Source organism: Puma concolor, chromosome B1 (genome assembly GCF_028749965.1).
Source record: "Puma concolor isolate L17-30 chromosome B1, mPumCon1.1.hap2, whole genome shotgun sequence".
NCBI lineage: Eukaryota > Metazoa > Chordata > Mammalia > Carnivora > Felidae > Puma > Puma concolor.
In genome coordinates this window covers 174024326-174312683 of record NC_141670.1, presented here as the reverse complement: position 1 = coordinate 174312683, position 288358 = coordinate 174024326, and the positions used below count along the sequence as shown (strand labels likewise).

The 288358-nt window shown below is 37.2% G+C and overlaps 2 protein-coding genes, 1 long non-coding RNA gene and 1 other non-coding gene across 4 annotated transcripts; 3 read left to right on the top strand and 1 right to left on the bottom strand.

The window, feature by feature from the left end:
- The first annotated feature begins 34408 nt into the window (after positions 1-34408).
- Positions 34409-107170, top strand: UBE2K (ubiquitin conjugating enzyme E2 K). The gene is made up of 7 exons (XM_086705212.1): positions 34409-34568; positions 75754-75847; positions 80081-80139; positions 88159-88241; positions 99668-99767; positions 102694-102822; positions 103160-107170. The coding sequence occupies exons 1-7, from the start codon at positions 34506-34508 to the stop codon at positions 103232-103234; spliced, it is 603 nt and encodes a 200-aa protein (XP_086561338.1). The 5' UTR covers positions 34409-34505; the 3' UTR covers positions 103235-107170.
- On the top strand, positions 49010-49163 carry LOC112859226 (U12 minor spliceosomal RNA). The gene has a single exon (XR_003223504.1). It is a non-coding gene; the product is annotated as a U12 minor spliceosomal RNA (small nuclear RNA).
- Positions 107171-123714: 16544 nt separating the features above from the next.
- On the top strand, positions 123715-137495 carry LOC147582036 (uncharacterized). Its single transcript, XR_015250505.1, has 4 exons — positions 123715-123935; positions 128178-128247; positions 134442-134618; positions 136289-137495. It is a non-coding gene; the product is annotated as an uncharacterized LOC147582036 (long non-coding RNA).
- Positions 137496-151251: 13756 nt separating this feature from the next.
- On the bottom strand, positions 151252-285846 carry PDS5A (PDS5 cohesin associated factor A). The gene is made up of 32 exons (XM_086705211.1): positions 285607-285846; positions 284577-284754; positions 239298-239501; positions 238119-238205; positions 237522-237619; positions 232782-232908; positions 230727-230807; positions 228662-228802; positions 225481-225596; positions 222783-222877; positions 221901-222046; positions 219608-219759; positions 218017-218130; positions 215686-215767; positions 214309-214357; positions 213985-214124; positions 207300-207415; positions 195969-196074; positions 194102-194262; positions 189964-190087; positions 188979-189137; positions 186042-186110; positions 184801-184937; positions 181564-181687; positions 181044-181248; positions 180414-180528; positions 165674-165806; positions 164930-165049; positions 160090-160152; positions 159201-159346; positions 157522-157630; positions 151252-151608 (listed from the first exon to the last, which is right to left on the bottom strand). Exons 2-32 carry the CDS (start codon positions 284712-284714, stop codon positions 151252-151254), a joined length of 4014 nt encoding a protein of 1337 aa, XP_086561337.1. The 5' UTR covers positions 284715-284754; positions 285607-285846.
- Between the last annotated feature and the right edge of the window lie 2512 nt (positions 285847-288358).

The following is a 288358-nucleotide window of genomic DNA, read 5'->3' as shown; positions in this document are numbered from 1 at the left end:
ACGCGGGGCTCCAGCTCACAAACTGCGAGATCATGACCTGAGCAGAAGTTGGACGCTTAACCAACTGAGCCACCCAGGCGCCCCATCAATGGTATTTTATTGGGGTTCTCTAGATACACAGATACAGATATAGATATACAGATATCTATACATATATAGTTACATGTGTCTATATATGTATCCATATAAATACATATCCTGAGAGTTGTTTCTATATATTTATATATATATATTTTTAATTTTTTAATGTTTATTTATTTTTGGGAGACAGAGACAGAATACCAGCAGAGGAAGGTCAGAAAGAAAGGGAGACACAGAGTCTGAAGCAGGCTCGAGGCTCTGAGCTGTCAGCACAGAGTGTGACACGCGACTTGAACCCACGAACTGGGAGATCATGACCTGAGCCGAAGTCGGACGCTAACCAATTGAGCCACTCAGGTGTCCCTACATATTTCTATTTATAAAGAGATTTATTATAAGCAATTTGCTCATGCAGTTAAGGGGGCTGACAAGACCTAACATCTGCAGGGTGAGTTAGCAATCTGGAGACTGGGGAGAGCCAATGGTAGGGTTCCAGTCCAAGTTCAAAGGCCTGAGAACCAGGAGAGCCAATTTTCATTTCCAATTCAAAGGCTGGCTGGCTTGAGACCTAGGAAGAGTTGATGTTTCAGTTTGAGTCTGCAGGCATAAAAAATTCTCCTTCACTTGAGAGAAAGTTAACCTTTTTGTTTTAGTCAAGTCCTTCAACTGATTGGATGAGAACCACCCACATTTGTGTGGGAATGTGCTTTACTTAGTCTATTGATTCAAATGCTAATCTCGTAAGAAACACCTTCACAGATACACCCAAAATAATATTTTACCAAATATCTGAGCACCCCAAAACTCAATCAAGTAGATACATAAAATCACAGGTATTATCAACATATATAAATTAAAATATGTTTATTTCTTTGTCCTCCCTACTCTTTAAAATGTTTATAGTATCATTGTTCTAGAACAAATATATCGTTTCAGTATTTGTTATTTGAGTCTTATGGATGTCTTTTTCCAGTCTCTAAATGAGTTATTGTAGACAGTGTCTTTATTTCGCAAATAACTGGAAAGAATAGGGTGATAATATTTATCGAGTACCAACCATTTATTTAGGATTAGCTATATAGTTACACATTTAATTTTCACAGCAATCAACTGAAGTACGTAAGATTACTATCATTTTAGAGATGAAGAAGCTGAGACTCAGAGAGGTTAAGTAACTTGCCCCAAAGTGGTAGAATATGCCTCTAGAAGTAGAAACAAATCTTAAAATGTCATATTCTTTTGGGGCATGTGGGTAGCTCAGTCACTTAAGGGTCAGGACTCTTGATTTTGGCTCAGGTCATGATCTCACGGTTTGTGAGTTAGAGCCTTACTTGGGGCTCCATGCTGTCAGTGTGGAGCCTGCTTGGGATTCTCTCTCTGCCCTTTCCCTACATGTGTGCTGTCTCTCTCAAAATCAATAAAATAAACTTCAAAAAAATGTCATATTCTTTCTACTCCAACTTGTTACCATTAAAAAGCTATATGACTGAGGCAAACTAATTAATTTTGTCAGGCCTCAGTTTTATTTGCAAAATGAGTACAAACTAGATGATTTCCTTATCCTTTAAGATGTTATTCTTTAAGTAATTTCTGCACTCAGTGTAGGGCTCAAACTCACAACCCCAAGAGTCATCTCTACCAACTGAGCCAGCCAGGCATCCCTGAACTAGAGGATTTCTTGGGTCTCAATTGTTAGAGTTCATGGCAGACATTTAAAATTATCTACCCAATATCCATTAACCTATTCTTCCTTGCCAAAAGAATAGGGACAAATTCATTTAGCATACTTCTTTTGGCCTTTCACGTTTACCCTTATTCTTACCTGAATGCAGACATGATACTAAAAGAGAAACATCATGTCCCAATTCCTTGGGGTAATGTTTGTTTTCTACTGTTCTTCTAGATAATGATCTTTTCAACTTCATCCCAGGATCCAGTGTTGACCTTCAAAGTACAATGTGTCTACCCAAGGATAGAAGCAAAATGATTATAGTTGTGCCAAAATAAATATACATATATTTAAAACCATAAGTTTTTCCTTAGTACAGGGAAAACTGCACTGATGTAATTTGGAAAATATAGAGAAATTGGAAATAAGAAAAAAATAGGAAGCCTATTATTCCTTAATCAAGAGAAAGAAGGGGTGCCTGGGTGTCTCAGTTGTTTAGGTGTCTGACTTGATTTTGGCTCAGGTCGTGATCTCATGGTTTGCAAGATCAAGCCCCACGCCAAGCTGTGCGCTGACAGCATGGAGGCTGCTTGGGATTCTCTCTCTCTCCCCTTCTCTCTCTGCCCCTCTCTTTCTCTCTCTCTCAAAAATAAACTTTAGAAAGAAGAAACCAGAAATTTTGCTGGTCATTGTGGAATAATCAAGTGTAAAACTGCAATAAACATATTCAGCAACTACTTTCAGACAGTGTACAATTAATTGCATAGACTGCAGTTTCTCAGAGAAAGAAAATTCATGAGGTGAGTCTCATGATTGACCAGCTCTCTGCCTAGGGAAAACTTCCTAACTATAGTGCAGATAGCTTGAGTCTGAGTAGATCATAGGAATCCTACTGAACTGAGGAGGCAGGCATGAGAGTGTGTGGCCTCTGAGTTGGCTAAAATCTCTGAGTTGGGGTGAAGCATTGAAAGGAACAAGCTGTACAGAAAGGGGGGTTCCAGATACATCTGTACCTATATCTAGTGATACCTATCTCTATCTCTATCTATATCACTATATATATTTTGTTCCATTGATCTATACAGTGCTACATGCATATACATGCATATTTATATATATATATATATATATATAGAGAGAGAGAGAGAGAGAGAGAGAGAGAGAGAGATCTAGATCTAGGTATATAAATGTATATAGCTATATGTCTCCTGTCTATCAACACAGAAAAAGCATTTGGTAAAATAAAATAACCATTCATGACATAAATTTTCATCAAATTAAGAATAGAAATGTTCATAGTCTAAGTATAAATGTACAAAAACTGCAGCTAGTAGCACACTTGTTGATGGACAAAGGACTGCTTTCCCTCTAAGACTAGGCATAAAGATAGAATATTCACATGCAACACATCTAGTATTATTGTATTAGAGGTCTTAGCTAATGTAACAAGGCAAGAAAAAAAGATACAGAGATTCAAAAGGAAAAAGTAAAACGGTTTCTATTCACAGATCACATGATTGCTTGCTTGCATAGAGAATCTTAGGGAATATACCAAAAAAGTGCTATAATTAATAAACAAATTTAGTAGGGAAGCACGGTTAAAGAATCACTTGTATGTCAATATACTAGCAACAAACCACTGGGGAAAAAATGTAATGCTATTTATAATAGCATTTTAAAATAACATAATTATTAAACTAAAAAAAAATAACATAATTAGAAACAAATTTAACAAAAGGTATCCAAGGCTTCTTCACTGAAAAAAGGTAAAGCCTGACTAAGAGAAATTAAGGATGTAAATAATAGAAAAATGCATTCAGGGACTGAAAGACCCAAAATTAAGATGTTAGTTGTGCCCAAATTGATCTATAAAATCAATGCAATCTTTTTAAAAAATGTTTTATTTGTTTTTGAGAGAGAGAGAGAGAATGCACAACTTGAGGAGGGGCAGAGAGAGAGAGAGAGGGAGACACAGAATCAAAAGCAGGCCTCAGGCTCTGATCTGTCAGCACAGAGCCTAACGTGAGGCTTGAACCCACAAACTGTGAGATCATGACCTGGGTCAAAGTCAGACGCTCAACTGACAGAGCCACCCAGGCGCCTCTAAAATCAATGCAATCTTAATCAAAGTCTCTGAAGGGTCTTGGGAGAAATAGACAAGCTGATTTTTAAATTTGTATGGAAATGCAAGAAACTAAGATAACCAAAACAATTCTGGCGAACTTGTTATTTCAGCACTATTTGTTGAAAGACTTTCCTTCCCCCCATTGAATTGCTTTGATGCCTTTGTCAAAAATAATCTTGTAAGTGTGGATCTATTTGGGGGCTATTTTGTTCCATTGATCTATTTATTGATTTTATGCCAGTACAACACTATCTTGATTGGTCTATATTAAGATGGTTGTTTCTATGACTGGTTCTAGAGGCTGTAGCCCACAGGACAAGTACTCAGGAAAGGAAGATGGGTGTGATGTGAGAGAGGCAAGAACAAACTTAAATTTGTGAGGTTGAGCTGGATATCAATAGGATGGATTGGAACTCAGGTAGGCCTTTCATCACCTCAAAGCTCGTACCTTTAATGATGGGGGTGTAATGCAAGGAATCCATCTGGTGCCTTTTATCTAAGAGCTATTTGCCCAGGAGGTGATGAAGCTGAAGGAGATCTGGCAGGAGCTAGAGTTGCTTACACCAGCAGGTGAGCCAACAGAGATACCTGTAACACTTGCTGGTGCTCTGCACCGACATTACAAGTATGTGAAGAAGATGGCTGCTACTTCATTTCTCATGCAAAAAAATAATCCCTCATGGCCCTGGAACTACGTGTTGGGCCACCATTCTCCATAGTTCCCTCACTTTTCTGTACCTTTTCAGAGCAAGAGCAGTGTCAGACCTTATCTTGGAATATCTTTTAAAAGATATTTGTATAGTGAACAGTCCCTAAAGAAAGATAAAGGGGCACCTGGGTGGCTGAGTCATTTAAGTGTCTGACTCTTGATTTCAGCTCAGGTCATAATCTCACAGTTCATGGGATGGAGCCCCTTGTCAGGCTTAGCACTGACATCTAGAAGCCTGCTTGGGATTCTCTCTCTCCCTCTCTCTCTGCCCCTCCCAACCCCTGCCAGCCTCTCTCTTTCTTTCAAAATAAATAAATAAATTAAAAAAAAAAGAAATAAAGAGATAGCGTTTTCCTCTGGGACAGAGGGCAGATTTATTTGCTGTACAATATAGTAAGAAAATAATGTAGTAATGACACCTTCCAAGGCAAAAGTAGGGTGGTTTGCTTGCAGTCCATTATAAAAGATTGGGAGTTTTCCTAAGCTCAAAGTCCCTCAGCTGTGACACAAACCCATTACATGTGTAGCACCCATCCACCTGAGTCTACCTCCATGCCACCCCTGTGGGATTTGGTGGGGGTGGGCATGAGAGCAAAGGAACTGTATGAACGTGAAGCTCATGCTGCCTGCTTATGCTGTGAGAAATAAAGTTCTCTATCTCTAACCTGGGTATCTTATGTCTTCTGCCAGATGCATGAACTGTGGCAGATTTTTAAGAGGGCAAAATCTGGAAAATGTAGTTCCGGCTTAGCTGAATTGACACAACACAAATCCACTGCAGAGAGACGAAGGGAGAGAGCAATGAGGGGGGTGGGGAGGAAGGAGTATGTGGTAAAATGTTAACAATTGGTAAATCCAGATGAAGGCTATGTGGGTATTCACAACACTTTCTTTCTTTCTTTCTTTCTTTCTTTCTTTCTTTCTTTCTTTCTTTTAAATATGTAGTGATTTCTTTTTTTTTAATTTATTTATTTAGAGAGAGAGAGGGAGAAAGCAAGTGAGCACAAATGGGAGAGGGGCAAAGAGAGAGGGAGAGAGAGAGAGAGAGAGAGAGAATCCCAAGCAGGCTCTGTGCTGTCAGTGCAGAGTCCAAAGTGGGGCTCGAACCCACAAACCATGAGATCATGACCTGAGCTGAAACCAAAAGTCAGATGCTTAACCAACTTAGCTTTCCAGGTGTCCCTATACTATTCTTTCAATTGAAATTTTACAAAGTAGAAAGTCAAAGGGGAAAATCACCCAGACCGCTATGCGAGACAGAAGAGCGGGAAAAGTTGAAGCAGGGATATTAGTTAGAAAATCTTAAACGCAAACCACAAACCAGAAATCTAGGAGCCATTTGACCAACTTCCTTTCCCACATCTAAACTATTACCAGGTCACAGAGGCAATGTAATCTCCTCATCAGCTTAAATTTTGACATAGTCTCTTTTTCAGTACCAATACTTAGATTAGGGCAAGACTAATAAAACAGCCTCCTAATCGGGGGTCCCGCCTCCAGTCTAGCCCTCTACAAGCAATCCTCCATATTGCTGTCAGGATAATCTTCAAAGATCTTTTCTGACCATGTCATTTCCCCACTCAAAACCCTCTGCAGCCAGGACAAAATTCAATCTCCTTTACACAGCCTACACGAGATCATGATCTGCACCCCACACTTAACTTACACATGCATCAGAACAATGGTCACATCTTTGTTTCCCACGCACATCATCCTCTTGTACATGGTATATCTGCTGCCTGGAATGTCCTTTCCACCTTGGCTTCTTGCTGCGTACCTAGTCATCCTCTCATATTTGGTGACTGAGATATTCACTGGTGCTCTGAGACACTTTCCTAAACCTCACAGTGAGAATTTCCTCCTCTGAACTATTTCACAGCCTTGCACATGCTTCAGTTGTTTCACACAGCACACACTGTTATATTATTATTGGCATGACTGTCTTCCCAACGAGGCCATGAGTGCCTTACAGGCAGAGACTGACTCATAGTTGTAATCCAATGCAAAAGACAGAGATGACATGTGGCAGGTGTTCTAGAACAGCTCATTGAAGCAAAGTGAAAATCCTGCTGCTATAAGAGAATTTAGGAAGGGCAGAGAAAATATGAAATACTGAAAATGCCAAGCATAAACTTTGTGTGGCTGAATTCTAAGATGCCCACCCAAAGAGTCAGCTCTGAGTCACTTCTTTTGAAGTTTGAAAACACAGAAATGAAGCAACTGAATGTAGAATTTTAACCACTTACTTTGAAAGAAAAGGTTTCTTGCTAGCTATTTGAAGAAATACAAAATGATGGCAAATATCTTTTTTTTAAATAAAATATCTATGGAAATTCAAGTCAAGTATTAAAACATAAGGCTAGTTCACCTCCCCAGAGGGAATGAATAACTTGGAAGAGGGAAAATGGTATCAACAAAATTTCTATTGTTGTCTTTTTCCTGCATTATCATTTTGTACTTTCTGAGAGATGGGACTCAATTTCTATTTCTACCATTTAAAACGTCCTCCATAGTAATCTAAAAAAGCTGAACTCAAAGAAACAGGGAATAAAGTGGTGGTTGCTAGGGGCTGGGGGTTGGGTGGAGGAGGAAGTGGGGAAATATTGGTCAAAGGTACAAACTTCCAGTTATAAGATTGTCCAGTTCTAGGGGGCTGATGTACAGAATGGTGATTATAGTCAATAATACCATATTATATGCTTGAGAGTTAAGAGAGTAGATCTTAAATGTCCTCACCACAAAAAAGAAATGGTAATTAAGTGACAGGATGGAGGTGTTAGCTAATTCTTCGGTGGCAATCATTTTGCAATATATAAGTGTTTGTACACCTTAAACTTATGTAATGTTATATGTCAGTTATATGCCAGTGAAGCTGGGGGAAAAAAGGTCTTCATTTTAACAATAAAGCTGTTGAATTACTGCCTGAAACTCTACATTTTAGAAGAAACCTTGTAAATAGGATACTTTGTAGTTATTATGTTTATGTAGCAGAACAGCTCTAAAATGCTTTGAAATAGGTAAAATAATTTTTAAAGCAAGGTTTTGTACTAAACTATCTATGATGTATTTTAATAAATTAATCTAAAAATACTACCTTGTAATAATAGTGTTCAACAGCACCAATACATAAAGGCAGTGTCAGGAAAATTGATGTCCTCAGCAAGAAGAACAAGGAACAGAAGGTGTAATGATAACAGATGACAGAGGACAAAGCAGAATTCATCAGCTCCTACTTGGCTTACATTTTCCATCACAAAGAATTATCCCCAAATTAGGAAAGGTAAGAGCTACATGTGAAAGACAGAATTCCACGGCAGGTGAAGATGTAAGAAAGCATCCAGCCATTTACTGCAACTTCACCTCTCTGGTTTAGTGCCAGAATTTGAAATGTGGTGGTAACTTTGTTGGGAATCGGAGAGGTGCCAGAAGACTTGAGATGGACAAATGTCCTCATTTTCTAAAAGAAGAAACTATAAGCCTGTGAACACATTTTTTCCTTGGCGAAATTCTGGAATGGAAAATTAGACAAATGGTTTGTGAATCTCTAAAAAAGTGGTGAAAATAAGGCACGGCATGAATTCACTAAAAAATAAGTGGATCTAAATGAAGTGTTCTACCTTTCTAATAGGGTCCCTACTCTCCCCAGTCTGACCCCTACAGGGTGATACAAGGGAAGAAGGCAGAACTCCAAGTGGGATGAGACTGAATTCCATTCCCAGCTCCCCCACTTGCCAAAAGTGACTCTTAGAGCCTGTCTTGTAACCCAAATGTGACCGAGCTTCTTCAGGCTAGCTATGCTCTTACCCAGGGACTTACTTGAGATCAATCTCACACATGGGGTCTTATTACAAAACAACAATGATTCAAACTTTGAAAGTATTGATAAATAATGGGTATTATGTTATACATGACACAGAAAAGCTTCTTAAAAATCCCTTTATCTAGGGGCACCTGGTGGTTCAGTCGGTTAAGCGTCAAACTTCAGCTCAGGTCATGATCTCACCCTCTGTGACTTCAAGCCCTACATCAGGCAGCTCAGAGCTGCAACACTGGCAGCTCAGAGCCTGGAGCCTACTTTGGATCCTGTGTCTCCTCCTCTCTCTGCCCCTCCCCTGCTTGCACTCTCTCTCTTTCTCTCAAAAATAAAATAAAAACATTAAAAAAAAATCCCTTATCTAACCTCTTTCCCTAAAATTCTTCCTCTTGAGGGGTACCTGAGTGGCTCAATCAATTATGCATCTGACTCTTTATATCGGCTCAGGTCATGATTTCACAGTTCATAGGATCAAACCCTACATCAGGTTCTGTGCTGACAGCGTGGGGCCTGCTTTGGATTCTCTCTCCCTCCCTCCCTCCCTCCCTCCCTCTCTCTCTCTCTCAAAATAAATAAATAAGCATTGTAAAAAAGACAAATTCTTAAAAAAAAATTCTTCCCCTTGAGAATCTACACTATCTCCTTCACTTCTAACTCCCTCAAAGCAAACAAACAAAAAACAAACAAAATTAAAAAAAACCCACTACTGTCTCCACAGCTTCTCCAGGTATGCTTCTGCTTTCCTACCAGTCGGTAAAATACCAGTATTTAGAAAAATGAATATGTAGTTAGCCTAAACCAGACCACACTTACATGTACCCTAGGGAGCCTGAATTCTATCACATCAAAAATAAAATAATAATATCTATATCAGAGACTTTTGAAACGACTAAATTAAAAGTTATATATGAAAAAGATTTGGGGGACACCTGGGTGGCTCAGTCAGTTAAGTGTCCGACTTCAGCTCAGGTCATGATCTTGCAGTTTGTGAGTTCAAGCCCCACATCGGGCTCTATGCTGACAGCTCGAAGCCTGGAGACTGCTCTGGATTCTGTGTCTCCCTTTCTTTCTGCCCCTCCCTTGCTCACATTCTGTCTCTCTCTCTCTCTCAAAAATAAACATTAAAAAATTTTTTGAAAATTTGGCCTCATCACTCAATAATGAGTAGGCATTATTATTCATCACTACTCTCACTTCTGTAGAGAGCAAGAAAATGGTATGGACCTTGTAGATCCTTATTTTGTCAAGGCATTTGACAAATCTTCATGGACAAGGAGGGCTGGATGATAGTACAGTTTATTAGAAGTTGGAACAATTTATACAAAGGTGAAATAGAAGTTTCTAGTCATTTGTTAAAGACCTCTATGGCTCTATCCTGTTAAATATTTTCATGAGCCACTTAACATAAAGGAGCATATTGGACACATGCTAATCAAATTTGTAGTTAATACAAAATGGGTGGTGATTCATAGATGACAAGCTTAATGACAAAATGAAGAATCCAGAAGATCTAAAAAGGCTGATATAAAAAGTAACTTAATATGTGTTAATGTAAAATTGAATTTCCCCCAATGGTTACCTCTCACATAATTATAGCACAATAACAAAACCAGGAATTTGACATCAGTACAAGGTGTGTGTATAATTCTATGTCACTTTCTTACATGGGTTGATTTGTGTAACCACTGCTACAATCAAATTCACTGGTGTTGACATTTTACCTTACTCCTTTTATGCCCCTTTATTCTCCTGAATTTGTAAAATAATTGTTTTAAATATTTCTTCTACATACCTTGAGAACCACATTAGACAGTGTTATAATTTTTGTTTCAACGGCCAAACATAGAAAACCCAAGACAAAGAAAGTCTATTGTATTTACCTATATTTTTGCTGTGTTCTTTCTCCTTGCATGATGTTACAAGATTCTTTATCATTTCCTTTCTGTTTAGAAGAGAACTTACTTTAGCCACTCTTTTGATGTAGGTCTAATTTGGTGAATCTTGTGTCATATTCTTTTAGTTTTCCTTCATCTGTGAATGTTTTGATTGATTCTTCACTTCTGAAGGATATTGTCTCTGGATAGAGTTCTGGGTTAACAGTTCTCTTTCACAACTCCAAAAATGTTGTGCCATTTCCTTCTGGCCTCTGTGGTTTCTGATGAGAAGTCTGCTAATATTTCAATTGTTTTCTCCCTATAGGTAATATTTAATTTCTCTGAGTGCTTTCAAAATTTTCCTGTGTCTTCAGTTTTTAAAAGTTTACTATGAAGTACCTTGACATGAAATTCTTTAAGTTTATCCTGTTTGGAGTTCAGTCAGTTTCTTGCATTGTTTATGAGTCTTTTGGTCTGTTTGCTTGTTTGTTTTGCCAAATTTGGGAACTTTACAGTTACTATTTCTTCAAATACTTTTTCAGCCCTGTTCTTCCTCTCTGTCCAGGACTCTGTAGATACGACTATTAGACTTTTTGTCGTAGTCCTCAAGATTCTCTTCATTTTTCTAAAAATCAATTTTCTCTCATTGTTCAGAGTGGTAATTTCTGTTCTTCTATCTTTAGGTTCACTGATTCTTTCATCTGTCCTCTCCATTATTCTTTTGAACCCATCCATTAAGATTTTTATTTTGGTTATTAAATATTCTAACTCTAAATTTCCATTTTGTTCCTTATATATCTTATTTCTTTCCTAAGACTTTGTTTCTTTGCAAAACTGTCTATTTTTTCTTTTTTTTAAGCATGCTCATAATTGCTTATTGAAAGATATTTATGACATCTACTTTGCAATTCTTATAAAATAATCTTAACATCTGTGTCATTTTGGTGTTGGCATCTGTTTGTTTTTGGTTTTGTTTTTTTTTTTTTTTGCATCTGTTATCTTTTTTTCATTCTTTCTGAGATCATCTTGGGTTTTGTTATGAATGATTTTTTATTGAAACCTATATTTTGGGTGGTATAAGACTCCAGATATCATTTATATTTTATTTATTTTTTTTTTTTCAACGTTTATTTATTTTTGGGACAGAGAGAGACAGAGCATGAACGGGCGAGGGGCAGAGAGAGAGGGAGACACAGAATCGGAAACAGGCTCCAGGCTCCGAGCCATCAGCCCAGAGCCCGACGCGGGGCTCGAACTCACGGACCGCGAGATCGTGACCTGGTTGAAGTCGGACGCTTAACCGACTGCGCCACCCAGGCGCCCCTATCATTTATTTTTTAAATGTTTGTTTTTTGTTGAGAGAGAGTGTGCACATGTATGTATGTGAGTGGGGGAGGGGTAGAGAGAGAGGGAGACAGAGAATCCCAAGTAGGCTCCATGCTGTGACTGCAGACCCAGACATGAGGCTCAAATCCACTAATCAGGAGATTGTGACTTGAGCCAAAATCAAGAGTAGGACGCTTAACTGACTGAGCCACCCAGGCGCCCCGACTCCAGATCTTATTTAGATCTTGTGTTTTAGCAGGCCTCCTCCACTCTGATGGGTAAAGAGGTGTGCTACCTCATTATTGCCAGGTAAGAGTGAAAGTGTTAGTTCTCTTCTATGATACCATGGGTGGAGGAAGGGGCATTTGATTACTGTTGAGTAGGGGCAGGAGTTCTGGCTCCCTATGTGGCCTCCGCTGACACCATGGAGGTATTTATGGCATTGGTACCACTGACAAGTGGTGAAAGTCCTGACTCTATTAGGCCTATCCTGACACCAGTGACAAGGAGAAGGAGTGTTGTGGGTGAAGATAGAAGTCCAGGTTCCCCATATGGTCTCCACTGACATCACAGGGAATCCTATGCTCTTAACCACCAAGCAGAGATGAAAGTCCTAGCTCTTCACTTGGCTTTCTCTGACATTTACCCAGGTAGGGGGATTGGGATGACTCATTGGGATGACTGGAAAAAGTGGAAAGGCTCCCCACAGGGCCTTTGCTGGTGATTGTGTGGGTGGAGCCACAGTTTGTTTTCTGTGATGTTTGTATAATGTTAGAGCAGTTACTGTTTAAAGGTTGTTTTGTCTAGCAAACTATTCCTTTCCTGGTCCTTTGGCTAGAGAGAACAGGCTTTTCTTAGGGACATTCTTTTTTAAATCAGTGTCCATTGGTAGTTCCAAGGTGCTGGTTTTTCTAATATCCAGTCTGGAATATATGCAGTGAAAAGAAAACCTGGGAACTCAGCACCATGTTATTCCTTGGGTCCTAACATTGTTAACTGGTCAACTTTCTCCTCTCCATGTATCCAGCAATTTTAGTTGCACTCAGTGGAGGGAATAGGGAAAAGTACATCTATTCCATTTCTTCCTGGATGTAGAAGTCTATGCTAACTTTTAAAATCCTCTAACTTTTAAATACCTCCATCAATCTGAGGAGGTAACTACTATTATAGCCATTTCAGATGGGGAAAGTGAGTACAGAGAGGTTAAGTCATTTGCCCAAGATCACCCAACTAGTAAATGGGGATATGAGATTCAAACTGAAGCAGTCTGGTTTGAACCCATGCTCGTGACCACCACATGGGCTTCTGACAACTATTTATTGATTGATCGCTCCATTTTGGTCAAAGTATCATCACATTTAATTTTATTCATTAATTCAAAAAATATTTATTGAGCACCAATTATGAATCACCTTGTACTAGATATAAAGATACAACATTAAAAAGACATGGTCCCTGGCCATAAGATGATTACAGTCTAGTAAAAGGCATAGAAATTTAAATAAATAATCATAATTGAACAATATGAATGCAATAGTAGATATATGTGGTAGATATGGTGGCTGCACAAAAGAAGACATAAGTTTGTTTGGAGAAAGAAGGAGAGCTTCACAGATGTTTAATTTGGATCTGGAAAGAATAGTATTTCAGTAAATGGATGAGGTAAAGAAGGAATTCCAAGCAGAGAGAACAGCATACACAAAGGCATGAAAGCATGAAAATAGATAACATTGCATGGTTGGGAAGCAGAAAATAGAATGACATAGCTGTTGTTCATGGTGCATTGTTGTGGGGTAGAAGGTAGCATTTTTCCCCCAAATTATCCTGACACTATTTATTAAATAGTTCATTATTTCTCTACCAATTTGAAATGCCACATGTACTGCATCCCAAATCTTTATGAACTGTTGAATCAGTCCATTCTATCTATACTACCTATTCAGAAAAATGTTTTGATTCTCAACAGCTTTAAAGTATATTTTAATACCTAGTAGTGTCTTTCTTTTCCAAAGATGCTTAGATTTAGGATGAAATGGTTCAGCTGAGAAAAAAAAGTCCCCTTAGAATTTTAGTTGGAATAGCATTAAATTTATAAATTATTTTGGGAATAATTACTAAGTTATTAATAATTTATGGGATAAGATGGGAAAATCATTAGAAATTTGAGTCTTCTAATAAAGAAATGTGTGTTTTTTTGTCTTCTCAATAAAATTTCATGGTTTTTCTTAATGTGTTATGTAATCATAGTGTTTATTGCTAGATAATTATTTTCGTTTTATCTTGTGAAAACACAATTCTGAAATTGATTTTTTAAATTATTATCCAAATACATAGTGAACTCATGTCAAAGTTTTGTTTAATTCATTAACGAGAAAATCAGTTAAATTCTGAGCTGTTTCAGAAAAGGAGAAGTAGGGGTTCCTGGCTGGCTCAGTTAGTAAGTGTGCGACTCTTGATCTCAGGACGTGAGTGTAGAGATTACTTAAAAAAAAAAATCTGGGGTGCCTGGGTGGCTCCGTTGGTTAAGCATCTGACTGTGGCTCAGGTCATAATCTCATGGTTCATGAGCTTGAGTCCTGTGTCAGGTTTTGTGTTGACAGCGAGGGGCCTGCTTGGGATTCTCTCTCTGCCCCTCCTCCACTTGTACCTTCTCTCTCAAAATAAATAAACATTAAAAAAATAAATAAAAACCTTTAAAAACAAAGGAAAAGGAGAACTAGAAACATATAGCTAGTGGAAAATGGAATGCTGAAATAAGATCACTAAATTAGATGCAAAAATGGTCAGTGTGCTAAAGGACAATAAAATATAATCTTGGGCTTATCCTCACTACCAACAGAAAAAAAAAAATCATTGCACCCTATTCATTCCTATGCATTCAGTTCAACTATTACAGTAAAAAATCTGGTCCCTAATCAATTAATGGTCAGAGTTACAATTTCTGAGTCAGATGATCCTTGGGCAGCTTATTTTAAAATGCTCTAAGATGGGGCGCCTGGGTGGCGCAGTCGGTTAAGCGTCCGACTTCAGCCAGGTCACGATCTCGCGGTCCGGGAGTTCGAGCCCCGCATCGGGCTCTGGGCTGATGGCTCAGAGCCTGGAGCCTGTTTCCGATTCTGTGTCTCCCTCTCTCTCTGCCCCGCCCCCATTCATGCTCTGTCTCTCTCTGTCCCAAAAATAAATAAACGTTGAAAAAAAAAAAAATTAAAAAAAAAAAAATAAATAAAAAAAATAATAAATAAAATGCTCTAAGAAATGCTGAAGCTCAGAAGAGCCAACATAGTATGAAGAAGAAAAACAGGGGCACCTGGGTGGCTCAGTTGGTTAAGAGTCTGACTCTTGATTTCAGCTTGGGTCATGATCTCATGGTTTGTGAGATCAAGCCCCACATCAGGCCCTGCACTAACAGCTCGGAGCCTTCGTGGGATCCTCTCTCTCCCTCTCTCTCTGCGTCTCATCCCCCCTCTCAAAATAAATAACTAAACTTAAAAAAACAGACAACAACATGGGGCGCCTGGGTGGCGCAGTCGGTTAAGCGTCCGACTTCAGCCAGGTCACGATCTCGCGGTCCGTGAGTTCGAGCCCCGCGTCAGGCTCTGGGCTGATGGCTCGGAGCCTGGAGCCTGTTTCCGATTCTGTGTCTCCCTCTCTCTCTGCCCCTCCCCCGTTCATGCTCTGTCTCTCTCTGTCTCAAAAATAAAAATAAAAAACGTTGAAAAAAAAATTAAAAAAAAAAAACAAACAAAAAAAAAACAACAACAAAAAAAACCAAACATAGTCTAACCATATACTTAGGATATAACCTAGCAATTAGTCTCTTAGGTATTTACCCAACACAGTTGAAAACTTATGTCCACATAAAAATCTGCAGGTGAATGTTTATAGAAGTTTTATTCATAATTGCCCCAAATGAGAAGCAACCAAGATGTTCTTTAGGAGGTGAATGGATAAACTATGGTACATCCACACAATGGAATGCTATTCAGTGATTAAAAGGAGATAGCTATCTGGGGCGCCTGGAAGGCTCAATCAGTTAAGGATCCAATTCTTGATTTCAGCTCAGGTCATGATCTCACGGTTTGTGGGATCGAGCCCCACAACAGGCTCTGTGCTGACAGCATGGAGCCTGCTTGGGATTCTCTCCCTCTCTCTCTGTTCCTCCCAGACTTGTGCTCGCTCGCTCTCTCTCTCTCTCTCTCAAAATAGGTAAACATTTAAAAAAATTTTTTTTAATTTTAAAAAGGAGATAGTTATCAAGCCAGGAAAAGCCACAGAGGAATCTTAAATACATATTGTTTAATGAAAGAAGTCAGTTTGTAAAGGATACATACTGAGTGATTCCAACTACATGACAACATGGAAACAGTGAAAAGGAGACAGTGAAAAGATCAGTGGTTACCCGGGGTAGGAGAAAGAGGTGGAAGAGGGATTAATAGGTACACTACAGAGGATTTTTTAGGCAGTAAAACTCCTCTGTATGATACTGTAATGGTGGATACATGATATTGTGCATTTGTCAAAGCCCGTACACACAAAACCCCATATATACACAGAGTAAACTCTAATGTGAACTATGGACTTCAGTTAATAATGATGTATCAGGATGTCTGGGTGGCTTAGTTGGTTAAGCATCCAACTCTTGATTTTGGCTCAGGTCATGATCTTAAAGTTCATGAGAACTGTTTAGAACAGGTTTAGAGAAAATTCAGTAAATACTACTGAGAGTTCCCATATTACATTTTCCCCATCCCTCACAGTTTCTTCTACTATTAACATTTTGCACTAGTGTGGCACATTTGTTATCCTCGATGGACAAAATATCCTTTGCATTATTTCTTAAAGTTTATAGGGGCACCTGGATGGCTCAGTTGGTTGAGTGTCTGACTTCGGCTCAGGTCATGATCTCGCAGTTTGTGGGTTTGATCCCCACATTAGGGCTCTGTGCTGGTAGCACAGAGCCTGCTCGGGATTCTCTCTCTCCCTCTCTCTCTTTCTCTCTCTCTCTGCTCCTCCCCCATATACACTGTCTCTGTCTCTCTCAAAATAAATAAATTAATTTTAAAAAATTCTCAAATACTTGTTATTTCTGGAGCAGTGGTTCTCAAATGTTTCCCTGTCCCAGAATCACCTGGAGGATTTATTAAAACATAGATTGCTAAACTCGAATTCACAGTTTCTGATTCAGTAGCTCCGGGATGAAGGCCAAGAATTTGCATTTCTAACAAGTTCCCAGGTGATGTTGATGCTACTGTGAACCACTGTTTTAGAATAGCCTAACCTAAGTAGTCTACCCCCTTCCAGTTCCTCTCCATTTCATTTCAGGTTACTGAGAGCTGCCAGTATCAATCTTTCTAAAATTCAGTTTCCATATATCACTACCTTAATAAAAAACCTTCAATAATTCCCTAATGCCTCAGATATAAAAACTCACACTCTTTTGCATGGCATCAGATAGGATTCTACAAACTTAAGAGAAACAGGTCATTTGATCCAAAAAGTAGTTCCTTTTGGATTACAAATTAGTGTCTTTTTTTTTTTAATGTTTATTTATTTTCAAGAGACAGAGAGAGACCCAGCGAGAGCTGGGGAGGAGCACAAAGACCAGGAGAAACAGAATCTGAAGCAAGATCTAGGCTCTGAGTCATCAGCACAGAGCCCAATGTGGGGCTCGAACTCATGAGCTGTGAGATCAGGACCTGAGCCGAAGTAGGATGCTCAACCAACTGAGCCACCCAGGCGCCCCACCAATGTATCTTTTATTTCTTTTTAAATAACTGCTTTACTGAGGTGCAGTTTGTATACAATAAAATTTACATTAAAATTTTTGTTTTTATTTTGGAGAGAGAGAGCATGAGCGAGGGAGAGGGACAGAGGGAGAGAGAGAATCTTAAGCAGGCTCCGTGAGTGTGGAGACTGACAGAAGGCTTGATCCCATGACCCTGGGATCATGGTGAACTGAACTGAAATCAAGAATCAGATGTTCAACTGACTAAGCCACCCAAGTACCCTCAAATTTACATTTATTTAGGAGTGATGAGGCTGGTGAGGCTATTTGTTTTTTAAAATAACACCTTTATTGATATATAATTTATATATCATACAATCCACCTGTTTAATGTGAACAACTCCATTGTTTTTAGTATAGTCATAGAGTTGTGCAATCATCATCATAATCCATTTCAGAACATTCTCATCATCCCAAAAAGAAATTCGTAATTTCATGCCCATTTGCAGTTACTTTCCATTCCTCCCTCCTTGCTTCCACCTCTCCCCTCCAGGCCTAGGCAACCAGTAATTTATTTTCTGCTTGTATAGATTTCTCTCTTCTCAATATTTCATATAAATGGAATAACACAATATATGGCCCTTTGTAACTAGTTTATTTCATTTAGCATGATGTTTTTAAAGTTCATCCATGTTGTAATATGTGTCAGTACTTCATTTCTTTTAATTGGTGAATAATATTCCATTGTATAGATACACCACATATTATTTATCCATTCATCAGTTGATGGACATTTGCACTGTTCCCATTTTGGGGCCATTATGAATAATGTTACTATGAACTTTTGTGTATATACTGATTGGTATCTTAATATTTAAAATTAATTCCTAAAACCACAGCCTCTGAACTCCCAACACATGTAATTTCCGTGCCACTTATTTTTATTTAATTGTGTTTTAAAATTTTAAGGTTTTTTTTTTTATTTTTTTTAACGTTTATTTATTTTTGTGACAGAGAGAGGCAGAGCATGAATAGAGGAGGAGCAGAGAGAGAGGGAGACACAGAATCTGAAACAGGGTCCAGACTCTGAGCTGTCAGCCCAGAGCCTGACGCGGGGCTCGAACTCACGGACCGTGAGATCATGACCTGAGCCGAAGTCGGACGCTTAACCGACCAAGCCACCCAGGCGCCCCTTTAAGGTTTTTTTTTAAGTTTATTTATTTATTTTAAGAGAGAGAGCGGCAGAGGAGCAGAGAGAATCTCAAGCAGGCTTCGTGCTGTCAGCTCAGAGCCCAACTCAGGGCTTGAACCCATGAACGCTGAGATCATGACCTGAGCCAAAATCAAGAGTTGGATGCTTAACTGACTGAGTCACCTAGGTGCCCCTATTTTATTTTATTTTTTTAAGGGAAATTTTTAATTTTCAGAGGAGGGGGGTTGGTGTTAATTTATCTTTGAGAGAGAGACAGAGCATGAGTGGGGAGGAAACAGAGAGAGAGGGAGACACAGAATCTGAAGCAGACTCCATGCTCTGAGCCGTCAGCCCAGAGCCTGACATGGGGCCCAAACTCAAGAACTGTGAGATCATGACCTGAGCCAAAGTCAGATGCTTAATAGACTGAGCCACTCAGGCATTCTCTCTCTCTCCCTCTCTCTCTCTTTAATGTTTATGTATTTATTTTGAGAGAGAGAGAAAGAAAGTGGGAGAGGGGCAGAGAGAGAGGGAGAGAGAAAATTCTAAGTGGGCTCCACAATGTCAGTGCAGAGTCCGATGAAGGGCTCAATCTCATGAACTGTGAGATCATGAGCTAAGCTGAAATCAAGAGTTGGACACTTAACTGGCTGAGCTACCCACGTGCCCCAAGATTTTATTTTTAAGTAACCTCTACACTTAACATGAGGCTCAAACTTAGAACCCTGAGATCAAGAGTCACATACTTTACTGACTGAGCAATAAGGTGGCACTTATTTTTAAACTACCATATGCTATCTTGTATTTGTATGTATTTTAATGAGATATTCTACTTCCCCCAATAAATTGGTAGTTTCATGAGCAGAGTCCATATCTTATTCCTCTATGTATCTCTAACATCTAATATAGTTACTTGTATACTCATAAATGGTGATAATAGTGGCTTTTATTCAAAGGTAAGCTTTGCTTGGGAAGAAAGAGAAGAGTAATCCTCTGCAGTTAAAAGCTTGAGATGATCCCTCACATATATGGTCAAATAATTTTCAACAAGGGCCAAGACCATTCATTGGGGAAAAGACAATCTTTTCAACAAATCATGCTGTGAAAACTGACATCCACATGCAAAATAATGTAGTGGGACCTTACCTTATACCATATTCAAAGATTAACTTAAAATGGAGCAAAGACCTAAAAGTAACAGCTAGGGGTGCATGGGTGGCTCAGTCGGTTACGCATCCGACTTCGGCTCAGGGCGTTTTTTCTCATGGTTCATGAGTTCAAGCCCTGCGTCGGGCTCTGTGCTGACAGCTTAGGGCCTGGAGCCTGCTTTCAGATTCTGTATCTCCCTCTCTCTCTGCTCCTCCCCTGCTCACGCTCTGTCTCTCTCTCAAAAATAAAGATTTAAAAAATTTTTTTAAAAAGTAACAGTTAAACCTATAAAAGTCTTAGAAGAACTTTTTAAAATAAATAAATACTCCCTACAACTCAACAAAAACAAAACAAACAACCTGATTTAAAAATAAGCAAAAGAGGGGAGCCTGGGTGGCTCATTCAGTTGAGCACTCAACTCTTGATATTGGCTCAGGTCATGATCTTGCTGATTGTAGTATCAAGCCCCTCATCAAGATCCGTGCTGAACATTGAGTCTACTTAGGATTCTCTCTCCCTCTCTCTCTGCCCCTCCCCAACCCCATCTCTCTCTCTTTCTCTGTAGATAAGTAAATAAACATTAAAAAAAATAAGCAAAAGACTGGGGTGCCTGGCTGGCTCAGTCAGAGAAGCATGAAATTCTTGATCTCTGGGTTGTGGGTTCAAGCCCCATGGTGGGTACAGAGATTACTTAAAGAAAAATAAAATATTATAAAAAAAATAAGCAAAGGACTTAAATAGATATTTCTTCAAAGAAGGTATACAAATGGCCAATAAGCACATAAAAAGATGCCTGACATAACTAATCATTAGAGAAGTGCATATAAAAAGCACAATGAGATACCACCTCACAGCTGTCATGATGGTTATGAACAAAGAAACAAAGTAAGAAATGTTGGCAAGGATGTCGAGAAATTGGAAACCTGTGCACTGCTGGTGGGAATGTAAAATGGTGCAGCTGCTGTGGATAATTTTGTGGTAGTTCCTTTAAAAATTAAGTGTGTTGGGGGGCACCTGGGTGGCTCAGTTGGTTGAGAGTCCAACTTCGGCTCAGGTCATGATCTCACAGCTCGTGAGTTCGAGCCCTGCGTGGGGCTCTGTGCTGATAGCTCAGAGCCTGGAGCCTGCTTTGGATTCTGTGTCTCCCTCTCTCTCTGCCCCTAACCCACTCACATTCTGTCTCTGTCTCTCTCAAAAATAAATAAATATTTTTAAATTTTTTTAATAAATAAATACATTAATTAATTAATTAAATATGGGGGCACCTGGGTGGCTCAGTCAGTTAAGTGTCTGATTCTTGATCTCAGCTCAGTTCATGATCTCATGGTTCATGGGATTGAGCCCCACATTGAACCCCACATTGGGTTCTGTGCTGACAGCATGGAGTGTTCTTGGGATTCTCTCTCCCCCACTGTGCTCTCTCTCTCAAAATAAATTAAAAATAAAAATTAAAAGTGCCTTTTTAAAAAAAAAAATAAATACGGGGCGCCTGGGTGGCTCAGTTGGCTGAGCATCCGACTTCAGCTCAGGTCATGATCTCACACCCTGCGTTGGGCTCTGTGCTGACGTCTCAGAGCCTGGAGCCTGCTTCGGATTCCGTGTCTTGCTCTCTCTCTGCCCCTTACCCTGCTCATGCTCTCTCTCTCTCTGTCTCTCTGTCGGCGCCTCCCCGAAAAAAATTTTTTTTTAATTAAATATGGATAGGGCACCTGACTGACTCAGTTAGTAGAGCATGTGACTCTTGATCTTGGGGTTGTGGGTTCAGGCCTCACATTGGGCCTGAATGTGTGTATATATATATATATATATATATATATATATATATACTTTAAAAAGTATATATAATATATATATAATATATGCTTTTAAAGTATATATATATAATATATACTTTATATATATATATACACACTTTAAAGTATATATTATATATATATACAAAGTATATATATATACAAAGTATATATATATATACAAAGTATATATAGTATGTATATATATTATATATATATACTTTATATATGTATAATAATATATATACACTTTAAAAGTATATATAATATATGCTTTTAAAGTATATATATATATAATATATACTTTATATATATACTTTAAGTATATATATATATATACAAAGTATATATATATATATACAAAGTATATATATATAGTATATATATATAAAGTATATAAAGTATAATATATACTTTAAAGTATAATATACACTTTATATATATATATACACTTTAAAGTATATATTATACTTTATATACTTTATATATATACTATATATATATATATACTTTGTATATATATATATATACTTTGTATATATATATATACTTTGTATATATATATATATATATACTTTAAAGTGTATATATATATATATATAAAGTATATATTATAATATATACTTTAAAGTGTATATATATATATAAAGTATATATTATATATGTATACTTTGTATATATATATAAAGAATACATTATATATATACTTTATATATATATATACTTTGTATATATATATAATATATACTTTAAGTGTATATATATATACAAAGTATATATATATATTTAAAGTATATATATATAATATATACTTTATATATATATATACTTTAAAGTATAAAGTATATATTATATATATACTTTAAAAGCATATATTATATATATGTATATATAAGTATATATACATATACTTATGTATATAAGTATACATATATGTATAAATATATGTATATGTATGTATATATGTATATATGTATAAATATATGTATATGTATACATATATACATATATGTATGTATATGTATAAATACATATGTATATATGTATGTATAAGTATATATATATATACTTTGTATATATATAATATATACTTTATATATTTTATACATTATATACTTTATATATATTATATACTTTATATACATAATATATATATTATATATATAAAATATATATTATATACTTTATATACTTTGTATATATATATAATATATACTTTAAAAGTATATATTATATATATATTATATATATTACTTTAAAAAAAAGTTAAAAAATTAAATATGGATTACCAAGTAGCCCAGTAATTTTACATCCAGGTACAGACTCACAAAATAATTGAAGCAGGGTCAAAGAGATAATTTGCACATATATGTTCCTAGCGGCAGCCAAAAGATGAAAACAACTGAAGTGTCCATAGATAGATGATGAATAAACAAAATGTGCCATATATATACAATGGAATATTATTCAGTCTTAAAAAGGAAGGAAATTTTGACACATGCTACAACATGGATGAACCTTGGAAACATTACAAATGAAATAAGCGAGATACAAAAGGACAAACATTGTAGGATTCCATTTACTTGAGTACTTAGAATAGTGAACTTCACAGAGACAGAAGGTAGAATAGTGGATACCAGAGGCTGAAAGGAAGGAAGAATGAGAAATACAGAGTTTCAGTTTGGGATGATGAAAAAATTCCAGGTGGTGATGGTTACACAACAATGTGAAGATAATGCCTTGAACTCTACACTTAAAAATGGCTAAAATGGTAAATTTTATGTTATGCATATTTTACCACAACTTTTAAAAATAAAAAATAAAAGGTTTGGGGCACCTGGGTGGCTAGTTGATTAAATATCTGACTTCGGCTCAGGTCATGATCTCGTGGTTTTTGGGTTCGAGACCAGTGTTGGACTCTATGCTGACAGCTCAGAGCTTGCAGCCTGCTTTGAATTCTGTGTCTCCCTCTCTCTCTGCCCCTCCTTAACTTGCACATACCCTCTCTCTCTCTCCCTTCCTCCCTCTCTCTCTCTCTCAAATAAATGAATATTAAAAAAATTTTTTTAAATAAGAAAAAATTGAAAGCTTGAGAAGAAGTGTTGTAAGGAAGCCTAGTGAGAGCCTGGTATAAACCCTTGGTACTTAGGTTTATATAATGACAGAAATCTAAAAACCTAATTATCTGGTGTAGAAAATAAGGTTTTATTGTTTTTTAAAAATAATATTATTTATCAATAAGTGTGCTTAGACTACTTACTACTGCAGACATATTCAAAGCTCAAATTGTGGTAGTATCTAAGTGCTTTCCTGCACTTTTCAGATGGGAAATATGGGAATGTATGTTTCTTAATCAAATACACAAAATTGTGGAATAATAAATTATCAAATTTTTAAATTATGCTATTTAAACTATTTTTATTTAATTTTTTTCAACGTTTATTTATTTTTGGGACACAGAGAGACAGAGCATGAACGGGGGAGGGGCAGAGAGAGAGGGAGACACAGAATCGGAAACAGGCTCCAGGCTCCGAGCCATCAGCCCAGAGCCGGACGCTTAACCGACTGCGCCACCCAGGCGCCCCTAAGCTATTTTTATTTAAAATTAACCTTCTGGGGTGGAGGGGAAAAAAGAAAATTAAAAACACAAAACTAACCTTCCTAATATTAACTTAAAAATATATTATACTATTAGGTTAAAAATGTGTAAGAATTCACAACATTGTTAATACATTGACATCATAAAAAGAAGGATAAGATGTAATTTGTAATTGCATCAAATCCTGAGCACAGTGCTTTTGCTGAGATGTTCACATGATAAGTCTTCCTCCTGCTACTTTGGATTATGCTTTTCATTACAGCTCTGTTACGCAGAGAAGCCTGGCCTCTGTAGGGTCTCCTGAGAGTGCCTAAGTCATGCTGCTCTCTAGCTTCAGAGGGCACAGGGGGAATCATTTGCATAATGCTCCCCTAAATCTCTCGGAAGAGACACTAAAAGCTGGATCCTTCACCTTGGAAAGGAGCCATTCCCTGGGATGGTGCAGTTGAATGCTCAGCTACAGACATCTGCAAGTGGCTATGAATTTCTACTCCAGGAAGCACCAAGAAAGGGAAAGATATTTGTCTATTATTCATAGAGCAATACCTGAAGTGGTCACTTTCAGTTGGTCCTTCTGAATTAGGTCATCACCCTGGTGGGGAAAGTTGGAACACTGGCCTCCTCTAAGTAATCCTAATGCAGAGCCTACAGAACAGTAGAGACAGAGTGGCAACTTTCCTCAATAACAGCAATATCCAGGAAAGTAAGAAATAATGGTTATACCTTGGTATATCAGACAGGGCCTTGGCAGGAAGCAGGTGGTTTATCAGAAGAGTTTGTTAAAGATACTATAAAAGTTATAGGAAGCTGACAAAGGCTAACAGTAAGGACCACATGGTACCTCCAGGTTTGAAAGGGTAAAGGGAGCAAGATTATCAGAATCCTGGAAGAGCAATAGCAGTAGCTATAGCTGAAAGGGAGCTCTTGGACAGAAACTTTAGCCTTTGGTAGCCAATACGGCATTGGTGAGCCTTGGCCTCATCTCCTGCCAGAGCCTCCCATCCATTGACCACATTCAAGTGGAATCCAGAAGATAATGAAGTCTTACTGATGTGAAGACAATATTATAGATCATACTTTCAGGTTCTGGGGGCACAGAGTAGAGAATGTTGGAGAGTAGATTTGCAGAAAGCAAACAAAGACCATCTGACCAACTTAATGAGGCTGATATGATTTATGAAATTCTGTATTCTAAATGAATAATAAATAATTGACATAATTGACATAATCAAGTAGGTAGAACTAGTTGTGGATTTTATTCAGTGGGAAGTTCATGGCCTTTGAGGTGACCAAAGGAAGGGGATTTTGAAGAGTGGCTTCTAAAGGATTAGGATCTTTTCACTGGAGCCCCAGAAATTCTAGGCTCTAAAATAAAGGACTCTGGTGTAGAGGACAGAAAGAAATTAACCAACTCAGCAAAAACAATTGAGATGGTCAGCAGAGGGTAGTCTATGGGAAAGGTGGATAGTGTCTTAAACATGAAGTATGAAGGCCCTGTAGCCTTGTCCCAGTTGTAGCTGCATATTCCTTGGAAAGAGTGAAATGATAAGTCCTTCCCTTAAAAAGTCTCACCTATAGAACCTCTGCACCTAACAGGAAACAAATCAGTAACTTAAGACAAGGAAACATATTCTCTTCTATTAAAATCAGCTTTCCACCCCATGCTGCAGATATCCTGAAAGCCATAATGGTGGGAGTTATGCTTTATTCTCTAAATTTAGAAAAATACAGTGTGCATTACAATCAATACTGTGGTGCCCACTGGCTTGGGGCTAAGTTTAGAAGTTCGACTGTGGATCTAAATGCTGCTTTCCACTCTTGCTGCTAGAGCTCCTCACCCCAGCTGGGGCGGGTAGGGGAGAGAAGCTAACAAGATGGGAAGGGCAGAATTCAGTGAAAGAAAAAAGGCAAAATGACCTCAGAGTTATGACTGGGTGTTTCAAAAAAAAGTTAAATGAGAGGCTTGGGTAGAACAGGCAGTGATGAGAGAAAAAAAGGAAAAAAGCTGGCAAACACAAGGTCAGGAAAGAGCAGTAGGGAAAAAAATTGTTCTGCCTTCTGAACAACAGGAAATTTAAATCTGAAGAGCAGTAATAGTAACTAGCAGGAATTACAAAAAAGGAAGACTGGCTATTATTATCAGGAGTTAGCAAAGCACTATAATGCCTTACTTCATTTTTTTTTTCCTTACGTGAATCAACACATCAAAACACATTGTTCTGTTAGACGTAATGGAAGAGTTACTAGATTAACTCCATTAATCTGAAACCAAGTTTACAAATTTCACTTGTACAACAAGTTTATGTAAATTATATATTCTTTTTTTTACAGGAACTTTTTTAAATTTTAATTTTAATTTTTAAATTTATATCCAAGTTAGTTAGCATATAGTGCAACAATGATTTCAGGAGTAGATTCCTTAATGCCTCTACCCATTTAGCCCATCCCCACCTCCCACAACCCCTTCAGTAACCTCTGTTTGTTCTCTATATTTAAGAGTCTCTTATGTTTTGTCCCCCTCCCTGTTTTTATATTATTTTTGCTTCCGTTCCCTTATGTTCATCTGTTTTGTATCTTAAAGTCCTCATATGAGTGAAGTCATATGATTTTTGTCTTTCTCTAATTTCGCTTAGCATAATACCCTCTAGTTCCATCCACATACTTGCAAATGGCAAGATTTCTTTTTGATTGCTAATATTCCATTACATATATATATATGTATATATATATATATATATGTATATATATATATATACCACATCTTCTTTATCCATTCAACTGTCAATGGACATTTGGGTTCTTTCCATACTTCGGCTATTGTTGATAGTGCTGCTATAAACATTGGAGTGCATATGCCCCTTTGAAACAGCACACCTGTATCCCTTGGATAAATACCTAGCAGTGCAATTGCTGGGTCATAGGGTAGTTCTATTTTTAGTTTTTTGAGGAACCTCAATGATGTTTTCCAGAGTGGCTGTACCAGTTTGCATTCCTACCAGCAGTGCGAAAGAGATCCTCTTTCTCTGCATCCTCGCCAACATTGGTTGTTGCCTGAGTTGTTAATGTTAGCCATTCTGACAGGTGTGAGATGATATCTCATTGTCATTTTGATTTGTATTTCCCTGATGATGAGTGATGTTGAGCAGTTTTTCATGTGCCAGTTGGTCATCTGGATGTCTTCTTTGGTGAAGTGTCTATTCATGTCTTTTGCCCATTTCTTCACTGGATTATTTGTTTTTTGGGTGTTGAGTTTGAGAAGTTCTTTATAGATTTTGGATACTAACCCTTTATCTGATATGTCATTTGCAAATATCTTCTCCCATTCTGTCGGTTGCCTTTTAGTTTTGCTGATTGTTTCCTCCACTATGCAGAAACTTTTTATTTTGATCAGGTCCCAATAGTTCATTTTTGCTTTTGTTTCCCTTTCCTCTGGAGACATGTTGAGTAAGAAGTTGCTGTGGCCAAGGTCAAAGAGATTTTTGCCTGCTTTCTCCCCTAGGATTTTAATGGCTTCCTGTCTTACATTTAGGTCTTTCCTCCATTTTAAGTTTATTTTTGTGTATGGTGTAAGAAAGTGGTCTGGGTTCATATTTCTGCATGTCCCTGTCCAGTTTTCCCAATGACATTTGCTGAAGAGACTATCTTTATTCCATTGGATATTCTTTCCCGCTATGCCAAAAATTAGTTGGCCATACGTTTGAGGGTCCATTTCTGGTTTCTTTATTCTGTTTCTCTGACCTGAGTGTCTGTTTTTGTGCCAGTACCATACTGTCTTGATGATAACAGCTTTGTAATACAGCTTAAAGTCCGGAATTGTAATGCCTCCTGCTTTAGTTTTCTTTTTCAGGATTGCTTTGGCTATTTGGGGTCTTTTCTGGTTTTACACACATTTTAGGATTGCTTGTTCTAGCTCTGTGAAGAATGCTGGTGTTACTTTTTTTTAATGTTTATTTATTTTTGACAGAGAGAGAGTGACAGAGACAGAGACAGAGACATAGCATGAGCGGGGGAGGGGCAGAAAGAGAGAGAAAGACACAGAATCTGAAGAGGCTCCAGGCTCTGAGCTGTCAGCACAGAGCCCGATGCGGGGCTCGAACTCACAAGCTGTGTGATCATGACCTGAGCCGAAGTCAGACGCTTAACCAACTGAGCCACCCAGGTGCCCCAAAATAGTGAGGGCTCTAGGGGCATCTATACGACTCAATTGGTTGAACATCTGACTCTTGATTTTGACTCAGGTCATGATCCCAGGGCTGTGGGATCAAGCCCCGTGTTGAACTCCCACCCCCACCGGCACTGAGCATGGAGACTGCTTAAGATTCTCCCTTCCCACTCCCACCCCCATGTCGCACACACAAGCATGCACTCTCTCTCAAAAAAATAAAAAAATTGAGGATTCCAAACAGCATTATTTACATGGGCTAAACAATATTTGTTAGAAATTAAAACAAAATAAAACAAAGAAATTAAAACAAATTATTGGAACATATATTTAAACATATATTTAAAATAACTATAATAAACCTATTACATACTTACATAAATATCTTTAGTGAGAAATAGGCTATATTTTCTAAGATAAAATCTCTTTAATGCCTGATTTAATAGAATGCAGCTGGATATTCATATATGCTTTTGCATTCAGTATGTTGCATATATTGTTTTGGTTGAAGTATATGAAGAAAATCCAACCTCACACAGATATGTAGTTGGAAAGGGAAGAAATACTTTAATAACTTTTTCAGATATTTGTGGATCTTATTCTTCAGTACTACACTAAATCCAGACAAGGGGTCCTTCCTCAAAGGTTAGTTGCAACGTGGAATCTGAAATATTACCAGTGAACTTTTTGTACTCTGTTATATTAAATCTACTGGTCTGTCTCAAACCTTGAATGGATGCTTTACCCATGCATGATTTTGTAACATCATGCCTTGGTCATTTGGAAAATATTGGTTCACTGACTTAATGCGGATCTTCCAAATATGAACACATTTCATTGTACAATTAAAAGCATTCATATTTGTTACAATCACCACCAATTTAATCAGAAATATCTTTGGGGCGCCTGGGTGGCTCAGACAATTAGGCATCCGACTTCGGCACAGGTCATGATCTCACGGTTCTTGAGTTTGGGTCCCGCATGGGACTCTGTGCTGACAGCTCAGAGCCTGGAGCCTGCTTTTGGATTCTGTGTGTCCCTCTCTCTGCCCCTCCCTCACTTGTTCTCTCTCTCTCTCTCTGTCTCTCTCTCTCAAAAATAAATAAACATAAAAAAAAAAAAGAACAGATGACTTCTAATTTAAAAAAAAAAAAAAAAAGAGGGGAGCCTGGGTGGCTCAGTCAGTTAAGCGTCTGACTTCAGCTCAGGTCATGATCTCCCGGTTCGTGAGTTCGAGCCCTGCGTCGCACTCTGTGCTGACAGCTCAGAGCCTGGAGCCTGTTTCAGAATCTGTGTCTCTCTCTCTCTCTGACCTTCCCCCCTTCATGCTCTGTCTCTGTCTCAAAAATAAATAAATGTTAAAAAAATTAATTAAAAAAAAGAAATATCTTTAAGTGTATTGGGAAGCTGTCAAGTCACAATGGCAGATATATTTTCTAAAGCTCAAATTTTCAGTTGAAAGTTTAACTTTTATCATTGGCAACAAATTCTGCCAGTTATGTTCCTTGAAGTGACAGGCTTACCTAGTTCATTTTTGATAAAATATTGCCAAATACCCAACCCTTGATAAACATAGTTTGTCTCAATCATTATTTTAAGTAAAAATGGTGTTCCATGGAAATAGTGTCTAATTTAGTTCACAACCAAACCAATTGCACAGACTTTACCATGTGCCTTATGCAGCAGAAGTGCTTTCTCTATCCTTCCCATAAATCACACAGAATATGAAGAAGGCATGTATTCAAAAGTTTAAGTTTAATAACATCAACACTTTCTGCTGCTTCATCAAAGGCATTCTAAAGTGAAACTGGTTAAAAAAAAATAAAACAGGGTGGGGGTGGTGCCTGGCTGGCTCAGTTGGAAAAGCATGAAACTCTTGTTCTTGAGGTTGTAAGTTCAAGCCCCATGTTGAGTGTAGAGATTACTTAAAAATAAAATCTTGGGGTGCCTATTTGGCTCAGTTGGTTCAGTGTCTGACTGTTGATTTTGGCTAAGGTCATGATCTTATGGTTTATGGAATCAAGCATCAGGTTGAGCTCTGTGCTGACCACACAGAGCCTGCTTGGGATTCTCTCCCCTCCCCCCAACCCCTCCCCAGCTCACTCTCTCTCTCAAACTAAATAAACATTAACAAAAAAATAAAATATTTTTTAAAAAGTGAAACTGGTATTTTTTTTTTAAAGTAAGTTCCATGCCCAATGTAGGGCTCAAACTCATGATCAAGAGTCTCATGCTCCACCGACTGAGCTAGCCAGGTGCCCCTAAAACTGGTATTTTTAACATTGAGTGTGTGATATTAATAAAATTATTACTCGTACAGTAATTGTTTTTGTCTACTATTGCTTTTATATCATCAGTGCAAATGTCAACACAGTATAAGGCAAATAATGCCTTAGTTGTACAAAGATTATAGTTTGGTCATTGCAGACTGACCCCTGAAAACATCTCAGGGGCCCAGACATTTCTGTGGATTACACTTTGAGATGAATTCTCCCTATCCCTGACAAAATGTAATTCCTGCAATTCCAGAGGTGTTCTGTTTCTTGTTCATTGATACACCTTTAGGGCCTAGATCATGCCTGGCACATAGTAGACACTCAATAAATAGTTGGTTAACTAAATAATTTTTAATGAAGTAACCAACCAGAACTACATCATGAAGAGTTTATAATCTGCATTACTGGAAACTCATTTTTAAAAAATTAGTTTTGGGGGTGCCTGGGTGGCGCAGTCGGTTAAGCGTCCGACTTCAGCCAGGTCACAATCTCGCGGTCCGTGAGTTCGAGCCCCGCGTCGGGCTCTGGGCTGATGGCTCAGAGCCTAGAGCCTGTTTCCGATTCTGTGTCTCCCTCTCTCTCTGCCCCTCCCCCATTCATGCTCTGTCTCTCTCTGTCCCAAAAATAAATAAATGTTGAAAAAAAAATTAAAAAAAAAAATAAATAAATAAAAAATTAGTTTTGAATAGGTGAAATATACAAGAGGTTACATGGTGAAAGTCTCCCATTTTGCTTTCTCCAAGGCATTTAAGCTGCTTTCTCAGAGATAACCAATACTGTCAGTTTCTTATGCATTTTTCCAGTGATATTTTGAGGATTCACAAACATTATATACACAAGCATATTCATTTCTTCCCTCGCATACATGGTAGTATACTGTACACAATATATCCTGCATAGTGCTTTTTAAAAAGTAAACTTTGGGGCGTCTGGGTGGCTCAGTCGGTTAAGCAGCCGACTTCGGCTCAGGTCATGATCTCATGGTCCGTGAGTTCGAGCCCCATGTCGGGCTCTGTGCTGACCGCTCAGAGCCTGGAGCCTGTTTCACATTCTGTGTCTCCCTCTCTCTCTGCCCCTCCCATGTTCATGCTCTGTCTCTCTCTGTCTCAAAAATAAATAAGTGTTAAAAAAAATTTTTAAAAAGTAAACTTTTTGTGGCGTGCCTGGGTGACTCAATCAGTTAAGTCTTCCACTCTTGGTTTAAGCTCAGATCATGATCTCACAGATCATGAGTTTGAGCCCCACATTGGGGTCTGCACTGATAGCGCGGAGCCTGCTTGGGCTTCTCTGTCTCCCTCTCTCTCTCTAGCCCTCCACCATTCGCTCTCTATCTCTCTCTCAAAAAATAAAGAAATAACTATAAAAGTAAATTTTTTCTTTTGGAATAATTGTAGATTTATAGAAAAGTTTCAGAGATGCTTATGTACTCTTTACTTACTTCTATTAATGTTAAGTCTTACATAACCACAGTACCATGTCAAACTGAGAAATTAATATTGGTACAATACTATTAACTAAGTTACAGAATTTATTTAGATTTCACTAGTTAAGTCCTTTCAGTTCTAGGATCTAATTCAATACACCACATTGCATTTAGCACAGTGCTGTTTTTTTTTTTTTTTTTTTTGATTTTTTTTTTTCCTTAAAATGTACTTTGGGAATTATCTCATATCAGTTAATATGCAGTTGCCTCATTCTCTGGAAGGATTGTAGAATGATTTTCTAGAAGTAGAATATCAGGATCAATGATTATGTGTATTTAAAAATGACCTAGCCTCTCTCCCCCAAAGAAATGACCATACTCTTCTAAGTAGACCACTCTGTGATTTGAGTGTTGCCAAGTTTCTTTGAAGTCCAAGATTAAGATTAGGGACTGAATGAAGCTGATAAATTTAAAGTACTCAAAACAGTTTTTGCACACTTCAAAATAATTACTTTTACTGTACCAACACAAATACACATAAAATTGCATGATTTACATTACACCAATAACTCATTGTACCACGACCCACATGTATAGCTGGTTCCTCTTAGGACCACTAGGGGGCTCTGCTAGAAGGGTTTTTGTAATTTATGTTAGTTCACTCAGGGAAATGTTTCCAAATGATGCTTTAGAATTCTGACCTCTTAAAACCTCAAAGACATCATATAGTCCAGCTTCCTTATTTTTCAGATGAGGAAACCAAGGTTGGCTAAGATAGCTAGCATGGAAGAGAGCTGGAATCAAAAATCCCCTCTAGGTTCGTGTGGCAGAAGTTCAAGAATTTCTTTTGCATGTGCCTCCACTTGAATGATTCACTGCTAATGGCTATTTCCTTACTGTTGCCATAACTTTAGTAATTTTTGCTAAGACTGTATTTGTGATATTGTTCTAGGATACTTTACTAATTGATTAGGTGAACGGAGTTCATGAAATGAAATAAAAACTTCTAAATAACCTTTTTTTTAAGTTTAGAAAAAAATTTTTTAATTTTTTTTTTTTTACTTTTGAGACAGAGAGAGACAGAGCATGAGCAGGGTAGGGTCAGAGAGAGAGGGAGACACAGAATCTGAGGCAGGCTCCAGGCTCTGATCTGTCAGCACAGAGCCCCACATGGGGTTCGAACTCACGAACCGGGAGATCATGACCTGAGGACGCCCAACTGATTGAGCCACCCAGGCACCCCTAAATAACCTTTATTACTTATTTCGGAATGTTCTACTTAAAGTACCTCTCAGCACCAAAACCATATTGCTTACTGAAACCCTAGCAACCACTTTCAAATTGCCTTTCAAACTTACTTTCCACTTAAAACATTTTACTCTTATCTTCATTTGTTCATTCAATAGTTATTGAGTGCTTACTAGTGCCAGACACCATCGTAGGCCCAAGGCTTACGGAAGTAAAGCTGCCCTTTCCACACCAGAAGCATGTATTTCTCCATTTTTCACTTTAATATACAAACTATTTTCACATGCTTTAGTGTAGTCGTTCTCCTAGTGTGGTCCCTGAATCAGTAGCAGGGGCAACAGCATTTGAGAACTTGTTAAGAGATGCATGCTGATTGTTAGGCCCACCCCCCACACTAGGGATGGGGTCCAGGAATTTTTTTCTTTTTTTAAGAAGCTCTTCAGGGATTCTGATGTACACTCATGGTTAGAAACCATTAAAAGTCGGGATTAATTATCTAAGTAGTTCAAAGATCAACATCTGACTTCTAAATCCATCTCAGGCATATCCAATGAGTACCTGTTTCAAATACACCTGCTGGGACCCAACAATGACCACTCTTAATTCAGTGATTTGTAGTACCTGGAATGATCGTAATAATACTGCCACCACAATGGCTTCAGAAGGAAAACGAGCACAGTGGATTTTCTGGGCTTATACCAACAGCAAATGGGCCAGATCGAGTTCTGGAATGGTGTTTTTATAGACTAGACACAACCAGGCACATTAAGCCCGTGGGTTCTGGGACTGGCTGAGTCAGGACGGCGCTCACAGCCGAGTGGGGCCGCGTGAACCCGTTAGGTCGGGCTCAGCCTTTAGTCAAAGGCCACGGCTGGAAGCGACGAGCACACCACAGAGGCTGAAGAGGGGCGGAGGCACAGGAGAGGACCCAAGAGGCCGAGGCAAGGCTGGCCAGCGCGGAAGCCGCACCCTCCTGGCCCCAGACGCCGGCAGGGCGGAGCCACGCGGCCGCAGCTCCGGCAGAGACGCGCTGCGCGGCGCGGCGCGGCGCGGCGCGGCGCGGGCTAGCGTTTGAGGCGTATGGGGCTACAACGGGAGCGGCTGCGCCGCTCGGCCGGGTCAGCGTCTTGCGCATGCGCGGATCCGGCGCCATTTTGGTGGCCGGGCGCGGAGGTGATTCCACACTGAGGAGAGCGCGGCGGCCGGGGTGGCGGTGGCAGCGTTCGTGTGCTCGGGTGTGAGTCGCCGAGGGAGGAGGCGGTGGTGGAAGAGGTGGCGGCGGTGGCGGTGGTCGTAGCGGTGGCGGAGGAGGCGGGTACGAATCAGCTGCGGGCGGAGACATGGCCAACATCGCGGTGCAGCGAATCAAGCGGGAGTTCAAGGAGGTGCTGAAGAGCGAGGAGGTCAGAAATGAACTCCCGGACATCCCCCACCTCAGTCCAGGGTGGGAGGGTTCTTCCAGTAGCGACTTCAATGTCCCCGGTAACCCCTGGGTGGCCCTCCTTGCGGTCGCCAATCTGCCTGTGGGGAAGCAGCAGTCTCCCCCTGCTTCCGTCGCCTTCCCCTCCCCTCCCCGGGCCCTGGGATGGACCGTCTCGCGGGCGGGTGGTCTGGAGAGGAACACGGTTTGGGGGGCAGATGGAGAAGGGGGCACTTCTTGGAGGGGTGTGAGCTCTAGAGAGAGCCCTGAGGCTGTGGCAACAGCTGGAAGTGTGGCTGTAGGGTGTGGAGGGAGCAGGCCGAGCCTGAGAAAACCCGGGAAGTGGGTTGGGGGAAGGGGAAAGGTGGTAACTGGATCCGGAGAGCCGCGCTGCTCAAAGGCCCACACTTTTAAGGGTATTCTATATTATAGCCTGTTTGGCCTCCACTGTCCTTTCCTTAGGGAAGGAAGGAAGGAACGGTAAGGATCTTAGGTGTTGACGAAAAGAGACGATCAGAGTTACTCCTCTTAGTTCGGTGTTGGGAGAGAAGAGGAGACATAAGGAATACTATTTTATTTGAATGGGGGGATAAGGGAATTTTCACCTGAGGTAGGAAATTAATTCCAAATTAGATTATCTCGTTTTCACGCTCCCCCCTCCCCCCCCCCCCCCCCCATTCCTAGGCCTCTTCTGTTGACATCTAAATCTTTTTGACTGGGTGAAGGCAAGTTGTTTGGTGTATTAAAGGCATTTAAATATTTTTCGTTAGGAAAAAATAATGGAGAGTATAAGTAGCTTATTTCAAAATACTGTTTACAAGTTACATATCAGTCTCTCTTAACACAATGCCTCTGTGACTGTTGGGTTGTGCCATGAAACTTCATTATGATGTCCCTCATAGTTAACTTCTTACTTTTGAAAAACAACCCTATTTAAAACATGAGATTTCACCAGATATTAGTACATTATTATATCTCCTTATTGAGTAGGTTTATCCCGATGTAACCTGAAATTATTAAAAAAAAATTTTTTTTTTTGGTCTCAAGCTGTTTATGAGTCCTGAGGAATTTAAATACTTTAGTGTTGGCCATATTTATGTATATAACATATTCACAACATCCTAGTGATTTGACTCAAAACTATGCAATTATCGGTACAATTTTTCATACCCAAATCAACAAGAATGTCAAATTTTTCCTCCTTGGATTTAACAGAGATGAAAAAGTAATACTGAAATAGTTATTTTCAAGATATCACATACCATTATAGAATGTATCATTGCTATTTGTATTTTTCTTATGTTGAACTTTGATAATCCCAAAGATTTGTGAAATTCAGCATTCTAAGTATGTGATGAGTAATTAACATAAATAACACTTGAGCTTTATATCACTGATTCTACAGTTATTATCTTTCCAGTTAGACTTGGAGAATATAATTCTTTAAAATTACTTAAAAATAACAAATACTAGCAGATTTACTGAAGGTTGTAGTATATAAATAATGATCTGTTTTACAGAGCATGTGTATGAACTCTGACCTCTGTATTTGTTCAAGTGCCAAAACTCTGAATGGAAGGATGACTTTGTATTTTTTGTGGTACAGTGCAGAAATAGGGTCATAAATGTCTGTACTGATAAACAGTGAAACAATGATTCTAACTTTTTATTTGCAAGAAAATATATTCCAGCACAGTTGACATATATGTTCCTAGTGAAAGATTCATCTAATACTGTTGCCAACAGCCTAAAACATTTTTTTCAATAAAGTTGTACATGCCTGAAACTTAATGTAAGACTTCTAATACTTTATTTTTTATTACTTAAAAATGGTAAGTTGCTGCTTGTAATTCATATGGTCTCTTTGCTTTATACGAGGAGGCTTTCACCATATTTTTAGTACTTCCAATTAAAGCTTAAAAAAATCTTGTATTGCTCTCGCAATGCCTATTGTTAAAATAATACTGCTCTTTATATGTAAGGGATGATGAGGGCTGGCTTCAAGTAAGCGTTATAGTTTTTCAGACGAAGAGAACAGGAAATGCAAACACAAATTATTTTAAGAAGAGTGCCTTTATAAATTTGGAAGGAAACTTCTTCCAGAAAAGAAGTTGCAAAGAACATTAAGGAAAGGGTCAAATAATTTAATCTGGATTATAACCAATAAAGAGCTTTATTTTAACCAATATTGTATTTCATCCTATTTTAGTAGGCCCAGTTCTAAAGTGTATTATGTTGGTTTTTTATTTGGAGCTCTTTGAAGGACTTGTACAATCCACATGTTTCCTTATTAAGTGTGTAAATGCAGTATTTTGAGCGTCTGGTCAATCAAGTATTTCATCATGTCAGCTATGTAAATCTCCAGTTTACAAAGTTTGTTTCATATGCTTGTATTTACTAAGAATACTGACTGATTTAAGGGCTTTTTTTTTTTTTTTTTAAGTTCTTTTATAAAGATAGCTGATACCTGCTGATTCTGACCTTAAGAAGTTATAAGTGGGCATTCTTGGAGTGTGTTAATTAAAATATAGCCTCCAAGATAAATCACATGTGAAAAGCAAGGTGCAGAATAGTGTGGAGGAGGCCACTATTTGTGTTGGAAGAAGGGGGAAATATGTGTATTTGTCTCTGCAGGTGAAAGGATTAGTGAGGAGAAATTGCTAAAATGTATTAGTTATGTATAAAGGATTTGGGTGTCTGGGGTAACTGGCATCAGAGGATCCCTTTTGAATTTTGAGACATGCAAATATGTTATTTACTTAATAAATAAAGGCATCTAGGCCTTTTTTTCCTGGAAACTGTTTGGAAATCCATCCTTTTATGTGTCAGACATTAATTTTAAATCTGTGTGAATTTTAAGTAGTATTTCAAATTGCCAGGAATGGGAAATTGATTAAAGTACCTTTTATAGTTACTTTATGAGTCGAATTACATAAGTGTTGATTGTGAGGATATAATAAAACTATAATCTATATTCACAGATTGTGTTATTATTACTACTGTTAACAATAACCACTATTTGTAGAGTGGCTCTCAGTACCATTTATTTATGCATTATTGCTAATTTTCAAGAACAATTCTTTAAATTAGAGATTCAAAGAAGTTAGATAATTTGTCTGTAAACATACAGGTTTTGGGTTTGGATCTAGATCTCCTAGTTTTTATATTGTATCACACTGTCATGACTTTCCAAGGATAGGCATACTTTAATTATTTAAAAATAGTTGAGACTGGTTTGTGTTGCTGGTTAAAGGATTTAAACCAATCTAATAGTTTAAACATTAAAATAAGTGTTACCTGTAATTAAAGATTTACTTGCATTTCAATACGCAAAATCCTTTTAAATTTGAAGCTCAGTGAAGTAAAATGCCCTTAGGTCAATGCACGTACTGTTGTTTGTTTTTGTGTTATATATTACCTGTAGTTTTTTCATATTGTAGCTGCACTTTGCTAACATTCTTTTTAGGATTCCAATAGGGAATATTTAAATCTGTGGCATTAAAAATTGGTTTCATGAAAACTGTTACTGTGTAAGTTTTCTTTTAAGTGTTTAAATGGATTTTGTATTTAGTGTCATTTTAAGTTTAATATATTTTATCTATAGAGCTAGTAGGCAAATCTTTAGAAGTTAAAGCCTTGGTTACTGTAGACCATAGTTCCTCATTTTTGGCACTGTTGACATTTTAGGCTGATAATGAATTCTTTGCTGTGGGTGGCTCTCTGAGTTGTAGGATGTTAAGCAGTATCCCTGGCTTCTATCACTGGTGGCCGGTAGCATAGCCAACCCTCCTCCCTACCCTCCCTGCCAGTTATAAACTAAAAATGTCTGCAGACTTTGCCAAATGTTGAGAACCACTGCTATAGAAAAAACTCTTTAGAAGAACGTTTCAGACTATTAACTATGTAAGATGTGTGGTATAATTTATTGAAAGGATGAATGAACAGTAAAGGTACAAAAAAATTTTATAACATGGCTATTACTAGCTTTCAATGTTGTTTTGTTTTTAAGACTTTTAAGTTTTTCCCTTTGTAAATTAATGATCATCTTTTTCTTGTAAACTTTTTCCTTTTTGATTTAAAGAGAAAGGTGAAATTCCCTGCTGAAAATGAATGTAACCAGAATTTGAACGATATTTTTAATAAGAGTACAAAAGTGGTTTGCTTTCACAGTTACATAAGTTATAGCTCTGTATAACTTAAATAGTGTGCGTTATGGGGTTCTCTGTGTGGATTGAGTGAGGAAAGCTTTTGATTGGGTAAAACAAAAAAAAAAAGGAGTCTGGCTCAATAATACTGTTTGGGTTGCATTTCTTGTTTTATTTCATTATTATAAAGGTTTTGATCAGGCATAGCTTAAATTTTTTTTTTAGTGTTTATTTATTTCTAAGAGAGAGACAGAGCATGAGTGGGGGAGGAGCAGAGAGAGGGGGAGACACAGAATCCAAAGCATGCTCCAGGCTCTATGCTGTCAGCACAGAGCCCGACGTGGGGCTCGAACCCACGAACCATGAGATCATGACCTGAGCTGAAGTCGGGCACTCAACCTACTAAGCCACCCACGCGCCTCTGATCAGGCATAGATTTAAATGCATAGGGGATTCCCTAGCATGTCACCATTTTGTAAAGAATATGTGTTCTTATTTTCCAGTAAATAATGATATTAACAGTTATTGAGCATATTGACCATAGCCCCAAGAGACTTGGTTGGAGATAGATTAAAACTTAGTTAAATACAAAGGGTAAATATTATGGGAGTTCTGAGGGTGTGTGTATGGAGGGAGGGTTTTTTTTTTCTTTTTTTTTTTTTAAGTTTTCATTTTAATTCCAGTTAACATACAGTGTTATCTTAGTTTCAGGTGTACAATATTGGAGGGAGGTTTTTGAGCTAGGGTCCAAAGGAAGGTTAAGACTGACCTCAAATTTCAGAAGACAGTGCCAGAGGAATTACAGGAATACTGGAATTTATAAGTACATTTTTTTTTTCTGTAGGCACCTGAATTGGAACTAGGGAGCAGAGATGATTGGCGAAAATTAGGCAAGAGACACATTTTCATATTTTGAAAGATTGCATACACAGCCCTGATATACTGTAAACACGGTTGTGGAATTAGCACCTAAGTATCTTCACTGTTATCTTTAGGAAAAAACACCTTTTTCATATCAAAGTAAAATTTAACAATAAGGTGTGACCAGCACCCAGATCAGATCTGAAACATTATAAGCACCATAGGAACCCCCAACTGCCCCTTTCTAGTCACTTTCTGACTTGTTTTTTGAGAGAGCGATGGAGACAGAGCATGGGAACAGGGGAGCGGCAGAGAGAGACTCCCAAGCAGACTCTACACTGTCAGTGCGGAGCCCGATGCAGGGCTCAAACCCACAAACTGGGAGGTCATGATCTGAGCTGAAACCAAAGGTCAGACACTTAACCGACTGAGCCATCCAGGCGCCCCACTTTCCTGACTTCTAATAGCACAGATTAACTTTAAATATGTTTGAGTAAAGAATAGACACAAGTGTATACTATATGTGTTTTAATTTTGAAGGTTTTCAAAAGATAACCTTTAAAATATTTGTTCAAAAAATATTAGTGGTGTGTGTGTATATATATATACATACACATACATAACGTGTACAGCAGACTTTTGGCAATGAAAAAGAATGAAGTCTTGCCATTTGCAACAATGCGGATGGAACTACAGCGTATTATGCTAAGCGAAATGTCAGAAAGACAAATACATGATTTCACTCAAGTGGAATTTAAGAAACAAAACATGAACATAGGAGAAGAGAAGGGAAAAGAAGATAAAAACAGGGAGGCAAACCATGAGACTCTTAAATACAGAGAACAAGAAATTGAGGGTTACTGGAGGGGAGGTGGGTGGGGGGATGGGCATTAAGGAGGGCACTTGCTGGGATCAGTACTGGGTGTTGTATGTAAGTGAAGAATCACTGGATTGTACTCCTGACACCAATACTACACTGTGTGTTAATTTGAATTTAAATTAATAGTGTACTATATATATCTACTCATGTACTATATACTACATATAATAGTGTCTTAGAAAACATGTTAAAATGCATGGAGTATTAGAATTGAAAGACACCATACATCTAGGCCAAATTCCTCATCTATAAGATCAGGAAACAGGCCTAGAGAGAGATTGATTGTTGTTCAGTGACACAGATCTGGTTAACTAACCCAGGCTTTTTGCATACCAGTCCATTCCACCCTTTATATATGGTCACTTTACTGGACTTTTTTTTATAATGTTATTTTTGAGAGAGAGTGAGGAAGGGACAGAGAGAGGAGAGGAACAGAGGATCCGAAACGGGCTCTGTGCTGACAGCAGCGAGCCCAGTGGGCTCCAGCTCATGAACATGAGATCATGACCTGAGCCAAAGTCAGATGCTTAACCAACTGAGCCACCCAGGTGTCCTGGTAGTGTTTTTTTTCCATGAATAATACTATAAATGCTAATAAAACTTCAAGTAAGAGTGACAATTTAATATTGGCTATTGTATTTAAGTATATCTTGCTTTTTTTCCCCCTTTCGGTGTTAGAACTTAAATTTGGGAGGAGGCAGAGATATTTCACTCCTTAAGCATGATACAGTAAATTTAGCTTAGTAATTAAGAGCGTGGGCTTCAGAATTTGATTTGATTTGAGTCCTGACTTTTCTACACTTAACCTGCAGCACTGACTCTGTATCTTAGTTTTCTTATTTGTAAGAATGTAGGAAGATTAAGAGCATCTGTACAGTGCTTAGATCAATGCCTAGGACATATAAATGAATAGCCTATAAGATACCAAAGTTAGTGATATGTTCATATTCTGCTTATTGTTGTTCTTGGATCCTTCAGTGGTGTAGTGATAGCTCTATGAGAATTTGCCTCAAGAAAAGATTTAAGATGAAGGAGCTTTAGTACTTCTGATAGTGATTCTTTGTCATCTGTTTGCAAACAACCTGTGGCCAAGGGGAATTCAGAAGGATATATCTGGGTTTTGTTCTCAAGGTGTTAATCTTTCTTTAGGAGACAGTTAAAAATTGGGGAAGAGTTTGTTAAAATGTGATCTTTTTAAGTGAAAAAGAAATACATTATTTGGAAGCCTTTCAGATAATACAGTGGATTATTTGGGATTTCTTGATATGGCTTTGGTTGCTTTGAACTGAACTAAGAAAACCAGATTCTAATTCTATGGTCTGTGTAATCTTCAATCTCTTCGTAAAATTCCTAATTTATTTTTTATTCATTTATTTTTTTAAATTCCTAATTTAGGGGTGCCTGGGTGGCTCAGTCGGTTGAGCGTCCGACTTCGGCTCGGGTCACGATCTCGCGGTCCGTGAGTTCGAGCCCCGCATCGGGCTCTGGGCTGATGGCTCAGAGCCTGGAGCCTGCTTCCGATTCTGTGTCTCCCTCTCTCTCTGTCCCTCCCCCGTTCATGCTCTTTCTCTGTCTCAAAAATAAATAAACATTAAAAGTTTTTTTTTAATTCCTAATTTAAAATTGGGTCTTGGAAGCTAGAAAGTGGCAGTCACATCCATCTAACATCCGTGGTGGTCTCTTAGTAATTCTGAGATGAGATAACTTCATTTCATCCAAAATTCTTGCCCTTTTTCTTCCTTTAGTTCTTTGTTTTTATTACAAATTTAAAATAATAAATACCTATAGTTGAATGCATGTTGTCTGCCGTTTTATGTGTATGGCAGCCTTATGAGATTGATGTTATTCTTGTTTTCCAGATTAGAAAATTGGAGCTCTGAAGAAACTAAATAATTTACTCAGTATCAAGCAATTTATTGGTGGAACAGGGGTTTGAAACCAGGTCTCTGACTCCCAGACATTTACTGATTAAGGTGTAAAAAAGAGTGTACAATCATATCTTCTGCTTGCTTCCTGCTCATTATTATTAAAGATTTTTTTTAAATTATGGAATATTTTACACTTAGAAGTTTAGAAGACAGTCGGTGTGAACATCTTTTATGTCCATGGTATAGATTTAACAGATCTTAACTCTCTCATACTAGATTAACTTTTAACTCTCCCCTCTCCCCCAAGAAATAAAACAAAACATACAGATGAAGATCACTTTGTAACCTTTTCCCTATTCCATTCTCTTAGAAGTAATCACGTGCAGAAGATGGCCTATATCCTTTCCATTCATACTTTTGTTTTTACTATTGAAACCATAGTATTTTTGAGTGTAAAAATACTTTTTAGTGTTTTTAAAAGTTTAAAAAATTTTTTTCATAGTTGACTAATATTCTAAATTGGCAACTTTTCTTCTTAGCCTTTTTTTTTTTTTTTTTTTTTTTTTTAGAATTTGTCCATGGCAATGAATATTGCTTTAGTTCTTTAAATTATGTAGAATTCCACATCAGGTTTTGTTTGTTTCTTTATTCATTCTCAATGGGCAGCATGAACTTTCAACATTTAGCCCTTTAAAAAAAAGAGAAAAAAAAAAGAAAAAAAATCAAACATTATTATGTTTTCTTGGGCACATAAGAATTTTCCTAGGAAGTAGAATTGCAGGATCTGTGTGTGTTTTGCATCTTTTACATCACTGGGTGTTGCTTCATTGTTCTATGGATGATTGTATCATTACACTTCTCTAGTGGTGTATAGGTTCTGGTGACCTGACATTTGTAAGACTTAGATTTTTGTCAGGGCCCCTGGGTGGTTCAGTTGTTTAAGCGTCTGACTCTTGATTCCAACTGTTAATTTTGTCTCAGGTCATGATCTTGGGGTTTGAGAGATTGAGCCCCATGTGGGGCTCTGCTCTCATAGTGAAGAGCCCACTTAAGATTCGTTCTCTCTCTCTCCCTCCCTCTCCCCTCCTTCTCATACACACACACACACACACACACACACACACACACACACTAAATAAGCATAAAAAAAAGGACTCAGATTTTTGTCAGTCTGATGGATGTGGAATTGTAGCTTATTCTAATTTTAATTTCCTTCACCAGTAGAGATATTAAGCATATTTTTGTGTTTATTGGCCATTAGGCGTTCTTTTGTGAATTTAGTGTTTTCATTCCTTACCCATTTAAAAAAATTTGGATAGTTTGTATTTTTCTTATTGATTTGCAGAAATTCTTTATGTATTTATATGTATTTATATGTATTTACATTATGTGACTTTTTTTAACTTTTGTGCTCTTTTAAAATTGTGGTATGCTATACATGTAAAACTTAAACATCTTGTATATTTTTAAGTGTACAGTTTTAACGGCATTCATTAACATTGTACAACCATTACTACCATCCATTTCCAGAACTCATTTCATCTTGTAAAACTGTGAAACTCCCACCAAAAACTCTTTACTTCTTTGTTGCTCAGTCGTGGAATTCATCACTGTACTTTTTGTCTATGAATTTGACTATTACATGTTATTTGTCCTTTTATGACTGTCTTATTTTGCTTAACTTTGTCATATTTATTATCTAACTGAAGTTTAATTTTTAAGTAGTCACATTTTTTGGGCAGTACCTCTGCCTCAGTTGAGTGTGCAACTCGATCTTGGGTGAGTTCAAGCCCCACATTGGGGGTAGAATTTACTTGAAAGAAAGCAAGAAGTCACATTTTTCTATCTTTTCCTATATGGTATGCTTTTTGTATTTTGTTTAAGAAATCTTTTCCTACTTTGATTATTTTAAAGATATTCTATGCTTGGTTATAGGAACAAATATAGGTTATATTCCCTAACTTTTTTTTTTTTTTTTTTTTTTAGCGTTTATTTATTTTTGAGAGACAGAGAGAAACAGAGCACAAGCAGGGGAGGAGCAGAGAGACAGAGAGAGGGAGACACAGAATCTGAAGTAAGCTCCAGACTCCCCAGCTGTCAGCACAGAGTCTGACGTGGGGATTGAACCCACGAACCGTGAGATAATGACCTGATCTGAAGTCAGATGCTTAACTGACTGAGGCACACAGGTGTCTCCCCACCCCACCACCCCCGGTTTTTTTGTTTTTTTTTTTTGTTTGTTTTGTTTTGGTATTCCTTAACTTCTGCGTTCAGGCTTTTATCCTGACCATATCATATGGAAGTTACTTCAGGCATTACCAGTATCTTCCGATACATCAGACTAACTTCTCAGCGGTCCATTTTGTATACCTTTCACTTCCATTTCTGTATCAGAACTTGCCTCTTTTGGTTACTCTGATCCTGCTTTTCTGGTTTTCCTTGAATACTATCATTTATTTTTTGTTTTTGTTTTTGTTTTGAGAGATCACACATGCACTCGAACAAGGGAAGGGGACAGAGGAGCAGAGGGGGAAAAAGAATCTTAGCAGGCTTCCTGCCTAGTACAGAGCCCGACTCAGGGCTTGATCTCATGACCATTAGGTCATGACCTGAGCTGAAATCATGAGTTGGACACTTATCCAACTGAGTCACTCAGGGGCCCCTGTGTCACTACTCTTGGTAAGTTGATTTCTTCTCCCATTCTCCATTTATCTTCTAAATCTTTGTTTCCTCTTTTACATTCCTTTTAAACACTCTAGGTCAAGTTTGCAAAGCTCAGATGGGCTATTTATAGTAAAACTGTTTGCTTATTTACACTTAAGTTCTCTGCAACCTCTGTTCAACCCTCCTAGTGCCACGCCACAGAATTTAATTTTTAAAATATGATCTTGTCATTTTCCTTTAGGTTTTCTACTGCCCATTGTACAAAGTCAAAACTTGTATACTTTTGTTCTAGTCTATCTTTCCTGACCGATATCCTGTCAAGTCTCAACACAGTTGCATGCCTACATGTACTTCACTCTCTCAGACCTTCAGCTACACTAAATTGCATACTGTTTAGTGCTGTGTCTGCCTGGGATAAGCCCTTACCTCCTCCTTTGCCTTTTGAAATTTACTTACCCTAAGATGCCTCTCCTGATAAATCTCTCATGAAAACACAGTTTACTTTTGTTCTCCAGTGTCACTTAGTCAGGATTTTGTTAGAGCAGTTACTGTATTGGTAACTGTACATATGTTTTTCTGCTCCTACTCGATATCATTGAGCTCCTTGAGATACTTACTCATCTTTATTTCTTCACCTTGTATAATGCCTGGAATGTAGTGTGGGCTTAGTAACATTTAAAATAAGCCACGGTGCTTGGATGGCTCAGTCAGTTGAGTGTTCAACTCAACTCAGGCCATGATCTTACGGGTCTTGAGTTCTAGCCCCACCTTAGGCTTTGTGCTGGCAGCATGGAGCCTGCTTGGATTCTCTGTCTCCCTCTCTCTCTGCCCCTCCCCTGCTCATGCTTGCTCTTTCAAAAATAAACATTAAAAAAACATTTTAAGCCAAAAAAAACTTTGATAGGCACCTAATATTTTTTTGGAGCTGCTGTCCAAAGTGCAAAACCTTTGCATAGGTTTAGGGCAGGCCTGTTAACTCGGTTAATTATTTTCAGCCTTTTTGCAATTACATATTTTTCTAGTGATTACAAATGCAGGACTAGTATATGTAACCTTCTCTCAAGTGACTGGGTATTTTTAGGTTTCTTTGTTTTGTGTGGACTCTCCTATTTGGAATTGGCATACTCAAGTGTAGATTTCTGATACTATTGCTTTTAAGCAGTGATAATACATTTTGTGCTTCATTTTTCTTAAATCATTTTGTAGTAGTTCCTTTTTTCTTTAAATATATAGAATATACTGAAGTTTATGCATCTGTTGAACATTTGGTTATTTTCCAGCTTTTGCTGGTGTACATGGGTAAGAATTTTGGGTGTGTATCTTAGAGTCATTGGGTGTTTGAATGAGGTATTAGGTGGTTAGATGTGTCAGACATTGTATCTATAGGCTTGCTCATACTTTGGCTATATCCTTAGGTGTTTACTTAGGTGCTTTATCTTCTGGCTCTTAGGAACTGTGAGTGTGAGTCATTGAAGGAAGAGACTTATCTTACATTTTCAGTTCTCCATTGTTTAGCACACTGCCAGGTAAGCAGGAAGCACTTGTTTTCCCGCATGAGTTTAAGGACTTTTTTAAGTGCCAGGGAGCTCATCCCCAATCACTGTAAAAGTAATACTGCTTATTCTGCTTCTGAGACTAGGGACTTTATAGTATATTGATAAAGGTGGCCTCTAGACGAAGTTGGGTTTCTGTTTAAGTGTTGATAATGTAGTCAGGTTGTGATTTGGGGTAATAGTCAAAGCCAAAAACTGGGAAATAAGATGGTGGAAAGGCAATCTATTTTTGTTTTATTCTGTAGTTTTCCCTGTTAAAGATTTCAAGGAGCATCTATTCAATATTATATATGACATCGTCTGTATCAGTGTGGGTTAACTCTTAAGTTTACGTTTTCTCCACTTATTCAACAAATATTTATTGAATGCCACCTATGTTTATTAGTAAGATATGGTCTATGCTATTATGGACTAAATTATGGTCTAGTAAGGCAGTGACACATTGACAATTCTATGTATGTTTGTTGAGTTTAAATAAGGAGAACTGTGGGGGTGAGGTAACCTAACCTCAGGGAAAGAGTTCCTAGGGAATAACCCTTAAACTGAAACTTGGGAGGGTAAATTGGAATTAACTTAGTCATACATTAGGATGATCAATTCTTATATGCCTATAGAAAGCACTAATAATCATTATACAGTCAAGAATGTAGAACCATTTAATTACTTTTCCCTTTTAAATAAATAGCCAATTTTTGTGAATACAAAAGTAACACATACTTGCTTATTGAATTTTGGAAAATACATAGAACTATATAATAAAGTAAAAATTATGTGTAATCCTACCCCTGGGGATAATCCTTTTCTTATGTTTTTGTTTTGTTTGTGATATATTTTAGATATACAGAGAAACATCTTAATTTTGGTTATTTCCTTCCATTGGTTTTTAATGTATGTTCATATATACACGTATTTAGAAGTGGTTTTTTGTTTTTTAAGCGAGGCTTTTCTTAAAATGTTTATTTTTTTTTAATTCTTTTATTATTTATTTTTGAGAGAGACAGGGTGTGAGCAGGGGAGGGGCAGAGAGAGAGGGGGAGACACAAAACCGGAAGTAGCTCCAGACTCCGAGCTGTCAGCACAGAGCCCAACACGGGGCTTGAACTCCCAAACCATGAGATCATGACCCGAGCTGACTGAGCCACCCAGGTGCCCCTAATGTTTATTTTTGGGAGAGAGACTGAGCGTGAGCGGGGGAGGGGCAGAGAGAGAGGGAGACACAAAATCCAAAGCAGGCTTCAGGCTCTTCTGCTGTCAGCATGACGTGGGGCTCGAACCTGTGGACCGTGAGATCATGTCCTGAGCTAAAGTTGGATGCTTAACCGACTGAGCCACCCAGGCACCCCCATATTTAGAAGCTTTTAAAAGACCTTTGAATATAATTCGAATTTGACTTGCATCCCAGATTTGTAATTTTTAATGTCTTTTAGTCATTTGAAGCTGTCTTTCCCTACTAGAGTCCCTACTCTTGAGAAGCTCTAAAGTAAGCATCATGGCTCCTCTTCGTATCATCAGTATCAACATGTCTTTAATTTATTTAACAAATATTTGAAGGCTTCCTTTATGCTAGATATTGATATGTGCTGAGAATATAGTGATGAGTGGGGCAAGGTAAGACAGACAAACGATAAAAGTGCGGAGAAATATGTTGTATAGATGAAATTAATTAGTTGGGTTTTTTTTAATGTGTATTTTGAGAGAGAGCGTGCGTGCGCGCAGGTGTGCGCACAGGTGTGAGGGGGCAGAGTGAGGGAGACGTTGAATCCCAAGCAGGCTCCATTCTGTCAGCACAGTGAGATCATGACCTTAGCCTAAATCAAGAGTCAGATGCTTAATCGACTGAGCCATCCAGGAGCCCCTAACTGGTTGTTTTTGATTGGATGTTTAGAAAAGGCCTTTCCTAAGACTTTAGACTTAAATGGAGATCTTAATGATAAAGCTTGTTTCTAGGGGAAGAAAATTCCAGATCAGAGGAAATAGTTAATACAAAACCCATAAAGTAGGAATGAATTTGATATGTTTAAGCAAGCAAAAGGAGGTTATTGTAGCTGGAGTACTGTAGGTAAGAGGCAGAGAATGACGTAGGCAGGAGCCAGATGACATAAAACTTCTAGGCCCAAAGTAATGAGTTTGTATTTTAAGTGACTCTAAGAGTCATTTGAGGATTTAAAGAAAGAAAAGAACAAAATTTTTGTTTTTATTTAAAAAAAAATTTTTTTTTTCAACGTTTATTTATTTTTGGGACAGAGAGAGACAGAGCATGAACGGGGGAGGGGCAGAGAGAGAGGGAGACACAGAATCGGAAACAGGCTCCAGGCTCTGAGCCATCAGCCTCAGAGCCTGACGCGGGGCTCGAACTCACAGACCGCGAGATCGTGACCTGGCTGAAGTCGGACGCTTAACCGACTGCGCCACCCAGGCGCCCCCAAAATTTTTGTTTTTAAAAGACCACTTTGATGCCTTAAACTTCTGAGTAAGAAAAATAACGATTTGGGTGATGCCTGAATCCTCACTGCTAACGTGAGATGAGATGAATTTCTGAGTGGGTAAAGGTTGCCCCTAAGGTGACCTGCCTGTTTTGTGGGATACTTGGGAGTCAGGATCTGCCTGTCCCCCCTTAAAGACCACTTTCGCTGCTGTGTGGAGAATGTATTAACCAAAGATGTAAGGAAGAAGGATTTAGGAGTTAGGGGTTGAGTTTGGCTGGATGTAACCAAAGAAATGGTAGTAGTGGGTTAAATAATATGTAAAGTCAAGAGAGAAGTATCCTAGAGTTGCATGGTTAGAGGTTTTACAGTGTTAATAGACTACTAACTTTCAATTTACCAGTAGGAGTTTGACCCTTGTCCTTAAACTCTCAAAATGCCTGGCAGAGGTTCAGACAACATTTCTGAATTTTCAGAAAGGGAAACGCATTACCTACATGTCCAGCTGAGTTCATCCTTTTTAAAGAGCTTTCTGAGAAATCCCATTCAGTGACTTCTGTTTTTATTTATTTTTTATCCAGGATTGTGTCATAATTTCTTGGTTTAAGGAAGACTAGGAAATGTTTTTAGCGGAGCACATTGCTCCCCAGTTAAAATCAGCATTTCATTAGTAAGGAAAAAGAAAAGAAAATTAGTTAGGCATTTTGTCATGTGGGGGTGGGGAATGGCAGGAATGAATTTAGGAAGATTATTTGGGAAGCCTTTCTAGATAGCGTAGGCAAGAGATGATTGTAGCTTGGGGTTATGATAGAATAGGAGGCTGAAGAGAAGTATTTGGAATATGTTTTAAAGGTAGGGTCACAAGAGCTTGCTGATGTTACAGATGAAAAGTGAAGAAACGAGAAAAACACCTAGACTTTTGTCTTTAGCAACCAGACAGATGATGGTGCTAATTTCTGAGATGGGAAAGAGTGGGAGGAGCACATTGAAATTGTCTGGGAAGATTAAGATTTTTGCTTTGTTCTTGTTAAAGCTTAGACTGGATGACTTAACTCTAGGAGAATTTAGTTAGAAAAGGAGGGAGTCTAGGACAAAGTCCTGGTTTTTGTCATGGACCCCTAGCATGTTTTGAAGTTGAGCCTAGAAGAAACAACAAAAGATAAGAACAGTGAACTATTAGTGATATATTAGGAAAACCAGGGAGTGTGGTATCATTGAAACCAAGAGAAGACAGAATTCCAAGTGTGGTCAACTTTATTATGGTGCTGAGTGGGAGAAATGACATTGAATTTGAGATGCAGTGATTATTGATGACCTTGACTGGAATATTTTCATTGGAATGCTGAAGATGGAGTTATGATTGGAGAGAGTTAGTAAAAGAAAATGAGATAAGGAACTGACACCTTAAAAAGCTAAAGCAACTTTTTTAAGGCTTTGCTTTGACAGAGGAGCAGAGAAGAGAGGGGGAGCTGCATAAGAATATGACTTCAGAGATCTTTATTTTTTTTAAATGCTTCTTTATTTTTGAGAGAGAGAGACAGAGAGAGAGAGAGAGACAGAGTGAGAGTGGGGGAGGGGCAGAGAGAGGGAGACACATAATCCAAATCAGGCTCTAGGCTCTGAGCTGTCAGCACAGAGCCCAATGTGGGGCTCGAACCCACGAACTGTGAGATCATGACCTGAGCTGAAGTCAGACGCTTAACCAACTGAGCCATCCAGAGGCCCCAGCTTCAGAGATCTTTAAAAAAAATTCTGAGGGGCACCTGGGTGGCTCAGTCGGTTAGTCCTGCAACTAACTCTTCATTTCTGCTCGGGTCATGATCTCACGGTTCATGGGTTCGAGCCCTGCATTGGGCTCTGCACTGACAGTTCAGAGCCTGCTTGGGATCCTCTCTGCCCCTCCCTGCTTGTGCTCTCTCTCTCTCAAAATAAATAAACTTAGGGATGCCTGGGTGGCTCAGGCGGTTAAGCATTTGACTTCAGCTCACATCATGATCTTACGGTCCATGAGTTCGAGCCCTGCGTCGGGCTCTGTGCTGTCAGTTCAGAGCCTGGAGCCTGCTTCGGATTCTGTGTCTCCCTCTCTCTCTACCCCTCCCCCCACTCACGTTCTATTTATATCAAAAAATGAATAAACGTTAAAAAAATTTAAAAATAATAAACTTAAAAATTGATATTGATTATATTTATGTGTTGATGGATGGGAGAAATTGATTATACTAGAGAAAGGAGGAGTAATTGAATGTGTAAAGTTCTTGAGAAGAACGGAGGGGTGGTATCACTAGCATAAATGGAGGGATTAATCTGTAATAGGAGCAAAGACACTTAGGGCAAATGTTAAGTTTTCATTTGGGATTTGTGGTCTTCACTTGAACATGAGACCAATTAATGATGGTTGTGTGTTATTGTCCCCAACCCCAGCAGTGCTGCTTCAGGCAGACACAGAAAGGATTTTTGTTTTTTGTTTTCAAGTTAATTGGGGAATAAGTTTAACTAGCAGTGGGTCTTTGCCTTATGAGTACCTCGAAGGAACAAAAGCACCAAGGTTTGCAAGGGAGTGATTGATAATGAGGGAGAATGGTGATGTTCGATTAAGCCAGCTAGTAGCTAGGTTTGGAGTACTAAAGGGAACTTGATTTCAAGAATTTCGGAATCTGAGAAACTTGAAATGGATTTCAGAGAAGGTGCAATTTTGGTGATGACAAAATCAAGTGTATGGCCATGGGTTTAAGATCTTATGGTCTGTAAATATCAGAAGCACAGTCTTTGTTTCCTTGTTCTTTTTTGAGAATTTAGAAATGTACAAAGATGACACATGTAAGCAACAATCTCATCAGTCACAGATATCTGTTGCTATTACCATCCTTTTTTTCTTTATACCAAATCAATGTCTTGGTTACATACTAAGTATTGTTTTGTACTTTTTTCTCTTAATATATCTTGTATTTTCTGTGTGACATTAAATATTCTTTTAAAACATTTACTGTTTAGGGGTGCCTGGCTGGCTCAGTTGGTGGAGTATGCGACTCTTGATCTCGGGTTGTGAGTTTGAGCCCAAATTTGGGTGCAGAGATTACTTAAAAATAAGATCTTTACCTGGATGGCTCAGTGGGTTCAGTGTCCAATTCTTGATTTCAGCTTAGGTCATGATCTCATGGTTTGTGAGTTTGAGCTCCATGTTGGGCTCTGTGCTGACGGTGCAGAGCTTGGTTGGGATCCTCTGTCCTTTCTCTGCCTCTCCCCTGCTCATTCTCTTTCTCTCAAAAATAAACTTTTTAAAAAGTTTAAAAAAAAAATAGGGGTGCCTGGGTGGCTCAGTTGGTTAAGCATCCGACTTTGGCTCAGGTCACGATGTCACAGTTGGTGAGTTCCAGTCTTGCGTCAGGTTCTGTGCTGACTTGTGTCAGGTTCAGAGCCTGGAGCTTGCTTTGAATTCTGTGTCTCCCTCTCTCTCTGCCCTCCCCTGCTCACACTGTCTGTCTCTCTCAAAAAAAAGCCATTAAAAATTTAAGTAAAAATAAGTAAAATCTTTAAAACAAAATGTTTACTTTTTAAATATTAAATAGTATTAAATATTAATAGTAAGTTACATATTTAATATTTGGTATTGCCTGACTAAACCATCCTTTTTTTTTTATTATTTATTTTTTTTAAGTTTTATTTAAGTAATGTTTACACCCAACATGGGGCTCGAACTCCCAACCCCAAGATCAGGAGTTCTATGTTCTTCCCACAGAGCCAGCCAGGTGCCCCTAAACCATTCTTTTGTTGAACATTTAAAAGTTATTTTTTCCACTGTGTGTGTGTAGAGAGAGAAAATGGAGTATCTTTACATAATTTTTATATGAGTTTATTTTCCTAAGATAGATTTCCTGGAAAAAAGTTACTGGGTCATAGTGTCTGAACTTTTCATATGCTTATGACCAAAGTGCTTCCCAGAAAGTTTGTTGTCAATTTCTGTAGTACTGGCACTGCATGAGGCAGCCCATTTCATCATATTCTCACCATTAATACAATCTTTTTTTAAGGTCAAATAGAAAAATCAATTGTCCAATTTTATTTTTTTATTTAAGTTTTTATTAAGAAAACTTTTGGGGCACTTGGGTGGCTCAGTTAGTTGAGTCTGGCTTTAGCTTAGGTCCTGATCTCACAGTTGTAGGTTCAAGCCCCACATCGGGCTCTGCTGACAGCTCGGAGCCTGGAGCCTGCTTCAGATTCTGTGTTTGTCTCTCTCTCTGCCCCACCCCCGTTGTGCTGTCTCAAAAATAAGTATTTTAAAAAATTAAAAAATTTTTTCAAGTGGAAATTTGAAATATACTTACATTCTCACTACCTAGGTTGAACGATTGTTAATGTTGCTGTTATGAAGATAATTCACTACCAAAATCTTGAGCATATATCTCCTAAAAATAACATTCTTTTACGTAACCATGGTATCATTATCCTATCTAAGAAAATGTTAATTCCTTGATATCTAATATTCATATTACCTCAGGTAACTAAAAACTGTTTTCATAGTTTTTTGGGGGGCGGAACAGGATCCACTTACAGTTTACAAATTGCATATGGATGTAATTTTTAGTCTTTTAAAATTTACACTGGTTCTCCCCCACACACCCTTCTTTTTTTTTCCTTTTTTTGACACTGCAAAATCCTGGAGATTTCCTTATGGTGGTGCTTTTTATATTTATTATAAACTGGGAGTTTATGTGTAAAGCTTTGACTAGGTTCAGTTAGACATTTTTGACAAGTATAGTATATAGTTCATACTGAGTCAATTTAATAGATCTGTAATAATATCAGGTTGTTTAGTGATGCTAGGTCAGTTGGATCTTGCCTGAGTCAGTTATTTCATTGGGGGTTGCAGAAATTTGGTTTTCCTAATTACCAATTTTACATTTGTATAGCTAATTATATATATATGTATATATATGTATATATATATATATAATATGTCTACATGTTATATATACGTATATGCACACACAGTATTCTTTTAGAAATGAGTTTTCTGTCACCAACTGGAATGAAAATTATTATTAAAGATTTGGTATAATAGTCATCTCCACTGGCAATAAATGGTTCTTTCTTTCTTTCTTTCTTTCTTTCTTTCTTTCTTTCTTTCTTTCTTTCTTTCTTTCTAAGTTCATTTATTTTGAGAACTAGAGAGAGTGTGTGAGCAGGGGAGGGGCAGAGAGGGAGAGAGAGAATCTCAAGCGGGCTTGGCACTGTCAGGGCAGAGTCTGACTCAGGGCTCTAACAAACTGTGAGATCATCACCTGACCCCAAGTCAAGAGGCGCTTAACCAACTGAGCCACCTAGGTGTCCCATCCTCTTTCTCTTTCTTTCTTATCAGTGTGTGGATGTCTTAGTCCACCTGTGTTACCATAACAAAATGTCATAGACTGGATGGCATAAACAAAAATTAATTTTCTGACAATTTTATTAGAGTTGGAGACTTCCAAGTCACAGCTTCAAAAGCAATTTGAGATTTGTTTCAGTTGTTTGAAATTTTTGTGGTTAAAATAACATTTATGCAAAATAAATTCATGTTGAATTTTATGAAAGTGTTTGTGTTTAGGGGTGCCTGGGTGGCTCAGGGTGTCCAACTCTTGATTTCAGCTCAGGTCATGATCTAACAGTTCCTGTGATTGAGCCCCACCTTGGCTCTGTGCTGACAGTGTGGCACCTGCTTGGGATTCTTTCTTTCCCTCTTCGCCCCACCCCTGCTTGGTGCACATGCACTCTCTCTCAAAGTAAATAAACTTAAAAAAAAAGTGTTTAGATGGAAGGATTACTCTAAGTGATAGAAGTAATAGTGTAGTTTGTCTTTCCCTTTTTTAAGAAAACTAATTTTGTCTCAGTTTTAGATACATATTCTTTGTCAAAGTAAAGGCTGTATTTGTCAGATTAAGGCATTTCCAGATACCTTTTTGATAAAAGTTTTCATGGAGTGAAGTCATTCTTGAATTCTTAGAATAAATCCCTCTTGGTCATAGTAAATAGTACTTTACATTTGTAATGGTATATCAACCAAGATTTTACTCAGAGTTGTATGTCTTTTCAGTGAGACTTGCCTGTATTTGTTCAGAATTGTCCTGGTTAAGTTTGGGGGCATCAAAGCCATATTTATTTTACAAAATGTGTTTATGATTGTTCTATCCATTTCATTGTTTTGAAACCATATGGGATTATTCTTTGTAAATTGGGGTGGATGTGTGTTTGAGAACCAGGTGGCTTTTTAGAGTGGTTGCTGAAAGGCATATTTTTTGTGAATCTTTCTTTTTCTGTGTTAATATTTTGTTCACATTCAAAATGTTTGTCAGTTTAGGTGTCTTTTAAAAAAACCTTTTACGTAATACATCTCATTATTTATGACGTTATTAATGTGTAAGTAAACTGAGGGCATGGTTTGCCTCAGTTTTTAGTTTCTTTTCTTTTTCCTGCCTTTAGTTTACTTATTCTTTGTCTTAACAGTTGAGCCTGTGACTTTTCAATTTTATTTTAGTTCCATGTTTCTCTTCCTTTTTGTTTCAGGTTTTTTTGTTTGTTTGTTTTTTACTTGTTTATTTTTAGAGAGAGAGAATCTTAAGCCTCCCTGCTCAGTGTGGAGTCCAAAGCAGGGTTTGATCCTACCATCCTGGGATCATGACCTGAGTCGAAATCAAGAGTGGATGCTCAACTGATTGAGCCACCCAGTCACCACATGTTTGAGTTCTTTAGTTTTGTTAGTGTTTCTTTTTTGTTGTCAGTACGTTTTATCATTTAAAGTTCCTTTGGCTTTAGGGCACCTGGGTGGCTCAGTCAGTTAAGTGTCCAACTTCGGTTCAGGTCATGATCTCACGGTTTGTGGGTTCGAGCCCTGCATTGGGCTCTGTGCTGACAGCTCGGATCCTGGAGCCTGCTTCTGATTCTGTGTCTCCCTCTCTCTACCCCTCCCCTACTCACGCTGTCTGTCTCTGTCTCTCAAAAATAAATAAATGTAAAAAAAAAAAAAATTAAACTTCTTTTGGCTTTTTTTTTTTTTTTAAAGCTTCTGTATTTTGAGAGAGAAAATCCCAAGCAGGCTCCACACTGTCAAGAGTTGGGTGCTCAACAGACTGAGCCACCCAAGTGTCCGTTAAAGTTCCTTTTTGACTTTTCTTAATGATACAGGAATTTGGGTGATTAAAAAAAAAAAGTTTTAAATTAAGGATATAGTGTCTTTGTGAAAAATTTTTTAGTACAGAAATAATAGAGTAAAATTTTTTGATACTTACCCTTTCCTTCCTCCCCTGAGTCCTCATCTTCTCTCTCAGAGGGAACTTTCAACAATTTTTTCTATGCATTTATATATTTAGTAAATACAGAAACTTTCAGTTTATGAATTTCCATAAATAACAAGGGTATAGCCACACTGAAAGCATTTCAGCTCTGTGTGTGATGATAGTTGTTGTAAAGGAAAGCTTGTGCAGTATCCCAAGATTTAAGGAGAGCAACTTTTTTCAAAGTTTTATTTAAGTAATCTATATACTCTATGTGGGGCTTGAAGTCAGTGACCCCAAGATCAGGAGTTGCATGCTTTCCAACTGAGCCAGCCAGGCGCCCCCAGAGTATTTTCGTTGCTCTGGAAATCCGATGTCATCCTGTCCATCTCCCCACCACCACCACTGCTGACCTTTCTGCTGTCTCCATAGTTTTTTTTTTTTCCCCAGAATGGCCTATAATTGGAATTGCACAATATGTAGCCTTTTCAGATTGGCTGCTTTCACTTAATAATAGGCAGTTAAGCTTCCTCTGTATCTCTTCATGGCTTGATAGCTGTTTCTTTTTATTGCTGAATAATATTTCATTGTCTGGATTTACCACAGTTTATCTATTCATCTACAAGTATGTCTTGGTTGCCTCCAAGTTTTGGCAATCATGAATAAAGCTGCAATAAACATCCACATACAGGTTTTTTGTGGACGTAAGTTTTCAACTCCTTTTGGGTAAATAACCAGGGAGTATGATTGTTGTATTATATGGTAAGAGTATGTTTAGTTTCTTGAGGAACTAACATGGTGTCTTCCAGAGTCACCGTATAATTTTGTATTCCCACCAGCAATGATTAAGAGTTTCTGCTGCTCCACAGTTTGCCAGCATTTGGTCCAGATTTTGGCTATTCTATTAGGTGTGTAGCAGTATCTCATTTTTTCTTTATATTTGTTTTGAGAGAGAGCTCGGGCAAGCGGAGTGGCAGGGGAGAATCTGTAGCAGGCTCAGTTCTGTGAGCATAGAGGCCAATGTGGGGCTAGATCCCATGAACCATGAGATCATGACTGGAGACAAAAATCAAGAAATCGAGTCAGATGCTTAACCCACTGGGCCACCCAGGTGCCTCATTATCTCATTGTTTTAATTTGCATTTCCCCCATGACATATGAAGTGGACCATCTTTTCATATGCTTATTTGCCATCTGTGTATCTTGTTTGGTGTGGTGTGTGTTAATGTCTTAGCTCATTTTTTAATTGTGTTGTTTGTATTGTTGAGTTTTTACGAGTTTGTTGTGTATTTTGGGTAACAGTCCTTTATCAGATGCATCTTTTGCAGATACTTTCTCCCAGTTCCTTTTTCCTTCATTCTCTTGAGATTATCTTTTGCAGATCAGTTTATTTTTAAGAAGTCCTACTTATCAATTATTTCTCTTATGGATTGTAGCTTTGATGTTAACATGTAAAAAGTCATAGCCATACCAAGTTTAATCTACGTTTTCCCGTGTTATTTTCTAGTAGTTTTACACTTCTGTATTTTACATTTAGGTCTGTGATCCATTTTGAGTTAATTTTCTTTTTTTTTTTTTTTAAGTTTATTTATTTATTTTGAGAGAGAGAGAAGCCAAGCAGGGGAGGGGCGGAGAGAGAGGATCCCAAGCAGGCTCTGCACTGTCACCACAGAGCCCAATGTGGGGCTCGAACTCATGAACCATGAGATCATGACCTGAGCCGAAATCAAGTGAGACGCTTAACTGAGCCACCCAGGCACCCGGACCAATACCATGTCTTGATTACTGTAGCTTTATGCTAAGTCTTGAAGTTGGGTATTATCAGTCCTCTGTTTTTTTAGTTCTTTGATACCATTCATCAGAACTTGATGGTTTTCCTCATAGTTTTTGTTTTGTTTTGTTTTAATGTTTATTTTTAGAGACAGAGAGACAGCACAAGCAGGGAAGGGCAGAGACAGAGGGAGACACAGAATTCATGAAGCAGGCTCCATCCAGTCTCTGAGGTGTCAGCACAGAGCCCGACAGGCTTGAACTCACAGCAAGATCATGACCTGAGCCAAAGTGGGATGCTCAACCAACGGAGCCACCCAGGCGCTCCACCTCATATAGTTCTTTTACATATTTTGTTAGATTTATACTTCAGTATTTTAGGTTTTTTGGTGCTTATGTTAAGTGGTATTGTGTTTTTAATTTCAGATTCCACTTGCTCATTGCTGATATATAAGAAAGTGATGGACTTTTGTATATTAATCTTATATCCTTTAACCTTGCTATAATTGCTTACTAGTTCTAGGAATTACTTTTGTCATTTCTTTCAGATTTTCTACATAGATGGTCATGTCATTTGTGAACAAAGACAGTTTTATTTTCTCCTTCCTAATTTGTATGGCTTGTCTTTTTTTCTTATGGCATTAGCTAGAACTAGTATAATGTTGAAAAGGAATGGTTAGAGGGGATATCCTTGCCTTGTACCTGATCTTACTGAGAAAACTTTGAGTTTCTGACTATTCAATGTGATGTTAGCTGTAAGTTTTTTTGAAATATTATTTATCAAATTGAGAAAGTTCCACTCTACTCCTAGTTTACTGAGTGTTTTTATTGTGAGTTGGTTTTGGATTTTGTGAAGTGTTTTTTTTGCATCTGTTGATATGAGTGTGGTTTTACTACTTTAGCATATTGATGTGGTTTATTACATTAATTGACTTTTGAATGTTGAACCAGCATATATACCCAGGATAAATCCCACTTGGTCATGGTGTACAATTGACCCTTGAACAACACAGGTTTGAACCACACAGGTCCACTTTTACATGGATTTTTTTTTTAAGTTTGTTTGTTTAGAGAAAGAGAGCATGAGCAGGGGAGGAGCAGAGAGAGAGAGAGTGTGTGAATCCCAAGCAGGCTCTGCACTGTCCACTTGGAGCCCAATGTGGGGCTCAAACTTCCGAACAAATCTCAAGATCATCACCTGAGCTGAGATCAAGAGTCAGACCCCTTAACTGACACTTAACACTTAACTGACTGCACCACCCAGGTGCCCCTTGACTTTTTTCTCATACGTATATGCATTCAATGTGACTCTTCCTCAAAGCACTATTTTTATCACATCCTGCAAATTTTGATAAGTTGTCTTTTTTTGTTTTCATTTAGTTTAAAATATTTTAAAACTTAAGGTGTCTTCTTATGTGTTATTTAGAAGTATGTTGCTTGTTTATATTCAATTTTTTATTTAAATTCTAGTTAACATATAGTGTAATATTGTTGTCAGGAGTAGAATTTAGTGATTCATCATTTACATACAACACCCAGTGCTCAACACAAGTGCCCTCCTTAATACCCATCACCCATTTAGCCCATCTCCAACCCAGCCTCCCTCCATCAACCCTCAGTTCTCTATTGTAGAGAGTCTCTTATGGTTTGTTTCCCTCTCTTTTTTCCCCCCTTCCCATGTGTTCCTGTTTTATTTCTTATATTCCACATATAAGTGAAATCATATATTTGTCTTTCTCTGCCTGACTTATTTCACTTAATATAATACACTCTAGTTCCATCAGTGTTGTCGCAGATGGCAAGATTTCATTCTTTTTGATGGTTGAGTAATATTTCATCGTGCATATATATCACATCTTAATCCATCAGTCGACAGATATTTGGGCTCTTTCCATAGTTTGGCTATTGTTGATAATGCTGCTAAAAACATTTGGCTACAGGTAGCCCTTCAAATCTGTATTTTTATATCCTTTGGGTGAATACCTAGTACTGCAGTTGCTGGATCACAAAGTTCTATTTTTAACTTTTTGAGGAACCTCCATACTGTTTTCCAGAGTGGATATACCAGTTTGCCTTCCCACCAACAGTGCGAGAGAGTTCCCTTTTCTCCACATCCTCACCAGTACTTGTTGTTTCTTTTATTGTTATTTTTAGTCATTCTGACAGGTGTGAGGTGGTATCTCATCATGGTTTTGATTTGTATTTCCCTGGTGTGTGATGTTGAGCATCTTTTCATGTGTTGTTAGTCATCTGGATGTCTTTGGAAAAATGTCTGTTCATGTCTTCTGCCCATTTCTTCACTGGATTATTTGTTTTTTGGGTGTTGAGTTTGATAAGTTCTTTATAGATTTTTGAATTCTGGCCCTTTATCAGGTATGTTATTTGCAGATATCTTCTCCCATTCCATAGGCTGCCTTTTAGTTTGTTGATTGTTTCTTTTGCTGTACAGAAGCTTTTTATCTTGATGAAGTCCCAGTAGTTTGTTTTTGCTTTTGTTTCCCTTGCCTCCAGCAATGTGTCTAATAGGAAGTTGCTGTGGCCAAGGTCAAAGAGGCTGCTGCCTGTGTTCTCCTCTAGGATTTTGATGGTTTTCTATCTCACATGCAGGTCTTTCATCCATTTTGAATTTATTTCTGGGTATGGTATAAGGTAATGATCTCACAGTTCTTAGGGTCAAGCCCCCATGTTGGGCTCTGCACCTCTGTCTTATCTTTTATTGAGCATTTTATATGACTCCATAGTGGATTCATCTGTTTCTCATTATAGTTTTATTGTTATTGCCTGATGTATTTTGAAATTCGGTTCTTAATGCTCATTGACATCTTTATCATTATGCTTTTTATCCCTGGTAATCCTTCCCTCCCCTCCCCTCCCCTCCCCTCCCCTCTCTCTTTCCCTCTCTCTTTCCCTCTCTCTTTCCCTCTCTCTTTCCCTCTCTCTTTCCCTCTCTCTCTCCCTCTCTCTCTCCCTCTCTCTCTCCCTCTCTCTTTCCCTCTCTCTCTCCCTCTCTCTCTCCCTCTCTCTCTCCCTCTCTCTCTCCCTCTCTCTCTCCCTCTCTCTCTCCCTCTCTCTCTCCCTCTCTCTCTCCCTCTCTCTCTCCCTCTCTCTCTCCCTCTCTCTCTCCCTCTCTCTCTCCCTCTCTCTCTCCCTCTCTTTCCCTCTCTCTCCCTCTCTCTTTCCCTCTCTCTTTCCCTCTCTCTTTCCCTCTCTCTTTCCCTCTCTCTTTCCCTCTCTCTTTCCCTCTCTCTTTCCCTCTCTCTTTCCCTCTCCCTCTCCCTCTCCCTCTCCCTCTCCCTCTCCCTCTCCCTCTCCCTCTCCCTCTCCTTCCTTCCTTCCTCCCTCCCTCCCTCCCTCCCTCCCTCCCTCCCTCCCTCCCTCCCTCTACACCCAACATGGGGGTCAGATTTATGACCTTGAGATCAAAAGTTGCATGCTCCTCCAGCTGAGGCCATCCAGGTGCCCCTATCCCTGGTAATTTTTCTTGCTCTGAAATCTACTTTGTCTGAAATTGAAATGACTACTCCAGCTTTCTTTTGATTACTGTTAACATAGTGTATTTTTCTCCATCCCTTTATTTTTTCCAAAATTGTGATAAAATACACTTACCATTTTATTATTCACATTGTTGTGTAGCTAATCTCCAGAATCTTTTCATCTTTCAAGATTGAAACTCTCTGTCTATTAAACAATAACTCTTTATCCTCCTCTTCCCCCAGTTTCTAGCAACTGCCTTTTTACTTTCTGTATCTGTAAGGGGACTCATACAATATTGTAGTTTAGTGAGTGGCTTATTTCACTTAGCATAACATCCTTAAGGTTCATCCATGTTGTAACATGTCAGACTTCTTTACTTTTTAAGGCTGAATAATATTCTATTATGGGTACGTACCACATTTTGTTTATTCATCTGTCAACAGACACTTGAGTTGCTTCTGCCTTTTGGGTTTATTGAATAACGCTGCCATGAAAGTGGGTGTGCAAATTATCTTGAGACCCTACTTTTTAAGCATGTACCTGGAAGTGGAATTGCTTGATCATATGCAATTCCATTTTCAGTTTTTTGATGAACAACCATACTGTTTTCCATTGTGGCTGTGCTGTTTTACATTCCCACCAGCAGTGTACTAGGTTCTGATTTCTCCACGCCCTTGCCAACACTTGTTATTTCCACCTTTTTTTTTTTTTAATAGTAGCCATCCTTGATAGATCTGTGTGTCTCATGACTTTGATTTGCATTTCTGTAATGATGTTGAGCATCTTTTTATGTGCTTGTTGGCCATTTGTATATCTTGTGGAAAATGTCTATTTAAGAACTTTACCCATTTTTTAAAGGGTTTTTTTTTTTTGTGTTTTTAAAGTTTATTTTTTGAGAGAGGGGAAGGGACAGAGAAGAAGAGAGAATCTTAAGCAAAGCTCCATGCTCAGCATGGAGCCCAATGTGGGGCTCAAATTCACGAACCGTGAGATCAGGACCTGAGCCCAAATCAAGAGTCAGACACTTAACTGACTGAACCACCCAGGTACCCTTACCCATTTTTTAGTTGGGTTCATTTTTTGTTGATTTTAGGAGCTCTTTTATATATTCTGGATATTAATCACTATTCATTTATATGATTCGTAAATATTTTCTTCCATTGTACAGGTTGCCTTTTGACTCTGTTGATTGTGCTCTTTGATGCACAGGAATTTTTCACTTTGATGTAGTTCCAGTTAATTTTTACTTTTGTTGCCGGTTTTGTTTGTGTCATATCCAAGAAATCATTGCCAAATCAAGTTGTCATGAAACTTTTCTTTTATGTTTTCTTCTTCGTTTTATAGTTTTACCATGCCTTTTACTGTTAACATGTTTTTGCCTTTATGTGTAAAAATGAGTTTTGGGACATCTAGGTGGCTCAGTTCGTTAGGCCTCTGACTCTTGATTTCAACTCAGGTAATGATCTCACAGTTCTTAGGATCAAGCCCCCATGTTGGGCTCTGCACTTCTGACTTATCTTTTATTGAGCATTTTATATGACTCCATTGTTTCTTCTCTTAGCATATTATTTGTGCCTTTTTTAAAGTTTATTTATTTAGAGAGCACACATGAGCACACAAGCGGGGGAGAGGCAGAGAGAAAATCCCAAGCAGACTCCGCACTGACAGCATGGAGCCCCATGTGGGGTTGGAACCCACAAACCGTGAGATCATGACCTGAGCCAAAGTCAGGAGTTGGAGGTTTAACCGACTGAGTCACCCAGGTGCCCCCATTTGTGCTTGCTTTCTTTTTTCTTTTCTTTTCTTTTCTTTTCTTTCTTTCTTTCTTTCTTTCTTTCTTTCTTTCTTTCTTTCTTTCTTTCTTTCTTTCTTTCTTTCTTTCCTTCCTTCCTTCCTTCCTTCCTTCCTTCCTTCCTTCCTTCCTTCCTTCCTTCCTTCCTTCCTTCCTTCCCTCCCTCCCTCCCTCCCTCCCTCCCTTTCGTAGTTGCCTTTGAATTTGCCATATACACTTATAAGTGCCCTTTCACATAACACTGTACTAGTTCACAGGTAGTACAAGTACTTCATAACAAAATCCACATTTCCTCTCTTCTGTCCATTATAACATTTGGCATTCATTTCACTTACACATAAGGTTTAATCACCAGGTACTTCGTTGTTATTGTTTTGAACATAATTGATCTAACAGATCAATTATGATAAGAAAAATCAAAGATTTTACCTTTTTCCTCTAATGCTCTTCCTTTCTTTATGTAAATTCTAAGTTTCTGATGTGTTTGTTTTTCCTACTTCCTGAAGAATCTCTTTTAATATCAGGTTTTTTTTTATGTTTATTTATTTTTGAGACAGAGAGAGACAGAGCATGAACGGGGGAGGGGCAGAGAGAGAGGGAGACACAGAATCAGAAGCAGGCTCCAGGCTCTGAGCCATCAGCACAGAGCCCGACGCGGGGCTTGAACTCCCGGACCGCGAGATCGTGACCTGAGCTGAAGTCGGACGCTTAACTGACTGAGCCACCCAGGTGCCCCATGAAGAATCTCTTTTAATATTTCTTGCAAGATAGGTCTGCTGGCAACAAATTTCCTATTTTTTTAAAAACTTTTTTTAACGTTTATTTATTTTTGAGAGAGAGAGAGAGAGAGAGAGAGGGAGACAGAGCACGAGTGGGGGAGGGGTACAGAGAGGGGAAGACAATACGAAGCAGGCTCCAGGCTCTGAGTTGTCAGCACAGAGCCTGACGCAGGGCTCAATCCCACGACAATGAGATCATGACCTGAGCCGAAGTTGAAGTCGGATGCTTAACCGACTGAGCCCCCCAGGTGCCCCTCCAATTTTTATTTGAGAAGTCTATTTATCTTTATGTCTGAAGACTAATTTTGCAGGATATAGAATTTTACATTGGTGGGGCTTTTTGCTTTCAGCACTTTACGTTTATTTGTTTGTTTGTATGTATATATATTTGTACCCAGTATCTTTGCTCCTTTATAGGCAAGGGGTTTGGTTGGTTGGTTGCTTGGTTGGTTGGTTTTCTGGCTCCTTTCAAGTTTTTCTCTGTTTTTGATTTTCTTCAGTTTGAACATGGTATGCCTAGCTATGAATTTTGGTGGATTGATCCTGTTTTATGTGTTGTTGTTTTTTTTTAAGTTACTTATTTTGAGAGAATGTCTGTGAGCATGAGTGGGGGAGGGGCAGAGAATTGCAAGCAGGTTTTGTGCTGGATTTCAAGAACCTTGAGATCATGACTGAGCTGAAATCAAGAGTTGAACGCTTAACTGACTGAGCCACCAGATGCACCGGGATTAATCCTGTTTTATATTCTCTGAGTTTCTTGGATCTGTGATTTGGTGTTAAGTCATTAATTTAGGGAAATTCTTAGTCACTATTGCTTCAAATATTTCTTCTTTCCCTTTCTTCTCCTTCTGGTATTCCATTACTTGTATGTTACACCTTTGAGTATTCTGTTTTGTCTTTTTCATTTGCTTTTCCTTTGCATTTCAGTTTTGAGAGTTTCTGTTGACATTTCTTTTAGCTCACGGATTCATTTTTAATTTTGTTACAATTTTTTTTTTTAATTTCTAGCGTGTTCTTTTGATTCTTTCTTAGAGTTTCCATCTCTCTGCTAACGTTACCCATCTGATTTGGATGTCAAATTTTTCCATAATAGCACTTAGTATATTAATCACAATTTAAAATTTTTAGTCTGATTCTAGCATTTCTGCCATCAGAGTCTTTTTTTTTTTTTTTAGTGTGCCTTATAATTCTTTTCTTGAAAGCCATGCATGATGTACTGGGTAAAAGAAACTGAGGTAAAGAGGCCTTTGGTGTGAGACCTTCTGTCTGTCTGACCAGGGATTAGTCTCTGTTTACTGATTGCTGTAGAGTAGATGTCAGAATCTAAAATCTCCTCTGATACCCTTCTTTTTGTCTCCCCTGTTGCCTTTGGGGTTCTTTAGAGACTTTTTTTTGTTTGTTTATTTAGTTTGAGAGACAGAGAAGAGGAACAGAGAGAGGAGAGAGAATTTAAAGCAGGCTCTGCACTGTCAGCACAGAGGCCTATGTGGGTCTCAAACTCACAAACTGAGATCATGACCTGAGCTGGAACCAGAGCTGGATGCTCAACCAATTGAGCCACCCAGGCACCATCTTTAAGTAAGGTCTGAGACCTGCAGTTCGAGTTATAACCCCTGTTATTGCACAGGAACCCTGTTGATGTGGTGGCTGGGGGAGGGAAAGCACTTTATAGTCTCAGTCTATATAGTGTCTATATTATTGGGTCTCAGTCTTTTTAGCTGTGATTTTAAATGCTTCTCAGTCCCCTTCCACCCTTAGATGTTACTGGAAGTCTGGAGGGATTTGGAATCGGATATTTTCCCGTAGCTTAGGTTGGTTAGGTCTGTTAAAAAAAAACTCTAGTTGGTTAGGGTCTGGTGAAAGTTTCTCTTGAGGAAAGGCCTTATTAGGCAGAATACCCTGGGTGTAGAGGCACCTGGGTGGCTCAGTTCGTTGGTCTGACTTTGCTCAGATCACGATCTCATGGTTTGTGAGCTCAAGCCCCACGTTGGGTTTTGTGCTGACAGCTCAGAGCCTGAAGCCTGCTTTAGATTCTGTGTCTCCCTCTCTCTCTGCCCCTCACCCATTCACACTTTGTCTCTCCCAAAGAATACCCTGGGCTTATTTCAAAATGGCTTCTTTCCCCTTCCTCCTGCCAGAAGCATGAGGGCATTTTCTCTTATCTTCACTGTGTAAACGTGGTAGGGATCCTGGAGGTAAAAACTCAACAAAAGTGGGAAGGCTCCTTGGGAGTTTTTCACTTTAAAATTCATCCTGATTGTGTCTCTAGCAGTTTGTCAGTTACAGTTTAGGTTTTCCTGCCTGAGTAATGGTTCATGCAGAGATGCTTGTGAGCTTTTGCCCTGGTAAGTTTTGAATCTTATTTTCTGTCTTCTCAGTTTTGGGGGCAGCAGTTTGCCCTGAGACTTCAATTCTCTGGTGGATTTAAGAAGAGTTGTTGGGGGTGCCTGGGTGGCTCAATCGGTTGGGCGTCTGACTTTGGCTCAGGTCATGATCTCACAGTCCATGAGTTCGAGCCCCGCATCGGGCTCTGGGCTGACAGCTCAGAGCCTGGAGCCTGTTTCGGATTCTGTGTCTCCCTCTCTCTCTGACCCTCCCCTGCTCATGCTCTGTCTCTGTCTCAAAAATAAATAAATGTTAAAAAAAAAAAATTAAAAAAAAAAAGTTGTTGATTTTCAGTTCCCTTTTTTCCTTCTGTAGGTGGGAGTGATGTCTTCCAAGTTTTTACATGTTGGATTGGAAACCAGAAGTATACTCATTTATTTTTGTTTGTAGTATTCTCTATTAAATTGCACCATAATTCTTGTGGACAACCCTCAGTTAATGGATACTTAGGTTATTGTTTTTCATTATATTTAATGCTTCAGTGATTACCATTATGGTTATATATTTTTTTCTACCTATAATGAAATTGTTTCTTTACGCAGTTTCTAGGAGTGGTAATACTGGGTTAAAGAGTGTGACAGATTGTATGGTGTTAATACTTCTTGTTGTATTGCCATTAAAAGGGTTTCTGAGCTTTATTGGTATCCCTTCAACTTTAACTAGTATTAGATATTAAGAATTTTGACAGTTTAGGGGCACTTGGGTGGCTCAGTTGGTTAAGCATCTGACTTTAGCTCAGGTCATGACCTGGTTCATGAGTTCAAGCCCCACATTGGGCTCTGTGCTGACAGCACAGCACCTGCTTAGATCCTCTATCTCCCTCTCTCTCTTCCCCTCCCCTGCTCGTGCATGCTCTCGCTCTCAAAAATAAACATTAAAAAAATTTTTTTTAATTTTGCCAGTTTAGAAAATGAAAAATGTATGATAAGATTACTTTGCATGTGGATGTCCAACTGATCTAGCACTGTTTTTGTTGAAAATATTTTTTTTTCTCTATCCAGTTGCCCCTTTGTCAAAGATTAGTTGACTACATAGGTATGAGCCTTTCTGAGTTTCCTATTCTGTACCATTGGTTTGTGTGTCTTTCCTCTTACCAATACAATGTTGTTGATTTTAGTAGCTTTATAGTAACCCTATCAGAAGTGGGATTTAATCCAACCAAAAAATGGGAAAAGGAGTGACTGTTCTCATACAAGATAAAGTGAAGTAGTGTACAAACGTGGCTGTGGATATCACCTTTGTTTTCATATTCTGATATGATTGTAAACATTAGAAAGTTTTAATCCAGGCATGTTTTAATTCTGGGCATGTATTTCTTTTATAAATTAGAGCTTGTTTAAGCCAGTTCTGGAATGTATGGAGCTCTTACTATGTGCTAGGTACTGAATTAAATTTAGACCCTGTTCTTAAATTCTTGCTCCCAGTAAGTGACTTTTAAAAGACTATGCTTGATCAGGATGATTATGTTAGGGATCACATCCCAGACTTAATTCCTGAAGATTGTTAAATAGTTCACACTAGTAGTGTGGGAAAAGGTTAGAATTTCATTGAGGATAGAAAAATGAGACCTACACAGCTTACATTCACATAACTTTCTCTTTGAAGTGTTCTTTATATGAGGTCAGTCATTTATTTTTTCATTCTGGATTTCACCCATTCTTCCCCATTCCATCTTGTTCATTACATTATCTGTCATCCTTTATTTTACTTATTTTATTTAAAGATTTTATTTTTAGGGACACCTGGGTGGCTCAGTAAGTAGAGCATCTGACTTCTGCTCAGGTCATGATCTCAGATCATGATCTCTGCTGTCAGCACAGAGCCCGCCTCGGATCCTCTGCCCCCCTCTCGCTCTGCCCTTCCCCCATTTGTATGTGCATATGTTATCTCTCTCAAAAATAAACATTTAAAAAAAATTTTTCTTTTTAAGTAATCTCTATACCCAATGTGGGACTCAAACTTCTAACCCTGGCATCAGCAGTCACATGATCTACTGACTGAGCCAGCTGGGTACCCCTGCCATCCTTTATTTTTACCCTCTCCCTCTCCACTATAGCTATCTCACTAGCATTTAAACATACTATTTAATGGTTAAGAAAACTTGTCCTTCTACCCTCTTTCTCCAACTTCTGCTCTACTTCTCACTCTTTGTAACCAAAATTTGTTCTCTGTATGGTCTCCATTTCCTCACTTCTCATATACTACCCAATTATAGTGGATAAATTACCATTTGACTTTTGCAAGGACCATCAGTCTTTTTAACGTGTTTTGCAGAAAAAATTCTTTATGTGTTTAAAATAGTTTTCAAACAGTACCTTGGTCTCCCATTTACCCCAGATCCATAGTTCTTAGTTTTACTACGCTAAGCAAACCACTATTGCCAGTTTCTTATGTATGTTTCTGGAAGGTGTGTGTGTGTGTGTGTGTGTGTGTGTGTGTGTGTGTGTGTGTGTGTGTGTGTGTGTGTACGTGTGTGTGTACACACATTCAGGGCTTTCAATGTGAAGAAAATAACTATTTTGCTTATTTTTTTCTTTATGCAGTCTTAAGAGTGATATTTGTAAAATCTAAAATTTCTTTGAGTAAGTGTAAAATAAAAATTCTAAATGATAAAATATTGTGTTATAGTGTAAATAAAGGTGTTTTTTTCTTTTTGGCATATATCAGGGCATCCTGTAACTGATGGTATCTTAGAGTCAGTGAAATAAAATGTTTATATCTTGGCTCACGAGTCATTTTTCAAACCTGGCTTCACTAATTATTAGCTCTGTGACCTCCTTGTATCTCAGATTCCTTATTGGTAAATACATAAAATTGTTAATGAGGGTTAAGCAAGTTATTACATATAAGTCAAAATGCTACTTATAAGGTGTTACATAAGTATTAGCTATTATTATTACTGTCAGCAACATTAACTTACTCTCTCCTTAAACATTTTTCTTCTTTGGTGCCAGTGATAACAGACTATCCTGATTTTTGCTGTCTTGCTCATCCTCATATCTTTAGCCCAGATCACTCCTGAACTCTAGACCCGAGTTTTCAACTATGTACTTGGCCCTTAGGATATTCAGTTCTCAACATGTCCAGAACTGAATTTTTTATTTTCCCTTTCCCCAAACTCTGACCTCCCAATTTCTTGTTTATCTTTAGTTTAATTATACTATCATCTACTCAATGGAAAAAGCAAGCTGTAAGAGTGATCCTTGTTTCTTCTTTAAGAGATTATACACTTTGTTTTAATAGCTTAGTCCTAGAACTCTTACCTCTCTTCTCTCTCTTAATTCACTTCGTTTCATCTAAGTAGATTTTCTCTCTGTTTCTGCTTTAACCTACCTGCAGGCTTTTTCCCTTCCCTATAGTTGGTTATTCTTTAAAAGAATCAAATCTCATTGTCGGGTTACAACTTTCAGTGTTTCTCATTGTTTTTCATGACCCTGCATAATCTGGCTCCTGCCAACCTTTTTTGCTTCATTTCTGCTCCTTTATTCTGTGTATTCTAGGCACATGGGTGGCTTTTCAATTCTTAAACATGCTAGGTCCTTTTTTGCTTCTGTTTGTACAGGGTGGACTTTCTACTTGAAATGCCATCATTGGCTTTACCAGATTAAATCTTTTAATGGTAGTTTCCTCAGGGAAGCTTTTTCTTACTCTAAAGATTCCATCTTTGTTAAATATTACTCTCATGATATCCTGTACTTCATGTAATAATATTACAAATTATTGTTTAATACTTAAGAATAAAGGCTCTGTGGGAATAGGGTGGGTTAGAGAACATTTCTGGTCGATCATTTTTACCACTCAATCCCTGTTAGCCTTGTGAATAGTGTTAGCCTTATGAATAGGATACTCAGTAAATATTCATGGGGTTAATATGTTCAGAACTTTAATTATTCTGCATTATAGATTGTGTGAAGTATGTGATAGAAATTCACAAAGTAAAATTTAAATGACACACTGTTGTAATTGGAGAGGCTATTATTTCCTGGTTCTCTAGAGCTGTACTTGTCCAGTACTGTAGCCACTGGCCACATGTGACTTTTTTTCAAGTTTTAAAAAACTTTTTGAGTTTAAAAAATGTACAATTCAGTGGTTTATAATATGTTCACAAAATTGTGCACCTGTCACCATTATCCAACTCCGGAACATTTCCCCTAAAATAATCCTTGCACCCATTAGCAGATCTTTCCCATCTCTCTTCCCTCTCCTCTCCTAATAACCAATAATTTACTTTCTGTGTCTGCAGATTTGCCTATCACATGTGTCTTTTGAACACTTGAAATGTGGACAGTCCAAATTGAAAAGTGTTACAATTATAAATTACACACTGGATTTTGAAGACTTAGTATTTTAAAAAAATGAAAATATCTCAAATTTTATTTTGATCATAGGTTAAAATGATAGTTTTATATATATATATATACATATATATATATATATATAGGAGATAAATAAATCATTGAAATTAGTTTCTCTACTTTCTTTACTGTTTTTAATGTGATTACTAGAAAATTTTAAAGTACATTTGTGACATACATTATTATCTATTGAACAGTACTGTTCTAGAACTTGCAGTTGGTAAGGGTCATAAATGTTCCTCATGGCCTTCTAGTCTCTTAGTTTCCATGTCAACCTGCTTTGGGTATGTGACATGCCCCAAGTTTCAGAGGATCTTATTTTATTTTACTTTATTTTATTGAGAGTGAGTGGGGGAGAGGGGCAGAGGAAGAGCAAGAATCTCAAGCAGTCTCCACACCTAGTGCTGAGGCTGACATGGGGCTTGATCTCTTGACCCCTGGGATCATGACCTGAACCAAAATCAAGAGTCAGATGCTCAGCCAAATGAGCCACCTGGACCCCCCTAGAATTTTTTTTTATAACTGCTTGAAAGGTGGAAATCTTTCTTATTTGGGAGGGCCTTAGGATAGTAGGGGAAAGAGAAGTCATTTATATTAAATTATGTGAACATAATGGCAACTGTCAAATCTTAAGCCTCTGAGGCACCTGGGTGGCTCGGTCGGTTCAGCATCTGACTTCAGCTTGGCTCAGGTCATGTTCTCACAGTTCATGAGTTTGAGCCCCATGTCAGGCTCTGTGCTGACATCTCAAAGCCTGGACCTGCTTCAGATTCTGTGTCCCCCTTTCTCTCTGCCCCATCCTGCTTGTGCTCTGTCTTTCAAAAATGAGTAAACATTAAAAAATTTAAAAAGCCCTTTTAAGCCTCATTTCCAACAAATTAGGAAAAACTGAATTTCACATTCATTTGCATTACACCCTAAATTTTGGTAGCTGTGATTTTTTAAACCTTTTTTTTTTTCTTAAGTGAGAGTGCTAGCAGGGGAGAGGAGCAGAGGGAAGAGGAGAGAGAATCTCAAGCATACTGAGCATGGAACCCAGTGGATACTCAGTCCCATGACCCTGGGATCATGACCTGAGTTGAAATCAAGAGTTGGGTACTCAACCACCTGAGCTACTCAGGTGTCCCACTACTTGTGATTTGACTAGGACACAAATTAATAGTTTCTTTACTGGATATAAGAATTTATCTATAATTTTAGGGGTAATGTAGAGCTATATTTGTCTGTCTAAATTTAGGTTGAAATTTTTAGAGTAAATTTTCCAGAGTAAATACAGGTAAGACTAATGTGACAAATCGTCCTTAAAAAAATATACAGTATTGGCTTTGGTGGAAGTTTTCTGCTCCGACATCATTGTTAAAAGTCAACATATTACAGTGTTAAATGACTATACATTCAGCATTTACTATATGTCGGGCATTGTTTTATATACTGTATTAGTTCATTAAATTCCCCCATGAACTGTATGTAGTAGGTACTTTTATAATCCCCAGTTGACAGATGATGAAACTGAGGTACAGAGTGGTTAATTAACTTGCTCAAGGTCACATAGTAAGTTTAAACAGGTTAAATAATAATGTACTTAGAGCTTGTTTATGTATGTATGTATGTATGTATGTATGTATGTATGTATGTATTTAGAGGCAGAGACAGTGTCACTGGGGGAGAGACAGAGAGTGAGACAGAGAATCCCAAGCAGGCACCACACCATCAGCACAGATCCTGATGTGGGGCTCGAACTCATGAAACCATTAGAACATGACCTGAGCCAAAACCAAGAGTCAGACACTTAACCAACTGAGTCACCCAGGTGCCCCTGTACTTAGAGCTTTTATGATAAAATCTTTGTTTTTAGTTTTTCCTACTAGAATGTAAGCTCCAAGTGGGCAGGGACTTAGTTTTGTTCACTAACACTTGATATTTCTTTCTGGCATATAGTAGAACCCAGGAATTATTTGAAAGAATTTTGTGATAATGGTATCAATTCACCAAAAGACTTGGCCTTGGAAATCTATTAAAACTGCTTTAAGTCCGCACCATTGCAAATTGGCAGTAATGTTAATTTACCACATCCAAATTACGTTCAACATTATGTGCTATTTTGCATATTTTCTATTTTAATAGATTATTTTAAAAATCTTTACTAGGAACTGTAGTTCTATTCATCTCTTTTCCTTTTATCTGTTAGAAATGCATTGGAGCAGCAAAGGGACATCAGAAAAATCAAGACCAGCAGAGGTCCCACTGTGTGTTTAGTTGAGTTGGCAGAAGGAGGTATAGAAAAGCAGTTTTGCAGGTGTTCTCACAAAAAAATGTAGTACAGTGATAACACATTTCTTCAGGGTTTCATCCAAAAGCCTTAGCATTCCTGGTCATTAAAATGAATAACACATTGTTTTGTTATTTATTTTAAGAAACAACATTTCCATTCTTAGACTGGAAACACAACTGTGAAATAAATTTTATAAAATAAGGCTTTGAAAGCAAAGGTTTTTATAATTGATACTGTCACTTCTATCCACAATATTCTCATTTAAATTGGGTATGTATTCTCATTTTACAGTAATAAAATTGAGAGATACTAAGTGACTTTGCTGAATTAATGCCACAAGTAAGTGGCAGAACTAGGATTCAACTCACATCTGTCCGACTTCCATACTTTTTAAAATACTGTCATTTTTTACCATTTTCCATCTTCCTTACAATACTTGAGTCTTAAGTGGGATTTTAAGTTAGTTTGCTGAGAGCACTGGTATCAGAATTTTGGATTGTGGAATAAACTGGATATTAAACTGTGGAGGTAACGAAGGGTAATTGTTACGTGATGGAAAAAATAAGCTGTGAAAAATCTTTAACTTTCCATTTTCTTTTTATCTTTGGTTATCTGCAGATAAGTACCTTACTCTAGACCATATAGGATGCTTCTTTATAATGGATTCATCATGGTGATTGTATTTTTTTTTAGCTAATTTAGTAAAATTTTCATACACTTATAGTGTACTTTCTCTAGAGAAAAGAAAGAAAAAAAAGACCCATTTCCTCTAATTATAATTTGGGGGTAATGAGGACAGAAATAGGACAGAGGTATACTAATAAAATTAGTAGTTCTTATTTAGCATTTTACTAACTCAAGAATTGGTGGCAATCCAGAAGGCCGCTTTTCTAATTTCTGTTACCTCCTCTTTTCCTCCCAAAACTTTAATCATGTCCTTTACTATCCTGACATTTTAGGGCTATTAACTTCTTTTTGGAAAGGGAGTACTGTGGGAAGCTATAAAGAACTTAGAAAGCATTGATGATGTGCAAGATCTAATTACTCTTATTTTACTTAGAACTGTCAGGGGAGAAATGGAAGTCCGTAGTTCTACTTGTGGCTTCTTAAATTGGTTAGTGAAAGTGTATATGGCGCCTCTGATTTTCATTTTAACATTCATTCCTGTGCATACTAGACGAAGTATTTTATCATTGGTAAAATTGTACATTTCATCTTCTGCAAATACCAAGGATGTTAATGATTTTTTAGGCCATAAGATAAGAGTTTGCCATGGTATGTTTATAATTACTTTTAATTTTGGTATAAAATTAATTTCAGAAAAATATGAAATACTTTGATCCCAAATATTAAAAGGTTATTAAATAAACCTAATTGTAATGTTTTTAAAATGCATAAAGTTTTAAAATCTTATTAAAAGATAAGATTAATTAGGAGTCATGTGAAATCTTTTAACATTTGGGTTTTAAGTTACAGATTTTTTTCAGTACTTAACATTCTGTATTAAAACTGTTTAGCATAGCAAAAGAGTAAAAATGGTATTTTCTGTTGGAAGTTGGGGGAGGAAGGACCTTAAAACAGTAATTCTTACATTGTCATCCATTAACAAGTTTGAGAAGGTAGGTTTGAAATAAAAAAATTTATTGAAATCTTGTGAGGCTTTTTCCATAAGAGCAGATATATTGTGTCACTTAGGTAACAAAATATGAAGTCCTAACCAAAAAAATGAAAATGTAACTGATATATTAAGGATTTATGTTTTTAACAATTGAGAAAAGGAGATTTGCCATATTAGGAATATAGACCTAGACTAGTAAAGTGTAGTGTAGATTGGAAAATATAAGTGGAGAGCTCGTTTGCAGATGGGTACTTTTGAACATGAATGTGAATTCCACTGGAGGGTTTTCTGAATCATTTGAAGGTCACCGTTGACTCAGAATGGATTGAGAAATTGAAATGATACTATAGATGTGAAAGGACTTAGAGAAATACAAAGTGGGAAATAAATAGATATAGATAAATTTAAAAGTCTTTTGAAAAGTAGGTAGTTGCCGCTGAAGTAAACTAAGCAGTTTAGCTTAGTTTAAAACTAAGCAACTTAAATTGAAGAAGGCATTAGATGATTCTAGTGAGGCATTGATGCTTCAAGAATTTTCATGGAAAGGGAAATTAGATGCTTGGAGTTTTCACCATCTGGGTAGATGGTATATTATTTCAGTTAACCTAAACATCTAGAGTTGTGGTTAGTTCAATTGAGACTTTATACACTAAATGGCTTTTAGTGACCTTGAATTTTCTGTTTATATGGATAGAATCCATGTAACCTGGGTTGTAGTATAACAGCATTCATCTACAGATGAATAGATGGATCACTTTGGACTGAACATACATGAAATTGGCAAATGTAAAATAGGTGTCTGCTATTTTTGTCTAAACATTCCAGTAAAGTCAACAAGCCATTGTACTGTTCAAAGTGGTGTTATTTCATTAAAAACATTGAAGTGAAAAATTGTTAAGTTTTTTGGTTTTAAATATTCTTAAAACTGGCTAATTAAATCCTAGAAAAGCACAGGCAGTTATTTTTACTAGAGGAGATAATCAAGTTTATGAAAGAGGGTCTTCAAAATTTTTTATAGGTAATACTTTAAAATAGGCTTTTTTCTTGCTGATATGACTAACATTTATTTTCTGTTTATTTTTAAGACGAGCAAAAATCAAATTAAAGTAGATCTTGTAGATGAGAATTTTACAGAATTAAGAGGAGAAATAGCAGGACCTCCAGACACACCATATGAAGGCAAGTACTTTTTTCTGTATCAAAATATTGTGTGTATTAGAACTTGTCTGAAACATTAAATGAGAATAATCTTAAGCATCCTTAAACTACATGGAAGGTAACTTCATTTGGCTTAGGGTATTACAAGAATATTTAAATAATAAATTTAGGTATTTATATAGACTGATTTTTCTTATTGAATTTTAGCTAATTTTTTTCTTTCCCCAACATAGATTTAGTTAGGGCCAAATTACAGGTTATATAGTTAGAATTTAACAGGGGAAAACATCTAACATGTCAAGCCTCTAATTTACATGGACTATAGATGATATGGTATCTATAACAAACCCTGCCTTAAATTTCTGACTGATAAAATATTTATTAAAAAAGCTTCCCTCCCGTTTGTCACTTAGCATTTCATTCATTCGTTCGTCTTCGTACAGGCTGTATTCCAAATATTTAATTTTCTTTATTCAGGAAAGCTTTGAGTGATCGTTTCAAGACACATAGAAAAGAAAGGAGGCAACTTTGCTGAACTTTGTGTTCACAGATTTAGTCTGTAGCTACTTTAGACAGTGGAATTGGGTGGTAAGATAGAAGGAAGCTTTATAGCTTTTTATTTCCTCATTAGGCAAACCTTCGGTAATGAATATTATTATAAATTTGGGTTATATAGCATAACCAAGGTTCTTGCATATAATAGGCACTCAAATGTATGGTTAATAGAAATCATATAACAGAATTTGTAGTAGTAGCATTTATTGACTTATTTTTAGAGCTTTACATGTATTTTCTCATTTAATCCTTGCAACAAACCTTATGAGGTAAGTAGTTATCATTGTTTCATAGATGAAGAAATTTAAGCTCAGAGAAGTAACTTGTTTAAGGTCACACATCTAAATGGCACATCTGGGATTTGAGTCCTAATAGCCTATGACTTCAAACCCTATGTTGCTAATTACTTTCTGCTTTCGAATGAAGATTGACTGAATATTGGAAGTGGTGGTTATGTCTATTTTGATTGGGGCAGTCTGTAATGAATAGTTAACCAGAAGTTATCAGAAAACCAAAAGTTATCAGAAAAATTCAATATTCTAGAATATCTTTCAATTTTCATTTAAATTTTTAAAGACCCTAGGATGTCTTTAGCATATTCTACCAAATCTTAAATGATAAAATTTTATTTTCTGTTTTATAGTTCATAATTGCCATTTCTTGACCTCATTTAGTTTTAGATCGTTTATTGAGTGCCTCCTATATGCCAGGCCTTGTCTGGATGCTTTCATGGATGTTATTCATTTAGTCCTTTTGGCAGTCATTAGGTGGAAAAGAGATCTTTCATTGTCTTATAAAAATCAAGTTCATCTTAATAGTAGATGTTGTATGTAATGATGCACTAGCTTCTTCTTAAAGGCAGGCATTGTAAATATTCTTGAATTTTTTAGGTTGTTTAGGATAAAAGACAGTACAGCAGTAGCATTATCATTCTAGAACTCTTCCAGCAAACTGGTATTTATAAACAAGGCACTTCCTGAACCAAATTAGACAGGTAGAATGTTCATTATTCTCTTAGCAACCCTTAATAAAAGTAGATGAATTTTTAGAAATTGGATATAATACTCATTTGTAGTAATAAGTTATATGTATATATGTGTGTGTATATATATGTATGTACATATATACACACACACACACATACACAAAACATATTCTTTATTAATTGGAAACAAGTTTGGTCATATTTTAAGTGTTTATTTCTGCTGCTGCCACTAAGTGAGACATTAATGTTGATAAGACTGGTTGGTTTGTATTTTTGTTTGTTTTTTGATAGACTAGTTTTAATATGCTTTTTGTATAAATTGTATTCTTTTTATCATAAAACTATTGAAGAAAAGCACTGAATATTCAAGGGCATAAACTTAGATACTATTTTTGAGACATGAACATGAGGAGTATTTTGATAATATTTATTGCAGGGTTGATAGTTTTTGATAGTTTTTGTTTTGTCTTTTAAACCTCAATAGCTAAGGCAAGTGTTTCCATGTAGAATGTTAAAACGTTTATAATCATCATTAACTAATGAGGCAACTATGTTGTGTTAGAAGTAATCAGATTGAAAAGTAGAATACCCATGGAAAAATTACTGTATTGCACATGTTATTTAACTCTCTTTTCTTCTTTTGCCTTAAGAGCTGAGTGGCAAAGGAGCAATTTAGTTCTTGAGCCTTTTTTCCTAAGAGGAGTTGTGAATTTATGGAATAGTTGTTGATATTTTAAAAACCTTACCCCTTCCCTGTCTTCCTTTTAGATTAAGTTAAATTTAAAGATTATAAAGTTTTAATACCTAAAGCTGTTCTTAAAGAAGAAATGATTTATAGCGAAAACTTTTAATATGAATAATGTAGTTATAAAGTTGTCTTAGTTCTGTCACTCTGATATATTTATATCCAATAATATTATGATTAGTGTTAGTGGTTATATGTTGAAAGTTGTCAGAAAATAAGGCAAGACAGAGCATATAAATGGCATGTAGAGTAAAAATAGGATTGGGAGACTCTAGTCCACTATTTACATAGTATATCTGGGCTCTCATGCCCCTAAGAGAGAGTTTTGGACATTCAAGAAGGAACAACTTTATATGAAAGGTTATAGAGACCATAATCTAGAATTTATCAGAAAAAGTAAGATTCTTAGGAAAAAGAGCCTACACATTAATCAGGACAAATTTATTATACTTCTATTTGAAGCTATCATTTGTAACTGTAAATATAAATATAAACAGGTGTATCTATATACACAAAACTTTCTCAGGTACTCTTACCTATCTTGTTTGTTTCTTTTGTTTTGACTACTTTCCTTTATGTTTATTTCACTGTTGCCATATGCTTTGTGATTTCAGGCACATGCATCAGTTCAACTCATGCATCAGTCATTATGGGATTCCATTAAAAAGAATTAGCAAGAAAAGGGCTTGAAGAAAGTGGTTACGAAGTGAATTGCTCTTTTGTTTTTCTCCCAGATCCACATTCATCTATTCTTAACAATGGAGGAAGTGGATTTGAGAAAATCCAAGATATATTGAGAATGGAATGTATGAAATTTTGAAGTTAATAATGCTAGTGCATAGTTTTTGTTTTATTTTACTTTCATTATAGAAAGTTTAAGATACATACAGAAGACAAATGGTACAATGAATCCTTGATATACTCCTAATCCAGCTTTAATAACTATCAACTCAGGGCCAGTCTTTGATCTTACCCATCCCTTGATTATTTTGATGCAAATCCTATGCATAGTTTCATATGTAAATACTTCGGTACCACAGTTTTACTATGTTTTAGAATAATGAGTATTCTACATTAATGGGTCATAAAATCTTAGGATTAGAAGGTTCCTTAAAGTTAGGATTCAAATTCACCCTCTCATCTAGTGGAAGACTTCCCCTCCAGGGTTTTTTGAGAGACCATTATCTTCCCCTTGAATTACCCCAGTTAATGGGAAGCTAGATAAACTTTTTTAAAATATGTATTGGGCTGCTAGTTGCTCAAGATAACTTCAAAACAGAAAGTTGCCTTCTGTTTATATATTACTGGTTAGAACCACCTCTTTTGTTGTGTTTAAATACCTATTTAGAGGAAGATAATAGCTTTTTGTCTTTATGCCTACCTGTTACTGTCGAATTTTATTTTTTAAATTTTAACAAGAAGTGTTGGCCTTTAATTTAGGGCACAAGTTAAAAGTTTGGGGCATTTCTGCATGTGAGAGAACCAGTTAGAAGTAGATTTTTTCAGTTTATGACATAACCTTATGTCCTTTTTCTCTGTACCATCTCTGCCTTTATACCTCCTTACTGTTTTGGTTTTTTTTTTTTTTTTAATTCCTTCCATATTGTTTGTTATTTAGCAACTCTTCTCAATGTGGACTAGAAGAAACAAAAGGAGACGGGACCTGTATTACCTAATTGTTCCAATGAAGCATTGGATTGTCTGTGGATTTAATGTATTCATCTATCTCCAGTCCTGTTATTCACTGATAAGCTAATATAGTTATATACAATGGCTATTTTATATGCTTTAAATAACCTTTAAAAACTAGTGTTTTTTTATTATTTCCTTTTTGGGTTTCAGTGTTAAAATGAATTTGTTGTAATTGAATATAAAGTAGTACATGTTTTGAGATGTTGTATCACTGTATTTGGCTTCACGAATTTGACATGAGCAGCATTCTTAACTTTCTGTTTTCCCCGTTTTTTAGGAGGAAGATATCAGCTAGAAATAAAAATACCAGAAACATATCCATTTAATCCCCCTAAGGTATTGTAAGCCTATTTTTTGTGCATGAACTTCTAAAATTTTTTTTTTTACCCATTTAATTTATATTTTGGTGCTTACTAAGATTACAGCTTTTTGAGTTGTATGTGTAAATTTAGTGTGGACAAGATTTCAGGTAATGGCAGATGGTTTGCTTCTGGAATTAGAATGGAAAGCAAGCTTACTCAGAGGCAGCTAGTAATGGCTCTAGACAGGAATAGGAGTTTCATCTGACAATGGCTTAAATTCTAGGTCTGGAAAAATTGGCAGTGTTCCCAAATTTAGCGAAACCTTATACAAATTCTTACTTGCCTTGAAGAAGTATTTTTTTAGGGAAGAATATATTCTGAATTCATTCAGTAGTTATTTGAGTACTGTGTGCCAGTATAGCAATAAATAAGACATACTGTCCTTCCTTTCATGGAGCTCACATTCTAGCAGGAAAATAAAATTACGAACAAACAATTGTAACCGGTGAATGTTAGAAGACGAAACAGAATGCCCTGGGTCATGTATAACAAGGGGAACTGAATTAAAACTTATTTTTTCACTAAACAGCTTCCTTTATTTTATTTAAAATTTTGTTTTAATGTTTATTTATTTTTGAGAGAGAGAGAGACAGAGCGACAGAGAGACAGAGAGACAGAGCGTGAGTAGGGAAGGGGCAGAGAGAGAGGGAGACACAGAATCTGAAGCAGGCTCCAGGCTCTAAGCTGTCAGCACAGAGCCCGACGTGGGGCTTGAACTCACAGACTCTGCGAGATCATTACCTGAGCTGAAGTCAGACGCTTAACCAGCTGAGCCACCCAGGTGCTCCTGAACAGCTTCCTTTTAATCTTTTGCTGTCATCACTTTAGTTAGGCATTCAACTTTATTACTTTTCCTGTTTTGCCTATTAAATCACCTTTCTATCTTTGCCACTCCTGTTCATCCTTTGCACTGCTGTAAATCTTCTTAAAGTGCAGTTTTGATGTTTCTTTTCTTTCTTTGTTACCAAAGTCTAAACTCCTTAGCTGGGCATTTAAAACCTTCTACAGCTGGACCCCAATCATCATGTTCTGGAATTTATTCAACCTATTGGTTGTTCCCATTTAAGAAAAGACATGGTAATGGAAGTTCCAGGATGCGTTGGGGTCTATTATTCTGTTGCTTATGTACATCTATTTTCTGATAACACCAGTTTGATTTTTTTTAATTGTCATAAAATACACATAAAATTTACCATTTTAACCATTTCTTTTTTTATGTCTTTTTTTTTTTTTTTTTTTTTTTTTTAACGTTTGAGAGAGTGCAAGTGGGGGAGAGGCAAAGAGAGGGGACAGAGGATCCAAAGTAGGCTCTGCGTTGTCAGGCTTACAGCAGCGAGCCCATTGTGGGGCTCGAACTCATGAACTGTGAGATCATGAGCTAAGCCAAAGTGGGAAAGTCAACTGGGCACCCCCCATTTTAACCATTTCTAAGTGTAATTCAGTGGCATTAAATATAGTCACATTGTTGTGCAGTCATCACTACCATCCATTTCCAGAACTTTCTCATCTTAATCTGTTAAACAGTAACTCCCTATTACTTACCCCATGCCCACAGCTCCATAGGCAATGTTCTACTTTTTCTGTATGAATTTGACTATGTGAGGTACCTCAATTAAGTGGAATCACACAATATTTGTCCTTTTGTATCTAATTTCACTTCATATAATGTCTTCAAGGTTCATCCATATTACATACAGCATGTATCAGAATTTCATTCCTTTTTAAGGTTAAATAGTATTCCATTCATATATGCTACGTTAAAAAAATTTTTTTTTAACATTTATTTTTGAGAGAGAGAGAGAGACAGTGCAAGCAGGAGAGGGGCAGAGAGGGAGGGAGACACAGAATCCAAAGCAATCTCCAAGCTCTGAGCTATTGGCTGAGAGCTCATGACCTGAGCTGATGTTGGATGCTTAACCGTCTGAACCACCCAGGTGCCCCTATATATGCCACTTTTTTAACCATCAAGGAAGGAACATTTTGGTTGTTTCTACCATTTAAGCCTGGTTGATTCTTTTTTCTTGCTTTTTTTTTTTTTTTCTAGTATAAAAGTAGTTTGCGCTTTTTGTAGAAATTTGAGAAAATTACATATTGAATTATTTTAAAAAACATTTTTCAGTATTAGCACTTAGAGATGGCCACGATTATTAAGTTTTTATCTTATATCTGTGACTTAATTTTCATCCTCATCCTGGTTGCCCTCCACTGGTTTCGATCTAGGTTGCAGTGTAATCATTGGAATGAATAGTCACTTGAGGATACTTTAAATTGTTGAATACCATAAATTTAACAGAAGATTTTATTTTTTACTTTTTTTTTAAAGTTTATTTATTTATTTTGAGAGAGAGACAGGGTGAGTGGGAGAGGGGCAGAGACAGAGGGGGAGAGAGAGAGAGAGAGACAGAGAGAGAGAGAGAGTCCCAAGCAGGCTCCACGCTGCCAGTGCAGAGCCTGATGTGGGTCTCAGACTCCCAAAACCATGAGATCGTGACCTGCTGCCACTTAACTGACTGAGCCACCCATGTGCCCATAAACAGATGTTAAACGTTTAGTGATAAGGTTGCCCTCATAGCCTACAAAAAATTTTTAATGGAAACAAGGAGGAAGAAAGAAAGAAAAGACCTCAAAAGAGACTGCCCTCAACCACTATATTTTTTACCATTAAATAATGGCAGTAGCAGCTGTCACTTGGTTTGTGCCAAAAATTTTATATGCCTTTCCTGCGACAGTGTTTATAATAGTCCTAATAAATGAGGGAACTGAGGCCTAGAGGTTAAATAGAACACAAATCCCATAAGGCCCAGTGTGCTCCACTTTTTTTTATCTTAATGAGGAAGGAGTGAGTCATAATCTCTAAAGCAGTAAATATGACTCCACCAAGAACAAGAGCAATTCACTGAAGTTCAGATGTACTTCAGCCATTTAACTGGCTTTATGATTTATTTTAAGAAATCTCTGTGCCCAACGTGGGGATCAAACCACAATCCTGAGATCTAGAGTGGCGTGTTCCAAGTGAGCCAGCCAGTCATCCTTGGCTTAATGATTTTAGGCAAACTGTCTTAACTGCTGTGTGCCCCAGTTTCTTCATCTGTAAATCCTCCCTTGGGATTATAAAGATTAAAGGAATTAATCCATGTGAAAATTATTTCAATAATTCTGTCAAACATTTTTTCACATATTTGATACATCTGACATCAAGATACACCTTTCAGTGGATGTGATGTCATAATTTAATTGGCAGAGTTTTTTTCTTAGGGTACATAATCTAATGGTGTATTAAATAATTCATGGTACCTGAGATTTAATGAAATAGTAGTACTTAACAACTATGCCTACACAAAGTAAGCATTATGTAAATATTAGCATTAACCAGCGACTGCCACTCTAAAAGGCCCTTCTTGAAGCAGTCTGTTGGCTTCCCTCTGTGACATCATTTGAAAATTCAGCATTGACACTTAAATTTCCTGTATAAATTGAAATTCTCATTCATTGCCGGAGGGAGTGTAAAATGTTGGAGTTGCTTTGGTACATAGTTTAGTCAAAATGGTTAATACAGGGTTAGCTTATTCTACTTCTAGGTATCTACCCAATAGAAGTGAAAACATCTGTCCACATAACTTGTACATAAATGTTCATACCAGCACTATTCATAATGACCCAAAAGTGGAAATGACATAGATGTCCATCAGCTGAATGGATACACAAAATGTGGTAGGTTCATGCCATGGGATATTATTTGTGTTATAAAAATAAATGAAGTACTGATAATGTGGTACAAGATAGATGCACTTTGTAAACATCATGCTACATGAAAGAAGCCAGACACAAAAGGCCACACATTGTATGATTTCATTTATATGAAACATTGGAAGAAGCAAATCCATAGAGACAAAAAACAGGTGGTTGCTTAAGACTGAGAATATGTGAAGGAATGGGGAGTGACTGCTGATGGTTACATAGTTTCTATGTGAATATGCTAAAAACCATGGAGTTGTGCACTTGAAATGGATAAATTGTGATCTCAGTGGAAGTGTTTATTTCCCTCTATAGTCTTATATAGCTCCAAAGTGATTGCGTAGCCCTGGCTCTGTTTCAGGCCCTTGATATTTTATTTAATCATTGAAATCACTGTTTTATAAGTCCTTTTCTTATTAGCACAATGGAAAAAAGAGACTCATAATCTAAGAACAGAGTTCATGTTGCTCTTCAGACCACAACTGTCCTAATTCCAGCCATTGCATATTGGGGTACCTTCAAGATTTAGAAAAGTCTTCCTTCAATCATTCAAATGTGTCTCCCTCTGGCTTCAACTAGTCAATCGTAGTTATAATTTAGTATTATTTTAAATATGGTACTCATTTATGGCATTAAGCTTTCGCAGTAAATGTTAATGAACATATAAATGTGTTCTAGATATGTACCATATTGATTTGAATTTTTACTGATGGGTAAATATAACAAAGAATGGAGTTATATTTGTAAATTTCTGGCTGGATTATGTTCACATATGTTTAATATTGTGGGCTCATGCTTAATTTTAAGCCTCATGAGATAAAAGTATCAAAGGTAGTAGCTGGCTAAATTCTCTTACTGTGCAGGTAAAATTGCCCAAGATTGAAACTTAGATTGAGGAGCGCCTGGTTGGCTCAGTCAGTTAAGCGGCCGACTTTGGCTCAGGTCATGATCTCGCGGTCCGTGAGTTGGAGCCCCGCGTCGGGCTCTGTGCTGACAGCTCAGAGCCTGGAGCCTGTTTCGGATTCTGTGTCTCCCTCTCTCTGACCCTCCCCCGTTCATGCTCTGTCTCTCTGTCTCAAAAACAAATAAACGTTAAAAAAAAAAATTTTTTTTAAATAAATAAATAAAAGAAACTTAGATTGATAGCTTAATAGTGGTCACAGAGTATTTCTTATTTTTATTCTGCAATAAATTACTAACCTGAAGAGCAGAAAGTTTGCTTCTAGACGGAGGAGGTATATCTTTGAGTCAGCTGAATATAGTGTAAGAAGAATTTTATTCAATGCATACAATCAGTGTTATTTCTGGAGTGAACTGTAATGAAAAAACTCATTAAATTAGGAAAACTCTAGCTTAATGATTTGTCCAATTATGTATTGGAGATTAGGTTGTGAATTTTCCTCTTTCGCCTTGGCATTATAAACATAGTTTTTATATGTGAAATTAAGTATAATTACCATTGCTAATAACCTTTTTAAAAAAATTTTTTTTAATGTTTATTTTTGAGAGAGAGACCATGAGCAGGGAAGGGACAGAGAGAGACACAGAATCTGAAGCAGGTTCCAGACTCTGAGCTCTCAGCACAGAGCCCAACATGGGGCTTGAACTCACAAGCCATGAGATCATGACCTGAGCCAAAGTTGAATGCTTAACTGACTGAGCCACCCAGGCTCCTTTCATTGCTAATAATTTTTAATGGGTCTGCCCATCTGCACAGGCATATTTAAAATAAAATAGTATTTTCTTTTGTACAATAAGTTAGTTAAAGTTGGTTTAATATTGTTTTGTGATCAGGGTCAAATATGACTAAAGTAGGTCATGGTAAGTGTCATTGTATTGTTACTTTTATACTTCACCCCCTCCAAGTTTTTTTGACATTTTTGTTGATATATAACAGAGATGTTAGCACTATGGGAGAAAGTGACGAATATAGTAGATCTGAATTGTGTGTATAGAATAATAGGACAAAATTCTGGGACACCTGTGGATACCATTGGTGATAGTAAGGCTTGAGAAAGATAAAGACATGAAAAATCTGAGGAAGGAGGTAGTTGATAAAGAATAACAAAGAAGAGAGGAATAGGGGAGAAAGAGTGGTAAACCACAGAAAAAACTACTAGAACATTTATTTACATCTATACTAGTGGATAATCAGTGTCCTCTTGAAAAATTTTTTATTAGATCATTTTTAAATTCAGAAGTATTTATTCTAACTGTAGATTATAGTACAAGTAAGAGTTTAATAATTTCCTTGATCTTGCATATATGAATGTTTGTCTTCATATGTCTATAGAGATCATGATTTGAAGATGACTCTTTAAAAAGCAAGATACCTTAGATCGCTTGCCTACACCATAAACATTCTGACAACTTCAGCAGTAATTTAAAATTAATTTTCCAATCTTGTTGAAAAGATTGAACCAACTTTTGTTTTAAAGTCACAAAATGCTATAATGTCCTTGAGTTATGGAAATTATGGCATCTGGTTATTTTATATCTTTAAAACATATCTGATTCATTACTTAAGGCTCTTTAATGACTTCTCCTTCCCTTCATGTAAGCCCACTTTCTGAAACCAACCTTAGCCTATCTCTCATGTCATCTTAAAAATATATATATATTCAGTTTCAGAAGGCTGGCTTACATGAAGGGAATGAGAAGTCATTAAAGAGCCTTAAGTAGAGTAGTGAATCAGATATGTTTTAAAGGTTACTCTTGGGTTTCAATGTGGAGAATGGATTTGAGGAAGCAAAACTGAAGGTAGTAAAGTCATTAGACTGTTTAGTAACCAAAGTGTAGAATGATGGTCTTGTTTAATGAGATTGTGATTCTGTGGATATCATCTTTGAAAGCAATAAAATTTTAAGAACAAAAAAAGGATCAGGGCATGGAAAGAGCCCCTCAGTTTTAGGTATTTTGTTGAAGTGCTTTTCCAGCATATAAGTTAGTGAGTAATTAAGTGAGGAAGTAGTAACAGGTAGTATAGATAAATTGAATCACAAGGAGAAAAGTGGAAGCTATCTGTTTAGCTTCTTTCCATAAATAGCTTAGATTTGAAGCATATATTGATGAGTCAATTTTTGGGAAGTACTATAAGCTTGGCTTTTATAGTAATTAATCCATTAGGTGTAAAGGAGTTTTGACTCAGATGACTATTGTAACATGTTAGATATAATAACAATAATAGGTTCCCTCCCCTCCCCCCAATAATAATTGGTTCCCCCCCCCCCCCCAAAAAAAAACCTCATAAGTAAGAGACGATGAACTACATTTCATTTCATGGTGATCTGTTAGAGATAGCATTTTCACTTTGTTGGTTTCTTACTCATCAGTGCTGAGACAAATAGGCAATTGGAGACTCAGAATCTGAAATGAGATTGTATAAGTGTGTGTGTTGTTCTATTGCTGTCTAGTTGTTTGATTTTGGAAAATTTTCTTTCTTTTTTTTTTTTTTTTTCATTTTATTTTAAAAAATTTTTAATGTTTATTTTTGAGAGAGAGAGTGCGAGTGGGGGAGGCTCAGAGAGAGAGGGAGACACAGAATCTGAAGTGGGCTCCAGGCTCTGAGCTGTCAGCACAGAGCCCAGCATAGGGCTTGAACTCACGAATGGTAAGATCAGACCTGAGACAAAGTCAGATGCTCAACAGACTGAGCCATCCAGGCATCCCCTGGATAAATCTGTTAAACACTAAGCCTTAGTGTCTCCTCAGTGCCAGTATCTTCCAAATGTTTGTTGAATTATTTTTTTAAAAAGAAATTGAGGGAAAAAAATGTTGCAAAATATTAGAAGCCATCTTACAGCTACTTACTACTTAAATGCTTCCAAGCGCTGATTTTACTTACTTTGTCCTTCACACCTCTTCTGCATCCTACTTGACACTAAATAAATTGCCATTTACTATCTGTATTAATTTTGATTTTATATTACTTCATCTACCTAAGTGGATTTTAGTCTATGTTGTAGTTATTATAGCATGGAATATTATGCTAGGTAAATTATAAACACCTAATAATTGTTGGGTTTCTTTAGAGGCAGAACATTTATTAAAAGGTTTAAAAATAATGTATGTCAGTGACAACATTCAGCTTACTGAATGCTTTGTCTTCCACACCCCTCCCTTCAGGTAGGCAAAATGATGGTAATGTAAGTATGGACATTTTTTTTTAATATGAAGATTTCATTTTCCTGTAGTTCTATTTGAACTATATGTGTTTTATTTCTGTTACTTAAAAACTCAAGTGTGCTTTATATTCTAGGTCCGGTTTATCACTAAAATATGGCATCCTAATATTAGTTCCGTCACAGGGGCTATTTGTTTGGATATCCTGAAAGATCAATGGTAAGAGATTTTGAATTCACCTTCTCCCCTCTCTCATATGAATTCCAAACTATATTTAGAGTGTTACCTGTGTAATTGCCTCAGAACATAAGCATATATTATACTTTCTCCTATTTGGGCTGTAATTTTGAAACTTTATGAAGTCTCTTAAGTGCATAATCAAAAATGTGGTAGATTTGAGATCACAATCATTATTTAAATAGTGACTTATTAGGTAACGTTAGATACTAGCTCTTACATCTTGAAAAGCTTTGATTTCATTTATTTTGGTAAATTTAGTTCTTGCTATCTCTGAAAGATGTTTGTGAAAGACTAACATACATAAATATTGAAGTAATCAGCTCTGACTTGGATGTAATATAGGCAACAAAAATATTGAAAGTTGTGTTAATTGGACAGAGTTAAGGTTCTCAGATTTGAAGAAAGGGAGTGCCTTTATAGGTGATATCTTCATTTGTATGGCACTTTATACTGCTTTCACATGCTTTGTCTGATCTGATTTTAGCACAGTGTTCTTACCCTTTAAATTCAAACCTAGCTCTGCCATTTACTGAACTGTGGTCCTGAGCAAATTACCTAGCTTTTGTGCCTTAGTTTCCTCATCTCACAAATAGGGTTAACACCTGCTTCATAAGGCTGTTAAAAGTATTACATGAATTGGTTTATGTAATTTTCTTAGAGTAGATCCTGGCATAGTCTAACAACATGGATGGAAAAAACTAAAACAAGTATAAAAAGACATTGGAGGGGCGCCTGGGTGGCTCAGTCGGTTAAGCGTCCGACTTCGGCTCAGGTCACGATCTCACGGTCCGTGAGTTCAAGCCCCGCGTCAGGCTCTGGGCTGATGGCTCAGAGCCTGGAGCCTCCTTCCGATTCTGTGTCTCCCTCTCTCTCTGCCCCTCCCCTGTTCATGCTCTGTCTCTCTCTGTCTCAAAAATAAATAAACGTTAAAAAAAATTAAAAAAAAAAAAAAAGACATTGGAGTGGGAGAAAACAGTAATAAGTTATGTGTTTGATTTGTTAAGAAATGGAAAGAATAGAACCTGAACAGGATGAAACAGGAATGACAACATTTAGTGTTTGGATGATTTGGTTTATTTAGTAACTGGATAAACAGACGAGTTGTTGGTTTGGTTTTGTTTTTCTACTCTTTTTTTTTTTTTCAATATTTGTTTATTTTTGAGAGAGACGAACAGACAGACACACCATGAGTGGGGGAGGGGTAAAGAGACAGGGAAACACAGAATTCGAAGCAGGCTCCAGGCTCTGTGCTGTGAGCACAGAGACTGATGTGGGGCTTGAACCCATGAATGGTGAGATCATGACCTGAGCCGAAGTCAGATGCTTAACTGACTGAGCCACCCAGGTGCCCCTTGTTTTTCTATTCTAATAGCACATCTGGGTAAAGCCGCCTCCCTCAGATCATCTCTTGGGATCTAGTTTCTTGATATATATTCCATACTGTTAAACATTGAGTAGTGCAGAATAGACCTAATCTGTCCTTCTTTTAATTTGTAGCTTTTTGCAATTTATAGGACTCAGTATTTTTATCCATAAAGTTATCTGAAAGGCCCCTTATAATAGCTCAATCATTCAGTGGTACTAAGGAATATTTGCAGACATTGTACTTTTTATTCACTTGGTTTCTGGGATATTAGGTCTTCTGTTTTCCCCTTTCCTATGTCCACTCCCAGACTCCTTGACTCCTTAACTAGTTTCTCCCTTTTCTCCTGGAGCTTTGCACATGACAGTACTTGAAAGCTAAGTCTTTACCTATGCTCCTCTTCATCTATACTCACTTTCTTGGTATGCTCATCTGATTTTATAACTTCACTTTTTAAATACCAGCAACTCATAAATTTATCTTTCTTGAACTCCAGGCTCATATCCTGCTACCTGCTTAACGTCTTTACTTGACTATGTATATAGTAGACATCTCAAACGTAAACATGTTGAAAACTGAACTGATAATCCCCTAACCCAAAACCTGCTTCACCCCATCTAAGTTATTAACAGCTACATCCTTGCATTTGCTCTGGCCAAAACCTCCTCATGATCCTTGGTTCTTGTTTCTCTGGTACCCTGTATACCCTGTTTGCAAATTTTGTTGGTGAAACCACCAAAGTCTTACAAGCAGTTGCACTGCTACTAACTACCTGGCCCACATCACATTACCTCTTTCCTGGATGATTACAGTAGCCTGCCCCCCTGTTTGTAACTTTGCCCTACTCAGCAATTCTCAGCAGCTAGAATGATACACTCTCCTCCCTGTTCCCCCCGCCCCCCTTTTTAAAAACAAATAAAGCTCTAGACTGAAATTTTCCACCGACTTCCCTTTTTGCTCAGAGTTAAGCCAGCAGTACTACCACATCTGATTATCTCCCTATAGATAGTTGAAAGAAGATGGTGAATGTGTAGAGAGAGAACTTGAACTTTTGTACTGAAACACTTTGTGTCAACTATTCTCATTTCCTTAGGCAGGTGTGAAGTAGCTAAATTTAGTCTCATTTCATATCTATATAATTGAAATGTTAAAAAATAATATCAGATAAAATAGGTGAGATTGGATATACATGGATAATACTACCTACCCTTCCCCCCCCCCCCCCCCCCCCCCCATTTATTGAGGGTAATGGCAGTCAGTGGATATTCATGTTTAGGCTTCAGAGCTGGAATTTGGTAAAGAAAACTACAAGACAGTAATCTTCAGAAAAATAGAGTAAACATTGAATAATTTGGGATAGGTGTGCTAGAAGACAGTTTGTTAGTCTTGGTCTTTTATTAGTATATATGGATGGCGATTTACCTTTAATATTTAACAACTTAATGTTAGTATGGTTTATTTCTTAACTATACAGTGTGTTGTATGAAGAAACTATTCTCTGGTGTTTTTCCACTGACACCTATTCTGAATATAGGGGATAGAAGAAAATAACTACACATAAAAATTCCACTCAGTGAAACTGCCCTTCCAAAAGCCATAAACAGGCATTAAGAGAATATTTAGATGACTGATAAGCAATACTCAGTGTTATTAGTCATCAGGGAAATGCAGATTAAAATTACAATTAGGTACTACTACACACTTATAAATAGTTCTCTTGCATTGATGGTAGGCATATGGTTCAACCACTCAACCAGCAGTATCTACCAAAGCTAAACATACACCTTTGATATGGCATAGCAAATCCACTCCTAGGTCTATATCCAAGAGAAATAAGTGCATGTCCACCAAAAGACTTGTACAAGAATATTTATAGCACATTTAATCACACCATAACAACCATATATATATATATATATATATATATATATATATATATATATATAGACACACAAATAACATGGATTATTCTCACAGGCATGTTGAGTGACAAAAGCCAGACGTAAAAGAGCATGTACTGTATAGCTTTTTTTTTTTTCAACGTTTTTATTTATTTTTGGGACAGAGAGAGACAGAGCATGAACGGGGGAGGGGCAGAGAGAGAGGGAGACACAGAATCGGAAGCAGGCTCCAGGCTCTGAGCCATCAGCCCAGAGCCCGACGCGGGGCTCGAACTCACGGACCGCGAGATTGTGACCTGGCTGAAGTCGGACGCTTAACCAACTGCGCCACCCAGGCGCCCCTGTACTGTATAGCTTTTTATAAAATTTAAGATAAGCCAAAACTATGATAGAAATTAGGACAGTGGTGGGGGTAGATGAGGGTTGTGAAAGGGAGTTGCATGAGAAGGCTTTTTGGAGTGCTGGAAGTACTCTATATTTTGATCTAGGTGATGATTACATGGGTGTTGTATACATATATAAAAATTCATCTAGCTGTATAACTCTGCTTATTATACTTTAATAAAAAATTAAAACAAAAAAGTTGCCATTTTTAAGTAGTTGTCAGTGTTTTAAATAAACATCAATTATGTTGATGGTCTTCTGGAAGACTCTTAATAGAAAATAACAGTCAACAATAGAGACAGTTCACATGGCTATTGTACATATTGAAGGCCTTACTCTGTATGCATGAATATATATTTTTTAATTTTATTTAATTTTTTAAATTTATATCCAAATCAGTTAGCATACATATAGTGCAACAATGACTTCAGGAGTAGATTCTTTAATGCCCCTTAACCCATTCCCCCTCCCACACCCCCTCCAGTAACCCTCTGTTTGTTCTCCATAATTAAGAGTCTCATGTTTTGTCCCCCTCCCTGTTTTTATATTATTTTTGTTTCCCTTCCCTTATGTTCATCTGTTTTGTCTCTTAAAGTCCTCATATAGTGAAGTCATATGATATTTGTCTTTCTCTAATTTCACTTAGCATAATACCCTCCAGTTCCATCCACCTAGTTACAGATGGCAAGATTCCATTCTTTTTGATTGCTGAGTAATAATCCATTATATGTGTGTATATGTGTGTGTGTGTATAACCACATATAACGTGTGTGTGTGTATGTATGTATATATATGTATGTATGTATAACCACATCTTCTTTATCCATTCATCCATCGATGGACATTTGGGCTCTTTCCATACTTTGGCTATTGTTGATAATGCTGCTATAAACATTGGGGTACATATGTCCCTGTATGCATGAATATTTAATTAGCCATCTTAACTGTGTTTCTGTGATCTGAGCAAAATTGATTTACTTAAGATAGATTTGTAAGGTATGTCAACCACTGATTATTAAAATTAGCTGACACAAGTTGAAATTTCATAATCCTGTTTTCCTGTTAGGATTTGTTTTTTACATACTAAATCCTAAAAATCTCAATGCATTGTGTATTTAGTTAGTACTGTGTAAAACAATAAATGGAATGAAAGATTGTATGTTCAGTTGTATGCTTTTTTCACATTACTATGTTTAGATTTAAACATAGAGCAGTCAAAAAATTCATATATTTCTTTACACTATCAAAGATGTTATAATTTCTATAGTACTTAGAGCCAGAAGACTAGGTTTTGTTTTGATAGTAATTTTATTACAACTAAATGAAAACAATGTCATTCTTTACCATTAATTTTCTTGTCTAGCTTTTTAAAACTTTACATTTAGAGTGGTTTTTTTCCTCTATCATTTATTTTTAAAAATTTTTTATTGGAGGGGTGCACCTGGGTGTCTTAGTTGGTTAAGCATCTGACTTCAGCTCAGGTCATAATCTCGCAGTCTGAGTTCAAGCCCCACATCAGGCTCTGTGCTGACAGCTCAGGGCCTAGAGCCCGCTTCAGAATCTGTGTCTTCTCTCTCTTTCACTCTCTGCCTCTCCCCCAGTCACACTCTGTTTCTCTCTCTCTCTCAAAAATAAATATTAAAATTTTTATTTTGTATTGAAGTATAGTTGGCATACAGTATTAGTTTCAAGTGTCATTTAGGTTTCTTTTTAGCTAACTAATTTCTTTTTTTTTTTTAATTAAAAAAAATTTTTTAAGTTTATTTATTTTGAGAGAGACAGACAAATTGGCAAGTGGGAGAGCGAGAGGGAGAGAGAGAATCCCAAGTAGGTACAGAGCCCAATGCATGGCTCAAACCCACATAACTGTGAGATCATGACCTGAGCCAAAACCAAGAGTTGGTGCTCAACCGACTGAGCCACCCAGGCGCCCCTAGCTAATTAATTCTTAATGATTTATAAATACTTCCCCCAACATTTTATTATGAAAAATTTCAAGCATACAGAAAACATAACGTTTTCTCTTTAAGATTGTTATGAATGAAGTCTAAGATATTTTTCTTCCATATTGAGAGCAAACTATCCCTTCTAACATGTTCACCGTTAGGTCCTTAGTTTCTGGTTTTTAAAGTGGTAATTTCAGAGGTCTATTATAGTAGTTTGTGTCTTCCCAATAAAGACAGTGGAAATAAAGGAAAAGTATTTTTTAAGTATTTATATTAAGGACTTATGACTCTCTAAGAGAAGAGCTTCTCACTTTAAAAAATGTTTTTGAGGCTCCTACATGGCTCAGTCTTGAGGGTTCAACTCTTGATCTCAGCCCAGGTCATGATCTCACGGTTTGTGAGATTGAGCCCTGTGTCGGATAACAGCACAGAGCCTGCTTGGGATCCTCTATCTCCCTCTCTGCCCCTCCTCCCACACATTCTCTCTCTATAGCTCTCGCTCTCTCTCAAAAACAATGTTTTTATACTGTAAAATGCATATGACATAAAATTTACCGTCTTGGTGTTTTTAATTGACCTATAACATGGTAATGTTTAAAATAAGTATACAGATGAGTATTATTAAGTATATTCACATTGTTGTGCTACCAGTCCCCAGTCCCAGGTTTTTTTTTTTTTTTTTTAATAAGACTTTATTTTTTTAGAGCAGTTCTAGGTTCACAGCAAAATTGAAAGAAAGGTATAGAAATTTCCCATATACTCCCTGCCCCCACACATGCATAGCCTCCCATTATCAACATCCTCCATCAGAATGTTACATTTGTTATGGTTGATGAACCTACATTGACCTATCCCAATCATAGTTTATATTATGGTTCACTCTTAGTGTTGTCCATTCCGTGCATTTGAAGAAGTGTATGACATGTATCCATCATTGTGGTATACTGAGTACTTTCACTGTCCTAAAAATCCTCTGTGCTTTGACTCTTCATCCTTCTACCACGCCCCATCCCCACCCTTTCATGTTTTGAAACTGAAACTCTGCACCTCTACACTTATTTCCCATTCCTGTCTTGCTCTAGCCTATGGCAACCACCATTCTACTTCATGTCTCTGTGAATTTGGCTTTTCTAGGTGATGAATCCTAGTATTTGCCTTTTTATTCCTGGCTTCACTTATTAATTTAATGTCATCAGGATTCATCATGTTGTAGCATGGGTCTGATTTGTCTTTTTAAGGCTGAATAATATTTCATTGTGTGTAGATAGATAGATAAATATCACATTTTCTTCATTCATGGGTTGATGGAAATGAGTTACTTCCACCTTCTGGCTATTGTGAGTAATACTTGTTATGAACATGGGTGTACTAGTATCTAAGTCTCTGCTTTCAGTTATTTTGGGTCTGTATCTAGAAGTGGATTTGTTAGATCATATGGGAATTCTGTGTTTAGGTGTTTTTTTTGTTTGTTTTGTTTTTTGAAGAACTGCTATAGTGTTTTTTGTAATTGTTGCTCCATTTTGCATTCCCACCAACTATGCCCAAGGATTCCAGTGACTCTACATCTTCACCAGCAATTCTTATTTTTCTGTTTTGTTTGAGAGTAGCCATCCTAATGGATGTGAAGTAGTGTCTCATTGTTTGGTTTCCTTAACAATTAGTGATGTTAAGCATCTTTTCATGTGCTTATAAGCAATTTTTATATCTTCTGTGGAGAAATGTTTGTTCAGGTCCTGATTTTTTGAGTTTTTGTTGTTAACAGCAATTCTTTATATATTCCAAACATTAACCCTTTATCAGATATGATTTGCAAATATTTTCTCTCATTCTGTGGGTTGCCTTTCACTCTATTGATTTTATCCTTTGCACAGGTTTTTCTGTCTATACAGTTAACTTTGATGTAGTTACACCAGTTTCTCCAGTTTTCCTATTGTTGCCTGTGCTTTTGATATCCCATCCAAGAAATTCAACCCCAATTGTGAAGCTTTCCCCCTATGTTTTCTTCTAAGTGTTGTATGGTTTTAGCTCTTATACTTAGTTCTTTGATCCATTTTTTTCTTATTTTTTTAAGTTTTTTTAAATTTATTTTTGACAGAGCATGAGTGGGGGAGGGGCAGAGAGAGAGAGGGAGACACAGAATTCTTTGATACATTTTGAATTAATTTTCATATATGGTGTAAAGCAAGGGCCCAAATTCATTCTTTTGAAAGTTCATCAAGTTTTTTTTTTAACATTTATTTATTTTTTGAGAGAGAGAGAAAACTTGCAAGAGTGGGGGTGGGGGCAGAGAGAGAGGGAGACAGAGGATCTGAAGCAGGAAGCTCTGTGCTGACAGCAGAGAGCCCAACGTGGGGCTCGAACTCAAGAACCAGGAGATCGTGACTTGAGCTGAAGTCGGATGCTTAACCAACCAAGCCACCCAGGCGCCCCAAGAGCTCATCAAGTTTTAAAGAAAAATGTTTATTGCCTTGAGATAAAAATATAAATCTATCTATGTAATGTTATTAAGGTTTTGCTAAGATTTGTGAGATTTTTAAGTTTATTTATTTATTTTGAGAGAGAGAGAGCGAGCTTGCAGGGTAGGGGCAGAGAGAGAGAATCCCAGGCAGGCTCTGCACTGTTAGTGTAGGGACTGACATATGGGGCTCAGTCTCATGAACCATGAGATCATGACCTGAGCTGAGATCAAGACTTGGATGCTTAATTGACTTAGCCACTCAGTTGCGCAATGATTTGTGAGATTTAGACGGCTTTTATTTTACATGTTTTCATGTTTTATTACAAGTTAAAATTATAGTGAGTTTAATAATTGTTTTAGTATGAAATATTCCTTTGAGTGAAGATTTATCTTTAATATTCAGATAACTTTCCTTGAAAGAAATAATTATATTAATTAAAAATTATGTAACTTAAGATTTTGTTTAATGTCATGGATTTTTTCATTGGTGTGCTTAAATAAGTTCAATGGAATATTAGAGTAGCCAGCTTAACTTTATATATCCTATTTCTGTGATAATTTGTATTTTTGTCTCTTCTGGATGATTTTCAGGTGATGAAGGTGAGCTTTATGCTGATACATGTAGGCAGCTTTTGATGTTCACGTACCTTTAAACATTCTCTTCAAAATTACCCAAATAGAGGGGCACATGGGTGGCTTAGTCAGTTAAGTGTCCAACTTTGGCTCAGGTCATGATCTCACAGGTTCATGAATTCAAGCCTCACATTGGCCTCTTCTGTCAGCATGGAGCCCACTTTAGACCCTCTGTCTCCTTCTTTCTGCCTTTCCCCCACTTGTGCGTGCACACACTCAAAAATAAACATTAAAAAATTTAATTACCCAAATAGACAAAGTAGTGTATTTTTTTTAATGTTCATTTACTTTGAGACAGAGTGTGTGAGCAGTGGAGGGTCAGAGAAAGGGGGAAAGAGAGAATCCCAAGCTGTCAGCACAAAACCTGACTTGGGGCTCAATCTCACCAACTGTCAGATGATGGATGACCTGAGCCGAAATCAAGAGTTGGACACTTAACTGACTGAACCACCCAGGTGCCCCAAAAGTAGTGTACTTCTAATTAAGAAAGATTTCACCTTGTCACAGTGATAACGGCAGGACAAGAATGAACATTTAAGCGCTAAATACCGATTTTTATGCTTTGATTCCTGTCTTAAAAGAATATCCATTCTAAAGATGGTGTACCTGTTGGTTGAAAGTAACTTTTGTAAGCTCTTAGGAAATATAGAACCTTATTATTATTTTTTTTTATGTTTATCTATTTTTGAGAGAGAGCACGTGCAAGGGAGGGAGGGGCGGGGGGGGGGGGAACAGAAGCAGGCTGTGCACTCTCAGTACAGAGCCCAGTGCAGGGCTCAGACTCAAAAACCATGAGATCATGACCTGGGCCAAAGTCAGATGCTTAACTGATGAGCCACCCAGGTGCCCTGGAAGTTTAGAACCTTGGTTTAGAAAAATAATCTCCATTTTTCCAGCCCTGTTTCAGAATTAGAAATTTCCATTACATAACCATATATAGTGGTTTAAAAAGCTTTTAAAATCCTGTTCTCTTTAATGCTAGTTTAGCATTTCAGCTGACTTTTGTGTCATAACCAGTCTCTTCCTTTTCCGATTAAACTTCTCAAAAAGGTAGATTGAGAAATAAAAATTTTTATTCTGGTAGCATTTTTTTTTTTTTTTTAATTTTTTTTTTTTTTCCAACGTTTATTTATTTTTGGGACAGAGAGAGACAGAGCATGAACGGGGGAGGGGCAGAGAGAGGGGGAGACACAGAATCGGAAGCAGGCTCCAGGCTCCGAGCCATCAGCCCAGAGCCCGACGCGGGGCTCGAACTCACGGACCGCGAGATCGTGACCTGGCTGAAGTCGGACGCTTAACCGACTGCGCCACCCAGGCGCCCCTCTGGTAGCATTTTTGATGATTCATTTGTGATGCAGTTTTTCTCTCATATATAAAATACGGAACTACAGTTTTGATATTGATTTTATTATATTGGTTTAGAGTAGCCCTTCTTAATTAGCTCAGGCTGTAATCCCCTAAAACAGTATTTCTCAAACATTAGGTTGCATCTGAATCACTTGGAGTGGGGTGCCTGAGTGGCTCAATCAGGTGAGCATCTGACTCTTGATTTTGGTTCAGGTCATGATCCCAGAGTCGTGGGATTGAGCCCCATGTCAGGCTCTGCACTGAACTTGGGATTCTCTCTCCCTCCCCCTTGCTTGTGTACTTGCTCTCTCTCTAAAATAAAAAAATAAAATTTCTTTTAATTAAAAAAAAGTGTTTTAAGATGTTAACTAAAAAAACATCACTTGGGGTACTTGTTAATCCTACCCTGGCATTTCTGATTCAGGAGGTCTGGGATGAGGCTGAAAATTTTCATTTCTTACAAGTTTCCCAGGTGATGTTGACACTACTGGTTGGTGAAACTACACTTTGTGGGATACACTGCCTTAAGGCATCTATTGTTGGTTAAGGCCTCCATTATTGGTAATAAACTAACCTTTATTGTAATAGTCAAAGATGGTACCATTCTTGGGAAAATTGAGAAAAGAGTCACTCGGTAATTTTCTCTGTTCCGTGGTTAAAATGAGGAACCCAGTTGAAAAAGATTGGATTAGACTGATCTAATTTGTGTGGTTAAAATGGGCTTATTATTTAATGCTCCTTCAACTTTTTAAATATTTCACTGTTGCATTTATTATATTTATGAATATTTCTATATTGGTCAGACAGCTTTTTTTAACAGAAACATGAAGAATCCTTGCTGGTTATGTAGATACCATTTTTTTAGATAAATACTTGCTTACAAAATACATTTAGAAGCATGAATTTAGTGGTGATATATTTTAAGTAAACTTGGTCTGTTTCAGAATGTTATGGAGTGCTTTTAGGCTTTCTTGAAAATAAGGGATATTTGCTTGATGGTATCTTATATGTTTTTGGAGTGGCATTGAAAGAAAGTTACACATACTAGTTTATCACTTCATGTGTAGAGAAGTGGGTAGAAAATTAAGTCAGTGGATAAAGTTGACTAGAAGGATATTGCCAACAAAAAGAAAAGGAAGGCCAGTTCAGGAAGCTTTGAATTGTCTTAAGAAATAAACTCCATTCATTTTAAAGTCAAGAAGAAGAAAAACATGGTAGGTAGATACATAAATTTCTACAATTTAGCTACATGATTAAGATAAAATCTAAGTTATTTTTATCTCCAGTTTTTATATTTTATTCAGGAAACATCCACTTTTGTTTTTGTCATGCAGTGTGTTCTTAACTGGAATATTTTCCTGTTTGAATTTTAGGGCAGCAGCAATGACTCTCCGCACGGTATTATTGTCATTGCAAGCCCTGTTGGCAGCTGCAGAACCAGATGATCCACAAGATGCAGTAGTAGCAAATCAGGTAAGGTAGCTGCTTTTATAAGACCTTCTTATACTTACCTATAATTCTTTACTACCATAGTGGTTTGCAGTGTTAACACGTGAGCATAGTTCCATTGAAACTAAATTTGGAAATGGTTTTCTTTCTTGTGGTGAGATTATTTTTTCAGATATAATAGTGAAAACTTAATTTACTGATTTTTAAAATACTAATTTAATTGGATATGTGATAGATGCTTTTTTTAAAAAACACATCAGTGAAATTTTCAAACGCACAATGTGAAAAGAATTACACAGTGAACACCCATAGTCCTGCCTACATCTGGATTCTGTGATTATTTACTGTACATGCTTTATCATGTGTGTATCCATCTCTGTCCTTCAGTTTAGTGATGATCCCTCCCCTGATGATCATTTTAACCAGCTCTTGCTATAGCTGAAGTGGCATGGTAAATGTTACCAAGGATCTTAACAGAGGACAGTAAATTACAAGTAAATAATGTTTTATTGCCATACCCCTTTGTTTACTTTCCAGCCACAAAATGGCAGAGTTGAACAGTTGGAACAAAGATGGTATGGTCTGAAAATTGAAATAATTATCTGGTCTTTAGAGAAAGTGTGCCAACCTCTAAGCCATTAGGATTTACTGAGCTTTTTTTTTCCCCCCCATCTAAAAATTTTTCTTCTCTTGACTTGAGATACAACACTCTCTTCATCTTGGTAGTTGTAGTTGTTCCTTCTTAGTTTCTACAATTATTTCTCTTTTTCCTCCCTCTTAAATATGGTTCCTTGGTTTTGACACTGTTCCTTTTATTTTCCATTATATATGGTAACTTAGGTGATCATATCCATACTGATACGATCACCTGTAAGTTGAGAAAATGTTTAGGCTTTGACCTCTCTCTGAGCCCAAGAGCCTGTTCAGAAACAGGATAGCCCTATATGAATGTTTCACTGATACCTCAGCACAGTATTCCCAAAACTGAACCTAGAATCTTAAATCCTGTGAACTTTCCATCCTTATATTATACTATCATCAATTTAAATGTCCACATCACAGACTTGGAATTTCTTTCTGTCTCCTTTTCTTTTGTTGATTCCATTCCCAGTATCTCTTTCATCATACTTCTCTGATTTGCCTTAGTTCACATTTTTAAAAATATCTCCATTCGACTGCTCTTATACCTACCCCTTCTTCGGCCTCTTCCTTCCCCCATCTTCTACATTGATACCAGTTAGCTTTGTAAAGTACAAATCTTATTTTACTTTACTAATAAAAACCTATTGGAAGCTCTGCTATTACCTACTTGGTAAATCCAGATTCTTTAGTTTGCAGAGCTTTTCCATGATTTGAACTGTCTACAAACCCAGCTTATCTCATCTAAATTCTTACTGTTCCTTGGATTCCTTGCCTTTTCAAGATGGCATTCATTTATACTGGTTATTTCCCCCAATTTGTCATGTTTCCTCTGCCTGAGGAAACTTTCCTCTTAGTAAAACCTGTTCCTTTCCCTTGAAAAGCTGTTCACTCCTTGTTTAATGTATATACTTGTTAATATCGTCTGTTGTTTGTCTCAGAGTGCTTAGAATTAGGGTTTTACGTGCTACATATATACACTGTTCATTCCCTCTGGGTAGTCAAAACCATAGCTTGAGTCTCAGCTTTGAGTTCCTATTGGAGATCTGAGCCTCAAAGCCTGAAGTTGGTCTAAGCACTTTCTTCTTGTTCCTAAAACAGTTCAATAATTTGACTTATTCTCTTATTAAGAATTAACATGGTAGAAACTAGGTTTTTCATTTTAATATACAGTAGAAGCTTATCAGTCTTAAAATATTCAATACTTTTAAAAGAAGTATTAAAGTGAATTGAATAGTTATTTTAAATTTATACGTCACTTGTTAAGTAATGTTGGCCTCAGTATTTGAGAATAAATTTATCTCATTCCAATGAGAATGGGAAGTATTACATTTTAAAAGATTTTTTTTTTTCAACGTTTATTTATTTTTGGGACAGAGAGAGACAGAGCATGAACGGGGGAGGGGCAGAGAGAGAGGGAGACACAGAATCGGAAACAGGCTCCAGGTTCTGAGCCATCAGCCCAGAGCCCGACGCGGGGCTCGAACTCACGGACCGCGGCTCGAACTCACGGACCGTGAGATCGTGACCTGGCTGAAGTCGGACGCTTAACCGACTGCGCCACCCAGGCGCCCCGGGAAGTATTACATTTTAAAAGTACTTTATGGTACTTTTAAGAGATAAGTTCATAAACCTTTCAAAACATGCTGTAAATCAGGGCACCTGCCTGGCTTGTTCGGTGGAACATGCGACTCTTGACCTCATGGTTGTAAATTCGAGCCCCAAGTTGGGTGTAGAGGTTACTTAAAAATAAAATCTGTTTTTTTTCCTTTAAGTAGTTTCCATGCCCAACATGGGGCTTGAACTCAACCCCATGATCAAGAGTCCCATGCTCTCCAACTGACCCAGCCAGGTGTCCCCAAAATAAAATCTTTAAAAAAACAAACAGGCATTGCACATGGCATATCCTTAAATCACTGTATGCTAATACAGCTCTAGCAAAACAGTGAAGTCTAGTTGTATTCTGTCATGAACTGTGGTTAGTACAAAGGTCAGTTACATTTATTAGTGAATGTCCACCTAGTTTTAGAAGCAAATAATTCTGTTTAGTTGTATAATGTTTGACACTTCACGTCCAACTTCGGCTCTGGTCATCATCTGGAAGTTCATGGGTTCAAGCTCCACATTGGGCTTACACTGGCAGTGCAGAGTTTGCTTGGGATTCTCTCTTTGCCCTTCCCCTGTTTGTGCATGTGCTCTCTCTCTCAAAGTAAGTAAACTTAAAAAAAAGAAAAGAAACAAGTTCTTAGGCAATTAAGTATTGAATACTACTACTGTATTGTCATGTCATTTGATTTTTTTCTCCATATAGTACAAACAAAATCCTGAAATGTTCAAACAGACAGCTCGACTTTGGGCACATGTGTATGCTGGAGCACCAGTTTCTAGTCCAGAATACACCAAAAAAATAGAAAACTTATGTGCTATGGGCTTTGATAGGGTAAGTATATAAAAGCATACTTATTTTGATACATTTATTGATTGACTTAAAATTATTGCTGCAAATCCTTGGCTGACAAAAGTGTTTCAAAGATACTCTCTAAATCTAGTTTTGATAAACTTTCTTCTGTTATTATAATCAGTGATTTTTCTTTTCCCTTTGCTAATTCCAGTCATTGGTTTAGGAGCTTTTTATGCATTACAAATGCCAGGCAACTTAAAAAAAAAAAAAAGAAAACAAGGTGTGATTTCTCAATATAAAGATAGTGCATGATTCAGTATTTTAAAAATATTTTCTTGAGATTTGATTTTTTTGTGTCCCCCTTTCTTCTCTACAGAATGCAGTAATAGTGGCCTTGTCTTCAAAATCATGGGATGTAGAGACTGCAACAGAATTGCTTCTGAGTAACTGAGGCATAGAGAAAGAGCTGCTGATATAGTCAAGCTTGCCCTTTCTTGAGGAGCATCAACATCTGTTATTTTTAGGATTCTGCATAGATTTCTTTTAAACTGGCATTCTTGCCTAATGATGTTATCTAGGCACCATTGGAGACTGAAAAAAAAATCCCTGCTCTGTAAATAAAGCTAATTAAACGTCTGTGTAAATTTAAAAAGGGGAAATACTTTAATTTTTTTCTTAATAGTGTAAAAATTCTTTGAGCTAAGCTGAAACCATGGAAAAAACATGCTACTTTAGTGTTTAGCAGTGTACCAAGACTAGCAAGAGTTTGCTTCAGGATTTCGTTGAATAATTAAGATAATATTTTGAGTGTGTCAGGGCCATTCAAATTGTTGGTGTTGCATCACAGCTACCTTAACTGTTTTTAACATGGATCCTCTGTGCCTGTGAATTTACTTGCATGCTTGTACTTGACTTCTTAGGATGGGTAGCTGAAAAGACCACCATTTTAAGCATTTGAGAATTCTTAAATATGAGATTTATCCAGAATTGAAGATGGTGACCTATTCAGAGCCTTTTTGTCCTTGTCCACAGACTGGGACACCATATCTATTTTTCCCCCTCTTACCACACACAGCTAATATTCTGATGGTAAATTTGTATTCTGTATTTGTTGAGGAAATAATGCCGAGGGGCATTACCCCTTGCTCCATTTTTAGGTCGTCCATTTGGAATGTTTTGTTACAATTCTCCACTCCTAAAACTTTCCTGTGTGAGTAATAATGTAAAAATGGAGCTGCCAATTTTGTTCCTCTTGCAGAAAGAGCAAATATTTGATGTTGCAGTATTCCCAAGATTTAATGAAAGAACCCAACTTAGTTTTTCAGTGAATTTGACATCTTTCTATTTTTAAACTGATGAAATTTTCTTTGAGCTCTTCCAAGGATGCAATCAACTATTTGCAGTTTTTTAGCCTAATTTTGGCTTTATAGAGATTGCTTTATCAGGTACTTTAAAAGTCACTCTTGCTTGCATTTACCCCTATTGACACATGAAAGCTGTGTGGTGTTTTACTGTACATACTTCACATACACATAGGAATAGAAGTGTGTTATAAATCTAGCTTTCTTTATGATGTTTCTGATAATATGAGAATTGAAAACTTTACCTTTTCTTGTACATAGTCAGACTTTCTATTCGTATTAAAGTTACATTTCATTCTAAGTTCAAAAGTTTGAAAATTATTAGTTTTGCAAGCTCAAACACTAATGTGACCATTTTATGAAGACTGAAATGGACTTATGCAGTCAGTTCTATACATAGAAACACAGTTCTTATAAATTTTCAGGACCAATGCAAAATAACAAAAATGTAATGGAATGAGAATGAATTAAAGTAAGGCTGTATATTGAAAGTCATATTATAAAAGGTTTGCTTTCTTCAAGTGTTATTTATCCTAAATTACAATCGTTAAGTGTTTGCAAAATAATTTTGAACCATAAATTCAGCATAATATCATTTGACTTCTCAATAATCTTAGAAGCAATAAAAGAACCATTATTAAATATATTGTAATGTTAAAGATGTGAAGGTTCTTCCAAAAACTTGTAAGGCTTTCCTAATTAATAGTAAGCTCTTGTAGTTGATATTATTGCATACTAAACACAAGTTGGTATGTTTTTTTCCCCTATGTGTTTGCTTAAGTATAAATTCCTTTATACAATCACCTCCTTTAATTGTTATAGTTTAGTTACTTTCTAAGATGCCAAAGGAAATAAGATTTTTCTTTATTTATTTTAAATAGCTAAAACCTTGTACTTTATATTTTGAAGTAAGGTTGGGATTGTGTGAAAATGTGAACAGTTTTGTTCTACTGTTGGTTAGAATTAACTTTTTTTTTTTTTTTTTTAAGTGGAGGGTGGCTTGGTAATACTTGGATTATTTTAAATATCAAACACATCTACCCAATTTACTATTTGCCTGTATTATCAGGGTATATTTAATTCTCCTGTGGTTAGACAAAAGAACGAACTCAGAGATTACTAAAGTCAAGCATTACATACTTAGCTCTTGGAGGCAGCTATACCTTTATACCTTGCCTTTGATTTTTATGCATATTAACCCCATCTACTCCTCTACTCAGTGCCCAGGAAATTGAAAAGTACAATATTTGGTATGAGAGGTTCTCCATAATGCAGTTTTCATTTCAAAAATTTATTTACCTCATTTACATTAAATGTGATAATTCCTCTTTCTGATGTATTTCCCACTGCCCTTCTTTTTTATTTCTCTACAGATAGATGTATTTCCCCAAACATAGAAATTAAGGCAATTGCTTTTTTTTTCCTTTGGTCTTACATGTTTGGGAAAAGGACACTGAAAGTGCAGGTCTAGGGGAAAGGTACCCTGGTAGAAATTATTTTTATAATTCTCAGTTTTTTGTGATTCGTCAGTTGTAAAGGCCTCAAAAATTATGGTTAAATATATATATATATATATATAAATATATAAACTATGTACAAGAATATATATATATCCTTGTACATAGTCAAGAATATTTATATATATAAAATAGTATCTCATTTAGAGCAGGCAGATTTGCTAGAGGTCACTGATAATTTAGTAGGCTTTTATTATAATTGGGTCTATTTCCTGGGTATGTGCCCGACTTTTAAAAGGACAAATACTTGTATAGTATTTCATTACAGATTACTGAATGAATGAATAGCAATTTGTCACCCAAATAAGTATACAGTAGATGGTTTATAAATATTTGAGGAACTTTGTACTAAATTAGATTCTGAGTTGGCTACCCAAAATATTTGGAATTGTGACTGTGGTTTACTTAAACACATAACACATAAAAGTATGTATATGTTTGGATTCTGAGTATTTTGCTTTTGAGGAGAGAAATCTATGAAATGAACCTAAGACTGACTTTTTTTCTTTTTGGAAGTATTTCACATTTGTGATTGTTGGTGGCGCTTAAAACTATGCAAAAATAATTTTTTTAAAGTAACTCTAAGAAAGAATTGGCATTTAAACTGGATATTGCTTATTTTATGCACTACAGAATACAACATATTGTGTTACTATTTAGGCTGCTTATTAATAAGTTTATCGATGTGAAAAAGCAGATCTTGGCTATAAGTGTATGCCTGATTTGAGCTTTTAAAACTCTGCAATAGGGGTATGATTATGATTCCACAATACAGGAAATTATAGGAATACAATAAAGCATTTTTATTGTTTTAAAGATTTAAGATGGATTCAGGCACGGAAGGGTTGGAGCCAGGTATACTTTCTTGTACAAAGATGGAATCAATGTTTGGATGTGAAAAAGGAAGCTGTCTGTTTACAGTTAATTTTATTTCATGGACTTTAGAAAATGATGTTGTATTAATCACTTTTTCTAGTTCAAGAAATTTCAATTCCAGGGTACAAACCATTGATTTAAAAAATTTGCATTTCCATTCCTTTAGTACCAGTTTAAAATAAATGCTTAACATCAACTGTTTGCTGTCACTGGGGAAGAAGGCAATTTGAAGTACTTACTGATAAATGGCCTTTTTCTCAAATGTTACTTTCCTGCAGTGTCTAACACATAATGTCACATGTTCTGTTTGCACTGTTGCAATATGGATCAAAAATCTTGTGGCATAGGGATAGGGGAATGTTAGTATCTCCCTTGTCCTGTTTGTTCTGTTACTACTTTATTGGACTGATCTACCCTCATAAACCTGTGATCACCTAAATGTAAGTTGTGAATGTGTCACCTTTTGCTTGGTTATTTCAACCATGCTGCTATATATAATCAGGTGTGGCACAGTTTATCAGTTTGGTTCTAGGGGGTGAGTGAATACAAATCATTGCACTGTGCTGTTAAACGATCCTTGTGTGCTTGCTGTTACCTACTTTTTACAGGCATCATAATAAAAGCTAGACTATTTCTTTGGGGGGAAAGAGACTTATTTAATGTAATTTAAAGACTTTTCCAATAGAAAATGAAATACTATTGAAAATATCTATTTTTTAGCTTTCAGCAATTGATGGTGCTTTGTTGTGGTGTCTGCTGGAAGTCTACTGCCATTATAGGGATTCTCATTAACCTCACTGAGAAAGAACCTTGCTTGTTAGCTTCTCTAGATCTCTATTCTAAACAATCTGTTAGTGATGATAAATTCTGTAGGAGGGTCTATTCTGAGCCATTAACTTCCTGTAAGGGGAAAATGGGTGGGTTAACCAGAAAGACCATTGAAACAGGGTGGGTTATGGGTGGAGGGTCGGGTATTTGTCTTGAGAATTAAAAGCTACGAAACACTTTTGTACACAACTGATTTTTTAAAAAATAAACACATTTTTAAAGATGTTGAATTTTTTTTCCCCCTTACTGGGAATTCTTAAAAATAAATGCATGCATGTTTTCCCCTGAAAATGGTTATATCTTCTTTCTGGGTACTCCTCTTAGGGATAGGCAGTTAAGCTTCCACATTGCTTTGAGCAAGAAAAGGACCAAGTAGATAGGTCTCTTAGACAAAGTTCATAGTGATGAGCATATGATGATAAGTGGAATAAATTATATTGGGTCTTTGAATTTAAAACTGCATTGAAACTGTTGAATTCTAAAGTTATTTATTTGAAAATAGAACATTGGTTAGGTTCGAATCCAAAATTTAGAGTAATCCAGAATGTACTGAAAGTAATGTTTATTCTTTTTTTATATATACACAGAAATCATTCTGGAAATGAGGGTGCCTGTTACCATGGAAAAAACTGAATTGTTTCAGAAAGTCCTGGGTTACTATCCTTGGATTACCCCCTACCTCCAATTCTGATAATTAAGAGAGGCTATGTTGGTTAGGGTTTGTACTAGTTCTTTCACAGGGCGAATCTGATTGTTACTTTATGTCTCTAGGGCATTCATAACCAGCTTTCAGCAGACCTATGACTTTTCTGTAGCCTGGAGATGGAATTGCTCCTGGCTGGAATACCAGCATGAAGTCCTCTTTTCATGGAGCAAGCTGAATCTTTACATATTAAATCAAGAATAACAGATGGAATTCAAGTGAGCTCGCATACCCATCCCTAGCAAAGGATGGTCAGTCAGGTTTAAAGATTTTCAGTGAAAAGCATGAAATTTACTGATCCCTTTTAGAAGTATATCCCACAGTAATGTATCTGCTCATGGATTTATGTAATGTTCAATTACCCCATTTAATTTCAGTAAAAAGACATTAAAGCACAATTTAACTCTAATCTTCCTATTGTAAATTATCTTTTAATTAGATACAGAACCAAGGTCAAGAAAGCCAAGCTGTTTAAATACTCTGTACAATATTTGTAGAGCCTTTTTTAAAGTATACATAGGTAAAGCAAGACAAGTACTATAAAACTGGACATTGGAGAAACCCAAAGTATATTTTAATTCTTACAGAGTTAATATACCTAATACTGTGTTTCTCATTTACAGCATAAAAGCTTTGCTGCATATGCAGAATATACCTACTTTGATTGAAGGGCAGCTAGCAGTGTCTTTTCTTCACATACACCGCTAACATAGAGTTGTTTAGTTATTGTATTTGTTCCTCAGTTCATTTTTAATATGTGAGATCTATATATTCCTTTTGGTACACATCATTATTTGCATTAGATGAGTGACCTTTGTGTCTTGAGCAATATTGAGGAGCAAGAGTAATGACATTGGCATTGCACTGATATTCTTCTAACAATATAGAATTCTAGAATTTTAAGGAGAAAGGGTGACCTTACAGTCTCATTCCTTTATATATATGTAATTAAATGAGTTAGATACCCAAAGACATGGGGGTTTTGTTGTAAACCCATCATACTGTTATTTATATGTCCCTACTAAACTTGGTAGCATTTTAAGATCTGTAATGCTATTCTTGTTTTCCTTAAAAATAGGAAATATGGAGGGATCATTTGCAAGCATGAAAAGGAAAACCAGTTCAGGTGGGAGTAAGGTCTTCAAGGAAAGTGTACCCAAACCAGTCAAACCAATGGTATGAATTAAACAGAATGTTTTGGTAAACTAATTTCAACCGTAATTAATGTTCCATGACTTCTGATGTTGCTTTACCTGTACCAAACATACTTTTTTTTCTGTTTTTGGAATAAGAAAATAGCATTCTTTGTTTATCAAACCCATAAAAAATGACCTTTTTAAACCATAAAATCTAATTGACCCTAAAAACTTTCATTCCATTTTTTTATTTTAATATTTTATTCCACCTCAGTTACTTCTATAGTTGTATGTCATACTTCTGTGTATATGAGGAGAGCTGTAGCTCCTTTCAGGTCAGGCTTAAGATGTCATGGCACAGAAGTAGTCAGAAGGCAACATTTTTTATAAAGGAACGAATTTGGAGTGCCTTGCTGGCTCAGTTGGTAGAGCATGCGGCTCTTGATCATGGGGTTGTGAGTACAAGCCCTACACTGGGCATAGGACTTACTTCTCCCCCACCCCAACCCCCATAAAAGAAAGAAAAATGAATTCAGGGTAATAGTAATTAGCATGGTTGATTTTCCTTTAAAAATGTTTTCCAAGGGGCGCCTGGGTGGCGCAGTCGGTTAAGCGTCCGACTTCAGCCAGGTCACGATCTCGCGGTCCGTGAGTTCGAGCCCCGCGTCGGGCTCTGGGCTGATGGCTCAGAGCCTGGAACCTGTTTCCGATTCTGTGTCTCCCTCTCTCTCTGCCCCTCGCCCGTTCATGCTCTGTCTCTCTCTGTCCCAAAAATAAATAAACGTTGGAAAAAAAAATTTTTTAAAAATAAAAATGTTTTCCAAATGATAAATGTGTATTTTTAACAACCATCAGTAGGGAAGAGTTCATAGTGGAAAATCTATAATCCTTTTCCTACCTGTAGTACTAATCCATTGAGACCATAGCTTTTAAATGTTTCTGGTGGGTTTTTTAAATATGTATTTTTAAGTTTACTTAAGGAACCTCTACCCCCAAAGTGGGGCTCGAACTCAGGACTCCAAGATCAAGAGTTGCATGCTCTTCCAGCTGAGCCAGCATTAGAAGCCACTAAATGCTTCCGGTTTTTGTTTTTATTTTACCTAAGCAATGTACTCACCTCTCTGTAAGTAACTCTAGGCTTTGTTGTTAACACTAAGTTAATTATATTTCTGTGCCATCAATTATACCTACTATCTCTTGACCTCCCTATTTTTGTCCCTAACCTTTACCTTCATTTAGTACAGATGGTCCCTGACTTAGAATGGTTTGATTTACTTTTTTTTTTTTTTTTAACTTTATGATGGTGTGCAAAAGCAATATGCATTCATTAGAAGCTATACTTTGGATTTTGGTCTTTTCCTGGGTTAGTAGTATGCAGTATGATATTCTCTTACGATGCTGGGCAGTAGAAGTGATCTGCAGATGTCAGCCACATGATTATGAGGGTAAATAATGATACACTTAGAACCTTTCTGCACACATATAGCCATCCTGTTTTTTTACAGTTAGTGCAGTATTCAATAAATTACATGAAGTATTCACTTCATTATAAAATTGACTTTGTGTTAAATTATTTGGCCCCACTGTAGGCCAATGTAAGCGTTTTGAGAATGTTTAAAATAGGCTAAGCTGTAATGTTAGGTATATTAAGTGCATTTTCAATTTATGATATTTTCAGCTTACTATTGTTTTAATGGTACATAACTCCATTGTAAATTGAGGAAGCTCTGTAATGGAATTTAGGTTGAGGGAGGACTGTTGCATACATGAAAGCATTGAGAAAGTAGGATGACTTTGGGGGCAGGATATGTATAGGTAAGGGGCACCTACTCGAATAGAAATTGCTTTGGAACTGATGTAGAGTTAAAGAAAAAGTAAACTGAAAACAAGGAAGTTATATCTAGATTGAGGTAATAATTAGAAGGTGAAGATAGAAGGAAAAGATTATGAAAGGAAGGAAAGGCAAAATGATGAAAAGGCACAAAGATCAAGGTTTTAAACCTGAGAAGGGCAGGGTAGGAAGGGAAAAGAGTGCTGTGTGGGAGGGAAGACATCCATGTAGGGACTGCAACCAAAAACCTTATCCCTAAATGGTAATCCTTTTAATGTGCCCACGTTGCCCTTCCAACCTTCTATCACCAACTCTCAGCTTAATTCAGTAGATTAATACTTTGTTCACTGGGCCTTTGAGGAGCTGCTTCTTTTTCCAGACATAACTCCTTATACTCTTTATTACTTTCCATAGGTCTTATTTAGATTTTTTACATCACCCAGCAGTTCTTTTTCCTAATACCTCTTTCCATTAAACGGTTTATGCTTTTTTTTTTTTTTTCTCTTCTGCCTATTTCACTTTCTGTCATACTTAACAAATGCTGCTTCCTGAATAGTTTGCTTCCTTGACCTTTTCTTTAGTCTTTAACTCTGACAGTTTAGGTCTGGCTTACATCATTAATATGAAAATTGGTCTGAAAATTCTGCAGCCTTTCGAATTAGAGATAACAAAAAAAACGAGCACTTTACTTTTCCAGAGGTAACATGATGACTGGCATTGTCAGACTGAGAATATGGGTTTTCTAGCCAAAATCTTTCTTGTTTTATTTTAAAAGCATTTTGTGTGTGTATGATAAAAATATGCTCATTCAGGAAACTTAGACTTAAATTAAGTCCTAATCCTATTTCCTAGAATTTACTTAATATTCTGGAGTATTCTTTAATGTACTGTTTTTATACAACTAAGCCAATACTTGTCAACATTCAGCTTTTTAAAACATAATCACAGCTCTTTAAAATTTTTTTATGTAAATATTTTAAATGGCTATAGGTAAGCCATTGAGTAGGGTTATCATATTTTACATACTAGTTACCCTACTAGAGGTGTAGATTGTTTTGGATTTTTCTCTGTTACACATTATGCTGCATGGGCTTCTGATTAAAAACATGATGGGTACCGCAAATGCTTTAATACTAGCTTCCTCCTAAAACTGGACTGAAATGACATATTTTTAAAAGTAGTAATCTATAGAGACGAAGCATGGAAAAGAAAACAATGCCAGAATACTTTTGGAAGATGGAAAGCAGACAGGAGTAGAAACTGATTTAGTAGTAGAGCACATGTAGTTCAAACCTAATTGTCTACAGGAGTGTTTATTTTAAAAGCAAGATGATTTGTTCCTTAAGACTCAGAGACCTAGAGCTAGGAGAAAACAGACCTTGGAGAATGTGGGTATGAAATGTTGGGCTGGGAGTGGGGATTGGTTGACAATGTATTTCCTTCTACCCAGTAAGGTAAGTAGCTAGGTTACTACTCTATCCTTACCATCGAAGTAGAAGTACTCTTGAGAATTTAAAACAAGTCTTCAGATTGAGATACTGTTATAGATTGGAAATGGAGATCAATTAAAATTCTGTATACTTGGATGGTAGATTCCTGGTTTCTAGAATGCTGACAGTTAAGTCTCAGGGAAAAGGAGACAGGATCCTTTTCTGTAGAAATTCCATCATCCCAGAGAAAAGACCTTCAAAGAGATTCAGACATTTGGAGATTTTCCAATGAGAAAGCAAAGTTCCCTACCCAGTGAACCTCAAAGTATGAACAAACTCAAGAATTACCAGATTAAAAAAAAATTTTTTTTTAACATTTATTTTTGAGAGAAAGAAGGAGACACAGAATCTGAAGCATGCTCCATGCTCCAGTATGTCAGCACAGAGCCTGACATGGGACTGGAACTCATGAACCATGAGATCATGACCTGAGCCGAAGTCCGATGCTTAACTGACCGAGCCACCCCTCAAGAATCACCAGGTTTTTGAAGATTGCTCCACCAGTAATGACCAAGACCAAAACAGGATCAATACAGGGAGAAGAAAATCTGAAAATATAACTGTCTTCAAAGATATTGCATCCATGAGAAAAGTACAGAATGCTTTATATAAAGTAGATTTTGTAAATTATAGTTCACGTAAAATTTAGTTAAAACGTTTGAAGTATAAGGAGTACAATAAAAAATTTAAAATACAGAATGTTTGAAATTACAAGACCACTCCAGAAGGTTCAACATCTGGTTAATGGGACTTCTTAAAATGGAATGAGGCAAAGTATTAAAAAAATAATCAGGGAGGTGCTCCTGGGTGGCTCAGTGGTTCTATGTCTGACTTCAGCTCAGGTCATGAACTCACCGTTTGAGCTCTACGCTGGGCTCTGCGCTGACAGTGTGGAACCTGTTGGGATTCTCTCTCTCTCTCTCTGCCATTTAAGGACACTCCTCTCTACTTTGAAAAAGCCTACTGCACACCCCACACAATGAATGAAAAAACACCCACAGCGGGACATATTTTGTTTCAGAACATTAGGAAAATGAGACAGCCCAAAAAATGGAATTGGGTATAAGAATTTCATCATTTCTTAATGATACGGGAAGCTAGGACAATGAAGCAGTGACTTAGAAGTTTTGAGTCAAAATTATTATTTTTTAACACTTATTTTGAGAGTGAAGAGGGTAAGGGTAGAGAAGATAATCACAAGCAGGCTCTGTGCTGTCAGTGCAGAGCAGGACTTTGGGCTCAAATTCAAACCATGAGATCATGACCTGAGCTGAAATCAAGATGCCCAACTGAGCTACCAAGGCACCCGAGTCAAAATTATTTCTAAGTATTCCCAGCTGAGGTGTCTGTAGACTAAAGATACTTTCATATATTCAAGGTCTCAAAACATTTTCGTCTTTCATTATCTTTTTCCTGGGAAGCACCTAAATGATACACTCGCCAGAATGAAGGAGTAAGCCATACAAAAGAAAGACAGCTACAACATAGGAGCTGGTTATGTCTGGAATGAGTGAAGAGAAATCCAGAATGTCAGCTCTGCAGCAAGCCTAAGCAGCCATTCCAATACATAGAGGACCAGAAGGATGAAATAGTCTGGAGAAGATCAACAAAATGAAAGGAGCTGATATATTATCTAATATATTTTTACCATGTATAAAATTACATTGCAATTAACTGGAATGCAAGGAAAAAATTGACAATATTGGGTACATAGAAAAGTAATCAAAAAGAAAAAAATGTAAAAAAGGTATGGTCTTTTGGCAATCAATAACCATATAGTCCTGATGTAAACTATTATATCAGAGTTGTCAAATACTAAGACATGAAGAAAGGAAATGGTCTGTCTTTATGTTTTAAATCAGTGAATACAAATGTATAAGTTTTCATACTATTTTGAAAATGTCTTTATAGAATGCAATGAGATATGTGTGTCAAGATATGCCGTGTGCTTTTAACAGACTTGCTGAGATGTAATCACATACCATATTATTCACCTATTTAAAATGTACAGTTCAGTGGTTTTTAGCATATTCAGAGTCAGGCATCTGTTAGCTCGATTTTAGTCCATTTTCATTACCCCAAAACAAAACTCTGCAGCCTTTTACTAGTCATGTGTTTTTTAACAGTCTTTCAGGGGGCACCTGGATGGCTCAGTTTGTTGGACGTCTGACTGTTGATTTCCGTTCCAGTCATGATCCCATGGTTCAAGGGTTCGAGCCCTGCATCAGGCTCTGCACTGACAGTGTGCAGCCTGCTTGGGGTTCTCTCTCTCCCTCTCTGCCCCTACCCTGTGCTCTCTTTTTCTCAAAAGTAAATGAATAAACTTTAAAAAGGAATCTTTTAGGAGCTGCTGGGTGGCATAGTTGGTTAAGCGTCGGACTCTTGATCTCATCTCAGATCTTGATCTCAGGGTCGTAAGTTCACGCGTCACTTTGGGCTCCGCACTGGGAGTGAAGCCTACCTTAAAAATCTTTTAGTAATAGTTCACTTAAAATCTATACTTACTACTTTGATAAAATAAAAAATGTATCAAACTACTCTTTTTTTTCCTTAATTAAGGACAATCTACAGAGGTTTGCTTTATTGCTAAAATACTTTCCTGTGATGTACTAATATATAGTAACACTAACATATGTGAAAGTGTCACCCCACTCTTGCTGAAATTTATGAATTTGTTTAAAAATACTTAATGTGAACATGCAAGAAATGTGGGTTTTTAAGATGTGATGGGGGCGGGCACCGGGGGGTGGTCAGTTGGTTAGGTGTCTGACTTTGGCTCAGGTCATGATCTTGCAGTTTGTGAGTTCAAGCCCCGTGCTGGGCTCTCTGCTGACAGCTCAGAGCCTGGAGTCTGCTTCAGATTCTGTGTCTTCATCTCTCTCTGCCCGTCACCTGCCTGTGTTCTCGTTCTCTTTGTCTCTCAAAAATAAACATTAAAAATTTTTTTTAATAAATGAAAATTAAAAAAAAGATACACTGTGATTGGGAACCTTTCAAGGGCTGATTTGGTATGCCTCTCTGTTCAGGTCTCTTGTTCACTTGAATTTTGCAGTCTTAATTATTTCTTAAATTAGAATACTTCTTAAGATGTACTTTTTAAAAATTCTTTTCATTTTACAATTGAAAAAACAGGATGGGCAACAGACCAGGACTCAATGAATAGTAACCTAACTGAACCAGATTTCAAACTTCGACATTTCTCACATCCCTACCTATGTTCTTATTTTACCATCCTATTAAGAAACATCTTAGTTATTTTCAAAACTACATTGAACATCTGATTTCCCTTTAGCATTTCAGTGCTGACTTCTGATTAAAACTAAAATGGATTGGCACATTTATCCCTCATTTCTCCTAAAGACCACATATAAAGGAATACAAGATAATTATACATATAAGCTGACAGCAATGAAGAAAAATAGGATAGACTCAATAATGAATAAAAATCCTGCAAAGTAGGAACCAAATGGGTATGCACTAGAGCTATATAAGGAAAAAGCTACAGCTTAGGTAAAATACAGAGAGCTTTGAACTGTGGAGAAGGATGGGCCTTGAAGGAACTAGGTGTTGTGTGAAGATATAAGTTGGATAAGGGGCTAAAAATGGGAATTAAGTGAAAATGAGGTTATATAACTTTCATTTGGTGGGGGGAGAGCAAAAGACAGCATGAGCTTAAGGATCTTAAGGCACCCCTAAGATTTTAAGTAATCTCCACACCCAACGTGGGGCTCGAACTCACAACCCTGAGGTAAGAGTCGCATGCTCTTCTGAGGGCCAGGCACCCCTCTCTCCAGGATTATTTTAAGAAGAAGCCTGGCATTCAATAAACTATAGTCATGGTACTCTCAATCATCTTTCAGTGTCTATTAATCATATGCAGGAAACTAAGATAAAATTTGAGAAAAGCCTTCAACATGAAAGAGAAGCCAATGTGAAAAGAAAAAAAAAATAGCCTGGAGGAAATAACTTAGAAGTTAAAACAGAAATTAAGGTATTGATGTTGAAGAATTCATTGCACCCACCCAAAACGAACAGGATGCTATGAAAAAGAAACTTGGGGTGCCTGGGTGGCTCAGTTGGTTAAATGTCCAATTCTTGATTTAGGCTCAGGTCATGATCTCATGTTTGGTGCGATCAAGCCCTGTGTATAGCTCTGCACGGACAGTGCAGAGCCTGCTTGGGATTCTCCCCTCTCTCTCTCAAATAGATGTTGAAAACAAAACAAAGAGCTCTTAGAAATTTTCGTGATTACAGAGGTGCTTGGGTAGCTCAGTCAGTTAAGCCTCCAACTCTTGATTTGGGCTCAGGCCTCCTCTCACAGTTATGAGATGGAGCCCCATGCCTGGTTCTGTGCTGGGCATGAAGTTTGCTTCCCTCTGCCCCTCCCCTGCTTGTGCTCTCAAAAAAATTTTTTTTCAATGATTACAAAGTTAAAAAATTTTTTTTTGATTTTTTTTTTTTTTTTTTAATTTTTGAGAGAGGCATGAGTAGGGGAGGGGCAGAGAGAGGGAGACAGAATCTGAAGCAGGCTCCAGGCTGCCAGCGGTCAGCACAAAGCTCAACACTGGACTCAAACTCAGGGATTATGACCTGAGCCAAAGTCAGACACTTAACCGACTGAGCCACCCAGGTGCCCCAATTTTCTCTTGGTTTTAAGGGGCCCCAAAAGCATTCCTTTTAATAATGTTAAGACCACTACCATCTGGCACCCACTTTATCACAACAAACTGCTTAAGAAACCAGTCCCAAGGAGGAAGCTGTAATCTTAACTGATTACTCAAACTTCTAAGACTCTTCAAGGCCTAATCCTATCATGGTGTGTGTGTGTCTGTGTCTGTGTTTGAGAAAGAACATGCACCTGAACAACAGAGAGAGGTGAGAGCGGGAGAGAGAGAGAAAAAGAATGAATCTTGACTCAACGTGGAACCCCATGCAAAGCTCGATCACACAACCCTGGGATCATGACCTGAGCCAAAATCAAGAGGTAGAAGCTCAGCCAACTGAACCACTCAGGAACCCTGCCTCAATCATACTTTCGATCTTGGTCTACTTTATTCACCCAATTCAAGACTCAGGGTTATTTGATAACACCTAAACTTTTAACCCTGTAAAGCTATTGCATGATCTAACCCAGTCTAACTAACTGGCCCTCTCTTCACCTTCTTCCACCATGCCCTAATTCTTAGAATTGTCAGGAACAAAATTGAATCTTTATTACTTCTGAGGCCACTCTTTCCCCCAGAGTCTCCTCAATTGGTGTTTATATTTTTTTGTTTTATCCTGTCATCTTTGAATGGAGACAGTTATACTTATCTTCCAACTTGTATTCTGTTTATGATCGCCTAATTGTTCTCAGTGTAATGTTGAATGACTGTTGAGAGAAGAAATTAATTTAATGTAATTTTTAAATTTTGAACTAGCCTCATATTCTTGGAATGAACTCCACTTGGTCATGATATATTATCCTTGTTATATGATGTTGGGTTCAAGTTACTAATATATTTTTTTAATGTCTATTTATTTTTGAAAGAGCATGAGCAGAGGAGGGGGAGAGAAAGGAGGGGACAGGGGATCCAAAGTGGGCTCTGCACTGACAACAGCGAGCCTGGTGTGGGGCTTGAACTCATGACCTGAGCCAAAGTTGGATGCTCAACCGACTGAGCCACCCAGGTTCCCACAAGTTACTAATATATTTTGTTGAGAGTTTTTGCATCTGTGTTCATGAGGGATATTGCTCTGTAGTTTTCTTGTAATGTCTTTGGTTTGGCTAGTGATAGTCTCATAAGATGAATTGAGAAACTTTCCCTCCTGTTTCATTTCTTGAAGACATTTTGTAATACTCATATTATTTTTTTAAATGTTTCATATAATTTGCCTGTGAAACCATCTGGACCTGGGGTTTTCTCTTTTGAAAGATTTTGGGTACAAATTCAGTGTTTTTAATAGATATAGAACTATTCAGATTGTCTCTTTCATTTTGAGTAGATTTTGGGCTTTTCAAGGAAGTGGTCCATTTCATCCAGAATGTTAAATCTATGGGTATAGATATTTCTTTTTTTTATTTTTATTTTAATTTTATTTTTTTAATTTACATCCAAATTAATTAGCATATAGTGCAACGATTTCAGGAGTAGATTCCTTAATGCCTCTTACCCATTTAGCCCATCCCCCCTCCAACAGCCCCTCCAGTAACCCTCTGTTCTCCATATTTAAGAGTCTCTTATGTTTTGACCCCCTGCCTGTTTTTAGATTATTTTTGCTTCCCTTCCCTTATGTTCATCTGTTCTGTGTCTTAAAGTCCTCATATGAGTGAAGTCATATGATATTTATCTTTCTCTAATTTCACTTAGTGTAACACCCTCCAGTTCCATCCATGTAGTTGCAAATGGCAAGATTTCATTCTTTTTGATTGCTGGGTAATACTCCATTGTATATATATCCCACATCTTCTTCATCCATCGATGGACATCTGGGCTCTTTACATACTTTGGCTATTGTTGATAGTGCTGCTATAAACATTGGGGTGCATGTGTCCCTTCAAAACAGCATACCTTTATCCGTTGGATAAATACCTACTAGTGCAATTGCTGGGTTGTAGGGTAGTTCTGTTTTTATGAGGAAACTCCATACTGTTTTCCTGAGTGGCCTCACCAGCTTGCATTCCCATATGGGTATAGATGTTTCTGTAGTATTCCTTTATTGTTCTTTTAATGTCTGTGGGATATCTAGTGATAGCTCCTGTTTCATTCCTGATATTGGTAATTTATATCTTCTCCATTTTTTTCTTACTCATTCTGACTAGAGATTTATCAATCATTGCTTTATGAAAAAATCAGCTTTTGGTTCCATTTATTTTTTTTACTATTTTTTTTTAACTTTCATTAATTTCCCTTTAATATTTATTGTTTACTTCTGTTTGCTTTGGGTTTAATTTTTGCTCATTTTTCTTAGGGTGGAGACTTCAGGTGCTGATTTTAGATCTTTTTTTTCTCATGTAAACATTTAATGCTAAAAATTTTTCTCTAAGCACTGCTTTAGATTTATCTCACACAAATCTTACTATGTTGTATTTAATTTTCTTTCAGACTAAATTGTTTTTTAATTCTTTTGAGACTTCCTCTTTGATCTAAGGACTAGTTTATTGTTTAATACCAGATATTTAGAGATTTTCTAAATATTTCTAATGATTTATAATTTAGTTCTCTTATAGTCTGATAACATGTTTTTCAGATTTTTGTTACTTAAATTTGTTAAGATTTGCCATATGGCCCAGAATATTGTCCATATTGGTAAGTGTTCCATGTGTACTTGGAAAGAATATGTAATCTGACATTTTTGGGTGGAATATTCTGAATGTCAGGTAGGTCAGGTTGGTTGATGGTATTTCTCAGGTCATCTCTATCCGTACTGATTTCCTGCGTACTTATCAATGACTGAGAGCAGAATGTTGACCCCTCCAATTATATTTATGGTTTTATTTTTTTATATACTTTTTTTTTCATCTTTTTGCCTTGTGTATATTGAAGTTCAGTTAATTTAGGTGCCCTGTGTTGGAGAATTGACATCTATCATTTTCTAATGTCCCTCTTTGTCTCTGATAGTATTCCTAGTTCTGAAGTCTATTTATGTGAAATTAACTATATACTCCACCTTTCTTCTGGGTAGTGTTTGCATGATATATTTCTCTTTATCCTTTTACTTTTAACATATCTGTATCTTTATTTTTAAAGTAGATTTCTTGTAATTATCATATATACAATTGGATCTTGCTTTTTAATCCAGTCTAACAATCTTTTTATTTTATTTTTTTTTAAATTTTAAGGTTTATTGATTTTTCAGAGACAGAGATGGCATGAGTCAGGAAGGGGCAGAGAGAGAGGGAGACACAAATCCAAAGCAGGCTTCAGGCTGTGAACTATCAGCACAGAGCCTGACACGGGGCTCGAACTCACATGACTGTGAGATTATGACCTGAGCTGAAATCAGATGCTTAAACCGGCTGAGACACCCAGGCACTCATATTTTTTTTTTTTAAGATTTTTTTTAAAGTAATCTCTACACCTAGGGTGGGGCTTGAACTTACAACTCTGAGATCAAGAGTTGCATACTTCACTGACTGCACCAGCTAGGCACCCCCCACCCTTTTTAAAGATTTTACTTACAATCTCTTTTAATTTGTGTGTTTAGACCATTTACATCTAAAGTGATGATTGGGGCGCCTGGGTGGCTCAGCCGGTTGAGCATCCAGCTTCAGCTCAGGTCATGATCTCCTGGTTCACAGGTTCAAGCCCTGAGTCAGGCTCTATGCTGACAGCTCGGAGCCTGGAGCCTGCTTCATGGATTCTGTGTCTCCTTCTCTCTCTGACCCTCCCCCGCTCACACTCTGTCTCTCTCTCAAAAATATACATTTAAAAAAAGATAAGTGATCATTGATATGGTTAATTTAAAATTCTCAGTAGCTTTTTTAAATTTCACAGCCCAGATCCCTGAAGTTTAGACATGTATACTCCTTGTTATTCACTCTTCTTTACCCAACCTAGATTCTATGAACCATCACATAATTATTCCTTGTCCCTTGCTTCCTGATCTTCTTTGCAAAGTCTCATGTGTCTGCCTACTCAATTGCTATACCTACATAGCAGAATTTACCTGGAGAAAAACACACAGAGTTATGCTGAATGTTCTCCCTGCGAGCTGATAACCACTATTTTCAAGTGTGCTTTTAGCACTTAGCTTCAATGTTATATCTCCCTAATCATTACAGTTTTCCATTCTCTGATGTGACTATTGTACAACTTACTTGCTTCAGATCTCCAACAGCTACTTCTAATTTCTCACAGCTAATGAACTAATTTATTTTTTTAACTTTTTTTTGAGCACAAGTGGGGGAGGTGCAGAGAGAGAGGGGGACAGAGGATCCAAAACAGGCTCTGTGCTGACAGCAGCAAGTGCAATGCAGGGCTTGAACTCACAAACCATTAGATCATGACCTGAGCTCAAGTCTGATGCTCAACCAACTGAGCCACCCAGGCACCCCTGAACTAATTTCTTATATTATTGAGAGATACAAGCAAGGAGCACTGCATCTTTTCATTATCAAGTGTAGTGGTCTACTGGCATCTATTAGATACTATCTTCTGTCTTATCTGTTTTCAGATTTTCCTCCCATCTTTTTCTCTTACATTATTTCTCCCTTTTTACTTCAACCTGGAAACTTGTAATATCTCCATCTTAAAGAGAAAAAGGAAACCTTTATAGGCTCCATACCCTGTCCAGTCCAGGATTTGAACTCATGCAACCGTCTCCATGCTTTTAACCCCTGTGCAGAACATTTCAAACTTAGGTTTAAAAAAACAGAATCTTTGCACTCTCTTCACCTCCACCCAAAACTGCTGCTTCCTCTATCTTTCCTTAGGTATTTGAAAGGTATCATTATTTACCCTGTTGCTCAAGCCAACCACCCCCCCAAATCATCCTTCACTTCTATCTCTGCCTAATGGCCCATATTCATTAGCAGCTCTTATTAGCTCAACCTTTAAGTATGCAGTTGACCTTTGAACAGCACAGCTTCTAACTGTGGGTGCACTCTGGATTTTTTTTTTCCCAGTTAATACAGTACAGGTACTGTAAATGTATTTTCTCTTATGATTTTCTTAACGTCCTTTTCTCTAGCTTAATTATAAGAATATAGTTTATAATACATATAACATACAAAATATTTGTTAATCAACTGTTTATGTCATCTGTGAGGCTTCTGGTTAGTAGTGGGCTACTAGAAATTAAGTCAAAAGTTATATGTGAATTTTCACCTACCCATAGGTTTGGTGCCTCCAACCCCCACAGTGTTCAAAGACAACTGTTCTGTCCTGATTTCTACCTACTGCTTGTTGCTACCTGCCTAAGCAAGCCACTTTCACATTTGCTTTGACTATTAGACATCCTCCATCCTTCACTCTTGAGTTTCTATTGTCCGTCTGCCATGTGGCAGCCAGAATGTTATCTTTTTAAAGTGATACTTTCAGCTCAAAATGAATTTTAACTAAATTTAGAATAAAATTTGTTTTCTTACCATGGCCACTACACTTTGTTACCTTACTGCCTGCTCTGCTTCTGACTATTCCTCCAGGTTTATCCCATCTCTCCCTTGCTCACCCTCTTCTAGACATACTAGCCTCATAATATTTGTCAAGAACTTCATGCTTCATTCATGCTTTGCTTCTTGCAAGCTCTGGCCCTTGGAAAACCCTGTTCTGTCTGCCTGGAATAGTCTTCTCCCCAGATCTTCACATATGTTGCTCAATCATTTTATTCATGTTGAAGTTCAAATGTCAGGCCTTTCCTGACCATTCTAATGAAAACAACATCTGCTTCCATTCCCCTGTCCCTCTACTTGTTAATTTTTTAGTAGTATTTACTATTAACCTTTTTATTTATTTGTGTGTTTGTTTGCTTTAAAGTTTATTTATTTTGAGAGAGAGAGAGGGAAGGTGAGCGTGGGGGAGGGGCAGAGAGAGAAGGAGAGAGAATCCCAAGCGGTCTCCTTACTATCAGTACAGAGCCCGACATGGACTTGAACTCATAAACTGTGAGATTATGACCTGAGCCAAAATTAAGAGCCAGATGCTTAACTGACTGAGCCACCCTGGCGCATCTAACTTTTTAATTTTGTCCAACGTGAGGATTGAGATTTGTTTTATTTACTACTTTATCTCCAATGCCTAGAACATTGCCTGGAACATAGAAAAATATGTAGGTCAGTCACCAGTAAATATTTGTCGAGTAAATGAATAGTAAATAAAGTAGAATATGTCTCAATGAGGGTAAAAAAAAAGGCAGAAAATAGAAGCAAGAATATGAGGCATGTACTGGATCAACCCAGAAGTTCAGCAGCTAATCCCAGAAAGAAAACAAACTATCAATGGAGAATAGAAAAAATGTGGGATTATATTACCAAATAAATAGTACAAGAACATCTCAGGGCTGTGTCCTGATTTCAGTTTCCAGATTGAAAGATTTACCAGCTTAGTGCAATCAATGAAAAAAACCATATATCTTTGTCAAAATTTAGAGCCCTGGGCAGAAACAGTGATCCTAAAATGTCCCTTGAAAGAAAAGAGCAAGCAAGAATCAATAGCATCAGATTTCTTAAAAACTCACTGTATTCTAGAAGACAGTATAACAGTTTTTAAACACTGATAAAATTATTTTCCATGTAAGTTTTTTTAACTTTTTATTTTAAAATTATTTTTATTATTATTATTTTATGTTAGAGTGCAAGCAGGGAAGAAGGACAGAGGGAAAGAGAGAATCCCACAATCGGCATGGAGACTGATGCAAGGCTCAGTCCCACAACCCTGGGATCATGACATGAGCTGAAATCAAGAGCTGGTTGCTTAACTGAGTCACCCAGGTACCACCCCTCCATCTAAATTTTCATTCATCAGTCATTTCTTGGGATGGAATAAAACCTTTTGTTTTTAACATACAAAGATTCAAAAATATTACTTGTACACACCATTGTAAGAAGTTGTTGATATTCTGCTGTAGGAAAATGGAGTATATCAAGAAATAAAGATACACAGAGTCAAAGAAATAGGACCTAATCCAGAAAAGCAATAAAGGAAGAACCCATGGTAACAATATACAAAGCCCCAAGCTTTATTAGAGCAGGATAGGTGGCTTTGGGTGAGAGGACTCTTAGAAAGACAACTTGATAAAATACTTGATATAGACACAGATTGCCTTATTTCATAACCTCATTTATTACCATGTAAGTCAGGCCCTTGCAGTTGTACACTTCATGTCCTATGTGGATGAAGCAACTGGAAATGCATAAGAGAAAGACCATTGTAGGTACTTTAGGACAAGACCCTATAGTAATAGGAGTAGTTAACTTTGTTCTTCCTCTCTTCCTCCCTCCCTTCCTTTCCCTCTCTCCCTTTCTCCCTCTTCCCTTTTCTATTTCTCTCTCTCCCCCTTTCTTCCTTCCTCCCTCCCTCCTTCCATCCCTTCCTCCTCCCTCTCTCCCTTCTTTCCTTCCTTCCTTCCTTCCTTCCTTCCTTCCTTCCTTCCTTCCTTCCTTCCTTCCTTCCTATGTATACAAAGTGCCCATAATTGTTCTGAGTACTTTTTACATGTATTAACTCATTTAATTTGATCTTACAACAATCCTGTAGATCCTGTCCTCATTTTACAGGTAAAGAAATTGACAGATTAAATAATTTTCTCAAAGTTAACACAGCTAGAAAGTGCCATATTCAGAGTGTGAACTTCAGTACGGCTGTAGAGCTGATACTCTTAACTAATATTCTGTAAGTCCACTTAAAGGAAGAAATATAATTAAAATACACAACTTAGCTCTTTATGAGCCAAACACTTTCAAGGCAATAAATACTTGATAATCAATTTAACGAAATGTAGTGATAAATCTATATTGCAAGTTGGGGGGAGTTCTAAGAATGCCACATTTTTATTTATCTTTTAGAGCAGATGGTAAATATATCCTGAATTTATAAAATAAGAAATACTATTCAAAGCATATTATTTAAAAATATGGCTACTCCGAAGAAACGGTTTATATTACAAGATATTTTATTTCCTAAATGTTTCTCTAAGTACACATTGTGCTTCCTGCCTCTATGTATCTAAAATTACTGTTTCTTCTTTTGCATATGATTCTCTTCCATTTCTATGCATTGAAATCTTATCCTTCAAGTCTACCCCCAAATGTTGCCACCTCCAAGAACCTTCCCAAATCTCTCAGAAGAACCCTTCCTTCCTTCCTTCCTTCCTTCCTTCCTTCCTCCCTCCCTCCCTCCCTCCCTCCCTCCCTCCCTCCCTTCTTTGTCTCCTTCCTTCCCTCCTCTTCCTTCCTCCCTTCCTTCCTCCCTTCCTTCCTTCCTCCCTTCCTTCCTTCCATGTGAGTGGGGGATGGGCAGAGAGAGGAAGAGAGAATCTTTTTTTTTTTAATTAACTTTTTAAAAATTTAAATCCAAGTTAGTTAACATATAATATTTCAGGAATAGAATTTAGTGATTCATCACTTATATATAACACCCAGTGCTCATCCCAACAAGTGTCTTCCTTAATGCCCCTCACAACTTTTAGCCCTTCCCCTGATGCAACACCCCTCCAGCAGCCCTCAGTTCTCTGTATTTAAGAGTCTCTTAGGATTTTCTCCCTCTCTGTTTTTATATTATTTTTGCTTTCCTTCCTTTATGTTCATCTGTTTTGTATCTTAAATCCCACAAATGAGTGAAATCATATGGTACTTGTCTTTCTCTGACTTATTTGGCTTTGCATAAATACACTCTTGTTCCATCCAGTTGTTGCAGATGGCAAGATTTTGTTCTTTTTGATCACTGAGTAATATTCCATTGAATATATATACTGCATCTTTATCCATTCATCAGTTGATGGACATTTGGGCTCCTTACATACTTTGGCTGTTGTTGATATTGCTGCTATAAACGTTGGGATGCATGTGCCCCTTTGAATCAGCACTCGTGTGTCCTTTGGATAAATACCTAGTACTGCTGTTGCTGGGTTGTAGGGTAGTTCTATTTTTAATTTTTTGAGGAACCTCCATAATGTTTCCCAGAGTGGCTGTACCCCTGTGCATCCCACCAGCAGTTCAAAAGAGGTCCTCTTTCTCCGCATCCTCACCAACATCTGTTGTTGCCTGATTTGTTAATTTTAGCCATTCTGACTGGTGTGAGATGGTATCTTATTGTGGTTTTTATTTGTATTTTCCTGATGATGAGTGATGTTGAGCATTTTTTCATGTGTTGGTTGGCCATTTGGATGTCGTCTTTGAAGAAGTGTCTATTCATGTCTTTTGCCCATTTCTTCACTGAATTATTTGTTCTTTGGGTGTAGAGTTTAATAAGTTCTTTATGGATTTTGGATACTAACCCTTTATCTGATATGTCGTTTGCAAATATCTTCTCCCATTCCTGTCAGTTGTCTTTTAATTTTGCTGATTGTTTACTTTGCTATCCAGAAGATTTTTATCTTGATGAGGTCCCAATAGTTCATTTTTGCTTTTGTTTCCCTTGCCTTCACAGATGTGTTAAGTAAGAAGTTGCTGCAGCCAAGGTCAAAGAGGTTTTTGCCTGCTTTCTCATCTAGGATTTTTCTGGCTTCCTGTCTTACATTTAAGTCTTTCATCCATTTTGAGTTTATTTTTGTGTATGGTGTAAGAAAGTGGTCCAGGTTCATTCTCCTGCATGTCACCATCCAGTTTTCCCAACACCGTTTGCTGAAGAGACTGTCTTTTTTTCTATTGGATTTCTGCTTTGTCAAAAATTAGTTGGCCATACATTTGTGGGACAATTTCTGGGTTCTCTATTCTGTTCCATTGACCTGAATGTCTGTTTTTGTGCCAGTACCATACTGTCTTGATGATTACAGCTTTGTAATATAGCTTGAAGTCCAGAATTGTGATGCCTCCAGCTTTGGTTTTGTTTTTCAGAATTGCTTTGGCTATTCAGGGTCTTTTCTGGCTCCATACACATTTAGGATTGTTTGTTCTAGCCCTGTGAAGAATGCTTATTTTGATAGGGATTATGAGAGAGAGAGAGAATCCTAATCAGGCTCCACACCCAGCCCTGAGCCCAACTCAGGTCTCCATCTCATGACTGTGAGATCATGAGCTGAGCCTAAATCAAGAGTCAGACACTTAACTTACTGAGCTACCCAGGTGCTCCCCAGAAGAACTTTATAAGTATTTCAGTACATATATCCATTATACTTTATGTTCTTGCTAGTTGTTTACCCTAGTTGGTTGTGAACTCCTTAAACACAATCTTGGTGCTTAATAAATGTCAAATGTGCATTGAAGAAATATCCAAAGGAACAGAGGAAATGGGACTAAAAATGGTACTATTAGCAACATTAATGGCATCAGAATGATGGAGCAGATGAGAACTAGTCATTGCATATTGGCAATAGTTTCAGCATTTTGTTAGTTTTCTTCCAGTAATCTGAGCGGTTTTGATCAACTCATGGAATTAGCAATCAGTTTAGAAGTTAGAAAATGGTGGGGTGCCTGGGTGGCTCAGTCAGCTAAGTGTCTGACTCTTGGTTTTGGCTTAGGTCATGATCTCATGGTTCATGAGTTTGAGCCCCACATTGGGCTCTGTGCTGACAGCACGGAGCCTGCTTGGAGTTTCTCCTCCCTCTCTCTTTGCCCCTCCCCAATTTGCTCTCTCAAAAAATTAAAAAAATTATATATATATAAAAAAAGTTAGAGAATGGTGAGCCAAAATGGAAAAGTTTGGCTGTTAAAAAGGGAACTAAAATAATTACCAATAGAGTCAGGTGAAGGTTTGCTTTCTAAGGTAAGAGAAACTTGTGCATGGGCACATTTTGTGACAAAAGGAGAAAAGCCACTGGGGAGAGAATTGAAGATGCTGGGGAGATGGAAAATAATCTCTTGGTCAGAAAAGTGGGATACAGAACATATATAATCAATAAGTATATAAAGGGGTGCCTAGCTGCCTCAGTTGGTTGCAACTTGATCTTGGGTTTGTGAGTTTGAGCCCACAGTTGGATGTAAAATCTTTTTTTTTTAAAGAAACCTATAAAAATTGATATAAAATGCAATTTAAACTTATTTTTAAAATTTTAATGTATTGTTACTGTTTTGAAGGAATTATTGTCTGGAGTTAGATGGCTGCAAATATACACTGTCAGTAGGAGGAGCCATAGAGATCTTTCAGGTAAATCTCATTTTGCTGGTGAGAAATTCAAGCTGAATTGTGATTTGCCTAAGGTCATCTATACACTGCTAATGAATCTTGTAGCTGGGATTTGAACTATTTCCAAAACTATATTCTCCCCATTTCTCTACCTAGTTTAGAATACATACCGGCTTCCTGATGAAATCCTACTTAACTAAATGTCACTTTTCTGAAACCTTTTAAGTTTCTTTGAACTCCCTCTCAGGCACAGTAAATGTTTTCTAGTCTCTTATATTTTTGTGTAAACTATTCTTATATAGCACAATTAGTACAATTAGTACAATTTGTTGTCATGTCAGTCATTTCCTCTTTAAGGGTTGGAATCCTGTCTTTTTACTTTTTTTTTTTTTTTTTTTTTAACTTTTATCCCTAGTGCAAAGACTGGCAGAGAACTGGTGCTCAGCAATGTTTTCAGATTGGAATTCTTATTATGAATCATTTTGGTCTGTGGAAATAGTCCCACAGGTGCTATTTATAAACCATGCCAAAGAGACCCAGGCAGTTTATGCTTATAAACAAAATTTTGAAAACATAAGGCATCTAAATAGCCAAATAGAAATGTGAGGTGTCTCAACTCAAAAGTCCCAAATGACTTGGGTAATTCTAGTGATTGGAATTTGAGGCCTCTGTAAAAGCAGGCTAAGGGCTATTCTAAGAAATGAATTGGAAAAAAAAGGAATATGAATTGAAAGCTTTGTTTATAAGGGTTGTATATTGATTATAATTTTTCTTTTAAGGGTCTATTACTACTTTACCTCCTTCACATATTTCTTATCCAGACCTTTTCAGGTATATATAAAAAAAGATTTGAGGCAAGTTGTAAGAGCAAGTAAAATTAATTATAAGTAAATTAATTGTATTAGGTGTAAGAAGAAAGAATAAAGAATGAAGACCAAAGGACAAGAGGACTATGCAAGCATGAAATTGTTATGCATCCCAAAGTGCTTATGCCCTCTAAAGGGGGCCAAATCAAATACCATTAGTACTGTGTCCTGGCCAAAGTCCAGGATCTCTGGGTGATGTCTGTTCTTCTTACTCTGATCCTGTCTGGATACTATGTAACTTGTGGACTAATTTGAAAACTTAACTGCATAACATACTCTATATAAAATAGTGCAGAAAAGTGGAAAATAGCTTAAAATATATAAATATTTCTTATTTAAACATTTAAATTTTATACAAATTACTGAAATATATAAATATTATTCAAATCATATAGCAAAATGTAGTTCATTGCTGCTGCTTATATCCGCAACTGGTCATGATGCAGTAGCTGTAAGTGTCACCATTATGATTTTTCTTTATTACAAATTCACTTTTAATTAGCTAACACCTCAGTAGATTTGGTTTTTAAAAAAATTTTTTTAATGTTTTATTTTTGAGAGAGAGAGACAGAGAGATGGAGTGTGAGTGGGAGAGGGGCAGAGAGAGGGAGACAAAAAATCCAAATCAGGCTCCAGGCTCTGAGCTGTTAGCACAGAACCCGATGCGAGGCTTGAACTCACTGTGAGATCATGACCTCAGCCAAAGTCAATCAACTGAGCCACCCAGGTGCCCTGAGGTTTGGTTTTGTTTTGTTTTGTTTTGTTTTGTTTTGTTTTGTTTTGTTTTGGAGATTACTAGTTTCCCCAGATTCCCCCACACCCCTTACTGCCACTGTTGTGGAACAGTAGTAATATAGATCATTCACCCCAATCAGTACTGTAACATTTTTCTGTCAGTGACATACCCACTGTATTTAACACCTGGGATGAATCATTTTTGAATACCTTTTATGCTACAAAATTATTTTCAGAAATCATGAAATAAATACAAAAAAACCTGAAAATTTTATTTTATTGAACATCATATATATATAATGTTCAATAAAATAAAATTTAATGTTCATAAAATTTAAAATTATATTTTAATATATATAATACATATATATTTATATATATATAAAACATGCCACCCATGTTTTAAAATTTTGCAGTACAAAAAAGGAAAAGCAGGGGTGCCTGGGTGGATCAGTTGGTTAAGAATCCAATTCTTGGTTTCAGCTCAGGTCATGATCTCATTTTATTTCTCTCAAATAAACAACGACAAAAAAAGAAAAGTAGTAGACTATGGTTTTATTTTTTTAATGTTTATTTTTAATTTATTTTTGAGAGGAGGGGAGAAGGGCAGAAAGAGAGGGAGGCAGAGGATCTGAAGTGGGCTCTGCGCTGACAGCAGCGAGCCCAATGCTGGGCTCAAACTCACAAATCATGAGATCATGATCTGAGCTGAAGTCAGACACTTAACTGAGCCACCGAGGCATCCTTTTTTTTTTTTTTTCAATTTTAGAGAGAGATGGACGAGCAGGGGATAGAGGCAGAGGAAGAGACACAGAAAATCTTAAGCAGACTCCATGCTAAGCATGGAGCCTAACATAGGGCTCAATCCCACAACCCTGGGATCATGACCTGATCTGAAATCAAGAGTTAGAAAATCAAGTAAGCTACCCAGACACCCATCTCTTGCTGCATTTAAAGTTCTCTCTTTGTTGTTGCCTTTTGTCATTTTAATTCCTATGTATCTTAGTGTGGACCTCCTTGGGTTGATTTTGTTGGGGGGGCTCTCTGTGCCTCCTGGATCTATATTTCTGTTTTCTTCATGATTTGGGAAGTTTTTAGCTATTATTTCTTCAAGTAAATATTCTGCCAGCCTTTTCTCTTCTGGGATTCCTATAGTGTGAGTGTTAATGCTTGATGGTGTTGCTGAGTTCCCTTAGTCCATTTTCATTTTTAAGTACTTTTTTCTTTGTCCTCTTCATCTCAATCACTTTCTGTCCTCCAGGTTGCTGACCTCTTCTTCTGTTTCCTGTAGTCTACTATTTATCCATGCTAGCGTATTTTTGATGATTCTTCCCCTCCCCCCATTTTTAAATAAGTTATTTCTGCACCCAACATGGGGCTCAAACTCACAACCCTGAGATCAAGAGTCACATGCTTTACTGACAGCCACTCAGGTGCTCTATAGTGTATTTTTCATTTTAGTTATTCTTCATATTTGATTTTTTTTATGTTTTCTATCTCTTTGCTGATAGTCTCACTGAGGTCCTCCACTAACCCTGCTACTCCCAGGACAATGCGTATCTTTATGACCATTAATTTTTTAAAGTTTAAGGGGCGCCTGGGTGGCTCAGTCGGTTGGGCGTCTGACTTCAGCTCAGGTCACAATCTCGCGGTCAGTGAGTTCGAGCCCCGCGTCGGGCTCTTAGCTGATGGCTCGGAGCCTGGAGCCTGCTTCCGATTCTGTGTCTCCCTCTCTCTCTGCCCCTCCCCTGTTCATGCTCTGTCTCTGTCTCAAAAATAAATAAACGTTAAAAAAGAAAAAAATTAAAATAAATAAATAAATAAAGTTTTTTTGTTTTCTTTTATTTATTTTTGAGAGAAAGAATGTGAGTCGGAAAGGGTCAGGGAGAGGGGGACAGAGGATCTGAAGTAGACCCTGCACTGACAGCAGTGAGCCTGATGTGGGGCTTGAACACATTAACCATGAGCCATGACCTGAGCTAAAGGTGGTCGCTCAACTGACTGAGCCATCCAGGCGCCCCATTATGACCATTAATTTAAATTCTCTGTTAGGCATGTTACTTATCTCTGTTTCATTGAGCTCTCTTGTGACTTTGTCCTGTACTTTCATTTGGAACATATTCCTTTGTCTTCTCATTTTGTCTAACTCTCTTTGTTTCTATGTGTTAGGAAAGTCAGATACATTTCCTGCTCATGAAAGTAGCGGCCTGGGGCAGCTGGGTGGCTCAGTAGGTTAAGCATACAACTAACTCTTAATTTTGGCTTAAGTCATGATCTCACAGTTGTGAAATTGAGCCCCACATTGGGCTCCATGCTGGGCATGGAGCCTGCTTAAGATTTTCTTTCTTCCTCTGGCCCTCCCCCACTTGTGCTCTCTTGCTCTCTCAGAAAAAAAAAAAAAGAATAAAAGAAAGAAAGTGGCCTTATGAAGAGGAGGTCCTGTAGTGCCCTGCAGTGCATTTTCCCTTGTTCACCAGAACCCAGCACTTGAAGGGTGTCTCCTGTGTATGTTGCATGCACTCTACAATTGTGGCTGAGCCACATTTGCCTCAGTCCAGTTGTCTGCAATGGCTCTTTTTGCCTTTTTGGGCAAGTTTTGGTCCCTCTGTTGTTAGTGGGCTTGAGTTGAGTCAGACCAGGCATTTGCCAAGCTTTGGTAGCACTAAACTACAGGGCTCCCTCCTCTGTTGTCCCCTGAGAAGCTCCAGTTGGTGGGTAAGGCATGCAGTCAGACCAGGTGTTTGCCCCCCAGCCACTGCTACAGCCACAGTCTGACTGGTGTGAGTGGTTATCTTCCCTTCTCCCTGGGGAGGGAGTCACTTTGGAGTGGTCGTGACCACTCTTGAGGCTACTTACACATTGCTAGGCTTGTGGCACCACTTTGGATGGATTCCTGCTAAGGGCATGTTGTGGGGGCAGATTGTTAGGGGAACGTGGGGGCAGGGTGCATGGTGCCTGCAAGGTCCTCATTGGTCTGCTGTGGAAGAGAGCTTGCAGCTGCCTGGGAAAAGTGCCCAGGCTGGGATGGAGGGGACATGTCCACAGGAGAACATAAGGTAGGATGCACTGTTAACAAGCTAGGTGGAGAATGTGCTGTGCTGGTTCCTATAGTGTCCATGTATCTAGGCTGGGAGGTGTGAGAGGGAAATGGCACCTGCCAGCTGTTTTGTTCTTGGAGGAGTCTCCCAAAGATCCCTGCCCCTCTAGCACTTGCTATGAGATTAATAAATAAATCTTCTCATAAACTGCGGGAGTTTTTCAAACTGCAGCTTGTATGCTGTATCTCAGTGAGGGTGTTTGTTATGTTGTCTCTTTAAGGATGGGGACTCAGTTTCCTGTCACCCTCCTGTCTCTCCCAGAGCCAAACCAATGATTTTTTTCATTAAAAAAAATTTTTTTAATGTTTATTTTTGAGAGAGAGAAAGCATGAGCAGAGGAGGGGCAGAGTGAGACGGAGACAGAATCTGAAGCAGGCTCCAGGCTCTGAGCTGTCAGCACAGAGCCCAGTTTGGGGCTCAAAGTCAGGAGCCATGAGATTGTGACTTGAACAGAAGTCTGATGCTTAACCAACTAAGTGACAGAGGCGCCCCTCCCAGAGCCTAAACCAGTGATTTTAAAATTCTAGGTGTTGGGACACTTGGTCCTGACTCTTGATTTCAGCTCAGGTCATGATGTCACTTCTCGTGAGATCGTGCCCCACATGGGGCTCTGTGCTGATGGTGGGGAGCCTGTTTGGGATTCTTTCTCTCCTCTCTCTCTCTGTCTCTCTCTCTCTCAAATAAATAAACTTAAAAAAAAAAATAAAATTCCAGGTGTTAAGCCCTACTGCTTGTAAGCACTCATGCAGTTAGGCCCCTAGGGTTTTCGAAGAGGAATGTTACAGGGTTTTGTCTTTACAGTGCTGGTTTCTCATGCCTGGGGGTGGCTGATGTGGGTCGGCTCCTCTCCCCCTCCATCTTCCCAGAGTCCCTCCCTCCCACACATAGTCCTGTGGGCCCATTTGGAAACTGTGTTTCCACCCTTCCTACTCTCTTTGATGTGGCCTCTTTACATTTAGCTGTGCTGAATGTGTTCTGCCCATCTTCACTTCATCTTCTGGGTTATTTACACTGACGTGGGTGTTATCTAGGTGTATCTGCGGAACAAGGTGAGCTGAGGAGCCTCCTACTCTGCCATTTTCTCTGAAGTTCTCTCTCAATTTTTTTTTTAATGTTTATTTCTGAGAGAGAGTGCAAGTGAGGGAGGGGCAGAGAGAGAGAGGGAAACACCGAATTTAAAACAGGCTCCAGGTTCCAAGCTGTCAGCACAGAGCCTGACACAGGGCTTGAATTCAGGAACAGAGTTCATGACCTGAGCTGAAGTCAGACAGTTAACCAACTGAGCCACCCAGGTGCCCTTAAATTTCTGTTTTTTGAGCATTAAGTCCTTCAAATTTATTAATGATACTGTCACAATTTTTTATGTTCAAAAAGTGGCTATCCCCAGATTTGTCATTTATTCTCACTAGTTAAGTGAAGAACACTATTTTAATTTTTGAAAAGTATTGCAAAGAGATCAACAAATTGTAGGAAAAGTCTTAAATATAATTTTTTTTAACGTTTATTTATTTTTGAGACAGCACGAACGCGAGAGGGTCAAAGAGAGAGGGATATGCAGAATCTGAAACAGGCTCCAGGCTCTGAGCTGTCTGCACAGTGCCTGACGTGGGGCTCAAACTCACGGACCGCGAGATCATGACCTGAGCTGAAGTCAGACGCTGAACCGACTGAGCCACCCAGGCGCCCTGGAAAGGTCTTAAATAGAAAGTTTAAAGTTAATGTGTGTCAAAATTTCAGAAAGTCCCATGTCACAGTATATTCCAGAAATTGCAATACTGTCAGTGTTTTTGCTTTTCAGGATTGATTCTGGCAATTTCAGTAGAGAAAAATTCAAACACACAAACTCCCCAAATTTTCATAAAGAATGACAAAGCTGAAGTAAATGAGGCTTATCAGTTTATCTGATTATTTTGAATCTAGGAGCTTCTGTCTTCTGCCTAGAATGTAAAGAAAGCCTTAAAGAGGGTGTTTACCACCCTAACACGAAAAAGCCAGGGACACCTGGGTGGCTCAGTCAGTTAAGCATCCCAACTCATGATTTCAGCTCAGGTAATGGGCCCAGGGTCATGGAATTGAGCCCTGTGTTGGCCTCTGGGCTGAGTGTGGAGCCTGCTTAAGATTCTCTCTCTCCCTCTGCCCTTCTCTGCTGCTTGCAACTCTCTCTCTCTCTAAAATAAAAAAATCTAATAAATTCTTCATATAATAAACATTAAACAAAAAAGAAATAAAAAGCTAGATAATCTACAAAGTCATAAATTGTCTTGAACCCATCAGAGAACTGAAGTAACCAAATGGCCTGAAATCTAAACAAAAGTGCCTCAGGCGGGGCGCCTGGGTGGCGCAGTCGGTTAAGCGTCCGACTTCAGCCAGGTCACGATCTCGCGGTCCGTGAGTTTGAGCCCCGCGTCAGGCTCTGGGCTGATGGCTCAGAGCCTGGAGCCTGTTTCCGATTCTGTGTCTCCCTCTCTCTCTGCCCCTCCCCCGTTCATGCTCTGTCTCTCTCTGTCCCAAAAATAAATAAACATCGAAAAAAAAAAAAAAAGTGCCTCAGGCACAAGGGGAGTTTTCATCTACTCAGGTGCTTCTACATGGTCATTCATTAACACTCACAAGGACTGCTGGGCACAGGTGGAGCCCAGAGACAAACCTTTCTTGGTAGTGCAGGCCTAGGAAGGTGAGCAGCTATTGCTGTGCAAAAGAAACCAAGCCCTGGACTCTTCTTCTGTAACAAAACTTGTAGCTGCTGGGGAAGGAAAGCAACTGTCTACCTCAGTGTATAGGTGAAGATCAGATAAGGTTGGGGAAAGAAAAAGAAATCCCTGTTCCATGGGGAAGGGGCAGAAAACCATCCTGGAACCAGACTGGTAGAGGCTCCTACTGCGGGGGAGAGGTCACGATCACCAAGGAAGCCATCCCTTAGGGCTTTCTTTTCTTTTCTTTCTTTATTTTTTAAATGTTTATTTTTTGAGAGAGACAGAGAACAGGACCAGGGGAAGGGGAGAGAGAGAAGGGGAGAGAGGATCCAAAGCAAGCTCCTTGCTGTTAGCAGAGACACCAATGCGGGGTTCGAACTTGCGAACCATGAGATCATGACCTGATCCAAAGGCAGATGCTTAACTGACTGAGCCACCCAGGCACCCCCCTTGGATGGTCTTCTACTAGCAGATCCATTTTCTAGTGAGGCCTCTCTTCCTGGATCTTCTCACTGTGTCCTTAGGTGGCCTTTCCTCCATGTGTGGACAGAGCATGCACAAGTGAGTTCTCTGATATTTCATAAGGACAGAAACTGAGAAGGAACTGACCAGTCATGATGAATGTGTTGGGCTCTGGTTTACACAGTCTTTTGTGTCCTTGGTTAATAAGGTCACCTGTGGCCATGGCCATGATGGAGAAAGTGGTTTCCAGATCTGCCTAGCTGAGAACCAGACTAACTCCAGCAAGTAACCCTGTGATGAGTAGAGCTCACTGATGGGAAGAGCGCTTTGCCTGTAAATTCAATTATTATTAGTTGTGGTGTGTTTTGTTTTTTAATAATGGTGTTTTTGACATGATGTGGATTTTATAGTCTGGTACTTAAGTAGATACTGCATTGTTTTGCATAGTTAAATATTTTTTGGAAGATGTCTCTTTTTTTTTTTTTCTTTTAAGTGACCTCTACACCCAATATGGGGCTCAAACTCATGACTCTGAGATCAAGAGTCACATGCTGACTGAGCTAGCCAGATGCCCATGTCTCATTTTTCTTAAACTTTATTGAGGTATAAATTATCTTAAATATATAATTCAGTGGTTTTTAGTAAATTTATTGAGTTGTGCAACCCTCACTATAATCCAGTTTTAGTACATTTCCATCACTCTGATAAAATCCCATGGGCACATTTACAGTTATTTGTTGCTCTAGCTCTTAGCCCTAGCCTCAGGCAACTACTATTCTATTTTCTGTGTCTATAGATTTGCCTTCTCTGGATATTTCATATAAATGGAAGCATATGATATGTAGTTCTTTGTGTCTGGCTTTTTTCACTTAGCATAATGTTTCTGGGCTTCATCTGTGTTGTAGCATGATTAGTATTTTCTTCTTTTTTATTTCTTAGTAGTCCATTGTATATATACATTTTGTTTATATATTTGATATACATGTATAGATCAAATTTTGTTTATCCATTCACCAGCTGATGGAGTCATGTTTATCTTCATTTATGCATGATATTGTTTGCTGAAGATGTACATGGAGGCAATGGAATCCAATAGGTAGTCTCATCTCAACTTCTCCCCACTGTCTTATATTCATTATCCGTTTCCTTTCTTGCCCATATTTCAGTCACCATCAAGTTTCAGAGCCACTGTCGGCCTCTCAGTAATCTGGTGGAAAAGCCTAAGCCAGAAGCACTGAGGGGCACCTGGCTGGCTCAGGTGGCAGAGCATGCAACTCTTGATCTAGGGGTTGTAAGTTCAAGCCCCACAATGAGCACAGGGTTTACTTTAAAAAACAAGTCACTGAGTTATGTAGTCAGACTGTTTGGGTTTAAACTCCTGATTTCATTTTTTTATACCTTAATTTTTTGTTACTTTTTTATTTTTTATTTTTTTATTTTTTTTTTTTAACGTTTATTTATTTTTTTGGGACAGAGAGAGACAGAGCATGAACGGGGGAGGGGCAGAGAGAGAGGGAGACACAGAATCGGAAACAGGCTCCAGGCTCTGAGCCATCAGCCCAGAGCCCGACGCGGGGCTCGAACTCACGGACTGCGAGATCGTGACCTGGCTGAAGTCGGGCGCTTAACTGACTGCGCCACCCAGGCGCCCCACTTTTTTAAAAATTTAATTTGAGAGTGAGAGAATACGCACAGGTGAGGGAGGGGCAGAGAGAGGGGGAGAGAGAGAATCCCAGCCAGGCTCTGCACTGTCAGCACGTAGAGCCCTACATGGGGCTTGAACTCACGAAGAATTCAGGAACCGTGAGATCGTGACCTGGGCCGAAACCTAGTCAGACATTTAACCGACTGAGCCACCGAGGCGCCCAAACTCCTGGTTTTAAACTGCCCCATTCTTGCTGAGGAGACTTGGGCTTATTGTTTAAGTTCTCTGAGCTTCAATGGCATGTGTAAAACAGAGATGAACATAGTAGATGATTTATGGGCTTATAATGAAGATTAAATATACCGGTATATGTACAGTGCTAACCTTTTTTTTTTCTTAAATGTTTATTTTTGAGAGCATAAGCGGGGGAGGGGCAGAGAGTGGGGAACTGAGGATCCCAAGCAGGCTGTGCTCTGACAGCAGCTAGCCTGATGTGGGGCCTGAACTCACTAACCATAAGATTATGACCTGAGCCAAAGTCGGATGGATGCTCAACCAACTGAGCCACCCAGGCACCCTAAGCTTTTTTTTTTTTTTTAGGTTTATTTTTTTTTTGAGGGAGACAGCGGGTGAGGGGCAGAGAGAGAGGGAGAAAGATAGACTCCCAAGCAGGCTCTGCACTGTCAGCGCAGAGCCCGACACAGGGCTTGATCCCATGAACCATGAGATGAAGACCAGAGCTGAAATTAAGAGTCAGATGCTTGGGGCGCCTGGGTGGCTCAGTCAGTTAAGTGTCCGACTTTGGCTCAGGTCATGATCTCGCAGTTTGTGAGTTTGAGCCCCATGTCGGGCATCTGTGCTGATGACTTGGATGCCTTGGCGATGGCTGAGCCTGCTTCAGATTCTGTGACTCCCTCTCTCTCTCTCTCTGCTCCTTTCCCACTCTCAAAAAAGAAATAAACATAAAAAAAAAAAGTTGGATGCTCAACCAACTGAGCCACCCAGGTGCCCCTACAGTGGCTAAGCTTTGATAAAAGTTATTTTCATTAGCTTTGAGTGTGGGATAGGGGACTAGATCTTCGGTAGAACAAATTTCTTCTGTGCCTCATTTTCTTTATAGTTAAAACAGAGCCAGGTGAGACTAGGCAATCAAGGACCAGCAGTCTCTGATCTGATGGTTAGGGTAGGAAGTGCTTAGTGGCCATTTTCAAGAAACCTAACTTATCCTTGCCTCAGGAAGGAAAGAAAATGAGGAAAATGAGAAGCATTTCAGTGGTGCTTTCCTAACTAGGAAAACATTCTGGTTTCCTCTACACAACCAGTTCCAACACAAAAGAAGGCATGTGTGCCAGGCTGAGATCCTACAGTACAAGTCCCCTTCATAGCCTCTAGAGTTCCTTGACTGGGCTTCCCTTGGAGCACTTGCCCTTCTGAGTATCTAGGAGAGGTGGTAATACTTCGGAGAAACCCCATTCTCCAGCAGAGCCAGGTTTGCCTTCCTTACCTCTGCATTTTTTTTTTTAAGTAGGCTTCATGCTCAGCACAGAGCCCAGGAGACCAACACAGGGTTTGAACTCACGACACTGAGATCAAGACCTGAGCTGAGATCGAGTCAGATGCTTGATCAACTGAGCCACCCAGGTGTCCCTGCATTATTTTTTTTTTTCTTAAAATTTATTTATGAGAGTGTGTGCATGTGTACAAGCTGGGGAGGGCCAGAGAGAGGGAGAGAGAATCCCAAGCAGGCTTTGTGTTGTCAGTGCAGAGCCAATGCAGGGCTCGAACTCAAGAACCATGAGATCATGCTGAGCCAAAATCAAGAGTCTTAACGCTTGGGGCACCTGGGTGGCTCAGTCCGTTAAGTGTCAGACTTTGGCTCAGGTCATGATCTCACGGTTCGTAAGTTTGAGTCCCATGTCAGGTTCTGTGCTGACAGATCAGAGCTTGAAGCCTGCTTCAGATCATGTCTTCCTCTCTCTCTGCCTCTCCCCCACTTATGCTCTCTCTCTCTCTTAAAAATAAATAAACATTAAAAAAAAATATTTAAAGAGTCTGATGCTTAATGGACTGAGCCACCCTGGCCCCCCACCCCCTGCATTACTTTAAGGCACATTTCCATCACCACTTTGTTGCTACCTTGTTGCTCTTGTGAGGTACTCAACCCAAGCCTTGTAGGGTTCCTGCCTGAATTTACAGAGCATGTTTTCTTTGCCTCTCAGCAATCCATGCTCTCATGATTCAGCTTTCCTAAGGGGCAAAGATTCTAGTTGCAATGGCAGCCCTTTCTGAGCCTCTTTGCTCAACTATTATTGCTGAAAAATATTAATCATAAGCAGGGATATTAAAATGGAAGTGAACTCAGGCAGAAATCCTTCTAATCTCTTCCTTCCCACATTCAGAACCCTATTCTCCTCAAAGCCAAATGGCTGTAAAGGCCATGTTTACACAATGGCTTTCTTCCTGTCTCCACTCATTGTTATGGATATTTGCAATTCCTTCATCCTTCCATTGGACTGTAATATTTAGGTAGTTGTCACTCTCAAAACAAAATGTCAAAATTATCAGTAAGATAGAAATGCATCAGTGAAGATCAGGTTTTTGGACAACAAACACTTTGTTAAAGCCATTTATGTTGTCATTGTCACGAAAAGGTGCAATCAGCAAGAGAGTAGAGATGATGTAATATTTGGTTTATAAAATCTTTGTTAAAAAGTTTTCCTCTGGGGGCACCTGGGTGGCTCAGTCAGTTGAACATCCGACTTCAGCTCAGGTCATGATCTCACAGTTCGTGAGTTCGAGCCCCGTGTCGGGCTCTGTGCTGACAGCTCAGAGCCTGGAGCCTGCTTCAGATTCTGTGTCTCCCTCTTTCTCTGCCCCTCCCCCACTCACACTCTTTCTCTCTCTCCTTCAAAAATAAATAAACATTTAAAAAATAAAAAAAAAAAAGTTTTCCTCTGACTCAGCCTTGGAGACTGGGACCTGCTTGACTACTAGGGCATGGTGGATGCCTTGTGATCAGTACAAGATTCTAGTTGTATTTTTGGAGACAGAGAAAGCAATGGGATCTGCCTAGTTTTGATCCCAGTGAGCTATGGTTTCTAAAAAGGGGCCCTGCTGTTCATAATTATGATTCCATGGGCAGACCAAGCTGCCAATGCCAGATGGTCAATAAATGCAAACCCTTACTTCCCTCCTGGACCTATTCTACATGTGACATTTAAAATGGGGCGTCTTGTGGCACAGTTGGTTAAGCATCTGACTCTTGGTTTGGCTCAGGTCGTGATCTTGTGGGTTCATGAGTTGGAGCTCTGTGTCTGTCTCTATGCTGACAGTGTGGAGCCTGCTTGGATTCTCTCTGCCCCTCCCCCTGCCCTTGTACTGTCTCTCTCAAAATAAATAAGTAAATTAAAAAAAATAAACCTGTGTAAAATGGTTACAAGTAAGGTAGTTCTAGGGGTACAGCCTTTTGCCTTTCAGTTTAGTCTGAGGTAGGTTGCAAAAGGGCAGGGTCCTCTTGTGTTTTGAGGCTGAACTTTCTCTTGAAGGGTATACTCCATTGTAAGCCAGGTGAAACCAGATAGCAAAATTGCCAAACCTTTTTGAGGAAAATGGTCACAGGAACTTTTCTGGGATGGGGAGGGGGGGTGTATGGCTACCAGGGTGAGTCTTTTCTAAAAAAGGCTGAGATCAAAACTAAAAGGGGTGCTTCAAGGGGACATGCTTGGGTCTCCACCAGAATTCAGTTCTTGGAAAGAGCTTTGTATACATAGTTTGTGCAAAGAAGGCACAGGAATTGCCAGCACACTCAAATTTGCTTGGGAAGGGAGTGCATTCAGGACAGTGGGTGAGCAAGTTTGGGGACTGGGACCAGGTCTTCCAGAGTTTGCAGATGGAGTAATGATTCACTCATGGCAAATGCTCAAGGTGTGTTTGCACTGCTGAAATAGCAGGCTTCTTTCTGGTCCTTCCCCAGTGGTGGGTTTGTCCTCCCTTAAGATCACATCTGCCCAGGAGGTTCTCAACGTGGAGAGCCACCCCTGCATCAGATCCAGCTCATCCTGAGGCCGAGGTTTGCTTTGCCCACTTTTTTAGGAACCTACGTCTCCTAATACTTCTCAGAATTAAACTTCTATTGAAAAGGTAGAGATTTTCTGCTTCTACAGCATCTATCAGGGCTCTGAAGTCCGGACAATGACCTGAAGCAGTCATATCTGCCTGTGTTGTGCTATTTGCTTTATATTGCTAGTCCTTCTAAGGCCCCCAACTTAGTGTTTTTAATGTCAGTCTCTGGCATTGTGCCTAGTCTGGACAGATTAAACAAATACCTATAATGAGGAAAATCGCTACCACTTATCCTTTAATTTTCTTACTGGCTTCCAGACTTGGACTTACTCCTTACATGTATAAATGACCCCACTGATTGTTTTCCAAGCTTCTCCCAGGAGAATGGATACAGTGCTGTTTTCTAAAAGGAATGGCTCTTATTTAGAATGCATGGTCTTTCCTAGGAGTCACTAGAGAACAAAAAGGAGGAAAATGCTGTAAGTTGACAATCAATATTGATAAATGTTATTTGAGAAATACCCCCAAATAGAAATCCCAATCACCAGCCTGGCCCAGATTCCTTAGAAATGAGACCTTGTACACGTTCCTGTTGGCTTTTCAAATAAGACATGAAATAAAGGTTTATTACTGATATGGAAGTAAAAATGTAGAACTCTGGTTTCTAGGCTGAGGAGGTGTGTGATTATGCACACTTGCTTCCGTTGATCTACACTGTTGCTGGTTTATAGCCAACTTTTAACTTCTTGTGAGCAATGCCATCATTATGAGGCAGGCAGCAAAGCCTATTGTCAGGCTGTTAAGAGACTTGTTGGTCTCCAGTAGTTTCTAGTTTATCCGTATGAATGGTGCAGACAGAAAAGTCTTGACAATGCAAATATCAAAGTGTAGAATGATAATCTCACTGAGAGTAAAATACAGAACCAGGCATTTTATTCCAGATACATTAATGTAACAGTGTTCTCAAGTAGTCCTTAAACTAAATGTGCATGTCCAAAATTTGCAATAGATGTATCATAGTATAAATGGAAGGCCACTTTTAAAAGTTAAAAAGCAACTTCTAAAGTTTCCCAAATGTCTATCAGAATTTATCATCTATTATGTTCTCCCTCAGTCACTGTAGGTCAGATCAGAGTATGTAGCCAGGAGGTTTGATTTGATTTCGTTATGATTACATTCGATTTCTTATAAGGATATGCAGACTCCAGAATCCAAACAGAAAATATGCAAAGATATTTTATCAGCTTGTGACATACCGGGGGGTACATGAATATTCAGGGTTCCACACTACTATATAATGCTGCATTTCTTGGTTTTATTTGAAACAATGCATATTTTTAGCATTTTATGGTAGGATTTTACACTCATCATTTACACAAATTACAAGGTTCTGCTTCAAGTCTTTAAAAAATTTTTTTAAAAATTCAGCCCATGTGCAGCACAAGAATATGCAAAACTACTTTACATTATACACACTTTTTATCAAAGGAGATACAAAATTCTGGCTTGTAGTTTTAGACAAATACAAGAAGCTTCAAACTAGACACAAAGGGTTAACATTAATTCTCAAATATAAGTCTGCACTTTGTGTTGTGTTTCTCTGAGATGTGAATATCAAATTCCTAAGGGATTTAACTCTTTCCTTTTTCAAAGGAAAACTGACAAATGTCCCTTATATGTCCCTCCCCTAGCATCTGAATCTTATCATCCTACCCTTAGTGCCAGACACTTGCTTGCATCACATGAAATTGGGGGGGGGGGGGGGCATTTACATACACCTGTGGACCAGATCCTTTTAGCTAACTCCTCTCCTGCAAAAATCTAAGCAGCCACAAACAGATGCAGATGGTTCTGCTACATTATGTTAAATATGAAGTAACACTAGATAATCTAGTCGGCTGTGATGCTGAGTAATCAAAAGGAGAAAGAAGGTCCCTACCAGTGTGCTTTTTATTGGTGATATGATTGGTGGCCTTAAGAATCAAGTTGTCTGATGCTAAGAGCACTTTAAAATCTTACTAAATATACATGTCCACTGTTTCCTTGAGGGACTTCTCTGATGCTTATGCATAGATATTTAGCATGTTGGAGGCAGTATTTTATACTTTCCTTCTAAAGGGTTATGAAGAGGCAATAAGGAAGAGAGGGCTTTTCCTGCCCTTTTAAAAGATACTGTTTTCTATCACTTGTATCCATTGTTCCCTAACCATCATCCGATACCTAAATGTGTGTACATGCATATTTGAAAGAATGACCCATCTTTCACTGGGTCAATATACAGCCAACTCTTGATTATCTAGGAGATCATAAGTGACATTTATTACCAGCAAATCTCACATTTAACATAATCATTCTTTTTTTGACACTGTTGCACATCCCTCAGAGGCTATCAAGACCAAGTTCTAATGCAAATGTCATTTAATGTCCTCTAACCCTCACTAGGAATGTGCAAAGAAACCAAATGAACACATTCAGTTAGGGCTCCGGGAAAGAGCCTAAAGTACAGAATGGGGGGCAGCTACAACTCTGCGTGTGAGAAAGGACAAATTTCAAGTTCCTCCTGAGTTAGCTCTTGTAGTATACTTGCCTTTGTTATTTTGATTTAAATTATGACTGCAAAATTCAAAACCTGAGGCATAGTCACTTTTATATAGATAATGGAGAGTTGACTGTAACATGTTGTTTCTTTATGACTTTAGCCCTTTCACATAAAAAGAAACTCACAATATGATAAAAAGATTAAAAAAGACTACCGTATGACATCTAGAAGCATTTATTTTATGCAAAAACTTAAATATGATGATGTGTACACAGAGTGCACACACTACCTATGCTGAACAATATGCCAAGAAACAATATATTGATGCAACAGTCGTCTTCTAAAATAAACAAAAACTGAGCCCAGACCGGCAGACAAAAGCAAAATACTTATTTCCCAACAGCACAATGCTGAAAATTGATAGCAATCCTGAACACTTCCAACTTTCCTTACAAAGCTGCCAAAGTCCAACTATTTTAAAAAATTGACTTTTTCTTTACATCAATAATAAAAATCTGGTGACAAACATTATAAAACCAAATGCTGGGCAGTCTTTACTCCTTTAAAATTCCAAATATTCCAACATAATCACAGGAGTAAAAACCATTTTAAAGTGATATGCTTTATGAAACAAACAACAATATGTACATTTATTGCAAATTATATTAAACTAAAATGGAGGGGAAATCAAAATATGAAGTGATATGAAATCAATAATAATTTTAATTATTTTCTCACTCTGATAAAAATCAGAAAGCAACATTTATAAAATTGCCACCACATCACTTTTCATAGCAGGGAACTGAAATCTGTACATCTCATTTTTGCAGAAAAGTAGGCAGGCAGAAAGAATTATACATAAAAGTTTCCAAAAGGAAAAACAAAGAAATATTTAATCTGATTTCTTTTCTTCTAAAAAATTAATTCAGTAGACTTCTATTTTTTTTCTTGTGTAACACGGGAATTCCTGGCTCTAAAATTGATGAATTTTCAGTGTCAGTGTAAGGACATCCTGTTACTTTCTTTAAAATAAAAACCGCAGCATGGAAATTAATGGTGTATTATGCCTTTAAACTCCAGATATGCAGGAACTGGAACCAAGTGTTAAGCAATTTGCTTAATTATTGACTTCTCCTAAGAAAAGTCTGAGGGGAGGGTAGGATAGAGTTGCTTTTAGCCTCTCTCTCAAGAGTTTCTGCTGTACATTTCCATCAAAGGACTTGTGGTCATGTGAAAAGGAAGTAATAGTTTCAGTTTTCAAGGCAGAAAGTGTGTTCTGAAGTTAACTTCATTTTCTGTTCAGGGACATTTTGAATCCAAGTTTTTGCAGAAGCTGGAGTCTGCTTCTGTTTGGCCTTCATTTTCTCCCTTTGCAAGTGAGTTTTCTTTTTACCTTGGGGATGGGAGTAGAAGAAAGCAAAGTTAGAAAAGATGTAAACAGAAAAATAAGCCAAACCAGAATTATTTCATTTCTATAGTTATTATCTAAAAATCTCAATTTTTTTTCCATGTTTCACTTGAAGCTTGTTTTAAGAAATCTTTCTATAAACTATATAAACACAAAATACCAATGAAAAAATTTTCATTTTTAGTCATTAGGTGCTGCTACTCAGTGGTGGATTTGTTTACAATAATAAAACAATAAGAGCTATTAATTTGAAATAACTGCATGGGGCACCTGGGTGGCTCAGTCGGGTTAAGCGTCCGACTTTAGTTCAGGTCACCACCTTGTGGTTTGTGAGTTCCAGCCCCGGGCTAGGCTCTGTGCTGACAGTGCGGAGCCTGCTTGGGGTTCTTTGTCTCTTCCCCTCTCTCTGCCCCTCCCCTGCTTGTGCTCGCACTCACTCTCTCTCTCTCTCTAAAATGTTAAAAAAAAGTGTAATAACTAATTTGTTATTAGTATTATTTCAAAATGGTATTACAGAAGAAAAGTTACTGGACACTATGGCAAAATGAATTTATAAGCAGCGAAGTTCTGACTTTTGAACTGGGTGAACTTACATTTTAGTATAACTAAAAAACAAGGAGAAAGATTTAGCTTAATTCTGTTAAGAGATTAGAGGAGTTGAATCCCCACCACTCCTATTGCCCTAATAAGGAGAGACAATCTGATATCTGGAAGCAAGAGCTTCTCCTCTCACCTAACTCCTCCTTCAGAGGAAAAACCCATCTAATAGGTGAGGGGCGGTGAGGTGGGAGGAGCTCAGCGTGCTGGGCTTGTCCTCTCCTAGATTTGTTTTTTGCCTCCAAAAAGAGCCATTCTGGTTGGTTTGTGGTTGTTCAATTTAGAGGCAAGACATTAGTAGCCACCTGGCCTGTGATTTCCATGTTGTAATCAGCCATATTAGGATTAAGACTATTTCTCCTTCTCAATGATTCCAAACTTGGGAGAGAAAGATAAGTGAGTTGTTTACTTATATTCCACTAAATATATGTTTTATAAAGGTAACGCTTAAGTGATTGATTCTTAGAGATTATTAATTTGTTATAATATACAAACTTAATAATGTGATACCAAAGAATCCTCTACAAGCTGCCTGCTGCACCTTCAGGAAGCTTCCGTGTACTAGCTCTGAGTCTTCAGTATCTTCCTGGCTGCTCTCACAGATAAAAAAAAAGTCTAAGTAAGGCTCTATGCCCAGTGTGGAGTCCAACAAGGGGCTTGAACCCACAAACTCAAGACTTGAGCTGAGATCAAGAGTTGCATGCTTAACCAACTGAGCCATCCAGGAGCCCCTGCTCTCACAGATTTTTACATTTTTTAAAAATTATTTTTATTTGGGGGGGGGTGGGGAGAGGGGGAGAAAGAGAGAGAGAGAGAGAATGAATCCCACCCTGAGCCCCTGAGCCCTGATGTGGGGCTCCATCCCATGACCCTGGGATCATGACCGGAGCTGAAATCAAGAGTCAGACACTTAACTGATGACTCAGCCTCCCAGGTGCTCCAATATACAAGTATTTTAAAGCACTCTGTTATACAAGTTTTGTATGTATACGTAATGCCTTAGAACTAAGACTTAATTTTACCTTAGAAGTACAATATAGCATGGTAGTTACAAACTCTGGAGTGACACTGGGTTTAATCCCGGCTCCATTATTTATATAAACAAAGACACAAAAGCTACATGGAGCCTCTATGTCCGGGTTTCCTCTCCTTGTAACCTAGGAATGATGATAGTACTTACCACATAGAGGTGTTCTAAAGATTTAAAAGGTTAACAAAGAGCTTAGAAATGAGCCTGGCTCATAATCAGTACTATTTAGTGTTATCTATCATTATTCCTATATAGCAATTTTTTTATTGTAAAATTTTTATGACTAACACTTGCCATTTTTACCATCTTTAGGTACACAGTTCAATGGCATTAAGTATATTCACACTGCTGTACGATCACAGCCTTTCATTTCTAGAATGTTTTCATCTTCCCCAAATGAAACTCTGTACACTGAACACTAATGCCTACTTACTCCCTCTTCCTCCTCCCTGGCAACCACCACTCTTTTTGTCTCTATGGATGTGATGGTTCTAGATACCTCATATAAATGGAATCGTACAGTATTTGTCCTTTGGGGTCTGGCTTATTTTACTTAGCATAATGTCCTCAAGGTTCACCCACATTGTAGCACGTGTTGGAATTTCATTGTTTAAAAGTAGTAAACTAAAAACTCTTATACTTTTTACTGTGTCAGTCAACAGACCGAATGTGAAAGTTTTCTGTTCTGTTCTGGAGTTGACAAGCTAAGGAAATCAACTCTTTGAGGGCAAGAACCTATCCATATTGGATACATTTGTATTGCCAACACCCAGCATGATGCTTATCACTTTTAAGTATTTGTTAAAAGAACAAATGAGAAGTATCAGGAGCAATACTGATGGGCCTATAACGGATTCAATTCTGTGCAAGAGGGCATCATGAGCACTTTAGTTTCTGGAGTAAGTTCGGTTTCACTGAAGAGTACATCAGGATTCCAAGCTTAAGTCATAATGCCAGAATATAAGGACAGAGTTGTGTATTAGGTTTAGGAAAAGATAAAAGGAAGCTTGGGAGAATGTTTCAGAATGCACTTCGATATTTTGCTAAGTTAGTGTGAACAGTTCAATCAGAAGCTTCTGAAATATGTGTGCAAAATACTTGATCTATTGTACTGAATTAATATAACAGTACAATGTTATCATGAACATCTAATTTAACCATCTAACTTCACTGAGAATACAGAATCATCACAGAACTCTGTGTTTTGGCTAACACATGCCCCCTGTGACCTACTAATCACTCAAGACATTTTTAGTTTTTGAATAAGGCTCAATACTATTTTTATTTTTTTTTTTTAATTTTTTTTTTCAACGTTTATTTATTTTTGGGACAGAGAGAGACAGAGCATGAACGGGGGAGGAGCAGAGAGAGAGGGAGACACAGAATCGGAAACAGGCTCCAGGCTCTGAGCCATCAGCCCAGAGCCTGATGCGGGGCTCGAACTCACGGACCGCGAGATCGTGACCTGGCTGAAGTCGGACGCTTAACCGACTGCGCCACCCAGGCGCCCCATCAATACTATTTTTAAATCAAGACCAGTCTCTGGCAAATAAGCCATTTTTGTTGGTTTGTTTAATGATGTTGGGGCACACATGGTGCAGCAAACGTGTAGCAATGGGTTTTATAATGCCCTAATCAGAGACAAGGTCTGGATGCTACTGACAGTGTTTTCAGGGACTAAATATGTACCTGGATGTTTTGGTTAGAAGGCAAAAGGATAGTTAATGACAGGTAAGTCAGGTGGCTCAAGTGGCCTGTGTGTGATGATCACATCACAGTGTAATGGAACAGCTAGAACAGAATTTCAGAAACCCTTCAGACAACTCTCGGCAATCTTGAGGGAAACTGTTCAACTTTTATATGATTGAAAAGTATAGTAAGGGACAGAGAAACTAGAATTAAATAATTAAAAATGGTTACAACAATTACTGGGCATTTACTCACTATGAAAGGCACTTTGCTAAGTACTTTATGCTTATTAATCTATTTAATTTTTAGGACAGTCCTTTGAAGAACGTATTATTATACTGTCTTACTGATGACAAAGAGGAGGCTGAGGTTATAAACCTGTTCTAGGTCAAAGGCGCAGATCTGAGGAGAAAAATGCTAAATTTGCCCCCAGTATCTTTCATTACTGTATTTATTAGTCCATAAAACTAAAAAGGAGTAGGAGAAACACTCATTACTTAGATCAGGTTTGGGCCTGGATCTGCTACTATGAGATGCTATCTAGAGGCAGATAAAATATAGGAAAATTTAACAGCTCCAAACTTCAAATTTCATGAATGGTAACTTAAAAAATGTACTTGTAAACACACATGCTGCAGGCAATATGGTACTTTATGAAAATACTGATGCAGGATGGTAGGGTATCCTGAGATGATCAAAACTGTTTCTTTCCTAGAAGGAATTAAGAAGCTTACAGTCTAATTCAAGGGGAGTTGAGTTAGGTACCAGTATACAAGGAAAAAAGAAGGGGGGTAGGGCTAAGTTCTAACAGGACACCAAATATGAAAGGAGCCAACTTTTGGAACTCCAGCTGAAACACCACCATTACAGGGGAGAAAAGCTGAAGTCCCAGCCCAAGAATGAGCAAAGATGAACAGCTGTTTCAGTGAGAGTGAGGTTGTTTCAGTGGAAAGTGAAGAAAAAGGTAAGTTGTTGACTTCTATTAAAATTAATTGTAACAAGAGGAATTAAAGAGCAGGAAATACCTGTTTGTGTGTCATGACTTCTGTCGTCTCCATTCTGAGACTTTTTTACCCAAAAGGCAGCCCTTTATATTAAGTAAAGCCCATGTAGTTATGTGAAGGATACCAAGCAAAACTTAATATTGTCCTTGCTAACAAGATAAAACATGATATCCTAATTAAAAATTAATCAAAGGAGGTGTACCTGGTTGGCTTAGTCCGTTAAGCATCCAATTCTTGATTTTGGCTCAGGTCATGATCTCTTGGTGATAAGACTGAGCCCTGCATCTGGCTGGGTATGGAGCCTACTTGGGATTCTCCCTCTTTCCCTCTCTCTCTGCCAGTCCTCCCACCCCTGCCCACACACTCTCTCTCTCAAAATAAATAAACATTAAAAAAAAAAAGCGCTGGTGTGTCTGACTCTTGATTTCGGTCCAGGCCACGATCTCATGGTTTTGTGGGTTCAAGCCCAGCCTCGGGCTCTGTGCTAGCAGCAGAGAGCCTGCTTGAGAGTCTCTGTCTCTCTCTCCACCCCTCCCCCACTCACAGTTTCTCTCTCAAAATAAATAAACTTATAAAAAAAAAACAAAGCATCAACTTCGGCTCAGGTCATCTCACGGTTCGTAGGTTCAAGCGCCACATCGACCTCTCTGCTGTCAGTGTGCAGCCTGCTTTGGATCTTCTGTCTCCCACCCCCTCTCCCTCCCCCCTACGCACATGCTCTCTCTCTCTCAAAAATAAAATAAACATTTAAAAAAAAAAAAAAAGATAAAAATAATTTTTTTTTTAACGTTTATTTTTGAGACATAGATAGAGCGCCAGCAGGAGAGGGGCAGAGAGAGAGGGAGACACAGAATCTGAAACAGGCTCCAGGCTCTGAGCTGTCAGCATAGAGCCCGACGCGGGGCTCAAACTCACGGACCGCGAGATCATGACCTGAGCCGAAGTTGGCCGCCCAACCGACCGAGCCACCCAGGCGCCCCAAAAATAATTTTAAAAAATTAACCAAAGGGAAAAAGGAGATCTCTCTTCAAATTGGTATCCTGGAGGTTATGAGGTAAAAGCAAATGCCATTATAACCTACTCAGGAAAACCAAGGGCAGTTTTCATTCCCAAGTGCCTAGGTGTTTGGGGGTGATTGGCACATACTAAGAATAAAATAAAATGTCTAAACTCAAAGTTCAGAAAGAATGGTGTACATTACCTTTGTAAGTCAATTTGTCTCTCTGCTGGTGTTGCCTTTTTGGCTATGTCTTGCAGTTTGGGTGCTTTGGCATTACCTGCTTCCAGACCCCCAGGGCTTTCCTGACTGACTGCAGCTCTCTTTCTTCCTTTGCCAAGAGGTTTATTTATATCATCATTTTTGGTTGCATTGCCCTGAGATTCAGACTTCGGTCGACGTCCTCTCCTGGGTTTTGAAGGGGCAGGTGGTCCTGATTCATCTACTTTCTCATCTGTTTTTTGTTGAATATTCTCTGCACCAGCTGCGGTTACTGTTCTTTTCTTTCCTCGGTCACTGCTGATGTTGCCCTGGGTAGTCTGATCAGAATTAATTTCCTAAAAAAGCACAAAACAATTCTATAAACACAAGTTCCTTAAATATCAATGATCTATACTAGAAAGAAGTATTTTGAAAATATTCAAAAGGAGCTGGAATTCCATGGCATTTTTTTTTTTTTTTAAGTAAGTTCCATACCCAGTGTGAAGCCCAATGTGGGGCCCAAACTCACCACCCTGAGATCAAGACCTGAGCTGAGATCAAGAGTTGGACACTTCATCAACTGAGCCACTCTTAATTCCAAGGCTTCTAATCCATTGCTTATATCCCTTGAGGAATGTAAACTCCTTGAGGGCAGGGCCTGAGAGCAGTGCCCACCATGGTACTTGGCACATATACTGTACACAATAAATGCTTATTAAATAATATACACAGATGGTATATATAAAGCGGAGAAAATCTACTTGGTTTTGCTATCATCCTCATTCTAAAGGAAAAGGTCTTCTTAAAAAATTTTTTCCTTTTTAACATTTATGAGAGAGAGAGAGAGAGGGAGAGAGAGAGAGAGGGAGAGAGAGAGAGAGGGAGAGAGAGAGAGGGAGAGAGAGAGAGAGAGAGGGAGAGAGAGAGAGAGAGGGAGAGAGAGAGAGAGGGAGAGAGAGAGAGAGAGAGGGAGAGAGAGAGAGAGCGCACGCGCGTGCACTTGGAAACATGAGTCGGGTAGGGGTAGAGAGAGTGTGAGACACAGAACCTGAAGCAGGGTCCAGGCTCTGAGCTGTCAGCATATAGCCCAATGCAGGGTCCGAACTCACGGACCAGGAGATCATGACCTGAGCTGAAGTCGGATACTTAACTAAGCCACCCAGGTGCCCCAAAAAGGTCTTTTTAACTTGGTATGTTTTTTTTTTTTTTTTTAAGTTTGTTTATTTATTTGAGTGGGGGAGAGGGGGAGAAAAAGAATCCTAAGCTGGCTCCATGCTCTCAGCATGGAGCCGGATGTGGGGCTCCAACCCATGAACCCTGAGACTTGAGCTGACTGAGCCACTCAGGCGCCCCTCCCCCTTTTAATGTTATTTTTGAGAGGGGGAGAGAGGGGGGGAAAGGGGGAGAGGGGAAGGGAGGGAGAGAGAGAGACAGAGAGACAGAGAGAATATGAGTGGAGGAAGGGGCACAGAAAGAGGAAGACAGAGGATTCAAAGTGGGCTCTGCATGGAGAGTAGAGAGCCCAAGGCAGAGCCTGAACTCAAAAACTGCTAGTCATGACCTGAGCCCTAGTCAGCCACTTAACTGACTGAGCCACCCAGGTACCCCAATCAATGGTATATTCTAAATTTATCACTTTTTAAAAAGGAGAGCATGTTTTCATAATTGAATGTTATTTTTTTTTTAAATTTTTTTTAATGTTTATTTCTGAGACAGAGACAGAGACAGAGTGGGGGAGGGGCAGAGAGAGAGGGGGACACAGAATCTGAAGCAGGCTCCGGGCTCTCAGCTATCAGCACAGAGCCCGACGCGGGGCTCGAACTCACAGACGGAGATCAGGACCTGAGCCGAAGCCAGACGCTCAACCGACTGAGCCACCCAGGTGCCCCGAATATGCTATTTTCTTTATGATGCATCAAATTTCTGTAGTTCTGTGCCATGAAGTTCTTCAATTTCTCACTCCACTTACACATTCTAATTTTTGTCATTTTTGCTGTAATCCTTAACCTACTTTTTTCTGAAAAAAAATTTTTTTTGTTTACCAAATATATATATTAAATCCTCTAAAATGTTAAAGTAATAAAATCCCATTTTAAAATGTATTTTATTTTTTATTTTTGAAAGAGAGAGAGTGGGAGTGAGGGAGAGGCAGAGAGAAAGGGGCAGAGGATTTGAAGCAAGATCTGTGCTGAGAGCAGAGGGCCTGATGCAGGGCTCAAACTCACAAACCATGAGATCACAACCTGAGACAAAGTCAGACACTTAACCAACTGGGCCACCCAAGCATCCCACCCCAGGAATATTTTTAAAACAGTATCAAAGCAGGACATTCATCAAGTGAAAAGTGAAGGATTGTACACAGAGAAAAGAGGGAAAGAGCTTGGAAGATATAAGGAACTTAGGCCATAAGGAGTGATGGGAGAGTGGTATGGGACAAGGTAGGAGAAGCAAGCATGGACCAGATCATGAATGCCTTACAGGACAGGTTAAGAAATTTGATTTCATTCTAAGTGCTAATGAAAGTCACTGAAGGACTTTCAAGACAGGACAAACATAATTCAAATTACATTTTAAAAAGATCAAATTGGCTGCTATATGGTGACTGGACTGGAAGAGAGCAAAAATACTAACAAGGTTAAAACTACTACAGCATGAGAAGTTGAGTTGGGTCAACACCCTGCTGGGTAGCAATGTCAAGTGTTCCACTTTTTCAAGGAAGCAATATGGAAATATCTAATCTATAATACACTTTACTCTTTGACTCAGCAATCCCACTGCTAGGAATTAAGCCCATAGAAATAAAACTATCAGTATATATTTAATGCACATTTACTATTTAAGGCAACATTGTAGTGGCAAAAAAAGGGGAAAGATTTAATGTGTATACACACACATGAAAATGATAAGACCAGAAAAAAATTAACAAAGATTAGGCTTTTTATTTTTTTTTTTAATTTTTTTTTTTCAACGTTTTTTATTTATTTTTGGGACAGAGAGAGACAGAGCATGAACGGGGGAGGGGCAGAGAGAGAGGGAGACACAGAATCGGAAACAGGCTCCAGGCTCCGAGCCATCAGCCCAGAGCCCGACGCGAGGCTCGAACTCACGGACCGCGAGATCGTGACCTGGCTGAAGTCGGACGCTTAACCGACTGCGCCACCCAGGCGCCCCAGATTAGGCTTTTTAAAAGGAAACAAATACTGCATTAAAAATCATGTACGCGACTTGGGGCACCTGGTGGCTCATTTGGTTAAGAGACTGGTTCTTGATTTTGGCTCAGGTCATGATATCACGGTCTGTGAGTCTGAATGCCACGCTGGGCTCTGTGCTGCTGGTGCACAGCCTGCTTGGGATTCTCTATCTCCCCCTCTCTCTGCCATCCTGTACCCTCTTTCATAACTACATGACTCTCTACATCACTGTATTTATATATTTATGAACATTATGTGCATATGTCTAAAGAACTCATATAAAAGGCAAATGAAAGAGGAAATCCATTGGTCAGCCATAGGTATACAGAAAATGAAGACTCCTAAAGAGGAATACCGGCAGCATCGACTGCCTGAATCCATGGGATGAGTCTTGCTTTTTTTTTTTTTTTTTTTTTTTTTTTTTTTTAAATTTTTTTTTTTTCCAACGTTTATTTATTTTTGGGACAGAGAGAGACAGAGCATGAACGGGGGAGGGGCAGAGAGAGAGGGAGACACAGAATCGGAAACAGGCTCCAGGCTCTGAGCCATCAGCCCAGAGCCGGACGCGGGGCTCGAACTCACGAACCGGGAGATCGTGACCTGGCTGAAGTCGGACGCTTAACCGACTGCGCCACCCAGGCGCCCCAAGTCTTGCTTCTTTTAACTACCTCCCTTACTCATCTTTCATATTATAATTTGATTTGCCTCTCAGAGTAAATAACAGGAGAAAATGTCCTGATTTGTTGACATGCATAGTTTGCTGGATAATTTTTATATACATAATAAATTGGTTTATGCATTAATTTCTTTGAAAAATTGGGTTAGCAAGAAACACTCTCTTAGATCTTTATCTTCTTTTAGTATACCAACAAGATAGTTTTTTGAGACTACAAGACTTTTGACTCAGACCCCTGGAAAGAAATAACATCAACTTATGGGAGATCTGACTGGTAGGTGATTAAGTTTTGTCAAAATACAAGCCCTGTGTGTTCAAGGTGACAGCAAGTTTGTTAAAACATTCTTTGGAAGCGTGAAAAAGTTAAAATAAGGGTTTGGAACAATATAGCCTCATAGATTAATTAGAAAGTAACATTTTGGCTTCTCAAAAATTAGAATTTAAATGTTGTTTACTGTTTCTATTTTTAAAAAATGTTTATTAAAATTTTTTTTTAAGATTTATTTTGAGAGATAGAAAGAGAGAGACAGAGACAGAGACAGAGAGAGAGAGAAGGGGCAGAGAAAGGGAGAGAGACAATCCCAAGCAGGCTCTGCACTGCCAGTGTGGAGCCTGATGTGGGGCTTGAACTCATGAACTGTGAGATCATGAACTGAGCTGAAATCAAGAGTTGGATGCTTAACTGATAGGCCACCCAGGCGCCCCTAAATGTTCATTTATTTTTGAGAGCACACATGCTCATGCAAGTGGGAGAGGGGCAGAGGATCTGAAGCGGGCTCTGTGGTGACAAGAGAGAGCTTGACGCAAGCTTGAACCCGTGAACCATGAGATCATGACCTGAGCGGAAGTTGGACATTTAACCAACTGAGCCACCCAGGCAACCCTATCTTTTTCCATTATAAAGTATAATCGACATATAACATCAATTTGTATCTTACACAGAATTTGATGTTGGGGCGCCTGGGTGATTCATTGCTTAAGTGTTCAACTTCAGCTCAGGTCATGATCTCACAGTTCGTGAGTTCGAGCTCTGTGTCGGGTTCTGCGCTGGCATCTCAGAGCCTGCTTCAGATTCTGTCTCCCTCTCTCTCTCTGCCCCTTCCCCACTTGTGCCCTCTCTCCTCTCAAAAATAAATAAATAAACAAAAATAAATATTTATTCCTATACCACCTCTTAATACACATGGTAAGTATGTTTAAATGGATGTCTGTGGCAATAATGCACTTTTGCATGTAAGTCTCAAGACTGTTTAATTCTAACAAGAACCCCACAATACTTAAGTCTGTTGGCTTCTGAATTCCAAGAGTTCTGACAGTGAGAGGCTCCCTGTTATCTGAATCTACTGAAAAACTGAAGTTCTGATAATAAATAGGAAGAGGTTGAATAGTGACTGATCTAAAAATGCATCCTCATCTATTCAGCTTGAGTGGGATAGTTCAGTTATTGTGGAATAACTGTATAGCCCTGTATTTTATGTACCTGAGAGGGATTCCTAAAACATTTGAAGAATACTCTATGTGTGTGTGTGTGTGTGTGTGTGATGTGTGTGTGATGTGTGTATGGTGGGCAATAAAAAGTAAATGTGTCAAGAATATGATTCTGTGGGAAAAGAAACAATAGTATTTCCATGCCATTCCTACTGAGGTAAGTTATCAATTTCATTCTACAGTTTAAATGGAAGCCCAGAGAAGTCAAGCAATCTGCCTAAGTAAACACACAGCTAGTGAGTGGCAGAGCCAGGTCTGATTTTCCTACCAATGTTTCTCTCCTGCTACAACTGTTAAGAAAATTAGGTGCCCTGGGGCGCCTGGGTGGCTCAGTCGGTTGAGCGTCCGACTTCAGCCCAGGGCATGATCTCACAGTCTGTGAGTTCGAGCCCCGCGTTGGACTCTGTGCTGATGGCTCAGAGCCTGGAGCCTGCTTCCAATTCTGTGTCTCCCTCTCTCTCTGCCCCTTCCCTGCTCATGCTCTGTTTTTCTCTGTCTCCAAAATAAATAAAAACATTAAGAAAAAAAAAAAAAAAAGAAAATTAGGTGCCCTAATTATAAGGTCAACAATGAAGAATGCAGCTGTTAATAATGTACACACTCATCACAGGAGCCAACAAACTCTTGAAAGTAAGATCTCAAAAACTCTCAATTCCTAGTCTTTCAAGTTTTGAGAGCAGAAGTATGGGAGAAGGATACTGTTATGGGTGACCACATAAACTCTTGAAATGAGCGGATATAGGAAGACTCATTTTCCGGAGAGTGAAGCACAATAAATATAGCCAAGAGGTGGTATATAAAATGTAGAATATGTAGTATATATTAACTTGTCCAGTGTGGGTTTCTTAACCTCTACCATGAAACTGTAATAAGAATCTCTGGGAGAAATCCACTTGTTAAATTTTAAAATTTACCTTATTCTTTACCGGATCAATATTCTTTACAGGAGTGACAGAAATAATTCTCACAGGGTTCTCTTCATTTTCACTAACTCCAGTTTCTACTGCCTCTGAACTCTGTTCCCTGTTGAAGAAAAATAAACCAAAGCTTCTTTATTTCACCACTTGGACAGAAGGTTTACCCTCCCACTACAGCAATAAGGAAACAGAAGCTCAGTCAAGTGAAGCAACATTAGCAAAATTCAAATCTTCTGTGGTTACAGACTATTGGTCTATTATACGGTGTTATTGGTGCCATTTAACCTTACTAATGAAAGACACAAATGGCTGCCTAAAACCACCCGAAAGAAAGATTAGTTATCAAGAAATGAAATAACAAAACTATTCTAAGACTTTCTCTCGTGTGTGGGAAACCCTAAAACAAAACAAAAATGCAGTGATAGATGAGTGTATAGTATAGTTGTTTCCAGCCTTTTTTTTTTTTTTTTTTCTTTTTAAGGTTTTATTTTTAAGTAATCTCTACACCCACTGTGGAGCTGAAACTTACAAACCCGAAATCAAGGGTCAGTCAGGTGCCCCTCTGGTCTGTGTTCTTAATGCTCTGCAAGGGAAGGAGGCTGGAAGAACAGGCCAGAGGGGAGGTATCTGGAGACCCACCATTTCTGTAAACCACAGATGTTCCATGTTAATTTACTTTATATTTTGGGGTTCTACTGCTAAAAATGTGTTTAAAACAATACCAACTGAGTTTATACTTAAAATTTCAGGAGTAAGAATCAAATCTTTAAAAGCTTCAATTTCTAGTGTTTTTAAGAGTAGAGTCTGGTGGAAATTCTTATGTAGTAGCTAACATGGTAAAAATGTGACATGTTAAAATAAGCATGGAATATTCTTAGTCCTTAGAAATGTCATAACAATGTTATCTTAACCCATGCTATATTAATTTGAATTAAAAATTAAAAAGCATAAAAATTCAATTTATTTAACAGTTTTCCTGTTAAATATTTATTCATAGTTAATATGAATAATATGTTATTCATAGTTTTCCTGTGTTTTCTTATATAAACATTTCCATATACATTAGTAATAATATATTATTAGACATTCTTACATTTGTTCCATTTAACTTTTTTACACTTAGAATGTTATATGGTTTCACAAGGTAATAATACACTGAATTTCCATCATTAATTATACTGAAACTCAGTGCCATTATTTTATTTATTTTTTTCAACGTTTATTTATTTTTGGGACAGAGAGACAGAGCATGAACGGGGGAGGGGCAGAGAGAGAGGGAGACACAGAATCGGAAACAGGCTCCAGGCTCTGAGCCATCAGCACAGAGCCTGATGCGGGGCTCAAACTCACGGACTGCGAGATCGTGACCTGGCTGAAGTCGGATGCTTAACCGACTGCGCCTCCCAGGCGCCCCATCAGTGCCATTATTTTATACCCAAATGTTTCTTAAAGTCCATTTTTGTGATATAGTGCTTTAGGTAAAAATTAAAAGATCAACCAAGTATCAGAGCCTGGAGCCTGCTTCGGATTCTGTGTCTTCCTCTTTCTCTGCCCCTCCCCCACTCGTGCTCTGTCTCTCAAAAAATATATAAACGTTAAAAAAAAAAACAAAACTTTTAAAAGATGAACCAATTAGTGAGTGATACTAACACAAACAACTGGAGAAAAAAACTTGCCTTGATCGGCTTCCGGTTGAAGGGTTCAGCTCTGAATTTACATTAATGTTGCTTCCAGTCTCAGCTCCGGTGCTTCTAACATATGGTTTTCTTCCTGTTGCTGATAAAGGCTTGTTTACTGCACCTAGTACTCCAGCAGGTTTTGGCTAAAAGTTACACATATGCATGTTATTTTATACCTTACTATAAGGAATTCATATAAATTTAGACACATGTAAAAGAAACTGTTTAGCTTAAGCCACGGAATTGTTGTTACTTTGGAAAGTTAAATCCTAAATTTATTAGAAATGATAATTTTGCAAAATTGGGTTTGTCTGAATACAAGTCACAAGCATTACTTCTACTTAAAAATAACCAGGCAATTAATTATTCCTTATTGCTCAATCAAAATGAAAAGTGCCCCTGAAACAATGCGAAGTACATAATAAATAAGACATAATAAAATATCTTACGAATAAACAATTAAATGTATATAGTAGTAGTTTAGGCACTTTTTCTCAAAAGTTAAATTTCTCTTGCTCTTTTATGTTAGGTGTCATGCTACTTTTATAGAATATTAATTGTCTAACTCATTAATACTTTAAAATTATTTCTTTCAATCTTACATATCTAAATTTATTATGACACTTTTCAAGAAAATCTGCTTTGTAGATTCTAAGTAACTTGAAGCCTACTAGTACTGATGAGAACACATGGCCGTAATTCAAAAGGGTCATTTATGGCAGAAGAAAGCCTGAGAGTACAAATGCCTTAGATGCTATAATTCACAATATGATCCCTAAGAATCAGGAACATAAAAATCCATGGGATATTTAAAGGTTATTTCTAAGAATAGCAGAAGTAATATACCCATGCAATAAAGATTTCCAAATTATCTACTACATAATACCTTTCCTGTTAACAGAAGCACTCTGGTCTCTTCTGAAATATAACTCTTGTCATTACAGAAGTCCTATCAAAAAAAAAAAAAATCAAAGTGAATATGTCTATTTTTACCGTCCAAATAAGACTTATCAGGCATTGTGCCTTACAATAACAATTACATTTGGGCTAGCATATATATATCAGTTGTTCAAATAAAGCATATTAAATGAACTACATCATTAAGTCTAGCTTTAACTCAATGGCACATTAAGAACTAGCAAATATCAGAACTCAATTACTTAAATCATATTTTAAATAAAACACACTTTTTTTTTTTTTAAATTTTTTTTTTTCAACGTTTATTTATTTTTGGGATAGAGAGAGACAGAGCATGAACGGGGGAGGGGCAGAGAGAGAGGGAGACACAGAATCGGAAACAGGCTCCAGGCTCTGAGCCATCAGCCCAGAGCCCGACGCGGGGCTCGAACTCACGGACGGCGAGATCGTGACCTGGCTGAAGTCGGACGCTTAACCGACTGCGCCACCCAGGCGCCCCTATTTTTTTTTTTCATACAGTCCAGGGCAAACAAGGCTCCAGTTTATTAACTGAACTACTTTCTCTACTCTATTATAAAATCGACTTCTTTTGGGATCCCAAAACATCCAAAATGGTACAGAGCATATTTTAGGCACTTAATATTCACTAAAATCACTCCACCCTGGATCTCAAGAAAGTTACCCTCGTTGAAAAAAATCTGCCACTTGAATTAAAACTATCGTGTTTCTTGGGGCGCCTGGGTGGCTCAGTCGGTTAAGCATCTGACTTCGGCTTAGGTCATGATCTCACGGTCCGTGAGTTCGAGCCCCGCGTCGGGCTCTGTGCTGACAGCTCAGAGCCTGGAACCTGCTTCAGATTCTGTGTCTCCCTCTCTCTCTGACCCTCCCCCATTCATGATCTGTCTCGCTCTGTCTCAAAAATAAATAAAACATTAAAAAAAAATTAAAAAAAAAAACAAACTACTATTGTGTTTCTTAGAACCATAAGACTATCCAAATCACATAGGTATATATACTGTCAAAATATCATTCAGTGAATTGTCCACCTAATGTGGACACTGATGGACTCCTGAAAGTTTTATCTACACAGAACTTAAGAATCCTTTCATGCTTCTGTTAAATATCCTGGGAACGGCGCACAAATAAACCACAATGATGTCACATAAGTAAAATGATTTACTATGACCAAGAAGTTCATTATTTAAAACATTTTTTTTCAAGTTTATTTATTTATTTTGAGAGAGAGTGAACATGAACTGGAGAGGGGCAGAGAGAGAGGAAGAGAGAATCAGAAGCAGGCTCTGTGTACTTCAGCACAGAACCCAATGTGCGGCTAGATCTCACAAACCATGAGATCATGACTTGAGCTGAAATTAAGAGTCTGCCACTCAACTGAGACACTCAGGTGCCTTGAAGTCTATTAATTTGTTAAGTAATATTACTTAAAAATTATTTTTTCTTTTCTAAGTTTACCTTCACAGGAAAGAACAGATGGCTTAAATGTGCCTATAATTTTTTTTTTTTTAACCTTTATTTATTTTTGAGACCGAGAGAGACAGAGCATGAACGGGGGAGGGTCAGAGAGAGAGGGAGACACAGAAACTGAAGAAGGCTCCAGGCTCTGAGCGGTCAGCACAGAGCCCGACGCGGGGCTCAAACTCACGGACCGCGAGATCGTGACCTGAGCCGAAGTCGGCCGCTTCACTGACTGACCCACCCAGGCGCCCCTTAAATGTGCCTATAAAGAAGTCACAATTTTGGCATGTGTTCCAGGTAAAGTTATTATCTTTTTTTCTTTCCTCCCTTCATTTTTTTCCCCCCACAAAGGCTTTTATGCAGCTACAAGAATCGTTACAAAGCCTAGGCACCAAAGTTCATTCACTTTATTCATGAAGATATACTATAGCCTCACTAGGCTCATGATCTTAATATGCCTAGTCTTCTAGTGTTTGAATTTATACCAGATTAAAAGCAACATATTAGAAAAGGAAATGAGAGGGGCGCCTGGGTGGCTCAGTTGGTTGAGCGTCCGACTTCAGCTCAGGTCATGATCTTGCAGTCTGTGAGTTTGAGCCCCACATCCAGCTCTGTGCTGACAGCCTGGAGCCTGCTTCTGATTCTGTGTCTCCCTCTCTCTCTGCCCCTCCCCTGCTCACACTCTGTCTATCAAAAAATGAATAAACATTAAAAAAAATTAAAAAAAAAAAAGAAAAGGAAATGAGAAAAGCTGTTCACTGAAACCAGAAAAAACTAGTTCTTTTTAAGAAGGCTAAAAACACTAAGTTTCAGATATCAAAACAAAAACAACTAAAGTTAGGTATAGTGACAAACAGCAATTTAATTCTTTTTATTTTTTATTTTGTTTAAAGTTTATTTATTTTGAGAGAGAGAGAGATGGGGGTGGGGAGTGGGGATGGGAGGGGGAGAAGCAGAGAGAATCCCAAGCAGACCCCGCCCCACCAACCGTGAGATCATGACCTGAGCCAAATCAGATATTCAACTGACTGAGCCACCCAGGAGTCCCTTTATGTTTTTTATTTAAAAAAAAAAAAAGTTGGCTTGATCTCATGAAACACGAAATCATGACCTGAGCCAAAACCAAGACTTGGATGCTTAACCAGCTGAGCCACCCAGGTGCCCCATCTCTCTTTCTCTCTCTTTTTTTTAATAAAGTAGGCTTCATGCCCAACGTGGGGCTTAAACCCATGACCCTGAGATCCAGAGTCCCCTGAGAGCCATAGTTGAAGGCTCTACTGAATGAGCCAGCCAGGTGCCACACAACAATTTAATCCTTGTTCATGGGATAGTCATTGTATGAAGATTATATCTGGGTACTATTCTTATCACGATAGCCTTAGGTCAACAATAAATTTTTTTTTTCAACGTTTATTTATTTTTGGGACAGAGAGAGACAGAGCATGAACGGGGGAGGGGCAGAGAGAGAGGGAGACACAGAATCGGAAAACAGGCTCCAGGCTCTGAGCCATCAGCCCAGAGCCTGACGCGGGGCTCGAACTCACGGAGCGTGAGATCGTGACCTGGCTGAAGTTGGACGCTTAACCGACTGCGCCACCCAGGTGCCCCAACAATAAAGTAAATTTAAATTCAAGAGCTCACATACGATTATTTTTTGAAATTTTATTTCATTATATCTTTAAATGTTTATTTTAGAGAGAGAGAGAGCGAGGGAGAGGGAGGGGCAGAGATAGAGGGGGACAGAAGATCTGAAGCTGGCCCTGCACTGACAGCAGAGAGCTTGATGCGGGGTTCGAACTCACAAACTGTGAGATCATGATCTGAGCTTAACCAACTGAGCCACCCAGGCACCCCTTATATATGACTCTTTATAAAGACCAGTTAATTCAATTAGAGGGCAATAACTTTGCAATGAGCCACCCAGGCACCCCTTATATATGACTCTTTATAAAGACCAGTAAATTCAATTAGAGGGCAATAACTTTGCAATCTTTATTATTCCTAACAAAAACCAGGCACAGTAAATGCTGAATACTAAATCATTAAAGAAAATCTGTTTAAAATTTTTGGCAAAGTATGGCATTCAAAGTAGGAAGCTCCATTTCCTGGTATGTTCTTCTGTAAAATACTCTGAGGAACGGTATTACCCTGAATATTCTGAAGCATATCTTCAGGTTTGAAAATGCATAAACAATTTTTAAATGTCGTATTTTTTCCAATTAAAAATACTTAGGCTTCTGGGCACACCTGGCTGGCTCAGTCGGTAGAGCATGCAACTCTTAATCTCAGGGTTCTGAGTTCAAGCCCCACAATGAGCATGGAGACTACTTAATTAAAAAAAAAAAAAAAAAAAAAGATTCTGTTTTTTAAACAAAGCACAGGAAAGTTAAAACTTCAAAATACTTCCTCAAAGAAGGAGGTAAATAGATAGAAGAGTTAAAAAAAAAGTTTTTAAATTCCGATTCAGAAAAACAAAGAGCTTTAGTTAGCTGGAAAATTTACTTACATGGAAAACTTAATTTGTTGATAGCAGAATAAATATACTGTGTATTAGTTATTACTACTATTTATTGAATGTTTACTATGTGACAAACTCTTAAAAACCTAGATGTAATATTAATAATCATATGTATTATCACCTGCATTTTAGACAGAAATTGAGGCTTTGAAGAGTTAACTTGTCTAAAGTCCCTCAAGTTAGAAGCAGTTGATTAGAATACAGGTTTATCATTTGCCAAGGCCAATTCCATTAATGCTAACATTTTATTTCATATACAGATGTATATAGATTTATAATGTCTCAAACATTTGGTTTATTCTTTATCTGATAAAATAGTTTTAATAAAGTGAGATTAAAATAATTTAAGATCTGAAAATTCCTCTTACATACTAGAAATATCCAGAAGGAATAGCTCACATAAGAATACTACCACTAAACTTGATTTGCATTCTCCTACTCTGTAAGGTGAGAATGATACTTGTTCATTGGCTTTGGATGACAATCCCCCATTCCTTGATACAACTACAAAGAGGTATTTTTTATACTCTATACTCAAGACAATCCAGTATATGCCACTAGAGTTGATGGTAACTGAAATTTAAATCAGTTTAGTGTGGGGGTGCCTCAGTTAGTTAAGCATCTGACTTTGGCTCAGGTCATGATCCCACAGTTTTTGGGTTTGAGCCCCGTGTTGGGTTCTGTGCTGACAGCTCAGAGCCTGGAGCCTGCTTCAGATTCTGTTTCCCTCCTCTCTCTCTCAAAGATAAACAAACATTAAAAAAAAAAAAAAAATCAGTTTAGTGTGGTAGAACAATGAGGAGAAAAAAATTACCTTTTCAGGTTGTGTAAAAAATTTCATTGGGAGGACTGGATCCTTTGGTGAGTCTGCATTGCACAAAGCACTTTTACTATTTATAACACACAGAGCCACATCACATACTGTATAAAGTTTCTAGGGAGGAAAAAAGAAACATCATATGTAACTTTCAGTAGTACAAAATAACCACAAGCACCAATTCTAGCCAATGTACAAAATGAAGCAAAAGAGGGATCTGTGGGTATTGTTTACTCCTTTAACATTTTACATTTGTGTCTGGCACTTCTTATGTAGCCTCCTGGTAAACAAACAAAAAAACCTTTACCTTAATTAACATGAAGTCCAAGTATGCATTAAAAACAAACAAACCTCCTGAAACCATTAGTATACTATATGTTAACTAACTTGGACTTAAATTAAAACAAAAAAACCCAAATAAACCAAACCAAACCAAAGGAAAAGGAATATCTACTTGTGTGTAACTTACTAAAAGGTTCATAAGATAGCAGAGTAGTAAGTTTTATTTTTATTCCCCTACTCTGTAGAAGTTTTAATGTCCTTCTTCAGGGTAATAAACATTCCTCAAATAATAGAACTCAACTGTAACAAAATACAATAAAACTGACCATAAATATATATTTTTATAAACATTCTGTAATCTAACATATATTATGTAATAAGAAAAAAAAAATGGGACAAGGACCATCATATTTTTTCCTATAGTGATCTAAATACCCACTAGCCTAACACATATCTTACTTCATTTGTCTTGGATTCATCTGGAGACTGGGCATCTTTTGTTAACTTGATGTTCTCTGCCATCTTCTTCATAAAGGCATGGCTATTGTTTTCATTCTTTGTCATTAAAACTTCAAGCATGAACCATAGGCACCTAAATGATAAACATTTGCCTATTACAAGAGACTAAACGTAGGTGTTTTGTTTAATGGACTAAATATCTTATTGGGAAGGTCTGTTGTCTGAAAATAACAAAATAAACATAAAATATAAATAAACTAAACCATAAAACAAAACATTAAAAATGAAAACATAGCTTAAAATTAGAAAGTTTGACAGTTTCCTGAGGCATGTAAAGATTCATTCTACAGGTATTTGATAAGCATTTAGAGGACTTCACATGTGTCATTGCCCAGCAATGATGAGGAAAGCAGGGGACAGCAAAGTCTTCCCATTTTGACTGTTTACAAACTATGTAGGTCTAGGATTTGCATGTAATTCTGCTGTGACATGGCTGTGAATTGCATGTGCTGTGAGGCTGATATGCACACTAACCAGGCATTCAGCTAAGCAGTCAAATCTCAAACTATTTTTGCTGTTTTCCACTTGTTACTGTATATTCATTTAATACACAAAATATCTGAAGGGAACACCCAAATTTCTCAGTAAAAGTGAATCTCAAACCAGGATGAACATTAGAATCACTGGGAACCTAAATCGACATCTAGGGTAAGTTCTGTTTGCAGTAAGTTCCTAGGATGATTCTCAAGCAGCCAATGGACTTATTGCTTTACTGCATCAACAGGGGAGAAAACATATGATGATAATATATGCATACTTCTTTGCTTATATTCTATGTAAATGTTTTTTTTGTTAAATTTTTTTTTTTTTTTCAACGTTTATTTATTTTTGGGACAGAGAGAGACAGAGCATGAACGGGGGAGGGGCAGAGAGAGAGGGAGACACAGAATCGGAAACAGGCTCCAGGCTCTGAGCCATCAGCCCAGAGCCCGACGCGGGGCTCGAACTCACGGACCGCGAGATCGTGACCTGGCTGAAGTCGGACGCTTAACCGACTGCGCCACCCAGGCGCCCCTCTATGTAAATGTTTTAAGAGACTACTTACAAGGGGAAAATTTAGCACTAGGTTAATGAGTTCACTTTTAGTAGTCCTGTTTTAAAAGAACTGTTAAACTGAGTCCTTTAAGGCTAAAATAAAAGGACACTAGACAGTAACTTAAAGCTGTAAGAAGAAATAAAGAACACTAGTAAACACAACCACATAAGTAAATATAAAAGCCAGCATTACTGAACTTTCAATTTGTAACTCTTTTTTTATAGGATTTTATTTATTAAAATTTTTTTTTAATGTTTATTTTTGAGACAGAGAGAGAGAGAGAGAGAAAGAGGAAGAGACAGAGAGAGTGTGAGCAGGGGAAGAGCTGAGAGAGAGGGAGACACAGAATCCTAAGCAGGCTCCAGGCTCTGAGCTGTGAGCACAGAGCCTGACATGGGGCTCAAACCCACAAACCGTGAGATCATGACCTGAGCTGAAGTCAGATGCTTAACCGATGAGCCTCCCAGGCACCCCTTTACATAAGACTTTAAAGGTATCAATGTATGACAGGAAGCCATCAAAATTCTCGAGGAGAAAGCAGGCAAAAACCTCTTTGATCTTGGCCGCGGCAACTTCTTACTCAACACATCTCCGGAGGCAAGGGAAACAAAAGCAAAAATGAACTACTGGGACCTCATCAAAATAAAAAAGCTTCTGCACAGTGAAGGAAACAATCAGCAAAACTAAAAAGCAACCTAAAGAATGGGAGAAGATATTTGCAAACAACATATCAGATAAAGTGTTAGCATCCAATATCTATAAAGAACTTCTCAAACTCAACACCCAAAAAACAAATAATCCAGTGAAGAAATGGGCAAAAGATATGAATAGATACTTCCAAAGAAGACATCTAGATGGCCAACTGGCACATGAAAAATGCTTAACATCACTCATCATCAGGGAAATACAAATCAAAACCACGAGATACCACCTTACACCTCTCAGAATGGCTAACATTAACAACTCAGGCAACAATAGATGTTGGCGAGGATGTGGAGAAAGAAGATCTCTTTTGCATTGTTGGTGGGAATGTAAGCTGGTGTAGCCACTCAGGAAAACAGTATGGAGGTTCCTCAAAAAACTAAAAATAGAACTACTCTACGACCCAGCAATTGTACTACTAGGCATTTACCCAAGGGATACAGGTGTGCTGGTTTGAAGGGACACATGAACCCCCATGTTTACAGCAGTACTATCAACAATAGCCAAAGTGTGGAAAGAGCCCAAATGTCCATCGATGGATGAATGGATAAAGAAGATGTGGTATATATACACAATGGAGTATTACTCGGCAATCAAAAAAGAATGAAATCTTGCCATTTGCAACTATGTGGATGGAACTGGAGGGTATTATGCTAAGTGAAATTAGAGAAAGACAAAAATCATATGACTTCACTCATATGAGGACTTTAAGAGACAAAACAGATGAACATAAGGGAAGGGAAACAAAAATAATATAAAAACAGAGAAGGGGACAAAACAGAAGAGACTCATAAATATGGAGAACAAACAGAGGGTTACTGGAGGGTTTGTGGGAGGGGGGATGAGCTAAATGGGTAAGGGGCACTACGGAATCTACTCCTGAAATCATTGTTGCACTACATGCTAACTAATTTGGATGTAAATTTTAAAAAATAAAAAAAATAAAATTTAAAAAAAAAAAGAGAAAAGGAAATGAAACAAACAAGAAAAAAAAAAGACTTTATAGGCATTAAATGCACAGAGTAACAATTACATCTATGTAAATGGAAATAATGTAAAAAGACAGAATTTCTATGAATAACATTAAAGGTAGAGGGATAGAGATTATAGGAGCACAGGGTTTGTATACTATTGAAACTAAGCTGCTGTTATTCAAACTAGGTTGTTACAAATATTTTTTGGAATCTCTAAGAAAATAACTAAAAATTCACACAAAAAAGGGAGTAAGAAAGGTTCACTACAAAAAACTAAATACAAAAAAGAGAAGCAGTAGTAAAGGAAGTTAAGTAACAACATACATAACACAGAGAAAAACAGCTATATGGCAGAAATAACTCTTTCTTTATTGGTCATTATGTCAAATGAAAACAGATTAAAACTCCCAATTAAAAGGCAGAGATAAGCAGAATGGGAAAAAAAAATCTACCTACATCTATCTATGAGAGATTCACTTTAAACATTCTTTAAATTTTTTTTTTTTTTGAAGAGAGAGAGAGAAGGCATGTGTGTGAGCAGGAGAGGGGCAGAGAGGGAGAGAATCTCAAGCAGGCTATATGCTGTTCAGCGGAGAGCCCAATGCAGGGCTTGACCCCATGAACCATGAGATCATGACCTGAGCCAAAATCAAAGTTGGACTCAACTGAAAGTTGGAGCATCTGAAAGTAAAAGAATAAAAAAATTTTTTTTCTTTCATGCAAATAGTAACAAAATGAGGGCTAGTAGCTATTTTATCATCAAACAAAATAGATTTAAAGTAAAAAAAAGATTATAAGGGGCACCTAGGTGGCTCAGGTCATGATCTCACAGTTCGTGAGTTTGAGCCCTGCATCGAGCTCACTGCTGTCAATGCAGAGCCCGCTTTGGATCATCTGTCCCCTTCTCTTTCTGCCCCTCCCTTGCTTGAGCACTCTCTCTCTCAAAAATAAACATTAACAAAAAATTTAAAAAAGATTATAAATAAATAAAAAAAGATTATAAGACAGCCAACTACAATGATAAAAGGTTCAATCCAGCAGAAGGTAAGATTATCATAAAACACATACAAACCTAACAGAGCCTCCAAATTTTATGAAGCTAAATCTGACAGAATTGAAGAGAGAAACAGATTAATTCTGCAGTAATAAACAGAGATTTCAACGTCTTATTTTCAATAATGGACAGAAAAGACCGAATAAGAAACAGAGAACTTGGTCTGGTTCAAGATGGTCACATAGTAAGACCCTGAACTCACCTCCTTTCAGGAATATATTGTATCTACAGCTACATATGGAACCAATTTCCTCTTTAAAAACTTAAAAGGCTGACTGAGTGATGACTACACATTAGGCAAACAAGAAATAAAAACATATCAAAGTGGGGAGGAGAGACTGGGATACAATCTCGCCATAAACCCCACCCCTGTTGCTGTGACCCATAATTGTGAGGGAACGGAGCTTCTCTCTGAAGAGTGAAATGTTAAAACCCCACACTGGGCACCCAACTTCTAAGACATGAACTTGAGAGAGGAGTCCCCAAAATATTCTACAGATACTGGGACCCACAAGTCTGCAGCAATCTGAGAAATGCCTCTTAAAGGGTTCATATGCTGGAATGGACCCACTCCAGGGCCCAACTCACAGGCAGCTCAGAGTAAAGAAAGCTAACCTGCTTATAACCTCGACTTGAGGGGCAGGCATCTACTGTAACTTACATATCTAGGAAGCTGCTGGAACACTCTCCAGGGACGGAGACTGGTGACTGCCATCTTTGCATTCTCCCTTTGCTGTGCTCTCTAGAGGACCAGTAGCTTCCAGAAGGGAGCTTTACATTTGTCTTGTGCCTTTTGTGGGTGCTGCCCACGGGAACATTTCTAGAACACCTGGCTCTGGAAGAACAGAGGGGCTTGTGTTTCTGGTCACAGGGGAATGTAATAATCACCCAGAAAGAAGTTCATAACCTTTGCTGGCGCCCCAATTTTTGTGCCTGCTGCCAAGGGACAGCTCTACATCAACTAACTCTGGTGGCCAGTGGGGCTTCTATTCATGAGTCCCAAAGGACGGTAGCCAATGTGCTACCAGCTACCACCCTACAGGGCACAGCAAGAGGCCACTGACCCAGGAGCTGGGTCTTTCTGAGAAGTAAGCCTATCAGCTAATCATCATAACTGTGGCCTAAGGGTCAGGCTTCTAAACAAAGCAATCATCTAGAGGCTGACTGAAATCCTTTCCAGAGACCTCAGACGGCAGGCACTATCTTCAGACTCACCCTCCACCAGTGTTTCCTGGAAGAGAGCTTGGAGTCTGGTGCCTGATGTTTGGGGGACAACCCTTAATCACCCGGCTCTGTTGGCTGGAACGGCTTGCATTCTTGGATCCCAACGGACTGTGGTAATTGGAGGGACTGCCTTTGGCAGGCTACCACCCTCAGGACACTGCATAGGCAGCAGACTGAGGTATACTCTAAGTTTTTCTGTGAAGAGGCCACTTTGCCTGTACTGGAGCTTTGGACTAGGGGCAGGACTCAGGTCTGGCCTACACTTAGTGGCCTATGGTGCTTCCAAAGGAACTCAGGCTATCAATGCCACCCTGGTGCTCTCAGTCCTTCTCCAGCTTGTCGGTATCTCCCAGAAAGGCGCTCATACACTCGTTTAGAACCCGACTTTTTGCCACCTGGGGGACATACCTCAGGATTGCTTGGCTCTGGTGGTGAGGTTTATGCTTGTGGCTCCTCAGGACTGGATATATCTGCATGCATTCATTCAATTTTATTTAACTTTATTTAATTATGTATGTATGTATGTATGTATGTATGTATGTATGTAGGCAGGCTTCACACTCAGTGCAGAGCCCAATACAGGGCCTGAACTCATGACCCTGAGATCAAGATCTGAGCTGAGATCAAGAGTCAGATGCTTAACTGACTGAGCCACCCAGGTGGCTCTGTACCTGCATACTTTTAAATAAAAGCAGCTGCCTAAAGGTCTGGCTTCCAGTCAGTCTGAATCTAGGTACAGAGATCCTCCATTATGGGACACTAACAGATCTTGGCACATCCTTAACTATTGGGAGCTATTAAAAATATAACAGGTTGCTTGGACAAGCACAAAGTTTTGAGAGATGATCAAGAAATGGGGTAGAGCTGAATGAAAAGGTTCAACTCCTCCATAAGGTCATTCCTTCAAAACTGGAAGAGATGTTGTTTCATATACTATACAGAAACCAATAAAGAGGGTCAAGCAAAATGAAGAAATTCAGGAATATGTTCCAAATGAAAGAGTAAGATAAAACCTCATAAAAAAAGCCTTATCCAAAGGAAGAGAAGTAAACTGATGGAGTTCAAAGTAATGGTCATAAAATGCTCACCAAACTGGGGAGCAGCATGGATGAACAGTAAGAACTTTAACAGGGATGAAATTATAACGAAGTACTAAACAGAAATCAGAGCTGAAGAATACAATAAAAGAATTGAAAAATATAATACAGGGGTTCAACAGCGGACTAGATGTGAAACAGAAAATATGGATCAATCTAAAGATAAGGAGGAGGAATGCACCCCATCAGAAGAGCAAAAAGAAAAATAAATGGAAAAAAAAGTGAAAACAGCTTAAGGAAATTAAAGGATATCAAATGGACTAATATTTGCCTTGCAGACCTTCCAGAAGAAAAGGAAAGAAAGGCAGAAACCTTTTCTGAAGAAATATGACTGAAAACTTCCTGAATGTAGGGAAGGAAACAGACACCAGATCCAGGATGCCTAGAGTTCTAAAATATTTGAACCCAGAGGCCTACACCAAGACACATTACAATCAAAATGTCAAGGGGCGTCTGGGTGGCTCAGTTGAGTAAGCATCTGGCTCTTGATTTCGGCTCAGGTCATGATCCCCAGGTCATGGAATGGAGCTCCGCACTAGGCTCTGCACTGAGTGTGGAGCCTGCTTAGGATATTCTCTCATTCTCATTCTCTCTCTCTCTCTCTCCCCACCCCCCCCCCCCCGCCCCTTTCCTCTTCCTGGCTCACGTGGTCTCTAAAAAAAAAATTTTTTTTTTTAATTAAAAAGTTTTGGGGCACCTGGGTGGCTTAATTGGTTAAATGTCTGACTCTTGATTTCGGCTCAGGTCATGATCTCATGGTCTTGAGATCAAGCCCTGCACTGGGCTCTGCACCAGGCGTGGAGCCTGAGATTCTCTCTCTCTCCCTCCCTCTTCTCCTCCCCCACTCACATGCACTCATGCTTTCTTTCTCTTAAAAAACCAAAACAATAAAACAGAGTCTCCTGGGTGACTCAGTTGGTTCAGCATCTGACTCTTGGTTTAGGCTCAGGTTATGATCTCACGGTTTGTGAGCTGTAACACCACATTGGGCTGACAGTGCAGAGCCTATTTGACATTCTCTCTCTGCCTCTCCTGAGCATATGCACTCTCTCTCAAAATAAATAAACTTAAAAAAACAAAACAATAAAGTGTCAAAAGTTAAAGAAGAGAATATTATGAGCAACAAAAGAAAAAAAATGTTACATATAAGGGAACCCCCTATAAGACTATCAACAAATTTTTCAACACAAACTTTCCAGGCAAGGAGGGAGTGGCGTGACATATTCAAAGAGCTGAAAGAAAACAACTTCCAACCAAGAATACTCTACCTGCCAAGATTATCTTTTGGAATGGAAGGAGAGAGAAACAGTTTTCCAGAAAAGTAAAAGCTAAAAGGAGTTCATCACCACTAAACCGGTAGTGAAAGAAATGTTAAAGGGATTTCTATAAGTAGAAAAGAACCCTAATTAGTAATAAGAACACATGTGAAATAATATCACTGGAAAGGTAAATAAATAATAGAGGTCAGGTAGTAGACTACTTATAAAGCTAGTATGAAGGTTAAAAGACGAAAGTAGTAAAAATAAATGATAGAATAATTAGTTAAAAGATATATAAGATAAAAAGATGCAAAATGTGACATCAAAACATAAAATGTAAGGAGGAGTTAAAACTTTGAGATTTAGAATGGAATCAAGTAAGTTGTTATCAACTTAAAACAGACTGTTAAGTTTTTATATGTAAGCATCATGGTAACTACAAAATAAAAACCTATAGTAAATACACAAAAGATAAAGGGGAAGGAATATAAGCATACCACTAAAGAAAGTCATCAAACCACAAAGAAAGTAAGTGAAAGAAAGGAACAGAAGGAAACTACAAAAACAATCATAAAACAATTAACAAAATGGCAATAAGCACATACTTATCAATAATTACCTTGAATGTAAATGGATTAAATTCTTTAATCAAAAAACACAGAATGGCTGAACGGATAAAAAAACAAGACTCGGGGAGCCTGGGTGGCGCAGTCGGTTAAGCGTCCGACTTCAGCCAGGTCACGATCTCGCAGTCCGTGAGTTCGAGCCCCGCTTCAGGCTCTGGGCTGATGGCTCAGAGCCTGGAGCCTGCTTCCGATTCTGTGTCTCCCCCTCTCTCTGCCCCTCCCCCGTTCATGCTCTGTCTCTCTGTCCCAAAAATAAATAAACGTTGAAAAAAAAAAAAAACAAAAAAAAAACAAGACTCATCTATATGCTGCCTACAAGAAACACATCCAGTGAAAGTGAAGAGATGGAAAAAGATATTACATGTAAATAGAAACCAAAATAAAGCTTTAGTAGCTACAATTGTTATCAGACAAAATACACTTTATTTTTTTCAGTAGGCTTCACATCCAGCATGGAGCCTAACATGGGGCTTCAACTCATGACTCTGAGATCAAGACCTGAGCTGAGATCAAGAGTTCGACATTTAACCCAATGAGCCCCCCAGACAAAATACACTTTAAAACAAAGACTGTAATAAGACACAAAAAAGGGTGTTACATAATGAGAAAGGGGCCTTTGTAAATATTTATGTACCCAACACAGAAAGACCTAAATATATAAAGCAAATATTAGCAGACCTAAAAAGAGAAACAGAAATAAAATAGTATTTATATAATTATTACAATTCATAATATATAGGGATTCTAATACCCCAATTATATCAATGAATAGATCATCCAGGCAGAAAAACCATTAAGACGACATCAGTCTTAAATGACATGTTAGACCAGATGGTCTTAACAGATATTTACAGAACATTCCATATAAAAGCAACAAATACACATTTTTCTTAAGTGCACATGGAACATTTTCCAAGTTAGATCATATGTTAGGCCACAAAGCAAGTCTTTTTTTTTTTTTTTAAATGTTTATTTTTCAGAGAGAGGGAGAGAGAGTGTGAGTGGGGTGGAATGGAGAGACAGGGAGACAGAGGATCTGAATTGGGCTCTGTGCTGACAGCAGTGAGCCCAATGCAGGGCTCAAACTCACCAACTGTGAGATCATGACCTGAGCCGAAGTCGAATGCTCAACTACCTAAGCTATCTATGCACCCTGACACAAATAAGTCTTAATGAGTTTAAGACTGAAATGGTATCAAGCATCTTTTCTGATTACAATGATATGGAACCACAAAATTACACTAAGAAAACTGAAAAATTCACAAATATGTACAGATTCAACAACATGCTACTGAATAACCAATGAGTCAAAGAAGCAATCAAAAGAAAAATAAAAGCTATACCTTGAGACCAAAAAAATGGAAACATACCAAAATTTCTGGGATGAAGCAAAAGCAGTTCTAACAGGGAAGTTCATAGCACTAAACGCCTACCTCAAGAAACATAAAAAGTCACAAACTAATTTTACACCTCAAAGAACCAGGGGAAAAAAGAACAAATGAAGCCCAAAGTTAGAAGAAAATAACAAAAATTAGAGCAGAAATAAACGAAATAGAGAAAATGACAAGAAAAAAAACTGATGAGACTAGAGCTGGTTCTGTGAAAAGATAAACAAAATTAGGGCACCTGGGTAGCTCAGTCAACTAAGCATCTGACTTTGGCTCAGGTCATGATCTCACAGTTTGTGGGTTTGAGCTCTGCACTGATGACCGTTTGGAGCCTGGAGCCTGCTTCAGATTTTGTGTCTCCCTTTTTCTGCCCCTCCCATGCTCTCTCTCTTTCTCTCTCTCTCAAAAATAACTAAAACATTAAAAAAAAAAAAAAAAAAAAGGTAAACAAAATTGACAAACCTTTAGCTAGACCGACCAAGAAAAAACAAAAAAGAAGACTCAGAAACGAAAGGAGATTTATGACTGATACCACAGAGATACAAAGGATCATAAGAGAATGCTATGAAAAATTATATGCTAACACACTAGACAACCTAGAAGAAATGGATAAATTCCTAGCAATATACAACTTACCAAGACTAAATCATGAAGAAACAAAACGTGAAAGACCAATTACTAGAAAGGAAATTGAATTAGTAACTGAAAACCTTCCAACAAGCAAAAGTCTAAGACCACAGAGCTTCACTGGTGAATTGTACCACACATTCAAAGAAGAATTAATATCAATCCTTTTCAAATTTGTCCAAAAAAGAGGAGGACTCTCTTCCAAAATCAGTTTACAAGGCCAGCAATTATCCTGATACCAAAACCAGACAAGGATGCCACAAGAAAGGAAGCTACAGGCCAATATTCCTGATAAGCATAGATGCAAAAATCCTCAATAAAATATTAGCAAACTGAATTCAACAATACATTAAAAGGATCATACACCATGACTGAGTGGGATTTATTCCAGGGATGCAAGGATGGTTCAACATCCACAAGTGAATCAATGTGGTATATCACATTAACAAAATGAAGAATACAAATCATGATCATCTCTAATTGATGCAGAAAAAGTTCTCAACAAAATTCAACATATATTTATGATAAAAACTCTCAACAAAGTGATTATAGAAAGAACATACTTCAACATAATAAAGACCACATATAACTTCATACTCAATGGTGAAAAGCTGAAAGCTTTTCTTCTAAGATCAGGAACAAGACAAAGATGTCTTTACCACTTTTATTTAGAAAGTATTCGGAAGTCCTAGCCAGAACAATTAGGCAAGAAAAAGAAATAAAAGGCATCCAACTGGAAAAGAAGTAAAACTGTCATTAGCTGCAGATAAGATGATATTATACATAAAAAACCCTAAAGACTCCATCAAAAAACTGTTAGAACAAATTAAAGTTGCAGAAAACAAAATCAATACACAAAAATCTGTTGCATTTTTTACACTAATAATTATTAGAAAAATAAATTAAGAAAACATTCCCATTTATAATTGCATCAAAAAGAGTAACAACCAGGAGTATAGTTAGCCAATAAGGTGAAAGATTTTTTTTTTTAATATGCCAACCACTGTTTGATTATTTTACACATACTATCTCCTTCAATCAATCCTCACAACTTAGTATAATTTTATAAATATGAACATTAAAGCATAGAGAAATTAAGTGACATGAAGTAAGTTCACACAACTGGTAAAATGGTAGAATTTGCGCACAAATCTATTTGGTGACACAATCCAAGCTCAAATCATTATATAATACTGCATTTCTTAAATTTTTTTAATATTTATTTTTGATAGAGAGAGAGAGACAGAGCATGAGCAAAGGAGGGGCAGAGAGAGAGGGAGACAGAGAATCTGAAGCAGGCTCCAGGCTCTGAGCTGTCAGCACAGAACCTGATGCGGGGCTCGAACTCACAGACTGCGAGATCATGACCTGAGCCGAAGTCGGATGCTTAACCGACGGAGCCACCCAGGAGCCCCTATAATACTGCATTTCTTTAATACAGCAACTGAAGGGTCTCAAAAATATAAGGATGAATTAACACAATTCCAGTTAGAATACATAAAATTCTCCCAACTAATCCCACACAATGTAAAACATCAGGACATTTTCTCACTCTTTTTCTTAGGGATAAGGAGGTGGTTAGGGATCATTTTCAAAGTAAAATAATAGTAATACCAGCCTAGGTAATACTAAGCCTAGGTGGCTTAGTCAGTTAAGGATCAGACTTCAGCTCAGGTCATGACTTCGTGGTTTGTGAGTTCGAGCCCTGGGTCAGGCTCTGTGCTGACAACTCAGAGCCTGGAGCCTGCTTCGGATCCTGTGTCTCCCTTTCTATGCCACTCCCCAACTTGTGCGCGCTCTCTCTCTCTCACTCTCTCAAAAATGAATAAACGTTAAAAAAAAAAAAATAATAGTAATGCCAAGGAACTGAAACTTCTAATGTTAATGTTAAATATATTGTAACTAAAATATGGCAAATGAAAAACTTAAATTGTCTTTTGTAACTAAAATAAATCTTTCTGATTCAATTAATTCTTAAGAGTCCATAAAGAGATAAACACTCCTGTTACTCAAGACTGACTGATTCCCAAAACAGTATAATGGTTATTGATAGACTGAATTTAATCCTATGTATTTTAAAGTATGGCTATATATCATTTTGGTAAAGAAGAGAATAAAAAAGTATTATAAAGGGAATAAAAAAGTAATTTTGATAGATTATATGACCCCCCTCAATTTCTCATGTTATAAAGCTATCTTTTCTTTCTTTTAAAAAAAATTTTTTTTAATGTTTTTATTTATTTTTGAAGGAGAGAGAGAGAGAGAGAGAGAGCGAACATGAGTGGGGGAGGGGCAGAGAGAGGGGAAGACACAGAATTCGAAGCAGGCTCCAGGCTCTAAGCTGTCAGCACAGAGCCCGATGCAGGGCTCGAACTCACGAACTGTGAGATCATGACCTGAGCCGCAGTCGGATGCTTAACCGACTGAGCCATCCAGATGCCCCTACAGCTATCTTTTCTTGACCACAGTCATGCTTCTGACCCATACTGAAAACTAGAAGACATGAAAGATATTGAAGAATGCACAAATAAATAGAAAGATATTTTGTGCTCATGGACTGGAAGAATATTGTTAAAATGTCCAAGCTATTCACAGCAACCTATAGATTCAATACAATCCTTATCAATGGCATTTTTCACAGAACTAGAAGAAATAATTCTAAAATTTTTATGAAACCATAAAAGATCCTGAATAGCCAAAGCAAATAGCGACACAATAAATTAATAATTTCCACAAAGTTAAATAACCAGTTTGAAAAACATATTAACACTTCAATTTACATGGAAACTTAAAATAATTGCTTAACGATATTAAAAATGTTGCATACTAGACAGAACAACAAAAAGTGCCAGTGATTTCAATTCTAACTCCAATTACTTCTTGTACATCAGTACTCTCCTTCCCATGTTATAGCTTCTTCTCTTAAGTCTAGTCCTTCTTTCACATGACTGCTTTGCAACTGAAATACAGCTAAAATGTTCTCTGACATAGACCTCACGTTCTACGCAAACACATACATCAGGTTTTTATTTTATGGAAGTGTTTTCTGGGAAACCCCAAACTCAAAGTTTTTAAAGAAAAAAAATTGTAAATACAAATGTAAACAATTAAAAAAATAAACAAAAATTAGAATTAGAAGACATTTTAGGAGTTATCTATTTTATCTCCTTCATTTTATGAATAAGGTAATTGAAGGCCAGAGAAGTTTTTAGTTACAGAAAGACAGTATTACTGGAATAATGTGTTGGAAGCAACAATAATGAAATGACAAGGCTTCAAAATGTAAGGAGCTCATAGTCCAATGCTTAACAGTAATGTTGGACAAGATAACATCTCTTCCAGTTAAGATACTGACACAATTTCAGTGATAAAAGCTATAGGAGGCATAGATAAATGTTGATTACAACCTTAAATAAGATTAGGAATAAGGTTTAATGACATACATACAAAAATCATAATACTTTTATTATATTTTTTAATGTCATACATACAAAAATCATAATACTTTCATTATTATATTTTTTAATGTTTATTTATTTTGAGAAAGAGAGAGACAGAGAGAAGGGGAGGGGCAGAGAGACAGGGAAACAGAGAATCCCAAGCAGGCTCCTCACTGTCAGCATGGAACCCAATGTGGGGCTTGAACTCACAACTGTGAGATCATGACCTACACAAAAATCAAGAGTCAGATGCTCACCTGGCTGAGCCACCCAGGCGCCTCTCAAAAAAGCCATACTTTTATTTTTTTTTTTTTATTATTTTTTTTTTTTTTAATTTTTTTTTTTTCAACGTTTATTTATTTTTGGGACAGAGAGAGACAGAGCATGAACGGGGGAGGGGCAGAGAGAGAGGGAGACACAGAATCGGAAACAGGCTCCAGGCTCTGAGCCATCAGCCCAGAGCCCGACGCGGGGCTCGAACTCACGGAGCGCGAGATCGTGACCTGACCTGGCTGAAGTCGGACGCTTAACCGACTGCGCCACCCAGGCGCCCCAGCCATACTTTTATTTAAAAAAAAAAAAAAAAAAATTTTTTTTTAATGTTTATCTTTGAGAGAGAGAGAGAGAGTGTGAGCGGGGGAGGAGCAGAGACAGAAGGAGACACAGAATCCGAAGCAGGCTCTAGGCTCCCAGCTGTCAGGACAGAGCCCAACATGGGGCTCAAACTCACAAACCGTGAGATCACGACCTGAGCTGAAGTCGGACGCTTAACCGACTGAGCCACCCAGGCACTTCAAAATCATAATACTTTTTATTTTTTTGCCAATTTTTTAAATGTTTATTTATTTTTGAGAGAGAGCACGTGCGCAGGAGGGTGGGGCAGAGAGGGAGACACAGAATCCAAAGTAGGCTCCAGGCTTTGAGCTGTTAGCACAGAACCTGATGCAGGGTTCGAACTCACGAACTGTCAGATTATGACCTGAGCTGAAGTTGGGGGCTTAGCTGACTGAGCCACCCAGGTGCCCCAAACCAGCCTATTTTAAAGACACAGCTGACAGCAAATAGGAAACAATCAGAAGAACCAAAAAGAGCTTGTTAGATGGAAAAATTTTCTAAGATGAAACAATAATTTATAAGAAATAAAACCACAGAGAAGTTTTTATTCTAATGGGAACAGTAACAGGAAAAATATTTGGTATCTTATTAAAAAGTAAAAATAACTTCTAGAATTCTTGAAATTCTACATGACTTACTCTTTAATATCACGAAGCTGGTCAACATCTTGTGATCTTGTAAAATCTGGATCATGGGCTAGCAGGTGAATCATGTATGGAACTACATATTCAGGCAACAGTGATAATAATTTCTCTAAAGTGAAAACATTATTATCAACAACAGTAATAAGAGCTTTTATAAAATCCCTCTCTAGTTTGCTTTCTATCCACTTCAGTTTCCATCTTTTTCCTGATTTACTTTAAAATTAGAGGCAACATGGTATCTAGAGGATACTGAAACACTTTTATTTCAATGTGGAAAGCTATTAAAGCCAAAAGGATAATTTGAGATTATATAGTGAGTCCTTGGTAAAGCTAGGAAAGTAATTCTTTACTCTCTGACATCTGAGCAATGTGTTTAAATCAAGCCACACTGCTGATCCCATAAGAAAAATGTAATTCCCCCAAACAGTTTCATACATTATAAACAGGACCTAGAAACCAGATTTAATATGTTAAATACATCACAACTATAGTGACAGCATCCTATAAAAATCCTAGTGTTATTATTAACTACAATAGAAATATAGGAAATAAACCCCCTGCACCCCCCAAGTTGGTACATTGACAAGATATGTTTGCACACTGAGAGCTTTCAAAATTACTTACCAGTAGCCATGGGATTCTGTTTAATGTACTCCCTGCGTATACTGATATTTTTTAGTAAACACTGTCGTGCATGTGCTCTTCTCTCCTTCACAGGATCTTTGGCACACAAGGCAAAGATCGCCATGTACTCCAATGGGAGTAGTAACTTCACAAGTGCCTTATGCAACTTCTGAGCAAATATCTGCCTTACTTGGTAGCACTCATCCTACAGCAGCAGAAAACCAAAAATACTTAAATAAAAATACTAGTACCTTTAAAACTATGACAAAATAACCTCATTTCATTAAGAAAAAAAATTGGCAAACATTTACCAAACAGCAGTTTATTCTGAATGCCTTCATTAAAAAAAGATCATAGTTATACTGGGGGAAATAAATAACAATATGTATAAGATATTTAGTTAGAATAATTGTAATACAAATTCTGTTTGTGCACACAGTAAATGGATCTGTATCCATAGAAGGTAAATGTACTTAACTTTGAAGGGAAAGTAACTGACAAAAATAAGACGATTACTTACATTAATAACAAGTGCACAGAGCTGAAACTGTTCAGGGGTTATAATTTCATGGTAACAAGGTTCCTGAGCAAGCTTCATTATGGCACTACCAGCAGCTAATCGCAAGCGAGACATATCAGATTTACTATAAACAAACAAAAAAGAAATAAACATTTCCTATAACCATTATCATTCATAACAATGCTTTGGTCCCTTTTTGAGTGTTATGATCTTTAGCATAACTTATGCTTAAAATGACATAATGTATAAATATGGGAAAGCTACTTTTAGTTCTTGAACTCAACACGGGGAAAAAGGCTCAAATCATTGTGACTAATAAATTTATCTGCCTTCATTTTTAGTTATGTTCTAGCCTAGATCCTCTACCATACATAGACAAACAGCCCTGCTTATGATTCGCAACTACACTAAGTGTAATGCTGGGAAGAACCATTTACATCAGGAACAGTATTCCTCATTTTAAGAGGAATACACATTCATTGTAGACAACTGATTAAACCACCTATCATATCAAATCTATTTCCCACAGTTTTTAAATGCATATATAGCCATTAGGAGGTGATTTATACCACGGAAAAGGAGGTAACAGACAAGGGAAAGGATATGAACTGAGAGCCAGTGTCTATTTGGGGTACTAGTCTCTGGGGCAGACTTTGTTTTGTAGCAAAAAAACCCCAGGAGGTTGAGCACTACCATCCCGCCCAGTAGTTTTTTATTTCCTAAATGGTAAAATGTGACAATGGATGAGATGAAAGGACAGTCTTCTTTCAACTTCTATGTGAAACATAGCATGGTTATGATATTTAAAGACTTTAGGAAATGAGGAAAGCTGGCTGAGTCCATTATTATCGTACAAGAAAACATCGCACTCTTGGACAGGAGGATTGTCAAAGTGAACACTGGTATTATTAATTATTATTATTGTTATTATTATTATTTTATTTTATTTTATTTTTTAAGAGAGAGAACATGAGCTGGGGAGAGGGGCAGAGGAAGGGAGAGCAAGAATCTTAAGCAGGATCCACACTCAGCACAGGGACTGATGTGGGGCTCGATTCCATGACCCTGGGATCACGACCTGAGCCAAAGCCAAGAGTTGGACACTCAACCGACTGAGCCACCCAGGTGTCCTGAACATAGGTATTTTTGAGAGAACTTCAAATGGCTTCTGACTCAAATGATTCAGGGATTAAAAAATAAACAACTACCATCTGGGTACTTAACTCTGTTAGGCAGTGAGTGAACACTTCACAGGCTTTATTTAATTTTCACTCTATGAGGAAACAGGTTTAGAAAAGTGATTTATACAAGTTCACACAGCTAGTAAATGGAGTATAGAGTTGTATAAGTTTCTGATTCTAGAGCCCAAGCTAAATTTACATAGCATGGTTACATTAGTGTACAATTAGCATAGGATATGTAACACCTAATTTAGATCTGCCTAATATTTCATGACATGTGTTCCATAGTTAACCATTCCCCTATTTTCTGTGATGATAAAAAAAATGCTGAAAATATGTTCATATACACATTTTTGTATGATTCTCTTATATTTCATGAGTATAAAAATAGTCAAAGGGTAACATTTATAGGGAACTATACCCAAAATGCCAAACTGTCCTGCCAAGACTGTGCTAATTTATATTCACAGGAGTAAGGAGGGAAGCCATTTCCCTGATCCTGTGAAGCAGTGATGGCTTTAAAAATTTTTTTGTTGATTGACAGGCAAGAGGTATCACCATGTTTAAACTGCATTTATTATATTTAGTGATGTTAAACATTTATTTTTATTTTTTAGAAAAGTTTTGCTCATGTTATTTGAATGTGGGTAAAAGGAAAGAGTGGGGAAATAGAAGAGAGAAGTGTCCTTTTCCTAGTGAATATAAATGATTAAAAAAAAAATGTTTTATTTATTTTTGAGATGGGGGAAGGGAGGGACCAGAATCCCAAGCAGGCTCCATACAATGTTAAACATTTTTAAAAAGGTAAACTGATAATTTGTAGTCTTCATCTCTAGTGGGTATCCTATTTATCACTAATTTATAAAGAGCTCATTATTAAGCCTTTGCCATACACTGTACATAGTTTCCCCCAATTTAAAACTTCTCATTATTGCTAACTTAGCTCTAATCTTCTAATCTGTTCCTACAAAGCTACCCTTGGCTTATTCTATGAGAAAGATAATTTCTCATGGTTTTCTTCAGTTTATCAAACCATTCAGCATCTCTACTGAAATTGCTCATTTCCTATCTCCTCCACTAGAATGCATATTCCTTAGAAGGAGAGATTTTATACCTTTAAAACAAGCATAGCAGTACCTAGGATGACAGTGCTCAATACTCAATGCATACATGAATACTTAAATCTGTCTTGTAATAAAACATTTTAAAGTAGGAAAACATCACAAGTAGAACTCTGTAGTTTTATCTGCTGGTACTCCTGGACTGTAGTAAATCAAGAATTGAAACAAACACGGATCATGAAAAATCTGGCTTTTATTTTCATCTTAAAAGGAATATGGCGTACACGAGTGGCTCAGTAGGCTCAGGTCATGATCTCATGATTGTGAGACGGAGCACTACAGCCGGCTCTGTGCTGGGCATGGAGCCTGCATGAGGTTCTCTCTCTTTCCTTCAGCCCCTCTTCCCCTCTGGTGCTTTCCCAAAACAAAACAAAACAACAAATAGAAGCAATAGTGATTTCACAAAGTGACAATGTGTAGAAATGGAAACAATGTGTATGTGGCTTTTGCTTTTTTTTTTTTTTTTGCATTTGCGAAACCTTGTATAATCTGCAAACCACCAGGAGGGCTGTGACTTTTCCTCCTTTGAACCTCCACTGAAACTTGCATTCATTTCACAGTACTGTCACTCCACTTGTTCCATCACTATAATACAGGGTGAAAGGTAGAAACTGAATCTTATGTTTTCTCTGCAATGCTTTTCATGTGTTTTGCAAAGAGCAGTATTTAAACAGGTATTTGCTTAAGTGAACCAAATGTTGAAGGCAACTGTAATACATAGTGATTATGACTAAAAGTTTCCTGGAAAAAGTCTGGTCTTTAAAAGTGAAAAGAAACATTCCATTATGCTTGAGATGTAAACCTCGAGTACATCAGTTCTGATCCCAAAGCATATGGTACAATTACAACATTCAATATTAATTAGGCAAATAATTCCTATATAAGTTCTACTAACATTTTGAGCTGTAAAAATTGGAAAGGAAGAAAAATCTCACCTGATTCTCTTTTGCTCTGTCAGGTCACCCTCACTAACCAACATCGCTGATAATAATCGAAGAGTTGAATTGGCAGATTTAGACTGGTTGTTTTTCATACCCAACAGCCACCTTACCAGAAGTTTAATTGCCTGTACCTATAAAATATTAACATGCTAAAAAAAGAATGGAACTTAAAATTTCAATTAAAGGGAAAATTAATTTATGTTAATTAGATTAATGAGGTTGCTTAATTGCTGGTAAATATGTTTTATGAAACAAGTCTGTAGGATAATAACCATAGCAATAAGAATATTTATCTTGTTGAATCTGTAATAGGCACTTTTCCCAGAGCTGTAAATGTTTTTAACCTATTTGATGTCCCAAACAATTCTACAAGGGAGGTATTTTCATTTCCAACAGATAAGGCAACTAGGACACATTACTATAATAGATAACTTGCCCAAAGTCTGGCTCTTGATCTCAGGCTTTTCACATTGCCCCAAAACTTCAAATTACTTGAAAATACATTTTTTAAAAATAACTATTTAAACTATACCTGTTACAGTGATTAAAATGTGCCATTTAGATAGACTTTACTATTTTTTGTAGTACTGAAAAAACTATTTTGAAGAAATTATGAAGTGTGATGCTGTGTGACTATCCTGAAATATAAAATTAGGAGATTCCCTAATTATTTGTGGTCATAATTACTTGGAGGTTTACACTCAAAAGACTGCTACCAGTACACATGGAAAAATTAGCTAAAGCATCTAGGTGTTATTTACAGTATTTATTGACAACCTGGAAAAAGGAATTGATGGAACATGACTATGAAGCCACAAAAGGTGAAACAGATTTTAAGATAATGAAGACTTGTTGTCAACCCAATACTACCACTTTAAAAGTTAGCTTTATTGAGGTACATTTTGCAACTATCAAAAGTTACCAATTTGATGACAGCTATCCACTTTTGCCAAGTTAATATTCATATTTTTGTAGAGAGTGGTAGTAAGGCTAGACCTGAGATGCTTCTGAGCATCAATACCCTACAAACAATTTCTGTGTATAACAGCCTCATTGAAATTATTTCACCAGGCAGGAAGTTCAATGGAAAATGCTGACATATATGTAAGTAACTCCATGAGGACTACAATTTCTTTGAGAAACACAACTTTTGATACTCATTTAATGTCAAGTTAAAGGATCTATGAATGTTCATTATTTCAACATAAAAGTTATCAAGGCCTACACAAATTTACCTTTGCTAGTACTTCAGGGGAAACCTCTTCATCTGGAGACCATAATTTTCCATTCTTCTCACCTGTTGACTATAGACAATTAAATATATTTAATTCTTAGAAAGAATTTTGAAGTTTCCTTCATTAAGTTTTTCATGCTGAATAATGCAGTGCTCTAGGAATCCTACAGGAAAGTCACCAGGGCTTGAAAAAGAACAAAGTTGGAGGACTTGAGCTTCCTGATTTCAAAACTTACTACAAATCATACACCAGTGGAATGAAACAAAGAATGCAGAAAATCCTCAACTATATGGTTAACTGATTTTTAACAAGGGTGCTGAGACCAATTACTTCAACAAATGGTGCTAGAAAAATTAGAACGTCCAAGAGCAAAAAATAAAGATGCATTGTTACCTTATATTCAAAATTAATTCAAAATAGATCAAAGATCTTAATTTAAGAGCTAAAACTATAAAACTCTTAGAAGATATAGGAGAAAATCTTCATGTTGTTTGATTTGGCAAATATCTGAGAAGGGTTTAATAGGATATATAAAGAATTCTGAGAACTCAGAAACGATAAACAACCCAATTAAAAGCGTGCAAATGACTTTAAATATCCAAAGATACATAAATGGCCAAAAGCACATGAAAAGAAAAAAAAACCCTCTACATTGTTAGAAGGACTTCACATTGGTTGCCAGCCACGTCTATCAAATCATTAGTGAAACACAAAGCAAAACGATGAGATACTACTTTATACCCACTAGAATGGCCATTATCAAAAACACAGAAAAGAGTAAGCATTGGCAAAGCTGTGAAGAAACAACACAAAATGGTATAGACACTGTGGAAAACAGTTTGGCAGTCCCTCAAAAAGTACAACATAGAATGACCTTGGGAGCCAGCAATACCGTTCCTAGGCATATATCCAAAATGATTTGAAAACAGGGATGCAAATGTTCATTTCATCATTATTCACCAAAGTCAAAAGGTGGGAAAAAATCCAACTGTCCATCAACAAATGAATAAACAAAATGTAGGCTACACATACAATATTATTCTGGCATAAAATGAATGAACTTCTGATACATAACACAAATGAACCTTGAAATGAGTATGCTAGTGAAATACACCAGGCACAAAAGGACAAATATTGTATGATGAGAGGTATCTAGAACAGGCAAATTCAGAGTCAGAAGAAAGTACAACAGAGTTTACCAGAGGCTGTGGGGGTTACTGGTTAATGAATGCAGAGTTTTTATCTGAGATTAAAAAGTTCTGGAAATAGTGATGACAGTTACACAACAACGTGGGTACATATTTTAGGTGGTGGCTTGGGTCATTTTGGAGAGTTATTTGGCTTTCCTGGGTATTTCCCATGTATACAGGAGGCATACATGGTATTAAACTTTTTTTTTTTTTTTTTTTTAGTGTTTGTTTATTTATTTTGTGAGAGAGAGCACAAACGAGCAAGGGGGGGACAGAGAAAGAGGAAGAGAAAGACAGAATCCCAGGTAGGTTCTATATTATCAGCGTGGAGCCTGACGTGGGGCTTGAACTCATAAACCCCGAGATCATAACCTGAGCTGAAAGCAAGAGTTGGACGCTTAACCAACTGAGCCACCCAGGTGCCCCTCAACTTGTTTGTTTCTTAAAAAACAAAACAAAACAAAAATACCCACCCAACAACAAAAACAAGAATGCTGGTGTGTATGACGTAAGTGAATTGTACACTTAAAAATAGCAAAATTGCCAAAGTTTAAATCATGCATATTTTACCACATAAACAACAAAAAAGAGCCACCTTAAACTACAATCCATCAACAATCAAGTCGTTTAAGAGGGGTCTTAAATTTCACACTGGTTACCAGCCACATCTATCAACAGTGCAAAACACAGCCTGAATGTGTTAAGTGGGAAATGAGACTTTGGCTATGTTCTTCTATCCTTGTCTATTACATCTAAATGGGGGAAGGGAGAGGAAGGAATGCACTAAAATGTCTTTCTTTTTAAGTTTGGATATCAAAGGCTCCAAGACTACTGGATCACGTGGAAGGAATAGGTAAGCTGGATAAAATAGCACTCCCTTGAAAGTCATCAACAATGATCCAGCAGGTAAAACAGACTTGTCTTCATTCAACATTCATTTTTAATTTAATACTTGGTAAAGTGAATTCTTTTCAATGTTTATTTATTTTTGGGACAGAGAGAGACAGAACATGAACGGGGGAGGGGCAGAGAGAGAGGGAGACACAGAATCGGAAACAGGCTCCAGGTCTGAGCCATCAGCCCAGAGCCTGATGCGGGGCTCGAACTCACGGACCGCGAGATCGTGACCTGGCTGAAGTCGGACGCTTAACCGACTGCGCCACCCAGGCGCCCCATTACTTGGTAAAGTGAATTCTTAATCAGGTATGTGTTTCAGGAATCTCTTGGGGAGCCTTTTCAAGCTATACATTCCTGGGTTCCAGCCCGGAGCTAATAAATTAGCATGTGCACACACACACTGTGAGCACCTACCCACCCGCACACTTCAGCAACTAGAACAGAGTATGAGTCTAGTGCCAAAACTGCAATGTAATTATATTCCGAAATGCTAAATACAATTCAAAATGTTAAATACAATTCTACTTATATTTTTAACAACATTTGATAAAATTCTAGCACCCCAGTAAATTGTCCTTCAAATGTTAGGACAACAGCATTTGATTTATATTTTTTACTTAATGATTCATTCATCTCATGTTCTCATTTTTTCTTTCTTAAATGTTAAGTTCTGGTAATAGCTATACTGAAGTCAGGATGTCATTTGGAAATTTAAGTAAATAAATGAGGGAAAACACGCAATAATTTAAAAGGAAAAGAAAATTAAATAGAGAGGCAGAAATGTTTCTGTGATGAAGATATAAATAGTTTTAGTCTCATTATTCTAAATTTAATTAAATTAGAAACTTACCCTGTCATTCATTAGCAGATCTTTCACAATAAAATTTGCTACTACAGATTTCATTGGGGAAGCAAATTGATCTGGTGCTAACATAGAAATGTGGCCCAATGAAACTAATGGAGTTATAAGTTGTTCTGGTACATCAGCATTCAGACTCCTACTGAGTGGCTATAAAAATAAAACAGTCAAAATTACCAATTTTGTTTTATAAATATCTACATTCTATGGAAACAGTAAATGCTCCTGACCCTCCTGAATTTATTGTGCCCAAACAAATCTGTTCTAATGATATGATCAAAAGTAACTTCAGCCTTATCAGACACTTGATTCTTATTGTACTTACTGAAATTTAATATGATGAAAGAATGCAGAAAAAAGAAAAAGAAAACAAAAGCCCACGTAAAAGGCAGAAGTAAAAACAAGAACATTTCTGCATCATCAAATCAGCATTATTTTCAAGCCATGTACAACAATAGGCTTGTTATGTTGGTGGATTTCTTATCCTGTGGGGACATTTTAAATGCCCATGGACCATAAAAAATAAGGGTTCAAATGGTTTTGTTGATACTATATCCAATTTACAGAAACAAGAGTACTTTTCTAGTAGTGGAATCAGGCCAAGGATCATACATAAGAAAAGGCAAACAGGATTAATTTTCAGGTAGGGTTGACAGGTACTTTAAACTGGGTGGTTCAAAGTTATCTACTAATACTTTCTGAGGATAAGTGGACCACCAAGCCAATAAAGTGAAAATTAAAATGTTCTAACACAAACACACAAAATATTCTTCTAAATGTAGTATTTGAACATATAATCTGATGTAAAGTTTGTGAATACAGTGCTGGAAAAAGAGTGTCCCTGCTCCCATGGAATATATATACTAGGGTGAAACTAAATAGCCAAAAAAAAAATTTACCTTCCATCTTCAACAAACCACACAGCATAAGAATAAAAATCAACATAAACACATCCTATATATATATATATATATACCTCAAAAATCTGTGCAAGCTGGACTTCTTTATTGGTGAATATGGCATGTATACAATGAACAGCCTGTTTTGCTTGGTGTGGAGTACCTCTCTTTGCTTTCTGATGTAAAATGGGAATTAAGGTCCTGCAAAAAAATAATACCATAATTAAAAAAAGCCCATATACTACAAGTAGTTCTCCTGGTTGTCTCCTGCTTCCTCTCCCTTAACTGCTTGGATTTTTGCTGGTAGCGAAGCCTCTCTTAATTTTTAAGCTGTACGTATGTATGTATGTGCGTGTGTGTTATATATACACGTATATATGTGTATATATACGTGTATATGTACACGTATATATACACACACACACGTATATAATCTCTACACCCAATGTGGGGCTCGAACTCATGACCTGAGATCAAGAATCCACCAACTGAGCCAGCCAGAAACCCTGATAAGACTCTGTTAAAAATTACCTCATCTGCAGAAAGGTTTAAAGCTCCTTCTCTATCCCCAACTATAATAAAAGAAACGTCTCAAGAAAAAGGCTACTGCAGGAGATAGTTTTTATTTTAAAGCCACCTCATAAATATGGAGAAATAAACAAACCACCCTGAATTTATAATCTAAAACTTGCCCCATGTTATATTTTTATATTTACCTTCCAAGTACATATTCCTAATTTCCCACTTCCCTTTCACAATCCCTTCAGTTATTAAAAATAATTTTTTTCATGTTTATTCATTTTTTGAGAGAGAGAGAGAGAGAGACAGACAGACAGACAGAGGACGAAGTGGGGGCAGAGAGAGAGGGAGACATAGAATCCGAAGCAGGCTCCAGGCTCTGAGCTGTCAGCACAGAGCCCGACACAGCATGAGAGATCATGACCTGAGCTGAAGTCGGATGCTTAACTGAGCCACCCAGGCGCCCTTCCCCTTCAGTTACTTTAAAGCAGCCATGGAAGGGCACCTGGGTGGCTCAGTCAGTTAAATGTCTGACTCTTGATTTTGGCTCAGGTCATGGGTTCACAGTTGTGAGATCAATCCCTCTGTCAGGCTCAGTGCAGAGCACGGAGCCTGCTTGGGATTCTCTCACTCCCTCTCTCTCTGCCCCTCCCCTGCTCAGGCTCTTTTTCTCTATCTCTCAAAATAAATAAATAAACTTTAAAGTAGCCATAGACAAAAAGTAGCAAAAAGGTCAAGTTTTATTAAAGGGCTGAAATGAAAGCAGTAAAACAAAGTATGCAAGGATAACGACACATATATATTGGTAGAAGAGTAATAAAAACATCTAACGATTATTGAGTACTTGTACCAAGCACCATTCTAAGTGTTTTCATGTGGATTAATTCAATTAATCCTCATAGTCACCCAAAGAGGACTATTACATTTATTAAACAGATGAGGAAACTAAAGCACAAAAATATTATTTTATTTAAGCTTCTTTTTTTTTTTTTAACGTTTATTTATTTTTGAGACAGAGACAGAGTGTGAATAGGGGAGGGGCAGAGAGAGAGGGAGACACAGAATCCGAAACAGACTCCAGGCTCTGAGCTGTCAGCACAGAGCCTGACGCGGGGCGCGAACTCACGGACCGTGAGATCATGACCTGAGCTGAAGTCGGACGCTTAACCAACTGAGCCACCCAGGCTCCCCTATTTAAGCTTCTTAAGGTGATGGAGCTAGGAAATGGTAGAGTTGGGATGTGAAAATGTGTACTTCTTCTCCAAAATCCATGCACTTAACCTCCATACTGACATTGAAGGTCAAAGTAAAATAATAGGACAATATGGAGATAACACATTATAGTCTTAAAGCATTAAATGTTGATGATATAAGAAAACATTATATGAAGATGTAAGTACCAACCTATAAAAGAACAGGTATACACAGCAAGTAGATAGACAAAATACTCATAAAGAAATATCAAAGTGTGGATAATGACTCTTTCTCTCCCTTATATTTCCTAAAGTTTCAGCTTGCCTTTTTTTTTTTTTTTTTTTAAGAAAGAGAGAGAGAGAAAATGACAGGGTAGGGCAGAGAGAGAGGGAGAGAGAATCTTAAGCAGGCTCCACGCTCAGCACAGAGACCAATGGGAGGCTCCATCTCATGACCCTGAGATCATGACCTGAGCCAAAATCACGAGTTGGATGCTTAAGCGACTGACCACCCAGGTACCCCAAGTTTTAGCTTTTTACAATGAACATTTAAGTATTCTTTTAATCAGAAGAAAAGCTATTTAAGGCAAAAAAAAAAAAAAATTTAAGAAAGATACTTGTCATACATTTAATGCAGTGGTTCTATTTTATAGATTTATAAGGTCAGTGGTATCAAATACAATGATGACAAAAGGTCCTCTCATGAAAATGGGAGGCTAGACATTAAAAGCAATACTCCAGATCCCAGGTCATGCACCTCAACCAAAAAACTGCAATGAATACATGCTAGTCAGTATAAATCTGATTTGACACTTACGAATATGACACATTTCTCTGTGTGCAGATTTAGAATTGTTAAGAGACAGATTTCCATGGCCCAGTAGCCTCCTTAACTGAACACTGTTAAAGTCTTTCTCACAAACTCATTTACCAGAGTAGCAGTTCTTGTAAATAACACAAGTAACAAAGACACAATGTTGATCAAACTGTTGTTAAATGTGTTACTAATTCTTCTTAGCCTAATGAAATGATTACACAAAAATCAACTTTAACCTTTTCCCTTGCTTTTCTAGTGTGCTATATAATCCGATGATGTCATCAGGGTTGTTTCCGAGGCCTGCATTGTTTTTGCTCCTCTGCTTTTCAATGATTCTCTCCCTCCTTCCTCATTAGTCTTAAGAACAATACGTTTTATTCCTTATGTCCAAAGTTAACTATTTCACCTACCCCCATTTTCCAATGCTTCTGCTGGGATAGAATTCCTTTAAGAAGAAATCCTTTACCTTAAAATAGGTTTTCCTACCTCGAAAAACTCACCAGAAACTTTATCCTAGTGTGTCAATGATTTTTTTCCCCAATGTACAAGTACAAAGATTATGATTTCTAGGCTATAAACACCTTGAGACCAGGGACTAAGTGTGGTAATTCTTTTATATTAGTACAGTTCTGAGAATGAAGAGAATGTACAATAAATATTGACTTATTTCTCAAATTAAACTATCAGCTTACAAATTTAATAAAAACTTTAGGAATCAGGGGACGCCTGGGTGGCTCAGTTGGTTAAGCATCTGACTTTGGCGCAGGACATGATCTCACGGTTCGTGGGTTCGAGCCTAGTGTTGGGCTCTGTGCTGACAGCTCAGAGCCTGGAGACTGCTTTGGATTCTGTGTCTCCCTCTCTCTCTGCCCCTCCCCTGCTCATGCTGTCTTTGTCTCAAAAATAAATAAAACATTAAAAAAACAAAAAACAAAAAACCAAAACTTTAGGAGTCAGTAGTCCTCTTGTCCTATTATTACCCTGTAAGGAAAAACGGTTTGATTTGGATATATCCAGAACTATTTGCATATACCCTGAACATCTGACTCAATAGCTATCAACAATGTGTTTTTCCTTCAAAAGACATCTCCCACATTTTTTGTCTAAATATAAACTCTCAGCACAAGTTTGATCCTAAGGCAACCTCTTTATGATGTCGAAGCAAAAATATCAAAATGTATTTCATTCTTATGATGAAAGAGAAAAGGTAATCTTGAGGGAGAGATCAAAAATTATAAAACCACCACTGCCAATAACCAGGCAACTAATAAGATATAATGTTAAACAGACTAGTTGATTATCCCATTCTTTGGTGAGACAGGTTAGTAGCAGCTACTGAATTTAAACCAGTTGGAGGGAAGAAAATGTACGTAGATAAGGAAGAAACGCTAACCAAAATTCTAAATTGTGATAACTTTTGATTATTAATATTAATATTCAAAAATGATCTTGTTATAAACAAAGTTTCAGTTTGTTCCTCTAATTTCTTTTTCAGTTTGTTCTTCTAATAGTAGGGGAGGAGTATAAGGCAGAGAAAGGATAATACAAAGGATACAGAAAAGCTGCTTCTAAGAAAAAGTTGTCTTTCCTCTCCCCTCTCTCCTATCTTCCTACATGAAAAAGAAAAATGACTGGCTCCTACACTTAAAACACTTTTATGTTTACCATGAGAAAAAATATACTCACGATCGTATCTGGGGTAGGTCTGTTTCTATTTTGTGGCCTGTATTTCTAAAAATTTGTATAGCAGCTTCTGCTACCTTGTCATCTTCCATTCTGAGGCACTGTAACAGGGACTCATATGTCTCTGCAGAGTGGAACGAGGTAGGATGTGTGAAAGACAGAACCTGGAGGAATAGATATAGCTTTAGAAGTACAGACAATGGTTTTCATTCAAAGAAGAAAATTATTTTCTACTATAAATACAATTCAAAATTAAGGGTTGCCTATGCTAGCTATACAGAATAAAGATTTTATTTCATAGTCTCCTTTGTAATTTGTTGTGTTTAATGACATGTGAAAAGAAATACTGTGCAGTAGCTCCTTATGAGAGTTGATATATAGCCTTTGCCCTATTTTTCTTCTTTACCTCTTAGTCTGTTCTGAAACTGGGAATGAAGAAAAATGTGGCTCTTTTTTTATGGACTGTGATACTGTGATGTAAACAAAATGTTAACACAGAGCTTTATTTCACTGGCAAAATGATAGTCTAAAAGGAATATTTTAAGTGAAATCCATCACAAAATTTCACTAGTCATAACTATAAACAAAGAAGCCATAACTGTGAACTTTTAGTCATGATTAAAAACATGTACATTATTACTCCTTTATTTATTACTCTAGAAGTCCCAGTCTATCCCTAAGGAATTTATAGGAAGTTGGACATGTCTACAAAATTTACTTTCCATGAAGTGGAAACAACTTAGTTAGCATAATATCAGAGATAAAGGCTACAAGTGGAGAGGTGTGGGTAGGGGATGGAGTATGTAATCTTCATTAACTTACTTAATAAGCATTTATTTAATGGGTTATAAAGTAAAGAGATGGTCTCATTCGGTGAGATTCTTGCTGATAATATTTAGATAGTATGTTGACATGTTAGTAATAGGGTTGATAATATAAAAACTTGTAAATTTTACTTACAGAAAAATGGAGAATCAAATTTGAAAAAATGAATCAAAACTATGAAAAATGCTTATCTTCAAGATTTCACTCTTAAAACTATTTAAAAATATCTCATCATTAAAAATACAAAATCTTTCCATGAAATTAAAGACCATTCCAATACAATCCCATCACTCTCTTTTCTATCTAATGTCCATTGCACTGGTTTGTCTCTTCTCCCTCAATTCATACATTATAGTTATCTAAAGATCTCTTTCCTTCAATTTCCTCTTTACTCCATCTGATGAAAGCTCTGTTTAGTGCCGTGCCATAATGAAAGCCAGAAGGAAAGACCCTGATAATACCTTTCTGCTCAAAGAGCATTACCAATCTAAAACCAACCCTGTATCCCATTATTCCCCACAGCAATCCCTTTTTTTTTAGTTAGGCTAGACTCCCAACAATCCCTAAAATATGCCAAGAATTATTCTCTTTCACGATGCTGTGTTACCCTTAGAGTAAGCCATATCTTGTCCACAAAGTCTTGCCTGATCTGCCGCTTACTAATTGCTCTATTCTCTGAATTCTTTGGCATAATATGAGTAACAATTGTTTAAAAATTTCCTGATAAGACAGATACTGTCATATAATTCCTTCAGCAGATGAAAGTTAAGACTAGATCATTTAGAACATACTATTACAAGCACATGTTGTTAAATACAGGTATGCAAATGAGGAATGAAATAGCAAATCATCAAAACATGATTTTATAATGTGAAACAATTACATTATTGTAATGTGAAAGACATACATTTTTATAAAATATGATTTCTACTACAAATGTTTAATTTTTCAGTTTCCAATGAAATAAAGCCCAACCCTTGCATATCCTTAAGGGAATTGGAATTAAGACTGGAAATTCATGGAGACAGAATTATTTTAAAAGTACCTTAAGAAGTTCAAGTCCTGAACGAATAGCTGTATCTGGACTTACACCCTCCTCTTCATCATCTGCTGTTCCCTCTATTGATTTATTCATCAGTTTTACCAGTGCACTATTAAAATAAGAAAATCTAAATTAGCCACCTTAGTAGATCAGTAATTCCTAACTACATTGTGGTAGAACACATACAGAACCTAAATATTAGCTACAAGTACGTTCCTGGAGGAAAAAATTATTTTGTGACTTAAAAAAAAAATGTTTATTTATTTTGAAAAAGAGACCTTGTGCGTGAGTGGGGGAGGGGTAGAGAGAGTGGAAGAGAGAGAATCCAATGGCTCCATCCCACGAACTGCTGAGAGCATTACCCAAGCCGAAATCAAGAGGAGAATGCTTAATGGACTGAGCCACCAGGCAACCTTATTTTGTGACTTTTTAAACTTTGCTCCCAACTTGACAGCTGAGATTTTTACTTTATCTACCCACAACCTTGCCCAAACTCCATGTACAACTCTACTGAAAAACAACAAGATTAAAATTAAATGATATGTACTGGAAATATAATTTAACATTGATTTCTATATATAAAGAGATTGTTTACAACAATAGAAAAACAATAGATGGCAGTTGCTAAATGAAGAAATGACAATTCACTCAAAGTAAAAAACAAATACATGGACAAAGGAGTTTAAATTAATCCTTGGTGATTAATTTACTGAATCAGTAATTCTATTCCTAAAGATTTAGAGAAAAGAAGTTCATTAGAAGCATCATGTTATATTCATAAACAGATTCATCAATAAAAAAACATTTAATTGTCCAACATTATGGAATTAGTTTTTCAATTTTTTTTTTTTTCAGCGTTTTTATTTATTTTTGGGACAGAGAGAGACAGAGCATGAACGGGGGAGGGGCAGAGAGAGAGGGAGACACAGAATCGGAAACAGGCTCCAGGCTCTGAGCCATCAGCCCAGAGCCCGACGCGGGGCTCGAACTCACAGACCGCGAGATCGTGACCTGGCTGAAGTCGGACGCTTAACCGACTGCGCCACCCAGGCGCCCCTGGAATTAGTTTTTCAAACATACCTAACCACCACAAAACAGAACATTACCTGTGAATAAAAATCAGACTATGTAGCAACATGGTACTTTCAATTAATTAAATTAATTAATTAATAAGCAAGGTGAACGCTTTTTAAAAATGTTTCTTTATTCTTAAGAGACAGAGATGGAGTGCAAGTGGGGAAGGGGCACAGAGAGAGGGAGATACAGAGTCTGAAGCAGGCTCCAGGCTTTGAGCTAGCAGCACAGAGCTGGGCATGGGGTTAGAACTCATGAACTGTGAGATCATGACCTGAGCTGAAGTCGGACATGTGCCCGATGGAGCCATCCAGGCATCCCTGATTTTATTTTTTTTAAATGTTTATTTATTTATTTTCAGAGAGAGAGAGAGAGAGAAAGAGAGAGAGAGAGAGAGAGAGAGAGTGAGTGCAGGTGAGCACGTGCACACACAGGAAGGGGCAGAAAGAGAGGGAGACAAAGAATCCCAAGCAGGCTCCATGCTCAGCATGGAGACTGACGCGGGGCTCGAACTCACAAACTGTGAGATCATGACCTGAGCTGAAATCTAAAGTCAGAGGCTTAACTTAACTAACTGAGCCACCCAGGCACCCCAACGTGGTACTATTTTAAGTAAAAACAAATATGATTTTTTTAAATCCTTAATTTAAATTTATTTTAAAGTTTTAATTAGTTAATATACAGTGTAATATTGGTTTTAGAAGAATTCAGTGATTAATTACTTACGGACAACACTCGGTGCTCATTACAACAAATGCCCTTTTTTTTTTTTTTTTTAATTTTTTTTTTCAACGTTTATTTATTTTTTTGGGGGGGGGACAGAGAGAGACAGAGCATGAACGGGGGAGGGGCAGAGAGAGAGGGAGACACAGAATCAGAAACAGGCTCCAGGCTCTGAGCCATCAGCCCAGAGCCTGACGCGGGGCTCGAACTCACGGACCGCGAGATCGTGACCTGGCTGAAGTCGGACGCTTAACCGACTGCGCCACCCAGGCGCCCCAATGCCCTTTTTTTTTAAATTTTTGTTTCCCTTCCCTTATGTTTATCTGTTTTTTAATTTTTTTTTTTTAATTTTTAAATGTTTATTTAGTTTTTAGAGAAAGACAGAGTGTGAGCAGGAGAGGGACACAGAGAGAGGGAAACACACAATCTGCAGCAAGCCTCGGGCTCTGAGCTGTCAGCATAGAGCTGGACATGGGGCTTGAACTCACGAACTGTGAGATCATGACCTCAGCTGAAGTCGGGATGCTTAACTGACTGAGCCACCCAGGTGCCCCACAACAAATGCCCTTCTTAATACCCATCACTTACCTAGCCCATCCCCCCCCCCCCAACCTACTTCCCTCCATCAACCCTCAGTTTGCTCTCTATCGTTAGGGGTCTCTTCTATCGTTAGGGGTCTCTTGTGGTTTGTTTCCCTTTCTTCTTCTTTTTCTCCCCTTTCCCTATTTTCATTTGTTTTGTTTTTTAAATTCCACATATGAGTGAAATCATATGATATTTGTCTTTTTCTGACTGACTTATTTCACTTAGCATAATATATTCTAGCTCCATCCATGTTGTTGCAATAGATGTGATTTTTGGTTTTGAGGCTGTTTCCTCATCAGTAAACTGAAAAAAAAACCAACAACCCTTATTTTGGGGGCATTAAATTATTACAGCAAATGACCTAGTATATAGCAAATATTTAACAAATGGAAGTTAATCGTAACTGTTTCAGGTTAAAATTTTTCCCTTGGAAAAATACACATATTTTAGTCAAACTATTAAAAAATTTTAAGTATAAAATACATAAGGTCACAGATACATCTTCTATATAATTTAAACCACTTTTAGTACTTTTATTTCCCTTTTAACATCACAAGAATAATTTAAAAACTTCCTCAGTATCTTCAATTGATAAAAAACATATTTTTTTTTTTTTTAATTTTTTTTTCAATGTTTATTTATTTTTTTTGGGACAGAGAGAGACAGAGCATGAACGGGGGAGGGTCAGAGAGAGAGGGAGACACAGAATCGGAAACAGGCTCCAGGCTCCGAGCCATCAGCCCAGAGCCTGACGCGGGGCTCGAACTCACGGACCGCAAGATCGTGACCTGGCTGAAGTCGGACGCTTAACCGACTGCGCCACCCAGGCGCCCCAAAACATTTTTTTAAAAAACAAATTAGGAGTGTATTAAACACTAGCTGGAAATATAATTTATGTATCATATAACTCACCTATTTAAAATGTATAATTCGGTGGTTTTTACTTTATATTCACAGGGTTGTATAACCATTACCACAATCTAATTTTAGATTTCACCCCATTCCCCAAAAAATCCCTTTTCCAATAGGAGTCACTGTTGTTCACTTGTATCTCCTCTATTCCTAGTCCTTTACTAATTTGCCTTCTGCTGCTACACATTTGCCTATTCTGAATATTTCATATAAATAGACTCATACGATATATACGTAGTCTTTTATGAGTGACTCCTTTCACCTAGCAAACTGTTCTTGAGGTTCATCCATGTTGTACTATGTATTAGTATTTCATTTACTTTAATCCTGAATAACCTTCTAGTATATGCATGTAAGACAGTTTATCAGTTGATGGACATTTGAGTTTTTTTCTATTTTTTTTCAGCTATTATGAATAATGTTTCTGTAAATATTCATATCCAGGTATGGACATATATTTTCACTTCTCTTGGGCATATATTTGTGAGTGGAGTTGCTGGGTCATATAGTAACTCTGTTTTAACTTTTTTTTATATTTAAAGTTTATGTATTTTGAGAGAGACAGAGAGAGTAAGCGGGGGGGGGGGGGGGGGGAGCAGAGAGAGTGAGAGACAGAATCCCAAGCAGCCTCCATGTTGTCAGCACAAAGCACAATGTGGGGCTTGAACTCACAAACTGAGATCATGACCTGAGCTGAGATCATGAGTTGGACACTTCACCGGCTGAGTCACCCAGGCACCACAAATGTTTATTTTTGAGAGAGAAAGAGCACAAGTGTGCATGAGTGGGGGCAATGTGCACAAGGTGGGCAAGGGCAGACAGAGAGGGGGACAGAAGATCTGAAGTGGGCTCAGCACTGACAGCAGAGAGCCTGATGCGGGGTTCAAACTCACAAACTGAGAGATCACAACCTGAGCCAAAGTCACACGCTTAACTGACTAAACCACCTAGGCACCCCTCTATGTTTGAACTTACTGAGCAGCTGCCAAACTGTTTTCCAAAGCAGCTTCATCATTTTATATTCCCACCAGCAATATATGAGAGTAACAATTTCTTGACGTCTTCTCCCACTCATCTTTTTTATTATAGCCATACCAGTGGGTATAAAGTGGTGTTTCATTGTGAATATATATATAAATATTCCCATCTCCACAAAAAATTGCCTTATGCCCCGTGTGGTCAATCTCCTTTTTCCACACTGGCAATTACTGATCTGGTTTCTGTCACTATAATTTTACCTTTTCTAGAATTTCACGTATTTTGTGTCTGACATCTTTTATGTGACATAATTCTCTTGAGATTCCTCCACATTCTTGCATAGAATCAATAGTTTGTTCCTTTCTATTGCTGAGAAGTATTACATTGTATGGATTTATCACAGTATGTTTATCTAATTACCAACAGATGAACTTTAGAGTATTTCTAGTTTAAAGATATAAATAAAGCTGCTACAAGCAATTAACTTGAAGTCTTTATGGGAATTTAGGTTTTCTTTTTTTGTAGGCAAATATCTAGTACTGGGATTCCTGAGTTGTATGGTAATATTATATGTTTACTTAATGTTACAGCAAACTATCTCCTGTATCACCAACACTTGGTTCAGTCAGTCTGAAATATCATCAATACTTGGTATGGACAGTATCTTTGATTTCAGCCATTCAAATGGGTATGTAGTGGTTTCTCACTGAAATTTGAATTTATATTTCCCTAATGAGTAATAATGTTGGTTGTCTTTTCCTGTGCTTATTTCCTATTTGTATATCTTATTTGGTGAAGTCTGTTCAAATCTGTCCCCTTTTTTTAAATTGGATCATTTATTGAGTAGTATGCTTAACTTAATGAGTTACCCAGGTGCTCCATACATTGTTTATGCTTTTTATGTCCTATTTAAGATATCTTGCTTACCCAGTATTTTGCTCTACAAGTTTTAGCTCTGACATATATTAAAAACAAAAGTTATTTCCAATTTGAGAAGAATATCTGAAGTATGCTTTCTATTTGGAGGAAATCCTGTAAAATGATACATGAATTTAACAAGATTACAAATGTGTTTGAAAAAATTTATGAGTGTATCTAATTATTTTTAAGAGGTTGTGCATGCATTTATTTAATAAGTATTTACTGACCACCTATTATGTGCCAAGTCTTAGGGTCTATCCTGGAAATACAGTGCAAAACAATACAATGCATCATCTCTGCCTTCATTATAATGTGGGTGGATCATCATTATGAGTCAATAAGCTGTAAGAGACCCAAGTCTTAAAACCAGGACCGCAGTCCTTTCTCTTATAAAAGTATTTTCGTTTCTAAATTAGAGAAATAATACATACTCCATATGCTTCATAGGGGTATCATGAAGCAAAAGATTATCACCAATTCAAGTGTCTGTTCAAAATTGCTTGGAAAGTCTTCTATGTCTCTCTTTCTCTTTTAATTTGTATAACAACTGTTATAAATCTTCACCATTCTAACTCAGGTCTAAATTCTTCCACTGAGCAGACTACTTATATTACTTTTAACCTGACAGAGAATAAAGGAGGCCATGAGTGAAAACTAATTTTCTATACCCTATCTTCTAAATTCCTCTAATTTGTATCTATCATTTTTTCATATCATGGAGAAGATTTTCTTCTTTCTGCTCCTCTTCTTTTTTATTTTTTATTTTTTAAAAAAAAAATTTTTTTTTTCAACGTTTATTTATTTTTGGGACAGAGAGAGACAGAGCATGAACGGGGGAGGGACAGAGAGAGAGGGAGACACAGAATCGGAAACAGGCTCCAGGCTCTGAGCCATCAGCCCAGAGCCCGACGCGGGGCTCGAACTCACAGACCGCGAGATCGTGACCTGGCTGAAGTCGGACGCTTAACCGACTGCGCCACCCAGGCGCCCCTTTCTGCTCCTCTTCTTTAGGGATGTTGCATTATCATAATTCTACCCCCCTTCCCCCATCTTCAGCCTCTCTTCTTTTCTATTAGCACCTCTCAAAGGTATTTAAATATTCAAAATTTCTTCATTAAAAACAACAAAAGACCCTTCCTCAGGCTTACTCTCTTTCCATTATCTAATTTTTCTCTTTAACATTTTATAGCTAAACTGTCCACAGTGGCTGTCCTACATCCCAATTTACCTCCTAAAGCAGAGTTTGGAAGTGTAACAAGTTATTTATCCCTTGGATTTTCTCCTATCTCAAGGCTGCAGAGTGGACCCTATTAGGATCCTGTTGAGCTAAGTCAATCACCTCTGGGTTTGAGCAGTCTTCTCTGCTCAATTTTTATCATTTTCTCTGTGTACCATGATGTGGATGTTGGGAAGGGCTAGCTTGAGTGCTCTTCTCAATCCTTGGTAAACTGGGCTTGCCCCTGATACTCCAAAGAAATTATCCTAGCCATAGTGACGTTTTTTCTTTTTCTAAATCCAATGGATGATTTTTAGTATCTATTTTACTTCTGGATAGCATCTGACCTCTCCAACTTTTAGTCCCTCTTTAGCTTCTGTGTTACCACTCTTTCCTGATTTTCCATTTAAAAATTTTTTAAAAAATGTTTATCTATTCTTGAGAGAGACAGAGACAGAGTGTGAGTTGGGGAGGGTCAGAGAGAGAGGGAGGCACAGAATCTGAAGCAGGCTCAGGGTTCTGAGCTGTCAGCACAGAGCCTGACGCGGGGCTCGAACTCACAAACTGTGAGATCATGACCCGAGTTGAAGTCGGACGCTTAACCAACTGAGCCACCCAGGTGCCCCCTGATTTTCCACTTTTGACCATGCCTCCTTAAAAACAATTTTTTTTTAATTGAAGAATTGACATACAATCTTATATTAGTTTTAGGGGTAGAGGAGGGTGACTTGATATTTATAAACATGAAATGGTCACAATAAGTCTAGTTACCATCTGTCACCATACTATATTGTCAAATTTTTAAAAAATTTAATGAATTCCTGATCTGGTAGCCAACCTCTTAATTAATTTTCCTTAGGATTCAGTCTTCAACCTTTCTCTTTTAAAATTTTACCCTCTCCCTGCAGGTAAAATTTTACTCCTTTCTCCCACTATTACAATCACTACTTCACTTTCAACCACTATCTATGGATAAATAACTAACTGGAGCACACATATGTGTATTTGTATAAACACAAGTCTGGGGAAAATATACTAAAGAAAAATTGGTTATATTTAGGATGATTTTCTACTATCCTCATTCTTTTCTTCCAAAATCCTTCATTATGGTTAAAGCACATACTACTTTCTAACTACTTCTTAATTGCCTTTGTTTTTGTCTATTTATTCTTCCTAGAATAGCTACTAAAGTTCATTTGGTAATTACTATGTGCGAGGCACTGTGCTAAGTGTTTTATATATCCATGTTATTTAAGCCTCTCAACAATTCCAGTTGTTATTTTATTGCTGTGTATTGTTATTGTATTGTAAATGTATTATTATCCTTATTTTAAAGGTGAGGAAATTAAAGCTCAGAGTAGCTTAAATAATCTACCCAAGGACACAGGGCTAGTGGCCTGTTCTTCTGCAATCTCCACCTGACTACTCTCCATAATTCCTACTGATCTTTCACTACCCATTTTATGTGTGATCTATTTCAGAACCTGCTCTAATAACAAATTCATCCCACACAATTTGGGTTAAATAACTATCCTTCCCTAGTTACCCAATGTATTTTACAAATTGCTCCATTAAATGTGTGTTAAATGAAGAAACAAACCCTTTATTCACAATAGTCCATAAAGATTTGGTTACACAGAAAGAATATTATATGACATATTTCTCATTAAAATAAACTAGAATTTTTCATGAAAGTAGTCTCTCAGAAACCCTAACCATAAGTTGATTTCTCTGAGCCCAAACATGATGCTACTGAAAAAGCAGTGTTTGGTCTGTTAAGACTGGAGATCAACCACTAGCTTTACTATAATTTACTAAAGTAATGAAACCCTGTGAAGCCTCATGGAGACAAAGAGCAAATGCCATTATATGTATCTTTCAAAGTCAATATGCAAAGGCAAGAGCACTATCTACATGTACTATATCCTGATTTACCCCATTAAAATCAAATGGCATAGAGCAAAGGACACTGACATCAAAAATAATAAATGTGTTTAATAAATGTGTTGGTGGGAATATAAATATATGGTATAGCCACTGTGGAAAATAGTAGGGAGGTTCCTCAAAAAATTAAAAACAGAAATATATGGTCCAGTAATTCCACTACTGGGTATTTCAAATGAAAACACTAATTTGAAAAGATATATGTATCCCTATGTTTACTGCATTTTTTATAATAGTCAAGACATGGAAGCAACCTAAGTGTCCAATGGCAGATGAACGGATAAAGATGTGGTATGTGTATGTATGTATGTGTACACACAGGAATAATATGCAGCAATAAAAAGGGATAAGGTCTTGTCATTTGCAACCACATGGATGGACCTAGATGATATTATGCTAAGTGAAATAAGTCAGAGAAAGACAAGTATGATTTATGATATTTTTGATTTACTCATGTAGAACGTAAAAAAAACAAATGAATAAACAAACTAAAAGCAGAATCAGACCTATAAATACAGAGAACTGATGGTTGCAAGAGGGAAGGGGGATGGGCAAAAGGGGTGAAGAGGAGTGGAAGATATAGGCTTCTAGCTATGGAATACATCATCGGAATAAAAGGTACAGTGCAGGGGATATAATTAATGATATTGTAACAGCGTTGTATGGTGACAGATGGTAGTTGTATTTGTGGTGAGCCATAGCATATGGTATAGAGATGCCAAATCACTATGCTGTACACCTGAAACTAATTAACATTGTGTCTGAAATATACCCAAATAAAAAAAATTAAAACAGAGGTGCCTGGGTGGCTCAGTTGGTTAAGTGCCTGACTCTTGATCTCAGCTCAGATCTTGACTCAGCATCATGGATTTAAGCCCTGCACTGGGCTCTGCATTGGGTGAAAAGCCAATTAAAAAATAAATAAGTAAAAACAAAAAAATTACTTCCATCCTTTGGAAAAATAAAATAAATCTAGGGTTTTTGTCATTACCCAGCTGTGAACAAACCACTTACTCTCTGAAAACCTTACTTTTCTAAGCTCCAACTCTTAATTTCAGTTCAGGTCATGATCTTGTGGTTGGTGAGTTCGAGCCCCATGTCAAGCTCTCTGCTGTCAGTGCAGAGCCCACTTTGGATCCTCTGTCCTCCTCTCTCTTTGCACCTACCCCACTCACTCACTCTCTCAAAAATAAACAAACATTAAAAAAAAAAGAGAAAAAGGTAGACAGACATTGCTGTTATAAGCTGAGTTGTGTACCCCCAAATTAAATGTTGGGAGTCTAATCTACAGTACCTGATAATGTGAGTATATTTGAAAGTAGGGTCTTAACACAGATAATTAAGGTAAAATGAGGTGAAATGTGTGAGCCATTATTCAACATAATTATTGTTCTTATAGGAAGGGAAGATTAGGACACAGATAAAGTAAGACCCTATAAGGAGACAGTGAGAGGAGGCCATCTGCTAGTCAAGAAGAGAGGCTTCAGAAGAAATCAAACTTGATGGCACCTTGATCTTTGACTTGTGGCCTCCAGAACTGTGAGAAAATTAATTTCAGTTGTTAAAGTCACTCAGTCTGTGGTATTTTGTTATGGCAGCCCTAGAAAACCAATACAACTGGCATTTCAATACAACCAAAGCAGTAATTCACATACAGTGAAATAACTAATAGCTAGAATCAGGTCTCCTAATCCAAAGCTATTTAAAGAGAAAACCAATAAAGGTTGCCTGGGTGGCTCAGTTGGTTAAGCATCCGATTCTGGCTCAGGTCATGATCTCTTGGTTCGTGAGTTGGAGCCCCACGCTGGGCTCTGTGCTGACAGCTCGGAGCCTGGGGCTCCGCTTCAGATTCTGTGTCTCCCTCTTTCTCTCAAAAATAAACATTGAGAGAGAGAGAGAGAGAGAGAGAGAGAGAGAGAGAACACCAATAAAAACAAAAGAAAACAGAGAGAGAGAACCAGTAAGTACTATACAGTGACCCAACATGAAAAGGAAGATATACAGCTTGTTTACAGGAAAAATGATTAGTGCAAGGGAAAAGTATTCACAGAAGTTTACAACAGAAATCATCAGAAACAACTGAAATGCATGAAATTATGGAAAACACTTAATAAAAAACAATAGCTGTTAATGTCTATCGTGCCAGGCTTCTTAGTTTTTATGTTATCTCTAATTCTGACAATCATATGACAAGGAGATGTTATACACATATTAAAGTTAAAAATAAAATTAAGAATTCAGATAGATTACCAGGCTTCTTCAAAGACACAAACTGGTATGTAGCAGACACATGTTGTGACACCAGATTAGTCTAATGGCAACTTGTTCTCTTTTCAAAATACTATTCTGTTTTCACATATCTCAAATGAACAATGATACAATACATACTACAGGAATGTTGTGTGGCCATCAAAATGGCTAAGAAAACTCAAAGATTGACTGACAGCCTATAGATTTAAAAATTTCTTCTTTTTCCATATTTTGCGTTCTAGGGTTTTCTTTGATGAGCACAGATAGGCTAAAAATAAAACACAAGAACTCTAAAAAAATTAAAATCATTGAAGTAAGTCAAAGACTAGAAAATGAGTAAGCCCTTCTTTCAACTTGAATGATATATTAAAAAGGTATACAGGGAGGGGCGCCTGGGTGGCGCAGTCGGTTAAGCGTCCGACTTCAGCCAGGTCACGATCTCGCGGTCCGTGAGTTCGAGCCCCGCGTCGGGCTCTGGGCTGATGGCTCAGAGCCTGGAGCCTGTTTCCGATTCTGTGTCTCCCTCTCTCTCTGCCCCTCGCCCGTTCATGCTCTGTCTCTCTCTGTCCCAAAAATAAATAAACGTTGAAAAAAAAAAAAAATTAAAAAAAAAAAAAAAAAAGGTATACAGGGAGACTTTTTAGGTTTTCTTAGGGACCCAGAATTTAAACTTACCACACTGTGGTTTCAGACCATATTCTATTTTTGAGTGAATAGATTTCCTGACTTACCTTATGGCTTCTGAATCAATGTGCACAGGTGCAATTCTTTCCAACAGAAATTTGACCATCTCTAGAAAAGGGTTTGTTGGCTGCTTAGGATTTGCAAGTTTTCGAGCTATTTCTCTCTACAGAAGGGAAAGATTTTACCGTAAGTATGATTCACATTCATATTTTTCAAAATAAAAGTGACTATAGGTATCAAAAGCATTTAAAGATTCAAAACCAGCAGAATCTGCTTTAGACTTGACTAAATTTCTGCTTTAGACCCTGACTAGAATTATATACTCATTAGGTTATCACTGCAAAATCTGTACTGTGGAGGACAGAAAGGGGATAACATTGTGTGATTTATGCCTTTTATCCTATATTTCTCCCATGAAATTATTGCTTAGTAAACAATCTTTTTTAGTGCTCTTTCAAAAAGTTAACAATTAATACTTTCATGGGTATCTTTTATTAGTTTATTTCATAATTTGACAGAATATTATGCTTTCAGTTAATGATTTGTCTTTTTAAAGAGGGGGAGATTCATAAGTATGTAATTATTTATAAAATTTTTAGTTCTGGAAAAACATAGGTGATTCCAAAGATGGTGGCATTACATCAAATAGTTCCTACAAAGAAAACATGTTATTGCTGGAATTTCTAAAGAATATATTGGGACTTTATTAGAGAGCCTGATTCTCCCAAAGACAAGGTTAAATTCATAAAGTGCTGGGCACTGGGGGAAGTTTAATCACAAATTTAATCAACACAATTTAATCAACATTTAATGAATATTTCTGCTGAATAAATATAAATTTTGGGTGAGAAGATAATGCATATTAAAAGTACATCCCAAACTATAAAGCAGTAACAAATAATAGTCACTTTATATGTTTTTTCACAAAAAACATAAAAAAATATATATTCAGGGGACAAGGGAAAAATGAAACAATTTCTACTATAATTTCAGTGATATCTTGACACAAGTTAATTTTATAAAGACAATATTAAATTGGATACCATCCATGTTTCTCATTAGAGTGTAAGTCTCGGGAAAACTTATTAGTCATTAAGAGATGCTTGATTTATTTTGCAAACTATAATTAACTTAGCAAAACTTTAGCATTTGAGAAAATAAAAATACTTTAGTCAGTGTTCAGTCCTTACATACTTTGCTCTAACCCACAGGTATATATTTTAAATCTGAATTTAAGTACAGTTACTATCTTTTGAAATCAAATTTGTTTTGTGCAGGTCTCCCCAAAAGGGGACTTTTTTTTTTTTTATCCCTAGCATAAAATTTAATTGCTTTAACCTAAAATAAAGTCAGTGATCATTTAATAACAAATAAGCCTACTGGAAAATTGTTAGGCAAACTATACTAGTCAGTACCCTGGAACAGGTTACTAAAAAAGAAAAAAAAAAAACTAGGCATTAAGAGAGACAGTTATGGTACTAGAGACAAGCATAGAAAAAATAAAGGAAATGCTAAAGGGAAAAAGAATAATTCACAATTATATAAACCTAGTAATAATACCATATAAAATACACCTATGTACATAACAACACTAGATATAATTAACTTTTAAAACCTAATGTTTTTATATTCCAATATAACCTTACATTTAAGTAATCTTTCATAATAATTATTGTATGTGATAATCTTAAGTGATACTGGGAATACGCAGCAAGCCAAATTAGTTTGCGGCAACAAAAACCAACTAGTTTGTAGCTTTGTTTTCTTTATGCAATTAAGAAAAAAAAAAACCACCCACACATACTTCCAATGCACAAACAGAAACATCTAAGACCAACAAGAAGTTTCATAACTGACAAAGCTTCAAACAGAAGTAATCATATGCAATCATTTTAGGAAATGACAGCAGAATGAATAAAGAAAATGAATTCTTTCTGCATCTCTGACAATGTTTCCAAAATTTCTCATCAACTATGCTAACACTGCAGGTTGATACTATTACTGATACATATTTACTAGTCACAGAAATTGTTTAGTATATTAAATATGCACTTTTAAAGAATGTCAAACAAATAAATAGTCCCTATTCTCAACAAGCTTATAATTTTTTAATCCTGTTATTATGACATAAAGAGCTTAAAAATTCTGCATTTACATATCTCCTTTGTTCTTCATACTTTTCCTTTCTCATTTTGACAATAAAAATATAAATGTTTGTTAAAAAAATTGTACTCTTTCACATACACAGTATCTCCTCTCATATACTTTGCTGTTTTCCTAATCAAAATGTCTCCTAGATTTAACATTATCAATTTTCACAGCTGGAATCAGTAAACTAGATAAAGCATAATTTCTCACAAGAAGCAGCTTCTAAAGGTTTAACTTTCATGATTCAGTGACCTGTTCTTTTCAGTTCCTAAACGTAATTCCAATGTGTGTGTATGGAGGGCAGGGCGGACTTCCCAATCAACAAGCAATTCTCCAAACACCAGCAGGGTGTCCTACAATTCAACTCAATTCCGACACTGTCTATCCAAGATAGGATTGGTTCCCACAGGTTAAGGGTTCAGTCTTAAGGGACTGCCTCCCACCCCTGCCCCTGCCCCTGCCCCTGCCCAGGTGTAAGCCCAGGTAGTTACCTATACTTCCGACCAACTAGCTGTAAATCTAGGTTCCCATAACCCCCTCCTTCCTTGGGTCTGATTAACTTGCTAGAGTAGTTCGTGTAACTCAGAGCAATATTTTACTTACCAGATTACTATAAAAGGATATATAACTAAGGAATAGTCAGATGAAAGAGATGCATAGGGCAAAGTATGTGGAAAGGACAGGGAGCTTCCATTCCTTCTGTGAGTCTGTCACTCTCCCCAAATCTCTACATGTCCACCAACCCGGAAGCTCTCTGAACTTTGTCTTTTTTAGTTTTTATGGAGGATTCAATACATAGGTTGATTGATCAAATCATTGGCCATTGGTGACTGACCTCAGTTTCCAACCCTCTTATCATGTAATTGGCTCCAGAGGCAACCAGTCCCCATCCTTAGGCCTAGTTGCTAAAGACACCACATTAACATAACAAAAGACACCTACGTGGCTTTCTGCACTTCAGTAACTTAAAGGGTTTTTACTTCTGTACCAGAAATGGGGGACAAAGACCAAATATATATTTCTTACTATAAATCACATCACCCCTGTATATCATTCTAACTATAGAAAGATTAAATTAAAAGAAAACAGGAAACATTTGATGATTGTTACTAAATAGCATGCATTAGCATCTCTCTCCCTTTCCATTCTTTCCTTTACCTCCTCCAGGAACTATACCAACCAGTCTTGAATTCCAGACTTCTAAACACAACTGCTGAGAGGCCACACATCGTTATCTTTTTCTATCCCTCCAATATCTTCTCCGATATCCAGTTACTGAGGCTAGAAATACAGCCAGTCATTCTTGATGTAGTGGTCTAATCCCTACTTACATAATTGTTAAGATTCAATTCAGGAACCACTTATTCTCGAATAAGCTATTCCAATTTCCACCCTGGCCTGGAATGGGGGCTGTTCCTTTGTGTTACAAAGGACATGATTCTTTCAGAATACTTACCACGCTATATTCTCTATTGAAATATTTGCCTGCCTCTGTCACCTAAACTACAACCTCAGTGAGAGACTAGGTATAATACAATTTACTAAATTATGCAGTGCATTATAATGGTGTAGGCTTGATCAAGGGACAACCCAAAATTTGGCCTTCAGAAGATACAATGCATATTCAAATAACCCTGTAGAAGGGTTTTTTAAGGTGTGATCTGTGAAGTACTCTAGCAGAATCACTTTGAGACCGTTAAAAAGATGGAGATTTGTGATCCCTTTCCACTTATTTTAAGAATTGCCAGTGTTTGTCATGTATATGTAGTACCACAAAAATTACCATTTATTTACATCTTATGGGGTAGGGCAAGGGTCTTATTTGAAGTCATACACAAAATTTCATTTCATCTTACTCTAACAATCTCATGAGGTTGATAATATTTATAGATGAAGAAAAGGAGGCTCAGAAATACTGAGTAACTCACTAACAGTCACAATGGTAGTAAATGGTACAGCTGGAATTTAAACCTAGGACTGTCTCAAATGCTCCATTAATAAGCTTCCTGGAAAATCTTGAAATTTAGGAGCCATGGTCATGCTAGAGCATCAAATAGCAAGCAGAGCTCATGCTATAGCAAATATGTGATCCTTCTCTAGAATAAAGGTGTGGAAACTCAATACCTGAAGTCCAAAGGGAAAGCAAACCTGAACAGCACACACTGCAATACCACTGCTCATCCTCTCTCACTATACCATCGTGTATATATGTATTAAGCCATAGTATGGGTCTATTGTTATTCCTTGCTCAAAGTATTAGATCTCCATTCCTACAAAACTCTTGTTACTGAGTAATGTTCACTTCTTGAGAAGAAGTGATTGTCATTTAGAAAAAAAGGAAGTGGTGACACATACACATTAGTAGGGGATAGAGAGAAATTCTGAGAATGAAAGCTACACAGAATGACAGAAACTAAATTTTGTGTATTTCTTTATTCTTTTCTTCTATTTCAGAATGAAAGCAGCAAGAAAAAAGAATGTGATAATAGAGGATGTATATAACTAATACCAGTAGCCCTTGGGGAGAAGGACAAAAGGATATAGATATTCTGGAAAATGGCAAAAACTAACAGTGGTGTTTTCCTGAGTGTTTAAAGAGTATTATAAATCCTATTTTATACTCAATATACAGATAAGTTAAATAATGTGCTCAGAATACACAATGCTCATGTAAAAGCCAGAAAACAAATTACTGTGAAACCATTCACCAAAGAAAACAAACTAAAAAATGTGAAGAGTCTTCTAGAATAGACTTCTATTAGCTATTCTGTGGACCATTACCTAAAGTACCTTCAGAATAATTTCCCCTCCAAAAAAGTATCATCACCTTGCTCTTTCCAGTGCAACTGCAGTCCTCATCTCTACTTTCCTGGTTGCTAAAATCAGGAGCACTGATTGGCTACACTGCATGGCTGTGGTATTCATCCTGAGATATTTTGGTTACAAACATCTGTTTTGCATATACTTTTTGGATTTAGAAACTTTTAAATATTTATGGTCTGACAAATAGTAGGAATTCATGTTATTGCCATTTTTTCAAACTCAAGCTTAATTTCTGTTTCTCTCAGACCAAAAACACCACCTGATTGTTCTTTCTCAAGGTGCACATTTGTTGAGCAGTACTCAGTTTGAACTGGCTCTTCCGGTAAACAATGGAATGTATAGAAAGAACACAATTGTGGACTTATGATAGATCTAGACTCTATCTGAAGCTCAGCCACTATCACCAGATGTAAAATACTGGATAAGAAACCTTAAAATTCAATGTCTTTATTTGTAAAATCAAATGCTTAAACCAACTATTTCTAAGGTCTTTTCAAGCTATTTCATTCTATGATCCAATTATATTAGTTGATGCCCTGCAGGACACAGCACTCTGGAGCTAGAATTCTAAATCTCAAAGAAGTAAATGAAACCTTTAAATGTTTTTGGCAAACCACTCATTCAGAAGTGCAAAGGTTGAGGGAGTCTGGGTGGTTGGTATATCCATATTCCCAGACCCAAAAGAAGAGTCCACTGTTCTCTTCCCTAACTTGGCTTCCCCTCATCTTTTCCTAATTCCTGGTCTTTTTAGATCCACTTAGTGACCCAGTATCCCTAGAATGAATAAAAAACACCTATACCATGCTTTCATACCATTTCTTATACACATGTATCATAGTCCTCATCCCTTTATTACATAATTATCCCACTCTAATTCTTTCTAGAACAAAGTTAGACATAAGTATCTGAAATATTTTTTTTCTCTTACTCATCTCTGTAAGCCTAGTCCCAAACATAGCAGTTGTAATATATGCGCTATACCACAGAAATACAATGTATTTAAATCCTAAAGGGCCATGTATTAGGACACACTCTCTCTCTCTCTCTCTCTCTCTCTCTCTCTCTCTCTCACACACACACACACACACACACACACACACACACACACACACACACACACACACACAATCTTCTAACGATCCTGTGAGGTTTTCACACATAGATGAGAAAAATGAGGCTACAAAATATTGAACTTACTAAAGGTCACACTGGTAGTAAATGGTATAGGTGAAATTCAAACACAAAACTCATAAAATGCTGAATAAAAAAATGGATGAAGTTCTTTCCTGATATTTTCAATGAATACTGGTTTTCTATAAAATAAAGAATCCAGGAATAGAATGAAGACAAAAGCCTAAATGGGAAATTACCTTCTCTATAAATGCATATATGACAATGTAACTGTTGCTAATTTATTGACAAGGGTTATCTCCATCCTAATACAGAAGTGAAGAAAATGTATGCACACACAAGGATTTAGAAAGTTCTATTTACATTAACAAATGTCTACTAAATGCAAAGCATACTGTCTTGCTCAATTCCTAGGACCAATCTCCCTAGCTTAGTTCTCTAGTGTTTTCCCTGGAATTTGGCTGAACACTGGTGAGACAACTAAGCTGATCACAGATATACTCCTGAGTAATTTAGAGCTCACATTATAGTTAAATTAACACAAATAATTTATGTAAGGCAGGTTTTAATGAAATATAAATTTCAATAAGCAAAGCTAAAAGAACAAATGTACAAGTATAATTTACTAACCACACAAACATCTGCCTGTTTGCAAGAACAGGTTGGACTGATTAATAACTCCAGCTGAGACCGCAATTTCTCATCATCACCGAGAACCTGATTAAATTTCTTCACAAAATCTTGTGCTTTCCCAGGGTCAGGCAAATTCTCTATAAAAATGAAAGAGAATCATTATTATAAAAGAAAAACTACTCTGCTAAACTAAGAGCAAGCTCTCTTAAAAATTATGCTGAATTATTTTCTCTTACTTGGTATTAAATTGTCCCATTGGGTAAGTTATTTGCCTGTTTTGATGTTTATTATGTTATATATGGAATGAATAAGCAAACTCACTTGCTATGGTCATCAGTTTTCCAAACATGGCAGAACAGTTAGCCTCTGACTGAAATTTAAAACAAAAAGAAGTCATATGAACAAATTTCTGTAAGAAAATCCAAACTCAGTATTATACATTTTTTAAAATTAAAAAAAAAAAAAAATCATCACAAACCAGCCACCAGAAAATCTATACCAGAAGTTGGTAACAAAAAATTGTGGAGTAGCAACAACTATTAAGTCAGGACAAACAGAAGGAAAGGTGATGTCAGAAGGAAGGTATTTAAAAATTAAAAAAGGAATATACAATTTCCATAGAGAAAACATCTTGCCAGAAGATTGAACTGAAGATAACTGAAACAATTATCATACCAAAATTACTGTGAAACCATACATCAAAGAAAATTAACTAAAAATGTGAATAGGAAAAAAAAATTCTTCCTGAATAGTTCTATTATCTATTTTATGACCTATTACTAAAATAACCTCAAAACAAACAAACAAACAAACAAACAAAAAAAACAACTCAGAAAATCACCTCCTTTCCAAAAAGTACTTCTGGTGCTCGCTTCAGCAGCACATACACAAAAAGTACTTCCGTATTGTCCAACACAATAAAGTATGAAATTTGAGTAATTTGGATCAGAAATTGGTAAACTATGGTCCTACAGACCATCTGTTTTTATTAAAGGTTTGCTGAAACACACACTGTTTATTTACATACTGTCTATGACTGCTTTTGCAATTTTATAAAGGCAGAGTTGAGAAGTTCACCAAGACTTTATGGCTGGCAAAGCCTAAATTTTTACAACCTTGTCAGTTACAAAAAAAGTTTGCCAACCCTTGCTTTAGCATCAATAGATCTTTGAAGGGTCTCTGTCTATGATTCCCTAGTTAAGAACACCTATTCTAGCAACACATTGAGAAATATATTAAGAAATTATTCAAGTTTCTTTCCCCCATCTTCCAGAAAACATTGGGCAGAATTTTTTTGTTAATTTGACTTTGGCATATGTATAGGATTGGCACTGGATTTGATACTGACTCTATATTGAAGGACCAAAAAATCATGGAGTAAAAAAAAAAACCATGACTTTATATAGAATTTTATCTTGAGACTTAATTCTAATTATTTGAAAATTGATGAACTATGTATAAATACTTAGTATCTAAAGTGATAAACTAGACATCACCATTTCTTTGCTCATGCTAGAAAATAAAATTTTGTTATATTCATTTACAGTGAAAATTTTGTTTAGAAAACTACAGAAATTATGTGTAACTGACATTTGGAAAATACTCAAAATACTTTTTGCTTGCTTCATTATATGTAACTAGAGAAAAACTGAATAATGACCATAACAAACTATTAATTTAAACAAATCATGAACCTACTGTAGGTTGCTTGTGCAAATCCAATAGTTCTCGTACATGACTTCTGAGCATGTTCTGACACTTCCACATTTCATTGAGAGCTCTGTTAATAAAGTTATAAGCATGAAAAAGAGATAACGTAATATAACAATTCTGGTAACTACTCAATCATCCTACTTTTCTTGTTGCCTTGTATAAATACACCATGCTTGTATATCTACCTAAAATTTTAAGCACCAGCACTGACATTTATTTATTAGGATTAAGACAGGTTAGTTTAAAATTTTTTTTAAACATTTATTTATTTTAGAGAGAGACAGAGACAGAGTAGAGGATGGGCAGAGAGAGAGGGAAGAGAGAATCCTAAGCAGGCTCTGCTCTCTGTGCTCCACTCTGTGAATGCAGAGCCTAATGTGGGGCTCAAACCTACAACCCGGGAGACCATGACTCGAGCCAAAATCAAGACTGATGGCTCATGACTGAGCTACCCAGGCGCCCCAAGACAGGTTAGTTTAAAATGGTAAATGTAAACCTTCTTATGAGAGAAAATATTTGAGAAGTTTAGGAGGATGAAAAAAATCTTTCCAGGTAAATGAAGGGACTGAAAGACATTCTAAGCAGAGATAGCTAGAATGTTCTGGCATAAAAGATAAAATGTCATCAAAATGCCTGCAACAAAGGAAACTTAAAAAAAATTTACAGATTTGGAACACAGACTATGAATGGAGTAGTATCAGGAAGCTGGAACATACTGTAGAAAAGGATCAGATTGTAAAGGCTTTTCATGGCAAGCTAAGACATATGTATGAAAGGCTGGAAAAATGAACTTCTTAGAAATGATGTAGATTCAAGGAACCAAATTTAACTTGAGTGTGTTTACTCTAGACTACTCTATGAAAGCAGATTTTCTTCTCTCACAAACACAGTCCATAATTCCAAGTGTCTAGAGGACCTCTGAGATATTAGTCTATCTTGGAGTATTGTTTGCCAATATTCTGAAATATAAACAGAGACTAAACCTTAGGCCAGGGATTTACTATCTACAGTGAGCATTAGGAATCACTCACAAATTAAAAACAAATGATGGCTAATGCCTCCTTACACGATGCACTAAGGATACTACGTTACTTCTGTAGAATTTCTGCTGAAAATGTATAAACTTAATCTAATAATGAGGAAACACTAGATGAACCCAAATTGAGGGAATATTCTACAAAATAACTGGACTGGACTATGCAATACTCTTCCCTAGTCATCAAAGTCCTAAAAGACAAAGAAAGAGAGAGCAATGACTTCAAGTTAAGAGACCAGACACATGACAACCAAATGCAATCTGTAATACTAGAAAGGGGGGAGAAAAAAAAAACCCATAAAGCACATTAATGAGACAACTGAGGAAATTTAAATACATATTAGATTAGACAATAATATTGTATCAATGCTAAATCTCTTGATTTGTCAAGAATACTCTGGTTATATCCTATTCTTAGGGAATATACATTGAAATATTTAGGGGTAACGGGATCTAATGTCTGCAAATTACTCTCAGATGGTTCAGAAGAAAATATTTATGTAGAGATAAAGAAAAAGTATATGCAAATTGCAAATGATAAAGCAAATGATGAATCTGGGTATAAGGACATCATAATGCTCTGTACTATTCCTGCAGTCTTTCTGTAAATTTGAAATTATATGAAAGTTAAAAGATAAATATACAAAATATACACATATTGTAATAAACACACACACACACACACACACACACACACACACATGCTGAGGTTCTTTTCAGAAGAACCAGGTATCTCAACAACAGGACTTATTTACTTTTTAAAAAGCTTTATTACAGTGGAGTGACCACATATCCCAGTGGCCTAGGACAGTTAAAGTTTATATCAACTGTCTGATCAAAAATATTAATAGTGCCTTTCAGTCTCAAAAATATCCCAGTTCAGACTACCAATCATATGGTCATTCTACATAGAGGTGATCTGGATATACTCTCTTGCTAAAGAAGTAGTACTTAGTTCTTAGACATAGTATTGTAAAGCTCCAATAGTGTAATTCAGACTCCAGTCAACAGGCAGACAAAAGTAATTTTGACATGGGGATTTCTTTGAATCCCTGAAACAATATATATATTACGGACTCAGGTGCCAAAATACTATCTATGTACATAGGAATATTTTTGCTTTTAAATTTACCTGAACTTGTGAAATTTTTCTCTACAAATATTTACCTGAGGTTCCTGATTCAACTAGAAGAAGCAACAACCCCATCAACAACAATTAGATAAGGTGAAGTAATTTTATAAAATCTTTACTCCAAACATTCATTTAAAAAGTAACTTACTTGACAGCATTTGGATCCAAACTAGCATATAAATAATATAAGCATTTCATTCTCTCTTCTGTTTCCAGGTTGTGGGGGACAAGATACTGAGCAAAGATTTTCTCTACCAACAGTCTATGAGACAAAAAATACCCACCAATAATATAATTATTCTATTTTTTAGAAGCAACAGGCATTTTATATTTTAACCATCTTATGCAAAAATATCAGACCTATACGTGCAAATGGTGATGCCTATATGTGCAAATACAATGGAAAATATTATTATGTGACTGGTTCCTTTTCTTGGAGTACAGTTGTGGGTTGGGTTTTTTTTTTTTTTTTTTTTTTTTTGAGCAATCTCTATGCCCAACATAGGGCTCAACCCATGAGATCAAGTCACATGCTGTACCAACTGAGCCAGGCAGGTACCGTGGACTAGTTATTTTTAAACTTAGAGCTAGTTGCGATTTGTGACTTTACTTTTTGTCAGTGTGGAACATTTGTTCTAAAAGGGTCATACATTACTCCTAAACACAAGGTGCTAGGCTGTTCCACCTATTCTTCTTCATCAGTCCTGATCTATAATAGTAAATTACTTAACACTACATATAAAGCTAACAATCAAGAACAGCTAATCGTCAAAAACAAAAACATTAACTTCCTCTAGTTATAGTTCAACTCTTTCCCTGTGGTGTCATTACATAAAATCAGAAGGATCTTCCTTCATATTGCTTCCTGAAAAGTTAGCTTTTCCTGGGCACATCTGATCTCTCTTCTCTCCACAGTCTAAATTCCTTACCAATACTGCAATAACTTTCTTGCTAAGCTTATATTTATTATTCAATATCACTGGAATAAGAAAATACAAGAGATCCTCATTTATCAATGAAATGCACAGCCAATGATACCAAAGCAGTCAGTCTAATGCAACAAAACATCCCAAGTATTCTGCAAAAGCCAAAATCATCACTGCAATTCAAAACAGAATTACAAGTAAAACTTGAAAAATGAAAACAACCTAAGTCCTTATCACTAGAAAAAAAATTTGTAACTAAGTTGCCATATCGTGATCTTTTCCCAATATATACAAATATAGAATGTTATACACACCTGAAACTAGTATGCTATGTATCAATTATACCTCAATAAAAAAAAACACCACAGTACTACCTCTATTAATATTTACAGTGTTTCAAAAAAGGAAGCATAACAACTAGCAGTTACTGAATAGTGCTGTATTGCCAGGCATTGGGCTAGGGAGCTCTATGTTCATTTTTTATTTAATCTACATTACAATCTTGTAAGGAAAGCTTTATTATTACTCCTTTTTTTTAGATAAAACCAAGATATACAGAAGATGGTTGTGCAAAGACACATGTCTAATAAGGGGCAAAATGAACATCTGGCCTCTGGTCTGACTCTGAAGCCCGTGTCTATTTCATTAATTATGCTACTTGACAATTATTGCTAGTCTTATTTAAATATAGTATGTATAAATACAATAAAGTGATTTCTAAATTTAGAAATAATTATAAAAGAGAAGTAAATTATGTTAAAAAAATTAAAAGCATTTTTATATTCAACCATTCTACCAACATATTAGACTCACTTGTCATCGATGCTATTCTGATAATAAATATGCAAAAGCTTGTCCTTTATCCAGCTGACTTTCTCTGCAGCTTCTTTTCCTGCTTCACCATGAAGACAGTATTTCTTATAAAGCTGAGCAAGACCCATCATAGCTTCTTTTCTTACTCGCCACTAAAAAGTATAGTTTATTGAATGAGTGAGATACCAAACTTTAGAATGCTAATCTGTAAAAAATTGCCATTTCTTCAACTAGGTTGTACAATCAGACTTACATGTATATAAACTAGCACAATATTTATTTTCCTAAGCAACAAATTGCTTTACCAACACTGAACAGGTTCTTATTTATAAATCTGACTACTTTAAAAATTGTCTAATGCAAATACTACTACATCAACCTACCAATTTTATTTCCCTCACAGCCAAGCCATCAGTAGTAAATCTTACAGAAGACTTCATTAGATTCTGTCTTAAAAAATGTGCCCAAGTTTTAGAAGTGATTAAAAGGTAAAAGAGAAAGTGTGTGATTTACTCTGCAACCAAAAGCCCTATCATCTGGAATGCTGTATCCTAATTAAATTTCTTTTGTTAGTAACTCAGAATAAGAAGAGCAAAATTTAATATCAAGATCTTAGAATTACAAAGTTGGAAAGTACCTTAGCGATCATCTTAAGTGAACTTCCTTACTTTATAGATTAAATGGGCAAATGATTTACCTAGCCACATACTACTAGTTACTGGAAGACTCTTTGGGACTTCTAGAGACTGGAACAGTTTACTAGGAGGAAAGAAAGGTAGTAGGAGGAAGGTAGATAAAAAAGGAGACTATAAAAACCTACAGTTAGAACCATGATAGTGAGATGTAGTAAAACAAAACAAAACAAAACAAAACAAAACCAGAAAAGATATTTATCCCAACAAGTCAGAACATATTATCTTTGGTTTATTTACATTAATATTTCTTTATAATTTTTTGTACAATTTCCTCATTTTTAGGCTATTTAGTAGATGAATGAAACTCTGTCCCCATACAACAAGTAATGGATGTCGTGTGACACTTCTCACATGAAACCAAAGAATGTAAGCAGTGAAATCTAAAGATTAAGTCCTGTCCTCACATTTTATAGAGGAGAAAACAAATTTCAGAAAGGCTATACCCAGGGCCTTCTAATTTATTACACCAAAATCCAGGTCCTAAAATGTCTACTAGATGCTATATGACCATACCATGCACCCTCAGGAAGATTAATTTATTTAACTCCTTCGGAAAGTATAAACATTTACAGAAGCTGGAGCGAAATGTTACTAAAAGGAGGAAATAACACAAATGGTAATACCTTAAATCAAGTGTGTGTATGGGGGTGGGGAGAGAGTTACCAGCTAATCACTAGGTAGGGTATCATTTCATTTAAATTAAAGCCAAGAGGAAAAACTTGTTCAAAGTTAGAATTACTGATACAGTTGAATATGTTCAACAGTGCCCACTTTACATATTTGCCTCCTCTATTTTAAAAGAAAGAATAAATACCTCTTGCTATATTTCATATCCAAGAAATGTAGTTTTACTCTGAAATTATTACTAAATGACACTGGTTTCAGGAGGACAGTGTGTTTTAAACTATGCATCAAATAAAATAGCACACTGCAAAGGCAACCTCTGTTAAAGATGTTAGTAAGAAGCATGTCTAATCAGCCTGCCTTGCATGTCTGTCTCTTGCTTATAGTTGACACTATTCCTTAGGAACCACTTTTGTTGTTCTTAGTACTACTCTTATCAACCCATGTTTTTAACTGTAACCAGAGAGAGGAAATCACCCAAAAAAGTAACTAAAGAACTATCATTTCTGCCCTTAGCTTAGCAAAGCAATACAGAAATATCATTTTCATATAAAGTAACATATTCTTTTAATTCAATGAGTGATAGACCCAGCTAAGTTTATATAACATGTCAATTTTGAAAATGCTAACTATAAGAAAAAAAAAAACATAGGTGATCACTATTCTTTTGAAACTCATCATATAAGTGAAAAGGTAAAATAAAACTTTAATTGAGCTGCTCTTTTTTATAAAGGTAGGCTAGAAGACAAACCCATGCCTAATATCTGAAAAGCTATAGAACCCAATGTATTCATTTGTAAAGGTAATTAAAAGATACACAGAAAACATAAAAATTTTTAGATTTTTACTTAGTACTGTATTGATTTGAACTTCACACATAAAAGTTTTAGGTATACTAGGAATAATTCCTATTGTGTTTAACAAACACTTTAAATATAGCAAATTACAAAAGAATAAAATTCCTCAGATTTTACCCGTTTATCCAGTGTTCTTTCCCTTACAAAGCCAAGTAGCTGATCATTCACTAAGGCAAGGTCTCTTTTGGCAGCTGTTATTATAGTAACAATGACATCATGACGAATTGCTTCTTCTGGATCATGTGATCTAACTTTCAAATATTCTGTAATATAAGAAAAAAACTAAAGCTAAATGTTAGCTATGATATTTGTCATGTTCAGAATGACAGAAAAAACCAATGCTTTATGTTTTTATCCATACCAAAACAATGTTTGTAAAATGTGGCATGAATTAAAATAATTTTATTTTTGAGGAGGCAATACCCTACATAATCACAAAATAAACTAGACCACACTAGGTAGCTATTACTGCAAAGTCACATCTTAATAAAGAATGTATTTTACCTCAACTACTCTGGAAAAGTCAAATCACAAAGCAATATCTGATTTATATAGTTCAAAACTTAAGTTACAATACTTCTTTTTTGGTAAATACCATTTTGATAAAAGCATTTATTTACTAACACCAAATAAGTGAATTCAAATGCTCTAAGTTCAAGTGAAGAATGAGAAATTCTAGTCTACTCCAGAAGACACTTTCCCACTTACTATTAGATATGTTACTATATTTAATTATCACATAGGTATAATGATTTGTGCCAAATCCAATGTCTACTTCCTCAAATTACGATTTCCAAAAAATTCCAAAGGATTACAATATGAAGATTTCAAATATAATTTTATTGTACAAACATAAAATCATTTATAGTCCATGACTGATAGAAATCTGAAATAGTGTCAGAGTTAAAACCTATTCAGAAACTAAATTTAAGATCAAAGCTCCCATCTAAATGTATCTGTGTAATTGCTCCCATATTTGTAATAAATCAGCCAGCTTACCTGTGAGATCCTTTGCTAAATCTGGGTGATTCATTAAACAGTGGCTGGCAAATTTCACACTTTCTAATCTCACAGGAACGTGAATGTCATTAAATCTACATGGAAAAAGTTGCTAAAGATTAGTTGGAAAGGCAACATAATTACTGTCAAATAAGGTATATCCACATTATATAAATGGCTGTTAATTATTATGACAGTTAATGGGTTCTGAAGGTAGAATATAAAGAAATACATATTTTCACAAAAACATTTTTGAAAAGAGAATGTTTACCACACCAAAACAAACAAAAGTATAAACATATCCCTCAACCCACACTATCTAACTCTGTAGTGCCCCAAATTTAACAGCCTAAAATGATACAAAACAAACAAAAAATAAATATTTAAAACCTAAAAAATCTACATGAAAAAAGTTTATAGAGGGAAAATACTAGGAGGAATAAGAGGTAGAAAGCAAGAGAGAGGCAGATCCAGAAGTTCAAAGATGATTTTATAAAATGCTTGTGTCATGCTGCCTTACAACAAAAAAGTTTCAAACCCTCCGATAAACTTGTATTTAAATGCTCTTTTAAAAGGTCTAGTACATTGTAAAATTGCAATAAGTATGAAACACTTCATGTAGATCCACAAATGTAAATAAAGAGTTAAGCTCAGCAATTCTCAAATTTAAAATTATGGGCAATTTATTTATTTATTTATTTATTTATTTATTTATTTATTTATTTATTTATTTATTTTTAAATTTTTTTTTCAACGTTTATTTATTTTTGGGACAGAGAGAGACAGAGCATGAACAGGCGAGAGGCAAAGAGAGAGGGAGACACAGAATCAGAAACAGGCTCCAGGCTCTGAGCCATCAGCCCAGAGCCCGACGACGGACCGCGAGATCGTGACCTGGCTGAAGTCGGACGCTTATCCGACTGCGCCACACAGGCGCCCCTATTATGGGCAATTTAAAAAACATTTATTAATTATAAATAAAGTGATTCTAAAAAGCAAGAAATATTTTTATTTTTGAAGTAATCTCATAAAATAACCAATTAAAGTTATTTAATAAACATTTTACGTCCATGGCCTTTTACTTCCTTAAACAATTTTACTTTAATAAATCGTGCATTTAGGATTTATAATTTTATTTTTAAAATATTTTAAAAATATTTATTCTGAGAGAGAGAGAGAGAGCGAGCACAAGTGGGGGGGGATGGGGTGCAGAGACAGGGAGAGAGAGAATCCCAAGGCTCTGTGCAGGGGTCGATCTCACAAACCATGAGATCACGAGTTCGACGCTTAATTGACTGAGTCACCCAGGTGCCCATAGGATTAATGATCTTCTAACTGCCAGAAAAAAATGAAAACATTACCATTTATGATCAAGTAAATTACAAAGTATCAAAACACTTACTGCTAAATAGCTAAGGTAAATAATATGGTAAAACTGGTAATACTTCTTTGTTTCTATGAATCAGAGACTGATTATTAGATATAGCAGTGAATGTATAATTATGAATATAAGAAACTGCTTACAGCTGATTTAGTTTTTACAAGTGATTGTTTTGCTATAAACACTGAGGCAATCACAAGGACAAAAATCACTCTTCTGTTTACTGACAAGTACAGTTGCTTCATTATCTCTAAGTTCTCATAAAATCAAGTTTCATTATTCAAAATAGCATTTAAAGACCTTCAGAATGGTCTGTTCTAGGAAAGTAACTTAAGACTGTCATTATGTCAGTGTCAGAGATTTCTCAGATTTGTTTGTTATACTGTAATATTTAACTTACGATTATTATAATGAATTTACCTTAACATAATTTCTAAGCCCACCTTCTGAACCAGTTGAATTGATAAATCTAAAATGTTCTCCAGAATACTAACAGTAAAAACTGGCTTTTCATGGTTTGAAGCAAAGCAACATGTACAGGGAATGCAAGAGGGAATCTGATAAATTTCATATTTTTCAACCTTACCATCATGTTGAATAGAATCTAGTAATTCTAGATTCTTGAGAAAGAACATTAAAGGCTATCTGAATTGGGTGCCTGGCTGGCTCAGTTACTTAAGTGTCCAACTCTTGATTTTGGCTCAGGTCATGATTTCATGGTTCATGAGTTCGAGCCCCACATCTGGCTCCTGCGCTGACAGCACAGAGCTGCTTCGAACTCTCTCTCTCTTTCTCAGCCCCTCCCTGTTTGTGCACTCTCACTCTCTAAAAATAAATAAATAAACTTAAAAAAAAAAAAAAAGCTATCTGAATGAAGAGCAATTATTTTCAATTTCAAAGTCATACAATACCACATTAGTTCACAACATACATCATTCAATTAGATAAGCTACAAACCTAAAAGATAAACACTAGTAAATGAATACATTGCTGGACTGAGGAATGGCATGGCCTGGATCATTATGTCTTCAGTCTCATGATTTAAAAATCTTAAGACTGAACATTTTCAGATGTTGCCTAATGACATTATTTTAGCACAGAAAGATTAAAAAATGTTATGTGGTAAATAAAATAATAAGCATTTCTTCATAAAAAATCTGATCTACAATTTGTTCTCCAAGAAAGACAGCAACATAGACACTAAAAAACAAACGTATCAATTGAAGTTTTGAAATGTATGGTTTTAATCAAGCAGACCATACTGACTGGCCTCTGAAACGTAAAAATTAGAATCCATAGAACTATATGTCCTCTTACCGTCCAAGAAAACATTGCCAAAGAGGACGATTCTGTGTTGCCAAATCAGAATCTTTAGAACCAAACAATTTAGCTAAAAGTCGAACAACAGCTAATCGTTCTTCTCCATCATTGCTCTAAGGAAAAAGAGAAAATAAATGAAGTCAAGGTTTATTCATCAGATTATAGAAAACAACATGATATATTCCCAAGAAGCTACAATTTCCTATTTCTGCTTACAATGACGAGAATTTTAAAATATCATATGCTCATATGCTCTTATTTACTATGTAGAAATTGATGTGAGTCCATGTTAGATCATTTGGTTCTTTGCTCTTATTTCACACCCCCTACAACTGCTAATTTATGGCCCCTCCAACTGCTTGTTTGCAATCTATAATGTAGAAATATGAAGATAATCATTCAATTCTAACATTCCCTAAGAGTTTGAGAAAAAATTCTGTGAAGGGAAAAGCTGCAAATAATTCCCACCCTAGTAAGTTTTCTTGTAAGAAATCTTTCCTGCCATTTGAGCTCCAGGGTAAACTCATATCAATTAAAATTTTGATATATGAAATTTTAAATGAGGATCCCCTAACTTACTGGAGAACAGGACACTGAAGAATGTCATGATTCAGGAAAACTCATTTTAATGGAAGAGCAAGAATTTTTAGAAGATTTAAAGGTCAGGTGAACTGAACGCTACAAAAAAAAATCAAAACTTAGTTTGAAGTTGTTTTTCGATAAAGGCCTCCAATTTTCTTATCTTAAATCAATATATGCTATGAATTCTGTTCCAGTTTCACTAGTGATGTCACATCTTAATAGAAATTAAATTATTCTGAAACCATATGGTATGTGAAACTTTAAAAATCACATATTCATGTGCTCACTTCGTTCGGCAGCACATATACTAAAAATCACATATTCACTAGGAAAACAAAGACAGTAACTGAAAGCAATTGCTAATTTTTTTCAAACATTCAAATTGTTTTTGAATACCAGAAATACCAGTAATACCAGAAATCAAATAAAGAAATATTAATGGAATAAGATACTACATTAAAAAAATAAAGGCATGGGATATGGTCTTTGTTACGAATGGCTTATCTTTCAGGAATAGGGGTTTTATGGGTAAGAGAGGCACACTTATCAAACATGTAAAAATGAAAACTATATCAAGCTTTAACATTTATAATCATAAAAATGATTTTCTTTGATAAAGTTTTTCTCAAGCAATGTGACAACAATACAGATTAGAATCTTTTAGGAAGCCCAATCAACTAATCAACATGATTTATTTTTTTAAAGAAAAATCAATCTATCTCTTAAATGTCAAAAACTAAAATAAGTAGAAGTTTTATTCTACTGGTAACTACTTCAGTAGTTTAGTGATTACTTCAAATGATGTGACATTTCATATCTATATTTTTAACTACTGAAACTGAATGAAAACTTGCCCCCCTACCTTTTTAAAATTTTAAATATATTCCTTGAGTGAAGTTGGAATATGGTTATAGTTATGGTAAATTTTTTTTGGTGCAAAAATCACTTGGTGTCTCCCTCAGTTACTTTAAGTCCACACAAAGAAACCTAGAAATCTAGTTCTTAATTCCTTCCCACCATCTATCATGGCAATCTTGTTTAAGGATTGAAGAGGTGTGAGTTTTCATATTCAGACTGTATGAAGAGATTGAGAGAAAAAATTTTAATGCCTTATACCTAGAAATAATTTGATATGGGAACATCTTTACGCTGTTGTTAAACTCTTAATATTAAAAAATAAAACAAAACCTTGTTCTTCATGTGATATTTTCCACATAACAGGGTCTCTTTTTATTTTTTTTATTTATAACCCCCCCCCACCCCAAGATATAACAGTTTCTTAGAAGCTTGGTACGATGTCCTTTTAGACTATAAATAATGAATATTTATAATAAAGACAATATGGACAATTCTTAATTATCATGTACACATGTTTTTTAAAAAGTCTAAAAATTGGAGTTCTAATCCTAAATCTTTTTTTTTTTTTCTAATGCTTATTTTATTTTTGAGAGAGACAGAGCATGAGTGGGAGAGGGGCAGAGAGAGGGAGAACAGAATCTAAAGCAGGTTCCAGGCTCTGAGCTGTCAGCACAGATTCCAGGGCAGGGCTCGAACCCACAAACTGTGATGTGAGATCATGGCCTGAGCTGAAGTTGGACACTTAACCAACTGAGCCACCCAGGTGCCCCTCAAATCTGTTTTAACTGTGTAACTGGGCAAAATACTTCATCTTAAGGTTTTCACTTCAAAAATCAAAACCATAATGTTGGTCCTAACTATACCACAGTTTAAGGATCAAGTAAGATACTGGATATATAATAAAGCCTTTCAAAAAGCCCAGAATAGGGGCGCCTGGGTGGTGCAGTCGGTTAAGCGTCCGACTTCAGCCAGGTCACGATCTCGCTCGCGGTCTGTGAGTTCGAGCCCCGCGTCGGGCTCTGGGCTGAGGGCTCAGAGCCTGGAGCCTGTTTCCAATTCTGTGTCTCCCTCTCTCTCTGCCCCTCCTCCGTTCATGCTCTGTCTCTCTCTGTCCCAAAAATAAATAAACGTTGAAAAAAAAATTTTTTTTTAAAAAATAAAAAAAAAAAAGCCCAGAATATTAAGCAAATATAAGCTGTTATCTCCTATAGTGTGATTGGGATACGAGATCAAGTGTCAAGTTTTCATATATTTGAGGAGTTATGAATTCCTTGTTGAGTTGGCCATAAAAAAAAGAGTATGCCCTAAGTCATACAGTAAAATTTTTGTCCTTGATCTATACTATGGAAGGTTCATACAGTTAAATCAAGACTCTTTGAGCACTCAGTTTGAAATCTTTTGAAGTTCTAAAACATACCTACATAATAATAAATACTATTTAATAACAATATGTATTGTAAGGGATAATACCATTTTGCATACCTATAATTTGTGTCATTGTGTTTATCAGATATTCAGCAACTAGGAGAGTTATAATTTTCCAATATAATTCTATGACACCCAAATGAGAGAGACTGTTTTACTGAAATGATTAAAAAATGTATACCTTAACTAAATGTAGGAAGTTGAACTCACGTTTTATTCTTTTATATAGAACAACTATATTTACATCTTTTACAGTTATATATAAATTTTTCTCTTAAAGCTTAAAGGGCTTAAAAATTATAGTCAGTCCTACCTTTAGTTTGAATTCAAGCTGCGGCATGACAGATAATAATAAATGCGGATCTATCGCAAAAAGTTCCTGAATCAGATCAAATACATGTTCTGACAAATCACTTACTGACGATCTTCCCAGCACCAGGACTTGATTGAAAAACTACAGGAGATAGTAAACAAAAACAAAACATCCATTTAATTAAAAAATTTGACATATTTTTTATACACGTGTCTAAAAAACATAGATTTAGGCATTACATATATAACTGAAGGGGATGAAACAAAACAGGTATTTCAATTACTAATATATGATAGAACAGTCACTAAAATAAACCTCTAAATATCAAAATAGGAATGTCCAGGGAGAAAGATAAAAAAGATTAGCTTTCTTCCAAATTAAGACAGCATTTCTAGGAATCTTAACTTTCATAAAAACAAAACAACTTAGTTTTGTCACTCATTATAAAGAATTTTACAGAGAAATTTCTTTAAAACAGAAAAATTTAAAGACAGTCTGTTTTTTTATTCAAGTCTGACTAATTTTGCCATTAGTTTAATAATAGAGAATACTTAGGGGCACCTGAATGGCTCAGTCAGTTGAGCGTCTGACTCTTGATTTTGGCTCAAGTCATGATCTCACAGTTCATGGGATCAAGCCTCGTGACGGGCTCAGTGCTGTCAGCACCTGGGATTCTCTCTTTCTCACTTTCTCTGACCCTTGGGTAGAAAGGGTCATGCTGGCTGTCACAGGACTCTATCTCAGAAACTGTGAGATCATGACCTGAGCCTAAATCAAGAGTCTGACACTTAACTGACTGAGCCACCCAGGCACCTTGAATTTTTTTTTTTTTTTTTTAATACTCAGAGAAAGTCAAATACATTTGGATTCAGAGGACCAAGAGAAAGAAAAGGTGATGATATAAAAGCTAACTGATAATTTAAAAGAATGCTGGGAAGAAACAAAGACTATCAAAAGCACAAATTAAAAGAGACCTCTACTCCTTGCCAACATACATAACACACTTATAAAAAATATATTTAAAAATGCTAAAGAGGAAGTTGCACATAACTGACCTAAGTATATTTCTGGTAGTATCATCAAACAATATATGTCCTTTGAAAAGCAACATACATGAAAAGTTAGGTAATATTCATACTTATTATACAGACCATAGAAAAAAATTAAAAATAGTTTTAACAAGTTAAAAAATACACATACACAAAAAATGAATAAGCACAGAACAGTAATTTTGGAAGGATATATGAAAGTCTATTGGTAGAGGTTATTTATGAGAACTAAAAAAAGGGTATTCGGGGTTGAAGAGAGACACTTTTCACTGTATATTCTTTTGTGAAAAGAAACTTAGTTTTACCATGTTTAAATATTAATTTAGTAATATAAACAATACTAATAATCCATACCACTGAATATACTCCCACTTGGGTTTTTTTTTTTAACGTGGAAAATAACTCAACAATAGATAAATGCTACATTCACAAAGATAATTAATTACTAAAAAGAAAACATTGAACAAAATCTAAATGCAAGATAATAAGGAAATGGTTAGGTAAATTATGGGTATATGTCAGTTCAAAAAACATTTATAGTCATTTCTATTATAAATAAGATAATATCAAAATATAGAGATATATACAAATACAGACAATTCAAAATTTTATATAGCATATCTGAAAAAATAGAGGGGTATGAGCACATGTGCAACAGTGGAATTAACTGATAAATGGACACAGAGAGCCAAAGGTAAAGAAAGGAGAAAGTAAGAGAGATCAGCATATTGGGGAGATAAAAAGATAAATATAAATACAAACGCAGTAAAAGGGGTGAAGTTGTAGACAAGTTTTCATAAAATATCTTCTATCTTATGCCATTTAAAAATGTCAAAGCTTATATATGTATTTTGTATTTGGTCACATCTGGATATATCAGTTCTTTTATGTATTTGTTTTAAATAGGTGAAACTGTTTATAGGCTAAATAAAACTATATGTAAAAGATCCCAGTAAGTTAATACAATGGATTAAGAATTATACAATTATAGAGTAAATATAAACAGAAATACATACATTGGCAATGCATGCCTCAATAGTCTGGACTGTCCTTTTCAACAGGACTTTTGCAAGGTCAAAGGACTGTTTATTTAAGTTCTGAAACACAATAAAAATATGCAAAGTTACAAAGGAGTTTGTGAATTTATGAGATAGCACCATAACGCTATTATCTTCAAATCTATAAACTATAAAGCAAAAAATATCACTGGATCTCATTTAAGGTTTTACCCAATATTCTCTAGACAAGGGGTCTTAAATGCAGAAGTTGCAAATAGTGCTGTAATTCAAAAACAAACATACATTAGTTAGCCAAAAGCTCAACCCTATAGTATGTTTAGTTTTATTAAATAGAAAATGGACCTTAGGGTTTTTGGGTTTGTTAACCAGTTTGAACTGTCAATTCTACCCCTGAATCCTAAATGAATACACACAGACACCCTAACCCATCATCCTAAGTATTTCATTGTCTAATCAATATGTCCTCTAAGAAAGAGTACACCTGCAAAGTATCTCAAGAAAAACAGCTGGTCAATTATACTTGTGAAATGTTGAATACTGTGTTTGCTCCTCAAGATTCCCTGTACACTGTAACAAATTAAAGGGTCTGAGAAAGATCACAGAAAAGACATATTTAATTTTTAAAAACTTACTTGGAATGGATTTCTCATTTTAAAGAGTACCTATCAATATCTCTATACTTGGGAGTTTTGGACCAAACTGAGATTCATTCACCATCATCCTGCACCTCTCCCAAAAAGATGCTAGGAAACTTTTTATGCAAAGAGCCAGATGGTAAATATTTTAGGCTTTCTGAGTCATACAGTTACTGCTGCAACTATGCAATTCTGCTGTTGAGCACAGCCATAGGCAAAATGAAAATGAATGAGCATGGTTGTGTTCAAATAAAATTTTATTTACATAAATAGCTAGTAGGCCAGATTTGGTTCACAAGCCACAGATTCTTGACCCTTGCTCCAAGATTTTATTCTACTGGCCAAAGGATAAGATTAGCTCAAAATTAAGGCAACCTTTCTATTTCCTAAAAGGAAATATATATATATATACATATATATATATGTATATATATATGTATATATATATATATTTCCTTTTAGGAAATATATATGTGTATATATATATATATTTCTTAATCATAAAAATACTAACTAGAATATAAACACCAAATATGCTATCTATTCCTCAGAGTTTTTCCTTTCTTATTTTGCCTGACATATACTGCCCCCTGTTTGCCATACTCTCAAAATTCTGGCCAATTACAGATTCATTTGAATTAATAAAATGCAAATCATATTTAGAGGCAGGAGAAGAACTTATAATAATTAACTGTGTTATTAGAGAAGTGTAATTAGATACACCTTTCATCTAACATCTGATAATAGATCACTGAACCATTAGAGGAAAAGAGCAAGAAGGTGAATATCACTAAGGTAGACTGAGTATGGCCCTGTGGTAGAGTCTGTGGAAAGCTAAGTCCTTCAGTTCCTTAGGAAGACTTAGCAGAGAGAAACAGAAAAAGGAACCACAGGGAGAAATACACAGCTCTGAATCATCTCTTTCCCCTTAATATTAACCATATAGTTCCTGCTTCTACTAAATCTCTTTTTCTGAAAATGGCCAAGAAAAATGTAGGATATGGATTCTGAGAAGAAATACAATTCCTATGTTCCACGTCTATGTTACAAAGGAGGCAATATTTTTTTCTTTCCATAAAAACCCATAAACCACCCCACCCCCACCAACCAAAACCTAACCAAGACAGTACTCTCACTTCTTTTAATTCCCACATTCGATATGAGTGGTGAATGTGAAAAATTCTTGTTTTCCAGAAAATAGGCAGCACTTCACTGAATGAAAATCTTCTACCATTATAATATGTTAATCAGTAAACCTTCTAAAAACAATGGCTACAAGACTGATGTGTGTTACATTATTTTATTTGGGACTGGAGAATGATAGTGGGAATAATTACATGACATTGCAATCAGTGAAAAACAACTATTTTTAGTTGTTAAACAACATTAACCTTTAATATCTTCATAATATACAGACCTTATGTGCAGGAATGAGGTTAATAAGAATGGAGTCCAATAATTCTTGAGTAACTCCATCACCTTCCATGATGATAGAACTCATCAAGTCTAGCATGTGCATTTGTACCTTTTTATTGTGGCTATTGCTTAAAAAAAAAACAGAAAAGAAAAAAAATCGGGCTTACAAAAAGAAAATTATATTTCCCAGTTTAAAACAACTATCTCAGATATAAAAGAATTTTCCACTTGAGGGAACCATGCCAATAATGGCAAAGAAATTTTGATTGCTCTATTTACTTTCTCCCTCAGCTGTATGGTACCGTATTTTACAAAACCAAAGACCTTTAAAATGAATTAAGTCGCTATACAATTAGGATTCAGAGTGAGTTATATTCAACCAAACAAAAACATCAACTTCAAAGAAAGGACATCTTTGCTTACATGACCCCAGATTCTAAAAGGTGATAAAATTTCAATTAAGAAAGTACAAGATAATGAAAGCAGACAGTCTTTCATCCCTTGTATCCTTTTAGATCTTAATATATTTCCCAAAATAAAACTTTATATAAACACCAAAACAGCCTCAACCAATACAAGTAATTTTTGCTATAAATCTTTGTCACTAGAGATTTAATTTACCAATACTGAAATCAAAAGTCTGATATCAAATGTTTACCAGAATTTATGACTAGAAGGTTCTGAAAACGTCAGTAGGTATCTCTCAAAGAATTTCAAATAAATGAAAAATCAAGCCTAGAGTCATTTTTACTCCTACTTCCTTAGCCAGTGAAGAGTCAAATGTAGGCTTCCTCAATAAATGTCTCTACCACTGATATAGTGCTTATCTAAAAAGACTAGCTATAAAACCTTTATAAGTGGTAGAACATTTAGTTTTCTCTCCTTCTGAATGCATCTTAACTAAAGACCTGACCTGTCTACTTTCACATTTATCAGATATATATGTAAAGACAAATCAAAAGAAATGATATAATTTAGTTATACTACTATACTATACAGGGAAGTTTAAATCAAGACCAAATTTTAATATTATTTACATATCTCTTAATTAAAAAAAATAATAACATGAAATAAGTATAGGATTTGATTATACTACTATAAATCAAAAGAAATGATATAATTTAGTTATATTATACTACTATACTATACAGGGAAGTTTAAATCAAGACCAAATTTTAATATTATTTACATATCTCTTAATTAAAAAAAATAATAACATGAAATAATGTATAGGAAACCTGTGGAGCACTTGATGGTAAAATGCAAAGATGAAAATTTCTTAAGTTGGTAGAAAAATTATCACATTAGATACACCGTTTCCTACAACTTTTGGAAAGATACCCCATTGCATGCCTTCTTCCAAATATCCTGTCTACTAAAGGATATTAGATCATGATGAATCAACTATATAGTGTTAAGGGGTAGTGTGTGTAAGGGGGTTAAAAAAAAAAAAAAGAAATATTCAGGTTGACACACACAAAAAAAGTGAAGAGAGTAGTTAACTCTCAGACCCAAATATACTTTGGGATAGGAAAGGACTAAGGTGAAGATGGTTTCAACAGGTTCTAGTCAAGATGCAATAACTGGGATAGAATTTACCTTCCTACCTGAAACAACTAAAAAACTGAACAAAATATATGAAACAACAGTTTTCAGACATTGAACATCATGCACATGTTTGTGAGAGAGGTTGACAATCTTCCCAGGATTGACTGGTAAGTTTCCAGTGTGGGTAAGGAAGATCCTGACAGACACTAGTGGTTTTCCTGAGTCCGGAAAGACTAGAGTTTGCAGGGGAAAGACTAGAATATCAGAGGGGAGAGACCTATTCAGAAAGCAGGTTTGTAAAGGGTATCCCCTGAATCTTCAAATACTTAAAGACCAGGACGTGCATGTGAAGAAATTTCTTCAGTTTAGGGAAGATACTACCTGAAAGGGGGGAGCAGAGCGAAGAATCCTTGGAACTTACAAAGATCTTAGAATAGTGCATTTTCCAATCACAATAGAAAAATCTCACAGTTCACAGAGCATCTCGTAGTGGGAAGGCTAAACCTACATATCCAAGCCTCAGTAAGTCTCAAGCACAAGAAGAAGAAAGAAAACTTCATGATGGTACATCATAATCAAATTGCTTGAAACCAGTAATAAAGGTAAAATCTTAAAAGTGGGTAGAGAAAAAAAGATACATTGTGTAGAGAGGGACAAAGATTAAAAATGAAAAAACTTCTCATTAGAAACAATGAAAACCAGAAAAAGATGGAGCAACATCTTTAAAAGTACCGAAAGAGAGAAAAAAAAAAGAAAAAAGCCTATCAACTTAGAACTCTTACCATGAAATAACTTTCAAAAATGAAAGTGGAATAAAGATATTCAGACACATAAAAACTGAAAGAATTCTATCAGCACCAGACCTGAACTATAGAACATGTTAAAGGAAGTCCTTCAGACTGAAGAAAAATAATAGCACACAGAAATCTGCATCAACACAAAGAAATGAGGAGCACCAAATGGTAAATGTGTCAGTAAATACAAATCAATGAGCTTCTCTTTCAAAAGGCAAGTCTTTTACTCATACATCATTGTGAATTAAGTAGATAGATAATGAGGTCAACAATAAACTTAGATCTTTAGGTTCAGTAAATAAAAATATTAATGGATCAAAGAAAGGTGTGTGTATGTACAAGCAATTGTGAGAGGAAAGAAGTGTTAAGGGCAGAGTGCGAAATGGACTTAAGGGGATATTTAAGGTCAATAAGATGGGCAGACTGATGGCAGTTTTAGGAGTTTTTAAATTTTGTTGATTTTAATTTTAAAAGAAAAAGTTGCGAAAATGTGACAGGATGCACAAAATGGCACAAATTATTCTCATCTCTGTATTCATATGCCTTTAAAATGTTGTTCCTCCCATGAAGATATGGAGTCTAACCAACCTTTGTATCTGGGCTTGATCATGTGCTTTGTTTGGCCAATAAAATATAAGTAAACATAAAGTGAGTAGAGGTTTAAAAAGTGCTTGTGAGGTAAATCATGCTTTTTCTTGCTACTTTTGAAACCTAGTCAGCATTTGAAAAGTCCTGGGCTACCTTGCTGGATGATGAGAAGATGAGAGAGACACATGACCTAGTTGTCCTATTTCTCAGCCAACTGCCAGACGTCTTGCCAGCTGACTGCAAATACATAAGTGAGACCACCCCAAACCAAAAAGAATTGCCAAACAGAATCATGAGCTAAATAAGATGGGGGCTATTTTAAGCTACCAAGTTTTGGGTTGTTATGCAGAAAAAGCTAACTAACACAAAAGGTAAAGTTTATATACTTTACCATTTATTTACAGGCCTTCAGTTAGTTGCCACAGGAAGCTTTTTTCTCATGCAGTCTCTTTATAAACGTCTATTTCTATACCATTCCAGTCCAGTCCTTTCCTGTTTATTCCAGGTTAAATTCTATTCCTACCATTCTATCTAAGGAAATACAAAACATGACAGTATTCATAAAAAACTACAGAAAACCCTAGAAATGTGCTGTCCAATATGGAAGCCATTAAATAATAGCCACTTGGCTATTAAACACTTGTAGTATGAACAGAACCACATATTGAAACAATAATGCTTTTGGAGGGGCGATTAGGTGGCTCAGTTGGTTAAGCATCTGACTTGGGCTCAGGTCATGATCTTGCAGCTCATGAGGTAGAGCCCTGTGCTGGGCTCTTGCGCTGACAGCTGAGAGCCTGGAGCCCGCTTCAGATTCTGTGTCTCCCTCTCTCTCTGCCCCTTCCCTGCTTTCTCTCTCTCAAGAATAAATAATAAACATTAAAAAAACATTTTTTTAAATAATGCTTTTGGATATTGTGGGATAAAGTATATTATCAAAATAAATTTTACTTGTTTCTTTCTATCTTTCTAAATGTGGTTCCTAGAAAATTTTAAATTTAGGGTGCCTGGGTGGCTCAATTGGTTAAGCATCCAACTCTTGATTTAGGCTCAGGTCATGATCCCATGGTTCGTGAGTCTGAGCCCTGCATCAGGCTCCAAACTGACAGTGCAGAGCCTGCTTGAGATTTTCTCTCTCTCTCTCTCTCTCTCTCTGCCCCTTCCCCACTTGTGCACATGTTCTCTCTTTCTCAATAAACTTTATAAAAATTTTTTAAAATTTATGTGAGATATGTTTGTATATAGTGCAATGCTATAAAACATATCTCAGAAAAATGCTTGGTTTACTGTACAAAAAAACAGAACAACAAAACACAACACAACACTGGACTGAAATCAAGAGCTTGGGCTGTCCTGTTCAGTGATGTGTCCTTGGGCAAGCTACCACACTCCTTTCCCTGTGCATTACTGCTACTTATGTAAAGAGCAATGCTTAAGATTTTTTTCTAGCTCAAAAATGGGAATCAGTGTGCTTCCACTGAAGTACTATGATTTCCAGCACTCACTAATGGTACTTAAATACTTATAATTTCCACCTCATAACTTAGTACTTCATTATATAAGGTCTCACACCATTTGCTTTATAAGATTCAACCAATATAACTGATACTATAATTTCAAATGGTAGTATGAGAGCAAAGGCAGCTTTCAGACAACAGATCTTATGTTCCTCTTCATTTCAAGTCTTCTAAGGAAAACACCTTGTTAAAAATCTAAAAGATCTTAGTTACAGGCACAGTACACAGTACACAGTACTCCAATATATGCACAGCAAGAAAAAAAGACAAACAAATGCTTAAAAAATAACTTACTTGATCACTGAGAAGAGAGTCCTAAAAAGTTGAATAAAAATTTCATTGCAATCTTCCAATTCGAAGCAGATGTTATATGATTTAACCCAAGCTAAGTTCTTAAATAAATAAATAAATGATTATTTACACATGCACAGAATAATTTCACAAAAGCAAACTCATTATTAAAATTTCATTTTCAGAATTACAAATGTATATTAAAGCTTATGAAGATCCAACTATACAAAATTAAAGTTGTTAAACTTTAGTTCTTCATATACTGTGACCTTTAAAAGACCTCTATCTGTTAGCATTATCCTTTAACTGAAAAATACTAAACTGTTAGATATTAGTAGACATATACACATACTATATATAAGGAACAGTGAAAATTAATTCAACTTAATCCCTCTTCAGATTAGAAGAGAATAAAAATAGAAAAATGAAAACAGAGTTTCAAATAGAATAGATTTTCCAGCAGAATGTACTTCATCTTAAAGAAGATATTTTATTAAAGGGGATTTGTATAAAACAAAAAAATTTCATTTTACACAAGAAAGTTACTAAAAAGGAATTTATTACACGAATAGCATGATATTTATTAAAATTTTTTTTTACCTCTAATAAATAAAAGTATCTATTAAACTGTGGACTCTTTGTATCCTCCAAACCTTTTAATTGTCTGGTAATAAACAAAAATATGTCCTGTTAAAACAAAATGATAAAATACATTAGTTTAGATACAAATACTTAATACTCTTTCTTTCACAATACACTAATAATAATCTGTATATATATTCTCTATTACATATTATAAAACAAAATTCTCCTTTAGCTGAATGACTTGAGTGAGACTGGTTTAGTCCATTATTCCAAATAATGAGAACAGAGCAAATCATATAAAATTATATCCTTTAGAAATGATAAAAAAAAAAAAAGTTTACTATTGCCATAAATCTTTAGGCTTTCTCATTCTAGGAGAAACATAAGTTCTGTATCTTATTACCCTTTCTTCGACTACAGAACTTCTACTTACTATCTTCATCTTGCATTATGCCAAACAACCGTCTTCATTTTAAGATTCTGCACAAGAGTCTTTCCATTACTATTTCCTACATGTAAATAGTAATTTTTAGTATCTAGCTTGAATCTGTTGTGCAACTACAAATTTGTGTGGAACAAAAATAATAACAGACTGGTTTAAAGGTTGTACTTTTTATGACAATAGTGTGCCATTTCTTAATAAGCTTTCTTTAGAAGTTTTAACCCAAAATAGAATCAATATGCAAAAAACTGACTTGAGGACTATTAAAAAGAAAGCAGCTCAAAGTATTAAAATTTGCCAAGAATAAAATTATTCAGAATATGGAGTGAGCTCAAGAGGAACTGAAAAGAATTCCTCAAACATTCCAAACAAAGACAGAAATCTCCAAGATGAGCATAATGTAATTGTGCATGTAACTTGCAGGGGGAAATCATCATTTGAATATGTAAATTCTGTTACACTACTGTTTTAAAAGTGTCATTAATCCACTATTTATCCCTACAATTCAGCCATCTGGGCTTTGTGATGGGTTATCATGAAGGTTACAGATGAGGAGACAGGGACTAGTTTTGATCTAAACCCTAAATGCCTCATAAAAATACCATTTTTGTGGATATACAAAGAATTTTAATTGATTTGTTTTACAATTTATGATATAATCTTATGATGATAGGTGAATAATAATAAAAACTATGTCCCTAAAGGTAACCTAAACTAGAAAAGTAAACTAATTCTGTAAAGACTATATTTACCTTAAGTTTATCGTGGGAAGTATACGGAGCTTCTGGGGCATAGATTCGAAAGATGTCAGCCAAACAACATGCTACAAGGAGACGCACATCTTTATTGGGATTCCTGAGGAAAAATTCAGATGCAAGATGCAAGGCTAGTGGGAGATACTGCTGTTTTTCGTCTTCTGAGTCCTGATCCATATCCATAAAAGTTTTTACTACCATCTGAAAAAATGTATGAAAGGAAAAAAAAATACTCAACTCCTAATATTTAGAAATTAGTAGAGGATATATATTTTTTAAAACTCATGTCCATTACAACACAAACTAGTAATCACTATCAGAGGATTCATAATCAAGTGTAGTATGGACACTTTAACAATATTCTTCCAATCCTTGAGCCTGGATTCTTCGTGAGAGTCATTTAAGATTGTTATCATTTTACACCTACCCCAGGTAAAAAGTTCTTAGCTTCATATGAACAGCCAAACTCATATGATATTTTGTAACATCATCAATTGTTTCTTTTATATTTTATTATAAAAGCTGTCTTGACTTAGGCTCTTTTATTTTTAAGTATTTAAAAAAATATTTATTCTTGGGGGTGAGGGAGGGAGCAACACATGAGCAGGAGACGGGCAGAGAGAGAGGGACAAAGAGAAAAAGAGAATCCCAAGCAGGCTCCACACTGTGAGCATGGAGGCCCATGCAGGACTCGAACTTAGAATCACAAGATCATGATCTGAGCAGAAATCAAGAGTCAGATGCTTAACTGACTGAGCCATCCAGGCACCCCACCCCCTTTTTTTAAAGTTTATTTATTTGAGAAAGAGAGAGATCGTGTGTGTGCTTGTGTGCAAGCAGGGGAGGGTAAAGGGAGAGAATCCAAAGCAGGTTCTGCACTCTCAGCATAGAGCCTGATGCAATGCTGAAGTCTCACAAATTGGGAGATCATGACCTGAGCCAAAATCAGTGTTGGAGAGGATGTGAGAAATAGGGGACCCTCATGCACTGTTGGTGGGAACAAACTGGTGCAGCCACTGTGGAAAAGTGTTGAGGTTCCTCAAGAAATTAAAAATAGAAACCATACACCTCAGTAATTCCATTTCTGGTTATTTACCTGAAGAAAATAAGAACACTAATCAGGAAAGATATGTGCACCCTGATGTTTACTGCACCATTATTTACAATAGCCAGGATATGGAGGCAACCTAAATGTCCACCAACAGATAAGTGGATAAAGGTGATATACACACACACAAGAGAATATTACTCAGCCATAAAAAGAATGAAATCTTGCTATTCATGACACAGATGAACCTACAGGGTACTATACTAAGTGAAATAAATCATACAGAAGATGACATCATATGTATTGAATTTTATCATTTTTTCTGCACCCACATATTTTCCTAATTCTGTGAAAGTAAATCCCACTGACTAGTCTTCTAATTTTAATCCAAGTTTCTATTCCTAAAATCTAATTTTAGTCCAAGGTTCCATTTTAAAATAAAGCCAACTAGGTCATTGCATTTGTACACTTCTAGATTTGAGATGCTATTATTTCAATTTTTGCATTTCTATTCATGAAAGAAACTGACCTATAACTTTAAGACAACTTGTCCATTTTAGAAATGAGGTTGTACTGGCTTAAAACAAATTGAGAAGTGATCCCTTCTCTTCTACCATGGAAAGTTTGTAGTAAGACTGGTTTTATCTTTCTTCCTTAAATATTTAGTGAAGTTCAACTCATCAAAGAAGGAATCATAAAGGAATTTAGAAAATACTCTGAACTGAATGACAATGAAAATATAAATTATCAATACTTGTAGGCTGCAATTAAAGCTGTATTTATGGGAAATTTATAGCCATAAAAGTATACATCAGAAGAATGAAAAATCAGTGATCTACATGTCCATCTCAAGCAGTTAGAAAAATACCAAGTTAAATAAAAAGGTAGAATCAAAAGAGGAAAAATTAAGAACAGACACCAATGAACTGGAAAACAAACATACAAAAGAGAAAAACCAAATAATGCCAAATGTTGACTGTTGAAAAGACTGACAGAATTGACTTGCCTCTACAGGAATAAATCGAGGAGAGAGAGAGAAGTCACAAATTACCAGTATTAGGAATGAAAAAGAGGACATATTACCCATTCTAATAATAATAATACATGGCGGGGGGGCTGTCACATGAAACACACTATCTGAATAATCCTCCCTTTTTTTGAGTTTTATTTTTGAGACACAGAGAAAGTGCATGCATGGAGGGGGAAGGGCGGGTGCGGGGTGGGGTGGGGTGGGGTGGGGAGGTGTACTGGGGAATCCCAAGTAGGCTAACTGTGAGATCACGATCTGAGCCAAAATCATGAGTTGGGACACTCAACTGACTGAGCCACCCAGGTGCCCCTTGTGGGAAGGTTTTTAATTTCAGATTCAGTTTCTTTACACAGAAACAGGACTATTCAGGGGCGCTCGGGTGGCTCAGCTGCTTAAGTGTCGAACTTCAGGGTCTTACTTCAGCTCAAGTCACAATCTCATGATTCATGAGTTTGAGCCCCGCATTGGGCTCTGCGACAGCGCAGAGCATGCTTTGGATCCTCTGTCCCCCTCTCTCTCCGCCCCTTCCCCACTTGTGCTCTCTCAAAAATAAATAAACATTAAAAAAAAAAAAAAAAAAAAGAGGTAGCCAGTAAATGAATGTCTCACTCACAAGGTTGATGACTCCTTCAAAGCTAATTCAGCCAAACTTTGAAGTCATTTAGAAATATCTTACTAAGTATTCTGAAGCAATCTGAGCAAATTCAGTTGCAGGTGAGAGTTAAAGTAAAAAAGGCAAACCGTACTCCTAAATGCCGTAACTAAAGAGCTTTATATTTTATTATACATGAAATGGGAGTCATCAAAAAATATATGTCAGGAGAAAAGTATATGTATTTGTCATCTACTGCTATGTGACAAAATACCCCCAAACTCCATGCCTTAAAACAACAAACATTTATTTGTCACACAGTTTCTGTGGAGGCAGAATCGGAGTGACTTAGCTAGGTGGTTTTGCTTGAACTCTCACATGAAACTGTAGTCCATCAAGGCTACAATCATCTGAAGGCCTGACAAACCTAGAGGATTTGTTTTGAAGGCAGATCATTCACATGGCTGGTAAGTGGCTACTGGCTTTGGGCAAAAGGCATCAGTTCTTCTCTATAGGGGCTCTCTGGACAGGTGCCTGAGTGTCCTCATGGAATGGCAGCTAGCTTTCTCCCAGTAGTGACACAAGAATGCAAGCTGTAGACGGCAATCTTTTTTTTGTTTTTTAATATTTATTCATTTTTGAGAGACAGAGTGTAAGTGGGGGAGGGGCAGAGAGAGAGGGAGACCTAGAATCTGAAGCAGGCTCCATGCTCTGAGCTGTCAGCACAGCAGCTAATATGCAGGGCTAAAACCCATGAACCGGGAAATCATGACCTGAGCTGAAGTCGGATGCTCAACCAACAGAGCCACCCAGGCGCCCCATAAATGGCAATCTTTTATGACCTACCCTCACAAAGCATATACTTTCATTTCCACAATAGCTTATTAATTACTCAGGAGAGTCCTATTCAGCTGGAATATAAGGAAAGGAAGATCATTCAGGGCCATCTTGGAGGCTACCTACCATAGTATGTCTCCTAATATTTTCATCTTGTTTGGTCCTCTCTTACAAAGACTCTGGGTTTGAGCTCACGACTTACTTTGATCAACAGGACATTAACAAAGATAAAGCAAGGAGAGGCCTGATAACCACTTGCACACCGGGGCTGGAATGCTTCCTACTGGAACCTAGCAGCCACACTTAAGAAAACCAGACTATCCAAGAAAGAAGAGACCACGCGTACAAACCTGGAAGATGAGAAACACACAAAGAGGCAGACTATGTAGAGAACTCAGAGCTCTAGCTGAGCTCCCAGCTAAATTTAGCTTGTAAGAGTAACTCCAGCTGATACCACATGGAGCAGTCAAATCACAGAACTGTGAGAAACAATAATTTTAACCCACTAGGTTTTTACACAACAAAAATTAACTGAAACCGCATCCATTCTGCAGTTTTTTAAATATTCCTTTCTGTACTGCAGAGGCAGGAAAGCTAAAAACTATATATCCTAGGTTCCCTTACAATAGGGTTACAGTTGTAATTTTGGTTTAGCCAATCACAAGTACTTATTCATGATTTTGTAAGTGGAAGTGTGGAAGAAGTTGTATTACTATTGCTTCTACTATTATCTCTATACAGATATAGATACATATTTTTTGGCTGGCAACTGTGAAGTAAAGGCATTTTGTGGTGTAGAGTAGCAGCAGTAGCATTAAGCTTTGAAGAGACAGGAAGGATGCATCCATTTTGTGCTGGTACTAAACTATTAGGTGTGTGAGGCTCTAGAGCAATCATTATGGCAAAGGTTTACTTATGACAATATTTCCTAGAAGTAGGTACTATTATCATCTAAGTTTATGGATAAGGTAGGTTGTGCACTCTGGATCACAAAGTCCCAGAACAAGATCAATACCAGCACAGAAGGAAGGGAGAGAAGAAAATAAAGAAACTATTAGAGTGCATCACATATGATAAGGTTATTATTTAGTTCAAATCTGGTTTCAGATTAATATCACATACATGGCTGTTTGAACTGGAGAGCACAATATAAAGTATTTCTTAACATGGGTTGTAGTAAAAAATATTTTTTGAAAGCTATGATAATGCTTATTACTTCCTTGCCAATATCTTACATCCTATTTGGACTGACATATAATTTAACTTTTTTTAAAAAAACATTTTTATTTATTTTTGAGAGAGAGAGAGAGAGAGAGAGAGAGAGAGAGAGAGAGAGAGAGAGACAGTGCATGCACATGCACATGCGTGTGTGCATGAGGGGGGAAGGGACAGAAAGAGAGAGGGAGACACAGAATCCGAAGCAGGCTCCAGGCTCTGAGCTGTCAGCACAGAGCCCAACACAGAGCCCAAACCCACAAACTGCAAGATCGTGACCTGAGCCAAAGTCGGACACTTAAGCGACTGAGCCACCCAGGCACCCCACGTATGATTTAACTTATATGAAATATCCAGAGTAGTCAAATTCACAGAGACAGAAAGTAGAACAGTGATCATCAGTGATTAGAGGGAGGAGGGAATGAGGACTTAGTGTTTAATGGGTACAGAGTTTCCGTTAGGGATAACGAGAAAGTTCTGGAGATGGATGGTGCTGATAGTTGCATAACAATGTGAATGTACTTGATGCCACTCAACTGTTATTAAACATGGTTAAAATGGGAAATTTTATATTATGTATATTTTGCCACAATTTAAAAAATTGGTACAAATGACTTCTAAAACTGGAGAAATATTTCTTACTTACATGTTAATTAATGTAACAACCAAGCGAAATAAACACAAATATATCAAAATACGAGTTAAGAATATAAAGTTCTAGATGAAGTAATAACAGTGTAATAAAAAAAAAAAAAAAACAAACACAAAAGAACATTTGGTCCTTAGGAATAGCTAGTTAAGTCTTCAAGAGAGGAATGCTATCATATACACTGTCATTAAATATAGACAACCACAGCATGAATGACCTAACCTGGCAAAAACACAGATGTGGATGACCGAACATCACTGTCCAGATGAGCCCAAATACAAACATCAAGAATGGCATCTTAAAGAACTGAATGTAGTGTTTTTGTTATAAATGGCTTTGTGCTCATATAGGGCATGGGAGTAGGGAGAGAGGAAAAGAGGAGTAAAAATGGAAAAAGTTAACATCTGGAGAACAAAGAAGGCTCTTTTTACGGTTCTTGCTGCTTTCCCAAGTCTGAAGTTATATCAAAATAAAAAACTAAAATTAAGAAAGAATATTTACCATAAAATACAGGACAAACACACATATACTAATAGTTGAAAGTTTCACCAAACAAGACTTGTCTGAAAAAAAGTTTCTGACTTTAATAGAACATATTTATCATTGATTAGCTTGACATAGAAATGTCAGATATGGAAATATAATTACATTTACAAAGTATTCTAATTCTACTTTTAAAACTAAAAAATAGGGGTCTCTGGGTGGCTCAATTGGTTAAGTGTCTGACTTCAGCTCAGGTCATGATTTCACAGTTCGTGAATTAGAGCCCCATGTCAGGCTCAGTGCTGACATCTCAGAGCCTGGAGCCTGCTTCAGACTCTGTGTCTCCTTCTCTCTCTGCCCTTCCCCCACCCTCTCAAAAATAAACATTAAAAAAACTTTAAAAAATAAATCAAACGCTTCTTTCACCTAAATTTTGTTAGGAAAATAATTTTTGTCTGTTAACAGCTATATCCTTACTGATTAGAACAGTGACTGGCACAAAGTGGGCATACACTTTTTTTTTTAAAGAATATTAAAATTCATGAAATGAAGGCACCCCTCAGATTTCCTCTAACCTAATCACCTAAACAGCTAACCTAATCACCTTTTAGATAATGTGTAAGATTTCAGAAATTTCAACCAAGCCTGGGTGGCTTAGTTGGTTGGGCATCCAACTCTTGATTTAGATTCAGGTCATGATCTCCCAGTTTGAGATCCAGTCCCACATCAGGTTCTGTGCTGACAACACAGAGCCTCCTTGGGATTCTCTCCCTCCCTGCCCCTCCCCTGCTCATGTTCACGCGCTCTCTCAGAAATAAACATTAAAAAAAAAAAATTCAACTCCATTTAAAAATAAGGGAAGGGAGCAGCGCCTGGGCGGCTCAATCAGTTAAGCCTCAGACTCTTCATTTCAGCCCAGGTCATGATCTCCTAGTTCATGGGTTTGAGCCCCACACTGGGCTCCACACTGACAGACAGTGCAGAGCCTGCTTGAATTCTTTCTCTGACCTTCCCATACTCCTGTTCCCTCTCTCTGTAAATAAACAAATAAACTTAAAAAAAAAAAAAAAAAACAAGGGAGGGGAAGAAGTGGGAGAAGGGGAGAGGAAGACATACAGAGAGAGAAATGGAAAACTAGAGATATTAACTGAAAAAATGAGTTAATGGTATAGGTCTAGTACTAAAAACTAAAACCTCCATCTCAGGATTACTAATCTAATATCTTCCTGAACACCATTTTAACTCTCACATGCCAGGGTTTTAAGTTCTCAAAATTTTCTTCACTTTACTTTTATTATTCTCTTTCCTCACTAGGACTTTTAAATTCTGCAATAGCAATAAAATGTATTCATTTGTGTAGTCCAGAATCTATAAAACTGTACGGATACATAGCACTCTACTTGTTGAATTATGAATGTAACAACTAGTTCAGACAATCTCTAACGTATGCTAATCTTTAAACAACAGCAAAAAAAAATCCACCTTTCAGAGGTGAAAACGTATACACATGGTAATTAAATAAACATAATTTTTATACTAAAATGGTGGCTCATTCACTGAGTATATACATGGACCACCAGATCAGAATGAGTACTGAGCTGTTTGCCCGTATGTATCCCTTTTCCAGTTTCATGTGATTATTTAAACATAAATCTTTCTATCTAATATACAGCTGAGGTGAAACCTGAAAGAGCAAGTGAGGCAGGAACACAGTTAATGCATAAACCATTAGAACTACAAAAATAAGTCTATCTAATGCATATTATAAGTTTGGAGTTAACAGATTAGAGCAGCCTTTGGGCCTAAAGCTCAAAGTTCAAGTGACATAGTGACCAAACTTATCAATTATTGTCTTTTCATTGCACGTAGATTCTAAATCTCCTTCAAGAAAACTTCAATATTCTTTTTTTTTAATTTTTTAAAATGTTTATTATTTATTTTTTGTAAGAGAGACAGAGCACGAGCAGAGTAGGGGCAGAGAGAAAGAGGGAGACACAGAATCTGAAGCAGGCTCCAGGCTTCGAACTGTCAGCACAGAGCCCAATGCAGGGCTCAAACTCACAAACCATGAGATCATGACCTGAGCCAAAGTCAAACACTTAACCAACCAAGCCACCCAGGTGCCCCAAAAACTTCCATATTATTAAGAGCCCCAACTAGTTATCTCAAAAGTGAGTTACTTTCGGGGCAGCTGGGCGGCTCGGTTGAGTGTCTGACTTTGGCTCGGGTCATGGTCTTGAGGTTTGTGGGTTCGAGCCCTGCATCGGGCTCTGTGCTGACAGCTCAGAGCCTGAAACCTGCTTCAGATTCTGTGTTTCCCTCTCTCTCTCTGCCCCCACCCCCAAATAAACATTAAAAAAAAAAAAAAAAATGAGTTACTTGCACACTGAATACAGTTTATAAAACTTACATTTCTTCTTATACCCTTCTTACATCATACCCTATTTTAGTCTAATTCTCAAAATCAAACACAGTGCTTCCAAGTTATTCTTAAAATATCTATTTTAATGTTACCACAATTCAAACCATGGTTCCCACCAACCAACATCTTATGACATTTTAAAACATAACTCATACTTTTACCTTACTTTTATGCATGTATATATACCTGTATGATACATATGTATATACAGATGGTATGTGTATATATGTGCACATGTACACATATGTATATGAATATACTTGTAAATTTAAAGTGTATATTGATTTCAACTCTTCACTGTAGTCAAACTAGGATTGTTTATTATCTTCCAAAAACATCCTGAGCATCTTTATGGCTTTGCACAGAAATAAGAGCTCAGAGAGCTCAACACTTAGTAAAGAAATATATGAATATATCTTTGAACTGCTTCTACCCCTAACCATACTCCTCACCTTAAAATACACTCTTGATTAAAATATTACCTGCTCTTAAAGTTTCTGCCCAAATTCTACTTCCTCTTCTTGAAGCCCAATTTGACCACCCTAGTCTGAAAGATCACTGACTCCTTTGAATTGTAAACACTTTATCAGTTACAAAGCATCACCTTGCTTACAGCGTCACCTTGCAATGGTTATTAATGTAAAAACCATGAATCCTCAAAACGATTTTGATCTAAGGTCTAGGGGCCACATTGTGCGTATTCTACACTGGTCCTACAAAGTAAGATATAAATGTGTAATGTTTTCTGAAGGAATGAAACATACTAGAATAATCTTGATGTGCTCTACACTTTAGTGGTCGACCAAGTCTGAGAATGGAAATCTCTCTGAAATTCTGATTTGTCATTAACTGTGCAATCAATATACATTTCAAGACTAAGGGCTAATATTAAGATAAAACCAAAAAATAAAAATAGAACTACCATATGATTCAGCAATTCTACTTCTGAGTATTTACCTGAAGAAAACAAAAACACTAACTTGAAAAAATATCTACACCCTCACATTCATTGACGCATTATTTACAACTCCCAAGATATGGAAACAACTTAAGTGTCCATAGAAGAATGAATAAAGAAATTGTGTTTTATGCACATGCATGTACACACACACACACACACACACACACACACACACTCACAATGGAATATTATTCAGCTACAAAAAATAATGAAATATTGCCATTTGCACCAACGTGGATGAACCTCAAGGGTGTTACGCTAAGTGAAATAAGTCTGAGAAAGACAAATACCATATGATCTCTCTTTTATGTGGGATCTTAACAAAACAAAAACAAAAACAAAACACCAAGCTCACAGACACAGAGAACAAACTGGTGGTTGCCAGAGGTAGGGGGTGGGAGAAATGGGTGAAGGGTTTAACTTTTTAGTTTAAGTAAGCTGAATAATTTATAACTGAAAAAGAAAAGAAAGAAACCCTGTACCTGGGCAAGAGGGGAAAAAAAATCCCACAATAAACAACAACAAAGCACCAATATACCTATTTCATTCAACTTCAACAAATTAACTTATTCTTTGGGAAAAAATTAATTGTCTTACTAGGTTTTGTAGGTTTTAGTAGGTTTAATTTGTTTTGTTACTAATATATTTACTTAATGTTAGAGTTAAAAAACATGTATATTTAGGTGCGCCTGGGTGGCTCAGTCAGTTAAGCATCTGACTTTGGCTCAGGTCATGATCTCACAGTTTGTGGGTTCGAGCCCTGCATTAGGCTCTGTGCTGACAGCTTGGAGCCTGCTTCTGATTCTGTGTTTCCCTCTCTCTCTGCCCCTCCCCTGCTCATGCTGTCTCTCTTTCTCTCAAAAATAAATAAATGTAAAAAAAAAAAATTAAAAAAAAAACCACATGTATATTTGAGAGAGAGAGAGAGCGAGCATGAGCAGGGGAGGGACAGAGAGAAAAGGAGAGAGAGAATCCCAAGCAGGTTCTGCGCTGTCCCACCAACTATGAGATCATGACCTAAGTCGAAATCAAAAGTGAGACACTCAACCAGCTGAGCCACCCTTGCGCCCCAATGTTAGCATTTTTTAATGAGATAAGGTAATCCTCTCATACCTAAATTGTGTGGCATAGAAAAGTTAGATGCTACACATACCACTATCCTCTTCCTGAACTCCAAACCCAAATCTATTCTAAAGGTCCATTTTATCAGTCCCAAGCCATTTAATAAGCATATACTACAAAACTACAAATGATTCCTGCAAGTTTCTAAATTAGAGGGCATGTTTTAAGGTAACCTAGTACTCCTAGGATTCTAAAAATAACCTGGGCACTGACTCTAACACAGGCAGTCATCACAGAAGCTATTTTAGCTTCAAGGGAAATTCATAAGGTCCTAAAATATGAGTAGCCTTAAAGCTGAGAGTCTCATACTTATACTGAGGCTTCAGAGGTGACTTTCGTTTTAACATAATCTTAGAGGGGCCTCAGGTGGCTCAGTTGGTTATGCATCCAGTTTCAGCTCAGGTCAAGATCTCATGGTTTTGGGAGTTTGAGCCCGCATCCATTCTCTCTTTTCCTCTCTCTCTCTGTCCCTCCCCTGCTCGAGCTGTCTCTCTCTCAAAAATAAATAAAGGGGCACCTGGGTGGCTCAGTCGGCTAAGCGTCAGATTTAGGCTCAGGTCTCGCAGTCTGTGAGTACAAGCCCTGTGTTGGGACTCTTGGCTGACAGCTCAGAGTCTGGAGCCTGTTTCAGATTCTGGGTCTCCCTCTCTCTTTGCCCCTCCCCTGCTCACTCTCTCTCTCAAAAACAAATAAATATTAAAAACAAAACAAAATTAAAAAAAAAACAACATAATCTTAGATGTTCTCTAACTTTGGGGTACTTGTGAGGCTGAAAGGCAAAATGAGTTAAGGCAACATTATACAAACCCATTAATTATTCTACAGTTTGACCTTCATATAATAGAGAAAACTCTCAGTGAAAGCATATTTTTTATAGGTAGTATCTGTATTAGCACTAACAGCTCTCATTTGAGTTTTTGCTATGTGAAGGCATATTTCATATTTCAAGCTATTTTATTTATTTATTTATTTATTTATTTATTTATTTATTTATTGAGAGGTGGGAGGGCCAGAGAGAGGGACAGAAGACCCTAAATGGGCTCCATGTTGTCAGCCCAGAGCCCAATGTGGAGCTTGAATTCATGAACTGTGAGGTGGAAATCAAGAGTCGGATGGTAAACCGACTGAGCCACCCAGGTGCCTATCTAGTAATTGAAATGTACTATTAACTCCTCTAATACAATGATTACTTACGGAAGGGCATTAACAGCTCCATTTAACAGATGAGGAAACAGGCTAAGTAACTTGCTCAACAGCATAAAAATTCAAGTCCAGGCAGTATGGCTTATCACTCTCATGTCTCAACCTATATATTATATAGTATAGTATAGCAGGATGAGTGGTTATCCAAAATGGCTACAGAAAAATAAAATACTTACACATAAAGCAAGTATACTATAGAAACTATACTGTTATAGTGCTATAAATACTAACTGGTTATGTTCTCAGGCCACCTCAAAAAGCCTACTTTTCTCAGTGTATTTAGGTGAAGACTACAGTAAATAATTTAGATGGGGGCACATGGCAGCTTAATAGATGTCACTGATGTATTACTTTAACTTCAAGCTTTCTAACTTTCCTTTTCCTAAAGGTGGATTATTTGCCCTACTCTTTAAATGATCAATCATTATTCAAGATCTTTCTACTCAAAAGTGCAATGAAAAGCTGCTGGCTTATCTTAAGGTTAAGTGGATTCGAATTTAGAAGAAAGAAGGAAAAGAAAAATGAGGTTCAAGCAGACAAGTGTATATATGTGGGGAAAAAACAGATGGAATTAATTATGGTACAAGCAGTGAAAGCCAAAGGATAAGCAATAGCAAGTACAGGGAAATTCTCCAGGGGCAAGATGAAAAGGAAATGGTGGGAAAGAGTAGACAGTGGCAGGGAAGCAGAACTGGGCAAAGACTCCTATATCAGTTGCCAAAAAAATACTTCTGCCCAGGAGAACTTGATGATTGCTACTGAAAGGGAAAATCAAAAGCTGGTTCTTTGAAAAGATCAACAAAATGGACAAACCTTTAGCTAGGCTGACCAAGAAAAAAGAGAGAAGACTCAAATAACTGGAATCAGAAATGAAAGAGGGGATATTACTGTCAACCTTACTGAAGGTCATTATAATAAAAGAATATACATATACATTATAAAGGAATACTGTGATGAACTGTATGCTAATAAATTAGACTACTTAGATGCAATGCATAAATTCCTAGAAAAACACAAACTACTCAAGAAAAAAATAGAAAATCTGAATAAATCTTTAACAAATGAAGAGATTGAAATACCAATAAAAAACTACAAAGAAAAGCCCAGGCCCAGGTGGCTTTACTGCTAAATTCTACCAAACATTTAAATAATTAATGCTAATTTCCCCCCAACTCTTCCAAAATATAAAAGATGGTGAAAACGCTTCCAACCCATCTTATGAGTTCAGTATTAACCTAACTCCAAAACTAGACAAAGATACCACAAGAAAACTATTAGACCATTATCTTTTTAAAAATACAGATGCAAAAATCTTTAACAAATACCAGCAAACAAAATCTAGCAACTTATAAAAAGAATTATACATTATGATCAAGTGGGATTTATGCCAGGAATACAAGGTTGGTCTAACATTTGAAAATCACTTAATGTAATACATCATATCAATAAAATAAAAAACAAAAATCACATAGTCATCTTAGTAGATGCAGAAAAAATATTTCACAAAATCTAATACCCTTTGATGATAAAAATATTCAAGTAATTAGGAGTTGAAGGGAAATTCCTCAACATGATAAAGGGCATTTACAAAAAACCCACAGCCAATATCATTTTTAGTGGTGGAAAACTGGTTGCTTTTCCACTTAGGAGCAAGGCAAGGATGTCTGCTTCTTACCACTTCTATTTAACATTATTATACTGAAGGTTCTAGACAGGACACAAGGGCAAGATAAAGACATGAAAGTATCCAGATTAGAAATGAAGAAGTATAGTTATCTTTATTCACAGATTACATGATCTTATTTACAAAAATGCCTAAGGAATTCATTAAAACCAATATGAATAAATAAGTCTTACAAAGTTGCAGGATCCAAGGTCAGTAAACAAAACTCAAATTTCTAAATACTTGGGGAAAAAACAATCTGAGAATGAAATTAAGAAAATAATTCCACTTACAGTAATACAAATTATATTTAGAATTTAACAAAGGAAATGTAAAACTTAGACTCCGAAAACTACAAAATATTGAAGAAATTAAAGATATAAATAAATGGAGAAACATCCTATGTTCATAGATGAGAAGACAGCCCTAAGATGGCTGTGGTTCCCAAACAGATATGCACATTCAATAACATGCTGACATGCTGATTGTGAAATTCATACGTAGTAGCTAAAATAATGCTGAAGAAGAACAAAGTAGGAAGATTCATATTTCCTAATTTCAAACCTTACTATAAAGCAACAGTAATCATGATGGTATATAAAGTTCTTGGGGCGCCTGGGTGGCGCAGTCGGTTAAGCGTCCGACTTCAGCCAGGTCACGATCTCGCGGTCCGTGAGTTCGAGCCCCGCGTCGGGCTCTGGGCTGACGGCTCAGAGCCTGGAGCCTGTTTCCGATTCTGTGTCTCCCTCTCTCTCTGCCCCTCCCCCGTTCATGCTCTGTCTCTCTCTGTCCCAAAAATAAATAAACGTTGAAAAAAAAAAAATAAATAAAGTTCTTATCACAAGGGAAATAAAACATTTTAGTATCTACACAGGATGATGAATGTTAACCAAATTTACTGTAGTAATTATTTCACGATATATGTAAATCTAGTTATTATGTGGTACACCTCAAATTTATACAGTGTTGTATATCAATTATATCTCAATAAAACTGGGGGAGGGTGGGAGGCAGTGTGGTACTGGCACAAGGATAGACACACAAATCAATGGAACAGAATTAAGAGTGCAGAAATAAACCCATACATCAACGATCAACTATTTTCAACCAATTTTCAACAATGATATACCAGAGTCATCCAATGGGGAAAGAACAGCCTTTTCAATAAATGGTGCTGGGATAACTGAACATTCACATGCAAAAGAATGAATATGGACCCTTACAGAATACACAAAAATTAGCAACTCTTTATCAATTTCAATTTTTCAGTACTTTGATAGAAACAGAGCAAGGACCTAAATGTAAGAGCTAATACTATAAATTTCTTAGGAAAAAACAGGCATATATCTTTGTGACAATCATTTTTAGATACAACATCGAAAGTATAAGTGACAAAAGGAAAAAAAAAAAAGATAAATTAGACTTCATCAAGATGAAATATTTGTACTTCAAAGGATTACACAGAACAGGAGAAAATTTCTGCAAATCATATACCTGATAAGGAGCCTATATCCAGAATATATATAAAGCACTCTTATAATTCAGTCATAAAAATGACAACCCAATTTAAAAAAGGGCATAGAATTTGAACAGGTATCTCTCCAAACAAGATACACAAATGGCTAATAAGCACATGAAAAGATTAATATCATTAGTTACCAGGAAAATGCAAATCAAAACTCACATGAGATACCACTTTAGATAATTACAACTGTTGAAAAGAATGTGGAGAAATTGGAAGTCTCATATACTGGTAAAAATATAAAATGGTACACACACTTTGGAAAAGTCTGTCATCTCCTCAAAATGACCAGTTACCCCGTAATTCCACTTTTAAAAACAAGATGTATGGCCACACAACGATTTGTACACAAATGTTTATAGCAGCATTATTCCTTTTTAAAAGTTTATTAATTTTGAGAGAGAGAGAGAGTGAGCGAGCGAGCCCAGGAGGGGCAGAGAGAGAGGGAGAGAGAGAGAATCTCAAGCAGGCTCTCCACTGTCAGCATGGAGCCAGATGCGGGACCTAAACTCATGAACCATGAGATCATGACCTAAGCTGAAACCAAGAGTTGGACACTTAACTGACTGAGCCACCCAGGCCCCCTGTATAGCAGCATTATTCCTAATAGCGAAAAGGTGGAATCACTCCAAATGTCCATCAACTGACAAACAGATAAACAAGATTTGATACAACCATAAAACAGATTGTTATTTGGCCATAAAAAGAAATGATATACTGATGCTACAAAATGGGGGAACCTTGAAAACATTGTGCTAAATTAAAGAAACCAGTTGTGACAGACCACATGTTATATGATTCCGATTATATGAAATATCCGGATAGGGGAAATGTACAGAGACAGAAAGTAAATTAGTTACTGCTTAGAGTTGGAGGGGCATAGGAAAGCAACAACTAAAGGATACAAGATTTCTGAGGTGATCAAATTGCTCTAAAACTGACTGTGGTGATGGTTTCACATATATATCTGTAAATATACTAAAACCAGTGATTGTACACTTTAAATGGGCGACTTCTATGTGAATTATATCTCAATAAAGCTGTTAAAAAAAAAAAAAAAGAAAATACGAGGCGCCTGGGTGGCTCAGTCGGTTGAGCGTCCAACTTTGGCTCAGGTCATGATCTCGCAATTTGTGAGTTCCAGCCCTGTGCTGGGCTCTGTGCTGACAGCTCAGAGCCTGGAGCCTGCTTCGGATTCTGTGTCTCCTTCTCTCTCTGCCCCTCCCCAACTTGTGCTCTGTCTCTCTCTGTCAAAAATAAATATTTTTTAAAAAATTAAAAAAAAAAAAAAAAAAAGAAAATAGGAGCGCCTGGGGGGCTCAGTCGGTTAAGCATCTGGCTTCAGCGTCATGATCTCGTGTTCTATGAGTTCGAGCCCCACATCGGGCTCTGTGTTGACAGCTCAGAGCCTGGAGCCTACTTCTGATTCTGTGTCTCCCACTCTCTCTGCCCCTCCTCAATCATGTTCTGCCTCTCTCACTCTTAAAAATGAATAAATGTTTTTAAAAATTTTTTAAAAATATATAGATCAATATATGAATTGCATATATGATCATATATGCATAATTGCATATAGATCAATATATGAATTGCAGAGCTCTCCTAAAATCCTCATATTTTTCTACAAAACTATTCTTTTAAATGTTAAAAGTATAGTTCCTTTAAGGCAATGAAAAAGATTCAACTGACAAAACTATGATTCATAAACCACCTTCTGACATTAGGAAAGAGAGTAACTAGAAGGGAAGACCCATAATTGCCCTAGACCATGTAAGCCAAACAAGCTAACCATGACTTTTCCTATATAATCCCTGGAGACTGACATCTATACCATATATTACTCTTCCCCTAACAAGTTCTAAACAAATGGGGAGGGAGGACAATAGTCACTTCGAGAAACTACAGGAGACTGCAAAGGCTCAAAGACAGGACACTCTTCTGCAAGGCAGAGTGCTTTCCTTCTATTAAGAGTAAAAGGCCTAGGGAATTATCAGACAATGTTGTAATACCACCAAATTAAAGAGGGGTGGGGAGGGACACATTAGATTATAGTGTGTGTACTATATAGCCCTTTACTATAAATGTGGAGGAGGGAGAAAGAGAAATTACGTGTTTTCAAGAGAAGAAAAAGTTAACTTCAGAGAAAAGATTTTACTTACATTACTTGTTGAGTATCTGGGATTTAGACATCAATCTTCAGATTCTCAGTTGAGAATTCCCAGACTAAGAGTTTAAATTTAAAATTCACTCTAGGTCAAAGATCCAATTAACATCCTGGCATTATATTTCCTTATTCACAGAGGGACCATATACCCCAATTTGCCTCAGATAGCCCTAGTTCGCAACTGTTGTCTCAGCATAATTACTAAAAGTACCTCTCATCAATTTATCTCATCAATGTTTTTTTCATCTTTATCCTGCTTGAACCCCCTCATTAGAAACTTTTATTTCTAGGGGCACCTGGGTGGCTCAGTTGGTTGAGTGTCTGACTTCAGCTCAGGTCATGATCTCACAGTTAGTGAATTCGAGCCCCACATGAGGCCTGCTGCTTGCTGTCAGCCCATCAGCATAGAGCCCCGCTTTGGAGATTCTGTCCTCTTCTCTCTGTCTGTACCCCCGCTTGCACTCTCTCAAAAACATACATTAAAAAAACCCAGAAACTTTTACTTCTAGTATCCTTAACTGTAAAATTTCCTTTTTAAAACATTCTATCTCCCAACTCCTCCATTTTTTAGTCTTACTAAATCTACCATTTGCCTTTAATCTGAACTCTAAATCTTCAATCATACTCTACACCTGCCACCTCCCCCTTGCTTATCTTTATCTTCCTGTTGGCCCACACCCAAATGTACCATTTCAATCATGCTCTAACAATACTACACACACCCCCATCCTGGATTTGGTAATTCTTGACTTTCAATCTCCAATCCAGAGTGGTATCTACTGGCTAAGTCCACCAGGCCAGCAATGCTAACGATTGATGAGCATATATATCCACTCTACCTTAATCTCTGAAACAGAGCTTTCCCTTACAGCACAGAAAGAATACAAATTAAATTTGGATTTATTCAGACCACAGGTGTGAATCTTATTCTGCTTCTTAATGCATATGCGACCTGAATAAATTAGCCTTTCAGTGTCTGTAAGACAAAAACAAGAATATCATCCTAAGAGACTGTGATATTTCAGATAACGAACATGAACTTCCCAGCCTACTATCTAGCATTAGTGTGATTAATGGCTCTGTGATTAATAATTAGTGTATTTTATCAATTCTAAGACCCACTTTTAACACATCTGATATAGAGATGTGTCTTAAAATTAGTGGTCTTACAGAAAGTGAAAGCCAGAAGTCATTGTAGGAGAATTGTTGTTGCTTGTACTCATACAAACTTCAGTTTGAAAACTTTATGCTACGATAATGCCTGATAACATCTACAAAACACTAGCATTAAGTGTTAATGGCTTGGAAGAACAACTCAAAAACAAAAATGGAGCACTCTTAAAAGATATTCTGCATAACTAATATTTTTGATGAAAATGACATATGGAGAAACATAAATGTCAGTATCTAGTCAAAAAGATTTAAGAGGGCCAAACTCTGAATATGAACATTTTCAGAATGACAGCCAATTTATTTCATTTTCCTTTATGAATGTGAAAATATGAAAAAAAAATTGTTATCTACATGAGCTCTTTCAACAAGGTAAAAATGTCTAGCTGTTAAAAAAATCATCAGATTATAATTTAATTGGTAATCTTTTTTTTTTTTTGACAGTGGGCTCACATTCATGGAATTGATCTGTCTTCTACCTGTCTTATCACTAACAGCTAGCTTTACAGTGCAGTGGAATGGTTTACTGTTATAATACCATGGGAGAAAACAATGACCTGAAAAGGTGAGGTTCTCTTTTATAAAATGTGACATATGCTCTAAATTTGTGACCAATAAATTATGCTACTTCCCTTACAGTACATGGGCCTGGAATTTGAAGGCTGGAAATCAGAGTGCTTCCTCTATTATATCTAACACGTTACATTACATTCAAAGAATTTTTACACTTATCCCTAAAACTTTTGGTCTGTTAGAGATTTGGGTTTCCATAAGAATACTTCTTTTAGGGGCGTCTGGGTGGCGCAGTCGGTTAGGCGTCCGACTTCAGCCAGGTCACGATCTCGCGGTCCGGGAGTTCGAGCCCCGCGTCGGGCTCTGGGCTGATGGCTCAGAGCCTGGAGCCTGTTTCCGATTCTGTGTCTCCCTCTCTCTCTGCCCCTCCCCCGTTCATGCTCTGTCTCTCTCTGTCCCAAAAATAAATAAAACGTTGAAAAAAAAATTTTTTTTAAAATAAAAAAAAAAAAAGAATACTTCTTTTATAGGACAGAATGGTTACACTAAAGCTGAAATTGCCACCTGCCCATCTGGGCTATTCAAGCCACTAAAACAACAGGTAAAGAGGTTACTATGGGAAAACTAGGTTGCTACTATGCAATCAGAATAGGGAGAAAAAGGTTTGAATTAAGCAGATGGGCCAGAACAGTGTTCTCCATCCAGTGGGTGAATAACTAACCAGTTGTGGCTCTTTAAAAAATTCCAATACAATTGTAAAATACAAAATAATGCGCTTAGATGTTGCAGCAACAGAAAATAGGCAATTTTAGAAACATGTTTCTAAATGTTTACCCTCAATTTCTGCCTTTACCCTGTTATGCAGTGGTACCATAATCTCAACAGCTAAGGCACTTCTTAGGATTTGTTGTTGTTGTTGTTGTTGTTGTTGTTTAACGTTTTTTAATGTTTGTTTTTGAGAGAGAGAGAGAGAGAGAGAATGGGCGTGCACGAGTGGGGGACGGGCGGGCGGAGAGGGAGAGAATCCCAAGCAGGTCCCACACTATCAGTGCATAGCTTGAACCCACAAAGCATGAAATCATGACCTGAGCTGAAATCAAGATTCGGATACTTAACCGACTAAGCCACCCAGGTGACCCTTAGGATTTCTGTGTGCAATATTAAAAGTTCATAGGAAACTACATTGTCCTAACAAAGTCAAGGGTTTCAGTCAGATCACTTGAGGATGAAGTTTAAGGACAATCTACCAAGTTAAAAAAACCTGACCAACTCAAGCCGAAGTACTGGGTGAAGGCAAAAGAAACAGAATGGGTTATGGAAGAAGGTTATTAACTAAGGCCCTATAACCAGTACAAAAACGAGGGCTGTAAACAGCTATGCAATTCTGGTGTCACTGCTTGTTAAGATCTGTGTGTTGGTGTATTAACTTATTTTTCTTTTCCTTCTAATTACTTTATTTTTATTTTTTTATTTTAGAGAGGGAGAGAGTGCATGCAAGTCAAGCAGGGGAAGGGGGGAGGAGAGAGACAGAGACAGAGAGAGAGAGAGAGAGAGAGAGAGAGAGAGACAGAATCCCAAGCAGACGTGTGGCTTTGATCCCATGACACTGGGATCATGACTCGAGCCAAAATCAAGTATCAGATGCTCGACCGATTGAGCCACCCAGATGCCCACCCCTCCTAATTATTTTAGATAAGAACAGTCAGTGGTGGTTTCCAATATATGTGCTTAGGGGACTGATAAACTTTTTCTGTAAAGGACAAGAAAGTAAATGTTTATGGTTGTGTCGGCCACAGGGTCTCTGTCATAACTACTTAACTGCTATATTAGTATGAAAGCAGCTACAGATAATATGTAAATGAATGAACATAGCTGTGTTCCAATAAAACTTTACTTATTGCCTTTGAAATTCATATTCCATAAATCTTTCAGGTATTATGAAATATTATTATTCTTTTGATTTTTTCCCCCAACCATTTAATATAAAAACAATTCTTTGCTTCTAAGTCTATAAAAATAAGCACCAGGTCAGATATGACTAAGTTAGACTATACAGGTGGATTAGTGTTTTAACTAGAAAAGCAATTAACACCCAGAACTGGGTATATTGTCACCCAAAGATTGGCTAATGTGACTACTGAGAGCATCTGGAAAGAGATGAGAGCATCCTCATTTCTTAAAGACGGATAGTTGTACCTTTTAAATGAAAGCATGAAAATAATTATTCTTGTTCTGTGGAAATTCAAATATCAGGAGAACGGTGTGCTAATTATTTACATAATGTCTGTCAACTCCAAAACCACCCTTCTATACTATGTTCTCTGATGATGAGACTAGGATTCTGGAAAATACATTGCACAGACTTCTTTTGACAGGAAGCAAAGTGATAAGAGGGCAGGAAGAGAGAAAAAGGACTTTCTTCTTATTTTTCTTGCTATTCCTGCCAATGTCATTCCAGTAGTCTTCAGCTTCTTTCAGCACTCATAGCCCTTGGTTGTATTTGTATAGTAGTACTTGTTGTTAGTATTTTTATGTTTTTTAATTTTTTTTAACGTGTATTTATTTTTGAGACAGAGAGAGACAGAGCATGAACAGGGGAGGGGCAGAGAGAGAGGGAGACACAGAATCGGAAGCAGGCTCCAGGCTCTGAGCCGTCAGCCCAGAGCCCGACGCGGGGCTTGAACCCATGGACCGCGAGATCGTGACCTGAGCTGAAGTCAGACGCTTAACCGACTGAGCCACCCAGGCGCCCCTTTTTAATTTTTTAATGTTTATTTTCATTTTTTGAGACAGAGAGAGAGCAGAGGAGGGGCAGAAAGAAAGAGGAGGACAGAGGAACCAAAGCAGGCTCCTTGCTGACAGCAGACAGCCGGATATGGGCCTAGAACTCACGAACCATGAGATCATTACCTGAGTAAAAGTCAGATGTTTAACTGACTTGAGCCACCTAGGAGCCCCTATTGTTAGTATTTTTAAACACTGAATGGCTTTAGAAAGGAGCTCTGGCTGCAGACTGGGTAATGTTTCTCCATGAATTCAGCTATAACTGAAGGATTGTTAAGCACTTATATGTGAAGCTCACACATTAAAGTAATTTCAACAACTAACATCAGCTGAATTACAAGAAATGTCAAGCTCCTTCTTCCTGTAATTGCCAAAAGTTTTAACAAAAAGTGAGAGCTCTATTTCCAGGCTCAAACTCCAATTCCAGCAGCATTTTTAGGACTGTAGTGCACATGCACAAGAAATTTCCACATTTCAAAGCCCATTTCAAACTGTAACTGAGGAGCTTCCATCTACCCTATAACTGGAAGCAATTAATCTACTGTATAATGACATGCTAAAAGGCAATTATCAAGAGAAGAATATAAAAGAATTCTATAAATGCCTCCCAAACGAGTATGTTCAATTAAATCATATGCTCATAAACAGGTATCAATCAATATTTGGGAATGTCTAGCTCTGTGAAAAAACACTTTTAAATGAAATACACAAAACTGTATTACAAATTAGCATTAATAGGTGAACATCTGAAATCAATTCTGGTGATAGGGAACACAAACTTTGAACCTCAATTAAGTAAAATGTTAGTTCTACTTCCCCCCCCCCCAACAATTCCACTCTTCTCATTAATAGACCTGTATTACAAAAAAATGTACTGAATCATTATTGTTTGAGTTTTGTAAAAAAAAAATCTTGTGGAGCAATCCCTATCAAAATAACACCAGCATTCCTCAAAGAGCTAGAACAAACAGTCCTAAATTTGTATGGAACCAGAAAAGACCCCAAATAGCCAAAGCAATCTTGAAAAAGAAAACCAAGACTGAAGGCATCACAATCCCAAACTTCAAGCTGTATTACAAAACTGTCATCATCAAGACAGTATGGTACTGGCACAAAAACAGACACTCACATCAATGGAACAGAATAGAGAACCCAGAAATGGACCCTCAAATGTACGGCCAACTAATCTTTGACAAAGCAGGAAAGAAGATCTAATGGAATAAAGACAGTCTCCTCAGCAAGTGGTATTGGGAACACTGGACAGCGACATGCAGAAAAATGAACCTGGACCACTTCCTCACACCATACACAAAAATAAACTCAAAATGGAGGAAAGACCTAAATGTAAGACAGGAAGCCATCAAAATCCTAGAGGAGAAAGCAAGCAAAAATCTCTTTGACCTTGGCCACAGCAACTTTTTTCTCAACACATCTCAGGAGGCAAGGGAAACAAAAGCAAAAATGAAATACTGGGACCTCATCAAAATAAAAAGGTGCACAGCGAAGGAAACAATCATCAAAACTAAAAGGCAACTGACAGGAATGGGAGAAGATATTTGCAAATGACGTATCAGATAAAGGGTTAATATCCAAAATTTATAAAGAACTTGTCAAACTCAACACCCAAAAAACAAATAATCCAGTGAAGAAATGGGCAAAAGACATGAATAGACACTTTGCCAAAGAAGACACCCAAATGGCCAAACGACACATGAAAAAATGCTCAACATCACCCATCATCAGGGAAATACACATCAAAACCACAATGAGATACCACCTCACACCTATCAGAAGAGATGTTGGCGAGGATGCGGAGAAAGAGGATCTCTTTTGTACTGCTGGTGGGAATGCAAACTGGTGCAGCCACTTTGGAAACCAGTATGGAGGTTCCTCAAAAAAACTGAAAATGGAACTACCCCACGACCCAGCAACTGCACCACTAGGTATTTATCCAAGAGATACAGGTGTGCTGTTTTGAAGGGGCACATGCACCCCAATGTTTATAGTAGCACTATCAACAATAGCCAAAGTATGGAAAGAGCTCAAATGTCCATTGACAGATGAATGGTAAAGATATGGTATACATACACAATGGAGTATTACTTGGCAATCAAAAAGAATGACATCTTGCCATGTGCAACTACGCAGATGGAACTGGAGGGTATTATGCTAAGCAAAATTAGTCAGAGAAAGACAAATATCATGACAGATATCATATGACAAATATCATATGACAAAACAGATGAACTTAAGGGAAAGGAAGCAAAAATAATATAAAAACAGGGAGGGGGACAAAACATAAGAGACTCTTAAATATTGAGAACAAAGAGAGGGTTGCTGGAGGGGTTATGGGATGGGGGAATGGGCTAAATGGGTAAGGGGCACTAAGGAGTCTACTCCTGAAATGCTATATGCTAACTAACTTGGATGTAAATTTAAAAATAAATTATAAAAAAAAAATTTGTGGAAATTTGTCTTCCCTTATTGTGTAAGTACCTACACAGTACCCTTCTGACTCACAAAGCATAAAATATCTACTATCTGGCCCTTCAAAAAGTCTAATTACTAAGATAAAGGAGTCCTTGCCTCTACCCAAAAACCACATACAGTGTTTAAGTACTGTTATTCAGAAGAGCAAAAAAACTATTAACCCAAACACCTATCAACAAAAGTATGGATAAATAAAAGAAATTACTGCACCTCATAACAATAAGGTTGAATCTCAGACATGATACTGCATGATTCCATTTGTATCTAGTTTGATGGCAAAACTAATGTATTTTGATAGAGATCAGAAGAGTGTCTATCTCTGGTGAGGAAACACTAGTCAGCCTGCTACAGTGCCAGAAATGTTCTGCACTTTTGTCTGGATAATGATTGTGCGTAAATACACATATAAAACTTAACAGAATATTACATTTAAGGTTTATGCACTTTATATAAATTATATACATTTTTAAAAAGAAGACACATGTTAATGCCACACAGATCATCTCCCAAGTCCTTGAGACTTTACATTTTTCAGGCTGTACATATGGTTGAAGAGGACATAAGAAAAAGTAGGTAAACTTGAAAATCAATAGGAAATATCCAATTTGAAGAACACAGACAGAAATGATTGAGAAAAAATAGAGCTCCAGTGATCTGAGGGAAACATTAAAAAATCTGACTTGTGTAACTGGATTCTACAGAAGAGAAATGACCAAAGTGTTCTTTTTTTTTTTTTTTAAACGTTTATTTTTGAGAGACAGAGAGAGAAACAGAGAGAGAGAGAGAGAGCATGAGCAGGGAAGGGGCAGAGAGAGAGAGGAAGACACAGAATCCGAAGCAGGCTCCAGGCTCTGAATTTTCAGTACAGAGCCCGATGTGGGGCTTGAACTCATGAGCCACAAGATCACAACGAGCCAATGTCAGACACTTAATCGACTGAGCCACCCAGGCGCCCCCCAAAATTTTCTACATCTGGTTAAAGACATAAATTTACAGATCCAGGAAGCTCAGTGATATCAAGGCAGGACAAGTATGGGAGAAACACACCCTTTGAGACATCACAGTGAAAACTGCTGAAAATCAAAGAAAAAGAGAAGTACCTTGAAAGCAGTTAGAGATTGCAGATTACATACAAGGAACAAAAAATACATATAATCACTGACTTCTCATCTGAAACACTAGAGAACACAAGATGATGGAATTATGTCTTTAAAGTACTGAAACTCATGGGGTGCCTGGGTGGCTCAGTCAGTTGAGCATCCGACTTTGGGGTGGGTCATGATCTCACAGTTCATGGGTTCGAGCCCCACATTGGGCTCTGTGCTGACAGCTCAGAGCCTGGACCCTGCTTCGGATTTTGTGTCTCCCTCTCCCTCTGCCCCTCCTCTGCTCACACTCTCTGTCTCTCAAAAATAAATGTTAAAAAAATTTAAAAAATAATAAAGTACTGAAACTCTCAACTCAGAACTTTATATCCAAAAAAATAATATCCTTCAAAAATGGAGGCTAAATAGACATTTCCAGACAAATAAAAACTATATAAAATTACCTCAGCAAATCCTCACTAAAATATACTAAAGGAAAGTTGCTCAAGCTGAAGGGATATTATCATCAGGTGGAAAATCCAATATTTGGGAAAGAAATGAAAAACCCAAGGAATGCAGTAAGTGCAAAAATATAAAAGTCTATTTCCCCTGCAATTTATTTAAAATACACAGAACTGTTGGAGCACCTGGGTGGCTCAGCTGGATGAACATCCAACTTCAGCTCAGGTCATGATCTCACAGTTTGTGGGTTTGAGCCTCACGTCAGGCTTTGCACTGACAGGATGGAGCCTGCTTTGAATTCTGTCTCCCTCTCTCAAAAATAAACATTAAAATTTTTTTTCTTTTTTTTTAATACACAGAACTGTTGAAGTGCCTGGGTGGTTAAGCATCCAACTTAGAAGTTGTTTAAGCATCTGACTTCAGCTCAGGTCATGATCTCATGGTTGGTTCATGAGTTCGAGCCCCACATCAGGTTCTCTGCTGTCAGTGCAGAACCTGCTTCGTATCCTCTGACCCCCACAATCCCCCCACCCCTCCCAAGCTCATGCTCACACATATGCGCCCTCTCTCTCTAAAAAAAATAAACATTAAAAAAAATACAATACACAAAACTGTTTAATGTGGGGTTTACAAATATATCTGTCGCATAAAGGGAGGGGGATAAATGGACCCATACTGATAAAAGGTCATTACATTTTACACAAAGCAGTATAAAAAGTCAGTAGACTACAAAAATTAAAAAATGTGTACTACAATCCCTGTGCAACCAGACAGATATAGATGCAGAACACAAAAGTATGCCCATAAAGCCAATAGATAATTAAAATGGAATTCTAAAAAAAAAAAAGCAAGATAGAAGACAGGAAAGGAGAAAAACAAACAGATAAACAGAATCAGTACAAAATGGTAGATATATATCCAACCACATCAATTAAATATAAGTGACTTACACACTCCAATTTAAATGCAAAAATTGTTCAAATGGATATAGCAGTTTTAAAAAATTTAAAAAGCATGACCCAATCATAAGCTGGATGCGTTTTAAATATAAAGACATACTAGTTAAAAAAAAAAATTGAAAAATATATAATGCAGACAAAAACTTATAAAAAAGGTGGAGCTTAGATATCAAGAACATTTCATAATGTTAAAATATCAACTTATTATGAAGGTCTAACAATCATAAAACCAACAATATGTGCCTTAGAACAGAATTATAAAATAAATGAAAAAATAATCAATAGAATTAAGGGAGAAATATACAATTCCACAATCACAGGTTGAGGCTTTATCACTCTTTCTCAGCAGTAGAACCAGGCCAAAATTTGTAAAAATCAGTAAAGACTTAGATGATGAATAACCATTTCAATCCCCTGACCAAAAGGACACTAACTGACCTTATAGAACATTATGTCCAACAAACAAAATACACATTCTTCCCAGGTGCAAATGATATGCTTGCCAAGTGAGGCCATATTGCTAGGTTAAAAAAACAAAAAAATACATTCCAAGACTGTAATCTTATAGAATATGTTTTCTGATCACAGAAATTAGAAATCATTAACAATCAGATACTTACAAATACTTCAAATATTTGGAAATTAAATCACAATTTTTAAAGAACTCATAGGTCAAAGAAAAAAATCACAAAGAAAATGAGAAAACATTTCTAACTAAATGATAATGAAAACATCGTAACTAGTGAGATGCAATTAAAACAGTGTTTTGCAAGAAATGAATAGCTTTAAAAAGCTTATGTCAAGACAGTGGTTCTCAAACCAATTGGTGTCCCCCCCCCCCCCCCACCCCCGGAGACATTTGGCAATGTCTGGAAACATTTTTAGATGTTTTTACTGGGAGGTAAGGGCCTGAAACTGGTATCTAGTGGGTACTTTTGTAGGATGCTGCTAAACATCCTACAATGCACAAGACACCCCCCTCCCCAAACAAAGAATTACCTGTTCTACAGTGTCAAGAGTGCAGAGGTTGAGAAAACCCTGTTAGGAAACCCAATCTATATTAAAAAAAAGAACTGAAATCAACAGAAAACAAGAAATAGAGAAAATTATCAAAACCAAAAGTGAGATCTTTGAAAAGAGTAACAGATTTAACAAACCTCATCCAAGACGTATCAATTTTAAAAAGAGAACCAACATGAGGAATGCAACAGGGGAGTATTACTACAGAGCCTATAGACATTAAAAGAATATCAACTTTATGTGGCCAAATAACTTAGAAGAAATGGACAAATTCCTTGAAAATACAGTATTACCATACATTGTTGGTGAAATTGTAAAACAGTACAACTATTCTGGGAAAAAGACTAGCAGTTGCTTACTAAATTAAACATAACCTATCTTATGATCCAATGACTACACTCATAGGTACTTATCCAATATAAATAAAAGCATATGCCCAATACAAGACTTATACAAAAATGTTTATAGCACCTTTATTCACAATAGCCTAAAGTACAAACAGTCCAAATTTCCATCAATACAAGAATGGTAAAACAAACTGGAATATTCATACAACGGAATAGTATGGAGCCACGAAAAGATACAAACTAATGAATGATACATGGGTGAATCTCAAAAACATTACAGTGTATGAAAAAGGCCTTGCACACAGGTAAATACATACTATGTAGTTCTTATATGAAGTTTTACAAGAAGCAAAACTAACCTAGGTTTTTTTTTTTTTTTTTAATGTTTTTATTTATTTTTGAGACAGAGAGAGACAGAGCATGAGCAGGGGAGAGGCAGAGAGAGAGGGAGACACAGAAACTGAAGCAGGCTCCAGGCTCTGAGCTGTCAGCACAGAGCCCGATGTGGGGCTCGAACTCATGGACCATGAGATCACGACCTGAGCCGAAGTCGGACGCTCAACCGACTGAGCCACCCAGGCGCCCCAAAACTAACCTTGGTTTTAAAAAACTGTAAGTGTGGTTACCCTTACGGGGGTAGTAAAGGAGCAGGGATTAACTAAAAGGGGGCATGAGGGAACTTTATGGGATGATGTTAATGTTCCATATCATGATAAGAGTTTGGGTTAGGGGTGCCTCCGGGGCTCAGTCGGTCAAGCATTGGACTCTTGATTTTGGCTCAGGTCATGATCTTACAGTTGTGTGCATCAAGCCCCACGCTGGGATCTGCGCTGGGCATGGAGTGTGCTCAAGGTTTTCTCTCTCCCTCTGCCCCTTCCCTGCTTATGTGTGTGTTCCCTCTTTTTTTACCTCTCAAAAAAAAAAAAAACACCCTAAAAAAGAATTTGGGTTATACATGAACAAGCATCTATTAAAACTCATCAAACAGTAGTTAAAATATGTATATTAATTACCCTCTCACACAAAAAAACTATACTAACCGTGAATTAATGATACTCATGGTAAAGTGTTTAGGGGTAAAGTATATGATGAATGCAACTCACTTTGAAATACATTAAAAAAGGATGGATGGATAGATGTATTCATACACACATACACACAGACAAAAAAGCAATATATAGCAAATCCAGTTCAATTAGATAAGAATTGATTCAATCTCTAAAGCTAACAATCTGACAAAAGAAATATGTTTATTTCTGTGCATAAATATTATGTGCCTCAGTCTGTATTTTTTTATACATCATGTCCAGCATTCAATCAAAAAAGATGGGGGGTAGGGGAGATAGTTCCATTGTCAACAAATGAATTAGTAGAAGCATACTTAGAAATGGCCCAAATGCTAAAGCTATCAGACAAGTACTTTAAAATAATTATAATATGTTCAAAGATATAATAGAAAAGGTAGACAACATGCATTAAAAATGGGGAATTTCAGCATGTAAACAAAAACCATATGAAACTGCTGAACATTACTGAACAGACTGTAGGCACAGTAGGAAAAGAGAAAAAAATGAAAAGAAATATTTCAAGAGATAATAATATTTTTCCATAATGAAAGATAAACTATTCATCCAAGAAACTCAGAGAACCCTATACCAGATAAATACAAAGAAATACATAAAAGATACGTAACAGTAAGAAAAAGAAAAAAATCCCAAAAGCAGCCCTCTTACTAAAGGATAGGGTGATTTGCTATTTGAAATGTTTTATTTAATTACTATCATATATTTCAAGCACTGCCAGTTTGCAAATAATTAAAGTGAGGTGATAAGTGATAAAGCCATAAACACTGTATTTTTGATGATTCAGAAATCCCACAAGAAAAAGAAAAAAGTCCCACAGGAATCATATCACATATGTAAATAAGAACAATTAGTTTTGGAATGCCACAAACTACTGAAAATGCAAAACAGATCAATGCTTACTGACCCTTCTATTTTGGAAAAAGTACAACTCTTCATTAGTAAAATATATACAAATTACCAATTTGAATTTTTTAAAAACTCCAACATGCTATATTTGTAGCCATCAGCTCAAATTAGAAAGACTAGGTTAGAATGAAGACTTCATTTGGAAACCCAGAATGTCTGCTTTCATAAGTAAATAAACCCATCAAATGAGCTTGTAAGCTAATTACCCTTAGGGATTATTTTTGCTAGATTAAATTTGTAGAACTACTAGTAAAATTGTATAACAAAATGTAGATTAATAAGAGTTCTAAATAATAGACTTCCACCAAATAAGGTAAAAGAGGTCATGGTATACATAGTTGTGTGCCTTCCAAATAAATTCAAATGTTTTCAGGATAGAGCTAAGTTTAAAATAATTAGGGAGTAAAGTTTGTTTCTGGGCAGAATTTAAGCTTAATGTAAAAATCCTAGAACTAATTTTAAAAATCTTCTTTAGATAAAATTTTTGAGAATAGTTAATATGAAATTTAGCAGTAAGTAAAATATCTTTCTGGGGTTCTCAGTGCATATTCTCTGTATCAAGAACACTGGAGGGACTGACTAAAAATATAGGGGGAAAAGTGCAAAAATTGAGCCCACCTCTAAGCTACTAAATTGGGGGTGGAGGGTGGGAGATTACCACATAATCTAATTTTTTTAAGTTTATTTATTTATTTGGTGGGGGAGGAGCAGAGAGAGAGAATCCAAAACAGGCTCCAGCAAGGCAAGCGTTGAGCACGAGAAGGTGGGGCCCAAACTCAAGGACTGTGAGATCATGACCTGAGCCAAAATGAGAAGTCAGGAGCTTAACTGACAGAGCTACCCAGATGCTCCTCTAATTCTTTTTAAAACCAGGTATCTAATTATTATTATTTTTTTTTTTTTAATTTTTTTTTCAATGTTTATTTATTTTTGGGACAGAGAGAGACAGAGCATGAACGGGGGAGGGGCAGAGAAAGAGGGAGATACAGAATCGGAAACAGGCTCCAGGCTCTGAGCCATCAGCCCAGAGCCCAACGCGGGGCTCGAACTCACGGACCGTGAGATCGTGACCTGGCTGAAGTCGGACGCTTAACCGACTGCGCCACCCAGGCGCCCCTCTAATTGTTTTTAATGTTTATTTATTATGAGAGAATGAGATTCACTTTAAACATTTTTAAAAAATATTTTTTGAAAAAAATAAAATATTTTCTTGAGAGAGCATGCATGTGTATACACATACATGAGTGGGGGGGAGGGGTAGAGAGAGAGGAAGAGAGAGAATCCTAAGCAGGCTCCTTACTGTCAGCACAGAGCCCCATGCGATGCTGGATCCCACAACAGTGAGATCATGAACTGAACCAAAATCAAGAGTTGGACACCCAATTAACTGAGCCACCCAAGTGCCCCAGGTAATATTTAAGAATTCTACAAATCTAAGAACCACTAATGTAGATTAAAGTATGCGCATTATCTCCAAGATTTAAAATCTTCTGCATCCACCCCACTTTGGGTGAGCATGAGCCCTGTTTTAAAGCGGGTGAGCCCCATTTCTCTCTCCCTCTGCCCCTTGTGGGCTTCTCTCTCTCTCCCCTTCTCTCTGCCCCTTGCTCACTTATGCCCTCTTTCTCTCTCAAAACAAACAAACAAACAAACAAACAAACAACCTTCTGCATCCAGTTAAAATCAGTAAGTTTGGCACTCAGACTTCCATTTTGGCCAAGTAAGAGAAGTCAAAATAAGGATTAAGAGAACAATTCAATTTAGATAAAAAAAAAAAAAAAATAAGTAATACATAAATAATAAACATTTGAGATTTTCCATGGTAAAAAATATATATATGAAGGGGGGAAGGATATATAAGCATGGCACTATTTTATTTTTTAATTTACATCCAAGTTAGTTAGCATAGCACAGACAATTTTTAGGGCACTGAAAATACTCTAGATGTTATCGTAAAGATGAATACATGTCAATATGCATTTGTCCAAACCCAAAGAATGTGCAATGCTAAGAGTAAACCTAAGGTAAACTATGGACTTTGGGTGGCTATGATGTGTCAACATGGGTTCATTGTTGATAACAAACGTACCATTCTGGTGACTAATACTTATAATGGGGGAAGTCATGCATGTGGGGGGAAGGAGGTACAGTAAAACCTTGGTTTGTGAGCATATTTCATTCCAGAAACGTGTTTGTAATCCAAAGCACCATATATCAAAGCAAATTTCAAGAACCACTGGCTCAATTGTGATCATGTGACATTCATATTGCCAGACATCCCTCGTTTATCAAGTTAAAATTTATTAGAAATGTATGCTCATCTTGCAGAACACTTATAGAACAAGTTACTCACAATTCAAGGTTTTACTGGATTTAGTGTATATGGGAAATCTATACCTTCCCTTCCTTCAATTTTGTTGTGAAACAAAAATTGCTCTAAAAAATAAATTCTTTTAAAAAATGTTTTAAGGGAATCTATAAAGAGCTCACCAAACTCCACACCCGAAAAACAAATAACCCAGTGAAGAAAGGGGCAGAAAACATGAATAGACACTTCTCTAAAGAAGACATCCGGATGGCCAACAGGCACATGAAAAGATGTTCAGCGTCGCTCCTTATCAGGGAAATACAAATCAGGGAAATACAAACCACACTCAGGTATCACCTCACGCCAGTCAGAGTGGCCAAAATGAACAAATCAGGAGACTATAGATGCTGGAGAGGATGTGGAGAAACGGGAACCCTCTTGCACTGTTGGTGGGAATGCAAATTGGTGCAGCCACTCTGGAAAGCAGTGTGGAGGTTCCTCAGAAAATTAAAAATAGATCTACCCTATGACCCAGCAATAGCACTGTTAGGAATTTATCCAAGGGATACAGGAGTACTGATGCATAGGGGCACTTGTACCCCAATGTTTATAGCAGCACTCTCAACAATAGCCAAATTATGGAAACAGCCTAAATGTCCATCAACTGATGAATGGATAAAGAAATTGTGGTTTATATACACAATGGAATACTACGTGGCAATGAGAAAAAATGAAATATGGCCCTTTGTAGCAACGTGGATGGAACTGGAGAGTGTGATGCTAAGTGAAATAAGCCATACAGAGAAAGACAGATACCATATGGTTTCACTCTTATGTGGATCCTGAGAAACTTAACAGGAACCCATGGGGGAAGGGAAGGAAAGAAGAAAAAAAAAAAAAAAAAAAAAGGTTAGAGTGGGAGAGAGCCAAAGCATAAGAGATTGTTAAAAACTGAGAACAAACTGAGGGTTGATGGGGGGTGGGAGGGAGGAGAGGGTGGGTGATGGGCATTGAGGAGGGCACCTTTTGGGATGAGCACTGGGTGTTATATGGAAACCAATTTGACAATAAATTTCATATATTAAAAAAAAAATGTTTTAAGGGATTATTTAATAATATGGATATACTCATTCCGTATCAATCAATGAAAATGAAAACAATACATTTATAATATAATCAAAATTTTATTTAGAAAAATTTAAAAAAGGAATATGGACTCTGGGTGATGATGATGTGTTAATGTCCACCAGCCATAACAAAACATACTACTCTGGCACTAGATGTATGGGGAGGAGGAGGTGGGGAAAAGACGGGGAGATAGGAGGGCAGACAAAATTTTTGGGAACTCTGTATTTTTTTTTTTTTAGGTTTATTTATTTTTGAAGGAGAAAGAGAGTGTGTGTGCTCACAAAAGCAGGGCAGGGGCAAAGAGAGGGGGGGACAGAGGATGCAAAGCAGGCTCTGCACTGCCAGCAGCAAGCCTGATGTGGGGCTTGAACACATGAACTGTGAGATCATGACCTGAAGAGCAGTGGAATGTTCAACCAACTGGGCCACCCAACTCTGTACTTTCTATTTAATTTTGCTATGAACTAAAATTGCTCTTAAAAAATAGTCTATTTAAAAAAAGCATTAAGTGATTAATAAAAAAGTATAGAAAAATATAAAGAATTGAGACAGCAACAGTATGTTATAATGTTAAAAATTTGATATCACCTAAAATAAATGAATATAATAAACAAAATTATTTAACATTACTCCCAAGAGATCTAAAATCAATTTCATTTCATTACTGCCTGATGATTTCTACCACTTTTTTTCAAAGCAATTTAGGTACATGCTTCAAGAAGAAAACCAATTTCTAAACTTCTGCCAAAAACAAACTAGTCTTCTTATACATGCTCACTCATCCTTTAAACATTTTTATTCAATGATTTTCTTTCTGTACAATGAAAAATTTACTTCTACTTATTTTATAATGTCTAGATGAAGGATATTTAATTCAGACATTTGAAATTATAGGACAATTACACATTGCCACTGAACTTACTTTTCAAGTATTAAACTTAATAATTTGGCATCAATTTATTATTAACATTTGAGGACATGAGCTAAGTGAAATAAACCAGGCACAAAAAGACAAATACTGTGTGATTGTACTTATATGAGGGATCTAAAGCAGTCAAACTCTTACAAACAGAAAACAGAATGATGGTTGCCAGGGGCTGAGGGGGAAAGGAGTTAAGTGGGTACAGAGTTCCAGTTTTGCAAGATGAAAAAGTTACAGAAATCTGTTGTATTAACAATGTGCACATGGAAGGGGCAGAGGGAGGCACACAAAAAATGCACAGGGGCACCTCTTGATTTTGGCTCAGGTCATAATCTCACAGTTTGTAGGTTCGAGCCCCAGGTCCGGCTCTGCACTGACAGTGCGGAACTGGCTAGGGGTTCTCTCTCCCTCCCCCTCTCTCTGCCCCTCGCTTGCTTTCTCTCTCTCAAAATAAATATATATATATATTTTAAATGCACATAGTTAACGATGCTGTACTGTGGACTTAAAAATGATTAAGATGATAAATTTTATGTTATGTGTTTTTCAGTACAATAAGGAAAAATCAAGCAAAGATTACATTTATCAGTGGAAATAAAGAGTTAAGTTATACATGTATGTATAAAAATTGAATACAAACAGGGGCACCTGGATGGCTCAGTCAGTTGAACAGGAGATTCTTGATTTCGGCTCTGGTCACAATCCCAGGGTCACGGGATTGACACTTGCATCAGGCTCTAAAGATTCTCTTTCCCTCTCCCTCTGCCCCCTCCCCTGCTTGTGTTCTCTCTCTCCTAAAATAAAAACTGAATACAAACAGAAACCAAGTGTATATATATAAAACTGATAACATAATCATACAAAAGAATTCAAATTCAAGTAACTAATAAATATGGTACTCTGTACAACCCTAGGGGGACAAAAAAACTGCAAAAAAATCTTGCAAGGGATACTGGTATAGCACTGAATTTTTTCTTGAGCTTAGATTAAGGTAGTACAAAGAAAACAAATTTATCAAAGTTAAGGGAAAACAGGGTTTATACTGTAGGAAAAGGATGATACAAATAGGAAATGGAGGGGTGCCTGGGTGGCTCAGTTGGTTAAGCATCTGACTTCATCTCAGGTCATGATCTCATACTCTATGAGTTCAAGCCCCACGTTGGGCTCTGTGCTGACACCTCAGAGCCTGAAACCTGCTTCAGATTCTGTGTCTCCCTCTCTCTGTGCCCCTCCCCTGCTCGTGCTCTCTCTCTCTCTCTCAAAAATAAACATTAAAAAAATTAAAAAAAAAAACCAACAAATAGGAAATGGAGAAGTTTAAGAAAAACTGCAGTGCTGGGTTTTTTTTCTTTTTCTTTTTTAAGTAAGCCCTACACCCAAGGTGGGGCTTGAACTCACAATCCCAAGATCAAAAGTTGCATGCTCTAAGGGTGCCTGGATGGCTCAGTTGGTTAAGCACCCAATTTTAGCTCAGGGTCATATCTCATGGTTCATCAGTTTGAGCCCCCCATCAGGCTCCACACTGGCAGTGCAGAGCCTACTTGGGACTCTCTCCCCCGCCTCCCCTGCTCATTCTCTCTCTCTCTCTCTGCTTCTCCCCTACTTACACGTGTGCTCTCTCAAAATGAATAAACTTAAAAAAAAAAAAAGTTGCATGCTCTGTAACTGTTCCAGCCAAGTGCCCCTGCAGTGTTGGATTTTAATTAAACAGAATGAATACATGGTTTAAAGTATTTATGTACATTTCTTAGGTCTACACACTGAAAGGACCTGGATAAATTAAATCCTACTACCAATGTGAACATGATGCCAATGCCTAGACCTTGGTTTATAAACACCACTCTCTACTGAAAATGGAAATAGGCCTCTCTGGAAAAAATGAGCTATCCAAATCTGGGGCAAGAAAGCACAAGGTGAACAACTTGTACCAGAAAAAAAAAAAGGAGTGCTGAAAGACTCAGAGAGACATGTCAAAAAGATACTAGATGTTTCAAAAGGACACCAAAGCCAGCATGCTCATTTTGGGATAATTTGTCTCTCAAAGAGAATGAAGATAGTAATATATTATAATGCATTGAATGAAGAATCCATGACTATTTTTTTTTTAATATTTAATGTTTATTTATTTGAGAGAGAAACAGCAAGAGAGAGAAAGAGAGACACTGTGGGGGAGGGAGAGAGAGAATCTCAAGCAGGCTCCACACTGTCAGTACAGAACCTGATGCAGGGCTCAAACTCACGAACCATGAGATCATAACCTGAGCTGAAATCAAGAGTTGGACACTTGACGGACTGAGCCAGCCAGGAGCCCTTATGAGTAATTAAAGGGGAGTGGGGGCAGGCTCTTCTCTACGGATGTAGAAGGAATGATAGAATCTACACATGTAGCAGGAGTGATAGAGTCAAAAAAGGTGACATTTTATAACAACCAAAGTAGATGCTAAATCAGATAAGTAATTGCTGGAAAACAAATCAAACTGCCACCTTAAACATTCCTTATTAATTGCAAAGTGGGGAAAGGTACATTTACAATGTAAAGAGTTGACCAACTGTAACCAAGCGATCAAATTTAGCATAAACCAACTGGATAAAATGACATTTTACACCTCCTGATGATGCAACTAACTATACATTACCACTTGCGTGGTAAAGTACTTGCTAAAAAAAGTTCAACCTGAATCTAAGCATGAGGCAATGAGACAAAAATAGACTATGGAACTCCTATAAGGCAAATGCTTCAAAAATGTCACATCGTAAATAACTCTCCCCTCCAAAAACAGTGACAGAACTTTCTAGATTAAAGTAGACTAAAGAAACATTACAAATGCAAATGATCCTATACTGGAACTTGGATGGAGGAAAAAAACCCAACTCTTAAAAAGTCATTTTTAGGGCAACTGGGAGAATTTTATTATGGATAGTATAACAGATAACTGTACCAATTTGAGTGTGATAATGATCATTATTCTAAGAAGAATGCTGAAGCATTCACAGGCAGAATGTCATGATTTCTGCAGGTAGCTCTCAAACAAAAAGTGTAGGTTTGTCTCCCTCTGGGTGCGTGTATATGGAGAAACATAAAAGCAAACAAAAGTAACAAAATGTTAACAATTGGTAAATCTAAGTGAAGGGATATGGGTGTTGAAGGTACAATGTTTTCCAACTCTCCAGAAGTCTGAAATGTCTCAAAATAAAAAGATGAGGTAAATCTTTTTCTTTTTAAAAAGAGAAAGAGAGGGGCGCCTGGGTGGCGCAGTCGGTTAAGTGTCCGACTTCAGCCAGGTCACGATCTCGCGGTCCATGAGTTCGAGCCCCGCGTCAGGCTCTGGGCTGACGGCTCAGAGCCTGGAGCCTGTTTCCGATTCTGTGTCTCCCTCTCTCTCTGCCCCTCCCCCGTTCATGCTCTGTCTCTCTCTGTCCCAAAAGTAAATAAAAACGTTAAAAAAAAAAATTTAAAAAAATAAATAAATAAATAAAAATAAATAAATAAAAAGAGAAAGAGAGAGCCAAGTGGGGGAGAGCGGTAGAGGGAGAAAGAGAATCTTAAGCAGGCTCCATGCTCAGTGCAGAGTCCAACCTGGGGCTCAATTCTATGACCCTGGGATCATGACCTGAGCCAAAATCAAAAGTGGGACAATCAACCAACGAAGCAACTCAGGCACCCCCCAAAAAAGTTGAGATAATTCTTTTTAGATAATTCCTAAAAAGGGGGTAGCACTGGAAAAATCATCATCATAATTAGGCAGAAATACTCTCTAGTAAAAATTCAAATAATAAAAGAAACAGGATTTTAAGATCAAACATGAGACTCTCCCATAATTTTTCTCTAACTAGCACATATAAAATTTTTTTTTTAATTTTTAAAAATGTTTTATTTATTTTTGAGAGAGAACGTGAGCATGGGAGGGGCAGAGAGAGGGGGAAACAGAGAATCTAAAGCAGGCTTGGCACCGTCAGTGCAAAGCCCAATGTGGGGCTCAAACTCAAGAACCGTGAGATCATGACCTGAGCTGAAGTCAGATGCTCAACCAACTGAGCCACCCAGGTGCTCCCCATTTATTAAAAAAAAAAAAAAACAATTCTTACAAATTTTTCCTACAGTATTTAAAATAAACTTTACAAATTTAGCAAGTTGGCTGCAGATATATACTACTGTTTTTGAAATTAAGTGTTTTTCAAATTTATGAATACAGCTACAAAGTTTGTAGTTAGCATACTCTAATTTGTCATAAGAGCTCCTGTGGTAGATTAAAGATGGCTACAAATTCCTTTCTTCTTCCATTGAGAAGCAATCATTTTTTTCTCCTATTGAATGTAGATTGGGCCACAACTACTTTAACCATTAAAGTAAGGTAGACATGACATTGCCAGTTCTGAACCAAGCCTTTAAAAAGTACCGGCAACTTCCTCCACAGTGTCTTAGAGCCCTGAAACCATGCAGAGAAGCCCAAAGATTACATCATAGATAGGAAAAAAGAGCACAGCTGAGTTCAGCCTTACAGCTGTTCCTTCCAAGGCACCAACTGTTTGAGAAGTCAGTGTGGATCTTCTAGACCAGTCTAGACACCAGCCGGATACTACTGAATGAGCACAGTAAGCAATGTAGAGAAGAATCATCAAGCTAAGCCAATACTTACCCAAATTCCTGATTCACAAAATTGTTAACAAGAAAATTTGCTCACAGATGTCAAAAGGTAGAAGCAACCCAAGTGTCCACAAATGAATAAACAAAAGTGGTTTCATACATACACACACACAGACACACACATGTACACAGTGGAATATTATCCAGCCTTAAAAAGTAAATTCTGATACATACAATGTGGATGAACTTTGAAGACATTATCCTAAGTGAAATAAGCTAGTCACAAAAGGACAATATTGTATGATTCTTATACTAGGCTCTTAAGAGTAGTCAAATTCAGAGACACAAAGTAGAAAGGTGGTCGCCTAAGCTGGGGGAAGGGGGAATTAAGGAGTTACTGTTTAATAGATACAAAATTTCAGTTAGGGTACATGAAAAAGTTTTGAAGATGGACGGTAGTGATGGTTATACAACAATGTGAATGTGCTTGTTACCACAAAACTGTACTCTTAAAAATGACTGAAATGATAAAATTTATGTTATATTTATTTTGTCCCCCGCCCCTTACTTGCTCTTTTAAACACTAGGTTTGGGGTGTTGGTTACACAGCAGCAAATGACCAGAATAGTTCCTCTATGCAAATGGAAGTCTAAAATAAGAACTGTGCTACAGTTAGTATTACTTCACAAATACACATTGGCTATATTTTAGGAGTTCATTTTAAGAAATCTTGCCTATTTTTTAAAATATTTATTTACTTATTTTAAGAGAGAGCAAGTGCACAAGCAGGGAAGGAGGAGAGGGAGAGAAGGAGAGAGAGAATCCCAAGCAGGCTCTTTGCTATTAGCGCAGAGCCTGATATGGAGCTCGATCTCACAAATGGTGAGATCATGACCTGAGCCGAAATCAAAGGAGTCAGACACTTAACTGACTGAGCCACCAGGCACCCTGCCTATTTAATTTTTTAATTTCTTAGCAGAATCTTTTGCATTAAAACAAATATTAAAATATGATACATGGACAGAACTGAGACTAGAAGTTACATACTGAATTATATGTAAAATTAGCATCCTATGTGGCATTTAGGAATAAATAAAATTCTTTCATGGAAGTGAAAATAATTATAACCAAAGTATGTATTTCTGGGGTCCACTTGGAGGAAAAGAAAGGAAAAGATTTCATGGCCTTCCTGCCTCTAATCTATTCCTCCCCTCTCCCAACCTACATTTGATGAGAAAAGAGTGATGCTCTACCTTAATCAAGCACTCTATATCCTAATTCCTAACTATATCAAACAAGGCATACTACAGAAAGCAAAAGTGAGAGTGTGGGGCAGAGGGGAATTGTGGACACATAGAGGAAAGTGACAGAAAAATACAAAAACACAGAAATAACAGCTGGTGGGAGAAAAATGGGGGACATATTCACAACAATAAAACCCTATTACTTTATCTTTCCTAATTCTTAGCACCAAAGTAATAAAAATTTTGATTTCTGTGAAAAAAAGAATATGGCAGATTTGGGTATGGAGTTAATAGCCAGAGAACTGTCTGGGGGTACTGAGCTCTTAAGACCAGGTAATAAGAAATGGACATAAGAAACGATCTTTGGGGCAGCTGGCTGGCTCAGTCAGAGGAGCATATGACTCTTCGATCTTGGCACTGTGAGTAGAGGTTACTTAAATAAAAACATACATACTTAAAAAGAAAAAAGAAAAAAAAAGAAACAATCTTTAACCTGCCCGCCCCTCTCTCTAAAAACCAAGCCTTATCAAGGACTTCCCATTTCCAAAAAAGCAAGTAATGAACAAAATGTGAATAGCATGTAGTTCTCTGGTAATATATGATATGAGACAGATTGCATATAACAAATTGTGGGCAGAAGCACTTAATGGAACTTTGTACAACACTGTTTATAGGTGTATTTGAATATGTTATAAAAGTTATCAGACATGACTGCTACATTAGTTTCAGAATCCTTAACTATATAGAAGGCAGGCCATTTGTGAACTATTGATCTTGATGCTTAATGTAACCTTAGTAGTAAGCTACCTGCTATCCTTTCTAACAGATAACTAACTTTTGTACAGCATATAATTGTACCATATGTAAGCAACAAAACTGTTTATATATTATTATTATTTTTTTAAGTAGGCTTCACACCCAATATGGGGCTTGAACTCACAACCCTGAGGTCAAGAGTTGCATACTCTGTGTCAGGTGGCTCAGTTGGTTAGGTATCTGACTTTGGCTCAGGTCATGATCTCACAGTTGGTGAGTTCAAGCCCTGCGTTGGGCTCTGTACTGACAGCTCAGAGCCTGGACCCTGCTTTGTATTCTGTGTCTCCCTCTCTCTCTGCCTCTTCCCACCCCCCACCCCCCAATTCTGCCTCTCTCTGAAAAATAAATAAAACATTAACAACAACAAAAAAAAAGAGTTGCATGCTCTACCAACTCAGCCAGCCAGGCAACCCTAAATAACAAAACTGTTAATAATCATTTTCAGCTTTCTGTAACTAGGGTTAGTCACAACATCTCAGACTCCATTTCTTCATCTGGAAAATCAGGACAAAACCAAATAACCTCTAAGCTACCTTTTGGTTCTAAAATTCTACATATCTACATTATCATCTCTGGTATATAATCTCTGATAAAAAGTTGGTTGCCATTCACAATATTTTCAAACTATCCTATTTCAAAAACAAAATTATTTCTCTATTCTATTACTATCTTTTCTAATCCAACATTCATTCACTGAACAAGTATCTGTTGGGCACCTATGTTCCAGGCATTAAATTTGGGAGTTGGCAGGGTATAAAAGTAAACAGACATGGTCCTTGTATTCACAAAGATTACATACAAGTTGGGGAGACAAACCCAATACACATATGCATAAATGTATATCATAACTGTAATAAGTGATACGAAGGAATTAGAAAAATATGTTAATGGGAAATCTAAGAGACCTCCTCTAAGAAGAACAAATGAGTGACAGAAGAACAAATGAATGACACATGAAGTTGAGACGGGTACACATATGGATCACATAATGTGGAATCAGTTTAGGCAGAAATGAACATGGCATGTACAAGGAAGTGACAGAAGGCCAGTGTGATTGGACATAAGAATATGTGAATTCCTTAGAAGCTGAAATTAAAACTTGCTTTTTTTTTTTTTTTTTTTTTTTTTGAGAGAGACAGACAGAGAGAGAGCACATGTGCCAGCAAATGGGAGAGGGTGAGAGGGAGAGAGAGAGAATCTTAAACAGGCTCCACGCCCAGCGCATAGCTTGAAGCCCAAAGCAGGGCTCAATCTGACAGCGAGATTATGACCTGAGCCAAAATCAGAGTTGGATGCTTAAATGAGCCACCCACGTGCCCCTGAAATTAAAGCTTCTAATGTATCTAAGTGTTTTAGCAATTCCAAAGACCTACTCTAAGAACTACTTTCAAGAAAGTTTCAAACCATCATAATACTTTCTAATGTTAAAAAAAATGCTGTCCTACATCTTGCAAAACAGCAAATTAACTTAGACTCCTTTCTCTTTTCACTTTACCATTTTCAAATGCATAATAAAAATCACAACTTCTTAGTTCTACTCAGTTTAGATTCCTTTGAAGGAAATCAGCTATAAGAATGAAAATAAATATGATGCTATTGTTCTGGCTCTGCCATTTAGTTGCTCTATGACTGATCTTGGTGCATGTTACTTGGCCACTTTGGGCCGAATTTTCTCTTCTGTGAAATATGGGGAGTTCCAAAATTTCTTTAAACATCTTTGTAAGTCCACAATTACGGTTCTCTTGTAAAAATGCTTGTTCCATTCTTGAATACTGAAGAGAATGGACCAAACATCTCTGAATTCCACTGACCAAGATTTTACCTGCCTTTAAGCCCTGTTTGTATTTATACAGCATTTGAACATTGTTGCTATAATAAAAAAAACTACTGAATTTATAATAGTGGTGCATAATGGTCTAATAAACACAAAAATTATCAAAAATAGTTAAACACTGTTAAAAATCTCCACTTCCTATGAGACAGTACTACTTTAACCAACCAGGGATTCCTAGAAAGTACAAAGTCAAAACAGATTTAGAAAAACAGGGGAAAAGCAAAATCATAAGACTGTTGAGAAAATTTAAAAAAAAATTTTAAGATTTTAATGTTTATTTACTTTTTTTGAGAGAGACAGAGTGTGAACAGGGCAGAGGCAGAGAGAAAAGGGAGACACAGAATCTGAAGCAGGCTCCAGACTCTGAGCTGTAGCCTGACTTGGGGCTTGAACTCAAGAACCTGCAAGATCATGACCTGAACCAAGAGTGGACATTTAACTGACTAAGCCACCCAGGCACCTAAGAAAAGCAAAATTTTAGCAGGATATTCAAAATGGTTCATATGTATGTTAATTTTAACTTCCACAAGAACTCATAAGAAATAGATATCCTAACCCAGGAGCACCTCAGTGGCTCAGTTGGTTGAGCATCGGACTTAGGCTCAGGTCATGATCTCACTGGTTGCTGGGTTTGAGCCCCATGCTGGGCTTTGTGCTGACAGCATGGAGCCCAAATTCTGTCTCCCTGCCTCTCTGCCCCTTCCCTGATCATGCTCACTCTCTCTCAAAAATACACTTTAAAAAGAAAAAAAAAAAAAGATATTCTAACCTAATGCTCATTGTAAACTTGGTCATATGCCCATTTATATAACAGTATTTCTGATAATCTACTTTCAAGCACAGAAGTACATACAGTTGTAACTCTTTTTTTTTAATGTCTATTTATTTTTGAGGGGGGGGGCCGGGAGCGGGGGAGGGGCAGAGAGAGAGAGAGAGAGACACAGAATCTGAAACAGGCTCCAGGCTCCGAGCAGTCAGCACAGAGCCCAACTTGGGGCTTGAACCCACACACTGCAAGATCATGACGCAAGCCGAAGCCAGACGCTTGTGGTAACTCTTTTTTAACCAGATTATCCATCACCAGAAATCAAGATTTCAATATTCTTAATATGAAAATAAAGATTAAAAGATCTATACTTAACAGCTTTGTATTTCATAATTTTTCAGCATCTCCAAACATTCAATATAACCTTAAGGAGCATCAATCAAGCACCTCACTTCACATATACCTAGTATCAAGTTTATTTTAATGGAAGCTATTGTGTCCTCTTCCTTCCCAAGAGGCAACAAATTGCAGAATCTAATTAGATTTTAAAAACTAGGGGCACCTGGGTGGCGCAGTCGGTTGAGCGTTCGACTTCAGCCAGATCACAATCTCGCGGTCCATGAGTTCGAGCCCCGCGTCGGGCTCTGGGCTGATGGCTCAGAGCCTGGAGCCTGTTTCTGATTCTGTGTCTCCCTCTCTCTCTGCCCCTCCCCCGTTCATGCTCTGTCTCTCTCTGTCCCCCCAAAAAATAAATAAACGTTGAAAAGAAAATTTAAAAAAATAAAAAATAAAAACTAAGCTACAGGAATACTTTAAATATTCATTAAACACTCACAACATTGTAAACACTTACTAGGCACTACACTAAGCTCTAAGAACAAAGAGGCAAGATGATTCCCTAAAAATACACTTTATCAAGTTGCCCAAGATAGAAATACTATCAACATTGTTTCTTCCCGCACCTCCCACCAAGTCTAATTGATTTCTAAGTAGGAAACATTTCTTAGATCCTTCCCTACCTCTCTTCTCACTACCACAGCCCCACTTCAAGATTTCAACATCTTTCACCTACGTTCCTATTAACAGTTTCCTAGCAGGACTCCCTGCCTCAAACCTTTCCCTTTCCTTGCTCCAACCTAGCCCCAGTTGTGACAACCAAATGTCTCCAGGGTGGGAGTGGGGGTGGGGTGTCAAAGATGCCCTGGTTGAGAACCACTGCATCAAGTTGATCCCTTGACAAAAACAGCATTTATCTTGTAAGGCTGTGGGCAAAATCTATGTCTATGCAACAGAAAGCAAAAAAACTGACCAACCTAAGCTGAAACTTACAACTTTAATCTTAGGATCATCATGCTTTAAATAAGCTAACTTTATTAAAAAGAACTAAAATACTCTCTCTTGAAAACCCCTTTGAACATGTGGACCTAAATCATCACCTTACTTCAATTCTGAATTTTGAAGTCAGTACATTTTGTCAAAGTTTAACCATACTAAATACATATTTAAGTTTCTGGATATTAGAAAATTGTGACAATTTAATAAAATGCCCTTGTGATTAAATCAGTCTCCTTAGAAGCTGATGAAAACAGGAACTTTCCTAGGCAAACTATTGCCTACATTTAAGGTTGTAATCTACTATGAACAGTATTCTTATAAATATTTCTAGAAAAAAGTTATAGAAACACTTAAATTCTTATGTTTGAAAAAACAGGCACACTCCTTTTAATTTCCCATAATGATTATGTCTCTACAGAACTTACTATTCAAAGATATAGCCAAGATAGAACAATACTTCTCGGAGAGAGTAAAAAAGGAGACTATAAGATACCTAAGAAAACCTGGTAGGTGACACAGTAAAGGCCAGGCCTAGCAGTGCAGTAACAGGAGAGAGCACCCCCCACCACAGAGGTCTAAGTGTGAACACTGTGTCCAGATGCTTACCTTCAGTCGCTTGATCATTTCATCCGTGGTGATCTTGTCGGTGATCTCCTTTACCCCCGGCGGGTAAGCGATCTTCCCATCTGCACTCACGACGCCACAGAGGGCAGTGGCAGGCTTGGGCTGCGCGGTGAAGTCCATCCTGGGGGACAACTTTTCTTTCACAGTCCTCTACCGGCCTCTATCGGTCAGAAAACAAAAGTTCAGCGAGAAAGGGGAGACTTTGTAACCTCTTTTTTCATTTCAAAAATCTCTAATCTGCAAAGGGCGCTTTCTCCAGGGAGGCCGGAGACTCGGCTGCGGCCCCGCCGCTCGATCCTCCCGGGCCTGGACCCTGGTGGCCGCCTCGCCACCCCCACTCACGCGGGCCCCGCCAGCCCCGGACCCACGGGGCTCTCCAGCACCAGCCGCCGCGGCCGCGGGAAGCGCCAGGCAGCGCCAGGAGTTTCCCATTCCACCTTTCACAATGAAATCCACCCCCAAGCACCGAGGTCCGAAGTTTGGGATCCTCCCGAGCCTGGCGAGGCCCCCAAGGCTCCGGCTCGGTCGGAGAGAAACCCCGAGTCCCCGCCCGGTCGGTCCCCTCCGGGAAAGGAGACGCGAGGCCTATAGGGCTCGGCTTAGGCCGCAAAACTAGGGACCCAACCGGACCCACACGCTACGGCGGCTCCGGGAGACGAACGCCTTTGCCGGGCCGAGCTTCGGGACCCCGGGCGTCCCCGCCACGCTCTCGCCCCTCCCCTGTCCCGCGGGAGGGGAAAACAAGCCGCCCTCCACCCCAAACCCCACGCCAGGAAGCGGCTGACGCGGCTCTGCACTTCACATTTTGTTCCTTCAACTTCGGGTGAGGGACCCTGGCGGCTTCTCTCGGCTCCGACTGCTCGGCGCCGTCCGGCGCTGCCCAGGCCTTACTGGTACCTCCGGGCAGCCCCGCCGGGCCTAGGTCTCGCGCCCCCCCCCCCTCCGGTCTCCCCTTCCGTCCTCTCCCTCCACCAACCGAGGGCGGGAGCCGAGCCGCCGCCGCCGCCTTTACCTCCTCCTCCTCATGCGGGCGGAAGGTGCATCGAGCGCCCGGGCCTCTGTCAGGTGGTTGCGCCGCCGCCCCTCGTCGGGCTGCACACAAAGCGGCTCCGCGGGTCCCGCCGCCGCCGCCGCCCGCCCCGGAGCGGCGCTGGGGCTGGCGGTGCCGAGGAGGAGCAGCCGCCGCGGGGGGAGACGCGGGGCGACTGTGCGCTGGGCGGGGAGACACTGCCGCTCTCCGTCTGGCCGAGGAAGAGCAGCCTCAGAGAAGGCTCCTCCGGGAGCGTGTGCGCCTGTGTCCGCCCCGGACCCCCGCGGCCCGCCCGTCGGCACCTAGCGCCGGCCGGGTCCGCCGACCGGGACCCGGACGCCCCTTGCAGCGGCGCGCGCCCGGCCGTACGTGCCCCCGGGAGCCGGCGCTTCGCGCACACACCAGCCGGTCACGCGAGCGGTGCGAGAGCACGCGAGAGCAGGGAGCGCGCCTCGCTCCCTCCCCTTCCTCCGCCGGCCGTGCCTCCGCCTCCCTCGGGCCCCGGGCGGCCGCGCGCGGGGCGGACAGCGCCGCCACCCGGTTGGCGCCAAGACTTGCCGCGCCGAGCGCCTCTGGGAGGATTGAAACCAAAGGGCAAGCAGAGGAGGAGCCCCTGTGGCGGGAAGCGAACCCGGTCCCGGCGGTCCTGTAAGGGCACGAGGGACGAAAGGAGCTTTACGTTATGCCGTGGAGATGAGCTCATGACTTTTGGGGATCATGAGAGACTTGACGGAACTGGTTGAAAGACTGTTAATTACTCGGTGAAAATGAACGGATTTCCTCTCCAGGGACAGAAGATCTGCAAACTGAGGGAAAGTTTTACAATATGGCACAACATGAGCTACTCAGTCTTGTTTCTTCGGACAGTCACTGGAGTTTGCCTTCCCCTCTTTGGATTTCTAAAATTAATATTTTGAAAGTTGCAAAATATGAAATAGCATTGAGTCGAGTAGTTCTCAACGAAAGGTCTGAAACGTAGGTTTCCGGACTCCACTTTCAAACCTAGAGAATAAGGATCTCTGAGAATGGCACCCAGAAGTGAGCATGTTTACAAATTAGCTAGATGGTTTTTGTGAATATGGGGAAAAAATATGTTTAAAAAATGTTCTAAGTATACCCAGCATAACTTTTTCTTTCATCCAAAGGAAAACCCAATGCTGCAGGTTTGAGAAGTTTAATGTATTAAAAAAAAAAAAAATGAAGCAAATGAACCTCAGATGCACACATATCAGAAGAGGAAGTTGAAAAAAGAATGCAATAATATGAAACAGCATTCAGCTCTTGAAACTGACCACTACCAAAGTTTAAAATTATATTCGATTATTATTTCTGATGGATATCCATTGGTGTTTACTGGGTCTGAAAAATATTAAAGGTACTGTACTCACTGAATTGTTTTTCAGATATATTAATCAAGGGAGTGATCATCTTGGAATAGAACTGGCCACAGTCGCTGATTTGCTAGGACTGCCCCAAAGTCAATGCTTTGTTCTTGGACATTTAGAGTACCAGACAATCCATTGAACTTCAATGGTCATTAAACCCATCAAAATCTACTCTCTTATAGGCGCTCCCTCTCAAGGTGTTTTTTTTTTTACCCTGTCACATTTAAATAACAAAAGAGTGGTGCTTTTCATTTTTATTCTTTCTCTGAGTAATTTACCCATTATTAAGTGGAGTTTTGTATATGCTCATAAATTTTAATTTTACACAACTTATGACTTTGTTAATATTGTTTGACTTTATGAACACTCACAAGATAGTAAGTCCTAAGGATTACAACACATAAATAAAACTGAATTTATACAGTTCTAAAATTCAGGAATTCTGAAATCTCTGCTTTTAACCTCTTTCCTTAAACTTTATTTCCACTTGGAGTAAATGAGAAGGGATATGTTTATTTGTGCAGCAATTATTTAAAGTGCCTGCTAGCAAGGCTTTGTTTTGGGCACTGAGAAAAAAATTGATAGTGGGGAGAGGGACCAAAATCCCTGCCTGCCCTGGCGGAGTTTAATTCATTTGGGGAGAGATACACAAGAGAATAAATAAATTGCTATAGAAGAAAATGAGTATAGGAAGAATGCAGATCACATCTAGTCTTTTAGGCATTTTGGTCTTTGGAAGGACTTCGGCTTGTACTATAACTGAGATGGGGAATTGCTGAAGTATTTTAAACAGAGAAGTAACATGATATGTGTTTCATGAGCCAGGCAACTTTGGGCAAATTACTTAGTCTTTCTGTGCCTTATTTTCCTCATCTGTAAAACAGGGATAATAGTTTCTCTCTCAGAGGATCTTTATGAGGAGTAAATAAGTTGACATTTGTAAAGTGCTTAGAGTAGTAACTGGCACATACTAAACTGTACATAATTTATATCCATACACACACACACACATATATATATGTACATATAATATGAAAGAATCATTCTAGCTACTGGGTTGGAAACAGCATAGAGATGCAAGTGTAGAAGTAGAGTAACCAAGTATAAGACAACTACAAAAATCCCGAGGAAAGATGTTAATAAGGACTAGGTAATAACAGTGAAGATGATGAAAAATGTGACTATACAACATTTGAAAAGTGGCTAATGCAAACAGGGAAACAATTTTAAAATCAAAATAGCGACATATGGCTAGTGACTATTGGACAGTACAGTTCTAGAGTACAGAGTTTGGAAGAGTGATTGACAGAAGATGAGGGTGGAAAATAAGTTGTTCATACTAAATGCGA

What these genes read in the sequence shown, in the direction of transcription:
- UBE2K (XM_086705212.1), top strand. Translation starts at nt 34,506, where the DNA reads ATGGCCAACATCGCGGTGCAGCGAATCAAGCGGGAGTTCAAGGAGGTG. An exon ending in AGGTGCTGAAGAGCGAGGAG is followed by an intron (nt 34,569 to 75,753) that starts GTCAGAAATGAA and finishes TTTATTTTTAAG; the next exon opens with ACGAGCAAAAATCAAATTAA. An exon ending in GTGCTATGGGCTTTGATAGG is followed by an intron (nt 102,823 to 103,159) that starts GTAAGTATATAA and finishes TCTTCTCTACAG; the next exon opens with AATGCAGTAATAGTGGCCTT.
- PDS5A (XM_086705211.1), bottom strand. Translation starts at nt 284,714, where the DNA reads ATGGACTTCACCGCGCAGCCCAAGCCTGCCACTGCCCTCTGTGGCGTC. An exon ending in CTTCCCACGATAAACTTAAG is followed by an intron (nt 238,206 to 239,297) that starts GTAAATATAGTC and finishes TTGTTTTAACAG; the next exon opens with GACATATTTTTGTTTATTAC. An exon ending in AGCTTGAATTCAAACTAAAG is followed by an intron (nt 225,597 to 228,661) that starts GTAGGACTGACT and finishes CTTTTTCCTTAG; the next exon opens with AGCAATGATGGAGAAGAACG.